This window comes from Xenopus tropicalis, chromosome 3 (assembly GCF_000004195.4).
Source record: "Xenopus tropicalis strain Nigerian chromosome 3, UCB_Xtro_10.0, whole genome shotgun sequence".
In the NCBI taxonomy this organism is placed as follows: Eukaryota; Metazoa; Chordata; class Amphibia; order Anura; family Pipidae; genus Xenopus; species Xenopus tropicalis.
The window spans coordinates 64,708,093-64,996,450 of NC_030679.2; the positions used below are offsets into that span (position 1 = coordinate 64,708,093).

General features: G+C 38.6%; 5 protein-coding genes across 18 annotated transcripts; 4 read left to right on the forward strand and 1 right to left on the reverse strand.

The window, feature by feature from the left end:
• Positions 1-14,925: 14,925 nt before the first annotated feature.
• Positions 14,926-69,913, forward strand: prickle1 (prickle planar cell polarity protein 1). Of its 3 annotated transcripts, none has more exon segments than NM_001016939.1 (8): positions 14,926-15,110; positions 61,659-61,830; positions 62,834-62,947; positions 63,619-63,756; positions 64,811-65,014; positions 65,356-65,542; positions 65,770-66,633; positions 67,425-69,913. In NM_001016939.1, coding segments are annotated over 7 exon segments (2,502 nt in total). In that variant the 5' UTR covers positions 14,926-15,110; positions 61,659-61,698; the 3' UTR covers positions 68,288-69,913.
• A 15,456-nt stretch (positions 69,914-85,369) lies between these two features.
• pphln1 (periphilin 1) lies at positions 85,370-140,846 on the reverse strand. 6 transcript variants are annotated; one of them, XM_031897775.1, is made up of 11 exons: positions 140,713-140,846; positions 135,613-135,718; positions 134,512-134,555; positions 131,473-131,567; positions 130,843-130,986; positions 130,388-130,446; positions 109,084-109,295; positions 105,062-105,141; positions 103,921-104,040; positions 103,169-103,309; positions 85,370-85,996 (listed from the first exon to the last, which is right to left on the reverse strand). In XM_031897775.1, coding segments are annotated over exons 3-11 (1,038 nt in total). In that variant the 5' UTR covers positions 134,513-134,555; positions 135,613-135,718; positions 140,713-140,846; the 3' UTR covers positions 85,370-85,810. The 6 variants fall into 6 exon arrangements, with proteins under 6 accessions (XP_031753635.1, XP_031753637.1, XP_031753636.1 ...); XM_031897777.1 differs by lacking the exon at positions 140,713-140,846 and adding an exon at positions 140,600-140,619 and having other exon boundaries at positions 85,373-85,996; XM_031897776.1 differs by lacking the exon at positions 140,713-140,846 and adding an exon at positions 140,524-140,544 and having other exon boundaries at positions 85,373-85,996.
• A 3-nt stretch (positions 140,847-140,849) lies between these two features.
• Positions 140,850-149,363, forward strand: zcrb1 (zinc finger CCHC-type and RNA binding motif containing 1). Of its 2 annotated transcripts, XM_012958532.3 has the most exons (8): positions 140,850-140,983; positions 143,956-144,042; positions 144,707-144,735; positions 145,168-145,279; positions 145,366-145,473; positions 147,047-147,153; positions 147,247-147,322; positions 148,478-149,363. In XM_012958532.3, exons 2-8 carry the CDS (start codon positions 143,959-143,961, stop codon positions 148,607-148,609), a joined length of 648 nt encoding a protein of 215 aa, XP_012813986.1. In that variant the 5' UTR covers positions 140,850-140,983; positions 143,956-143,958; the 3' UTR covers positions 148,610-149,363.
• A 6,180-nt stretch (positions 149,364-155,543) lies between these two features.
• yaf2 (YY1 associated factor 2) lies at positions 155,544-163,311 on the forward strand. The gene is made up of 4 exons (NM_203566.1): positions 155,544-155,664; positions 155,836-155,961; positions 160,324-160,476; positions 162,789-163,311. The coding sequence occupies exons 1-4, from the start codon at positions 155,639-155,641 to the stop codon at positions 163,024-163,026; spliced, it is 543 nt and encodes a 180-aa protein (NP_988897.1). The 5' UTR covers positions 155,544-155,638; the 3' UTR covers positions 163,027-163,311.
• A 9,362-nt stretch (positions 163,312-172,673) lies between these two features.
• Positions 172,674-204,910, forward strand: gxylt1 (glucoside xylosyltransferase 1). 6 transcript variants are annotated; one of them, XM_004912970.4, is made up of 10 exons: positions 172,889-173,018; positions 174,006-174,075; positions 175,755-176,211; positions 192,688-192,780; positions 197,282-197,456; positions 197,636-197,761; positions 198,804-199,055; positions 200,103-200,226; positions 200,422-200,591; positions 202,605-204,910. In XM_004912970.4, the coding sequence occupies exons 3-10, from the start codon at positions 175,838-175,840 to the stop codon at positions 202,764-202,766; spliced, it is 1,476 nt and encodes a 491-aa protein (XP_004913027.2). In that variant the 5' UTR covers positions 172,889-173,018; positions 174,006-174,075; positions 175,755-175,837; the 3' UTR covers positions 202,767-204,910. The 6 variants fall into 6 exon arrangements, with proteins under 6 accessions (XP_031754817.1, XP_004913027.2, XP_031754815.1 ...); XM_012959929.2 differs by having other exon boundaries at positions 172,892-173,018; positions 175,755-176,199; positions 202,605-203,089; XM_031898957.1 differs by lacking the exon at positions 200,422-200,591 and having other exon boundaries at positions 172,674-173,018.
• The last annotated feature ends 83,448 nt before the right edge of the window (positions 204,911-288,358 follow it).

Below are 288,358 nucleotides of genomic sequence, written 5' to 3' on the forward strand. Positions count from 1 at the left end.
AACTACAGACAATGTCACAAGTTCTTGTGACATCCTGCATTTTGCGGCTTATTAAGTGATCTGTTTGGTATGTTCAGTCTTTTTACTGGCATTCTATATAGCTCAACAAGTTTGTGGTTGCAAAAAAATCTAGTACAATAAAAATACCCAAGATTTACTTGCAATGTGTTTTTTTTGGAACAAACTGTAAATGTAGCTATTCAAATAAATCTATACCAGGTGGTGTACTATCATTCTTTTGTTCAGCAGCACAACTGCAGCTCTCTAGCAGTCTGCATAATTTAAACTATGGAGATAAGCCAGTTTGGTTTATCACTACATTAGTTAGGATGTCTCTATCAGATACATTTGTAACGTGATTTAAATAAAGAAATCTAATTTGGAAGGCCAATTTAGAGGTTGTTCATCACCAGACTACAATTTAACCTTTGTAAAACCTTAATATTCATTGTCTCTTTAAACAAAGTTACACCAATTGACTATTTATCATAATTTAGTGTCTAGGGCAGAAGCTTAGATTTTATAACCTTTTTTTTTAATTTTTACAATGATGTGTTTACAAAAAAGTCTGACTTGTACTCAGCCTTAATGTGAGTATCCTACTACATAATACAATGTATTTGTGTTCTCACCATAGGCTCTGGAAATTTAAAGGTTTAAATATGACACTATATTCTTGCTGTATATTTTTCTTATAGTTCTGTGTTTTTGATCTTTGGAACTTTGTTGCTAACACTGTCTGGGAATCCAGTGGTGACAAAATGCTTGTTGTTAATCACATCCATTTGTGGACATTTGAAACATATAACAGTTTGGCACTTCTATATGATTGTCTACAAAAGACAATGACACAGGTATGTGATGCTGTGACATATACCTAAAATGTACTTTTCACTATCTTTTTGGGTTTCATATGTACAGGCTGGATCCTAGTCTACATTCATTATTTTTCCAGGACTGGGAGCCAAAACTAATCACGGACAGATTAGTCGCCCTCCCCATGTGCCTCTGCCCTTAATTACATCTCCGGTCCCTTATGCTTATCAACCTATACACTAGAAACAATAAGGAAAACACCTGATAAAAATGAATTCTTATTCCAAATAGACAAATATGTACCCACACAATACATTTAAAATTATTCTGAATGAACAATCAACTTAAAATTCAAATGTATTATATAGGAGATAATTAGGTAATAAATACAGGCATGCGTAACAGCAATTTCATGTTCAGGATGCTCTCCGATTTGTATTTTAACAGCTTTATCCTACAATCTCAGTCTGAATGTTAGTTTCATACCATTGCATTTAAATAAAAGACCAATATCCGAACGTTCGTCAGAAGAAGACTGCGCGCAGTGCTGATAGATATTCCTATGGACTCCAATGGGAAAAGAACAGATCATTTTCTGAATCCTGTCCCAATAGGTCTGACAAAGTACCCCTTCATGTCGATAGTTGCAGCACTTCATGGTAATAGAAAGTTGCAGTATTCGCTGGTAATTCACATTCCTGAGACTTCTCCAGGAAGACTCCAGGAAACTTTTTCACAAAGCCCTTGATTGCTATGGTTAAAATCTCCCATCTCATCAGCACATGCAATGAGCACATTTATATTAATATATATTAATAAACCATTAAAAAAAATGTGCTATTTATATGTGCATTCCATATTTGTAGCTGATCAAAGCAGGTATCAGTAAATGACTCCTGCTGCAACAGCCTTCAGCAGACTGTGGATAGTTAGCACCAATATTCTCTGCAGAAATTTAGCTTACGCTACCTCAAGAATGTCAGCTATATACAGAAATATTTAGAAGTCATTCATATGAAATCATCTATAAGAGAACAGAAACTGGGAAGAAAAGTTTATAACATGGCCTATATACTGTTTCCCATTTTAAACCGCAATGTTTAGCTTTCAATGTTTTGCTCTAAGTAAAGTAGCCTTAATTTTCCCCATAAACTGTAAATGGGCCTTTATTTAAAATCAGTGAAAAACCTTTTCCTGATAATAGAATCCAGATTGGATGTGATTTGATTTAATTTTACTTGTTTTTTCTCTATAATGTGATGACACAGTTAAATGTTCCACGTACAATATACATCCTATTGGCTTTCTTATTTCAGGGCTTAATTCTAGTGCCTAAAAAAAGTTGTTGTTGGATTTCATCTCCAAAATTACTTGGAGGGTAGTCTGAAGTTTAATGCAGTAATACACTTGTATAACCTGTATATGCTGCCACCTTAGTCATAATCTGTCCTCCCTCGTTTACAGGGCAAAGTATATTTTCTGATATTTAGAACCTTTTTTGCTTTTAACAATTACAACGAGGAGACATATATGATTTTTAAAAGGGAACCTAGGGTAATAAGACATTTGAATTATAAACAAAAACTAGCTCCAGATTTGCCAACTAGCGGTGTTTCAAGTTAAAATAATGTCATACGATTGCCATTACATTGAGCTAACTTGAAAAGACCAGAAAACCCTACAGAGAAGGCTGATATGTACTTTCACAGCGGAGGGCACACTGGGGGTGCCAATGAGAGCTATAATTGACTATTTGATAGCCTCTATGTTGACTGGGAGACTACAGAAGTCTCTGTTTGGCAATTACACTGGGTGTTTATGGAACCAAAACTTGCCTCCTAACCAGAAATTAAAAAATAAGCACCTGCTTTGAGGCCACGGGGAGCAACATCCAAAGCGTTGGGGAGCAACATGTTGCTCACAAGCCCCTGGTTGGGGATCACTGGTTTACAGTAATTAAATGCTGCAAGTAAGATGGCCAATTGTCCCTTCTCTTAACTGGTCACACACATACCAATAACTATTTACAACATATCTTACCATCTTATATCTTATGTATTTGAGCATAATCACACCATAATTTATCAGTGAAAAAGACAAACAGCCACCTTTTTATCCATAGAGAATTTGCCTGCAATTAATTAGTTTTTCAGTATAATCAGTCAATGTTGCATTAATATCTTTGCCATTTGTCCAAACAAAATAATATTGTTTGAGTGCCCTGTTTATCAACCTCCTAGGGTATACAGATGTTGCGATGTTGCTAGACAACAACACCCAGCATGTATTAACCACTAATCATACATTGAAGGTTGCCAACATTTATAATCCAGCATTCTGATGTACTGTAAAACCTATGGCATCCTCAGTGTTTTAAACACTGTGGTCCTTCAAGTGAAAACAGAAGTTTAAACATCCTTCCCTGTCTCCAGCCACTTCTTTATCTTTAGCTGTCAAGTGGAATTGCCAAGCATTTTTAAAGTAAACATTTTCCACCTTACAGTCAAATGTGTCAGCTATAGGCAGTGCCTTTGTCATTCAAATGAAATGAAGCAGTGGCACAGGTGGAAATATGATTCTTCCTGAGAGGACTGTATTCGTGCCATTAGTTTTAGTTTTGTAATTTAACCAATACCTATAGTTTTCTTGAAAAAGTACTGTTTTCAGTTTTAAATGCTTATTTAATTAATGGTTGCTTTAGTCCGGGTTATTTCTTTGTTTGCTGTGCTGACAGCTGGATTGTCAGTACACCTGAACAGCTGCTGTATACACATACAAGCATGTTTTGAGTTCTTTGGTTGGAGACATTATGAAAGAGGATATTGTAAAACTGTAAAAATGTAAAGAACTTTATGCTATCTACGTGCCAGCATTACAATTTGGTATGGAAAGATAGGTGCAAATAGGACAAAATGTTATCTTGTTTTATATAGTTAATTTGTAGAAGAAATCATGGAGCCTTTACTTTAAACCTGCACTTTTTTATTATGTCCCTTGGATCATAAGCAATGATGTTCATTTTTTTCACCGACATCTCCACTCTGAAACGTTAAGCCAAGCAGCCTAATTAATGAGGTGGGATAGTCGAGACCTAACAGAAAATTGCATTTACAGGGGCAAAGTTTGCCCTGGTTTCTTACTTCTGTCCCACGTATATTGTATACTAAAGTCCTGCCCAAAGGTTCTATACAAACAACAGACATGATGTCTTCACCAATAGTATTTGCCATCACTTTAACTACCAATTTCCATATTTAACATAATCCCAACCCACCCAACAAACTTGTTCTCCAATGTGTGTGGAATAAGTTGTTGAAGGTAACATGAGCTTCTGATTTAGATGCAGAACTCATTTAAAAGCTGTGCAAGGCTGTTAATGTGCTATTTGTGGAGTCATTTGCACCTCCACTGTAATTTACCAATGGAAGTTTACCAACCTAAATCACAAAATTACTGTTCCAGAGTACTGTTTCTACTGACCTAATGTAATACAACAGTTCTCATTAATGCCTGATGAAACTACAACCTGAAGTGACCCACAAACAATGGGCAGGTGATTTAGCATTTTTTGGGCTACATATATTAGTTTATGGTGAGCTAAGAAAGTGTTCCAGTGTGTATTGTACGTGTCGTCATCCATTTTACTTTTCCCGAAGAATGCTGTTTGTCACTTTAGAAAATGATACAACTGCCTAATACGTTTTAGTGTAGGCAAACCATCAATATTCTTATTCAATACCTGGGGCTTTTCCATTATCTGAATTAGGAACTATTCTTTAACCCACTTAGGCCCAAAGAGTCATTCAACCTCTCCCTCACCTTGTAATGAATTGTAGTCCCTCTGCTTTGCAGAGAATTTGTATACCACTTACTATGGAAAGTAGTTTCAAGTCTCAGAATTCATCACTTTACAAACTTGTGTCTCACACCCCCTTCTCCTTTTAGATTGCAAACTTTATTAAACAGGGCTCTCTTACATCTTGTATCGGGTATCAATTGTATTTTTATATTTGAAATGTTTGTTCAATGTATACACCCATTTACTGTTTAGCATATGCAATGGCTTTTTAAATATGTGTTGTAATAATAATAATAAAGAAGTATCATTAAATAAGTATTATAGTACAAGGTGAGGAGAGGGTTGAGTGACTCTGTGAGCCTAAGAGAAACTGAAAAATGTTTCTATGAGTCAGAGGCAGGCTATCATGGTTTTCTTTAAATCTAAGGAATCATGTACGATATGTTTGTGTAAAAAGGGGAATATGTTTTCCCTTTAACTATTTACAACATGAGTTAATTTTTTTCTGTGTTTGTAGTGAAATATAAAGACCAGCTTACATAATGTTAGTACTCACATCATATTATTGCACAAAACAAAGGCATAAAAGAGCAGCAGGATCCACAACTGCTTTGATGTATTTTGCATGCCATTTTATCTATGAATGACTATAAATTAACTAAGCTGGGTTAAAAAATGAATTTTTCTGACTTGTGGGGCTCAAGTATCTTATGCAGTGCAACATTTTAAGGCTTAAGGTTGCCCCCATCCACCACCATCTCTGGCTTTTGGTGCGAGCTCTAGAGTCTGGGAACTAATGGGTTATATTTTGAGTAAAAAAAAATATTCAGACTGACTGCGAGTTCTAATCAGATTCAGCAGTATGACACAGCACAGGAATAAGAAGATTTGCATTCCACAGAACCACAAAACCTAAAGTGATGTTATGCTTTGATGCAATCTTCTCATTAACACAGATTTGTGCCTAGGGTGTATCAAAAGCAAAGCTGGTACAGACAGTGCACACCCATGTAACTGCATCTCTACACAAAGAAACCATTGCAATTCTAAAGTTTAAAAAGCATTGCTCTAATCCAGTTATCCTTTTAAAGGGGCACATTGTAGAATCCATGCATCAAACCCATAAACCCTTTCTCCTGGACTAAATGTTAAAACATGATAAGCATTTTTTTTAATATAACAAGTTTATTGTGCGGACAACTTTACTAGCTCTATTACATGATTGGTATGTACTTCCTTTGCCTAGATCAGTGCTGTCCAACTGGCGGCCCGCGGGCCGCATGCGGCCCACGACCACCCTCTGTGTGGCCCCCCACCTGTCTGGCTGCTTTGATGGTTTACTCTTGTGTAAACTATAAATGGTATCAGTACTGTGATTAACTGGCCCCCCTGCATGGTTCTCACCTCAGATTCAGGCTGTAATCCCTCTGTAATCCCCCCTGCATGGTTCTCACCTCAGATTCAGGCTGTAATCACCCCATTGTTCCCCTGTTCACACCTCAGGAGCAGTAGAAACCCACAACTAATCCCTGCACACTACAAAAAGAACATATACTGACATAGACATACTGAGGTGGTACTTCAATTAAAAAGTTTTTTCATATATAGTTATTGTGCAGACTGTAGGAGCAGTGCCAGCATTGTGTCACTGTAGGCTGCCTGTGTGCTATACACACAGGCATCATAGGGCAAGCAGAGTATGGCACACACAGGCAGGGTAGGGAAGGCAGAGTATGGCACACACAGGTAGAGTATGGCACACACAGGCAGAGTATGGCACACACAGGCCAAGTATGGCACAAACCAGCCAAGAATGGCAAACACAGTGAAAGTATGGCACACAGGCAGGGCAGGGAAGGCAGAGTATGGCACACACAGGCAGGGCAGGGAAGGCAGAGTATGGCACACACAGGCAGGGTAGGGAAGGCAGAGTATGGCACACACAGGCAGGGCAGGGAAGGCAGAGTATGGCACACACAGGCAGGGTAGGGCAGGCAGAGTATGGCAGTTTTTTGCTGTACTACAACCATTAATATGGGTATGGTCATGTGATAACATGGGTGTGGTTTCAAATGGGTGTGTTTTCAAAAAGGGGAGTGGTCAAAACTGGCTTCCATTATCGGCCCTCCACCACGTAGGTCGGAAAAATTGCGGCCCTCGGTACAGCAGAAGTTGGACAGCACTGGCCTAGATAATGCAAAACACTAGTTCAAAGCCTGTATGTAGAGTGATAGAAAAAGTAACTTGACTATCTGTATAAAACATTTAATTGACTGCCTGTCACCTTAAATACAGGGAAATTTAAGAGCAAAATGCACCTGTAAAAGTGGTAATAGGCACTCGTCATTCAAGTTAGTTACTGGGGGCACAGGTGGTTTCTGATATTTTTCTGCCAGCAGAAATATGCAGACAGAGAACCCAACTTGTGTGCCATTAGCCAAAAGGCACAATAATCATCACTTCCTATTGACAACAGTAAAAAACACTGTGAATAACTTGAGAAGTACATTTTGTGTCAATAATTATATGATATTAAACTAATTATGAGTTTTTATATAATAAGATTGCATTTTTACCATGTCTTATGGCACTCCCTTTGAACCTAGTATGACCTTTCCTATCAATTACTGTGGCTTAAACTTCTATTTCCCTTCTACATGCAAATACAAGAGTACTAATTAACTTGTTCTGCTTAAGAGATTATCATTTTGTTCTTGGCTTCAAACACCATTTGATCAAAGGAAATTGGAAAGGTAGTTTTCCCTAGTTCCATGTGCAATTCTGTTTGGAAATAACTGTAGAAATGAAAAATATGCAGTTTCTGAACTAACGCTCTGCATGAGTGAACTTCCCAATTCTTGACTGCATTCCACTTGTTCAGATTCATAATTGCAATCAGACTAAAGGATATGGAGCAAACTATTCTCTCTATTACCTAGACAGCAAACTACATTCAGCCAATAGGCGGCCAGCAGACATTGTTTGCTATCAACAGATACACAGAAGACATATTAGCAATGCAGCTGTAAAGGTTCACCACTATAAAATGAATATATATTTCCACTATTGCACTTGCATGCAATCATTGATTGATGATAGAAAACCTAATAGCTAAGAAGCAACATTAGCACAACTAACCTCCCCACTGATTGGAATAATGTGCTAAATATTATATTTAGCTTTGCTAAGATCTTATTTCGAATTACTTACAAACCTACTACTTAAAACACTTGGTTGAAAGCAATATAGCATGCCTCCAATCACAAGACAAAATAATTCTAAACAGAGTAGTAGATGCATGTATTTATAGATGCCAAAACTGTATTGGTCTTCAGTCTGAGTGTTTGGAAGTATGTGCACACAACATTATCTCAGATGACAGGGGTTCCTTGCCCAACTCACTGTTGTGTTCTCTTTTTGCAACATACAGAGCTACCTTTAGACCACACACACAATAAAGCTGCCCATACATTATAAGATCTGCTCGTTTCTTTCCCCTATATGCCTAAGGTGCGCGATATTGGGCTGATCCCTAGGGCCAAACAAAGGGATCACAACAACTAGGATACAGGCCATCAAGATCGGGCAGGTTTTATTTTCCTGTCGGATTGACGACTACTTCCGCTCGTTACATAGTTACATAGGGTTGAAAAAAGACCAGAGTCAATCAAGTTCAACCCTCCCAAGTAAACCAAGCACACACAAACCTATACTGACCAATCTATACACTCACATACATAAACCATATACCAACATCAATACTAACTGTAGATTTTAGTATCACAATAGTCTTGAATACTTGGAACTCATCCAGGCCCCTCTTAAAGGCATCAACAGAATCTGCCATCACAACATCACTAGGAAGGGCATTGATGTGGTCCTCAATCCAACTGCCAAATCAAACCTTCCTGATCGAAGTCTGAATGATTTGTGGCCAGATACTGGTTAGGAAGGCCCTTTGGAGGACCCCATAAGCTGCCATATTGGTCTGAAGGGTCTGAAACATCAGCCTGTGTATGGCCACCTTTAGTTATATATAGAGCTGTGACAATCAGTAACTAAACATACAATCAAGCAGCAGCTGAGATCACATTTAGCCATATCCTGCCCAGAGGGAACTGCTACATCTGGTACTACCCTATGCAGGGATGGTTGTTCCATCCCCAATCCTCAAAGAAGGGACATACTGAAACCGAAGGTTAGGCAACCTTTATCACTCTAGATGTTGAAAACCCAGCATCCCTTAATAGATAAGGTGGTAGAAGAATGCTGGGAAGTCTTGTACAGCAACATCTGGAGTACTTATATTTGCCTACCCCTGCTCTAGCCCTTTGATGGTTTGAGATGTTTAGTTATGGAAAAAAATGTTATGGACACATGTAGGCCCTGGAGATATATGTTAGATTATATAACATCTTGCTTAGGACTCTTCCATACTTTAAGGAACGTTTTTTTTCCTGGTATTGCTAAGCTGAGCAAACTAGCAGCAAGAGCAGAAAACATGCTGGGGTCAGGCATATGTATACTCTTGTGTGTGTGCGCTTGCTGTGATCAGTCTTGCTCAGCACAATGTACAAACAGCTCATGAAGAAATAACATAGCAGTCTGCTTCTCCAGGCAACACAGACAGAAATGAATTGGGGTCCCCTAAACTAATCTGTACCAGAACCTCCACATGCACAAGGCATTCGTAAATATGTTATCTCATAAGGAAAGCTATGCCTTTCATCTAGATGACTTCTAGAAACTTTCACTGCACGTTACTGATAAATGAATTGGTTAGAAATATGAGCTCATTTGTTTGAGAACTTATTTCAAGCTGCAATGTCTGTAATGCAAATTCCAGGACATATTCATTTTGATGAGAAAGATGTATCTCCAGATTCTACTATATCTCTCCATAGACTACAATGAAGAAAAGTGGGACTGAATCTGCAAACTTAATGAGATGCTGCATAGTCAGGTTATATTTCAAGTTATGTGTAATGGAAGTGTGCTGAAAAATTGCCTGCGTGTGTACATGTATATTTATGTGAGAAAGAATGATACAAGCTAAATGAAAATATTTGAGCATCTGTGTCCCTGCAAATCCTTATGTAACACTACCGAAGACTGACATTCCCTAAAGGGTTTACATTAATAGGCTGTAGCAGTATGATTAAGTTATACGAATGAAAATATATGAAGCTATGGAATGCATTTTCCATGCCAACAGTAAAGGAAAAATGTAAATGTCTCAGATGAGAGCCTTTGGCAAATCCTTTGGCTTTTGTATGAGCCTAAAAAGGGCCAAATAAATGCCACCTCTTGCACGTCTAAATTATATTAGTGGTGCAGTTGTTGCCTGGATTATAATTAAAGGAAAATATTAAAAATCATCTCTATAAGTATAATATCACAGGATGATATAAAAAAAAATGTGTTGCCTTGTGGCGTGCACCAGTCAAATGCTACATAGGTCACAAACAAGGGCTTATGCATTTTAATCATCACTAATGGCTAATAACAATGTAAAAACCAGGAATGTGTTTATGTGCAGCAATAAGTGACACAAAAAGCCAACAGAACTCCATTGTTGTCCACAAATGGTTACATGAGATTTTCATTGTCTAAAGCTGGCCATACATGCACCAATAATACGATATTCGGTGCGTGTATGGCATGTCGGCGAGTCGACCGATATCGCAGGAAGCTGCTGATATCGGTCGACTCGCCGATCGGACCGGTTAAAAGATTTTGATCGGGTGCCATAGAAGGCGCCTGACCAAAATCTGCTGTCAGGGCTGAATCGGCAGAAGGAGGTAGAAATCCTATTGTTTCTACCTCCTTATCTGCTGTTTCAGCCCTGAACGGTGTTTGGCGGATCTGATGATGTTTCGAAAGATCGTCAGATCCCCACGTGCGTGGCCACCTTAACCCATACTTTGTGTTTCATACCTCTTCCTATTTCAATTGTAGGTTCTGATAAATTGGGGCCTCTTAACCGCCTGTGTCATCCAGTATTTGTATGTAATCTGTATATTTTGCGAATACACCCCTTTATTATGCAACACTATGGAATATCTGTAATGCAGATGTTTCACACATTATAATCATATGCAGATTGGACCTATTCAGACCAAGTTGACAGCTTTATCTGCCCATATATGGGCTCTACCCGACAGCTTCTGATATAGATATTTGGCCAAAATTCAGCCAGATTCAGCCAGCTGAAGAAGCATGAGATCTCCTAAAGTGGCAAAGATTTTCAGGGCCAAACTGCAATGTAATTTAAAGTCTCTCATCCCCGTCATTTGATACTGAGATCCCCAATATCTGCTGGATATACTCTTTCTATTGTTATTACCCCACTACAAAAACAAATTCAACTGGATTTATTCAGTTTATCCGTTGAGATTACATGTAATAATTTCTAATGGACTGGTTTTGGTGGTGCTTGGTAGTGCTCTATGTTACTTATTTTATACAGACAGTATAAGGTGGGTGATGCTTCCTTAAGCCTAAATACCATTGCAAGAGAATCAACATTGGATAACATAGTTTAACTCCATTGCTGATTGCAGGGCTCTCCAATAACTCCCAAAGTTGCATATACAACCACTTAATTTTGGTAAAATAATTAATGCACCTATACAAACCATAAGGTGGAGAAAAAGTAAAAACAACATTAAATATAAACTATATATATATATATATATATATATATATATATATAGTTGCGAAGCAAGATAAACAGTTTGCTTTTGCTCATCCAATGCCATATAACAAAATGAAAATGACATTTCATTGAGGCTGGTTAGCAGTGTATGTGATGCTAGCCTGCTCAGCGAACATAGGCTATTGATCAACACACCATATATCCTAGTCAAGCACAGAGGTGACTACATTAGGCTTTTAACTATTTGAGAAAAGCTGTTAGTCAGCGTGGCGAATGGAGGCCATATGCAACATTCCTCGGCCATTAAAAAAAAGGATTGGCCTTTTCAGTGATGTTGTAAGGATTAACCCTGCCAACATAAATAAACAGGTGTCTGCATTTAAGTGTACTCAGCTGTACTGGACCAACATGAAACTCACTGAACGTTACACATACTGAAACAGAGAGATGAAATGTACACAGTCCCTGAAATACATTCATTACTACAGCCAACACTCATAACATGGAAGTCAGCGTGTGTGGCTGATATAATGAAGCTTACAGGCAAACACCGCCTTTATTTTGGGTTTTTTTTTTAATTAAGTTATCCCTAATTAAGCTTAAATGAATAATAATAAGGTGTTTGGTTGTTCAAGGAGAGTAAGAAATGCCACATGCTGTACATTGAGACTGCTTTAATTTTATTTCCATGCTTTTCTTTGAGTTTTTTAATATTGTGTTCACTAACATTCTGCTAAACTACACTCTTAAAGGTTCATGGCACAATGGGCATTTTGATTGCAGCATTTCTTAAAACCTAACTGAAAGAATGCAGCTGATCCCTTGAAATATTATGATAAGATTTTTGCTTGGAACTTGAGAAACTGTTTCCTTGTTTTACCTATAGAAAGATTACTCATGAAATCCTATAGATAGGACTATATATTTTAATATATATATATATATTTCATGGAGTACAGTTTTTTAGAAACCCACACTGCATCCTGTTTTGTTATATTTATAGTTCAGTGTTGTTTTGCTCAAGCAGATAGCCAGTTATACATTTGTTTCCAAGTGGCTTATTGCCATTTTTCCAGGATACTTTTTGAGATTCAATCAATCACAGAACATTCTGAAAGATCCAGATTCAAGCAAATCCCGAGGGCTATGAAAACACCTAGGACAAAGTAAAGGATGGAGTATGGGGCAGAGGCAAGGAATGATTGGGTCTGGTGCTTTATCTCATCTGCAGAAGCAGTGGCTATGAGTTATACATTCAAAATCTGTTTCTTCTTACCTTTGGCCACAAAGCATCAGTAACTTTATCAAATATTTACTTTTCTTCATATGACAACTATCATCTTTTTACGACAACCATCAATTTGAAATTGTACCTTTAAAAATAATAGCGCTTTAAATAGGTAAAATGTTTAATGAATCTTAATTTTCCATTTCTAAACCAAAGGGATGGTAAAACAGAAGAGGCCAGAAAGTCTTGCCCCAAAACGTCAGCCTTAAGCTGGTCAAACAAATTTGACTGGGTGGTTGGTTGATTTAGAACTTTATACTAGACTGTCTGGGTATATATTTATATAAGCTCAGGGTAGTTTCTGCAGACTATTCTGTGATCCTTGAGGCACGAATAAACAGAACAACAGCATTTGGCCATCCCTGTCAATGTAAAGGCTATCAATGATGCTATTCTTTTAGTTACAAGAAACCTGAGATCTATGTCTGAGAGGACAGGGAACTTGTTTGTGTAGGGTCCTCCAGTTAAAAAAAACCTGACATACTTCTGACAGGAAAGAAAGCACTAACATTTAGATGTTCATTGCTCACCTGTGGCGAGTATTTGACATCATGTGACTGCATGGAGACCCAGAGGTGTGCAAGATCTAGTGGCTGATTTACTTACCCACGAACGGGTCGAAATGAGTCCGATAGCGTTTTTTTCGTAATGATCGGTATTTTGCGATTTTTTCGGATTCTTTACGAATTTTTCATTACCAATACGATTTTTGCGTAAAAACGCGAGTTTTTCCTATCCATTACGAAAGTTGCGTAAAAAGTTGCGCATTTTTCGTAGCGTTAAAACTTACGCGAAAAGTTGCGCATTTTTCGTAGCGTTAAAACTTACGCGAAACTTTGCACCTTTTAAGTTTTAACGCTACGAAAAATGCGCAACTTTTCGCGTAAGTTTTAACGCTACGAAAAATGCGCAACTTTTTACGCAACTTTCGTAATGGATACGAAAAACTTGCGTTTTTACGCAAAAATCGTATTGGTAACGAAAAATTCGTAAAGAATCCGAAAAAATCGCAAAACATACGAAAAAGTCGCAAAATGTTCGTTTTCAAGTCGGAACTTTTCCAATTCGGGTCGGATTCGTGGGTTAGTAAATCAGCCCCCTAGTGATGCTTGCAATTAGAGTATAAATTTAATTATTAATTACAGTACGTTTGCAAACATTAGCCTGACATTTTTGCTGTGGGGGGGGGGTCACAATTATTTAAATCATAAACTCTGCACACTGAAAAATTGTCTTTAATGTACTTATTACTGTATGGTATTTTGTGACTTGTGATGTTAATACTACTGCTTGTAATTTGTATGGACTTACTATATGAGTAAAACATACTGCTTGTTTCATTTTTCCCACCTTGATTAGGTATTTTTTATCAGTGTGCAGAGATCATGGTTTACAGTGATTCTATAACTCAGTTGGGCGAAATCATTTTCTACTTTTGCACCCCAATATTCCTATTTTCTTAAATGTGGCAGGTAGTGTCCTGTGTTGAGTTTCCCCCATTTACTGTAACTATTTACAATGACATCTATGTGCCACTACCAGGTGAGTTAGTGGGAGAACTTTAATATGTCACTGCATATGATCTATATATGAAGTGTTGGATACATTTTCTATTCAGGCAGTCACTCTTGATTCACTCTGGCAGAAAACATAAGTATACAAAGCTTAAACCCATGGGACCTTATCTTTGCAACCAGTAGTGACATAGGATACAATCAGTTTCTGAAAAGATAAGTGACTGCCTTGATGCTGTGCAGGTTAATTTAAAATGTCAGCCATAAAGTATGACAGGGCCCTTGAAAGAAAGATGTAAGGAAGAGAGGGGTAACCTTAGCAGGAAATACACTCCTTATGTAAACCAAAATATAAAGGCAGACTTTTGAACTCATTAACGCTATCATTTTAGGTAAGTACAGAAACAAGCGCCATTGGACGTTGGTCAGATAAACTTCATTTGACCAGCTAGTTTGCCTGGCCCAAAGTAAATTAGAGATGCGCTTTGTACGTCACCCAGTACGTGAGTGGATGACAAGTTGCGCAATTTAGACCTAGTGCTCTGCCTGACTGGACGTATGAATAAGACTGCATTCCTGCTAGTCGGATAGAAAGATATAATCCAATTTGCCAAAGACAAAGCAAAGAATTCTGGCATCAGGTTGTGCAACCTATTCCTTTTGTGAGGAAAACACCCCCTGTAGGGAGCTCGGAGTTGGAAACCGAAAAGCCATGGAATACGCCGACTGCTGATATCCTGCGCTGACCTGATTGGCTAAGAGGGTAAAGTAGCGTCCAATCGTAGGCCGGGAAAGCTCATAGCTTTTCAGCTTGGCTTGTGCAGCTCGGAGCTCGCTCGCGTTGGATCAGTCAGGGTGAGTCTCACCTAGAGGCTGTATTATTCTATGTACTGAGTGAATATGCGCTGCCTGGCCAGCCCTGTCTAACCGGGAAGCCCATTCCTCGGCTTTGCCATCCATGTGACGCGCACTGGAAACTTACTCTTCTCTCCATACAAGGAATATTTCACTATTCTGAGATCCAGTCACTTCACGGTAAGTTCTTGCTTTTAGACGTGCCGTTATACTCGGGTCATTTCTTATGCATTGCATTTCTCCTTTAAAAAGGGATCTTTATGTTTTGTTTGACCCTACTCAATTATTTAGTTTCTTCCATGGTTTTGTGCATGCTTTATAGCGGGGATGTGCAAACTGATATGGGGCAGCATTTCTCGTACTGCATAGAAATCCCGACACACAGCATGAGCCGAGGGCTCTTTGGGAAACCTGGGAATTGTAGTTCAGCACAGCTAGAGAAGCTCTTGAGCGTGAGTGCGTTTTCGGGCTGCAAGTGAGTGCGCTCCTGTCTATCAGCGAGGGTCCGGGTGGGGGTTGCTTGTGCTGAGGAATTCAAGTCACCCAGACCATCCTGTCACTTAGAATGTCTTCTGAGACTTCATTAGTGTAACGGGAGCAGGGGGGCAAGGATAGGAGACAGCAGCCTGGCCTGGATTGGGCACCACTTGCTCATTTAACCCTTCACTCCCGGGAGTCCAGCAGCTCGTTGCTCTCCAGCGCCTCCTGCCGGTGGCTGGGAAATATGTGTCATTTAAATGGAATGCGCTTGATTAAAGGATTAGCTCCCACTCTTTGTGATTTCTTGCTAAATCTGCCCACAGAGTCTCCTATGAAAGGAGAGGGCAAGTGTTTTTGTACTATATCAGTCACCTAGGATGGACTACACCGCTGGTTGTCCTAGAATAGTAATGGCTGTTGTTCAGTAGCAGCAACATATTCAGGATTAAAGGAGCAGTAAAAGTATAGATGGCCATCCAGTCTCATAAGGTGCTATCAGGGTTAAGCATTACAGTGTTGTTGTTCTGATTTAAAAAAAAAAACGGAGTTTAGCATGAATTACAGGTCCTTGGGGAGCAGGGTTAAGTCTGATGGTTAAATCACATGTCTTTTCAGGTTAGAGTCTGCAGACTGTTAGCTATACAGAGCTAGTGTTTGGGCTGTTAGACTTATGTTAGAACATTAGGTAAAAGTGTTTCCAAGTCTTGTATTGCCTTTCAGAAGAAGTGTCAAGATGAATAAGATGGGGGGAAAATTAGTTGGAAATTCAAAGCCCAAAAGAGCAATTAGTCAAGTTGTAAGAGTTGCAGGAACAGTTCTGTTAGGAAAGAAAGGGGGACCTCTATCTTCATAATCTACAGAAAGAGCCAATCCAGCACAAATGTGTGAAAATGCAGAGAACCTAGGAAAAACAAGCATGGACTAAAGTCAATATGGGACTGCTTACCCTGGCAATGCGCTGTTATTTTGTGGGATTTAAACATTGCTCACATGCCTGGTCCTCAAACCAAAGGAGTTTGTCCTGCGGAGCAGCGTTGGCAGCACTGTAACAAGCAGTCTCCAAAGCCTAGCATTCTGGATGGAAATTGTTTATATTGAGTGGAAAAAAATGAAGCAAAACAAATATTGTGCTATGAAGGCTGGCATTCTAAGAAGCTTTCACATCTAACTATTGCATTATCGTTCTCATTTGTGATCACTGGTAAGAGCTTGGCTTGCCTCTAATGGACATAATGCTTTTTAGCGTATCTATTGATTCTCACTTAGTTGCTAGCAGAGAATTTAAACAGTATGATTGATTTTGTGGGAGGGGGCAGATTCCAATCACTGGGGGCCACTTTGAGTGAGCCTATTAAATGGTTATGTGTGTGCAATTTCCAAGTGCTGAACAAGGCCACTGTTTTTTTGTTTTTTTACAAACTTTGTATTTTTTTTTTTTTTTTTTGAATCATTGATCTCACTCTTTTCTGATATTTACAACAATTTTGCCTACTTCCAGCATAATTAATCCTCTTGATGTATAAGTCATAATTGTTTTGTGCTCTGAGAGGAAGCATTTAGCCCTGTTGATACGTGGGAGACAGAAGGTGTCTAGACTTTAATGCTGTTTTAACATTAGCTTCACATATGTTGTTGGACTTCAAGTCCCAGCATGCTTTACCTCTTGAGAATTTCTTTAAGATGCTTGGAGTTGTAGTCCACAAACATCTGTTTATTTAAGATATAGAAATACTGATTTATATTCCAGGGACCCCTTGTTTTCTTTTATATGTTATGATGTAATAATATGTGTCAATTGTGTTTTGTGATAATTTTGGTTGAAGTACACACCACATTTGTAAGTTAAAGGCAACCACTCTGCCTTCTTAAATGGAACACATTTACGAGCTTCCCGTTCCTATGTGCTTTTATACATGCGTATGCTTTTAATCTGCACACTTAGAAGAGAGCTTCCATCTGCCTCCTCTTCAGGGCAAGCTTAAAGGGTGTGAGTTTCAGTATTTGCCCAAGTGAGACTCCAGATGTGGCAGCTCAACTATTTGCCTGTCACTTGGGTGACAACTGGTCTTTTCCCAGTAAGCCTTTCCTTTCCCCAGCAAGGTGTCAATGTTTCATCCACTTGCTATTGTTAAGAATTTACTCTGTCCTCTAGGGAGAAGGGTTGTGTTGTTTGACAAATATATTTGACTTGAAATTTTCAAATAGCCAAGTACATATAAAACACGAACATGAAAACATGTAAAATTAGCCTTTTGGCTTGTATTTGTGTGTATGCTGACATTAGCTGGTCCCAGTTTGGCTGAGTAGGTTTGGCTGAGTAAAAATGTAGCCATATCTGAGGTGCCTGCGCTAGTCTGGATTTCATGTTATTTTGGATGCGGGTTTAGCAAATTTCAGATGGGCTTAACCCAAACACAGATTTAGCCTAGCAGCCAAATGATACATTTTGAGAGTTGCAGTTTAGCACCATCTACATTTCTGCCTGTTGTCCATCCCTATGGTGATTAGTTGTGACGCAGAGATCTGGAATTGTACCTCTGCTGGAGGGCAGAGAAAAGGAAAAGTGGATGTGACTGATAAGCAGCCTATTTCTTAATGCAATCTACAGGAAACAAAGTTGATATGGTGGGGGGTCCATACTCTGCAATCTGGAAGAAATGGTTAGTCTTGATCCATAGACACGGATAAGATAGAACAAAGACAGAACTTCATGTCTGTTTGAAACATGTATGGCTCTCCTGGAAAGTGTTTTGATAAAGTGACATCAGCCTGTAGTAACTACTTTTTCTGTTTGCCAAACAGAAAAATAGTCTGGGGTAGACTGGTAATACTATGGACATTTTCGTCTTCCTCTGGTTTGTAGTGTCTTTTACCCTGGGGGAAAGCAGTAGGTGATTAGAGAGGGCTCTGTTTAAGGAGAAAGCAATTAATATACCCAAGTGACATGTTCAATCAGTTTTCTATAAAAAGCTGGATAACAAAACCAGTTTATCATGGTTTATAATGTATTGTGTAGGGGAATGCTGTCTACATTCAGAATAGCAACTGCAAAGGGTTGGTTTGGAACATTTGCGAAAAGCCAACAATCAGCTGAAAGGGGGAAATCGTAGAGTTAATGGTTCAGCTATTAAGATTGGAGGCAGATGTGTATAAAACCAAACAAGGGACTCTGTTTTCATCAAGATCCTTAAGTAAAATATTTTAGCTTTGGTTTAACGCTAAATGTGATGTTGAAAGCCCCTACCATATTACGTGACATTTTTTTTAATTCATCCTTAATTTTGGGAACCAAACTAATCACTGGTTGTTGGGGATCAGTGACTCTAGCAACCAGAAAGCATTTAAAATGCAAGACTGGAGCATTGCAGAAAAAAGAAACATTTCAATAAATGTAAAACAAATGAAGACCATTTCCAAATTGCCTTTTAAATAACACTGACTGTATATCATGTAGCGCTCCTAATGCTCTGTAGTGTTGTACCCATTGGTGTTTTATACAAATCCAGTAATGCAAGGACAAACGGCTTCTAGGAACATTGCTTTATATTTCTGTACCACAGGGAGGGTGATTGTCTTAACCTAAAATATTCACATTTGTGTCCTAGATAAGGAATGTTTTCTTTCTCTAGTGTTTAGATTGTACTGTTTCTTGTTTAGACAAGAAGCAAAAGCCTTTGATTACTACTCTATATTTTATTAAAATGTAGGCAAATGTATCTAAGTGAACTAAAATAACCATTTATTTCAAACAGGTTTTCCCAACTGCAGGCTAAATAGGGTCAAAGGGAATTTTAAGGCTCCTTTCCTGCCAAGTAACCCTATACATGGTATAATTTTTTAAGTCAGTATGGTTACAGGTATGTGGCATATACATTAATACTCCCATCATTTTTACTTTTATTAGGTGGTAGTTAGGCTGAACTACAATAACCAAATATGATGTTGTAATAGCATTTTTTGCGTGGGTAATATTATTTGAAACACTCCTTTTATCCTTTTTTTTTCATTTATTTGAATATTTTGGGTTTAAAGTAAGGTAATTTAATTCTAAGCCACTTTCCAGTATACATTTGTTAAGATACAATTTCTCATGAGAGCTTTCATGCTTCTTTATAGCTCTGGTGTGCATTGGTCAAAACCACCAGGGCAGATAATAACGAGGGACAGACACACTGCTTCCAGTAGCAAATACAAATTACATTAATATAATTAAAGATGTTTCATAAATGTGAGTTGTAAAGTTGCTTAGACTTGCATCTTCTTTAATTAAGGCTAAAGTGTTATTTTTGGTTTACATGCCCTTTAAGTTGCTCCCTGTTCTGTTTACATTGCAAAATGGCCCAGCTGCCATGGCAGGTGTACAGTGGGGAAGTGTTACCCATGTGTTCAGTCACTGATATTGGGACATAGAAACGGCTTCTTTCTTTGCAGGAGGTGCCATGTTTGACTTCTCACTAAGGGTTTTTTTTTCATTCTAAACTGTTAAAATTGATTTTCTTAACAACACGGGAAGATAATGTTGGAATGCAATTGACTTTTTCTTGAGAGTAACTGCACCATTGTTTTTCTCTAAAGTTACAACTATTGAGTAACTGCCTTCCCTGGGAAGAGACAAATACTGGTATACTGCCTGAAACTTACAGGTGATTTTTCTTGAGGCTAAATTTGTGCCAAGTGCCACTCCATGCAGTTGCAAAGTTACAAGTGCCTCTGCAACTCCAGTATCTCTTGTATTGAATAAGTATTGGTATTTGTATTGGCAACTGTTCTCGGGGGAAAAAAAGACACAAACCTCAAACAGGCCCACTGATTTTTTTTAGGCTAGGGGGCACATTTACTAACCCACGAATTCGAATCCGAATTGGAAAAATTCCGATTGGAAAACGAACATTTTGCGACTTTTTCGTATTTTTGCGATTTTTTTCGTCGCCTTTACGACTTTTCGGAAATTGTCACGACTTTTTTGTAACCATTACGACTTGCGCAAAAAGACGCACATTTTTCATAGCTGTTACGATTCGCTCGTATCTTGTCGCGACTTTTTCGTATTGAGCGCTCGTAAGCGGCGGGCGAAACTTTCAGACTTAGCATGATTTTGGAAGCCTCCCATAGGACTCAATGGCACCCTGCAGCTCCAACCTGGCCCAAGAAAAGTCACCATACTGAAGCTTGAATGAATCCGAATCTTTCGTACTCGGCGCGAAAGCTGCGAAAAAGTCGCGACTTTTCGCGCAAGTCGTAACGGCTACGAAAAAGTCGCGTCATTTTGCGAAACATTCGGAATGGCTACGAAAAAGTCGCGACAATTTTCCGTCCTTTCTGCCTAATTTGTTGTCAAATGGAAGATTTTGGCTTAGGGCCCATAGGAGCAACTATTGCAGGAGTGTCCAGACTTCTATGGGGCACATTTACTAATCCACGAACGTCCGAATGCGTTTTTTCCGTAATGATCGGTATTTTGCGATTTTTTCGTCGCCGTCACGACTTTTTCGTGAATTGTCGCGACAAAAATTGGATTGGTTTTTCCGCCGTTTACAATTGCTCAATACGAAAAAATCGAGACGGCGACAAAAAGTCGTGCAAAATACGAAAAGAACGTGACAGCGATGAAAAAGTCACAAAATTTTTTGTTTCCAATCCAATTTTTTCCCATTCGGGATTCGGATTCGTGGATTAGTAAATGTGCCCCTATGTGTTCAAGCGTTTATGAGCCATAAGCTAAGATATAACCAGTGACAGAAACAATCGGGGTGGCGTCTTGTCGGATTTCCTTTATTTTCCAAGTTGGGAAATGTCTTTTCTATTTGTATGTGATACTTGTTCGGAAATATGTTTGTTACCATTTTTAGGTTATAATGAAACACGAAGTCCAGAAAACCCTTGGAGTAAAATGTTCATGCACACCAGAAAAATATGACAAATATACTATCGTCTAAATGCCTGTTTTTTTTTCTCTCCAATCCACTCTACTCTAAAATGTTTTGGGTCTATTTTCATCAAGAAGTTGTAGTAAAGCAATTTTACCAGTTCAGCCTTATCAGTCTGAGTTTGATGCTCTTTACACTAAGAAAATGGTGTTAATAGCTGAAAAACCTTACTCCAATTTCAAATTAGTGTAAGTTGTATTCTAGATTGATATGGAGAAATATGGTACTCCGGATAAATTAAATTCCAAAGGAATGAATGTATCTCCTTGAAAGGGGAACCAAAGTTTGTTGCTGAATTGTTTTTGGTCACGGGGAATAATTGTGGTATGTAACTGTCCAGGCTATGAGCAGGGGGTTGTGTGATAGACAAAATGTAGAGGGACAAATTGGGTTGATCCAGTTCTTTAGCCCCAAGGCCACTGATTAGCTTACATGGGTGGGGAAAGCTTGTATTTATTTAAGGACAAAGACCTATTCATGGGCTGCTGTGGCCCTTGACCAGTGATATTTTCTAGCAATACTGATCAATATGGGAAGAAGCCCCAATTAGATATCAATTGCTCCCATACAAATGCCACTGTTTTTCCACTCACGAGTCAAGAGTTTTAGGGATTGGCAGCTAACTGTCTGTCTGTGTATGATAAACTCGAGACTGGATTACTTGGTCTTGCAGTTACTTTGCATTATAGGGCAAGTTTAATTATTTTGTTAAACAGTTCGATATTATTTTTTTGTAAATTAATTATCATTAGAATTAGAGGTGTTCTTTAGAAGTAGTTTAAGGAGACAGTAGCTAAAATAAGATGAGACTAACTCTGCAGGCACACGTGTCCATGCTCCAACCAGCTGAAAGAGTTTTACTGTTTCATCTTCTAAATTTCTTCTCCATGTGGCACTAGCTGGTTAGTAAGTGGTTTTGGCATGGCTTTTTAAATTATGTGACCATTTCCATCCCATTCCTTGGAGCTGCTTAAGAGCACTACTGGGCACACACTCAGCAACACTAAATTCTACCATAGATATTTCATATTTAGAGAAAAAGAAAACTAGTTCTGAATATTATTTTTTCCTAGTAAAGTTGTTTTAATTTCAAGCTGTGGAAGTGCAATTATTACTAAATAATTGCATAGTTTTCAGTTCTTCAAAGTTCTTGCTATGGTGGGTCATTACATTTGACACACTTTAATCACAAAGCCAGTTACTCCATGATTTTAAACCATCAAAGTCTGTTGTTTAATGAATGTTTGGACACACCCAGAGTTAACTATTGTTATGTCTTAGAACATTGCAGGTTAAATATAGTGGTGCAACATTGCTTTACACCAGGGATGGGCATCTTCCAACTAGGAATGCTCCAAATCCAGGATTTTGTTTGGCATTTGGCCAAATCATACTTTTTGCAGGATTCAGGTTCAGGCATGAAGGTTGTAAGTTACATAATGCATATACAGAATAGGCCACTACATTATAACACTGTTCCTAAAGGCACTAATGCAGTTTCATGTGTTTGGGTATATCCAACCTGAATGAGCTAATAAATTGATTCCATTTTATTGATCTATGTTTGAGCATAGTTGCATTTCATTAAGTTTTTTTAAAAAGCATCATGCTGTATTTTTGTATCCTGCAGCTTTTGGACAGCAGTTTATAGAGTAAAACATTAATCAATACAGTGTGTCTGTAAATAGTGGTAAAGTTGTAATAGTCTTGGATATCTGCAGCAATGTAATCCGAATGCCTTCACTCGCCACAAATCGGCCCAGTTGTTACTAATTAGCTTAGATATGTGCTATTCGCTAGCGGAACAAAAAGTCATTAGAGTTTATTAAATTATTTTTGTTTGTAAAATTATTACAGAACAATGTGTCTTGGAATCTGTTTTGCACGGCATATTGTTTGTATATGGAAATTGCAGACAGCGGACTGACATTTCTTTAATAAAGGGAAGCAAAAGTAGTTAGATTTTGATCATAGTCAACATTTTGTCACCACATCTTTACCCAAGGTAATCACAGCCTAGGTATATATTCATATATATATTCAATTAATTCATATTCATTAAAAAATGGCTTCAGAATACAATTTTGCATTTCTGCTTTAATGGTATTCAGTGTAAAATTGCCATATTTATAAAGCTGTCTTATTGTACGCAAGTATGTATGTATCCACTGCTTCAGTGTTTTATGCCATCTGGATTTGATGGAGGGCATGTCAGTTTTAAATATATTTATGTTTGTTATTTACATAGGTTTACAGTATTAACAACGTTGTAGGAAAAGCTTGGTAGAGCTGCTGCATGGTTCTGTTGCTGTAATAAGTCTACAAGGGCTCATATTGTTAGCACAGAGCTCCATTACTGGTAAGAGATGGAGGTGTCTGTCATACCATTTTGTTTCTTATAGCCTCATTGGGACTCTAATAAACCCACTTGTTTTGTACAACTCTGTAATGGTATAGGATTGTAAAATCATGACATTTCACTTGCATCTGCTATCATATTACTTGTGCATGTGACCCATTTAAAGTTTGGCATAGGCAGTTTTTTCCCAACCTTTAGGATGTTTGTATAATCGGCATCACACAGTTATAGGCACATGGTCCTTATACACCAACATTACCTGCTGAATATAAAAGGCAACAGTGTTGAGCATTTTACTTCTAAAAGTGTTGTTCTCACATCTGCTAAAATGATGTTAAGCTGTGTGATCGGGCTGCTCTGTAAGCTGTAACTATCTGTTCCCCATCTCCAGCTGCAGAATCATTATTCACTTACAGACTGAATCTAATCAATACTGATTTCTTACCTCTCATTACAGACTACCAACCTTCAACAGCTCAAGCTCAACATTAGGGGCATGCCACAATCCCTGAATTACTGGAACTGGCTGAGCCTTAGTTTAGTTATTCTGTCAAATGCAGACTAGGGCTTATATGCAAGTTAGATAGGTCAAGGTTGAAACATACCTTCCTAGAACTCTGAGTTACCATCAAGGGGAAAGCAGGGATATGACCTGGGCCCTACTATTCTTATAAATACACTTAGGGGCCCATTTATCAATGTACGATTGAGTCCGTATACTAAAAATTCATAAAATTTAGAACTGTGTGTATTTTCTGCAATGTTTTCGTTAATTTACGCAACTTTTTCGTACTTTGTGACAGTTTGTGCAACAAAATCGTATTTGTCGCAACGAGTACAAAAGTTTCGGAAGTCATTCAAGCTTCGGTATCGTGACTTTCCTTCGGCCAGGTTGAAGTTGCAGAGTCCTATGGGTGGCTTCCAAAAACATGCACAGAAGGTTCAAAGTCAGAAAGTTTTTTGCGCCTTTTTACGGTCTTTCAGATACGAAAATTTCAGAACTTTCGGATCGTACCACGATATTTTCGTACAACCATGATCTGAAATTTTCGTACTTTTAGCGCACATCAGAAAATATTGGATTTAATCCGAATTTTTTGTATCATACTTTTAGAAGTCCGAAATTTGGACTTTGATAAATGGGCCCCTTTGTTCCCTACTTTTGCCAGTATTACTTGTTTTTACTCCAACTGACCTATGCTTCATATACCGGATTACCTTTGGACTAATAGGTTAGTACAAGAAGCAGTAAGTCACAAACGCACAATATGTATGTATATTTTAATTTATATAATTCTGCTTACGTATGCAGCGCTATACAGCAGAGTAAGCATCAGCCTATTTGCTTGTTTATGTAATTTGATTTTTGTCACTTGGGTTTTTGGGGTTTCAGTCGGTACTAGCTTGTTCCCCAGACGTTCGTTCTTTTTTCAGCTGCCTCTTATCTCATTCATATCCAAAGATCCCAATTACTTTCGTTTGACTTTGGCAAGAGTTCTCTTTGAAATGTTTCCAGATACACAAACTATTGAAAGTATAGGACAGCTGCAAGCCAAACATATTTCCAAGTCTTCAGTCAGACTGCTTGCTTTTAATTAAATCCCTATTATTCACTCAGATGTCTTTTCTGACACTTCGTAGTAAGAGATCTGTATGCACAGTAAAATTAAGGAAACACACTATTTTTACTGATCCCTGTTTGGACTTTTGGTATTAAAATGAATATATAAGGACATGTTGTATTGTTACTTACAGGACAACCTTTTCCAGATATTTCCTTGGAGAGTAATTTATATTTAAGACAGAATATTTGCTTTTGTTTTGTAATTATTTTGTGTATATTTTTCACTTTGCTTGTTTTTCAATAAAAAATTAGCAGTTAGAATGTTTTCTTACACCTTGAGTTAGATAAGGAGAAGGCTCTGTTGTGTGTGAGTATATATGTAAGACAAAAGTAGATATTTTGTTTGCAATAAGGGCAAAGACACACTGGGTGATTAGTCGCCGCCACTAATCACATAGTCTTTTCTGTCATAGGTAGCTGCGACTAAACACCCGTGAATTTTCGCTACGCAGATTAGTCGCCGTGACTTTTTTTAAAAAGTGTGTCTTCGGCCAAAGGACCAAGGTGCCATTTTTCCCCTGTAAATGGGCTCTGCTACACATGCATGCATGCAGCATGGTAACATGACCATACCAGCACACACTTTCTGAAGCACAGGACCCTAAAGCCACACTTGCCTGTTTGGACCTTGCGTGGGCTACCTGCACGTCCCTCAAATTTAATGTCAATTTCTATTTTCTATTTGAAAAAAAAAATACAATGTAAACTACACGTAGAGCCACATTTAGTGATTGTGTTTTGTAGAAAGAAAGTGCATAACGTAAATATTATTCTGTAAATTATCGTTATGAGGAACTTTTAACATGCAGAAAAATCATTTTTGATCCATTTGTTTAAAAATATACATTTAAAGTACTCCATATCATAATAGAATGTCTAAGATGTATAGGAATGTTGTACACACCCACACATTTTGGCCTGCCAGAGATTTACATGCTTCACCACTGCCTTAAGACAAGTCTAAGTTTAGCTGAACTGAAATCACTCATATTATAAAATTAGTGACACAAGCCAATTTGAATAGTTTTGTGCATCTCAACTTTTTTTCATTAGTAATTAATGTACAGGTATATTGAAAATTTGCTTTGGATTACAAAGGGTGGAGTTCTTTTAAGGAATAGCTAGTCATTGGTCTGAAGCTGAGTAAACAAAGGAGCAATGTGATTGGTTAACTACTAATTTAAGTACACATATTGGATTGGAAAAGTGTGGAGGCAGACAGAGCCACACTCTGTAATGATCTGATCAATGGAATTAATTAGTTTGGCCATTCATGTATCCAGCCCAAAGATCAACCTGTTTATAGCCTCCTTAATTTGCCATAAGTACACTTTTCACAATGGTACAATAAAAGACCCCTTTGTAATCACAAACTATGCCATACCATATTCTCTGCAAATCCACTCTTATCTGTCCAGGGGCTGATATCTTAATAGGTTAGGATAACATGTTACTTGATCCAAACACAATGATTTTGTCTGTAACTTGATGTTCATGGCAGTTATGTTGTTAGAGGCTAATAGACTCTCTGTACAAATAGCAGCAAATGGTGTCAGAAACCTCTAAGCACCACTCCCTGTGTCTCCCCCCAGGAGAGAGCAAATGGGCACTTACTGACTTTATTTACTTGAAGTCTCAATTGTGGATTAACCCATAGATTAGAGGCACTGTTCCCTTTTCAATCTTGCACAATATTTTGATTTGTAACCAGCCGCTTACTAAAACAGCTGCTCTGCATTGTTTGTATCCAAGAAAGTACAATGGTGAACAGAACAGCAGTGCAGGCTCAGTTTTCAGCTAATTGTTTCTAATCCTTGGATAAGTCCCATCCCAGTCTTTTATTTAGATGGAGTTAAGGAAACAATCTGCTAATAGCTCCCTGGTTATTACATTTATAGTTCAACTATCTGATCACATGTTGGTCACCCATGTGCCAGCAGCAATATAATAATCAAAATATATATATATATTTTTTAAAGAATTGAGAGCAAAATGTAAATGCAAAAATAGAAAGGTTTATTACTCTACGTTTCAGTCTCACACAGAAACCTTCATCTGGAGTGAAAAGCAAACATATGTATATAATGTTTGTAGGTGGTTTTTCTCATTGTGAAGATGTTGACATGTTGGTTGTAGAATTTGTCTTTGTCTACCTTAAATTGGCTGAGCTTTAGCTGTCACTGTTAGAATATACATTCTAGAGCTAGGAAACATAACAAGTCCTTGGAGGATGGTAACAAACATATAGCATTGTCTAATGGATGTGGTGGGAACTAATCCATAAAAGGGAATTCAAACAAGTATAAACTGTATGGGTTTAACAACACCTATAAGCATTTCATGGGCAGACTGGATAGACCAACTGGTTCTTTTATTCATCAGTTCATACTTGAGCTGGAGCAACCATCTTGCTCGATTTAGCAATGGCATTCCCAGACAGATTAGTAGATGAAGCTGAATTATTGAAGTTTGTTGATGATGCTTTAGTACAGCAACTTATTTATGTGCCTGCAATAAGCCATGCCCTCATGAGCTTTCTACAAAGAAACGCCTTTCCTAATTGTGAGGGGGTCTTTAATGTATGAGGCACATCCTGTAGACTAGCCAGATTGCTATTCCTGAGTCAAATTCCTGTGACCCCCACTTCTACTACATTTCATTAAAGTCTGCAGAGCTACCTTTGAATAAATGCTTGTGAAAATTACAAATACTTTTTTCAGATGACTGCATCACATAATAGTATTTGCCCCTAGACTCTTAGTAAGACTGTGCATATGGCAACGTTTATTTTATTAGTATTTGTGGTAGTGGTGGAATTCTGCTACAAAAAGGCAATTCTTACTGAAGTAATCACACTGGAGGTCATGTCCTTGAGTAGTGATTGACTTGTGGGGGCGGAACAACAGGACATCATTGCTAACATCCCAGACATACCCTGAAGCTAATGGTAATTGGGAGAAGAAGAGTCGGCAGTGCACTTATGCCAATTCAGTCAGTAGCATACCAAATTGCAAATTATGAAATGTAAGTCCTTGAGATTCACTACCCTCCTTACACAAATATCTACTTGTTTTCAAGTTAAGGGGGGTCCGTAGTAGCTGATTTAGATTAATGATACAATGAGAACATTAATATCCCATAGCCATATCCATTTTCAAGGGAAAATACCAGCTTACTTCCTTTTTAATTTCCTCTTGTTTGAGCAGAGGATACCACACCTTCATCCTCCAGCCATACCACACCTTCAGATTAACAAGAAAAGGAGCCTCTTGGATCTAGTGTTTATTAAAAGAAGAAAAAAGCTGCTGTGCTGTTGCTTTGCATTCATTATTTTTGTGGTGGTGGAAGTGCGGTGGCAAACTTGTAATCTAGTAATATGAATAGCCTTGGACGCAAAGCCCAAAGGGTTTGGGGTTTGCTGGTTTGGTAAGTGGAACCAGTTACAGGGTTGGCAAATGTTACTCACTCGTGGCCTATTTCTCTGTTCTGTCTTCAGGAAGTTCTACAAAGGATATTTTATGGCCGTTTTTCAGCATTTATCTGTAAAGCCACTGGGGTTTTCTCATTATATGGCCAGATATATTTTGGTTACTCTGTGATTCACTGCAACAGCTGCAGAGCCCTTAGCCATTTTATAATGGCCTTAAATTACAATCCCTCTGAAGGAATGTGGACTCAGGAGTTAGAGAGCTGAACATGTCTTACTGAAGATTGTTTGCTTTGACATTGTAAAGTGCTACTTCCATTTGCTTACCTGCCATTTGTTTGCTGCTTTATTATAGTAATCAATATTTTGGAAAGATGATTAACAACTGTTTGCTAAAGTAACCAAAGCTTCTTTGTAATAGCCCCTAGATTGAATTTCTTTGGCAACTTTTAGGTTTCTGATCCAAACATCATAAATAGATGGCAGCAGCCTCAGTGCATAATTGAAAATGAATTTACTGCAGGCTTTGCATATTTATATCAGATTTCAAAGGTTTTTATTACTATGAATGGTAGCCTTGTTAGCTTATATGTGCCTAAAGAAATGGAGGTGGATGTATTTGATCTTGGCATGTTGGGGGATGGGAGCCATTTTGCTCTGTGCACTATATCGTTTCTACAGTTTATTTGGAACTACTTTATGCGCCCAAAACTGTTACATGATGAAAGGCTTAGCACTGAGCCAAAGTAAATATCTTTATCAGATGTAGCCCGCTTAGAAAGGACAAGCAGATGTTACTCTTTTTTTAATTTTAATGTGTTTGCATGTGCATTAAATGAAGAGGCCGACAGATTGCTTATTTTTATATGAGGTTCAATGCTTTAACTTTCTCACACGTGTATGCTCTAAGTTTCACACTTTATTGATCTGGCCAGTCATCTGTTTCTGTAACCACCTGCTCTAAGCTTCTTTCCTGTTCAGCCAAATGCCCTTGGTTAGCTGTAGTTTCAAACCTGAGACCCCTGATAGTTGTGTTATAACCAGTGTTTTGTCTGATGTAGCCGATAATGGCAGTTTGTGTGCATGTCTGTGTGTAGGTGCCTGTCCTAGGGAAATGAAAGCCACTGGGGAATGAACTGATATAAATGATGAGGAATATGTTAGTGCTATATGAATAAAACATAATCAATCTATACAGAAGTGAGTGAATAGATCTACAGTCAAACCAAAATAGTTTTGATTATAAAATATTTTTTTAATAAATAAAATGTATATGTGGTGTTCAAAATAATTGGAAAAAATATGAAACCGGTCTTATATATAGAAGAGAGATTTTTTTTTCCAATGAGATATAAAATAGAATATGGGTTCTAGATGGATAATGGCTGTAGACAGTTAGTCCAAATAATAAAGACATGTTTGATGTCATAAGTTTTAACCTGATGCCCAGACATCTATATTAGGTCTGCTTTCAGTAAAATAATGCCATTAAATGGGTGGTATACCCCTTTTCAACATAACCTCAATGAATAGAGTATGTGCTGAACATACTTTGCCTTCATTTTACTCACAAATAATCTGTTTTTTATTATTTATTGAGCTAAACGGGAGAAAGAAGCTACTCCATGTTTGACACCGAGAGATACTTTGATTATCAGTAAGGTTACAACCTCTGGTGAGCTCTAAAGCCACAGAAAAGGGGTGGTGTGGTGACATTGGAGGCAGAATTGTGGAACTATGTTGTTGGTGTGGGGCTGGTGATGCACAGGAAGAGTTTTGATGATGTGGGCATGGATATAAGGTAGCTTATAATGCTTATTGGGGAGAATTCTGCCTGGTTTTCACAATGCTGAAACCTGAAAAGAGTTTTTGAACCAGATAGCCCCTTGAAAAACTGCATGTGCAACCTAATAACAGTTTGAGTATATTCTGACTGGAAATGTGGTGCAATATTGGGAAAGAGGTTATAAATTAGGAAAGACCCATAGTAGTAATTAAGTGACTTTCTTTTTTTTTTTTTTTTTTTTTTTTTTTTTCATTTTCTCCCCTTTTTCATAAACAGGCTGCAGAGAGATTACCACTGTGTGAATTTATAGGTCTTAAGGGCCTCTGTGGGTGCAATCACTCTAGCACACTATTGCTTTTAGTATTGTTATATATGTGGACATAATGCAGCCACATTAATGACTGTAGTTGGGGGCTGCCATATTACCATACACATCTGTGGGATTTGTTGTGGTTAATATTTATTTCTTGGAATCGGCAGTAGGCTTCTTCTGAATTATTTTGGAGAAGGGCAATGGACGTGATTGGACTTATTATTAACCCTCAACATTAACTATAAAAGAAAATCATGTATTTTTAACTAGGGTTTTTTTCCCCAAGGAAGGATACTGACTATTCTTTAATGAAGGTAAACTTACCTGTACATTGATAACTACAATTATGTATCCATGTACATTAACCTGTGTCCTGTCACAGTAATAAAACTTTATACTGTATACTTAACATTCATTTTATTCTTATATTCCTTGTTATTTTTATATAAATGTTTAATATACTGTTGTTGGCATGCATTACTGTGCCAAGAGAATCTTATTTATCAACTTGTTTTATAATACAAGTGGAAGTGGCCATGATTACTCGGCTCTGAAAAAAAATCATACAAAAGACATGGCCTATGAAGAAAATTCTAGAAAAACTTGTATTGTTTGCTAAATCCATAACTAGTTAGAATAATGTCCTGTTAAATAATGTGAGCTGTTTTATGGTACCCTCTAAGCACTGACGATAGATGCAATCTCCAAAGTGCTGTTTTAGTTATGTAGAAAATGGAACTTTACTTTGTAACATTCTTTTGTAAAATGATGTAGTATTCTCCACCACCTTTCAGCATTAGCATTTCTTCACTGTGGATTTCCAATACAGAAAAATCTATTCATGAGTAGAAACACAGGTTAATGTGGCCTTTTTTGTGTTTATGTATACATGTAGCCTTAGTTGAGGTCAAAGTAAAGTGGTCAGCATGAGGTAGCCTTTAGGGGGAGGACATTTAATTACATAGTTCAACTGAGGATAATAAATTACAGCTTTCTACATTAATTACACTAAGCATGTTAGTGCTTTTTGTGGCTTCTCCACACTACAATCCATTTCCCTTAACTGTCACGGCTGATCGCACAGGAGTGATGCATGACTGGAAAGAGGTCACTCATTCTTTTTACACTTTCAGGGAAATAGTAAACTTGCAAATGAATGGCAGGAATCACCGAAGGAATGTTCAGCAGGTGGCGCTTTGGCACTCTTTCTATTGTGTGATGCACAAATGTAAAATGTGCCACTGGCTCACAAAAAGCAACTCTGAAAAGTAAACCTGAACTAAGGTGTTCAAAGGAGTTTCTACATTTCATTCAAGTTGCAGCAAAAATAGGTAAAAAGTAGTAATAACTAATTATCTAAAAAAAATATTCTTAAATCATTTTTTATCTCTAATAAGATTGGAATCAGACAACTTCTAGAAATGTGGCCCCCCCAATTATTTTAATAGTAACACAAGCCGTACTATATAATTACAATACTATAATATATACAGTAAAAAATATGGAAGATAAACATTATTATTGTTGGGCAATTTTTCCCTTTATAATAAGGCTCATGTTTGGAATGTAGTCATGCTAAGAAGTGCTCTAAGCCATATTACTGCGCTGGAATGCTAAAGAATTAAACAAAGCTGCTAAGGACAAAACAGACATTTCACAAGGCTGGACAGTTAAAGGAATGTCTGTACATTTGTATGTGTGTCTTTGGGTGGATGTGTGGTAGTTTGTGTCTGGAGCGGAAGTTTTGGGTGTACATGATCCATGGGTGCGTCTGGATAGATAGATTGCTGGCTGTGTGTTAGTGTTAACTAACCCCATGCCGTTAGGGTGATAATGATCCAGTCTTGGATTTAAAAAAAAAAAAAAAGGATTCCTTTCACTCTAAAGGTGACCATGCACTGGGCAATACTCTCTGGCTTGGGCACTTGGGCCAAACAGATACCATATGCGTGACCATAAACACACATATAGCCACCTTCCTGTTGTTCTGTGTGTTTGAGCTGACAGCTGACATGTCTGGTTAACTGCAATCCTGTAAAAAAAAAAAAAAAAAAAACACCACCTCCATGTTCTTGTCCATAGGGTTTGGCAGCTTAAACAGTAACATGAAATAAGGTGTCTGAATACCTGAAGTGGATAATTATGGATGGGTATTTTGTAAGGATGCTCTTCTGTTTAGATTGAGATATGTATTTGAATGGATACATGTGTGTTAGTGGGTGTGCTTGCATGTCTGGACTGATGTAATGTAAACCAGAAAATTGCTATGCGTTTTTCTTTACGCAATGAAGCAGTTAAAGGCTCCCAGTAGAGGCGTCCTTGTGCTTTTACTTTTTAGGGAAAATGAATGGCTAAATAGATGAGCATGAAAAGGAAATGTTGGAAGGTGAATGTGAAAGGTTAAGACAGTTTGGGAAAGAAGTTACTTGAATAAAACAGGCAAGATTGGTTGCTATGATTTAGTGTCCCAAGGCATTTGTAGGACAAGACCTGCCAAGTAATGGGTGTAGGCAGTGCAATGCCAAAAAACCATTTCTATGTTGTCTTGTTTCTCAACATAGAACTTTCCCTTGTAGGCAACTGTAATGTTTTATTGATTTACACATTTCCAAAGTGTGCACTGTGCTGTCTGAGCATATATTAAGTACAAGTAAAGGTGATGATTAAATATATGTCACATCATTTTCAGCTGCTAGACAGTGGGACCACAATATTCAGAAATGCAACACCAAGGATGTCAAAATTCCACCCAGGACAGTACATTTAAATTCCCAGCATAGGCTTCAAATAATTGATACTAACTGGCCAAAACAAAATTGTATCTGCCAGCACACTGAGGAGACAGAGTTGTAAGATGGGCCTCTATCTGGACAGGGTTTTTGGCAGAGCTGCCAGTTAGGGGGGGTTTGTCTGCAGTTTTCTCTTTTGCGTGGGGTAAAGGTCCCCATACATGGGCAGTGTATGTCGCGAAGCGAGCGGATTTTCTCCTGATTCTCCCTATATCCCCCACCTACAGGGGGGCGATATCGGGACAATCCAGGGTAATTCGATCGTTTGGCCAAACGATCGAATTATAATGACGGGCATAGGCAAAGTCGGTCTGGGGACCGCATCAACAAGCCGATGCGGTCCCCGATCCGGCTTGATTTTCTAACCTGCCCGATCAAGATCTGGCCGATTTCAGGCCAGATATCGGTCGGTCAGGCCCGTCGGGAGTGCCCATACACAGGCCGATTAGCTGCTGAATCCGTCCAAGGGACCGATATCGGCAGCTACTATCGGCCCGTGTATGGGGACCTTAAGACTGTGTCTACATGCACTGCTCAGCTCTAATGGCCTGGAGGTATTGCATCATAGCACAGGGCCCTTTTGAAGAGGTGACCCCTATACCTTATGCAGCTAGATCTAGTGAGTAGGTAACTACTGCACAGTGTTAAGATGGTGGAGCCTAATCTATTTAATGTGTATTATGAATATTAGTACACAATTTTTCTTGCTGAATGCTGAGAGCCTTGCTATAGCCTTTAAAGGACCCTTGGTGCATTTGGAGACCTGAGAAAGTCTCAAATTTAAGCCTCAAATCCAGTGAGCTATAGTGCCAAGTAAAACTGTGCTCATTTTACTGACTGGAAATGATCTGTCTGTGGGTTTCCACCATTTCTAGTCTGTAACAGCCCAGTCTCCGGTAATTGATAAGCATTTGAAGCGTGCTGTTTTGATAAAGTACAACACTTAGCTCACTTCCCTTACATAATCTTTCCAGTGTCTTGAAACGTTTTGGCTGCTTATCATATTCTTATCTTGTCTGGCAGTATGACTTGCCTTGGGGATATCCATTAGAATTTAACATACTGGATGAAGCATGGTTACAGTGACTGTCTTTGTTATTCTATTAATTCATTTTCTCTACATTAAGATAGATATATCACATTCTAACTGTGTATGGGGACCAGGGTGATGCATAGGCCAGATCCCTCTATTAAAGGGGCATCCTGCCTTCAAGTTGTAGATTTTGAAACCTTAGAGTAAGTTGATCTACATGACAAATTCATTTAAGTCCAGTTGGCTGGTCTATCTGTCTATCTATCTATGGTGACCAAAACATGAGATTACTTTCATGATGAGAGATTTTTGGTGAAACTGAGCAAGCATTTTGCAGTTCCTTTTTTTTCTGTAAAAATTATGACTGATGGCTCATAATTTGTGGCAAAAGTGGCCTAGTAGCAGTGTCTTAATACACGTAAGAAATCAGCTTTTGGTTGTATGAGTTGCCCAACCTCCCATTTTCACAGCTGCATATGCTCTTTGGCTGGGCACCTTCTGCTATTAAATTTTCTCAAACCAATATCCTTTTAATCTACCTCCCTATGAGTGGATCCAGACTCCTGGGAAAGATGGAAACAGGCCAGTTTCCAGAAAGAAAACTTGGCAATCTTTGCTTATTCTTGCCTGACAAGCGGTTACATACCCATAACAAGATTAAAAAGAGGAATGTTAACAAAAGACTGCACACTGCTTTTTTTCTCTGCTTAGATACTTTGTAAGATCTTGCAAACTTGGCAATTCTTGAGGAGTTTGTAGGCACTTATTCGCATTTTGCAATAAAGGAGTCCTACGGTGGATGGACCTAAGGGCTCTGGCACACGGGGAGATTAGTCGCCCGCGACAAATCTCCCTGTTTGCAGGCGACTAATCTCCCCGAATTGGCACACGCTGCGCAGGCGTTTTCAGCAAATCGCCGAAGTTGCCTCACAAGGCATTTTTGGCGATTTGCCGAAATCGCGCCGCCGCGTGTGCCATCCCACTGGCGACTTACATTTTCGCCGGTGGGATGGCAACTGATGGCAACTCGGGGAGATTAGTCGCCCGCGAACAGGGAGATTTGTTGCGGGCGACTAATCTCCCCGTGTGCCAGAGCCCTTAGCTCCAACATGAAGGAGATTGGTATTTGTACAGTTAAACAAAGGAGATTTGCAGGGATCAATATTTTGATACCACTCTGACCTGCTGGATAAATGGGCTCTATTCAGAGTGCCAAATGCAAGTTCAACAGAAAAAGGTATGTCAGACTGGAAATATCTGTTAAAGCTCAGTGTAGATTTACAGTTGCTGGTAGTGAGCTTTGTTTCTCTCTATTGCCAGGCTGTGCTGAAAGTAGCAAATTACTCTTAAAACATCAAAACAATTCTGCAGCTTGGTGCAGTGGCCAGTGGACCTAATACCATGATGAAGAGATGGTTCAGAACTTCTATAAATGCTCTGTAGATCTGAGTGTGGGAAAAAAGGCTTAATTAATGTTATTTGGGAATCATTGCATTTGAGTAATTGTGCACATTGCTGTGATATGCTAATGGATTCTTATTCAGATGATAATCTCACTAGATATTTATGTACTTTTCTAATGACCAGAGATCTGTTGCTATCTAAAAGCACTCCTTTAGTTCAATACTTCTTGTTCAACAGTTTTATTTTTGGTTTAGGAACATTATTATTAACATGTATTTATAAAGTGCCAACATATTCCGCAGCGCTGTAACAGCCAACAATACAATTGCACCCTTTATCACGTGTAGGCCACTGGTTGCCCAGACACTGTATAGCCCAGAATGTATCTCTCTCTGTGGCTAGAGGATTACAACAGATAGAACAGTGTAGAGAAGTGATTTTTGCCATTTTTATTGATCCATTGCTGGGGGCATTATTAAGCTGTTAACAAAATAATATCCTGTTTGTACTGCCCTAGAGCATACTTAGAGACCTCATGCTGCAGGGAAATTACAGCTCTACTCAAGGGATTCATCATTGGAATGCTGTTTGTGTAAACTAGGTCCTACAGCTCTTAAAAAGAACAAATACCCATTTAATTCACCAAGCTGCCACTAAAAAAAGTGTTTTGAATATAGTAAAATCAGTGGAAGGGCAACATATTGTTTATGTTGCTTGTGTAAAAAGAAATAGTATTTATCTTCCGATCAATTCTCCCCAGTGGTCATAATATAACTAAACAATGTAGCAGATTAGTGTAGATGCGTTTCTCGAGCTCAAGAGAATATGCATACAAAACAGAATCTATAACTGGCCAGAATAGAGCCGTATAAAATGTCCCGACAAGTATGTTTTCCAGAAGTTTGCAAAGCAACATCAAAGCATTTATGTAAACCCTTGCTGTTCAACATTCAGCTGATACTGCAGAGGTGTAATAAATGTGCTGTTTGCTGACCATACACTTTTTAGGCAGTGGGATGGCAATTCCACAGTTTGGTTCTACTTAAAATGAAGGCACGGGTGACGGTGTTTCCCAAGAAAAAGTGACCCAGTGTGCAGTTTTCTTCAATAAAGGTGCATGCCTTTTCCCTAGCATTGTACATTGGTACTGAAACCATAATATGCAATTTAAATGGATAATCCCAGCTTGCATGATATTGCAGGCCAGTGAGCTCACAATTTCCATCAAAACTCCAGGATAGGCAGAAAGTATCAGCTGATGTCTGCAAATAGCTAAGAAATATTTCTCAAGCAAACGCTACAGCTGGAAGTTATGAGCATCTCTCTGCCCTTAAGGGAGTTAATATTTACATACGAAGCAGACTAGATTGGTTTGTGGACTTCCTCACAAAGAGCCAACAAAAGAGCCGAAATCAAACAAAAGCTGTCTGTTTATCTGTGACCCCTGACATCTGCTAACAGACCTGATTGCTGGTATCACCAGTCTCTTGCTCATATCAACAGTTCAAAGATGGTTATTTAATATTCTCACAACATTTTCTCTGGGGCTAGTGAGCCAGGTACAACTGGCAGGAACATAAGCAAAAAGACTAGATTTGTATTGGGTCATTTTCTGTACATGTATAAAGAAAGGTTTGGTTTTGTCCATGTTAATTTGTAAAAATTAACGTGTATGCTTTTTTGCTTGTTTTATACCCATGTAGTGACTGAGGCTCTTGCAGTATTGCAGTACCTTAATGCTTTGTATAGGGAAATTGCCTTGTCATTATGTTGCACACAGGCATCCTGGCTGAGCAAAGAAACACATGTACTATTACAATTGTTTCTTGAAATGCCATTATCAGTGTTGCACCGAATCCACTATTTTGAAATTTGGCTGAACCCTTGAATGCTTTGTGAAAGATTCCGCCGCATACCAAACCGAATCCAAATGCATATGGAAATAAGATGTACAACTTCCGTGTTTATGTGACAAAAAAATCACTTGATTTTAAGGATTCAGTTCGGCAAGGCACATGGATTTGGATGAATCTGAATCTTCCAGAAAAGGGCCAACTCTTGGCGGAATCCTGAACCAAATCCTGGATTTGGTGCATCCCTAGCAATTATTACAAAAGTTACATTTGGACTGTGCATTGGCATCTTCAGTCTCAGGAAAGTAAAGTGAGTGGATTAAGGCAAGCTGCCAACAGAGCCATTAGACTCCAGGACAGGTCCCTGTATAGTTATGGCAAATGGTTAATCATCTGGCCACCACTCGATTCCTCCACACCAATCGATTTAGTCTGTGAGCACAAACAGACATTGATATTGTTTCTTATCTTATTTGTCATAATGCATTGCTCCTTGAATTAAAGCTGTCAGCGTGAATACAAATGTGTCCTAAAAAGTGCAATAATGCTTCAATTAAAGGAACAGTAACACCAAAAAATGAAAGTGTTTTAAAGTAATGGAAATATAATGTACTGTGGCCATGCACTGGTAAAACTGGGGTATTTGCTTCAGGAACACTACTATAGTTTATATATACTGAATAAGCACATGTTACCCCCACCCAGCCACCGGCAACTGAAGAGTTTTTCTTGTTGGAGTATCTCACACCTCACTGAAAATAATAAGACACAATTATACTACCCAGCTTGGTCATTGAAATGCATTTAGGTAAGGAATGAAAAAATACAAATGCTTATTCTAAGACAATAGAATTCTACTAATACAGACCAAACTTCCATGTTATAGGGAAATAGTCAATAGCATAATTACTTCACTGTGTCTTTTATTATTTTTACATTCCTGTTTCTTTAAGGACAGGCTGGCTATACGGACTATGTACAATGAAATATATGGCACTGATAACGAATGACTAACTCAATCCTCATTAAGTTTGTTTTTTTGTCTGCCATAGTTCCTTATTTAAGATGGCTTTTATGCTGACTGTATCACATTTTCCCCACAAATAATTACAGTGTGGCTTTATCATTAAGCAGATGTTTTCTATTCCAAATGAAAGTAAATGATTGCAATTAACCAGATGCTGAACTCAGGGCCTGGCCATTCATCCTTAGCCCTGCGGGAGTGGTATGCGTGACTAGAACATGCACAAAAATATGCTAAATGCTGCTTTTTGCTCACTCTGCAAGGCTTGAATGGAAGAAGTTTGCAATGTAGTTTGTGCATATTATGAATAAAATGTATATGTGTATATGTATACACATACATGCATATACACACAATATGGTCATATATGTAGGAAATGGTGGATTAAATACTGTTATATTCAAAGCAGAGATCCACAAATCCAGTGCTTGAATTCTTAACATTTGTGTTTATACATTATATACAACATTTCATGTACATAACTTAACTGAAACTGCAAATCCAGGTTTATAGCAGCAGGGGGAAGAATTTTACTGTGCACTCCTTTTGCTCTGGATTGCCTCCTGTTGTGTAAACTGAAGTGCTCTTTGTGGGGGTCAAATCTAGCGTGTCTTGTTTGCTTCTTGATGTGTTTATTAAAGCAAATATACCCACTTTAAGTAGGGTCATTTTTCAAAAGTAAGAGTAGAATAAGATTATAATGAGACTTATGAGACAGATATATTAGGATTAACCCAAATTCCAGGCACTCTGATAAAATGTATGGATAAAGAGCATGGTTTATTTTACGCAGGGGATTGGTAGGCAGTTATTTGCCAGCTACAAATAAGTTGCATTGTTTCATGAGGGGGTATATTAGCCTACTTGCCCCATGTAAGGCAATTCCAGTGTGCTTTCAACCAACTACAAGTAACAGCTTCTAATTCCAGCCTTAGGGATTTCAGTATTTTATTTCAGTCCCCTGCTTCCTCTTTCAGAAAACTGTGTGTAATGGTTCTTGAACTGGACGCTGACATTTGCTGTCTGAATGGTGCATGTTGCCCTCAAGCAAAAACCTTTAACAGCTTTTTACTACATTTTTTTTTACCCCAGACAAAAGTATAGCTTTATCTAAGATAAATGACATTGGAGGGGTACAGTTGTTTAACTGTTGTATTAACCTCATTCTGTGTCCCTGTGTATGTGGTACTGTTTCACAAACACAGGTAGAAATGCAAACATCATTTCAAATGAAAAGCTAATGACAAAACCTACAGTTATTGTTAGGATAATCCAGAGGTTCTATTCATATTACTACTTATTCAGTCTAGTTTTTTACGGTCCCTCATCAGTTCTTAATAAATGGCAGTTACCTCATTCATTTTTAATTTGTCATTAACTCCCAGAGTGACAGTATGTCAGTAAGGCTTATGAATGCTGTAGCTCAGTGCTGTCCAAGGTAGTGGGTCGATTATTTCTCATATAGCATGTTTAAAGATTAAATTAAAATTATGATGTCAAACAGTAAAGTCTGTTGAGCTTTTTAATAGACTGGGGGCCATAAAAATCTTTTGTAGGGCCACATCTGGCCCCCAGGCCTCCAGTTAGACAGCCTTGCTGTCACCGAAACAGAGGGTTTTTTCTCTCTTTTAGGTCAAATCTTTGGTCATAACAAAGTTTTATATATTCGGCTATAGTTGCAAGAATCTTAGGCCAGCCAATAAACCTTCACCTCAAAGTTCATCCTGATGTAACCTTAAAGCAGAGCTTCTAGGAGTATCCCATGCTCTTTTAGAGGGATCAGCTCCACAGTTTGGGAACCACAGAGGTAAACTCTGCCGACCAAGTAGCACATGGTTTGATAAGATGACTGATTGTGAATCTAACTGGTATGTTTGTGTGGGGGTGGATTGTCCCATGCTGCCAAACTTTTTCTACACACCTCCAGATCTTGGTAAACCCAGATTTAGCGCACTCCTTTCCATAGGGAGAGACTATTATCAAGCAAAATGTAAGTATTTTGGAGTGTTGGATTAAAAAATGTTAGCTGGCTTTAGGACAGGGGTTATTATTTCTAATGTGGAAGGACAGAAGCAGTGATTCTGAGTTTAATTTCCTTGACTCTTGAATTGTGGAGACCTGTATTTAATTCCTAGTAACACATCCTATTTTGTGTCATCTCTCTGTGTCCTTTTGAGCTCATGGCAAACCAGCGTTTTAAAACAAGGTCCAATAAAATAAATGGTCCCTTCTAGCAGCCCCTTACTGTAGCTCAAAAGTCTGGAAGAATGCTTTGTCAAGGGAATGGGAACTGGCTGCCGGGTTGGACAGATTTTTCATAATTGTGGTTTTTCTTGAAAGGATAGTGATGATTAAAATTCTGGTGTGCCATGACACAGAAATGTTATGGCAGCTGTTCCCGGGGATAAAGTGTCTGGCATTGCCATGAGTCACACCCTGTTTTACGCAAACATTATATACAATACGTTTGATTGCTACCAAAAAAGTAGCTGCTTGGTAAAAACAAGTGAGGATTTTTTAATTTAATGGACATGGCCTCCAGAGGGCACAATTTATTGGTCTAGTAATGAGCTTTGAAGACCAAGTAAATTTAAATCCTGCTCATAGGTTATACTTTTCCCTTAAAAATATTGTCCCTTTCTTTTAAAGGAAACTTGCCACTGGAATTTTAGTAGCCATGACAAGTAGCTGTTACTAGTAGCTCTGTGTGTCTTTACGCTTAGGACAGTAAAACATGAGGATTAGATAAATTTTCACTACCACGAGCGACTAATCTCCCCAAAATGCCATCCCGCCAGCAAGAATGTAAATCGCCAGTGGGATGGCACACGCGTTGCTTTGGTTTTCCAAAGTCGCCCGAAGTTTCCTTGAGAGGCAACTTTTAAGGCTAATGTCACACAGAGAGATTAGTTGCCCGTGATCTCTGCTACCGCCAGTACATTAATACAGGTGTCAGGGAGCTGCTATCTTGCTATCTTCCCATTGTTCTGCTGATCGACTGCTGGAGGGGAAAATGGGTGAATTAATTTCAATTTGCAGCGCAGCAGTAAAATGTGACTGGCATTTATCAGAGCACAAGTCACATGGCTGTGGCACCCTGGGAAATGAAGAATATGGCTAGTCCCATGTGAAATTTCAAGATAAAATATCTGTTTGTGCTTGGATTTCAATGCAGGATTCTGCTAGGGAAGCTCTATCAACTGATGCATTTGAAATAAAACATGTTTTCCAATAAAAATATTCCTTTAAAGAGCTGTTTTATTGCAAACTATGTCATATACTGTATTTTGGCTGAAGAAGCAAATAAGATGCATTTATTTATTTTCTGCTATTAACATTGTAGGCTGTTTTTCAGTTTTTGAATTTGTATTCTGTTTCCTCTAGCAACATATTTTATACAGCATCTGTAACACAGAAAATGGCAGTTAAATATACTGGTTGTCAAGGAATTAAGCATACAAATACAGCTTACTTTGTTGTGAAATAATGGTTGATTATGCTTAGGAGACTTTAATTTTTATTTGCAGCTACCATACAGAAGGAAAACCCAATCTCCCAACAAGCATCTCATTGATCTGGTCATGTTGGTGTGATACAGCATACTGAGGCACCTTTTAGCAGGGGTCTCCAAGAACAATAGCCCCATAGAATCTGAACGAACCAGAGTAAGACTGAGATTTAATAAAAAGATTTATAGGTCTATTTCCATCTCTGAAAATACCACCTTTTGACCTGTGCCATAATCCTGAAACTTAGAAACATGGGTATTTCATTTATGCATTTTGCTATGCACTGTGCGTGCATTCCATGATATACAGTTTGTTTAATGAACTCTATTACATACAGAATTTGCTATGTATTATATTATATGTATTACATTTACTAAGGGAAATGTCTTTTTAAATGAAATTGTTTCTTTTCCCCTAATTTTAAAGCTGTAGTTTTCCTGGGGGATCAGCAGAGGGTGGTATACATCTGTTACCATCTGGGACACATATTGGTAAAAGTTTGGTACTGTACTGACAAGTGCTATGTGTGTTGGTGGTGTGCATGTTTAGGGTCATGTCGGGTAAAATTTAGAAGCTATTAGACAAGATGTCCTGCAAAAAAAAGGTACTCAACCTGTGACCTACTAATCAATGGATCATTGTCCATATTGTTCAGCTCTCTTCATTTGTGCAGACCCTTAGGCTTGTGCTACACAGGAATCCACTCGTGTGGTACTATCCTCAGTGCAAGTGATGTAAAGCTGGTTACACTGTTGCTTATCTAGAAAGTGATCCTGCCAAATCTATCTATTTATCTGCCCTGTGCAGAGGTAAAGTGATAGAGACAGCAAACCCATCAGCTGCAGGGGGGCCAAGGCGTTCAGAGAGCACAGTTTCAGTCCCCCCTGATAAGGGTCAAATCGCCTTTGTTTTTCATGTACAGTACTTTCTAGTTGTGTATCTGAATCTTAAATTAGAGTTAGAGCCTCTTCCTTTGGTGTGACTGTAATTCAGAACAATAGTCTTAGGGCTCTGGCACACGAGGAGATTTGTCGCCGTCGATTTTTAAAAGAGCGTTTTGGCGACAAGACGAGCAACAAGGCGCCAATGCTAAATCAAAACATACGAGACTACTTCAAATCGCCTGTTTCAAATCGCACACAGACCCTTTTCTGAGCGACTTGAGTAAACATAAGGGGGGGTTAACTGCTGAGTGTACCATGGGTAGCAGATCGCCTGGAGCTCAACTCGCATGAAATCTCTTCGTGGGTATTGATGTGGCGACTTGTCGCCAAAGCGCCAGGGGGAAAAAATGCAGGCGACAAATCTCCTTGTGTGCCAGAGCCCTTAGGCTAATGCCACACGAGGCGTAGGGCGGATATTTTCAGCAACTGCAAAAGCGCTTGCTGAAAATTCCACCCTACGCCTCCTACATGTACCTGCCCCCGAATGAATGGGATACGCTCGGGTGCAGGCACATGTAGCCGATATACGCATGAAAACGTGAGATAATGCAAAGTCTTGCGTTTTCATGAGTATATCGGCTACATGTGCCTGCACCCGAGCGTATCCCATTCATTCGGGTGCAGGCATAGGTAGGAGGCGTAGGGTGGAATTTTCAGCAAGTGCTTTTACGCTTGCCGAAAATATCCGCCCTACGCCTCGTGTGGCATTAGCCTAAGGCTAATGCTCCACGGAAATACTAGTTGCCTCCAATATATTTCTGCCACCATGGGCAACTAATCTCTCCACCAGCAACAACGTAAATCACCGGTGGAAAGGCATACACGCTGATTTATTTTCCAAAGTTACACAAAGTTGCCTGCAGGAGGAAACTTTGCCTGACTTGAGAAAAACTGAATCAACGTGTATGCCTTTCCACTGGCGAGGTTGCCAAACGCGTGGATCAAAAGACCACATCAGTCAACCAAAGTGGTCTCTGATGGGAAAATGAAGCTTGATCACCAACCGACCTTTGGGGGTCCCTATACATGGGCAGATAAGCTGCTGAATCAGTATTATGACCTGAAGCATGGTATTTTTTCATTTGCTTGTCACCTTGTAAATTTTTAAAATTTGAATTATTCAATTAAAATGGAGTCTATGATTAACTGGATACTGGTTAATGAAAAATTAACCAGTATTCTTACTGATCGGCAAGAACGGTTTAAAAAAATATGGGCCCCATGGCTACAATATTCTACCTCTCCTAGCTGAACCACGCCTTCACTTTCCACACAAGATAAAAGGAAATTTGTATGATGGGGGAAATCTACTGAAAAGTCCCAAGGGACACACGAGTGAAGAAAACCTATAGGTAGAACCCGGATCTCGGTGAGAAGAATACAGAAGCATCCCAACAGGATCAATCTGATATAATGATTTGTTATAACACCAGTTTTTTCCCCACTGTTCCAAGTTTTGTTTTCCACCTTCCACCCCTCAGCAAGCCGGGACCCTGAAAAAAAAGCAAGATCCTGACTTGCTCATCCCCCCACCCTTACCTTTTCCTTTCCTTCCCTTCCCTTCCCTTCCTACCCCCCCACGCCCCATTTCCCCATTTAAAGAATGAAACATAACATATGTATGGTTAACAAATGGACAATTTATTGATGTACTAAATGTAATACCACACAATGGTGATGATATTGTTATGCAATTACCATTCTCAATAAAAAAGTAAAAAAAATAAATAAAAAATAAAAAATGGAGTCTATGGGAGATAGCCTTTGCGTAATGCAGAGCTTTCTGGATAAATGGTTCTGAATAACTGATCCCATACCTGTAATAACTTTGGGTAAGTTAGATGAGGCTTTCTTTGAGAAGTAGACAAAGGTGAATAATGTTCCTTCTCTAGTTACTGAAGTACAAATATACTATTTGCTAGCTATATATTGTAGATAAACAATATTGTAATAGGACACAATCCTTTTTTACTTTCATAATATCACTGACAAGGCAGGACCACAGTTTTCATACCATAAGAAAAACCAGCATAATGGAAAAACTGCTATTTGTTTTATGCCTGAACCAAGCATCACTACTTGTGCTGACCCCATTCAGCTTTGCAGTATAATTTAAAGGGACATACTGAAGATTAGTTGGAATCAGCTGAGTGGTTTATTTTAATCTTTGTGCAATCAGCTGCTTCAGACTATATTGAATTACCTACTTAATGAGCACCCTGTTGCAATTTTGCCTTTAACGTTCTCTATAAAAACTATGAAATGTTCCAAAGGGGTAGCATTTTTATTGGCTAATTAAGGTAGCAGTAAATATTTCCTGTGGAACATTTAATTACAAATAAAAGTGGAGGTAAAGGACCCACCTTTTGAAGAGTCAAAACTGTTAACTTTTACTAGATGTTTAGTTGGGTGCAATTTTGGTAAATGTTTCCATCTGAATGTTAAAGCTTTGCTCTGTACAGCCCTGGTATAGGGATTCAGAAGCCCCTGTGTGCCTGTACTGACACTTGTCCTATGCTAAAGTCCTCCAAAGGTGACTGAACTACATGTTTCAGATGTCTTCTAGCAGCTTTAGGCTGCTGTGAAATGTGTAGTACCCTGCACATTATTCAGTATCATCCATACACCTGCTCATATGTTCATATTTAGAAATACCTACCCTTTTTGCACAAGTGCAGTGGTAAATGTGAGAGAACTAAAGCTCTACTATTGCTCTATGGTAGTTTTTTGTAACCATTTTCTCAGGAAAACTAAATTAATTGGTAGAATCAGCAGTGCGACCCATATATTGGTTGAGGCCCAGATATGTACCTTGCTTAATATCCATTTTCCAGTATGGGAGGCGGTTTTGCTGTATTCAAGTACACACAGGGCAATTAGTTGCCACAACTTTTTAAAAAGTTGCATAGAGTAATCGGCACACCACAAACCACTCATGGCAACTTGTATATTAATCTATGGCGGCTAAATTGCTGTGATTAGTCTCCACTACATCGTTTAAACGTCACAACGACTAATGTGCCGTTGCCCTAAATGAATTTTGAACTTTTGTGCAGATAAGTGGGAGCTAACATACTGCATGTCTTGGAAGAAGCCACTTTTTGTGCCCTGTGTTAACCACACCCGCCCCAGTCACAAAATGGTGTTTTTGTCAGCAGATGCAAGCAGTGTGACAGTTAATGAAACTTATATTAAAGGAATGCTCTGTGCCCAGCACTAAGGCTACATTGTCTAAAGTAAAATAAATGGAAGTGAAACCCTATGCAAAGTATACATTCTCTTTGCTAAATATTTAGTTAAAAGGCTCTGCTCTGTCCGTGTGTGCCTAATGGCTCAGCAATGAATCTCCCTACGAGATATAAACCAATGTAAAACAAGCTAAATGTTATGAGCCAGGGTTGCTACTTTTGGAACTGGCTTATACAGTCTTAGAATTTGTCTTTTGCTTACCAAACACAATTTCTCCTTTTTCCTGTGCATTCATCTTCCCATTTGTTTAAGAAAAAAGATCAAAATCTTTTCACCTATGTTTTTACTATTGCTACTGTAGATTTGTATTTTGGTTACTTTTTTCCTAATGCTGACAGAAAAATATCCCCCTTCGTCCTTTCATTCCTGGTTCCCCTGAGACCTAGTTAATTCAGCAGAAATGTAATTCGGAATAACATGCAGTGAATGACTTTTCTTAAAATAGGATTTTAATTGCAGAAGCAAAGAAGTATACCTTTGTAAAAACCCAAGCCTGCTTCAATTATATTTCTACTATGGCATCTTGCCACCTAGTTAATGTGGCCAGACAACAAATGGAACTTAGTCTAAAGCATTTTTGTCACAGCTCCCTATGTGCAACAGAAGAGTTTGTGTGGCCTGGGTCTATAGAAACCATTAGTCTTGTGAGCAACTTTAGAAAGCTCTTACATGGAGGAGCAAGTATCTCTGCCTCGGCTGTACTTTGTATGTACTAAAGGCAGGGAAGCCATCAGCAGACTACAGTCTAATGGGGCTCTAAAGGTTAATTTGGTACTGTTCAGCATGCTATAACTACCCCATATTTTCTATATGCACAGCGCCTCAGGGCTCTGTGGAATTCTGATGGTGGCTTAGTGTTGACATGGTGCTAATGGCATCATTTATAAGCTGTTGGTACACAGCGTGTGTGTGTGCGTGGGATTACAATACTGCAGAGATCGATTTACCCAAAAGCTTACAATCATCCCGTTGCAGCAATTCTCCTGGTAAGCTGCTATTATTGCTCTTCACAATATATAGTTTTAGGGTTAACTAATATGTAGCATGCTTTTATTGGCTTAGTAGTGCTCATGGTGGTTTAATGGAGGAGAGTACAAGTTGTGACATGACTGAGAGGTGTAAAGGAAGAAATGCAAATGTAGGAGCTTGTGCTGTGTGTGTATCTGCCTGTCTGCTGGCTCTGCCATTGTTATGCCGCGCCAAAGCTGACACCAGTGTTTGCAATTGTAAAAACGAGCTGATAAACACTGGCAAATCAGCGGCACATTCACCTGTTTTCAGTCCTAATCACCTTTTCCACAGATAGGATAGAAATTCCAGAGCAGAGCAACGCGACAGTTTATTGTATTGGATTCACAGATTTCTGCTTTTGTCACCCTTACTGCTGTGCCCATACAATGCATCTATCTTGATGGATCTTTTGTATGGAGGTGACACTTCCAAGGAAGGAAGGAAGGAAATGTGGAAGCTAGCTAAAATGCAAATGAAGATTCACCCACTGCAGTAGCACTTTGAAATCCTAAACATAACCCCAAATCTGCAGTTTGTGCATTGGGGGGGTCCATGGGGTTAATCCCATCCTCTTAAAACTCTAGGAATTGTAGGTTTGGGATTATCCACATTTAGCAGTTTGCCAAGCAGTTGGGTGAATGCTACTAAATACCCGTCAGTCACACTGGGAAGCCAAACTTTGCATGGAAGAACTGTGTATTTTACACTTATCTGGTCACCAAGTTTCTTGAACAGTTTTACCTCCTATTACCTCAGCCTGTAGGTGCTCATCAACCATCAGTGCCTCTGGATTTTTTTTTTTTTTTTAAAACAACACAATTGATCCCCTTATAGTCTGAGCCATATACAGTGGTGCATGCATTTCTTGTCATATAAAATGTAGATTCACCAGTCCACATGGGCCCTGTGTCTTACAATTACTAATTATAGTGGATGCTGGGTGGCTCAACCTTAGTAAGAATTATTATGTTGCCCTAATAAACCAGTTATCTAATGACTGTATCTGTTGCTTATTCTTGCTATACACATGGAGTGCCAAATAGTGTTTCAGCAGCCAACTCAATAAGGAGAGTCTGTTAAAACCTGAATTCCAGTCTGATGTAACAAATGTTTTCAGTTCAATAGTCAAAAAGTTAGCCAATCATCGGTTCATGTGACAAGCTTTAAGTGTATATCCCCTGGTGGGTGGGCAACACCTTCCTTAACTTCATACAGTGGGTAGTGCAAATAGTGTCAGCAAAGTATCAGATTAACAAACAATAATGTTCTAATACAGGTTACTGATTTGGATAGGAACATGTTAGAACAGCAACCGATATGCAAAAGCTGCCAAATGTTTAGCAAGGTGACAGATAGAAGGATATAAGGGACTGTCTCCATAATGACATTGTAGGGTGTGTGGGAGATGAAAGCAGCTGCACTGCATTCCAGACATGTATTTTTCCTGTAACACATTTGTATGGGTTGAAACCTAATTGAAACATGTATAAAACATTCTGTATAACCCAAGGCTACAAAGAAATTCCTGTTTAAAATATTGGCTAAAACTGTCATTAAAATCGTGCTCTGTACTTCCTACTGCAAAGACAAGCACATTCTTTAATCATGTTAATCTTGTCCCTAAAACATGTTTAAATTAACTTTGTTTATTTTCTGAAATGTGTATAGGTTGATGGCACACAGGGCATTTTATGGGGTTCTGTCTTGACAATTGTTGTTGTCTTTGCTTTCAGTTGAAATGGTTGCAAAGTTACAGTGGTTAAAGCCCCCATGTACAATAGGCCTTAAATACCTTTTATAGAAGCTAGGGATGGCATAGAACAAGAATATTCATATTCCTGATTTACATAAGAGGAAAGCAAAGGACAAAAGAAGTTGTTTAGTTTTACTAAGCTAGTGCAGTGACATTAGTTCTCCTTGTCTGGTGGTATCAGATGGCCGTGCTCCCCTTACTCAAAGTTTTTGTCATGTTAATGGTGGTTGTACAAGCTTCCGTAGAATGTGTTTTTGAATAAGACACAGGTATAAACAGTTTGTAAAAGTCCAAATCTAGTATGTACAGTATATCCCATGTGTAGCTGTCAGCATAATGATGAGGTGTGATATTTTCAAATGTAGAAAATAGCAAGTCTCCCAACCAGTTCTGTGATCAAACCACAACCTGCTGCTTGAATACAACTCCCAGAATCCTACCAACAGCTGAACCATGTCGGCTGACCATGGGATTTGTAGTTATACATCCAAAGATTCCCAGGGTGTCTGATCCTTTGGGTAAAGTTTCCATTTTTGGACTTTTGTTGTAATCTATTTTTTTTTCTCTGAAAGAAATTTGTTTTCTAGAATATTGTCCAAAGGCCATGTTTCATATCTTAAATATAGGGTCTTTTACTATCACTTAGAAATAGTCTTTTTTTTTTTTTTTAATAAAAGCAGCTTGGCACAGGACAAAGACGGTGCCTTCGAGAGTGCTTTAGAGTTCCCTTTGGTTACATGGTGTGTACAATGGAGTAAAACATTAGTTTGCCCTGACCCTGAACAAGGATTGTATTGTGAGTTTCAGAAGGATCAAAACAGCTTCCCCGCCCTTGCAGTAAATATCTTGTTTCTGGGGTCCCCTGCTGGGAGAGCCCATAGGGAACTGGCCTCGTGTGTTTTCCTCTGCGCATCCCTGTGATTGGATTTCACAGATTAGTATGTGCTTGAGCGCTTGTTGCCTCTTGGATTCCAGGTTTTTGTCCTTTAATTCTCTGCCTTTCTGCCACCTTTTTCAGGTGCTGCATGACTTTAGTATTTATTCTAATGACTCAACTATTGCCTGGACTGTGGTTAAATGTCAGTCTGTCCACATCAAGGCAGAACATACTTGTGCAGCATAATCAAGCTCTGTTCCAGCCAAATAACAGGGCCTTGGAACCACTGTGTGTGGCAGCAGCTACTCTTTCTTTGATGGTTTTTATTATTTTAGATGTTATATGGCATTCTTTCTTTTTTTATGTCTGACTTAAAATGAGTAAAAATTGGAAGGCAGCTGCCAGAATACTGTTACCCTAACATGCTGCATTGTGTTATAATAGGAGGGCTCAGCTAATATATTTTCTTTTCATTTCGACTCCCTGCTAAGTGTACAGCATTTCCAGCCCTTAGACATTCCACTTGTTCAGAGAGGAGCGGTGTCCTGCTGGGAGTTTCTTTGGAATGCAGGGGTGAGGGACTTCTTTAAAGCTGATTCAGGTTGGTTTCAGTTCCTGAATCCCATCAGTGTTCCTCATTACCCATCACACTGAGAGGAGAGGTAATACAAATGTCACCCTACTTATTCTCTGTCCTGAAATGGCATATGGCCTGTGTAAAACCACTTATAATAGCCCGGCTAGGATGACGTAAGTAATTAAAGGAGAAATAAAGGCTATAAAGTGTACTTTTAAGGTGGAATCCCAAGGACAGTTAGATCATTTGTTGTTAATGTTTGTCAGGTTTCAAAAACCATCTCCTTCCATTGGAAATCAATGTATGTAAATGTGTCACTTATATGTGTATTTTGTATACAAGTATGGCCATTTACTAATACAAGGACACGGTTCACAACTGTGCCCATTAAAACACTCCTCAGAAAGTACTTGTTTCTCTACACACTTGTCTATAAAACCTCTGGCAGCCCTGGAATGGAAACATGCCTTTTCTAAGGATTCAGTACTAAACTACTTCACTAATTGACTCGTACCTTTTGAGTTGTACGCTGAGGGCAATTTTGCTGGTACCCACATTGGCTCCAGCAACAGAAGGCCAATGTACATACGATTTACCAATGCAGATCCGTATACACAAGTTGTTGCTTGCACTGCTTAGCAGCCACCCTAATTTACGTTTGAATTCTGGGAAATGCTGCACTGTGGGTAAGCACCTTACAGAGATTATACATCATTCACGTCAATCCCTTTCCCAGTGGATCTTACAATCTAAGGTCTCTATTAGATGGTCCATGTCACGTGGATGAAGGAAATTCACAATACACTCATCTCTCTTCAAAGGGGATTCACCTTATTTATTATGCAAAGATTTGCAGGTCCAAATAACTGCAATGTATTGGGCATAGCATGGGCGTCCCCTCATCAGACATTATCCCCAAAACGTTGCTAATTTCATGTCCCATGAACACTGTGTAATAAGTGGGGTAAATCCACTTACTGGTGTTTTTTACATGCTGACCTACATTGGGCTTTTTGCTGGGGTCCCCTATTTATGCTTCTAATAAGCGCTATAAGTATGTGGAGCATGTCTAAGGGCTGTGACAGACGGACAGTCTCGGGTGACTAATCTCCCCGATATTCCATCCCACTGGCTAGAATATAAATGGCATACACGGCACAGCGATTTGCCGAAAGAGGAAAATTTGGCGATTTGGGGGCCGCGTATGCCATACCACCAGCGATTTACATTCTAGCCAGTGGGATGGCATTTCGGGGAGATTAGTAGCCTGCGACAAGGTAGATTTGTTGCGCGGCAACTAATCTCCCCGTCTGTCACAGCCCTAAATTGCTCTGTTTTGTCCAATTGACCTGCCTGCATTTGAAGGAAACTCAAACACAGGCAGTAAATACAAACTCATGTTTGATTTTAGTTCTCCTTTAACTTGTGCCGTACATGTTGTAAAAGAACTCCTGCATTGTTGTATCAAACTTCTGACCCATGCAGAATAAAGCATCCCCAGAAAGCCTATCATCACCTGTATCTGAATTAACTGTAGCATGGTTTCTGTACTAATAGGTGATACATTGTATTGTGTTTGGAAGAGGTCACTGACCAAATAAATTCCAGTTGTGTAGTGTTTATTATGCAGCTTTGGGAATGGTTTTTCCTGTGAATGCGAGGGCAGCCCAGGTAAAACTGCTTGTGTTAGCTGTGCGTATACCACCAGGTGTGACGCATTGTTAGGCGACCTTGTTTTACTTGTTTGGACAGAGGGCTTTGTGTACATTTACCACATATATGCTGTAGATGTAGAACCAGTCTCCTTCCAAAAGTATTACTCAAACCCTTTTCTGATAGATAGATAGATAGATAGATAGATAGATAGATAGATATAGGACATATATAACAATGCAATACATTTTAGAGGCCTTTGATGTATGGTACTATATAGTATACAGTATAACAACTGCTAGAGTCTGTTAGCAGGTCCTCTCCCATACTGCCAAATTCAAAGTTAAATTACCTGCCTCAATATGTGTTCAACTCTGCTCCTGTGCTCCCTGTTTTCTGACATGTTCAAGCAAATAAGTCCTTTTATCTCATATGCACAAAGGTGATGACGCACAGGCAGATTAAGGCCAACATGGCAGGACACATGGATGGCAGAATTGCACTGATTTGCTGTTTTAGCCAAGTAAGCCAAACAGATTTCAAAGCTGTTGAGGAGGAATGCTAGCTCCTGCTGCTTGCAGGTCACCCACCGACCTCCCACACATACCAATGGGGGGCACAGGTAGGCCAAATTTTCTCTCCAGATGGACTGGCTGCAATGGTTTGGGATCATATAATAAAAAGAGTTTTAGGCCAAATTGTCCAATAGTGCTGTGCTGTGTAGTTTAGATCTGATGCCACTAACATCTCTAAAGCTGTGGGTCAAAAAAGCACAGGTTATGTGGGGAGAGGAAAGGGAGTTTGTTGGGTGAGTGACCCCCATTTAAAAACAGCAAAGAGTTGAAATAAGAAAGCAAATAATTCAAAAACTATAACAATTAAATAAAGAAGACCAATTGAAAAGTTGCTTGGAATTGGCCATTCTATACCATACATACTGAAAGTATGTATCCTTTTAAGTGATGATCTTTCCTGGTTCCATGACTAGCTTATTCATCTGCATTTGATTTTATTTTGTAACCAACTCTTTCTGCTGTGTGCAGCTTTTCTTTAAATCTTGCAAATGCAGGGAAAAACATTACTCCTTCTGTCTATAAGTTCATGTCAGCGGGCCAGAGCCCATATAAAACCCATGTGCTAAAGTGGGAGTAGTAACAGTACATGTTTATAGTTTGCCTAATCCCAAAACTACAGGTTATACTCTAGATTTACCAAGGGACAACGTGTTTGAGTGCAGGAGTGCCCTTTAATTACCATCACTTAGTTATACACCCTCTAATTCTATTAATTGCAGGAGACGTGGGCTTAACTTATTCCTTCATATTTCTATGGACTGTAGTTCTGCTAAATATGTTAGCTCTATAACAATACTTTAATGCAGAAGGACTTTGTTTATTCGTGATAACCCCCCCCCTTTAAAGTTTTTGATTTAATCAATTTGAGCACACACTGGGCAAATTTCAGCCAGTGCAAAGGCATCAGATATTGCACCCTGCTGACTCTCATTGAGTTTAATGAGAGATATCTGAAAGTGTGCCAGCACGGGCATTACACGTGCAGAGCAGGTGCTTTCAGGCACAACTGCCATTGCAGTCAGTGGTAGGTGGCAGTGGGCAAGTTTGTGCTGTCTGAGAACTGTCAGCTGAAATCCACCTCTTATGGCTTTACAGTATGCAGCTGTATAAATGCATTCTACAAATAAATGGTGGTAAAGCAGGACCAGCAGATGCTTTCAGTGCTGAAAGAACAGCAGTCAGTCACTGCCCTTTGTAGGCAGAAAAATAAATATACAGGATATCATTTTAGCATACAAGTGTGTGTGTGTGTGTAGGAGAGAACACAAATCCCCCATTTCCATTGTGACTATCATGTACTGAAGTGTAGGAAACCACAGAGGCCCTAAAATGTGCTGATTCTCTTATTCTCTTAATCATGTGCTATTAAAAGTTGCACAACATCCATTCTCTGAATATTTGAATTTAACTACATACGGTAAGTGCAAATTGTGGTCTTCATGAGATGCCTACACACTTTTGCATTCAGAGCTGCACTCAACAAATAGCTTTAAGGGCCACATCAGTTTATTAAAACTGGATATTGTGTAATGTATAATATTGTATAAAATGACTTAATATCTGATTGTTAAATGCTGTAGTGCCCATTATACATTGATACAAATCTTTTATATAGTTATGAAAACTTCCCTCATGTGAAATTGACACCTCTCCAACTTGCGGTTAACCTGAGAAACTGACATTTTGTACAAGCTGGACTAATTCCAAATGAACTTGTTTTCAAGTAATCACTGCTGCTTTTGTTTTCCTTGCCCTTGGTTCCATTAAATTGCGACTCCTGGTTATTGCAGTGGAACAGCTTTAGGATGCCATTGGCTGCTGTAAACACATAAGGCAGTTGTTGAGAAGCCCAGTTTTGCCTCACACCTTTTCTGTCCAAGTGTTCCCCCTTGATAATAACAAAGCCTTTCAGACAAAGCTGAGATTGTACCAGTCACCCCCAAAAATTGCCTCTATTAATCAGACATTCTCATTGTAGGACAATTAGCCAGCTGGCTCCTCCTGCCTATTGGAACAATTGATTCTTAACAAAACACTCATATTGATCACATTTTCTGGCATGAATAAAGGAGTATTCTACACATGATGCTATTTATATTCTACAACGCAGGTCTGCTGCCCTCGGCTCTAAAAGCTGATTTTGGCAGAGTGGGACTGCGGGTCTTGTTGGCTATGAATGGTAAAGAGCTGCCTGTTATGTCCACCACAGGGCAGACATTTTCAGCTCTTTCTCAGCCCCCCCTCCCTTTGTCTTCTTAACACAGGTGCAGCAAGTCGTAACCCAGGTTGCTCCCTTCTTATTGATTCACCTGTGCCCCAGTGCAGATTGTCTGACTCTGGCTTCTGATGACAGGGTCTGAGACAATTTCCTATTAAAGAGAAGCCCAGAGGCTGCAGAGAAATTAGTTTGTCCGATGGGAGTAGAATACAGCTGCACAAGGCTGTTGCTAATAGCTGCTCTACAGGGGTCCACGTGTGGAGTATCAGACATGGCATTGTGCCAGCAGCCTACCAGGTGCACCTACTGGTGAAGCTCAGTGCAGGCTATATTGGTACAAAACCAGGTGGAGCTGGCTGCGCAAGCACTGTAATAATGTAATAAATGCAGATACAATGCTCTATGGACTCAGTAGTTTCCTTCTAGCACAACCACTTAGTGATCCATTTGCATTCCTTTTAGTGGCTCTGGGCATTTTGTTTTGCCTTCAGACCCATACATAGAGTTCCTCTTCTGATAAACGCTTAATTGTCCGCCTCATAGAAATATTCCCTTTGGGTCTCATCAATTGGTGTGACCCTCTGCTATAGAGTCATTGTTTTATTGGTATTATTGCATCAGTGGAAAAGTTTTTCTGATTCTGCCCATTAAAGTGGGGTTTTCACTTTTTATGCTAATAAGCTCTTTTGTACTGCTGGTAATTTAACATTTTCTAACAAAAGAATTCACTTCTACCTACTGACATCTTTGTTATGTGTGTGTATGTTGTGTGACGTACTGTCTGGTCAGACCAGTTGAGAACCATGCAGTGACACTTTGCTAAAGGATGTGCCATTGTCTGTGAGGTGCATTCTCAGCCCTTGTACTCGGTGTGACTGGTGGGACACAAGGACAGTGTTTCAAGTATTAGCACGGCTTAGATCAGCACCTTAAATCTGTAGCCTGGGGTAGGCTTAGTGCTGATCAAAGTACTGAAAGTGAGTTTGAGTAGGGCTTGTTTTTAGGGAAGGATTTTTTTTCTTTTAGAGATGTGTTTACATTGTATTAGGTTTTTAAGGTGTTTAGATATAACAATAATATTATCAATAATTAATTTTGTTTGCCACAAAGAAAGTGGCTCCTCCATTATTGTCTGTAATTAGTAAACAGTACATAGAATGCCTGGCTTGGTAAGCAGTGCTTTATCTCTCTCCCCCTCTGTTGGCTTGGAGTTTGTTTCTATATTGTCCATCTGGAATGCTTTGCTCCCATGCATGGCTGTTTATGTAGAGAGCCTCCTGGGGTGTTGTGAAGAGCAATTAATGGAGGGCTTCCCATTGCTTTTGACACGCACTGGCCTGGACAGAGTTCCTATGTATGGGCTTGAGGCTGAGGAAGTTGCCAGTGCTGGTGGACATCTGAGTTCACTGTTGCTGGAATCCTTTGTAAGCAAAGGCTGAATGGGGGGCGGGGCTTGTGACAATGACTAAGTAGAGGGGCTGGGCCTTTTTAAATACAGGTAGGGCTGTAGTTAGCAGAGTTCATTTAGAAAGCAGGATGGAAACAAACAAAGTGAGCTTCTGGTAGAGAGGAACATCCAGGAAAGTCTCCAGCTATTTAGTGAATGAATGCTGCCCAGGATATCCGCACCCTGGTACTGTGGTACATACAACTCTCCTTGGAAGTCTGTCTCCTCACCAAGGTAAGGGCTTTGCCTTTTGTATTGAATATTTGGAATCAGTTGCACTTTGGGAAATACTTTTTTGTATTTTTTTTTCTTAAGACAGTATTGCTGGTGTTTGCATTGCTGCTTTTTATTGCATATCAGAATCAAGGTACAGATATATGGAGTTGCTGTGGAGCCTTTTCTGTTAATTGCTGAAAGAAAAATAGTGATATTCTTAAACAAATTGTACTTTTTGTCCTGGCACTGCCCCCTTGTGAATCTTGTTTTCTGCCTGTGGCCTTCTGCAATCAATTCCCTGCAGGCACTTAATCTTGGGCTTTCTGTAAGTGAGGTTAATTGGATGTTGATGGCTGAGCCTCAGCTGTAAGCCAAGAGGGTGAGGGCTGCCTGAGCTGCTTACAGTGAGTGTCTGTTCTGTGTGACATACAAGATGGCCTCAAATCTGATCCTCTTTATTGAACAAACTTGGCTTTGGTACGTTGCATGTGCACTTTTGTTGTCAGCTGGCCGTAGTACAGAAGCTTTGTTTGATACGCAGGTGGTCTAAGTAACATTACCCCTCATTTTCCTTCTTTTCCTATGGGCCCTGGAGTCTGGGTTATTTGAGAATTTGTATTTGGGACAGGATTGAATACTGGTGCAATATTTAACAACAGGCCAAAACAAAGGAAACAAGTAGCCTTTCTCCATACAGTTCCTGATAAATATGCGGTACTGCATGGAATTTGGCATGGTTCCCTAAACTGGCTTTTCCCTGTGAAGGTAATTTTGTTGTATCTTTTGGCCTGCAATGGAATTTTGTTTTCCCATCTGCAATTGTGTGACTCTTTCTGTGTTTGTTTTTGCTGGAAGCTTGCTTCGCCTGGGTTCAGTAGGAATCACAAAGGGGCTGTTGTTCAAAATGGGGGCCACAGTGTAATGGAAATGTTGCAATAAAGTCATCTTCATCTAAAGCATAGACTTTTAAATATACCTTTCAGGAGGAGAAAACGCTGTTCTGTCCCAGATTTCTTATATTGTTAGAAATGTGTCAAACTAGGCACCGTACAACTGTGATATGATACTAGTGTCATTAGACTCTGTAGAGTCTGTACATTTGCACATAGCTGTTTATGTGTATTTGTTTTGCCCAAGGCTTCCCTATCATGCCCATTGGCTCAGAAACTTGCAATTTCTAGTTTTCACTTTATCTTATATCTGCCCCAAATACATAAAGGACTCTAATGTCCATTTTATCGTGGCTACATCATGTCACTTTTCCAGCTTACTAAAAGTTTTTTAGTGGATGGAGTTGGCATATATAAAACACCATAGTCCTCGTGACTCTAATAGGCAGAACTAGAACTTTAAAATGACATTTTCATTTTGACGCATAGATAAGAAGATAAAAAATGTTCCCATAATATTGTGCAGGCAGTATATTAACAAAATCCTAGTACTTCTGTTTCAAACCAACATTTTATTTAAAAGCCAGTCATCTGCAGCCTGCCCTGAAAATAGATTGTTTCAGCAGGGTACGTTTTCACAGCTGCTCCATTGGGCTGAACATGCTGACTGCTCCTGACATGAGCGCAACTTTGGCCACTTCCTTTGAAGAACTCCTACAACTGTAAAAGCATTCATTCCTATGACACATTCGGCGGTCTGGGAGGTTTGCTTTAACTCGGCTTTCCTTCGGCCATATGTCTAACTAAACCTTAGGAAAATGAAGGCAGACCTTCTGATTTTAATAAAACGCTGTTTTTAGAAAGGAAGTGACATTGAACAGCACTTTTGTTATCCACTTTTTGTTTTTTTCTTGTTTAAAAAAAAAAGTTTATATTATAATCAAGTAGTAAATTTGGCTTGTTTGTAAAGCTGCGTTTTTCTCTAATTTTACTCTTTTAAAGGTAGTTCTTCAGCTGTGACGTTTGCCAGGAAGTGGTATTAATGGCACACATTTCTAACCTGTTTATAGTTGCACTGAGAGGAACATTTACATGACTAAAATGTGTATTTGCAGACTGGTTTGCGCATGACAATGTTACAATCTCCACCTTCCAGCCATTGTTCTGGGTGTTTCAATCTACAACAACTCAGCTGCCCCAGACTTATCATCCCTGTCTTGCCTTTGCCCCTCCAGATTGTGCATCACTCAGGTGCTGAGCTCATGGAGAGCATCCCATAACCAGTTCCTTGTCACCACACCAACATTATAGAGTTGCAATGCACTATGTATGGAACCCTTTCTAACGTGATACTTTTTAGCTTTTTCTGCATGTACTCTGTGTGGGCATGTTTCTGTGGTAAGAGACGCAGGTTAACCTAACTTTCCTTTATCCCAGAACAGAAACATAACTAGATTCTCCGATTAATTCCTCATTAAACGTGGTGTCTGTTCACTTTGCATATGCTTATTAGGTCCAAAATGTGTAGGGTAAGCTAAAAAAAAGTCTGTTAAAACACAAGCCCTGACCTGCAAAGGAGCAGCTGTGGGCACAACTCTACTATTATATGTGCATCACAGTGTCCTTAGTGTATGTGGATGCTAATGTTTCAGCCTGGGTAAACCATCGGGTTTCACATGGATAAGACCTTCTTTGTGACTTCCCTGAAGTTTCACAGTGGAGCATTAACTCCCGCCAAGTGGCTGCCTCCAGTGAAAGATCTGCATGAAACTACATTTGGTACATTTCAGCATACTCTATATTTTTTGATGGAGAAAGTGCTTTTTTTTTTTTTTTTAATCCGTTTTAAATGTCTGTTTTGTGTACAATGACCACTCTCATTTGGCCAGCCCAACTGGATCTGTAGGACAGAGGTGGTCTGCAACTGAAAAAGTAAATTGCCTGTTTGTAGAGTATTCAGTATGCCCTTTTAAATTGATTTCAACAAAAGTATTTGGCTTCTACGTTTAATTGCGCTATGTAGCTATCATTACTTTCTATGGCAATTTTCCTGCTGCACAAAGAATAGGCTTAAATAGTGCGAAATGTAGTGTGATGCATTATCTAATTTGTTTGCCCTTGCACTGAATGTCAGGGGGCAAAAATGAAATGACGAAAAAATAGCTAAAATAGTGTATAGTTTTTAATAGAGGAGCTACATTTTCCCAATAAACATGGTTTCTTTTTAGTAGCCTAAAGCAGCACTATGGCACCTATCCCATGCCACCATGATTTACTTTGCTCCGCCCTTGGGTAGAATCAGACATATGGAAAGAGAAGCTAGCCCATACTATGTTCCAAGACTAGATGGCGCAATATTTAACCAGCAATTAGTTGGCCTTAAAGGAACAGTAACACCAAAAAATGAAAGTGTATAAAAGTAACTAAAATATAATGTGCTGCTGCCCTGCACTGGTAAAAGTTGTGTGTTTACTTCAGAAAGTCTACTATAATTTATATAAATAAGCTGCTATGTAGCCATGGAGGCAGCCATTCAAAGGAGAAAAGGCACAGGCACATAGCAGATAACAGATATAACACCATTGTATTCTACAGAACTTATCTGTTATCTGCTATGTAACCTGTGCCTTTTCTCTTTTTTTCCAGCTTGAATGGCTGCCCCCGTGGCTACAGAGCAGCTTATTATATAAATTATAGTAGTTTTACTGTAGCAAACACACCAGTTTTACCAGTGCAGGGCAACAGTGCATTATATATTTATTACTTTAAAGCTCTTTTATTTTTTGGTGTTACTGTTCCTTTAAGGTCTTATGGAACACAGTACTTTGTTTATTAGAATGAAACTCCTTGGATGTCACTTTCTATAAGACTTTGTTGTCTGCACGCTATTTCTTGTTGGACTGTTGGGAACAAAGTCCTTGTAGATAGATGGCTGAGGCGGGTAGTTGAGCACCTGCTAAAGAGAAGTTTGTTTAACACTGAGCAGTTGAAGAGCCAACAGATTGGCTATTATTATAGAAGGCCAAAAGGTCACATTCACCATGGAAAAACTGTATTTTGCTTTGCGTTTAATCCACTTGCACCCTAAAATGATTGCATTGGTGATCCTGAGAAAAGGAAATGTTCTTTAGCTCTCTAAATATGAACATGACTCTGGTCCACTAATATATATATATATATAAAGCCAAGAAGTTTGGAATTCCCAGGGGATTCAAATAAATTGTAAACATTATGCAGTCAAAACTTCAGTCAACTTCACATCAGCCCCTGCCCCAGTGGAGCTTAAAGTCTAGGGTTCCCATTACACACACAATAAGAACACATCTAATAATATAGAAGCTTAGCAGTGTATGTGCTGTTTGTATGCCTTTATGATGGGGTTCTGTTGATGATATAAAAGAACTACCTTGGGCTCTGCCATTTTTCATTTGAAAGCCAAGAACTTAGTTTTATTAAGTGTTGTCTAATCACAGGTATTTGCATGCTTACAAATGGACAGCAACTAGCAACCCCACACAAACTCGTAGAATAAACTCCAGCCTTCACCTAGAAATTGTGTGTAATAGCATGCAAATAGCTCCTTTATTCCCCAATACTATGATTTGTAAGTTGTTTTGTTCTGCATCTATTAACATTGAAAGAAGTGCAACTGCAATAGAATAGAAACCTGCAGAACAAGTTTGTATTTTGGTGTATTGCACTGGTCAACAAATGTGTGTTCTCTACTCCAGAATCCTCCGATGATCTGGATGTAGCATCCCATTTAATGCCATCATTTCTTTTTCCGCAGAGCGATTGATGAGCTGGAACGACCCATAACAACTGTATACATGCCTTTGGAAATGGATCAGAAAATTAGCAAGCATACTTTTGGGTGCCAGCGAAGTTCCACTTCAGATGATGACTCTGGTTGTGCCATGGAAGAATACACATGGGTTCCTCCAGGTCTTCGGCCTGAACAGGTATAATTAGCCAAAATAAAAATAAAGAAACACTGGAACCTATTTCTGTAGAGCCTCATAACAGAGAGGAAATTGGTAATGTAGACTGTTGTCATAAATTTCAGCTGTTATGTTTTCCATCCTGGGCAGAAGTGTTGAGACTTGCAGTTTAACAACTGTTAGAGTGCCAGAAATGATAAATCACACTCACGTAGCCCTCTTATTTTAGCTGTTAGGAGTGTTGGGGCTGTTTCATCTATTTGTATGATTTCTTTTGGGTATAAAACTGTTTCCAGTCCAAGAAGACTGCTCTCAGTCATTTTCCCTAGACTTATTTGGTAAGATGTTTGGCTTTAATCAGCAGGGCTACTTTGTGCAAATAAAGGTGTATGTGGCACAGCAGCTGGCATGGCTTTTGCCCCCCTCGGAAGTGAACAGTGCAGCTGGTAAAACATGCTGCAGTGTGACCTCTTCTAAGAAGTTGAGTCTGGGTTCTCTGCAAAAGGCTCAGATGGAGGCAATGAAAGTTGAAGCTTAGGGCGAAGCTACCAGCAGGAGTTTACAAAGCAGCTTTTGTCTCACCCAAGTGTAAAATGCACCAAGCAAATTCAACTTCTTTATAGGGCCATTCCCTGGCTAGTTTCACATGTTGGCAAAGGTAATTGTAGGTGGAATGTCCAATGGCTTGTTGACCAGTTCTGGGGGAGGTGGACATAATGGCAGCATTAAATGTGCATAATTTATGATACCCCAATAATAGCCACTGAAAGTTGCATTCCTTAGGAGCAATTCAGCAGCTGGGTGTAAACTCATGACCATTTCGCTCTGACTTGGCTCATGCGGTGTTTGTTAAATCAGCACAAAGCAGCTATAGACCAATGTTCCCTTTTGATTTTTCTTCTTAATGTAAACCTCTGCTGTTATGGGAAACTTCATGCCATAAAGCACATGATAGTATTTACAGTGAGCGCTTGTCCAGTACCAAGTTGTAATTAACAGGCTGTCGTTTTCCCCATATATTCAGGTTCAGCTATACTTCGCTTGCCTGCCTGAAGCGAAAGTCCCCTATGTAAATAGTGTTGGTGAGAAGTGTAGGATCAAGCAGCTCTTGTACCAGCTCCCTCCACATGACAATGAGGTAAGTTCATCTTGGGCTTTGCACAAGGTACTACAGCAAGTTTTATATGTCCTTTAAAAATATTTCATTCTTAACTCAGTATTATTATCTGTTTATAAAGCTCCCAACCTATTCTGCGGTGCTGAACGATAACCTTATAAGGTAGCCTTATACGATCTCTGCACTTACATTTAAAATGGCATCACCAGGGAATGGATTTTCTGCAATTCACGTGACCTTTGCAAAATGTTAAAAAGTCCAAATATTCTCTGTGCTTGCTATTGAGTCTTGTTGGGTATTTTTAGTCTGTTGTCATCTCTGTTTTTTTTGTGGTGAAGCCATTTAAAAAATTTCCATATAAAGCATTTTATTGTGTTTGCTGCTACCTGCTAGTTACTGGGATTGTTTAAATTCCTGCCTTTAATGTGTGGGAGTTGTGCAGAATTGCAAACATCTTTAAAGCAGTTGCTATCATTAAAATAACGGTTTGCTTTTGTTCCCTTAAATCCTGTGCAAGTGCTAAACTTTTCCTCCAGTTATCATAATACTATGCCATTTCTACTCTAATGAATATATAGTTGCTGGTTACAGTAAGTTGTTTGGGAGGGGTCGGTTGGCCCCATATAAACTAGCTTACATTTTACCTATGATAAGTTTTTTTGCGTTTTTCACCAAAACTCTTTTGCTTGTAGGTGCGATATTGTCAGTCATTGAGTGAAGAAGAAAAGAAGGAATTGCAGATGTTTAGTGCACAACGCAAAAAGGAGGCCCTTGGCAGAGGAAATATTAAGATGTTATCACGGGCTGTGATGCATGCTATGTGTGAAAAGGTAGGTGGTGCTTGATGTCAGATGTCAGGGTTTTTCCGGTTCTTACGATCGTTCGGATACAAAAATTTTGTGACTATCGCAAACGATCATTTCAATACGAAAATTTCAAACTAACAGAATTTTCATGACATTTGCGATCATCAGAAATGATCGGATTTCGTTATTCGGATTCGTACCTTAGTGAACCGGCCCCTATGTGTGATCTCTGCTGACTTCTTGTAGGGGGATTATAATACTACAGGATCGCTGTAGATGATAATATAGATGATTATAGTCATATGGTCTGAGAATAGTGGAGGGTAACCACCATATGGAACAAGTGGCCCTATGTGCCTAGGAGCAGTGACTAATCGTAATCAATAAGATGTTTGCTTTTAAACAGAGGCTGCTAGTGAATGCTACCTGTTGATTGGCTGCTGTAGGTGCTCAGACCTGTAGAAAATTCTGTTTTTATTACATTGCATAGTGCTTTACAGCAGGCTCAATAGTGCCAGAAATTGCCTTTTGCTGGAGGCCATTTCAGGTGCTTGACATCATAGGGCTGAAAAAAGCAGTATGTACATTAAAGTGTTTCCTATTCAAGTCAACTGAAGCTGCAGGGTGATTTGGGACATTTTCAGCCAGCAGAATGGCCCCTAGGCAATAGGGAAACTGCAACCAGGTTGGTTAATGTTGTCATAGATGTATGTTAAAGCAGCAAAACATAGTTATAAATGCAGCCCCTAGTGCTTCACATATAAAATCAAATGTAAGCTTAGAATGCCCTTCTTGCATACATTCCCCTCACGTGTAAATGCCTAAAGAATTTTATAGCTGGATTGAGGGGCTAATTCCATTACACTCAATGATAACAATGTCACATTTACTGGCACCCCTAAATATATTCATGTAGTGTTTGGTTTCTCCCCTTCAATTATTAAGGGAAGTATGACTTCCTCTGCGTGTTTTATACCAGCCTTTTCCTTTAATAAGAATGGTAACAAACATGGCAGCAATCATCCCATATATGGCAATGTAAGACTTGCTCAAGGTTTTGTTTCTTTTTACTTTCTAGTGCGGAGAGAAGATTAATGGAGGTGAAATTGCAATTTTTGTTTCAAGAGCTGGCCCGGGGGTGTGCTGGCACCCATCATGCTTTGTTTGTTCCACATGTAATGAGCTACTTGTTGATCTCATCTACTTCTACCAAGATGGAAAAATACACTGTGGAAGGCACCATGCTGAACTACTTAAGCCAAGATGCTCGGCTTGTGACGAGGTAAAATATATTCCAAACGTTCATGTTCTTTCCATCTGGATTTGCTGAGGGGCACTTTACAATATTAAGTGTAGTATTTTATGTACCAATTATTGTTTTGGTACCTTTGTGGTTTTTTTTTTTTGGTTTTTTTTACTGTCCCCATATATGGGCTGTTCATGGGATACAACTTTTATTTTCATTAACACTGTTTATTCTGATGTTACCCATTGATGTTCTGTGCTTTGGTGCCCACAAAAAAACCCTTTCAGAGTGTGGCAGAACTGTTAAACACATAGTTGGAATACAAGTTGGTCCATTACTTTCATGCTAATAAAGTTTGTTTTCCTCTCATATTGCAGATAATATTTGCAGATGAGTGCACTGAAGCTGAAGGTCGCCATTGGCACATGAACCATTTCTCTTGCTACGAGTGTGAAACAGTGCTTGGGGGACAGAGATACATCATGAAAGATGGTCGGCCATTTTGCTGTGGTTGCTTTGAGTCTCACTATGCAGAGTACTGTGAATCCTGTGGAGAACATATAGGTAAATTGTATTCTCTAATGTCATTTTAGGTGATAACGGTGCATTAGGATTTATAAGACCTCATGATTATTTCTGCAGTAGTTGGCGCAGCACTCATATCTTGAATAGGAGATTGACCTTTTCCATTTTCAATGTAACTATGCATATTTATGTTTAATAGGGCATTGCTGAGAATGAATATGTAATGAATACTATGACTTATTCTTAACTGTTTTTTTCTTTTGCAGGAGTGGATCACGCACAAATGACCTACGATGGGCAACACTGGCATGCTACAGAGACCTGTTTTTCTTGTGCCCAGTGTAAAGTTTCACTACTGGGTTGCCCTTTCTTACCCAAAAAGGGGCGGATTTATTGTTCCAAAGCTTGCAGTTTGGGAGAGGATGTGCATGCATCGGACTCATCTGACTCTGCCTTTCAGTCTGCAAGATCAAGAGAATCTAGAAGAAGTGTACGAATGGGCAAGAGTAGCAGGTCTGCTGATCAGTGCAGACAATCTCTGCTATTATCTCCTGCTTTAAATTATAAGTTTCCAGGAATGTCTGGCAATGCTGACGATACTCTGTCTAGGAAGATGGATGATCTCAGTATATCAAGGCAAGGCGCAGGATTTGATAATGACTTCTGGAAAGCAAGAGATGAGCAGGAGACTCCAGAGGACCACGAAGAATGGGCTGAACATGATGATTATATGACTCAGTTGCTCCTGAAATTTGGAGAAAAGGGTCTGTTTCAGCAGGCACCCGAAGATAATAGATCTAATGAGCACTGGATGTCCGACAATATCAAAGGCAAAAATGATTTACAGAGAAACAGCCGTAATCAAAGCTTAGCTAGTAAAAAATATCAAAGTGATATGTACTGGGCCCAGTCACAGGATGGACTTGGAGATTCTGCATATGGTAGCCATCCTGGTCCTGCTAGCAGCCGAAAGCTACAAGAACTGGATATGGATCATGGAGCTTCAGGTTACATGCATGAGAAGATGCCATGGTATAAACGTTCATTGGAATGTTTGTCGGATAATCTGAAACCCCAGAATGAGAACATCTGCGACTCTATGGATTCTTTAGCACTGTCTAATATAACAGGTAGGGTATTCCATTCTACTACTGCCCTTACATTTGCATTCTTGTTCTTTATAAAAACATAGGCACTATTTTATTCAGAATAAAATTGGCTGAGATTCACTGCATTTAGGAATGCCTGTGGTTTTTTTCTGAGCTGAAACCTATTGAGAACGAGAGAACGTGCAGACTATTGATATCAACTATTTCATACTTGGTAGATCATTGGAATGATCCAAGGATCAAATAGGCACAATGAACCAATGCAGTTTGGTTGCTTGAATTGGCAGGGAAAACATCTTTATGGTAAACTAAGATGTGCCCTTGTTCTTTCACAGTGTCCTGCCTCATTTTCATTAATAGTAGCTGTTGCCAGCCTGTGGTGAGCCTCAAACAAGCTGCTCATTGTTGTGGCTATTTTGTTTTTGTTTGTTTTGTCTCAAGGAAGTCTGTCTCCTTTAACTACCAAATGAATCTTCCAGAACAGTTCTACCTAATATTGTACATTACATTTATGCCCACGTAAGATTATTTTTTTTTTCGTGCCATTAAAATGGCACACAAGGCCCTGGCGGTGGCAAACAGTAAGCTGAGTTTACATTTATAAAGCAAGGTAGTTTAAATTAAAACCCATGTGCAGTGAAAATCTCATCTTTCTTAAACCCAAAAGGCAACATAGGGCACAAACCTCTAGTACAGAAGTAGTAAGACATAGCACTGCAGTAGAAACAACCACTGACTAAGCTGTAGCCATACTGTAGGCATTTGTTATTTCTCTTTTCATGTTGCTAATTTCAGCCACTTGTTTTTTTTAGGAGCATCCGTGGATAGAGAAAACAAGCCACGACCTTCACTATTTTCCTACCAGAATTTTCAAGACCTAAATACCAGGGATTGTGAGAAAATGAGCAATATGGGAACTCTTAATTCATCCATGCTGAACAGAAGCACAGAGTCTTTGAAAAGTTTAAATTCTGAGATTTGCCAGGAAAAGCCACCCCCAGAGGAGAAGCCGATGCACACGTCTGCACTCAGAAGGTCCAAATCCCAGACACGGCCTCAGGTCAAATTTTCAGATGACGTAATTGATAATGGAGACTGTGGTAGCATAGACATCCGTCAGCCACCCATGAGCGAAAGGAGTCGGAGAAGAGTTTACAACTTTGAAGAGCGAAGCCAAAGGCCTCATCATCACCGGCGGCGGAAAAGCAGGAAATCTCGTTCTGAAAATGCACTTCATCTTGCTACAGAAAGCAAGCCATCCGGGAGAGAAAGAAATCCTCGTTTTTACACTGCAGAGGATTATGAGAAACTTTTTCATAATAGATCTGCTCATGAGGTCCAGGCGTATATTCAAAATGCTGACCTCTTTGGACAATACCCAAATGCTGCTTCTAATTTTGGACTGCCCAGCCAAGTTGTGGATAAATTCCTTGGGTTATATGGTGAAGATGAAGATTCTTGGTGCTCAACCTGTTCCTCATCCTCTTCTGATTCTGAAGAGGAGGGCTATTTTCTTGGCCAGCCTATTCCCAAGCCCCTGCCACAGAGATATCAGTATTTTTCCGATGACTTGTGTAGTCCAACAAATGCACTATCCAGTTCTCAGTTTAGTCAAAGGACCACTAAATCCAAGAAGAAAAAGGGGCACAAAGGCAAAAACTGCATTATTTCCTAAGACTTTTTGTTTGTCGGATCATTCCCAATCATTTTAAAGTCCTGTGAAAATTGCATACTGACATCATCAGCCCAAAACAGAACAAAAGTGTTTCTTCCCTTTGTAATTTATCCCATTGTGAAATGCGTTGCCAATGTGCCAAACAATCCAAGTGGTGTTTACATTGAACAGTTACCATTGATGGTTTTCGCAGAATTAAGGAGTGGGTCCCAGGTTTACATTTGAAGGTTTGATGTTTTAGATCATAGGGCACCATGCTGTAGTTTAACATTAGGCTTGCTAGCATATGCTTTCAATTTTAACCGTCATGAAATGTGCAGAAGACTCCACTATTTTTGTCCACTGTTGACTCAAATGACTATTTGAACAGATTCCTTAATTGCCTTTCTTTTTTATATTGTTCTAGTGTTTATAATTCAAAGTCTGAATTTACACATCACTATGGTTTGTTTTCCCATGATTTGTATTCATTTGCTTGGTATATTGGACTGATTTCAGTATGCATTCTTTTTTCAGTTATCCATTTTTAAATATCTTAAACACCTACTGTATAATTGTCTAGCTCACAGCCTACTCACTCTCCCAGCATCCCTCAGCAGCCTTAATGGAATTGCCTGGTAAGTTGCAGTTTTCAGCCAAATTAGTCCGTTTTTGGCATTTGTGAGTGTGGCCTAAAACATTCATTCTGAGTCAAGAATTTATATTGGCAGAACAAGTATTAAATCACCCAGGTGCTGTGAAAGGTGCCTATTTGGGTGATCCCTCAGAAATTGGCCTTTATTTACACGCAGTCTGCTTTTGCAGCCCTTGGGCAAACCAGTTGAGTTTCTCCACTTTTAGCCCATGTATGTCCTGCTGTAGGATGCTGGGGAGATGAAGTTGCAGCTTCCAGTGGGAAGGGTGTGACTCTGGCATGCTTGGCCTATTGCTATGCACATGCTGATGGTAAACGTAGAGGACAATGGCACACAGGGAGCATTTTGCCCCCCTCCCCGCCCACTAATCATTGCGGGAACAGAACACTTGGAACCTGGCCTTGTGCCACTACCCTAATCATCTTTGCATTTCCTAGAAAACCTTTACACCAAGCTAAATGTAGTATATTTTGCTGCAAGTTATTTATAATGTAGCCTTTTAATAAATCCAGCTCTAATTTAATTGTGCAAATAATAATTGTATATATTGTATATGTTAAATGCAGAACCTGTTATTTTTATATCACGCATCTATAAGATATCACTGACAAAAGGCCTCTCCGCTGTGTAAGATTTCTCTTTCCTGTGTTTTTTTTTTTTTAATGTCCTATGTTTTTACAATACGCCGTCACATTTTTGCAGTATTTGATTATCAGGGATCTGCTCCCTTGTTATTGCTTGTTCTATGCTGGAGAGGCATTGGTGTAAATACTAAATCCCACAGGGAATATTTCCAGGTTAATTTATGGCTCAATATAACAATTTTAAGGTTGAACAGGAAAAATGAAAACCTTAATTTTATTGGATGAACCATAGTCCTAGGTATTCCTTTTAAACTCATGTTTAGGTGCCTCATTGTATTGTTCCAGTATTTCTTAAAGACTGAGTCAGTTCTCTGAATTAAAATAAAACCAATTTACCATGCTTTTAATCAGCTTGTCTCTTGCCTCTTCTATTCCCTTTGGGTCGCCTGTCTTTGTGGTAGAAAGTGATAATTATGACATATCTGGCCTATCGTTCACTCCTAGCATCCTAATGCTAAAAAAATCCTGCCACCTTCAACTTCCAAACATTTTCCTTATGTAACTTTCCTTACACGAGACAACTGAACTAGTTATACATGGCCATTCCTAGCTGCTCTGTGGATTCCCTGTCTAAACACTCCCCCCCCCCCCCCCCATATTCCATCATGAGCACTTCTGCCAAACTCATACACCTCTTCTTCTGCCCCACAATGACTGCTCAAAGGCAGTTTTGCACCCCCATATATAAAGTGCACCCCACATGAAACTTTCTTTCTGTGCAGAACATTTGTTAAACTTCTTTACACTCCCACGTCAAGGACTATTCACATGCTGCCCCCATCTTTTGAAATTCCCTTTCTCTATCCTATTAGATACAATAGCTCTTTAAACCCACTGCTTCATCAAAATTTACAATCTAAGCTCCCAATAACTTCCCCGTTTCATAATCTCCTTATTCTTCCCCACCCCCACACACATTCATTGCTATTTTACTGATTTTCACTACACATTTACTGCCAATATCTAGCCTGATAGGACCCCTACGATCACATGGGACATCCCCATCTTCCACCTTATTTCTCTATGCCTTTCCCTTGTAGATTGTCCCCCCTACTGTCCCATACACCAGTGTTTTTCAACCTTTTTTGGGCAAAGGCACACTTGTTTCATGAAAAAAATCACGAGGCACACCACCATTAGAAAATGTTAAAAAATTTAACTCTGTGCCCAGCAGCAGTGCCCCCCTAGTACATTGGTGCCCAGCAGCAGTGCCCCCCTAGTACATTGGTGCCAAGAGCAGTGCCCCCCTAGTACATTGGTGCCCAGCAGCAGTGCCCCCCTAGTACATTGGTGCCAAGAGCAGTGCCCCCCTAGTACATTGGTGCCCAGCAGCAGTGCCCCCCTAGTACATTGGTGCCAAGAGCAGTGCCCCCCTAGTACATTGGTGCCCTGCCTACGGCACACCAGGCAACATCTCGCGGCACACTAGTGTGCCGCGGAACAGTGGTTGAAAAACGCTGCCATACACTATGCAGTGTATGCACTATGCAGCTTCTGAGCTATTATTTTAACCCAGCAAGAAAAACCATACACAACTGCTTTTAATATTTAGTATTATCCAGTGTGATGTCCTTTTGATAAAACTTAGACCAGTGTGCTTTGTTAATGTAAGGGCTAAATACCCAGTCCACCCGGCTACATTTTTAGTAAAATTTGGCATACATTTGCATGTTTATATTAAAACACTTGGGGGGGAAAAAGGGCTAAATATCACTAATTTATAAGTACATGTAAAACTACACATGCTGATTTTTTTTTTAGCTGAAAGCCACTCATGCCTGTATGACCATGTTTTATAAATCAGTTCCTCTGTATTATTGAGATTATAGCATTTAGAAAGCCTGGATACATAGCTAGCGAGAATTTTAGTGGGTCCTTAGGGAGCAAAGAGCCTCATTCAAAAATAAAAGTGCCTAGTGCCAGATAAGCAGCACACAACTTTATGGTACTGACCACATTGCCTTAGAATCTCAGCAGAAAGAGTGCAATGTTCCATGTAAATACCTGCCATTGTGGAATTAGGGCAGTTTTATTTCAAAGTGATCTGTACAGCTAGTTTAATTTTTAACCAGATTTATAAAAGTTGCCTGTGGTGTGTGCTGTGGAGGGTCTGTGGTAAAGCTCTGACTTCTCTATGGAGAAATGATTCAGCAGTTAGTGGATTTTTACAAGAAGTAAAGGAGAGTAGAATGAGTTAAAGAATCCTTATGTGTATATATATTATCCACAAATGGGCATTTTCCCTATATAATGTTCTGCAATGAATAAACCTATATACGGTGTAATCTGATGTCAGATTGTCCCCTTTAGAACATGATTGCTTTTACATTCCCTGACAAACACCATATGCCTACAAAGTCCCACCTTTGCTGCCCCAGGAAATCAGTGTGTTATGCCACCCCACAACTACCCCTGCCTCAAATCTGTTTCTTGCTCAGCCAGTAGCCCAGCTGCCCGTCACAGTGCAGTAGTTGCTTAGCTGTTTGGAGGACTCAGAGAAGGAGGAGGTAAAGTCCTGCAGGACCACAGTGTGAATGTGACGGACAGAATTTGGGAAGTGTTTGTATATTAATCTTGCACCAGTAAAAGAATTTCCAATATCCGCCAAAAGCTGAACTTTTATGCAGGTAAACTATCCCACCCACCATGTACTATTTATGCCCCCACTGGCAGCAGAAGCACACTTCCCAGCATCCTGCAGGAGCCAGAGACTAATATGAGACAAGAGCAATACGACAATAATAATTTGGTAGGTTCCTCTTTCCCTAAAAAGTTGTGGAATATACAGGCCTGTGTCCCTGTATTTATACAGTCATGGAACTCTTGGAGATTTCTAATAGCTTTATAATTTACTGTAGGGGGGACATTACCCTCTATATGAGAGTGTTTTTCTTTAAGTAAAAAGTTATTCTGTTGAAATATGTCCCTGTGGTGCCAAGTGTTAATACAGACTGCCTGGAATATTTAGTACAGCTTTAAACAACCGAGCACTGTTTTATGCTACAGCCGTATGAGGTTGTCATAACAAATGTGTATGTGTTATCCTGAAAAGACCTCTCTTTAAAAGTAAATAAGGGATGAATTGCTGACACAGTGTCCTTTGGTTTGTTCTATACTAACGCACCTTTGCCTGTACAACCAGGCAATTCTATATTAAAGGAGAAACGTTAAATTATTAATGGAAATTTACATCTGAAGATGATTCAAACTTAGATAAAACTGAACGTTCTAAAGACTGACACCTTATTTAAGGGGTAGTTCACCTTCACAGATCTTGGAGACGGATTTACTAACAACTGATCCATAACTAGTTGATCCAGTGTTTTTATACATATGTTTTTAGATAGATCACCCCTAATTAATTTTTCTAGAAATTAATTTGTTCCTTTTCACTCACTGTTTCAATTTGATACATTAGTTGCTTGCATGTTATTAACCTTTATTTAGCTACTGCTGAACATGGTGGATTCTTGACCTGTGGACAATGTGGATCAAGAATCCGCCCTGCACTCCTGAAAGCTGCTTGATGTGCCTGTACCCGGAGCCATTGCATCGGCCTGGGTGCAGGCATACACAGTGGAATTCGCCGCAGAATGGCATACGCTAGCAAAGTCGGCTCCATGTGCTGCTATAACAAGTACTATAACAATCTGAGACTGCCAGGAGCAAGCTAAGTAGCAGTTGTTGTGAGCCACTAATGTATCAGTTTTAGTTAAGGAAAAGGGATGTGGGGATATTTTCTCTCCTTATGGGACAAAACACTGTGAAAGTTTAGTGACCGTTATGTATGGCTTCCAATGCAAGGCTGCAGGTTGATGGTACTTGCCTGGCACCAAACAGAACAAGGTACATTTAAAGTTTCCAGTTCACGTTGAATTGGGGAGAAGAAAGATTTGTGGCATGTTGTACCCCTTCCTAAAGTAATAAATCATTTGAAAGATGCAAATCTCCCCATGCATTTTGCCACCCATGTAATTTCTAGCTCGCTGCCAGGTGGCCCTTCCTTAGAATGTTATGGTTATCGTGCTCCCCCGGCCAACTCAATCACTGGTCAAGCTTAAAAGTGCCACATAGCACTGGCAGGGTTAGCACAATTTCCAAGATAGCCCGTGAAAGGGTATTTCCCATGAGCTACAAATTGGTGGCAAAACATATAATATGCCATTGACCTTAGGTTTGGCAACCAAGCCTTAAAAGGGTAAACCAGTATTTTAATTTGCGTTACTTGCCCTGCTTGCTAGGTGCTGATACCACAAGACTTTAGGGCAGAATAGGTGAGCCAGTGCTCTGAAAAAGGGGACATGGGTATTTATTTATTGTATATTGAACTGGGTAATCCAGCAGGACAAAGAGCAATTAACAATTGAGATAATTCTTCTCCACACTGGGATGAGTTGTCCCGGCCGTTTTCAGCTGCTAGGCTGGTCACTGTATATGGGCTCAGTGGGTTTTCATAAATGACTAATCCAGGGCTGCCACTCAAACGGGTAATACATGAATAGACCATTGAAGCCAACAGAGATTTACCAATGATTTTGTTCAAAGTCCCGTGATCTTTTTGTCTGGAATGGTTTCACTGTCAGGCATATTGAAAAAGGGTGAAACCAGAGCTATTCACTTGTATAGAATTTTTAGGACATATAAGGGTTGAAAGTGAGAGTTCACCCTTTGATAAATCCTGTATAAGTGAAGGAAACCTGTGAAATTACCCTCTGGTGCCCCACAGCCTTATAAACTTCCCTGGATCAAAACTGTAAATAATCTTCCCCAACATTTCTGCTCAAGGAGACACAGATTAATTGAAACCCACCAATCTTTCTATTTAATAAACGTTTTATTAGTGATAGAAAAAGGGCATGTTATAATACAGGCATAACATTTTGTGTTTGATGTTACATTATATTGTCAATAAAACATTTCCAGATTCAACACCATCTCATGGTTTTTTTTTTTGGTTGTTTTTTACACCCCCTGAGGACATTTCTCTCACTCGTTGAGTACAAATCACGATGAAGGCAGAATATAGTTCAGACATTTCCATTGCACTGAATAACATTTTAGTTAAATGACAGGTTAAAGGGCTGGTTAAATGGTAGAATCACCCTGAAACCCCCCTAATCTTGTATAAATAATATATGGTGCAGGTTTCAATCTGGGGCAAACAATAATCATTATGTTTAAAAATAGCCCCTTTATTGGAACTACCTATAGATCTGTTCCTGTCTGTGTTTAGATGAGGGGTGGGTGTGTTATAATGGTCCTTGTCAGAAGCACAGCAAGAGGGGGATAGCCAATCACTGCCCTTCAGTCACAAATACAGGCTTCAGTACCCTATCAGGTCAGCCTAGTTGCTGATTGGTTCCAAACCTACAGTGCAGTGTTGCTTCCCTGCACAGACTGGGAAAAGATTGAACATATGGGCTGGGCTAGTAGGGTTTTTAGAAAAAGTTTAAAAAAATCAACCCAAAACACAACTTTTCTTAGCACATTCTTTGTATATTTAGAGAAGTATAATGCGCTGGCACAATCAGGGCCACCATGAATCTATACAACTTGGCAGTCTTTATTTGCCTTTCCGTTTTACTTGCAAGTTAACAACTCTGAGATCTTTTAAACTGGTAATGTTAACTGATGGTAACAACACCTTTATGCCCATACTTCTATATATAGGAAAAAACAGCCCCCTGCAGTGAAATATGATAATATCCCCACTATATAAAGCCTGTGGCCTTATGTTTCTATATATTATCTCCTGTAATGCCCAAGATTTAGTAAGTTATAAACACAGTGATAGCTGGTTTAGTGACTCTTGTTGAGCCGATGGCCCTAATTTGTTACACCACAAAGATCTCTCCTTTTTTTGAAAATTAAGAACAGATAAAGTTACCACAATTAAAAATATATTTTTGTTTCCCTGCACAGTAGCCACTCAGCTGCACCATAGGCAAAAGCTTTGTGCTTAGTGTATTTACTGACACTGTGACTACAGTCTTGCGTGGGGACCTCTGCTTAAAGGGACGCTCATCTAGAAATTGAATTTGCTGTTGTTTTGTTAAAAAACTAATAAAACTTCTGAAAATGTAGTATAAATTATAAAAGGGTGTATTTTATTTTAGACAAAAAGTATAAAAGTTCGGTGTAAATGAAACTTGTATTTATAACACTGAGCTCATAATTTAGAGCAGGGTGTCCAATGAAGTGTATAGAATTTGCGTATTTATAAATATGTAGCGTGGAATCCTTTGCTATGGAAGTGAAATCAGACGTCTCTGTTCTTTCTCTCACTAACGGTACTGGCGCATGGGGAGAAAAGCTTTTCCACTGGCAATAAAGTGAATCGGTGAAAAAACATAATCGGTACTTTGTGTTTCTGAAGTCGCCCAAAGTTCTTTGAGAGGAAACTTCGCAAAGACAAAGCGCTACATATTTTTTCCCACTGGTTATTCACTTCATTGCCAGTGGGAAAGCATTTTGGGGAGATTAGTTGCCCGCGGTAGTGAAGATTTGTTGGGGGTGATTAATCTCCCCCTGTGCCAGAACCCTATTAGATTTGTTCTGTCAGGCGTTACAGCTAGAGTTATCTTCCTAATAAACATTCAGACCCCAGGGGACAGAGATCCTATCTGAAACCCAATGTTTACATCACTGTAAAATTCTGAGCCTTAACAGGATTAATTAGCAGGAAGCTAAGAGTGACTTCCGGAAACCTAAGCGACACGTATGCCATCCCACCGGCGATTTACATTCTTGCTGGTGGGGTGGCATTAGGGGAAAATTAGTCGCTCACGGTACCAAAGATTTATCACAGCAACTAATCCCCTCGTGTGCCACTGCCCTTAAGGCCAGTGGCAATGTAGGCATTTTCTATGATTGGGCAGAAACAGACCTGATCCACTGATTTCAGCACAGAAACATGAAATTATGTTTTTGCACAAATATCTGCCCAGGATGTGCTTAGAAAGGCTAATGCCATGCTTGTCAGAACATGGAGCATAAATCGTCAGATCAGCCTTTTCTACGCCTGCATTTCTACACTTGTGCGCCACTGGCCAACGAAGGAAAGGAAACAAGAAACCTCCTTCAACTTAATTTAATGTAATTTTCATCCAAAGTTTATATATTTAGAGATGGAAAACTACATAGCATTAAGAACAACTTCATAACAGCAACAAAGAGATTGCCCAACAAGCAGCATCAGAATGGGTGTCATGGGCCCCCCTCCCAATGTTCACCCACCCTCACTGTGCCTCATTCCATCTCACTGCATTGCATTATTTTACCTCCTGCTCGTCCCTCAACTGCAGGTTGTGATCGGACAAAAAGGGGCAGCAGGGGAGTGTCTTCAGTGCCATGGGGAGCAGGCCTGGGGCTGAAATATTTAATGTGATTCTGTCTGGCTTATAGGCACAGTTGGACTGGACCGGCAGGACGCCAGGAAAAAACCAGTGGGCCCAGTCCAATCCTGCCTACTAGCCAGACAGAATCAAATTAAATATTTTAGACTAAAATGCATTAAATGTGAACATAATATGAACATGAACAAATTAATTGATTAATTAAGCAGCAAGTTTATATCATCCTCATGGACCCCTGCTGAAACCCAGTATAACCACACTGGGAAAATCTACTTTATACCCCCATGCTGCTGGGAACTGTAAAAGGAAAGGCCTTTGTGTCCCAGAAGAGAGTCTCTGTAGATGGATCATTATAGCACACTAAGCATCTGAGCCTACCTGCAGCTTTATCCATTATCTGGTCATCAATCTCTTCCGTGTCCATATCTATTATTCTTATATATATAGGTGGTACATTATTCCCTATGCAATGAAGCAGACCCAAAATTAGTGATACAAGAGTTCAGATTAAAGCTGTGCATGGGATTGGGTTCAGCTGCTAAAAAATGTTACCTGTGAGGGAGAGCTTGAGTTCAGGTCTTATAATGGATACAGGCCCGGACTCTTTTATGTCTTGGAAACCAACTGGGGCACCCTTTCCTCTTGGGTACCTGCTGGGTACTGTGGATTATTCTCTGATTAAACAAGAAGTGTAGAATTTTTTGGAAAGACTTGATTAAAAGGCCCTGTGTGCAGCAAGGCTACAGTATGTGATTTTAATCGTAAGCATCCATATTGCTTAAGGTAATGATATGCACAGAAGAAACCAATGCACTCTTAAACTTTACAGATTCAGTTTCTGAGTGGCCCAGGGAATATTGTTTGGAACTCAATAATAAATATCTGCACAGTTTAAACTGATGGATTTCAGGACCTATATAGGAAAGGTATTTGGTAGCAACGGGTAACTAGGCCTTTTTGCTAAAAGACAGTGGCCATATAATAAAGGACCAGTAATAAAATGAAAGTGCCCCAAAACCAATTATGTTTTGGACAGATTTAATAAATCATTTTGAGTTGTTATATTTTTACCCTGGACAAAAGACAATTGTATTCCAGCCCCTCCTCAACCATTGTAAAGGGGTGGATTCTGGTACTTGAAGTCCCTGTATTTATAAAGGTTGGCACACAGATTCTCTGGAAAGCAAAGGGACAAGTCCAGGAACTCATCCCTGAGAACAAAGGCAGACTATCTCGGATCCTTTCAAGATCAGATTCAAGAGCAGTGTTTATATGCCTTTCTGCATAATCCCAATTGAACAGTACATTATAGTACAGTCCCCCTATACTGTTAGAACCCCTACAATACAGATTGGAAATAAGAAAAAACTATTTGCAAACATTATTATGTTCATATTGTTATCAGAGCTAACCAGGCACTACATATCACAGGTCTATGGGTAAGACATACAATCACATTTACATTAAATATTTCCTTACTTAGGATATGAAATTAGAAAAAAGGAATCTCTATGGACTAGATGAGAAGCTGATCAGTAGATGGATACAAGCGGAGGGCAGAGGTGCTGTGGCCCCTCCTGTTGAAAACCTTATCAGTTGCAGGGAAACATCTGTTCAACAGAAGAGTTGGTAGGAGTAGCTGGAGAGTGAGTGGAAATACCCCAGAGGCAAGTGAAGACAGGGTATATCAACTCCCTCCCTTGAAAAGGCTTATTTGTTTTATTACTGGTATTTGTACATAGATGGGGCAAGGATGAAACCATTACAGGACACTAGAGCCCTTTTACAGGCCAACTGTAGGGAGATTTGGCCAGTGATTTGCCATGTGGCTTTCATGCCTAGCTGCCAACATATATTGACAAAAGGAAATATTATTTGTATTACTATTAACCCATTTTTTTTTGCTCTAGTAAGTGAGCACTTTAAATGAGAACTAATCAGAACATTATGTGTTTAACAAAGCTAATTTATTATGTTACAGGGTTTGTCATGCACCCTTTAACCCCCCTCCAAACCTTTGACATAGCAGTTGTCCATCATAACTTAAGCACCATAGAAACCAGTTACCAACTTGAAAAATCAATAGGAGATGTTCTGAATGGGGAAAAAGCAATAAAAATGTACAATAAAATGAATGCCACACAGTCAATTAGTTTTTGGGTTGGTCAGTAATCTTGGCACACAGATATGGGCTGTAAAGGAATGCAAATAAATAAAATACTCTTATGGACTTATTAATCAATTTTTAATTGAGTAAAAAGAGTATGTGAATTCAAGAGTTTTCTTTCGTAATTTGAATAAACTCACATTTAAAAAAAAAAACCAAAACTTTGAATGCTCGCTTATTTATTAATATGGAAAACTTTTAAATTTTCGAGTTAACAAACTCAAAAAAAAAACCCTTGAAAAATCAAATTGAAAATATGTCTTGATTTTGCCTAGGACAAGTCCCATTGACTTCTATATAAACTCACAAGCTTTTAGATGCCAACGTTTTTGAACCATAATTCGAGTTTTAGCGCAAAAACACATGTATCACAAAGAAATGTTGATAAATCACCCCCTAAACGTTAGAAAATCCCTTAGTTGGGATGACTGTTACACCACTCAATATACAGTATAATTAAAATCCCCCATAATGAAAACCCCTCAAGACTTCTTGCCCAATCTGCAACAGGAGCTACATTTCTTCATTTCCACGATGGGGTTTGCAGCACTTTTATATAAGAAACATACTGGTTTCCTTACAGTCCATAGAAAGCTTTGCCTGTCTTATCACTGCTTTCAACTTTTTATTTAGTGAAACACTGAATACATAATTTGCGGATACAAAACCAAATCCAATCCCCAATTTCCATATTCAGATCTAAGCAAAATCCAAAATGAAAAAACTTGCATTGTACTAAACAGTAATGTTTTTCAGTTGTTTAAAAGGCACATCCTTAAGGGTTCAGATGCGGCCAGGCACAAAAGGAGCTGGGATTCAGCCAAACTGAAAACAAATCCTGGATTTAGTGCAACTCTAGTTTCAAATAATGCTTAATGTACAGTTTAAGCCCCCCCCCCTTTCCTATTAGCCATGTTTTATCAAAACATTATATAGCCTACAACATTTACTGCCTATCCAACCAAGTGGAACCCTACCCTCCTACAACTATGTTTAAAAATTTCCCTTTAACTTAGGCTCTGACTTTGGCTCTTCCCTTGTTATGGCAAACCCTTGTTATGGCCCCATTACAATATATAACTCCAATTCCCAAAGGAAACCCACCAAGATTACATTTGTGTGACCTACTTGAATGGCACAGACAAGCCCACCAATACTCATCTCAATACCATATAATCAACCACAAATAGAATATATAAACATGCATATCTTTATGCACCATAGGTGAACAAATCTATCTAGGGTGACAAACAAGAACCAGGTGAATCAAATGGCTTCTCCAGTTTAAGGGCATGTTGTGATTCTGCACAAATTATTCAACTTTCATGTGTACATGATAAATCTAAAGGTCCACTGCAAAAGATTCACTATTGTCCCTGTAAAGTAAGCGACACTGATGTAGACTCCTCATTAGTAAATAGCCAGTGTATATATAGGCCAATCTTGGCAAATACTCTGGAACAGCTTAGAAACTGTACAAACACTTCTTGTACCCTCCTGGGCATCAGGCTGTTTAACGTGCTGTTGGGTGACAATGAAAGGGCCATATATAGTTCATACTCCCAAGGAGCACTACCAATTGCCTGCTGCAGAACATGAGGGCTTGCTGAAACTCTACTTATAAATACACCATCCAGAATCAACACCTAAATTGGCAGGGAAGGCAGCATAGATACAATAGCCCAAACTCCTATTTGCCACTTTATAATAGTGCATAAGCTAGAACAGCGTTTTTCAACCGCTGTTCCGCGGCACACGAGATGTTGCCTGGTGTGCCGTAGGTGCAGACAAGACTCCCCCGGTCCCCTCTGGGACACCTTCCACTTCCTGGCTCCCTGATGCCCGGAAATCGTCACTGCCTGTGACGTCATCCGGCATCGGATCCAGGAGGGCGGAGCAACCAGAGAGGAGAGGCAGCACTATCCTGCCCTGGCACAACCCGACCGGGGGGAGCAACTGCCCAGGCCCTGCCCCGACAGACCAGATCCACTAGGGGCCAGGCCCATACACAGCCGCCCTACTCCCCACCGGAGGACAATCCCGGGACACCCCTGGATGCCGCACCCCAAGACAGCCTGACATGTAAGAAAACAATTAATAATAATATATATATAAAATTTTTGTGTGTATAAAAAAAAAAAAAAATCAGTGGGGGGGTGGGTTTGTGGAGAAAATGTCCCGGAAATCAGTGCTGTGGCAGCGTGTACAGTGTACCGTATATACTCGAGTATAAGCCGAGTTTTTCAACCCCCAAAATGTGCTGAAAAAGACAGCCTCGGCTTATACTCGAGTATATACGGCAGCACCAGCAAACCCAGCGCTGGTGAGTACATGCGGCAACAGCACCCTTCGTGACCGTACGGGTAGATATGGCAGCCCCCCTGGACGGAAGAGTACATACGGCAGCGGGTCCAGCCGGCGGACGCACTCGCGTGCATATACGGCAACGCTCCGGACGGGTCCCGCTGCACGGCGCACAGGGAACTTGTGGCAGTAATAGGAGCCGCTTTGAAGTGCCAGTGCCCGCGCGTTACTTACGCATCTCTCCCTTACGCAAGTGCTGACCCGCCTTCCCCAAGTGGCACCACCTATCTCCCTGTGACTGCACCGCGCTGAGGGGCAGCTCCGCCTGTGGAACCCACATGGACTCACGTAAGTCCCGATCTGCGGGGGTGCGAGGTTAGAGGTCACACTTGTCCCCCATTATGAGTCCCTTCTCCACAGGGGTGCCCCCACTGCGTCCCTTACCATAATCTTCCTAATGGCTGCCTTCCAGGATTCGCACATAATATTTCAGATTTACTGGCTGTTACAGATGCTGTGAGCCGGTAGCATTTCCGCTCTTACTAAAGTATTTCAGATAGCAAGAATAAATCAGACTGCAAATGTTTAGAACGATCCATGTGCTGCGTGTCCCTCTGTTCCCAAGTTCCCCCAGTATCTTCCCCAAGTGCTTCATTCCTTCTCCCCAAGTACCCCAGTATCTTCCCTAAGTGCTTCATTCCTTCTCCCCAAGTACCCCAGTATCTTCCCCAAGTTCCCCCAGTATCTTCCCCAAGTGCTTTATTCTGTCTCCCCCAATTGGGGAACATGAGGAGCACGGGGAACTTGTGGCACCCATATGTGAGTACATGGGGTCCACACTTCTGGCCACAAGTAGAAGTTTTGCTGTCAGTTGTGCTGGGAGACATGTTGCATTGCGATGGGAGCACACAGCAGGATGGGAGCGCACACAGCAGGATTGCAAGTACTTGATACTTAGTATGGCAGCTTCCTTAGCCTTCCCAAACTTGCAAAAAACACCCTAGGCTTATACGAGTCAATACGTTTTTCCAGTTTTCTTAGGTAAAATTAGGTACCTCGGCTTATATTCGGATCGGCTTATACTCGAGTATATACGGTACTTTTTTTTTTAACATTAAATGGTTGTTGACTGTATGACTGTGGTAGGTAGGTAGGACAACTTCCGATTTCCTTCCAGGCCTAGCACACTGTAGAGACAGAGCTATCACTATTTTGTTTACTTAATATTTCATAATAAAGTAATTATAAAATACTTTCTTTGTGTTTATTTGATTCCTATTCAAGAGAATTACTTTATATATAGTCAATATAGGCACAGAGTTAAAGTTTTTAACATTTTCTAATGGTGGTGTGCCTCGTGATTTTTTTCATGAAACAAGTGTGCCTTTGCCCAAAAAAAGTTGAAAAACACTGAGCTAGAACAACACAGAAAATAACTTCACCTTAAAATAAAACAAGGCGACAAATTTAAAGAAACAAATCTTTATTTTTCTTAATTTCTGTGTTGGGAACTCCCTTAAAGGACATGTGAGCTAAGCTGAACATAGTGGACACTTCTTTTTATTTTCCCTTACTAAGGGACCAAAAATTAGATTATACTTAGCTTTTATTGGTGAATACACGGTTACAGCAACAGCAACAGCAGAGCTCTCAGCCCCAGGGAATATAAGGTGACTGGGTATAAACAGGCTTGAAGGGTTCAATACGACATTCAATGAAACTTTACTTTGCCTGGAGTGGGGATGGTGGGGGTGGGGATGGTGTTTCCCACAGCTCTACATACAAAGTATAGAGGGAAAACTACCAGGGCTACCAAATTCACATTCCTTGCCTGGGAAGCAAGGATGAGCTATCCTCCTACCATTGAGATAACTGTAGAATATATAACAGGCTACAGTTTAGTGAGAGTTCACATAGCCGGATTTGTATGGTTATGTTAACCCCTTTTAAGGTTAAAACTGGTGTTGTATAACTACAAATTTATGCATAATTATCACAAGCCTAATATACATTTACCATTTTGATTGGTTCACTGCTAAACCCCACATTTCCTACTATGCTGGAAAGTTGGGCACATCTCCCCCACCCAAACCACATCATTTGTACTGCATATATCCCTTACATTCACATTTACCAAAAACAAATAACTTTCACCCGATGGCCATTTTCCCTCTCGCACATCTTCAGTGACATTTACAACTGCAAACAGCACATGAGCACTGTAAAGTTCATGCAATGCAGGCTTACACAGGCAGAACTTACTTTGCTAAAAAGTCCTGCTTAGATTGAGCACTGTAATGGTTAAACTGAGCTCAAGAAAGAAGGCTAGGAGAAAAAACATGTTTCTCCAGTGTGTACAGCCAGAGCAGAGCTTCTATGGAAACCAGCACTGTCTTCTCTTCAATGGCTGCTAGACTGAAGGATGTGTTTGGCAACTTGAGAAAAACCAAGCATGCTCAGTTAACCAAGAACCAGTCAATTTATAAGGTAGTGGGCCAAGTGAGAAGAAATCCCAAGATTCTGCAGCATTACTATTAATCTTTAAACAGGCGTGTCAGGTATTTAAATATTTTAAACAGATTGTCACAGATCATTTTGTGTGTGTGTGTGTGTGTGTGTGTGGGGTACATGTCCTTTAAAGCAGTAAATGCTATTCCAAAATGTTTGCCCATAGCAAAATTAATAACTCTGATTGGTCAACTGCAGTAGGACAAAAACAAGATACAGGCTGGATGCTTATGTCTTATAGCTTTAAATAGCTTTTATAATGTGTACAAAGCATTAAATGCAACATACTTTGTTGGAATCCTCCCCTCTTATCATTCATTTTTTTTTTTTTTTTTTTTTTTTAATACTGGTAGGAAGGGAAAATAATGATCTTTGAAAGAAGCATAAAATAGCAGAAAGTTAATTCCATTTGCAAGCCCTGCCTGCAAGGCTGTAACATGGTGGGACAATGGGCCACTTTTGACTGCCCAAAGACATTTCTCTACCAAATATTAGTACTGTATGTGATGGCTTTACTTTTAAATGCAGTCCTGTGGGATCCTTTAGGAATAGTTACATACTGCAACGATCAAATTGATCTATCCTAGCCTGACTCCTTCCTATACAGAGGGAAGGCTAGGATCGATCAATCGATCGCCGCATAGTGGATTCTTCCCTGCATCGCCGTATCGCCTTTTTTCAAATGACCGGAAGCCAGGTTTTAACAGGTATTTTCTAATAAAGCATTCAAAATACTAAATGGTGTCCAGGATAGGGCAATTATTGGGGCAGGGTAGAATAGATTTTTTACTTAAAAATTTTTAGTGTTACTTTTCCTTTGAAAATTAAAAGGTACATGTAACAATTACGATCTTTCCTGCGACCATTGGTCGTTCGTACCCTCCGTGGACGTTTAGGGCTGAGATGTCACAATCGCCTTAAAGTCTGACAAACATGCATTATAGATTTTAAAATACAATGAGCATGGCAAGGTGTTATTAAAGGAGAACTAAGCCCTAAAATGAATATGGCCAGAAATGCCATCTTATATATACTGTGTTTTTGATGTTACAGGGCGGATTATTTAATTCTGAATCAGAATGTGTTGGTTTCCGAGTTGCCATGCTATAAGAATCTGTATTAATTACTAATCAGCCTTTTATTGTGACATTTATTTTCCATATATACAGTATATTGAGTGTCAGTCCCTAAGCTCAGGTAAGTGACAGCAGCACAGAGTATGTGCAGTGAATCAGCAGAAAAGACGATGGGGAGCTACTGGGGCATCTTCAGGGGCACAGATCTTCCCTGCTAAGGGTTGTAGTTTCCTTGGGCTGGTACAGAAGCCCAAAACATAATCAGCATTTCTAACCTACTTCTTTGTTAGGGAATCAGAGGAGTTATGGGCCCTGAACTTGAATTATTTCCAAGTTGTGTTAATTTCTAAGACAACTAGGGAAATTCACACAAAAACAAATTGCTTCAAAAAATTGTTTGGAGTAAAAAAAAAAAACTGGGTTCTTGTTTAATAGTTTGAAAATAAAAACAGAAAGCAACAATTATTTAAGGTCCATATATAAGAAAAACAATGAAAGAAAAGAGGTTAGAGAAATTTACATTGTGGAGATTTACATATCAAATCACTTGGAAATAGTGAAGCAAAATTCACACCAATCTGTACATCATTCAAGTAAAGAACATACCAAAACACATTTTACTCTACAGTATTATGTTATTTATACATAACATTTGGATACAAAATGTCCTAGGTCCTATGTATTTTGTCTAAAAAGAACCCACAGTATAATTCTTATTTTACTTTATTTTTTTTTATATCCAAAATATTTTATAGAGGATAATTATTATGAAGACAGACATAGCAACTAAGAGAATCTTAATTTAAAATTTGAAAAATGTGCTTTGCGAGCATCCTATACCAATTCCTGGTGTGCAGCATCATACTCTGTGATATACATTTTTAGCTCTTCAATACACCTTTCCCCAATCTCACTTAAATTTTGCCTCAAGGCGAACTGAATTTGCTTCTCAAGTGTGGGGTCCTTGTCTATTAACATCTTCACAACCATGCCGAATGTCTCACAGTCCTGCCTGTAGACCTGAAAGCAAAAAGTATTGGTTACATCAAGATATCTGCTCAAAATTAAAAAAAATAAGAACATGTTCGTGTGAGGACACCCAAAAACACTGCAGCTGGAAGAAAAGTCCATGAAATTACATTTGACATTATGACATTTATATCTATGCATGGAACCTTCTATACTGCTAACCATTTTAACCACTTCTAAAACACCCTTTACTTGGTTCACTAAAATCTCACATTTCTGGAACCTGTTTATAAGTATTATCATACCTTTTTTTTTGTTATAGTAGTGACATGTATAATTAGTGCTTACATAAACTGTCAGTCACATAAGTCTCTGCCTCCAATGGAACTTCTAGTCTAAAGCTGGCATACATTGACACACCCACTTGTTTGGCAAAGTCACCAGGCAAGTGGATATTTCCCCAAAATCTGCGTACCTTAAGACAATCCAAACATTTGGCTCTTGGGCTGAATGATCGGATCACATTGAGAAGCCGCGAGGATAAGGACCGGATCGACGGACCAACATCCTCCTTGTCCATAATTTTTAAAGCTGCCCAATCAGCATCTAGCCTATTTTCGGCCAGATATCAGTCAGGCAGGCCTGTCTGAAGGCCCGACACATGGTCCGTTAAGCTGCAGACTCTGCCTGTCTGCAGATTTGATTGGCCCATGTATGGCCACCTTAAAGCAGGCTATACACTTAAAGATGCCTGAACTTCAGGCAGATATGGTCAGGCAGGCCTGTAGGACCCCATAAACGGACAGGTAAGCTGCCCATTTGGTCTGATGGGGCTTAGATCTGTGTATGGCCACCTTAAGGCCCCTATCTGAGTTACATTACTTCTATAAGAAGCAACTTAACATGGGGCAAACTTACATAAACTTTCCTTTTTTTCTCTGTTTCCACAAGCACCCTAGAAACTCAAAATGGTAAGATATGGAGCGGATACAAACTGAGATAGATGCAGGAAACAAAACTTAAATGCAACTCAGTCATGAAAAATCATGTGAAACAGGATATCCTTCAGGGATATTAATTAACAAAACAGTAACAAAGGGGCTAAAAGTATAGCATCAGTCAGCCTATATTTCACTTGCAATATCTATATTGTGAACTTAACAATGAACTGCACTGCTGACTTTGCAAGGAAGGGAGTACTGGGTTTCCCTTCCACATCATGAATGGGAAAAGCCTTTTTCCCATAAGGTGTTATAGTTACCGTGAGCCCATGACAAAAATTATCTCCACAAAGAGAAATGTTGATCAACTGAAATGGTTCTTGAGACAGTTCAGAGAGAAGCTGCAGTTGCAGTGTAGCTGTTAGTATTTAAGTACATTACTCTTTACCACCCATAAACATTCAGAGTGTTTCCGCTAAACAGTCTAATTAAAAACGTCATTGCCCATGAAGAGTTGTTGTTCCATTTCCATTAGTGGGAAATTACAGAGGCAAATGACAGAGCTGTGTAGATGAAAAGCTTTTCCTCTGTATAATTTCATGTATGAATGGTGTTGGTGTAAGAAGCCAGTGTTGCTACTAAACCTTTGAACTTGCCTTCAAAGCTCTGAATAGCAGCTCTGGGACAGGCTCAGGTTTTTATGAGATATAATCTGAAAAATCTCTTGTGATGAGAGCTGAGGAAGTGACACAGTGAAATTGGCTGATTGGCATGATATCATGCTGTGCTTACTGAACTGTGTGCGTGCACTGGATTTCTGCAGAATGCTTAGCTTGCCTTATAGACTTCGCATTTTCCATATTTTAAGGTGACTTGGCTATTCTCTCTGCTATTTCTCATTATATGGCTCTACTTTAGTGGAATGTTTGCTTCTATGCTGTAATTTCCCAAGCAAATGTAAAATAATTGGTACACACAAAATCCATCTTTACAAAATTGTCTCATTTGTCAAAAAAAAAAAAAAAAAAAAAGACAATAGAATACACCCATTTGCTGTGTTTAAAATCTTTTATAGAGTATGGCATTATATTCAAAGCTAGGGTCACAAACGGTTTGCGTTATGATTGCACCTTTGTGCCAAACTTGCAGCACTGCTATAGACTACATAGCTACAAAGCAAGTGATCAGTAAGTATTTCTTGCAGCAAGGCTTCTTGCATGATAGACTAAAGGACATAGGACATATTACCCTACCTTAGCTGAATTTCAAGGGCGTTGATGAACTCTATACCATGCATTCCACACTGAATTTGAATGCAAGATTAACTGCTTATTTAAAAAATAGTTGCTAATGTCTTACAAGTTCCTTTGCGACACCTATAAGAAAAGGTACAATCACTTTTGGGAAATGAAGCCTGCCCTGCATAAGAAGCACAGGAAACAAGCCTCCCAAGGCTACTGTATGTGACACTTCCATGCTATGTGTGGTGACTTTCCAGTGTACACAAAGCAGCCTTTAGGAAAAATTCAGCCAAAAGAAGCCTTGGGGGGGGGGGGGGGGGTGCAAAGTTTCACAGTTAGATTTCCAAACAATGAGAAAAAGCTGTTTGTGTCAAAGCAATTCTATATTCACTCTACAGGTTTTTCTTCAGGTTTGTACTAGTAGGAAGATAAAAAGTAAAAGTGGATATAAGTCCTATTACTAAAGTACAATCTTAGTACACTTAGTACACTGCTTAAAGGGCACCCAAAGGGCCACAGCACTGAGAGGGAGCTCCTGGTGTTGGGGCCATGTTATTTAACTTCCTGCTCACTCATTATGTGTTTGACGTATAGAAGTGATGTAGGGGCAGTGAATGCAACCCACCAAGTCAAATGCATGTGCATAATGAGCGAATTGTTGCACTCGTACCTTATGTGCATGCGAGTGCTACAACATGGCTGCCTGGAAGCTCGGGTGATAGGTGCCCTTTAAACAGTTTAATCTTAAAAATAAAAAAAAATGATTGCTATCTATCTAATGAATGTAGGCCATTTCTAGCTACTGATCAGTCCAGAATGTAGGTTAGACCAAGCACTGACATGGAAGCCTCTAGCAACTAGTCAACGCTACAAAGTGGCTGATGATGTGTTTTATCATTTCCACTGACACTTGGATCAGGGTGTAAAGCAAAACATGGATTTTAGCACAACTATGTCACTGTCAATCTATGACATCATCACTAAATGTAGAGAATAAACTACACCGTTGCAATCTAATAGCTTATGTAGCAGACCGGCCTTTGTGTACTGAAGTAATTTTATCCCCTACACCATATGAGAACTATAGAAAGCCTTGACAATAAAGTGAATAAATAGGGATGTGAATATACAGCCTAACTAAGAAGGTGCCTTGGGCAATAATTTAAAGGGCATAAAGTTAACCTAGCAAAATAAAGGAAAAGTTTAATGAATGAAAGAGAATTTACAGGATGATCAGAATCTTGGCTCGAGTTTGCACTCTATCTAACCTACTTCACTTCTCCTTTATAAAAAAAACAGCTCTAGGCACAGGAAATGAACCATTGAGAAAGTGACACTTTTATTCCAAAGGCAATTGCCACATATCGCTGCTTAGATCTAATGACTTGAGAACACTCCTTAAAGGCAATATTTCTGTAGCAGGTGAAACCACCTGATAATTAACATTTTTAACAGTTCATTACATTTTTGTGCCATTCCCTATGAACACAAAGCCTGTTCAACTTTTCATTGCAGAAAAACACTAAATGCCCTTGTCTGTGCAGAGAGGAAATTGTCTACAGCCACTCAATTTAATCTACAAGTCTCTGATCTTCAATAGGAACCTTCCAGGTCAGTCCTCAAATCCTGAATGAACAGCCATTGCTTATATGACGACAACAAGTTTGTTCTCCCCCTTGTAATCGTAATTTACCCTTCCCCCAATGTTCATGAGTTATGTAATGTACACTGCTGCTTGATTCAGGTTCTAACAATAATTAAGTCTGGTTTTAATATTAAAGGATTAGCAATTTCACCATATATGTTATTATATTACTGATATATATATTATATTGCTTAACTTTGGAAAAACATAAAAGATAAATAAAAGGACAAACCTTTGAAACAAAGTAATGTATAAACACAAAGGAATAATATTCTGAATACAGACCCCATTAGTTTATCTTCTACAGCTTCTGTAGATTTACTGAAAATACAAAAGCTACTAAATGTAAATATGGCTCACATTTTTCTTGATCATATTCCTAGCGTCTTGGGTTCTTCCTTGAATTTGCTGTACACATTCTCACTAGATATAACCTGAACTTGTGGACCTATTGTCACAAGATACTGAAAGATGATCATAAATGGACCAAACCAGTGCCAGTAAGAGTAAACGGGGCCTTAGCATTGCTTAATACAAGCTTATTTCTTAGGATGACAGAAAAAAATTACACTGTGAAACCGCACATGAAAAGCTCATAAACAGTCAACCAACCACAGCAAACATTGTAGTACATACAAATGGGAACAGATACAGAAAACCTGAATTTAAACGATAAATAAAAGCTCACAGGAGACCTCATTCCTAGAAAATGTTCAAATGAAACAGAAAATAGTGTAATCCAATATATATAATAATAGTTTTATCCAATATATATAATTCACAGGTTAATCTTTTAATGTTCACTATGTCTTTATTACTGCAGTTATGTAATTATGGCTGCAATTCATTAGGGTGAAGACACGCAGAGCTACTAGTAGCAGCTACAAAAAAACAGAATTCTGATAATTGTCTTTACGTGCGTTTAGCAGAGGCAATTCTCAGTATTATCTATGGCAGGGTATTTTCTGGTGTTTAGTAGCAGTGCTACTAAACGGGGAGACTAGTCGCCCGCGACAAATCTCCCTTGTCGCGGGTGACTAATCTCCCCAAAGTGCCAGATCCCTTAGCCCTTAAGTGCTGGGTTGGCCTTTTGTTGAGGATTAGAGACTCAAGCATAAGCCTTAACAGGAAAGATAAAAGGCTTCATTTGAATGTATAAACTTGTTTCATCTGCATGTTAAGCAATAATTTAATTTTATGAACACTTGCAAGTAAATATGTTGACTACAGTACATAACAATCAGAGGTTTTCACAGTGTCTAAGTAAACTACCTTCACATTTATGCCTTTATCTGACCAGCTCTAACCTTTATGAAACCACAAAAAATTGGGAATGCTGTTGAAATAAGATGCCTTAACAAGCAATTATGATACATTTGGAAGCTTACAGATTTATAAAGTGGGGGCTAAAATACTAATAAAATTGAAAAAAATCTGCTCCTCTTGTATTTTGTACTACACAAAGTTGAACACAAGGTTAAGATAAGGAAAATATTGAAAAATTGGGTGCAATCATGGGCAGGGCTTAGACATACTTAGGAGTGGCCAGTGAGTTAATAATTGGCAGCATGGATGCAAGGCTTCAGCTTCAGGCCAAAGCCTTAATGTACCAAAGGCAGGATCCAGATCACCAATGCCTCCACTCATGACCTTCCATCCTGCTCCTCCCCAGGCATAGTACAGCAGTACATTCTAAATCATATTATATGGTCAAGTGACCAAAGGTTGAAAAAAAAAATTCAGTTCAGTTCATGCTCAGTTACAGTGAGGTCTTTAAGGACTAGTATAATTAATTATACTAGTTTAATGATCGATTAGGGATTATATCCTTCCCAAATACCCTCTGCATATTTAAGTTATTAAAAGCTAAGTGGGAAAATAACATTAAGCATGACTTAGTTGTGGAGTCCACCCTCTGAGTGTACATTTCACAAGACCCCATACATTGAGGCACAATAAATGAAAGGGGGTTAACATACAGGAAGGAATTTAGAACCACACCCTGCTACAGTTACTTCTAACATAACTTTTCTGTAAAGCAATTTCATAAATAGTTTTAGTGCAAGGTTTACAGTTTTGTCCAAAAACAAGAAGAGCTCTGTATCCAGCAGCAAGTTACTTTTTTCTCTTCAGCTTCTTGGAAGAACTTAAAAGAAATCAGATCTTCCAAGTGGATTTTCATCCTTTGCTCAGGAAAAAGAATGATGAGGTCCCACAAAACACAAAGCATTGATAGAATACAGGGTGTGGTGCTCTGAGAAACAGGCAAATATCCAAACCAAATGTACTGGTGGAAAAGCGCAAGCAGCAATATATTCCAATAATCAGACAGATTTAGAGAGTGCAAATACAATTTGCAGAAGTCTCACAGTTTGTCATACTGAATTTTCTTTTAAACAGGTTATACACATATATACAGCACATTTTTAAAAAGGGGTAACCATATTTAAAGGAAAACAAATGATGTTCCTTGTTAATACAGGTATCGGAGCCATTATTCAGAATGCTTGGAACATGGGGTTTTCTGGATAAGGGGTCTTTCTGTAATTCGGATCTTTTACCTTAAGTCTGCTAATTAAATTATTTTAACAGTAATTAAACCCAATAGGATTGCTTTAGCTCCAATAAGGATTAATTATATCTTAGTTGGGATAAAGTATAAGGTACTGTTTTATTATTAAAGAGAAAAAGGAAATCATTTTTAAAAATGTGAATTATTTGATTAAAATGGAGTCTATGGGAGATGGCCTTTCCTATGGGTTTCCGGATAAGGGGTCCTATACCTGTATAAGGGCACACATAGCAGATAGTTCACTTTCCTCTGCCAGCCTTTTGTACACAGGCAGAGGTAAGGGGATCCGATTTTAAGCATTCACCCCTGTAGTTTAATTGACAGGAGGAGACTGTTGCGGTGATAAAGGCAATTGGCTCAAGGAAATCACCAGGTCCAGACTGCCGATAGCACAGTATAAGTTGATGCTAAAGTAAAGACTATGGAAAGGAAATTACTGATCTGCAGTATAAGGGTGAAGAAGAGCGTACAATGAAAAATAACATTTTCTGTCAAATCCAGGCATTTTGCTGCAGTCAGCAATGTCTATAGTGAAAATGTTTGCTAATGACTCAGGCTTTTAGATTAATTGGGATAAATCAGTTATTATGCCAACAGACCAAAGAAAGTTCAGAATTATGGAAAGGCCATCTCCCATAGACTTAATTTTAAGCAAATAATTCTAATTTATTTTTCCTCTCTCTAATAATAAAAACAGTACCTTGTACTTGATCCCAACTAAGATATAATTAATCCTTATTGAAGGCAAAACAAGCCTATTGGGTTTATTCAATATTTAAATAATTTTGTGCAGACAAATTATAGAGATCCAAATTATGGAAAGATCCTGTATCTGGAAAACCCTAGGTCCAGAGCATCCTGGATAACAGGTCCCATACCTGTACCTTTACCTCAATATTTGGTACATGTATGGTGGGTTGACGAGGTGACAGATATCGAGGGCGCCTTTGAACATTAGCAGCAGGATAATGCTGAATCGTCAGATAGGGGTTTACACTTGCATATATGATGATTCAATTCTTACCGTTAGTGGAGTGGACAAACGATCTCTCCAGCAACCAATGGTAACAGGAAAGGTTGTTACAGTAATGTGTATGGCCACCTTCAGGAATGGTTAATAGAAGGTGATAGCATATCAAGCAGGACATTAATTGGCAGCAGTTAAAGTAGGTGGCTTAACCCTCAGAGATATGGAAGGTTATTGTATTGCTTTGTGTTTGTCACACACACATACAGAGTTGGTTACATTTGGATGAAATAGATTAGGTAAGATATGTGCATTTGGATCATTTGATCTAGTTAGGGATAGCTCCTATAGGAATTTCCCATCTATGCCACATGTGTATTTGTCTGTTATAGAAATCGATACTGGCCAGAGATTGTGTGTGAATGCCATTGTGGAATAACTTCATTTTAAACAATTATATGAGTGGACAGAGTCACTATAATGGGAAAGGAGAGGAAAGGATGTTTTATGTTTTCGATATTAAGGTATGATTTTTACTGTACAAAATGGTTTAAGAAAAAGTTCCCACATAGTAATAGATGTACTGCAGTTTCTATAACTGAAGAATGTGTGCCAAAAAGGCAATGAATTAAAAGAATTTACCTTAAAGCTGGCCACACACGTGGCAATTCTTCAATTATTCAAATTAAAAGGTGGGTTTTCATTTTCTTGCAGTATAACCATTTTCTATTTTAGATTTGTTACTTAACTTTTGGGGAAATGTTCAAGTTGCTGATTGTTGCCATGACTATTCTTGGAAAAGTGTGTTAAAAAATACTAGGAATTGTTGCAGAGTGTTTCCCATTACATTAACCAAGACCTATATTGCACAATGTACATGAATGCAACTGCAAATACACCATTGTTTTCTGGCGACACAGTTGCATTCTCCTGATGATCACTGATTCTACGGTCCTGTGAATTCTGCAAAATGTTTAATGTAATCTGTACTGACGCTTTGTATATTAGTGTTCTTGCACAGGCAGCCATCTATCTTCAAAACATCCCAGCATATAACAGAATTTATTGTAAGAGTGATTCATCATATACCAATGAAGTCAAGTTTCGGTCATATAGCTTGACTCATTTTTAGGTTCAGTGGTCTTAGACTTCAATGAAATCAAGCTCTTTGAAGTTCCTGTTTTCTAATGAAATGTTATATTTTTGTTAAACAAAACAAAATTCCTTCACTTTGAAAACTGAAATTAGCAGCAGTGGAAATCGTTGGGGAAGGACAGACCTATGAGGTGTTTGCCATCACCAATGAGGCACAGAAACAACATTGCTTCAGATTAATACTCACATCCCATGACCTATGCAATGTTGTTGGAAGAACTCTCAGCCATCAGGTTCACATTTACAACTGAAACACCCCGAAATGTATTCATTACTTACATGCATTTAAATGCATTACAGTGCATTCAAAGTCAGTACATAGTGTAAATTAGCAGATCAATAGCTGAAGAAGAGCAAGTCCAATTAAAGCTGTAAAATCCCATGCCCCTATTGTAAAATGTAAAAGTTCTGGTCTGCACTTGAAAAGCCAGAGTATCGCTGAACAAACAGATCTAGCTCCCACATACTCCTCAGCTCAGTTTTATGGCCAGCCCCTACCTGATGGTGTTCTAACATTCCCAAAACATCTGCTCTCCAATCAACACAAATAAAACAGTGGAAGATACAGTCAAATATGCACTAGGGGCAGGTTTGCTGGGTTCAGGTTGGTATTTAGAGTCTTTTCACTGCTGGAGTTTGCAAACATACATAAACTATAAATAGCTTGAGTTTCAATTCTTATATTAACTTAAAGACACAGATTTATATTAGAAATCTTTGTAAATTACTTACACTAAGAACAAATTATATAGACAAAGAGACAGAATACTAAAAGGACAATTAATCTTAAGAATAACCTTTAGGGTATTATTGGCTTATTTATTCCATTATTCTTAAATAATTCTCTCCCCAGGTTAAAATGCAATCTGGTTTCCAAGGTTATTGACAACAGTCACCAAACAATGACTGCATGAAAATGACTATTTCTTATGAACACATACATAAAAATCACAAGCATACTCAACAGTGCTGTACAATAGAACTTTGTATTCATCAAACCTACAAATTACATACAAATACAGGAATGGGTTCCCTTATCCGGAAACTGGTTATCCAGAAAGTTCCGAATTACGGAAAGGCCATCTGCCATAGACTCCATTATAAGCAAATAATTAAAATGTTTAAAAATGATTTCCTTTTTCTCTATAATAATAAAACAGGACCTTGTACTGGATCCCAGCTAAAATATAATTAATCCTTATTGGGGGCAGAACAATCCTATTAGGTTTATTTAATATTTAAATGATTTTTAGCAGACTTAAGTTATGGAGATCCAAATTACGGAAAGATCCCTTAAGGTGGCCACACTCGTGGCGATTTGCGATCTTTCGTATGACCATCGGTCGCACGAAAAATCGTACAATCAGCCACAAACCGTTCAGGGCTGAAACGGCAGATAAGGAGGTAGAAACAATAGGATTTCTACCTCCCTCTGCCGATTCAGCATTTAAGGCAGATTTTGGTCAGGCGCCTTCTATGGCGCCTGATCAAAATCTTTTAACTGGCCCAATTGGCGAGCTTCCTGCGATATCGGTCGACTCGCCATACACGCACCGAATATCGTACGAAACGAGGTTTCGTACAATATTATCGGTGCGTGTATGGCCAGCTTTATTCAGAAAACCCCAGGTCCCGAGCATTCTGGATAACAGGTCCCATACCTGTACTAACCAATACAAAACGGTAAACTAGTATCTGCTCAATAAAGTTTACAATCTATAAGATTTTACCAAAATCCTTATATTTTAATTGCTTGCATTTCTTTGGAGGGCATTTCCAAATCATTATCACTAAGCTCTACGGGGCAGGGACCTCCTTCCTATTGTGTCTCATACCACATAGCACTTACTCCCTGTGTATTTATACTTATTTATTGTATTTATTATAACAATTGTACTCTCTGTGTGTAATTTTGTATATTATTAGATTGTACAGCGCTGCGTACCCCTTGTGGCGCTTTATAAATAAAGTTATACATACAAACATTAACCAGTCTGTCATTCAAACCATTGCCTGAATCATTGCACCCAGACATCAATTTCATTTGTTGCACAACCACAACCCCCTCCCCTTTTTTTTGGGTTGTGTAAGAACTACGGTCATCATAATACTAAAAGTTGATAATAAGGTAAACTACATCTTTAAAAGGGAATGATCAGGAAATAAAACACAATCTATTTTCTATAAATGCATTCGTAACATACTGCCATTGTGAATGTGAAGAACTAGGTCTTTAACTTTTCCCTTGCAGGAAAAGTCACTGTCTGCTTCCCATGCATGTCAATAATGACAAGGTGCTGAATAATGAATGGATTATATGATATAGATTATTATTCCAGGGAAATGCACTTTTCTTCAAGCAAATTATAGTGTTGCGTAGTGATAACTGATTTTTAGCAAAGTGACTGTAACCATCTCTGAAAACAACTGGACAATACAACATTTACACAGCAATACCAACCTATAACCACTCAAAATAACAAGTCAGCTGTCATTTCCTAAAAGATCATAAAAACTATGTGAAAGGCACATATGGTCCTACATTCATTAACTAACATCCAGCAAAAGAGGCAATACTTAAAAAGGCACATCATTTATTGTAATACATTACTAATACATTAGTGCCAGGATTCCTTTTTTATTAAAGTGATACTGGCTTTTTTTAATTGTATTTTTGGATGTTTGTATGCAGGAAAAAGTGCTCCCTGAAAAGCAACATTTGTAAAAAAAATTTCCTGCAGCTTTTAAGACCAGCTTTGATGGTTAAGTGTTATGTGGCAGGTTCTGCCTTACCTTAAAGCTCTGCTTAGTTAGTTAGATCACTGTAAGTATTTATTGTGTGTTCAAGGCAAGCTCTGTGAACTATTTTTAAACACCCAGTTTCATGCATCAACAGCTGCTTTGGAGGGAAGGGATGGCAGCATAGGGTCACTTACGTCACATACGAGATTAGCATTAATGTATGAGAAAATCTTTAAAAAAAAAAAAAAAAAAAAAAAAGATTCTTAGGGCATTACATACTGCAAGTTACATGCATCTGCTGTAGAGAAGGAATTTAGCACTGACCACTTATATGTGATATTTGTAAAGGTGGCTAAAAAAAAAAATGGGCCAGAACAGGCTGTGCCCATTTTCCATGGGGTATGGATGGGTCGAGGGAGATTTTAGATCTTTTTTTCCCCATAGGGTGATAAAGTGACATGTTAAAGGTAACAATAACCTGACACCAAGATCTGAACCAGTGCCCGTGCACAAAGCCAACAAACACCTTATGTCAGCACAATTAAAAAGAAAATGACTTGAAATAATAAAGCTGAATCAACAGCTTTGATTAGTTTAACATTTTACATTTAACAGGACTGCACAAAGAACTGAAGTTTTATTTGGCTGGCTAACTCCAGATTCAAGAAATGTGGATTTGGCAACAATTTCCTCTAAATCTTGTTTCAATTATGGTACTGGGAGAGGCAAAGGAAGCTCACTGTAACTGTAACTAAAGCATTTTTGATTTTCAGCGAGAATGTTTGTGCATGAAAGAGGACTGAAGAGTAGGTGTAGAATGATGGTGTGTGGGTAGAGGGAATTCGTAACTTGCTGATTTTATCTTTAGAAAGAACAAGCACAATTATGCATGGAACAAATGATCTTGGTAAAATTTCTAGCAAGTAATACTTATTTTCCAGGCATAAGGAACTCAGTGAAAATAAGATCTAATTAAAAAAAAATATTAAGGACCAAAAACCATATTTATATACTCTGACTTCCTCCAAGGGTGAAATTAATTCTTGATAAATCAAAAGGTCTAAACAGAGCTCGCCAAAGGTCACTAGGAAAAAAGTTTCTGCATTCACTTCTAATGACAAGCAGCTCACTCATGCTGTGAAACACCGACAAATTTCACCTGATCCAAGTGACTGATTTAAAGGAAATAATTCTAAAACCTCATGGAGAAAAATATTAAGCATCCAATACAGCAGGGATCCCCAACCTTTTTTTTTACCTGAGAGCCACACTCAAATGTATAAAGCGTTGGGGGAGCAACACAAGCATGAAAAATGTTCATGAGGGTACCAAACAAGGGCTGTGATTGGCTATTTGGTAGCTCCTTTGTGGACTGGGAGCCTAAAAATGAGGCTCTGTTTGACAGTACAACTGGTTTTTACGCAACCAAAACTTGCCTCCAGAAATTCAAAAATAATCACATGCTTTGAGGCATTGGGAGCAACATCCAAGGGGTTGGGGAGCAACATGTTGCTCAAGAACCACTGGTTGGGGATCACTGCACTACACAGTGATATCTGCGTATAACTGTTCCTTCATGGATTATGTATTTTATTTCAATAATGAAAAGATATCATAAGCAAGAGTAAAATACAAGAATGGGATCTCTTGTACAAACAAAAGTTGTGGTCCTGTTTCTGCTTTTCCAGGCACTTTCATTTTAGACCCTATATGATATTAATTCCCTAAAGGGGTTGTTCACCTTTGAGATAACTTTTAGAATAATTTAGGAGACTAATATTCTAACATACTAAAAGTTAACAGAAAGGTGAACCACCCTTTTTAATGCTGGTTACTAAAAAAAAAACCCTGCAGCAGAAGATATGGAGAATTATAGACAGAAGGCAGCAAAAAATGGTAGGAGATTTAAGGGTTTTATAAGCAACATGGCAGTAAAAAGAAAAACCTCTGCACCATGAGCCTTACTGTGAAGCAGACTGCAAGCACATCTTAAGGCTAATAGAACGTGGGGGCATTTTGGATGCCACTGCCCTCCAGGGACCAGAGATTATAAAAATGCCCTTGTCTATCTGTTACTGCTTCTCACACTAGTTTTGTGTTTCCACTGGATGGCAGCTGTTGATGAAATGATCCATGTGCCACAGCCCTTACAGATGGCAGGAAAACTAGGCTGATGCCAAACTGAACAGATCCACTTCCAATTTTTTCTGCTAGGAGTGAAGCAACTGGGACCACCTGACTTTAATGGCAGCAACCTGCCCCTGCACACAAGATGGTAGATTTGAACCCAAAAATACACATTTCTCTGTTTTGGGGTCAAAATACACTTTACATTCCCAGGTGGAGGTGGTTGTAATAAAAGTGAATGCCAAGCCCCAAGACAGTATTGGAAGGTCACATGTCATTTCTCTGTAGGTGGGACCCACCCAGGGTAACATTATCTTTAAAGTAAAACTATACACAAACAATGCAGGCATTTATAAAAAAAATATATTGCATAAGCAGCTGATATGTAAAGCCCTGCCTAATTGTTTACCTTATTAGTAGTATGTGCCATTTGGTAATCCTAATAGAAGACCTAATAGAAGACCCAAGCCATTTTAAGTACTAAAAGCCATGCCCTGAGATCATACGATTCATGGTGCACGCAAACAAACCAAGGGCACAAATACATGTTAGGTCACTCCCATTTTCCAGTTTGGTAAGATTCTTTAATAGGCCACTTAATATGATATCAACTATATGTTGGTACACATTCAGGGGGTATAGTGCTCCTTTAAAGTTTAAAAACTGTTTTAACAACTCTCGGAATGCCCACCTTTCTAATCCTGCCTGGCTCAGCTTCGATCCCCACCTCATGCATGCACCACAGCAGAATGCTTTTTACAGAACTACACAGTCCTGTCGGCTTCTTTAAAACTGTTCTATTGCTACTAAAGCAAATAAAGTGCTGTCTTGTATAAAAAAGGGCATTGACTCAAGGGATGAGAACATAATTTTGCCCCTTTATAGGTCCCTGGTAAGGCCTCACCTTGAGTATGCGGTGCAGTTTTGGGCTCCAGTCCTTAAGAGGGATATTAATGAGCTGGAGAAAGTGCAGAGACGTGCAACTAAACTGGTTAAGGGGATGGAAGATTTAAACTATGAGGTGAGACTGTCGAGGTTGAGGTTGTTTTCTCTGGAAAAGAGGCGCTTGCGAGGGGACATGATTACTCTGTACAAGTACATTAGAGGGGATTATAGGCAGATGGGGGATGTTCTTTTTTCCCATAAAAACAATCAACGCACCAGAGGTCACCCTTTTAGATTAGAGGAACGGAGCTTCCATTTGAAGCAGCGTAGGTGGTTTTTCACGGTGAGGGCAGTGAGGTTGTGGAATGCCCTTCCTAGTGATGTGGTAATGGCAGATTCTGTTAATGCCTTTAAGAGGGGCCTGGATGAGTTCTTGATCAATCAGAATATCCAAGGCTATTGTGATACTAATATCTACAGTTAGTACTAGTGGTTGTATTTATAGTTTATGTATGTGAGTGTATAGATTGGTAGGTGTGGGTTAGGTGTGCTGGGTTTACTTGGATGGGTTGAACTTGATGGACACTGGTCTTTTTTCAACCCTATGTAACTATGTAACTATTAGGGTGGGCTGTGCACATTTATTTATTTTTCCCTGATTTGTAACAATTTTTTGAAAAATATATTAAAAAGGCTAGCAAGTAACTTTCATAACATTTTTTTTTTTTATTGGTATAAAAAAGGAGAACTATATCAATCACTTGTGTGTTAGTAAAGAGTGCGTCATTAGTTATAGTTACTCACACTACGCAGTAGTTATTATTTGAAAAGATTAATTTTAATGCTGCTGATGCTTTGTGCATATATTTAATCATAGATACTTATGAAAAGACTTATGGTTTATATATACATTGTGTTTATACAATATTAGACTGACCAGAGTATACAATACCTACCTACATACAATGATATGTATTAAATATATATAAGATAACATAATTTTGCAACAGAAGTGACCCCTTGCCTGTCTGGCCAGCCACCATTTTCTAAAGGAAAGTTTCCCTTTAAGTGCAGATTCAGTTTACTTAAACAGTTCACAGCAAATGACATCCCCTACAAAAAGGCACTTAATAGACCAGTCATTGGTAAATTACAGCAGCAAGCAACAAAAACTAAAAACAGGTAATACAGTACACTGAAAGGTATCTCATGGTAGTAAAAACAGTAAAACACTGTACTCCCAATGTGGACCAAATAAACTTTGAGCTTTAGTGTCCATAAAGACAGTTCTACCACTAAGGGCTCCTGGTTCACTAGCTAGTAATCTGTGCCCAATGTTTTAAAAGAACGGTAAAGTGAATAAAGTGGTTTACTACAGAATTAATATAAGTATTTTTCTTGCACTAAAGTAATTTCCTTTGTCTGCATATGCTGGTGAAAGAAGCCAGATCCCACTGGTACAGTCATTATAGTGTTGGTTAAACAGTCTAAAATTAACCCCAGTATATTCCATATTGCTGGACACATGCCTCTCTGAACAAATAAGGAGATCTACTAGCCCTCAGTTCACTATTGTGGCAATATTTGTTAATGGTTGGTTAATGCACGGCTCAGGATGTGTGCAAAGCAACCTAGACAAATAAGTTACACTGTTTTTCTTCTCTAAATTTAATACAACACATTTACAGGCTTTGAATATGTAGTGTGATTCATGGAAAATGTTAGGTATGGAATCTTTCAGCAGACCTAAAGAATAATGTATTAAAATCAAATCCCTGACAAGCCAGCATACCCATAAATGCTGAATGTTTAATGCACAGGCTTTAAAATCATTGCTAACATTAATCTATAGACTAATACGATCATTCTAAACTGAACCTGTTAAACTGAAACTGTTATTGAGCCTTACACAAGCATCTATACACAAGTACAAATGCACAGGCACAGTGTCTTGCAACAGAGCAAACTTGGCTACTCATTTTATTCATTCATTTTCTATGGTGGCAGCACTGAAGAACTACTCAATAAATGGCATATTTAACAAAATGTGAGTTTAGAGCTTAATAACTAAAAACTCACCCATGTTCTATTCATTCCTATTGTTTTTTAGAAGGGTATTTATCAATGGGTGAAAGTTAGAACTCACCATTTGACAATTATGCTTCAAAAAATCCCAGCCTACCAGCTCGTAGGCTGGATGCATCGGGAGGGTACTCCCAGTGCAGGCAGCCATGGTACATAGTGCCGCTGTGCATAATGAGCAAGTCTAGCCGCCCCCCCTGCTATCAGTAAGCTGCAGACTTTGGAAGGGAGAGAGCTCATTTGCCTGCATGTTTTTCCCTACACAGCTTTCTGTATTGCTGGTTTGGATGGGTGAAGTTTGAACTTTCCCTCCAGCCCAAACAATCACCATGTAGCTTTACCAGGACTTAAAATTAATTGACAGTTGATAAGTACATGTGTAGGGGAAGGAAGATGCAGGCATCCGCCCTCCCTTGAAGGCTTGAGAGCTGCTAAAGAGCAGACGTGACATATACACACGAAGATAGGAGGAGTGTGGAGTTTAGTAATCCAGGGATTAATAGAGATCTGTATGAGGGAAATAAGGGTCAGAAATACAGCAAAGAAGTAAAAACTGAGAATTACAGTTACAAGGAGGAGAACATAGAAAGGCAAAGTGGTGGGCACATATTGAAGGAGGGAGGTGCTGTGTAAAGAAGGGGAGATAAGCAAATAAAATAGGCTATACTTGATAAGAGGAACAAAAAATGTGCTGAGACTATCTGACAAGAATGTCTAGAAGAAGGCTGGAGAGAGGAACATCTTATCGAGAATCTAGGAAGGAAAGTCTGGGGCGAGAGGGGGGCTAGTACCAGTTCTGCTGCTCCCGATCAATCAGTGAATTATGGGAGCTTGTTATCTTTTGTATCCAGGTCAACTTTTCTTACCTCTTCAATTTCTTTCGTCTTTGCTGCAATTGCTCTTGAACGGCTGATATGTGAATTTGCATCATGAAATTCAGAAATTCCAGAAACATTCGCCTCTAACTCAGCAATCTGGTCTCCATGCAGTGCAGAAGATGACCCAGCCTTGTAAAGGACATACAATTTGAAAGCATTATTTGTATTCATTTGAATACCAACACACTTAACATGGTACCACTGTGCTAAGCTATGCAGTCATTACAGAAGCAAATTACATTAAGTAGAGCCACATGTAGAAGAATGAAGTGTAGTTCTGAAAGACCATCGAGGTCCACCTAGTTCAGCCTAGGTGAAAACTTTCATATGTTGACCTAGTTAGAGCTAGGTAGTGGTTGCAGTCTCACAAGATTCCAATGAAAATTTAACTGACCAAAGTGTTACAAGCACTTTGACAAGAATTTTGAAAAAACTATGGCCTCTGAGAAAATCTGCTCATGTTTGAATGTCATAGCACTCACATCCTTGCTTTATGACTTGATAAGCTGTTTGTGACAAATTGAAGACTTCCCTCTGTGTGCAATGGTAACTTAGAAGTCAAGTAAAACAGTAGCCTAAAGAGAACCAAGAGGTCTTGGTGTAAGCCTTGAGCCTCCTTGTATGGGGAAAATGTAAAATATGTAGACAACACAAGGGTAAAATATACTTTATGATGCCCATAAATATGATCAAATGCAACAGTGAGCATAAACTAAAACAATCAAAATGTAAATTCTTACATGTTCTTCTGTACAATCTTTGTTTTCAGTGACCTTCTCCATTCTCTCAGCAACCCACTTACAAGCAGCCTCCATAAAAACAGGATCGGACAGTCTGCTACTTTTATCTAATTCTGCACCCTATAAAGAGTAAAAATAGGTCTTACAATGTGCATGTACAGTTTTGTTAAAACTGGTGAAAATAACGTGGCAAAACAACAAATGTTGGTAACAAACATGCTAAAAGATGTTTTAGATCAAGAACCTGTAATGCATAACTGTTCAAACTCTGATTTTCAGTGGAAGCCATAGACAGGTTGCTAATCTCTGAGGAATAACTGTGGAATGTATAGTTAATCTGTAGCACTAGCTATTGCCAAATTAAAATTTGTGACATGGGATTAAGGAGGTGCCACGTTAGCTTCTGCAGCAGAGGTATTAATTAAGGGCACAGAGTTGCTCTGCAGATCGATTCCGTATCATATCTTAAAATTATAACTGACCCCCGACCCCATTCAAGGCAAATTGACCTTACTGATTCTTATGGCAAAGCTCTCCTCCTGTTCAGGGGAAAACAGTAAGCACTGCACATAAACACCCAGGGAGGCCACATCATTTGCTGCACTAGAGACCATGGAAGGAAAGTTGCCAATGACAAAATACTGGCTACATGTATTCTAACAATGGACGAACACCAAGTATCTATTTTGATGAACTGAATGTCCTTTAGTATGGCTGCCCAATGCAGAAACCAGATAAAAACTAGCCAGAGGCATAACAACAAAGTAAGCAAAAGCTGAGGCTGTTAGGGCCTTGTAGTGAAGAGGAACCATTGGAGTCCTGATGACCTCTTTTCCAAACACAAACTGAAACTGGTCATCTTCCAGAAGGTTTTAGGGAGGCCCTAAAAATGTTACTGTGGATTCGCACAAAACTGAGAATATCTGCCGGCATGTAAGGGATTCTAAACATGCATCATATGATCAGTAATTTACACTATCCATGTTCGTGCCCAAACTGCACATTACCTAACCTGTTGCCACAAAAAAGGCAGACTGATTTATGGTTACTTTAATTTACGTGACCTTACTTAATTGATCAGATAAACCGTTGTTTTATACAAAGAAGTTCAAACTTTTTTGATTGTGAAACAAAACTGTACCTTTGGAGGAGGAACTGCAGCAGAACTTGTCGGGGATACCGCTGGAGACTTTAAAGGATGAGTACCTGACCGCTCGTTACCTAGATACAGAGCATAGTGTAATTTTAAAGAAAAATAATTATATGAAGTGCAATGAACAAAAACGTGTACAATGTAGAATCACATTAGTCATAATATTCCATGAGATATCTGTTCAATAGGCCTAAATGTCTACAAATCATGAAAGCACTAATTACTGAGTACATAATGGCAAAAATGAATCCAGGCAATAGCCTATTCCACTCTAGGTTTCCTTTGCTGAAAAAGTAATTTAGATCATTATTATCTTCTTATTTCAGCAATGAGTTCTGTGCAACAATAACCACATATTTTGAATTTCAAACTCTCATCTTGCAGGTATTTTAGTCACTACATAATTTGCATGGAAGCATCTGAAAAAACAAACAGCAATATATTAACAAAATTAAAAAAAAAAAAAAAAAAAGCATCAGAGGAGATAAAACAAACAAAGCACGCATATTAGGCACACACCAAAGGAAAGTGTACTTGTACATATTACAAAAATTATCAAGCAGCTTTTCAGTATAAATACAGTTCCATCTCATCTGCAAATGAGTTTTCAAGGGGGAAAAAAAAATAAAAAGAATCTGAGGGAGGTACTTTATCAGATAGCAACCGATTTCATATCTTAAAAAAATGATTTCTTTCTTTTTTGCAATGCTGAGTTGCAAAAGTTACACTGCATACTAATTAAAAAGTACAGTAGGGTTAAATGATTGAGTACTGTAAGAGCACTAATGATGTCCTGACTCATGAGCTTTTTCAATACAGAATTGTACTACAGGTATGGGATTCCCTTATCTGGAAACCTGTTATCCAGAAAGTTCCAAATTACAGAAAGGCCATCTCCCATAGACTCCATTATAAGCAATAATTCTAATTTTTAAAAATGATTTCCTATATCTCTGTAATAATAAAACAGTACATTGTACTTGATCCCAACTAAAGTATATTTAATCCTTATCGGAGGCAAAACAAGCCTATTGGGTTTATTCAATATTTAAATTATATGTAGCAGAGAGATCCAAATTACGGAAAGATCCCTTATCTGGAAAACCCCAGGTCCTGGGCATTCTGGATAACAGGTCCCATACGTGTATGCCTCTTCCCTGAAGGTTTGGGGCCCCAAAAGGATTTTGTATTAGGGTCCAGGAATTTTAGTAACTTCTAGTCATTTCACTCAGTACAGGCAGTGAACTCCCTTGTTGAGCATGAGTTCAGCTTGTACATTACATACTTTTTGTCTATTATTTTAACTACCAAAAAATCCATGTTTTTTATTATTTCTTGAGGTAAACTGGGCAAACAGGGAAACTGAAGCTGCTCCATGTTTGATCCCTGCAAAGTAGATAATTAGATAATCCACCTGCATCATAGACTCCCGCTAACAAACAGTTGCAACAAAGGGGAAGTAAAAGGTTGTATACTATCTAATTATTTACCTTGCAAGGTCCAAACATGGAGTAGCTTAATTTCCTTGACTGCCCTGTTTACAGACAGCAGAATAATTCAACAAATAAATTATAAAATTCAGAAAACCATGGCACGATTTGCTTTTCTAAATTCTGTGATACAAACCTTTTGAAAAGAGATCAGCAATAACTCTTGGTTTTAAAAAGCACTGCTGATAATTTCATTTTAAGTGGTAAAATGGTGCACTAATAATAGATAAAACAATAGCAATGAGGACAAACATATCCCATAATTAAGTGCTTCAAGAAGTAAAACTACAACAAATGGTTTGAGCTACGCATTTCGACTTTGGTCAAAAGCATGTTATACTAATACTAAGCCATAAATGAGAACAACAAGCCATCATTTCAAAGCCTGTTTAACCTGACATATAGACCTTCCAGTTCTTTATGAAGAATTTCACAAGAATATATAATTTGTATCTTTGTCTTACATAATGTGTACTATATCTTGAGACAGAACAGTGCTTGAAACATTTTAAGCTTAAATTGTGTGTTGTAGTCACAATTGCTTGAATTGGGAAGTGTAGCTGCCAAGTGTACAAAATGCTATTAAAAAAAACAAAAAAACAAACAGCTCCTTCTTACGCAATGCTTAATACACCACAGGATTGTTACAGCCCTTGCAGGACAGTTCCACAACCCAGGCAACATTGATTAACTCCCTAATTGAAGACAACCTGCTGGTACTGAATCAGAAAAGCAATATTTCCATCTTATATAGGCAGATATACAATACTCTGTATGTAGACACAGGCATTCGGGCAAGGGAGGCATGGGAGGAAGACCTGGGTACAATCACTGATGAGCAATGGGAACAGGCCCTAACCACTCAAAAAAGCGTGGCACACTCATATAAACACGGGCTGCTTCAGCTATACTTGCTACACAGAGCTAATTATACTGTTCAAAGATTGTATGTAATGAAAGTGCTTCCATCGCCACAATACCTTAGGTGTGGCAAAGAGGTAGCCACAATACTGCTGTTTTTTGTGCGATAACATGGATTACACTGGCAGGGCTAGACTGATTACAGTGTTGCCTATGAAAGGGCATTAGTTGGCTTTTGTTGCCCAAGAAGATTCAGGGTAACATAATACCCCATGTGCCACTGCCCTTAGGTATGATAAGATAGTAGTGTGGCCAACTGAGGAATAAAAAAATGACCCTTGTGGAAACATGGAAAATCAGGAACAGTATATAGTAACAGACTGAATGAATGCACCCGCAGTTTAGTTGTAATATAGTGCTGATGAAGTGAACTGGTATTTAAAAGGAAATAACTAAGGAGCAAGTATAAATTATTTATTTAGTAATACCACCATCATCCCAAAAAGCAATACAGAACATTTTTCCCAGAGACCTACAGATAGTCATGCCCCTTTAATGCGGTCTCATCACATTAAAGGTTCAGATTTCAATGCATGTATTTGTTTTACTTTGCCTCATCTAAACAACCTAAAGGGTAACAGCACACAGAGCAATATTCAGCCCAGTATATTTCAGTTGGCTGAAAATCGCCTCCCACATCTTCCATTCAGAAACTAAACAGTGCACACAGAACTATTTGCCCTTGAAATTGTACTGGTGTTTGAGTCTAAAGATGTTTAAACTTGTCCAGTGATTCCCATTCATGAGTATGAGAGATGGATGAGGAAATTTAGGGCGTTTTTCATCTGGCAGACATATACCGGGCTCAAAGCAACCTGTGTGCTGGGAGTGTTATTTCCAAGTTTTAACAACATGCTCCAATATGGCACATACTCTGCTTGAAAGTATACCTAGAATTCCTGCAATACAATAAGACATGCCTCAAATTTTTTTGAGTTAAAATAGAAAGTTCAATAAATAGATTTTTCGATGCAGAAACACAAAATGACAATAACTTGAATCAGTGCTAAATTATTATTCCTAATATTAGGTATTGTTTTTAGGCAAATGTGAACAATTTGCAGCCTATTAGTATGACAAAAAAAGGAGAAGGGAAAGAGCTTAAATGGGAAGTTCACCATTAGATGAACTTGATTTAGACAGTGATATTCTGAGACAATTTGGAATTGGTATTCATTTTTATGGTTTTCAGTTATTTAGCTTTTTGTTCAACAGTTCTCTAGTTTGGTATTTTAGCACCTAGGTTGCTAGGGTCTGACTTCCCATAGCAACCAGGCAGTGGTTTAAGTAAAAGACTGAAATTAGTATAGGAGATTCTTCTAGGGTCACTGACCCCCATTGGAAAGCTAGAAAGAGGTAGAAGAAGAAGGCAAATAATGTAAAAACTATGAAGAATAAATAATAAAACACCTATTGCGAAGTTGGTAGGAATATGACATTCTATAATATACTGAAAGTTAACGGTAAACCACCCCTTTAAAATGAAGACACACAAGACTGAAATTAAACACAAGGCAATAGACAGACGGAAATTAATAATGCTCCCTCATCTGTTCAACATTGAGTTACTATTAATAATATAAAACACAAAGTTCATACTTCTTCTGTGTTGATGGGATGGGTAGGATTTCCCTCTGTCTGGTGAATAGCTTCTGCTGCTAACACTGGAACCAGATCTACTATGTGGAGAATCCTTTCTAGTAACAGGAGAGTCCCGGAGAAATGGAGAATCTCTCTTGTGTGGTGAGCGTTCTCTGGGACAGACATTAGGGTGGTAGTATGCCTTTTTCTTGTAGCCATCTTTGCTTTCTCTAAAAGACAGAGCATTAAATCATACTGTCATCACAATACAATAATGTATTAAATTAAAAGGAGATTTATCATGTACTGATTATTATGATGGGCTTCAAAGAGTCCAAAAAACACTGGGAAAACCATTTATTGCTCTTCCAATCCCTCAATTTATTGCCGGTGAGAAGGCATTTTATGGAGAGATTACCCACAGTAACTACAGGCGACTAATCTACCCATGTGCCACTACCCTTAGGTGGCCATTCAAGAGCACATTTAAAGGAACAGTAACACCAAAAAATTAAAGTGTTTTAAAGTAATTAAAATATAATGTACAGTTGCCCTGCACTGGTAAAATTGGTAAGTTTGCAACAGAAACGCTACTATAGTTTATATAAATGAGCTGCTATGTCAACACGGGGCAGCCATTGAAGCTGGGAAAAAGGAGAAAAGGCACATAGATAACAGATAAGCTTTGTGAATATAATGGGGTTTTATCTGTTATCTGCTAAGTAACCTGTGCCTTTTCTCCTGTAAATGGCTGCCCCCGTGGCTACACAGAAGCTTTATTTATATAAACTATAGTAGTCTTTCTAAGGAAAACACACCAGTTGTACCAGTACAGGGCAGCATTACATTATATAGTAATTACTTTTATACACTTTCATTTTTTGGTGTTACTGTCCCTTTAAGCTGCTGAATTGACTCCTTAAGACTGATTCTGAAGCTTATCTGTCCATTTATGGGGACTCCCGGCGAGAAAGTCAACTAAAAAACAATCACTAAACAGTGTCGCAGTTTGCATTTACCAGGTGGGGGAAAGAAGAGTCTTAGGGCTCTGGCACATGGGGAGATTAGTCGCCCGCGACAAATCTCACTTTTCACGGGCGACTAATCTCCCCATGTGCCAGAGTCCTTAAGGCAGAGAAATAAACTACCCCATGGTATTAGGGTGATAACGACCTCCTGCTTATTTATAAACCATTTTACATTTTAAGGGAAGTTACATAGTTACACAGAGTTGAAAAAAGACCAGAATCCATCAAGTTCAAGTAAACCCAGCACACACAAACCTATACTATACCTATAAAATCTATATATATACAAACATTAATACTAACTGAAGATATTAGTTTCACAATAGCCTAGTATGCTACACTTGTTCAAGAACTCATCCAAGCCCCTCTTAAAGCGTTCAACAGAATCTGCCGTTCCTCCAATCTAAAGGGGTGGCCTCTGGTACATTGATCGTTTTACTACCATTTAGTAGATAGCTTGCGTTTATAGTATTTTTACCAAAGTGCATAACTTTGCACTTGTCCACATTGAACCTCATTTTCCAGTTTGCTGCCCAGTTTTCCAATTTTGTCAAATTGCTCTGCAAAGTGGCAGCATCCTGCACAGAATTTAGTGTTGTCAGCAAAAATATAAATAGTACTTTCTATGCCCACCTCCAGGTCATTAATAAACAAGTTAAAAAGCAAAGGACCAAGGACTGACCACTGCGGTACTCAACTAACAACACTGGTCCAATTAGAAAATGTTCCATTTACCACCACTGTTTGTAATCTATTCTTCAGCCAGTTCTCTATCCAATTACAAATATTATGTTCTAGGCCAGTGATCCCCAACCAGTGGTTTGTGAGCAACATGTTGTTTGCCAACCCCTTCGATGTTGCTCTCAGTGCCCCCAAAGCAGGTAGTTATTGTTGAATTCCTCGCTTAAACACAATCTTTATTTGCCTCAAAACCATGAATAGCACCAAACAAAGCATTCTGTATGGTATTAGTTCACATAAGGGCTATTAAGTAGCCAATCACATTTCATATTTTGCACATTACTCTATCAAACGCTTTAGCAAAGTCCAAGTAGATGACATCAACTGCCACTCCAGCATCGAGGTTCCTGCTCACCTCCTCATAAAAGGCGACTAAATTAGTCTGGCAAGACCTGTTAAGCATAAAAGCATGCTGGCACAAACTTATAGTATTGTGACCTGCAATGTATTCAAGTATCCTACCCCTTATTACCCCTTCCAAAAGCTTGCTTTTTATGATGAGGTAAGTAAGAAGCTGGACAGTGGGGATGCAGTAGATATAATCTATTTGGATTATGCCAAAGCATTTGATACCGTTCCCCACAAACGACTGCTTTCTAAGCTAAGGTCTATTGGTCTTAGTGAAGTCGTTTGCACATGGATAGAAAACTGGCTACAGGATCGGGTACAGAGGGTGGTTGTTAATGGTACATTCTCTACTTGGAGTAAGGTTCTCAGTAGGGTCCCTCAGGGTTCTGTACTGGGTCCACTTTTGTTTAATTTGTTCATAAATGACTTAGGGGAGGGTATTATGAGTAATGTATCAGTGTTTGCAGATGACACAAAACTCTGCAGGCCAGTCAATTCTATCCAGGATGTGACATCCCTGCAGCAGGATCTTGACCAACTGGCAATCTGGGCAGCTAAGTGGCAGATGAGATTTAATGTGGATAAATGTAAGGTCATGCACCTGGGATGTAAAAATATGCAAGCCCCGTATACCCTTAATGGGACTGCACTAGGCAAATCCCTAATGGAGAAGGACCTTGAAATCCTTGTAGATAATAAACTTGGCTGTAGCAAGCAATGCCAGGCAGCAGCTGCAAGGGCAAACAAGGTTTTGAGCTGTATTAAAAGGGGTATAGATTCACGGGAGGAGGGGGTTATTCTTCCCCTTTACAGAGCGCTGGTAAGGCCCCATCTAGAATATGCTGTTCAGTTTTGGTCTCCAGTGCTCAAACGGGACATTATTGAGTTAGAGAGGGTCCAGAGAAGGGCAACTAAGCTGGTAAAGGGTATGGAAAGTCTCAGTTATGAAGAAAGACTGGCCAAGTTGGGTCTGTTTACACTGGAGAAGAGGCGCTTAAGAGGTGACATGATAACTATGTATAAATATATAAGGGGATCATATAATAACCTTTCTAATGTTTTATTTACCAGTAGGTCCTTCCAACGGACACGAGGGCACCCACTTCGTTTAGAAGAAGGGAGGTTCCATTTAAATATTCGGAAAGGATTTTTTACAGTGAGAGCTGTGAAGTTCTGGAATTCCCTCCCCGAATCAGTCGTGCTGGCTGATACATTATATAACTTTAAGAAGGGGCTGGATGGATTCTTAGCAAGTGAGGGAATACAGGGTTATGGGAGATAGCTCTTAGTACTAGTTGATCCAGGAACTGGTCCGATTGCCATCTTGGAGTCAGGAAGGAATTTTTTCCCCTCTGCGGCAAATTAGAGAGGCTTCAGATGGGGTTTTTTGCCTTCCTCTGGATCAACTAGTAGTTAGGCAGGTTATATATAGGCATTATGGTTGAACTTGATGGACGTATGTCTTTTTTCAACCCAACTTACTATGTTACTATGTTACTGATGTCAGACTAATAGGCCTATAGCAGTGCTGTCCAACTGGCGGCCCGCGACCCCCCTCTGTGCGGCCCCCCACCTGTCTGGCTGCTTTGATGGCTTACTCTTGTGTAAGCTCTAAGTGGTATCAGTACTGTGATTAACTGCCCCCCTGCATGGTTCTCACCTCAGATTCAGGCTGTAATCCCCCTGTATTGTTTAAATATGTAATCCCCTGTGTTGTTCACACCTTTTAATCTCTGCATTGTTCACCCCCTGCAGTGTTCACACCTCAGGCTCAGGCTGTTATCACCTCCATTGTTCCCCTGTTCACACCTCAGGAGCAGTAGAAACCCACAAATAATCCCTGCACACTACAAAAAGAACATATACAATAATAATATATAGTTATTGTGCAGACTGTAGGAGCAGTGCCAGCATTGTGTCACTGTAGGCTGCCTGTGTGTGCCATACACACAGGCATCATAGGGCAAGCAGAGTATGGCACACACAGGCAGGGTAGGGCAGGCAGAGTATGGCACACACAGGCAGAGTATGGCACACACAGGCAGAGTGTATGGCACACACAGGCAGAGTGTATGGCACACACAGGCAGAGTGTATGGCACACACAGGCAGAGTGTATGGCACACACAGGCAGAGAGTATGGCACACACAGGCAGAGAGTATGGCACACACAGGCAGAGAGTATGGCACACACAGGCAGAGAGTATGGCACACACAGGCAGAGAGTATGGCACACACCAGTGAAAGTATGGCACAGGCAGGGTAGGGCAGGCAGAGTATGACACGCAGAGTATGGCACACACAGGCAGGGTAGGGCACAAACCAGCCAAGAATGGCACACACAGTGAAAGTATGGCACACACAGGCAGGGTAGGGAAGGCAGAGTATGGCACACACAGGCAGGGTAGGGCAGGCAGAGTATGGCACACACAGGCAGGGTAGGGCAGGCAGAGTATGGCACACACAGGCAGGGTAGGGCAGGCAGAGTATGGCAGGTTTTTGCTGTACTACAACCATTAATATGGGTATGGTCATATGATAACATGGGTGTGGTTTCAAGTGGGTGCGGTTTCAAAAAGGGGAGTGGTCAAAACTGGCTTCCATTATCGGCCCTCCACCACGTACGTCGGAAAAATTCCGGCCCTCGGTACAACAGAAGTTGGATAGCACTGGCCTATAGTTTTCAGGCTGAAAACGGGATCCACTTTTAAATAACAGCACAACATTAGCAATTTGCCAGTCTCTCTGCACCATGCCAGACCTCAATGAATCCTGAAAAGTGGAACAAGGTTTTTTTTTTTTTTTAAATGCATGGCTGGAATATTATCAATCAAATTACATGGCGTAGCGGATCACTGTTAAAGGCAATCATCAAAAGGGTGTACCTTCGCTGCTTGTCTGCAGCAGCCCCACCAAGCACCGATATGACTAGTAATATGCAAAGACAATAAAGGGTCCCTGAAAGAATTCATCCTCCCCCAATTTGCAGTCAAAGTTATGTCAACAGGTAAAAACACATAATCTGAATAATTTTTTTAGCTTTCTGTTTAGCTTTGCAGTTTATGGATGTTGGAGATTAAAATTTACTTCAAAATGTCGGTAACTAATATCCAGTTTTCACAAATGTATGCTTAAACAGGAAAATCAGAAAAAAAAAACACCTTTGCTTTTAAATATTAATGAATAATCTTCTCAGTGCACTAATGTCAAGTTATATCTATATCTATAACACTTGGGTCCTTTATCTATAGCATTACTGTATAATAGTATACAATCCTTAACTATAAGGGCTCTGGCACACGTGGAGATTAGTTGCCCGCGACAAATCTCCCTTGTCACGGGCGACTTATCTCCCCGAACTACCATCCCACTGGCGAAAATGTAAGTCGCCGGTGGGATGGAACACGTTGCACAGACGATTTCGGCAAATCGCCGAAGTTGCCTCGCAAGGCATTTTCAGCGATTTGCCGAAATCGCCTGCGCAGCGCGTGCCATCCCACCGGCGACTTTTTCGCCGGTGGGATGGTAGTTCAGGGAGATTAGTCTCCCGTGACAAGGGAGATTTGTCGCCGGCGATTTTTAAAAGAGCGATTTGGCGACAAGACGCCAATGCTAAATCAATGGAAATCGCCAGCGTCAAAACATACGAGGCTACTTCAAGTCGCCTGCTGTTTCAAATCGCACACAGACCCTTTTCTGAGCGACTTGAGTAAACATGAGGGGGGGGTTAACTGTTGAGTGTACCATGGGTAGCAGATCGCCTGGAGCTCAACTCGCATTAAATCTCTTCGTGGGTATTGTCGTGGCGACTTGTCGCCAAAGCGCCAGGGGGAAAAAACGCAGGCGACAAATCTCCTCATGTGCCAGAGCCCTAACACTATAAATGTATCTTCTATCTTCCCAAACAGAGCTGATTACATTTGAATGTAAAGAGGCCATTACTCCCCTTTCAAGTTGCCACTCATTTGAGTGCCTGTAACTGTAAACAAAACAACCTGTGTGAGATAACCTTGAAACAAAGGGATGTTGATTGGAGGGGATGTTTTTTTTAAACTAGCACAAGGGCCCTTCCACAACTGCTCCGCTTTTCACAAGACAAGCCAAGGCAAAACCATGCAGCAAAATGTATGTATGTATGTATGTATGTATGTATGTATGTATAACTTTATTTATAAAGCGCCACAAGGGTACGCAGCACTGTATAATCTTACAATATACAAAATTACACAGGGAGGGAAAGTGTTATAATAAATGAAAGTGCCATGTGGTATGAGACACAGTAGAGCTTACAGTGCCCCGTAGAGCACTTAGAAAAGTCTAAGTGGTTGGGTAACACACAGGCACAAATTGAAAAGTAAGAGTGCACTAGGTATGGGCATTTGTCCTTAAGCGCAGGACTGGGCAAAATAATGTTTTAGTGCTCCAGAAGGTTCAGTCTGAGTTTTATCTTAAAGAGAGTGGGTGAGTGTTCCCTATGGAGGGATTCGGGGATAGAGTTCCAGAGGTACTGCAGGCTCCTCCTCTTAATAACTACTGGAACATAAATAAGAGGTCACAGCAGAGTAGAAACAGACACAATGTTTGTGAATGAAGTATATCAAAAAACAATGTAACTGCCCTAACAAGTTTTAGCCATGTAACACAAATACATTTGCTAATAAAAAACAAGATTCAGTTACATAAGAAGGAGTATCTGGGTTTATATCCTAACTCTGCTTATGGGAATAATTCTTTCCAACTTTTTGGTGGGTCTTATTCCCAAGAAGAATGACGGTATTTCCATATTCAAGCCTTTCAGTGGTGGTATCACCTGGCCCTGCCAAGAAAGGGACCCATTGCAGTCCTACACAGTACTAGGTGGGATATAAATTACTAGTTTACTTTTGCTTACCGGATCTCTACTAACCTACTGTTGACGGTGTGTAATGAACAACGCACAATATAATAGTCTAAATGCAGAAATAAAATGCACCTGGCTCTAGTGACCCTTTAGTGAACTGCAAACAAAGGGCAGCCTTCATGTGTCAATTGGCCCTCACAAAGTTTTATTACAGGAGAAGGTTTATAGTATTTAAACTGGGGATGTTGTAGTCAGCCTGAATAGTTGACAGAACAGGCCTATTTAGTCTCATCTATTGTATGCCCTTTAAGTGAGCTAGCCCTGGGTAATGTGAACTGGTTTTAAGCAAACATATTTCAAAGTCTGAGCAATGGCTACAGTGCCATATAGGGGTGAAAAATCCAGCGTGATTTATTGTACTATACAGTTAAATATATGCCAGCTGTTTTTAGGGAAGAAGTCATATGGTGGGTAATGGAATTAATCATTACATTGTCACTTTACATTGGAAACATTTGGAGAATAGTAACTTCAAGGGTTTAGTGACAGCTAGTGGTCATGCACTGTAATTTGTTACCTACTCTTATATGAATCTCTGAGTTTTTCTGGAAGACTACCAGTTAAATCTCTTTACCATGTGTGTAAAGAATGCAAATATTAATGTCAAATATTCCCTCAGTGACTGCCAGACCACTCCCAGTTATGGGAAGAGGTGCAATCCAAAATGTGGTTAATGAAACCCAGTATGAGGCATAATCAATAAACCCCAACACTTTATCAACCTGCTGTTGTAACCATCTACCTATTATTTAAGTCTTTTACACATGGAAGCTAAAAAAGAACGCTAGGGGGATTTTATATTATATATATATATATATATATATATATATATATATATATATATATATATATATATATATATATATATATATATATATATATATATTTTGAACTATTTAATCAAATAGAGCTTCATTTTTATTTTATTGATTTTCTTCAATCTTGTCAAAGCATTAAAAATGATGAGGAAATAAGAATGAGGTATTCAAGTTTTTTTTTTCCTCAGTTTTATTCAGCAGCCTTTTTTTTTTTTTTTAAATGAGGTAACATTTGTTTTTGTTTTTTTAAATTTGAGGTTATTCAAAGTAGAAAAAAATATGAAACTAACACAAATATGAAAGTTGATAAATAACCCCCAGGCGTGCTCTTACCATTTATTTGTATAGTAGAATTTATGTATGAAGGTATGTTCCAATACCTAACTATAGTGCACATGGGGCGCTTACGGTCACGTTTTAAAAAAATTCTGGTTCAAGTGTAAATACGTTAATAAAACCGCATGTGGTTGATGATGTGTTTTTCAGCCAAATGTAGCAAGATAAGATTTCCCAGCATCCCTACATAACGTAACTGGGACAAGAAAGCTATGCAACTAATATGTACAGGACAAGCCTTTTGCCGCCATTTTGTAAATACACAGCGTATTTCAGGTTAGTGTATCGGCTACTATGCGGATATCGTGTTGATCTGTTGAATTAAGTTTTGTAGGTGTATTGGCAATTTGGCAGAAAAATGCATATGATGGTATAGCGTAGCAGATGTCAACTTGTAAGCACCCTGTGGGATTAAAATGCCACGTGTCCCATAATTGCCTATAGGGCATGCATATGCATATATAAGCTCAAATACATGCTTTTAAAAACGCAGCGTAAAAACTCCCAGTGTGCCCTTGCCCTTAAGCTCAGTCTTATCTACGCAATACCTTTTATCAGCTCTTAGTGTTTCATATATTTTAATGCTGCAGGGAATCAAATAGCTGGTGATAACTGCCCAAGTGATTTCCACTTTTTTTTTTATAGCCTGCCAAAAAAATCCCTGGATTTTGCCAGTAGTATTTATTTTGACCATAGGGAATGCCCATCTTGACATGTGTGCCAGGTCGGGTCCTTTTAAAAAGATCATACTATAATCCTATTTGTCAGATACCACTGAGAGGTCAGTACAGGGCCACCATAAAGTCAAATTACAAATCTAAATGACTATTTGGCTTTTCTCTGTAAATGTACAACACTTTTGAGATACAATGTAAGTAATCAGTAGCTACATGGCTGGGAGAAGAAAAGCCATGACCTAGTCAGATTGTTTGTGAGATAAGAAAGGTGATTGCTTCCTTTGTTTTTTTCCCTGCAGTTTCTTGCTGACTCAGTGTAAAAGGTTTATGTGTTTATGCTGTTGCCACAGTTCATCCATATTTTAAAAAGGCTTTTTCTTTCTTCTTTTTTTTTTAAAACTTTGACAGTTTCAATATGATTGGTTTTAATGCCTTGGCAGCCAGTATGTCCCCAATTTCCAGAAAGAACATACTTCTCCATGGTTAACTGATTAAGGATCTAGTCAGCAGTGCATTTGTCTAACCACAGAAGTGGGGGCTGTATCCTACACATCCTATGATAAGTTGCCATTCAACCACACAATTCTTATCTGGAATATCCTAACACTGGAAGTCATCACTCAAAGACTGTGACCTTTTGTAGTCAATATATCATATGCTGATAAGGTGGAATTAAAAGGAGAAATATTCAGCTTTATAAATGTATACGGCTGAGGCCAGTTTAAGAGAAACTGTTGCGCATGAGTGCTCAAAGCCTGCTGCCACAAAGCATTACCAAAGACACCCACACTGCCCCAAGGGCCTAGGATAGGATAAACATTCCTACAGGGACCCATTCCCAGAGGACAGTATCAGGTTCAGTACCAGATAGGAGTTGGGCAGACCCTCACAAGGGCCCCCATACAGGAGGATCTGACAAAAATACATCATCTTTAGCTCTCCAGGGTTTTAAATTCACATGACGAAAAGAGTTTGGATTTTGTCTGGTTTGACAGAGAGGACCCCGATTAATCGAAAGGTGGCCACACACGTGGCGATCTGACGATCTTTCGTGCGACCGATGGTCTGGCACACGGGGAGATTTGTCGCCCGCGACTAATCTCCCTGTTCGCGGGCGACTAATCTCCCCCCGAATTGCCATCCCACCAGCGAAAATGTAAGTCGCCGGTAGGATGGCACACGCTACGCAGGCGATTTTGGCAAATTGCCAAAAATGCCTCGCAAGGCAACTTCGGCAATTTGCCAAAATCTCCTGCGCAGCGTGTGCCATCTCACCGGCGACTTACATTTTCGCCGGTGGGATGGCAATTCGGGGAGATTAGTCGCCTGCAAACAGGGAGATTTGTCGCGGGCAACTAATCTCCCCGTGTGCCAGAGCCCTTATAATCACCAGCTTTACTTCCATGTAATAAAAAAAAATCAACTGCTGCTGGCATCAAATTCAAAATGAGCAATTTTATTTTTCAGTGACAAAAAAAAAAATCTCATTGATACGTAGCCTTTGTACTGTTTACAATGGTATATAGGGTTTGATTTGCAAATCAAATTCTCTTTGTATTTACAGCATTTCAGCTTCTTTACTTTGAAATTTATTTAAATTATTATATAGAAGGAATATTTGAGGAAAAAAACGGAAATGTGTCTTAAATTATGCAAGTCATACTCAATGCTACCTAAAATGATAGCTTAATGAAAAGGATGCTGTAGTCCAGCAAGCAGTTTTAAGGACAGGCTGAAGTAGTAGTATCAAATTGTTTAGATTAGGATGACCAGTGAAAATTCAGGGACATGTCTAAAAAATGCATGTTGCATTAAACTGCATTAAATGACATGTAAAGCCTACATTTGCCTACAATGTATATCAGTGGGGCACGTCTCCCCCACCCAAATGGCATCTTGTGTACTGCATATATCCCCTCCGTTTGCCAGCACCAACACATTTTCCTAAAGCAAACAGCAGCTTTCACCTGGTGGCCATTTTTACTCTGATACATAATTGGATACAGTTAAATCTGCAAACAGCCTACACATACAGACCCTTATTCAGCATACATTTCATCAAGAATACAGGCTCACACAGGCACAACTGTCTCTGATAAAAGTTCTGCTTTGTTTGAGCTGAGCTCAGGAGAGTTGGTTGGGAGAAAAAAACTGAAGCAGACAGCTAGAGCTGAGTTTCTATGGGAACCAACAGTGCCATCTTTTCACTGGCTGCTAGACTGGGGGGCGTGTTTAGTAATCTGAGCTTAGAACAACTGAGCATGCCCACAAGCCAAGAGCCAAAGCAAATTCCTGAGGGAGGGGGCCGAGTGGGTTACAGGAGAAGAAGCAAATCTAAGTGATTAAGGAGACGTTGCAGCCTTACTATTAATCTCTGGACAACCAGTGTGGCAGGTATTGAAAGATTTCAAAGAGGCTGTTCACTGATTACATTTTTGTGTGTGGGGTTTACAAGTTCTTTAAGTGCAGCCCTTCTAGCTGGATTTTCTAGACGTGTCCCTGAATTTTCAAGTGATCAGGTCTCCCTACTTTGGAAGGCTTTGCTTTACAAAATACCACAAGAGCACTGCCCATATGAATGCTCATATGAGCAATGCTCATATCCCAATGCTGGATTATTAAAAACTAACATTTTCATAAAAAGAGGCCTGTGGAGATCATAGCCATGCTTGTGAGGGGGTGACCAGATCAGGTACTACTAGAAGACATATTTAGGTAAGCTTCCCCTTCAGTTATTTAGCCCAGCAGCACAAACTAAAGAAAAAAAAAAAGCAAAAAGGGCTGGTCTTTGCCGGAGAACACTAAGGGGCACATTTACTTATCCACGAACGCGCCGATCGTATTTTCCGCAACTTTTCCGCTTGCGCGACTTTTCTGTATTTTTAGCGAGAAACAATTGGATCAGTTTTGCCGCTGTTTACAATCGTTCGGTATGAAAATTTTGTGACTTTCGGATCGCCAATACGATATTATCGTGACTAATACGATTTTTTTTATAAGCATTTTCGTGATATTTTCAGAAATTTTTGTTTCCAATCTAAATTTTTCCCATTCGGGATTTGGACTCCTGATTTGATAAATCTGCCCCTAAAGAGCAATAGCAAACAAACTTTAAAAAAAAAGACTTTCTTTTTAGGATAAAGTGACCAAAAAATACAAAGTTGTGTTTATAACCAAGCCAAGGACTATGGCACATTTCAACATTTGAGGTTTATGTTATAAAAAAAAATAAGATTAAAGAGGCTCTTGTGTCGCATCCCACAGGAAATGCTGCACACTCCAGCTGAACACAGAACGCTTGTAAAAAAAAAAAAGTTTTAATACCTTTCCATAAATCTACTGAGCCAAGATCCTGCTCTGAAAGACAAAGATCAGGTTACACTGCAAGTACAGCAAATTCCAAAACTGCACAAGACCTTGATTCAAGTGCTTACAGAATGTTTTTTCATTCCGCTGTACAAAAGGAGAATGTACCTAGTTTTCTATTAAAATATATTAATGTATTTTTTTTTTCTCGGATTAAGTATTTGTAATACATAAGGGGTATTCTGTGCAGGAATATAAATAGCGTCAGAAGTAATGACTTTGTCATGACTGGGCAAAGGAGCACTAGTGGGCAAACATGACAGAATGAAAGGTTAACTAGACAGGCATTATACACGGTAACCCAAATGACCCACAAAAGGCTCAAATCTTGTGTTTTTGTAGTCTCCTTATGAACAAGGAATTGACAAAGACCATTCTGCTCTTAAAAGCAATAAGATTTAGATTGGAGTCAATTTGCTTTGGGCCCACAATCAACTAGTGTAGCCAGCTTTAAGGCTTATACACACAGGGGTTTCGCCCAGTGTTTCCCTGCAGTGCGTTCTACTACAGGGGGAGTGCAGGATTAAACGCAACCCATTCTTTCTTGCAGGGCTGTACGGACACAGGTGCATGTTAGCACCAAAAGCATAACGCATTTCCTCCTGCAAAAAAAATCAGCACTATCCACGATCACCAAATCGCCTTAAATACCTTTGCACCTAGTGCAATAGAATATCCAACCCCTGCATAACTTCAACTTTGTGACTGATGCTTGAACATTATCCTGAAGAATTTGTTAATACTGGGTTGAATTCATCCAGCCCTCGACTTAAACAAGGGCCCCAGTCCCTGAACTAGCCACACAGCCCCACAGCATGATGGAACCTCCACCAAATTTGACAGTAGGTAGCAGGTATTTTTCTTGGAATGTGGTGTTCTTCTTCCGCCATGCAAAGCGCTTTTTGTTATGACCAAATAAATAAATTTTTGTCTCATCAGTCCAAAGCACAATTGTGGCTTGTCTAAATGAGCTTTTGCATACAACAAGTCACTTGGTTTGTGGCGTAAGTGCAGAAAGCTTCTTTCTCATCACCCTGCCATACAGGATGTTCTTTGTGCAAATTGCACTGAATTGTAGAACGATGAGATATACCATCTGCAGCAAGATGTTGTTGCAGGTCTTTGGAGGTGATCTTTGGGTTCTCACAATCCTCCGCATACCACTCCTGTATTTTTCTTGGCCTGCCAGACCTGGTTTTTATGGCAATTTTTCCTCTCATGACAACTACGCGAGAATTCGGGACATTGCATCGACGCTTATGCCATCCCACCGGCAATTTACATTCTAGTCGGTGGGATGGCATTGCGGGGAAATTAGTCGCCATGACAATGAATATTTGTCGCGGGGTGACTAATCTCCCTGCGTGCCACTGCCCTTACTCTTCAGAGGAGAGTCAAACAGAAGCACAACTTGCAATTGGCCACCTTAAATCTCATGATTGGACACACCTGCCTATGAAGTTCAAGGCTTAACAAGCTAATCCAACCAATTTGGTGTTGCCAGTAATCAGTATTGAGCAGTTAAATGCATTCAAATTAGCACAATTACAAGGGTACACAATTTTCTGCACAGCCAGTTTTTCACATTTGATTTAATTTCAACTAAATACTGCTTCACTAAAAATCTTTGTTCAGAAAACACCCCAGTACTCGGATGTTTCTGGGAAATGAAAGACATACCACTGTTATCTTTTTTGTTGAAAGTGGAGTAAATTATTACTTTTTCATATGACTGTATGCTTATGGCATGCCAACATTTAAATGGCACAACACTTAGGACAGTTAAACAGATATCTATAAAATTGAAATGAACCTATGCTGCTATTTTTTTTTTAAAGAAGAGACTTATCAGGCACTATTGCTAGCTCCCTAAACATTTATGGGTTCACAGTCTGCATTCCAGGTGCAAAAAAATACCTTTATCTGCAAAGAACTTATAAATAGCCCTTAACCCATTTATTGCAGAAGACTAAAATCTCCGATACTGTAAAACAAGTAAACAGCATATCAGGGTTCTACATTTTCGGTTTAATCCACATAATTTTGAAAGTTTAATGACTACACATGGGGTAACAAGATCAAAGTTAGCACAAGTATAGAGGAAGACCCTGCAATTGCTGGGGCCCAAGGAGTTATTCCCATTAAGTGATACAGCAATTAAAAGATTAATAGCTTTACCAGAAATTTAATTGAAAAGCTAAAATGTTCAATACCAAGGATATTATGTCCTGTGGTGGTAAATCAGTCAGTATTCCTATAATACATTTCTATTGGTTAGAATTTTTCCAAGACACATAAGTATAATTTTAAATAACCAGAGAATAATAGGCCAACTACTCTCAAATGCAAATTATTTAAATGACCACTAGAGGTCACTAATACGTAAGAAAATATTGTGGCCGTTGCAGATAAATAAAATGCAATAGTTTTATGTTTTTGTTGTAAATACAACCAAAAACAGTTGAAATTTAGAATTTCAAATAAAAACCCCTAAGCACTTAAAGCACTTATGAAGCACTTATAAACTTAGCTACAGCAAGCAATGTCACAACTAAAAAAAAAATTTGCAAATTTTATAGTTTATACAGCACACATTCAACATGATAAGACTTCTTACTGAAAAAGTTATTTTTGCTCCAAAAACGTAAGTCCCCTTTAAGCATGCCTTAATTGTGCCCTATGCGTTTAGGACTTTTACATTTCCCCCAAAGGGTACAGAAGCTAACCGATAAAAATATGCTGGTCAAACAGAGACTATAAACATTTCACAACAGCTACACAAAAGTACCACACAATAATATCTTTAATGTCTTAAAGGGGACCTGTCACCCTAAGAAATAATTCAAAATGGAATTCAAAGTGGAGCAAAACCCACTATAAAAATTATTTAAAATTTCACTTCCTCCAGTCTTGGAATTCACAATCCCAGAAAGCAGGCAGGTGCGATGCTTTGGAAACTTATTAAGGCAAGTTTTGTATCACCCCAGAATCTTGTTTATGTGCCAGAATGAGGGACCAATGCCCATGCACAGATTATACAATTATAGAGCATAAGGAAGAGGGAAAATATGAGGCACACATCCAGGAAAAGATGAATGGAAAGTTAATGTAATATGTCTGAGGCAGGGAATACATGATTGACAGCTCAGATTTAAAAAAAACATTTATAAGGGGCATGGATGTTTGAATAAAAAGAGGGATTTGAATTTAATGCTTAATTTGCTTATTTTTATTACACATCTTTTTATGTGTGGGTGACATGTCCCCTTTAATAACAAACCAATCTTTCCAGAAGACACTAGGAAATCCCTTGAGATTATAAGAAATGTTGTCTCATCTTAAGGTGCAAAACTTTTTTTTAAGATTTCTCATGTTAAAGAATTGGCTCCTTGAAGTCGCAGATAGTTTCACGATAACACTTGAAAGAAATCGAGAGAACATAAGTACAAAGTTGTTCCAGGGACTGTTCCAATTGCCCATTTCTAGTTTGAAGCTTGAGGTGTGTTTATTTCCTTTGGTAAGGTATGATTTGAGATAAAATTTTAACTCCATTACTACGTAACTATGTACATTATGAGTGATTTATAACCATTCCAAGCTAGCAAAAATAGCAAGCTCTGCCACTGCTTCAATTGTTTTTCTTTTTGCTATGTTTCACAATTTTCACGTGAGTCACATTCAAATACAAAAAAAAAAGCGGAGAGCAACAGAGGCATACAAAAAGTTCATGAGGGTGCCAAATTTGGCCTGTGATTGGCTATTGGTGGGTCTTATATGGACTGGCAACCTACAGAAGGCTTTGTTTTATGTATCTAAAACTTGCCTTCAAGCCAGGAATTAAAAAATAAGCACCTGCTTTTAGGGCACTGGGAGCAACATTCAAGGGGTTGGTAAGCATCATGTTGCTCATGAGCCATTGGTTGGGGATCACTGATTTAAAGATTGCTTTCTGGTAAACACACTTTGAAAAAGGACATTGCTGCAGAGGCTCTGGACAACAATGAAGCCAGTTTTCTCTGAATTCTTATCCTTCCCTTTTAGAGACGCAACAACAGTCATAATAAAAATGCTTCTACAAACTTTACAGGGTTATGGTACAGTTTGAAGTGAGTATTACCAAGTAGTGCCTGCCTTTCACACAGTATGTCCTAGCATATATTGCCACAGTGTAGTCTGCAGGGGTCTATGGCAGGAGAACATGTATATTAGAAACCTAGCTGCTGTTTTTACTGTGAGCTTGGCATATTGAGCATACCATACCAACCCTCTTTAGTCATGAAAGAATTTTCATATTTTTTATTGTATTTTTTTTTCTCAATTAAAGTTTTCTTTTATATGTGTAAAGATATAATACAAGAAAACAACTTACGGCACCAAAAAAAAACACGACAGAAAGGAAACAGAAATACTAACAACTTACTGTCTACTTCAGCAAAGAAGGTAACAGCCTGGGTTAAGTTGATCATGCAATTTATAATGTGGCCAAACAGGTGAATACTTGCCCAAGATGGACAACCTATATTATATAAAATTCACTTCCCCTACTCAACAAATCAATCACAACATACTTTCAGTACATAGACCATCTGTTTATGATATGGACAAAAGGTAAGGAATCTCTGCTAAAATTTCATCAGTCCCTTATCAAACTAGATGGTCCTATTAAACAGACATTGAATTATCATTGTGGCAACATTGACTTTTTAGATCTTAACATTTTCAAGGATCAGACACATGTGGGCACCAGGTTATTCCGCAAACCCACGGACCGCAACTCTATACTTCACGCATCTAGCCACCATCCACCTGCAACCATTAGGGGTATACCATACTCACAATTTCTGAAGGTCATCCGCAACTATAGCTGCCAAAATACAGCCATGATGCAACTTGATGAGATGTACATAAGATTCCTCGAACAAGCCTACAAAGAACCACTGTTACAACAGCAACTCCAGAGAGCCCTCCAACACAACCAAAAGGACCTACTACAGAGAAAAAGCAAGCAAAGTGACCAACCCACTCCTCTCATCTTCACCACTACCTTCTCCTCCAAGCCACATCTGTTAGTAAACAGCATTAATAAGAATTGGCCGCTGGTTAACCAAGATGAGTCACTCTCTCTCCATTTGGTCAATAAACCAACAATGGGCTACAGAAGGGGAAGCAGTCTGAGGGACTTACTGGTGCAGACAGACTTTAAAAATCGGGACAAATGTCAAAGTAACTGGCTTTCCACGCAAAGGAAACTGGGTTACCATAAATGCCCTGACTGTGTTACGTGCAGATGTCTCCTAACTGGTCTGAATTTTCCTCACCCCTATTCTGGCAGGAGATACAAGATAAACGACAGACTAGGATGTTTGTCCACATATGGTATATACATCATCTCGTGCCCCTGCTGACTAAACTATGTTGGTAAGACTGTGACTTTACTTAGGGAACGTTCAGCCATTAGCAAAGCCATGAAGGAAGGAAAGCTGATCAGCCGGTCGCCAGAAATTTCCTTAAGATGCGGCACCCCCTACCCACCTTCAAATGTATGGCTATAGACCATCGGCCGCCCCCTGCGAGAGGAGGTAACCGTGACACAGCACTTCTCCAGAAAGAGTCCAGATGGATACACAGACTTGACTATAAGGCCCCTTGGGGCCTCAAGGAAACATTACCTTTGGGATGTTTTATGTAGACTTTATATGTACAGTACAATCTTATTTTTACATGCCATGTCTCTGCTCCTCACTGGCTTACTAAACGATATTGTAAAGAACACTGCTTAGGGTATACATTGTACCTGACTCTGTTACTTGAGATATTGTGTTCATTCTGTAGCTGCTTGGCAACTTTGTTTCCTGCCTGCAATGCCTCATGTCTGATGTCGGGAAACCGACTTTAATTTATATGCGCTGTATCTTATTTTTAGCCTTTGGCTTATTTTGTTTCATTTCCATCTTCATTTCAAGTTCTGTGGCAACTCTGTTTCCTTTCCCTTGCCTATATCTTCACAAACTTCTGCTTCCTGACAGACTAGATTTGGTGCTAGTGCTCCATCCCTGTATAAACCCCCATTTATGTTTTGGTAGGCAGCAGGTGTGCCTCCAAGTCTTCTTTACCCAACAGCTAATTATTCAGCCCCCTGAGTCAATACTTTGTAGAACCACCTTTTGCTGCAATTCCAGCTGCCAGTCTTTTAGGGCAGGGGTCCCCAACCGCCGGGCCGCGGACCAGTTCCGGGCCGCGGACTGCATGGCAGTGGGCCGCAGCGCCCCCTCCCCCCCCAGCGCGTCGCATGTATTACTCGCCGAGCCCCGCCCCCTCGGTCCGTGTAAAAGATTTTTTGCCTACTACCGGGCCGCGGGGCTAAAAAGGTTGGGAACCCCTGTTTTAGGGTATGTCTCTACCAGCTTTGCACATCTAGAGACTGAAATCCTTGCCCATTCTTCTTTGCAAAACAACTCCAGCTCAGTCAGATTAGATGGACAGCGTTTGTGAACAGCAGTTTTTAGATCTTGCCACAGATTCTCAATTGTATTTAGATCTGGACTTTGACTGGGCCATTCTAACACATGGATAGGTTTTGTTTTAAACCATTCCATTGTTGCCCTGGCTTTATGTTTAGGGTCGTTGTCCTGCTGGAAGGTGAACCTCCGCCCCAGTCTCAAGTCTTCTGCAGACTCCAAGAGGTTTTCTTCAAAGATTGCCCTGTATTTGGCTCCATCCATCTTCCCATCAACTCTGACCAGCTTCCCTGTCCCTGCTGAAGAGAAGCACCCGCAGAGCATGATGCTGCCACCACCATATTTGACAGTGGGGATGGTGTGTTCAGAGTGATGTGCAGTGTTAGTTTTCCGCCACACATAGCGTTTTGCATTTTGGCCAAAAAGTTCCATTTTGGTCTCATCTGACCAGAGCACCTTCTTCCACATGTTTGCTGTGTCCCCCCCATGGCTTGTGGCAAACTGCAAACGGGACTTCTTATGGTTTTCTGTTAACAATGGCTTTCTTCTTGCCACTCTTCCATAAAGGCCAACTTCGTGCAGTGCACGACTAATAGTTGTCCTATGGACAGATTCCCCCACCTGAGCTGTAGATCTCTGCAGCTCGTCCAGAGTCACCATGGGCCTCTTGGCTGCATTTCTGATCAGCGCTCTCCTTGTTCGGCCTGTGAGTTTAGGTGGACGGCCTTGTCTTGGTAGGTTTACAGTTGTGCCATACTCCTTCCATTTCTGAATGATCGCTTGAACAGTGCTCCGTGGGATGTTCAAGGCTTTGGAAATCTTTTTGTAGCCTAAGCCTGCTTTAAATTTCTCAATAACTTTATCCCTGACCTGTCTGGTGTGTTCTTTGGACTTCATGGTGTTGTTGCTCCCAATATTCTCTTAGACAACCTCTGAGGCCGTCACAGAGCAGCTGTATTTGTACTGACATCAGATTACACACAGGTGCACTCTATTTAGTCATTAGCACTCATCAGGCAATGTCTATGGGCAACTGACTGCACTCAGACCAAAGGGGGCTGAATAATTACGCACACCCCACTTTGCAGTTATTTATTTGTAAAAAATGTTTGGAATCATGTATGATTTTCATTCCACTTCTCACGTGTACACCACTTTGTATTGGTCTTTCACGTGGAATCCCAATAAAATTGATTCGTGTTTGTGGCTGTAATGTGACAAAATGTGGAAAAGTTCAAGGGGGCCGAATACTTTTGCAAGCCACTGTATATTGGGAGATGATTGATGCTGGATGGGATGCATGTGGGTACTGCTGAAGGCCTTTCCCCTTTCAGACTGGTCCCTGTGGGCTAACTATATCGTGTGCTGGTCCACAAGATTATGCATCCGGCCAGGGTAACTTGGAACAGATGGTAACCGTTGGGACCGAGAAATATAGGCAGCACTGCTCGCAGGTCCCTTACGCCTGAACACGGATATGATTGGTATATCTGGTCAATTATGCATTTGGGAAAGCCGACACGGCTAAGCTGAAATATGCCTGCTCACCTCTACAGACCGTGAATCTCTTCTAAAGGTACTGGTTGATTGAGCTATATATGGGTGAACCAGCCTCTGTCTCGTATCAGGGCGAATACGATTAGGGGTTCGGAGCATGATGCCCTTAAAGGAGACATTTTATATAAAGTTTGTATCCAGTTATAATATTCATTCTCCCTCAAAATGTGAAATGATGCAGAAAGAAAGAGGTTTTGAAAGCATTTTTCCTAAAACTGCTATTATATGAGAGCTGCATACACAACCTCACTGATCAGAAGTCAGAGCCAAATGAGACATGGGAGTGTCCTTCAGTCTCCCACAGGAACTGGTCACAGCACTGACTGACAGGCTTTACTCAGCAGCAGCAGGGAAAACCCCTCCCTCCTTCTGTGTCTCTCTGCTTGTGTTGCTGCCGGGAGGGGGGGGGGGGGAGAGGAGCGAAAAGAGCAGGAACAGACTGTCTGTGACATCGCTAAGCCCCGCCCACTCTATGAATATTCACTTCACTTTAAGTAGGTGAGGGTGTCATAGAAGTCTATGAGGGCTGGCAGCTCTGAGCCATATACTGAAGAGTCTAAACCGGAAGCTGGCATAAGGTCTGGGTAGAGCACAGTTTTCAAGCAGTTATGGACATATTTGAACCCAAAGGTATTAAAATAAAAGCACTTCCTTCTAGTTTACATTATTTGACATGGTTTAGTGCATTGTAAAAATTTATGGTATATATCCCCTTTAATATGTCTCTCTCATATACGCACTCTAAACTATTGTTTATTCTTTTCCTTTTATCTCTGCTCGCTCATTCTGTATGATTGACTTTGTGTGTGTGTGTGTGGTTGCCAAGCAACAGTTTTTTTTTGCACCACTAAAGTTATAAGCATTTGTTTGTACATAGTGGTGGTATCCCTGATAAAAGTCCTAGTATAGGACTGAAATATTGAATTAAATAAACCAAAACCTTTTTTTCTATATTTAACCGTGTGTGCCGTCACTTTCCTAAAATATATGCCAGTCAAAGATGGGATCAATAGCTGCCATTAGTTTGAGAGTTTTCGACTGACAAGTGAAGCAGTTGTGTGTGGTTGACGTAAGGATCCATATGCAAGATTTACCTGTACTCAGGGTGCCGGCTCAGATGAGGCTCACCTCGCCATCTATATCCTGGGTCTTCCTGAAAATCAAAATTAACAGTTTGGTAAATTCAGACACTCTATAAAAAAAAAACAAAAAAAAAACACCAAGAGTACCAATTAATGTTTAGTCACAGAATAAATCTGCTTTCAGGTTGGCAGGTGTTACAAACCTGCAATGATCTTAAAGGAAAAATGCAATTTAATAAAATGTGGCAAAATGTTACTTTATTGTCATGGTAGAAATTGGATTTTTCCCTCCGAAACCCCCCTTGAAAAAAAAAAAACCAACACACTATAATGAGATCCTTGCAATGGTTTCCAATATTTATATTTCTCGGTTTCATTTTAGCTAACTGTGACATGTATATATCTAAAAATCTAAAAATTACATGGGACACATTTTTAAAACATGAAAGAGGCAAAAAACTACATACTCTGTATGGAAAACCACTTCTCCGCTCATGGACATAAAACTCCTCATAATTTTGGAATTCAGAATCACTGTAGTCTTCAAAGCGATGGTAACTTTCCTCATCTGGCCTTCTGTTGACTATGTTTACCATCCTGTGATACTCTCCCTTTAGATAAGGAAGAAGACAATTTACAAGACCTTAGTTAATAAATGTACTCAAAAGCAAAAGCCAAAATGTGAAAAGTTATCATTGCGTGCTAACATTTCCATAGAAGTTTGTTGCCATAATGAACACAGAGCCAGTCACTGCAACAGCTTGACTATTATTTATTATCAATCAGCCCAGTGCAAATTTCTACCATGTGTATTACGGAAGTGTGCTCTTTCTGGGGGATCTTACAGCGGGTCTGATAGTTAGATACCCAACCTATGTTTAAAGAGTGGTGGCTATAGCTCTAAATGTGTTACAATGAAACCGAAAGTAGACAAGTACTTTGTCTGTACGGAATGCAATATATATTATTTCATCTTAATGTCCTTTGCTTAAAATCTGAATGGAACTCTGTTTATGCAGTGGGATAATGCTATTGTCTAGACATGAGCATTAAACTGTATTCTTTTTTGGATTAAAAGAAAACAATATAGAACATACATCAGGAGGAATTTCACGTGGTGGAAGGCGATGTCTAGGAAGTCGTTCATACTCGTATTTACCATCAGTCCACATTTCTTCTTTTCTGAATTCCACTAAAATTGATGACAATGGTTTGCAGCAAAAATTGAGAAGAATAAAAATGAATTTTTAAAAATATGCACAGTACATGCACCTGACTTGGGGCAAGTTTTTGTTGAATAAAAACAAGATTTACTACCAAATAAAGCCTCCTGTAAGCTGATGTGTGCATAGAGGTTACCTAATAGCCAATCTTAGCCCTTATTTGGCACCTCCATTAACTTTTATGATGCTTGTGTTGGTCTCCAAGTCTTGTTACATTTGACCAGGGCTGTGGAGTCGGAGGCAATTTTGGGTACCTGGAGTCGGAGTCAGCAAAAAATGAACCGACTCCGACTCCTACTAAATTTAAATGGGAATAAAAAAAAAAAAATAAAGCAAGTTTAAATGTCCCAATTAAAAAACAGTCATAATTAATTACTTCTCTGCTATAAGAATAAAGCCCAATGCACGTAGTGCATAAACGAACACGTTGAGTGACCATGAAGCATGCTTTTCATTGACTTCACTAAATGGGACGAATGCACAGTTACGGTGCGGCAGCTCCACTGCGTCGTGTTCCTCTGTTACAGGGAACCCAATGCCCACTGGGAACCCAGCCTAACTCTCACTGATAACTAATTAAGTAAAAAAAATTTGCAGGACTAGAAATACTTGTATACGTGAAGGGAATGGATAGTCAATAGTTTAAAGGAACAGTAACACCAAAAAATGAAAGTGTATAAAAGTAACTAAAATATAATGTGCTGCTGCCCTGCACTGTGTGTTTACTTCAGAAAATCTACTATAATTTATATAAATAAGCTGCTGTGTAGTATGGAGGCAGCCATTCCTGCACTGGTACAGCTGGGGTGTTTGCTACAGAAACCCTACTATAGTTTATATAAATACCCGCTGTGTAGCCCCGGGGGCAGCCGTTCCTGCACTGGTACAACTGGGGTGTTTGCTACAGAAACCCTACTATAGTTTATATAAATACCCCGCTGTGTAGCCCCGGGGGCAGCCATTCCTGCACTGGGACAGCTGGGGTGTTTGCTACAGAAACCCTACTATAGTTTATATAAATACCCCGCTGTGTAGCCCCGGGGCAGCCATTCCTGCACCGGTACAGCTGGGGTGTTTGCTACAGAAACCCTACTATAGTTTATATAAATACCCCGTTGTGTAGCCCCGGGGCAGCCATTCCTGCACCGGTACAGCTGGGGTGTTTGCTACAGAAACCCTACTATAGTTTATATAAATACCCCGCTGTGTAGCCACTGGGGCAGCCATTCCTGCACCGGTACAGCTGGGGTGTTTGCTACAGAAACCATACTATAGTTTATATAAATACCCCGCTGTGTAGCCACTGGGGCAGCCATTCCTGCACCGGTACAGCTGGGGTGTTTGCTACAGAAACCCTACTATAGTTTATATAAATACCCCGCTGTGTAGCCCCGGGGGCAGCCATTCCTGCACTGGTACAGCTGGGGTCTTTGCTACAGAAACCCTACTATAGTTTATATAAATAAGCTGCTATGTAGCCATGGGGGCAGCCATTCAAAGGAGAAAAGGCACAGGCACATAGCAGATAACAGATAAAACACTATTGTATTATACAAAACTTATCTGTTATCTGCTATGTAACCTGTGCCTTTTCTCCTTTTTTCCAGCTTAAATGGCTGCCCCCGTGGCTACACAGCAGCTTATTATATAAATGATAGTAGTTTTACTGTAGCAAACACACCAGTTTTACCAGTGCAGGGCAACAGTGCATTATATTTTTATTACTTTAAAGCTCTTTTATTTTTTGGTGTTACTGTTCCTTTAAGACTGAACATTTGAAAAACTGCTGTAATTCAGCTGTAATGTTAGCTTAAACTTTAAACATGACTATGGGATTCTAGGGAAATCATTAGTAGTAGGAGTATAGATAAAATTGTCTTTCAGTTTATTATCAGTTCAGTTGTGTTTTAAGTTCCCCTTCCCCTTCCTAGATGTATAAAATACATTAGCATATTTAAAACAGAGGAGTCGGAGTCGTGGAGTCGGAAGTATCAGAAACTGAGGAGTCGGAGTCGGGGAATTTATCTACAGACTCCACAGCCCTGCATTTGACTGTGGCTCACAAGTAAGAAAGGTTGGGGATCCCAAGGACACACTGGGCAGATTATCAGCCTGTGGATAAACTTGGCTTTCGTTGGTGGATACCGGCTGCGTGTCCCTGCACATGGACAAATTCAATGCTTCCAGGTACAGATTTATTTTTAAAGGAGAAGGAAAGGTAAAACCATGTAAACTTTATCAGAAAGGTCTATGTAAATACAGCCATAAGCACAGAAATGCTGAGCTGAGTCCTCTATCAAAGGAAACACACGACTTTTTGTTTCCTTTTTTGTAAACATGTTCTTAGGATATCTGACTTCCTCTCTCAAAAAATTTCTTCATTCCTGGGGCAAGAGTCTGTGCAGTTCTCTCCTCTCTCTTGCTCCACCCTCCCTTAAGCATTCATTAAACTCTGAGCTATAACAGCTAGACTGCAAACAGGAAGCTATGGACATAAAGCTAAAATGGCAGCTGCAATCAGAGAAAGCTTCAAGGGTTCTGTACTAAGGTATGATCAAGCATCCTGCAGAATATATTGTTCTAGGTGGCACTAATGTGGCAAATCTATTGGCAGTAAAATGGCAAATTGACTTTCCTTCTTCTTAAAGCCAAGGGGAGAGAGAATTTTTAAAGAAAATTAAAATGTTTAGCCCAGAGTGAAACCAGCCCCATAAAGTACTCATAAGAATATTCATAAAGATTGGGGGATTTTCACTTATGCTATGTGTCTCGTTTAAAGGGGTAAGAGCAATTTTGGGAATGGAGGGAGGCTGTTACAATAACCTGAGAAAGACAGGTATTTTCGAGTGGGGTCATTTTGTTAAAAACAAATATGCATAAATTGTTATTAAGAAAAAAAACACTTATACTCACTAAGTATTATTCCTTTATTCACAGAAAAAGTCCTTAAAATAATTCTGCAAATAAGAACAGATAAATAATGAGTGTATATCATTAGAAATGCCCCCCCCAACAATGCTATCCCCTAAACACTACATATGCTTATGTTTAAATGAGCCAAAACAGTGACTGCATGCATAATGTGTTATGACAATGTTTTTGATTAAAAACACTTTTCCCTTATTTTTTTAGTTTAAGCAAAGATATTGACCTCTATATAAACAATCCATCCCTTCCATTAATTGTTGCCTGTGTCTTGTTTCCATATAAGCAGTTCATTATATAAGTGGTTTTACAGTGACTGATAATTTGACCACCTGCTTTAATTTAAAACACTAGCACAGGGCCCCAAACCCCCTTCTTGAACAGCATCACTGTCAAACCTTACTTGAACCCTAGTACCAAAGAAAAATGTAGAGCAACAAAGTGTTTATTGGCATCTGCCATCTTGAATTGCATCACTACCTGTGACTGTAACTACACACATGTGCATTACAGCACAGATCAACTTCAGTGTGCCAACTGCAGAGAATCAAGCAGGGCAAGAGGGGAGATGCCAACAATACTGCACCACTTCTGTGCCTCTTAAATGTGCACAATAAGGTTCTGGCATTTTGGGATAGGCCTCAGGCTTAGTGTAATGGTGGAAACAGACCATAAAAACTTTTGAAAGTGATTAGTAATTGCTTTTTGAACACCTGAGAATTTTGCTTAGAGTGCATTATTGCCATGACAAACTATTATATATACAAACCACATTAATAAAAAACCAGTGAAGGAGTAAATCAAAATACATTTCAACAGAAAATTAAATGGCCAGCCTACTACTGGTATGGGTCTACTGGTATGGGATCTTTCTGAAATTTGGATCTCCATAACTTAAGTCTGTGAAAAATCATTTAAATATTAAATAAACCAAATAAGATTATTTTGCTTCCAATAAGGATTAATTATATCTTAGTTCGGATCATGTACAAGGTTTTTTTATTAATATTATTAGTATTTTCAGTTGTTACTGTTATATATGAATAAAATAAGGACTTTCTAACTTACAAATCTATAAAAAGGTCTTACCCATTAACTTGAGTCTCCAAAAGCCTCTATTTTTTTGCTTGGTGGTGTTGGATTTTGGGATACCCCGAATGCAGGCAATATTCTACAAATATTGTCAAAATGTTTCCTAAAACATGAATTTATGACATATCAGAGAATTATTATTTTGCTTTTAATTCAAAGCCACCCTTAGTATGAGTGAAAGAAAACCATGTGAGCTATTACAGATGCATGCAGTGATTTTTTTTTCCCACTGCATAGTAGTGCTACAAAATAACAGCACTTTGGTGAAACTGCTTTGTGAAAAAGCCAAAAGTTATTATGCCTGCAAACATTGCTCATTCTGTTCTTCAGAGTGTCAGGGGACAATACCTTTACTGTGAACTGTAATACAGGTATGGGACCTGTTATCCAGAATGCTTGGGACCTGGGTTTTCCAGATAAGGGATCTTTCCGTAATTTGGATCTCCATAACTTAAGTCTGCTAAAAATCATTTAAATATTGAATACACCCAATAGGCTTGTTTTTCCTGCAATAAGGATTAATTATATCTTAGCTGGGATCAAGTACAAGGTATTGTTTTATTATTACAGAGATAAAGGATATCATTTTTAAAAATGAGAATTATTAGCTTATAATGGAGTCTATGGGAGATGGCTTTTCCATAATACGGAACTTTCTGGATAACAGGTTTCCGGATAAGGGATCCCATACCTGTACTCTGAATACTTGTCACAAGTCCCATCCTAGGAAATCAGAACACTCAGAAGAATAGTAAATGACGCCAGCATTCCAGTGTCCAGCACTGTACAGGTATGGGATCCCTTATCTGGAAACCAGTTAGACAGAAAGTTCCGAATTACGAAAAGGCCATCTCCCATAGACTCCATTATAAGCAAATAATTCCAATTTTTAAAAATGATTCCCTTTTTCTTTGTAATAATGAAACAGTACTTTGTACTGGATCCCACTAAGATATAATTCATCCTTACTGGAGGCAAAACAATCCTATTGGGTTTATTCAATATTTAAATGATTTTTAACAAACTTAAGTTATGGAGATCCAACTTACAAAAAGATCCCTTATCCGGAATACCCCAGGTCCTGAGCATTCTGGATAACAGGTCCCATACCTGTACAAGTATCACAATGAAATGAATTACTATTGGCATTCAATATTACAAACAGTATAAACAGAGCTGTCAAGAACGAAATTTGTATATAAAGTTTAGCTGCTAAACTAAGGGGCAGATTTACCAAAATGTGAGTTTAGAGCTTAATACATAAAAACCCACCCACATTCTATTGATTCCTATGAGATTTAAAGCAACAGATTTATCAATGGGTAAGTTCTAACTTTCACCTATTCATAAATACGCTTCTAAAAATCCCATAGGTATGAACAGAACATGGGTGAGTTTTTATGTATTAAGCTCTAAACTACATTTTTATAAATCGGACCCTAAGGGGCACATTCGGATTTGTAATTTAATGAATGTGCCCCTAAATGTTCGTATGTAAACACATTTTCTGTTCCATTCTTTTCTCCTGGATAAGTAACTCATTGGCATTGCAACCTTGTCTATAAGGTCATCTCTTAGAACACTCACAAACAAGCATTTTGAATGTATTTGACTTTCATTTGATACACCAAACACATGAACTAAATATGTTATTTTGCGTGGTTATACCTATGAATTGAGATAATAGTTTCAGTATGGAAGCATAATATCGCAATATATAAATGCAACATGACATTTGTAAGAATTAGACCTGTGTTACAAACAGAATAAGGAAAATTAAAAAAAAAAATACAGTATATGCAATGCATTCAACATACATTTTCCCCCAATCATGGTTTTGATTCATGTTTCAATATGCCAAAGTGCATGGGCTAATTGATTCCATATTATCATACTCGAATTTTCAGCTCTGCATTTTATTACACCAAGGGGCACATTCATTAAAGTACAAATCCGAATCACAAAATCCGATAATTTCTGATGATTGCAAAGGTAACAAAAATTCCGTTCATATGAATACAAAGATTTTGTATCTGAACAATTGTAAATGGTGCGAAAACCTTTCTGACTAACACTTCAATGCATGATTCTGAAAGCCTCAATAGGACTCATAGGACTCAATGGCACTCTGCAGTTCCAACCTGGCCCAAGGAAAGCCTCAATACCGAGGCTTGAATGAAACCAAAACTTTCGTACTCATTGCAACAAATACGATTTTGTCACACAAGGACTAACGAAAATATCGCAGAAAATAGGCAAAAGTTGTACATTTCAGAAAAAATACCAATTTTTTGTAATCTGACCTGTCGTACTTTAATGAATGTGCCCCCAAATATTTTTTTTGCATTTTTCTTGATACTGGTTAAAAATGTGTTACAACAGAAAATTGTAGGTTGAACTTGCTTGCTCTGACCCATTAGGCATGCTTTTCAAACACATACACATATAAATGCCCATACAATTGTAGAAATCCAAAAAGTAGGAAAAAACTTTTTTTGCAAGGATGCCCAGTCGAAGGCACTCCTATCGTTAAAGGACACGTCAACCCCAAAAATAATGTTTTGCCTAATAAAAGAAAACATAATTCTAAGCAACTTTCCAATATCAATGTATTAAAAATGATTATTGCTTTAAAAGTTATTTGTAAATGTAATTGCTATAGAAAGCAGCATTTGCTGAACTTCTGTAATTTCGGCGCGCGACTTCACACACGGGCATAAGAAACTTTGCAAGTACTATTGGCACATTAACCAATCCTGTATCATAGCAACCAGCACGCTTCTAATAGCAGCTATATATATATATATATATATATATATATATATAAAATCAAAAGAAAAATCGGCACTCACCGTTTCAAGAGCACTAGCCGGGTGCTAACCAAAAAGTAAACAATGGATGTGTAGAAAGCACTCACAGCATATAAAAGTAAAACAAAAATTTATTTGTTTATTAGCTCATCGCATCTACGCGTTTCGATCCTTATAGGATCGTCATCAGGATCACCATCCTGATGACGATCCTATAAGGATCGAAACGCGTAGATGCGATGAGCTAATAAACAAATAAATTTTTGTTTTACTTTTATATGCTGTGAGTGCTTTCTACACATCCATTATATATATATATATATTACACAAATAACTAAAAAAACCATTACGAATATGTAATGAATGTATATTGCAAAGTTGCTTAGCATTAAGTTTTCTTTCATTAGGCAAAAATTATTTTGGGGGTTAACATGTCCTTTAAGGATCAATTCTCGGAATTTAAAGAGAATGAACATTTGACCTGTTAAGTCAAATAACAGAGGCAAGAAAAATGGTGGTATTAGAAGGCCTGAATGCCGAAGTATTCAAACATTCACTTATAGACAACAAAATTATACTGGAAATAAGATATTAGCACATCCTCGTTAAGGGAGAATGAAAGGTAACACAGAAACGCTGCACTGACTTCTCTGTCAAAAGATATGTTGTGTCTGTAATTCCTGTGCCAGAGACATGCAGCTCTCTTCCCCTCTCCTACACCCCCCCTCAAGAGTGCTAAGAACTCACTCCCCCCCTTAGGAATGTGGATCTGAGCCAATCAGCAGGAAGCTGACTCATAGGGGCACATTTACTAATTCTCGAATCCGAATCCCGAATGGGGAAAAAATCGGATTGGAAACGGAAATTTTGCGACTTTTTCGTTGCTGTCGCGGTTTTTTTTTCGTATTTTGCGTGACTTTTTTGTCGCCGTCACAACTTTATCATATTTTGCGCTATATTTTAGTCGCAATTTTTTCATATTGAGCAATTGTAAACGGCTGAAAAACCAATCGGAATTTTTCGCAGAAAATATGCGATAAAATCGTAACGGCGACAAAAAAGTCGCACAAAATACGAAAAGCTCGAGAGCGACGAAAAAGTCGCAAAAATACCGATCATTACGAAAAAAACGCATTCGGGCGCTTTCGGACGCTCGTGGATTAGTAAATGTGCCCCCATAGTCTTACTAACTGAGCATGTTCACTTGGTCTGGGTGTCTGTGCAGGAGTGAGGCATTATGGGAACTTTCTTTACACAGCTCAGCGTTTTTTCTTCCTGTTTGGCTTCTGATCATCTGAACAGGTGAAATATGGGGAGAATTAAGGGCACTATTGAGACAACTGAAGGTATGCCTGCTGCTTGAGATTAAAGGGCATGTCAACCCAAAAATAATTTTTTGCATAATAAAAGAAAACATAATTCTAAGCAATTTTCCAATATGAAATAATTAATAATGTGTAGCGCATTAAAATTTATTTGTAAATGTAATTGCTACTGAAAGCAGCATTTGCTGAACTCCTAGTTGCTACTTTTTAAACAATGTTGCAACTGTCAGTCTCCTCCAGCAAGGCAGGTCTGTCAGTCTGCTGACAATGTCAACAGTCAGAGCCACCAAGGCAGAGAATAGAAAAGGACAGGCAAACACTGCTTTTAATAGAAATTATACATACAAATAACTCAAAAATTAGAAATTTGTAATAAATGTATATTGCAAAGCTGCTTAGAATTTTGGTTTTCTTTTATTAAGCAAAAAAATATATTTTGCGTTGCCTTTAACTCTTTATTAGCCTTTCCTTCTCTTTTAAATGCATATCCACCTCTAACCAGTAAAGCACTTGCAAATACGGCAATGCAGAAGCAGCACAGATTTTTCACAAGAACCTCTCTTATATTATGAGCAGTGCTGACCTACCACTTGCTTTTGGCAGGTAGATAATTACAAAGATGACATGTTTAAGCACCAGAATGAAATGGAGATGTCATATAAAGTGCTATGGAACCCACTGACAGAGGCAGGGGGCACTTGGGCTTATGTATTGTGGAACAATGCCTAACTAAACAGGCACCCCGGCTCCACCTGCGCACAGGGATATCTAACCTGTGGCTTCCGGTAACTGTACGAGTCTCAGCGCTGCTCTGTAAATTTGTTGGGGAAAGATATAATTCAACAGTACCAGAAAAGCACCTGAAATCCGAGGAATAACGCATCGAGGGAAAGTCAAATGAAACGAGCAGGAAGGACCTATGTATTTAAGAGGAAATAAACATGACGTGTAATGATGCATACCGCCCAAAAGTCCCGCTTTTTCCGGAACAGTCCCAATTTCCTTGACGCAGCCCCGGACCGCTGTTTAAAAGTCCCGCAGCACCGTCAGTATCTAGCTTCTGGGCTACTGCCGGACAGCAAAGCCGGACCTCACAGGTTTCATCTCGCGAGATAGTGACGTCACACTCCCGTATATAAGCGCGGTGACGCTGCACGTAATCTCTATGGGGGAGTGATGAGTTAGGATGTTGTGCTTAAGTGTGACAGAAATAGAAGTTGCTAGTAATATGCGGTAAGTCTGTGTTGCTGGGTCGGCTGGCGTGTGTTCACAATTGCATTTTTTATTTCTTCTTGCTTTTGTTAAGAAAAAAGTATTTCGGTTTTTGTTGACGTTGTCCGCAATACACGCTGCTTCCACCAGAGCCTCAGCTTCTAATGTTTTGACCAAGACTAAGTCATTCATTGTTTTCTTGGCTTGTTAAAACGTATGTCTGGGAGAAAGATGTCCATTTAGTTTTTTCTTGGAAGGCAAAGGTCCAATAGGTCCAATTACTCTGGAATAAAAGGCATTGTTTTATGTGAAAACTATAGCTAAAACTATATGGGTTTTTTACAATTTAGGGGCACAAAAAGACAAATTTAGGATGAGATACATTTGACCAAAAGTAATCTTAAGTTTTTTGGCCACTTTTTCACAGTGGCGTTGGAGGGTGTTAGTGTCTTTGGTCATGCAAGGTCTAATTTGTGACAATTTAGGGATGGAACAAGGGCTAACTTTAAGTGCCCATGCATTGTAAGATTCACTTGTTTGGCAAGGTTGCCAAATTAGCAAATCTTTGCTCCAATATGCCCACCTTGGGCACCTCGCTGTACAATGAAGGGGATAAAGTCAGAGCGTGGACTGCATCAGCTCTATCTGACATGAAAATCAAGCCTGCCTGATATTTGCACAGGTATTGGCCAGGGAGGCCTGTACTAGCCAAAAATTTCAGCATCCCTATAGTAGTAATGATATAGGTCTTTGCAGTTGTCAGAGGAGCTCCTCATTTTGGATTTTGTTAGAACTGTCTGGGACAGTGCGCATGTTCAGTGAGCTCTGAGCAGCTGTTGGGAATCTGAGCTTAGGGGTCGTTGCAAATTATCAAGCAGAAAATGAGGCCGGCCTGTCTTATAAACTGATGCTACAGGGCTGATTATTAAATTCTGATGCTAATTGTACTGGTTTCAGAGCTGCCATGTTATGTGAATCCGAATGAATTACTAATCAGCCGCATACTGTTAAATTTATATTCTGTATATACAGTTTATTGCCAGTTTTGGCCCCTAAGCTCAGTAAGTGACCGCAGCACAGAGCATGCAGTCAATCAGCAGAAAAGATGGGGAGCTACTGGGGGCATCTTCGGTGGCACAGATCTTCCCAGCAAAATGGCTGAAATGTAGAACATTTCTAGCCTATTTCTTTAGTTAAGCTTTAGTTCTCCTGTAAGCTGCCAAATTGGTCCGAAAGACCTGAATCCACAGCTTAAATATGCCCGTGTATGGCCCCTTTGAGGAGAAGACTGGGGGAAACTGAACAAAACTAAACTTTTACCCTTCGTTTACTCCTAACTCTGAAATGTTCAGGTTCTTTGTCTATTCCTCAGTAGAAAGTTTCAGGGCCAGAAGGGTGTTGATGAAGACCAGGGCTGGCAGGGGATCCCCATTTCACAGAGAAGTTAGATCACACCAGCTGTCACCCACAGTTACCCATAAACAGACAGAATTATCAGTCTTAAAGGAGAACTAAAGTTTAAAGGAGTAAAAAAGGTAAAAACTCTGTAAGCTTTATCAGAAAGGTCTATGTAAATACAGCCATAAGCACTCACAGAACTACTGCTCTGACTTCTCTGAAAAAAGATTTGTTGTGTCTGTAATTCCTGTGCCAGAGACACGCAGCTCTCTCCCCTCTCCTGCTCCCCCCTCCCTCAAGAATGCTAAGAACTCACTCCCCCCCCCCCCTTAGGAATGAGGATATGAGCCAATCAGCAGGAAGCTGACTCATAGGGGCACATTTACTAATCCACGAACGTCCGAATGCGTTTTTTTCGTAATGATCATTTTTTTTTCAACTTTTTCGTCGCTGTTGCGGGTTTTTTTTGTATTTTGCGCGACTTTTTCGTCGCTGTTACGACTTTATCGTATATTTTCCGCGACTTTTTAGTCACCAAAATTCGGATTGGTTTTTCCGCCATTTACAATTGCAACAGCAATGAAAAAGTCGCAACATTTTTGTTTCCAATCCGATTTTTTTCCCATTCAGATTCGAGGATTAGTAAATGTGCCCCATAGTCTTACTAACTGAGCATGTTCACTTTGTCTGCATGTCTGTGCAGGAGTGAGGCATTATGGGAACTTTCTTTACACAGCTCAGCGTTTTTTCTTCCTGTTTGGCTTCTGATCATCTGAACAGGTGAAATATGGGGAGACTTAAGGGCACTATTGAGACAACTGAAGGTATGCCTGCTGCTTGAGATTAACTCTTTACTAGCCTTTCCTTCTCCTTTAACTAAAGATGTAGGATAGAAATGTTGTAAATTATGTTTTGAGGTTTTGTACCAGCCCAAGCCAACCACAGCCATTTAGCATTGAAGATCTGTGCCCCAAAACATGCTTCCAGTAGCTTCCTATCTTCTTTTTTGCCGATTCACTGCACATGCTCTGTGCTGCTGTCAGTTACTGAGTTTAGCAACTGTCTCACAATATACTGTAAATATAGAATATAAATGTCACACTATAACGTTCAGTAGTAATTACCACAGAAGATTATTGCATGGCAGCTCTGAAGCCAGTGCTATTAGTACTAGCCCATTAGGATCAGCTTATATGACAAACATCATTTTCTTAGCTTGATAATTTCTGATGACACCCAAGCTTAGTTTCTCAACAGATGTTTAGAGCACCCTGAGCATGTGAGTGTCGCAGACACTCTGACAGACGTGTCCAGTATGGTCACCCCCTGTGGAAATTTTAAAGGACTGTATTATTACTATTATAGAAATGTTGAACCTTTAGGCTGGTTAATAAGTTTGTTATAAAAAATATGGCATGTCTGACCATGTTCATTTTTAGGGTTTAATTCTCCTTTAAACATGGAAGCAGCAAACTAACACCTGTTTAATAACAAAAATGTGTATTTGTGATCATGAGATTTTCTGTTAATTCTTGAGGTATGTTACATGAGACCTGAATCTTTTGTCTCTTTTTTTTTTTTTTTTTTAATTTAAGAACATGAGTGGAGGACTAGCGCCTAGTAAAAGCACAGTGTATGTGTCAAATCTTCCCTTTTCGCTAACCAATAATGACTTACACCGGGTAAGTGTTTGTTGTTCCTCTGCTCCTGAAGAATTCTTCATTCATTTTATATTGACTCATGGTTAAATGACCATAACTGATTAAAGGAACAGTAACACCAAAAAATTCAAGTGTATAAAAGAAATTCCAATATAATGTACTGCTGCCCTGCACTGGTACAACTGGGGTGTTTGCCTCAGAAACACTACTATGGTTTATATAATGAATGCAGCTGTGTAGCCATGGGGGCAGCCATTCAAAGGAGAAAAGGCACAGGCACTTAGTAGATAACAGATAAAACACTATTGTATTCTACAGAGCTTATCCATTATCTGCTATGTAACCTGTGCCTTTTCTCCTTTTTTCCAGCTTGAATGGCTGCCCCCATGGCTACATAGCAGCTTATTATATATAAACTATAGTAGAGTTACTGTAGCAAACACACAACTTTAACCAGTGCAGGGCAACAGTACATTATATTTCATTTACTTTAAAACTCTTTAATTTTTTGGTGTTACTGTTCCTTTAAATGTAGCCCAGGGATGCCAGTCTGAAACCATTTTCAGCAAACTAGTTAATGAGTAATATTCCACATTAGTGATCTTACTGTTTTGATTTTTAAGTGTATTGTACAATAAGCATTGTTTACCATGCTGGTCTAATTGTGGGTTTTATGCGTTTCTAGATTTTTTCAAAGTATGGAAAAGTAGTCAAGTAAGTGAAGTTTGACCCTTTTTACTATTATTACCACATACTTTGCACTCTATGTCTACTACTGATGCTGTAGTTGGTAAATTAGTTTTTAAAGAAATGAGAAAAATATAATTCTAGTTAAAAGCAGATTGATTCTTTTAAAATTTTAATTTGGAAATTAGGGTTAAGATTCATTTCAGTATGTTGATTGTTTGGTGTAGTTTGAGACTGGCACTACCGTTGAACCTTGCGTTAGAGTTCAGTAGTGCAAGATAATGCTTTGCAGTGCCCAGTAATAGTGTGACAGAACCAGGCCTCTTTGCGAACTTATTCCTCCTCAAAATACACTACTAGAGGAATACTGAGGAATGATTTATTTTATAATGTGGATAAAATGAACATAACTTGTGTACCTCTCACTCTGTAAATTTCTATCCTTGTTTTTATAATAAGGGTCACAATACTGAAGGACAAAGATTCTCGGAGGAGCAAAGGGGTAGCATTTGTTTTATTTCTAGATAAGGAATCTTCACAGAACTGTGTTAGAGGCTTAAACAATAAACAAGTACGTTACACAAACTCTGAATTTGTTTTATCTATTTTACTAATTGGCTACAATTAAAATGTGTAACTTGTACCTTTTTCATTTAGTTGTTTGGTAGAGCAATTAAAGCAAGCATTGCTATAGACAATGGCAGAGCAACAGAATTCATCCGGAGGCGAAATTACACTGATAAATCCAGATGTTATGAGTGTGGGGTGAGTTAAGAAAATACTCTGGATTTTAGGGACAAATTCTATGCCATTAACCATTTATCTGCCTGCTGTTTCACCAGATTAATGGTGCTTAGTGAAGTGTTACTGGGCAAAACTTTTTCTTGTAGTAAAACGTTTTAAACCTGGAACTGTATGTATGTGCTATTATTATTTATATAGCGCCATCAATTCACGCAGCGCTTTGCAGAATAAAGGGGTACAAAAGACAAAACGGTTAACATGTACATATAGACAATTCACAAAAAATAGCTTACAGTTACAGTTGGATAAGGATTGGAAACACTGGGGAGAGGGCCCTGCTCACAAGAGCTTACATTCTAAAAGGGAGTGTGGCTGAGACATAAAGTCAAGGTAACTAGCATGGCGTTAGAGTTCGTGTTGGTGTGTAAAGTGACAGTAAGTGCAGAGTGAAAACCAGTGGTTAGTGAGTGTATGACGGAAGATTAGGGGTGCTCAGTGGGTAATTGCATTTCTGAGGATTTAGGTTATAGGCTTGAATGAAAAGGTGCTATGTCATTGGTAGGCTGTTGCTTTGCTTGCTAGGCTGTACGTGCTATGTAGTCAGCAAGCAATGGGTCACATGGAAATTCTTGGAGCATCAGACAAATATTAACATAATTTTAGGCATCCTCAAGTGAATATAATTTAATTTTCAAAAAAATTCTCTGCTGCAGTGTTTGGCATTAGGGATGCTGAGAAAAGGTATACAAAGCACCAGTGCAACACTTTCCCTGGGCCAGTGGAGTTTTTTTTTTTTTTTTTTTTTTAAGGGCACTGGCCTAGCAGTTACATAGTGTTGAAAAAAGACCAGAGTCCATCAAGTTCAACCCTTCCAAGTAAACCCAGCACACACAACCTATACTTACCAATCTATACACTCACATATATATCAGGTCAGTGATTTATTTCAGCATACCATCTACGCGTTTCGATCACCACAGGATCGTCATCAGGATGATATATACAACCACTACCGTAATACTGACTGTAGATATTAGTATCACAATAGCCTTGGATATTCTGCTTGTTCAAGAACTTATCCAGGCCCCTCTTAAAGGAATTAACAGAATCTGCCATTACCAGATCAATAGGAAGGGCATTCCACAACCTCAATTCATTCAATGGAGGGTGCCTAACATTTTTTACGGCCCAGTGGAATAGGGTTTTCATGTGCTTTAAACAGTTTTAACATGACAGTGCTTAGTGACATGCTATAATGAATGTTGACCATGTTTAAAATATGATGGTGCTAGAGATTACAATTTAATCTTATTTATTGCACAGTTGTATAGTGTCCAATAATTAATAGATTTTAAGTGGAAGATTACCCTCTCCATGCATACTAAAAGCTAACCTGTACATGCTTTTATATACACACATTTAACTGAAACTTCCATCATGGAGAGAAAATAGGAAAATAGGAGTTGTTTCCTCTCTCAATGCTTTTGTTTTTGCTGATGACAAATATTTAAGTCTATTAATCATTTTTATTATGTATTATTAAGCAGTACAAAAATGTTAAATAATGTCATTTTTTACTTTACCTATTTTAAAGGATACTGGGCACCTAAGTTATGCATGTCCCAAAAATATGCTAGGTGAACGGGAACCACCTCAAAAAAAAGAGAAAAAGAAAAGAAAAAAGATTGTTGAAGCGGAAGTGTAAGTTTTTTTTGTGTTTTTTTTCTGGCATATTTTTATTGCACACAAAATTATCAGTACTACATTATCCCATATTTATTTCTTTTTCACCAGTTTTGAAGAGGATGAAAGTGAAGATGAAGGAGAAGACCCAGCTCTGGATAGCCTTAGCCAGGCCATAGCTTTTCAGGTACTGGCTTCTTTACAAACACAAAAAATATATAAAATGTTTGTGTGTACATATGCATGCTCATAACAAAATGTATACATTAGATGGGATATAACCCCCCCCCCCCAAAAGAAAAAACTTTTGCGCAATAAATACTATTCATTTTAAATTGTTTTGAAGGAATTTTTTTAAATGTAAATTAAAAAAATATATATTATCCGTCCACTTGTATACCCCGGTTCTGATACTTCAAACAGTAATGCAGGACCTGCATTTAAAAGTATTATCCAGGAATCATGGGAGATTAGTTGGGAAAATTCCTTACTAGAGTTGATAGTTTATACTTCTAAAGTAAAGTACTTGTTTGTTTTTTGTGCCTGAAATCTTATGTATGGTTTTATTGCATTCATGACTGGGGTGTCCAGTTCCCACAACAGGAACCCTATTTACTTATTCTAATGTGATCAAAATGTCTAAATGTTTATGATCTAAAAGAAATATATTGAAACATGGCATTATGGGTTTGGATTTGGTTTGGCAAAGGACTAAATGTGTGTTCAAATCTGTTTGATTTTATCTGAATCATCTGTATTTTGAGCATCATAATATGGACCATATTAGACCCTGTGAAATCTACAGTCTAGAAGACAAAGGTGTTATGTGCAAGCAGAATAGATTTTACAGTCTGTTGCTGTCCCTTTAAGAACTAAAAATGTAATGCCAGTAAGTGACCAGAACACCCTAGCAAAATGCCCATACAAATTTAAATAAACATTTGGCGTGTATTGCTATTTGACCAAAAAAAAAAAAAAAATCATATATACAATATAAATATAACCATTTTAGAGCACATCCTTTTTAGATATTGTTTCTAACAATTATTGATAAGTTAGTATTTCGTCTAATGCATGTGTTTGTAAAAAATGTGAGTTACTCAGATAAGCAATTGGACCTTATTTTAGTCTGGTTATACATATGTTTGTAGTGTACTGAACCAATTGATTTTTGGCCTATGATATACAACTTGATGAAGGATTTTTCTGAGAGAGGAAGTCTGATATCGACGAACATGTTTACAAAAAAGGAGACAAGAAATCATGTGTTTCTTTTTGATAGAGAACTCCTTCTCCTTTAATACTTGTTCATAATGCTTTTTTTTATGTTTTGCTGTCACAGCAAGCAAGAATTGAGGAAGAGAAAAACAAATACAGACATGATGCAGCTGAAGCTTCTACATCAGAAGATTCAAGACGTCCTAGAATAAAGAAAAGTACTTATTTTAGTGATGAGGAAGAGCTCAGCGACTGAACACTGACTTTATTGCACTAGATCGGTGAAAAGTACAAGTAGTCCTTTTGTTGAATGTTACAGACTGAATCTGTTTACTTTGATCTTTGACAGAATACAGTGAATGTCTGTCCGGCCAGTGGAATAGGCTAATGATCTTAGGAAGGTATAGAAATCACCAAACCTTTACCTATATTTACTAAGAAGCCTCTACACTTTTCAATATCCGTATAAAAATTCAGCTGTTCAATTCCACTAGATAAAAGGAACCCAAAGTAACAAAATGTCTTTAGCTAGGTTTGTACATATTAGAATTTGTTACTTGCAGGAACTGAATTTGTAAAAAAAAAAAAACATTTTTTTTTACTCAAAACATGAATGGGGGAGAAAAAAAGCTAAGTAGCATTTATAAAGTCATCACCTAAGGTAATAATCCCAGACAGAGGACCACTTACAGCTCTTCTCATTCCTGTTAGATGGAAGAAAGTTGCAGCAATCCCATGTGTTAATACTTCTTAAAACTGATGATAATGAAGCCTCGTTCCATCAATCCATTATATGCCCTTTCAGGGCTGCCACTTTTACAGTTTTAATTTGCAATATGTCTGATTTGTATTCAATCAGTGTTTTATGGTGTGCTGGCAGATAATTTGATATTCTATAGAACAAGCCAATATCGTTGTAGTGATTTGTGCATAACATTTTTTAAGGGGTACTATAACCTTTACATATTTGTTTTTCTTAAAATAGAAGTAAACTGAAGTATAAAACTTTGCACAGTGAAAGCAGTTTAATTGCAAGTAACTTATGCAATATACACTTAAAATGGCCAATGATTTGAAGTTATTTGAAAATATAATTACTACTGAAGGCAGCATCTATACTTTTCAATTCCCTGCAATGCTGGTCATAATATAAGTCCGCCAGCCAAGATTCCTATTCCCACAATGCCTTGCTTGTTCGGTGATTAAAGGAACAGTAACACCAAAAAATGAAAGAGCTTTAAAGTAAAACTGGTGTGTTTGCTTCAGTAACACTACTATAATTTATATAATAAGCTGCTGTGTAGCCACGGGGCCGCCATTCAAGCTGGAAAAAAGGAGAAAAGGCCCAGGTTACATAGCAGATAAAAGATAAGTTCTGTAGAATACAATTGTGTTTTATCGGTTATCTGCTATGTGCCTGTGCCTTTTCTCCTTTGAATGGCTACATCGCAGCTTATTTATATAAATTATAGTAGACTTTCTGAACGTTTACCAGTGCAGGGCAACAGCACATTATATTTTAGTTACTTCTATACACTTTCATTTTTTGGTGTTACTGTTCCTTTAACTCTTTTACTGCCAAGCACGTATGGCATACGTGCTGGCAGTAAAAGGGCTTAAACGCCAACGACGTGTCTCATACGTTGTTGGCGTTTAAGCGCTGCTCTCTGCAGCGGCGGCATGTGCCGCCGCTGCAGAGAGCTTCTAACAATGACAGCCCCCCTGGGCAATGTGCCAGGGGGGCTGTCATCAGGGTCCTGCGAGCCGATCGCTCGCAGGACCCTCCAGGAAGCAGCAGACGCGATCGCATCGCGTCTGCTGCTTCCTGCTTCCTCCCTCTCCCCCAGCGCCGGCCCAACTGAGGAAGGAGGCGATCGGGTCTTCAGGAACAGGTAAGGAGTTTTTTTTTTCTTGCATTTACACACTTTTACACACTTATACACACATTTACATACATTTATACACACTTACATACATTTACACACACTTACAGCACACATTTTAGCATTTTTTTATTTTTTTATTTTTTTTTTTTTTCATTTTTCACACTTTTATACACTTATTTACACTCATACACACTTACACACTATCACACAACTTTTACACATGTACACACATGTATACACAAACACTTTGGTTTTTTTTTGTTTTGCTTTTTTTTTTTTTTTTCATTTTACCACTTTGTTTTTATTTTCTTTTACCTAAAAACTGTTTATTTTGACAGCGTAACTATTGGATCAGATATTCTGGCCACTAATTACACTGTCATGTAACTTATTTTGTTTCACTGATTTGCACAATTTTTGTGGTTTTTTCACATTTTATCCCTATATAAGTGTTCCTGATCTGTTTTTAGCGTAGCTTTGCCAGGTGTAACTTTGGTGTACAAAAATAACTTTACCTATTTTGAATTCATCAGAATGTGTACTTTCCAAAAATATATGGTTTTCTGGGGGTCACTGTATAGTTAGGGGGGGTTACTGCACATAATACACTGACAGGGGGCTCTGTGTGCAAAAGCTGAGTTGGCAGGCGAGAAATCCTTATGCGCTATTTTCATTTTGGGTTCAGTACATACCGCAGACTTTGGTATATCTATGCATATTGGGCATCAAACTGTTCAGTAGGCCTCTGGTGTTCCTATTTGGGGTGACTTGCCTTTGTACGCAAGAAGTTGTGTGAGATAAATGCGGCAAATTGCAAAATTTTTAGGCGATTTTCTGAAATGTCATAAAAACCGATAACTTTAGGAAAGCTTTGCAGATTGGTACTTTGGTGTAGAAAGGACTCTTTACCCTTGTTGGATTTGTCAGAATGTGTACTTTCCAAAAATATATGGTTTTGTGGGGGTCTCTGTATAGTTAGGGGAAGTTTTGGCACATAATACACTGACAGGGGGCTCTGTGTGCAAAAGCTGAGCTGGCAGGCGAGAAATCCTTATGCGCTATTTTCATTTTGGGTTCAGTACATACCGCAGACTTTGGTATATCTATGCATATTGGGCATCAAACTGTTCAGTGGACCCCTGGCGTTCAAATTCAGGGTGTTTTATCTTGGTACCTAATGCTATGTGGGAGATAAGATGCTTCAAAATGGAAGCTTTGAGGGGATTTTTGGAAATGTCATCAAAATTGCTAACTTTAGAAAAGCTGTGTGGCTTGGTACTTTGGAGTAGAAAGACATGGGTACCCATTTTAGATTGTCGGGAATGTGTACTTTCCAAAAATATATGGCTTTCTGGGGTGAGCGTACTTTATATGTGAGATAAAGCTACAAAAATGATGTAAATGTGTTGATTTTGCAGGAGCTGAAATGACAGAAATGACAGTATATATGGGGGTATGTTCACATTCGGGCCCCTACATGCCACATACTTGGGTAAACCTATACATATTGGGCATCAAACTGTTCAGTGGACCCCAGGCATTCATATTTAGGGTGTTTTATTTGGTTACTTTATGACCTGTAGGAGATAAGATACTATAGACTGGAAGCTTTGAAGCGATTTTTAAAAAAAATCACAAATTTTGATAAAAACCAATAACTTTAGGAAAGCATTGCGACTTGATAGTTTGGAGTAGACAGACAGTTGTGCCTATTCTGTATTCCCCAGAATCTGTTCTTTCCAAAAATGTACAATTTTCTGGGATAAACCTTCTGTTAGTGGAATTTTGGCCTTGAAATCCAAAGTATGCAGTTTTTTTGGAGCAGTGCTTTGGGAATTTGGTAGTGTACTGCTGGGAGTTTTTGACCTATACAAGTGAGAAATCTCCATAAAACTATATATATTTGGTATTGGCACGTTCAGGAGACATGGGACTTTCCAAATCAGTTGTATATTCGTGCATAAAATAATTTTTGTTTCTAGTATGTGTGATTTATATTATGGAAAATTTGATTTTTTTTGCATTTTTAGACATTTAGAAGCCTATATCTTGTTACAGAATTGGAATTACACAAAAATTCTACCATATTTTGAAAGCTTAGGTTGTTCTGAAAAAAACAATATATTGTTTTCCTTGGTAAACTAAAAGTCCCCCCGAGCAAAGGCCCCTAAAGTGAAACAGTGCAAAATGTTCAAAAACTGTCTGGCAATACAAGTTCCGCTTTGACCAAAATGGCTGGCAGTAAAAGGGTTAACAGACCAGTAAGTGTTCAACGTGTTGTGAGAACTGGCTGGAAAGGAGCTTGTGGATATATTCTTTCAATGGCACATGTAGTCAGAACGAGTGCTGGAGGGAATAGTAAGGCACCAACCGATACTACTTAAGTAATAAGGGCATACGGGCTCAAAACATGTGTACATTTACCAGTTTGCAGGTATACTTGCCTTTTTGCTCCCCCATCTTTTATTTGTGGAGATATGAAGCTGTGGGGCCTGCAGGCTCAGGGAGCATTGGTGTCAGCACAAACTATCCGTTGCCATTTAAATTAAATGAAACGCTATGGCAGGAGACCCAGGAGGACCCCACTGCTGACACAGAGACATAAAAAAAAGCAAGACTACAGTTTGCCAAAATCAGGGGCGGGTCAAGCCGTCCGGGCGCCCACCTCGCTGCCCCGCCCCCTCCATTGGCACGCATGCGCAGTTCGGGGGGGGCGATGCCGTGGGTCATTGCCCCCGCCACTTGTCATTAGCGGCGGGGGCAATGGCAAAGTAGGGGAACTAGTGGTAGGCAGCAGAGTCTTCTGCCTGGCGCCCCCTAATCATTGCGCCCTAGGCAGCTGCCTCTTCTGCCTACCCCTAGTTCCGGCCCTGGCCAAAATGTACTTGAGTAAGCCACAATCCTTCTGGGAAAACGTCTTGTGAACAGATGAGACCAAGATAGAGCTTTTTGGCAAAGCACATCATTCTGCTCTTTACCGAAAACAGAGGCCTACAAAGAAAAGAACACAGTACCTTCAGTGAAATATGGTGGAAGTTCAATGATGTTTTGGGATTGTTTTGCTGCCTCTGGCACTAGGTGCCTTGAATGTGTGCAAGAATGAAGAAAACAGCAGCACTCCGGTTGTTTTGAAAAATGTGAATCTTTACTAAGTGCCAAAGGCAACGTTTCGGGCTTCACTCCAGCCCTTTATCAATGTGAATGTGAATATTGAATGTGTGCAAGGCATCATGAAATCTGATGATTACCAAAGGAATTTGGGTCGCACTGTAGAGCCCAGTGCCAGAAAGCTGGGTTTGCATCCGAGATGTTGGGTCTTCTAGCAGGACAATGACCCCAAATATATGTCAAAAAGCACCCAGAAATTGATGGCAACAAAGCGCTAGAGAGTTCAGAAGTGGCCAGCAATGAGTCCAGATCTAAATCCCATTGAACATCTGTGGAGAGATCTTCCAATAAGAGAGACCTGGAGCAGTTTGCAAAGCAAGAGTGGTCCAAAATTCCCGGTGAGAGGTGTAAGAAGCTTATTGATGGTTATAGGAAGCGACTGATTTCAGTTATTTTTTTCCAAAGGGTGTGCAACCAAATATTAAGTTAAGGGTGCCAATAATTTTGTTCAGCCCATTTTTGGAGTTTTGTGTGACATTATGTGCAACTTGCTTTATTGCCTCCCTTTTTTGTTTCGTTCCAATACACACTAAAGGGAATAAACATGTGTATAGCAAAACACGTGTAACTGCAATACTTTTCTGTGAGAAATACTTAATTTTCTTGAAAAATTTCTGGGGTGCCAACAATTTTGGCCATGACTGTATATGTTTAGATTTACATTCTCTGCACTATTGGTTTTGATTCCTGAAACAATTTAGCAGAAAGCAGCTGATTAACATCTACAGGAAATCTGATTTTTTTTATTTTTTGAAGAGTCAAAACCAAAGAAGAAAAAGTTCAACAAACAAATATTTCAATTGCAATAACATTTACAAATAACTTTAAAACCTATCATGCACAGAGATGATTGGTATATTGCAGAAGCGCCATTACAGTTATTAAAGTGATGGTATTTTACAAAATATATAATCTGACAAAATCACTTTTACTTTCCATTCTGTACTCCCAAATCAATGCCAATTCCAATGTCAATGCCCTCCTCACATTTTCCCTTTCAAATAACTGTCTATAATTGTGTCTGTGCATTGGCATCAGGTCCCCAATTCTGGCACATACACAAGATTTTAAAGGTGATACAAAGTTTCCCTTAATAAAAATGTCCACAAAATTGTGCCTGTGCTTGTGACTGTAAATTGTAAGAATGAATGAAAGAAAATGTAAAGTTTATTTTGCTCAAATAAGACAAAAGAATTTGGAATTATTTCTTAAGGTGACAGGTCCCCTATTAAGACCTTACCATTATTCCTTTTCTCATTATTATTCTGATGTCTCCCAAAACATTTTAAGTTCTTTTTAGCAATGTTGTATAATGTCCCTTGAAAGCATATATTTATTTTTCTGTTATTAGGCACATATCATAATTATGATTTTACCTTTAGTTCCTTCCCCCTGTAATAAGTTTATAGCTATTGAGCATTGTATAAACAACCCCCACCCATAATCAAATAGCTACAGTTTCTGTGAGGCTTTCTGATTGGGGGACTAGTGATTTAAAGCTGCATTTTTCTCTTTTACTGACTTATTCACCACCCTCACCAGATGCTTAGGAGAACCACAGGAAGTTGTAAAGTGAAACTGCTTTTAGTTTAGTTATTGCCCTATTGTGTAATACATGGCAACAATATCGCTTAATTAAAACAACTGGGAAAAGTATGTTGAGTACAAGCCCCGTTGAATGCGTCTGTGTTAAACATGCGGATACACAACTCCTCTAAGTTTGCTGTTTAGCTGAGAGGCCCGGCTGCCTTAGCCTTGCATTGCTTTGGCTCAGTATTCTTTAACTCCATTACTGAGGTAGAGACAGAAGAAGAGCCACGGTCCTTTCAGCTACAGTCGTTTGTGTTGATTATGAGACAACCAGCGGTGTTTGCCAGCGCTTCCTCCATCACACGCTACGTGCGCCTACATTTGCCCTGCGCATTTCCTTGTATCCCCGGGCAGATTTCCTTTATGCTCGGACTTTTTCATGTGCGCTTTCTTTTCCATAGTAATGCCGACCATAAGGCAGCCCCTTACGGCCTCTTCTCCGCACATACATCAAGCAAAGTCGCTTTAGTTTTCCAAGCGGCTCTGGTATTGCTTTGTCGGCCTGTTATTGGTCGCGCCAGGTCACGTGTTGCGGTGGACAGCTGGCTGCGGTTGATCGCGGTCGGTGTAGGCGCCCACTCCCGCCTCATAGCCCGGGCTCTCTCCCCGCTCGGCCTGCGCTCAGCTTCCTCTGAAGCAGCATGGGAGACAAGAAGAGTCCGACCAGGTAAGAGCACGGCTAAAGCAAAAAAGGAAGTAGAAGCTGGTGAGAGGCTGCGAGGATTGCCTAGGCAATCTCCTTTTCACTGTGTTAGAAGCGCCCGAGGCCGGGGCTAGGGGAACAGGCCGCCTTGTCAGCGTGTATGCCCTTGTCTCTAACAATTTCCTCTTCCCCCAGGCCGAAGAGGCAGCCGAAGCCTTCATCAGACGAAGGATACTGGGACTGTAGCGTGTGCACTTTTAAGAACAGCGCCGAGGCCTTCAAGTGCCTGATGTGCGATGTACGCAAGGGAACCTCTACCCGGTGAGCGAGCCCGCCACACAATAACAGCACAGCCTCCTCACTTACTGACATTGTCTTCTTAGCCAGTCCCCACAATACCGCACTTGCCTCACAATTCTCACAATACCGCACTTGCCTCACATGCCGCACTTCCTATCCTGTAGTAACATTGCTGCTGCTGCTACACAATAACAACACATCCGTTTGTCTGAAACAAACAAGCACACCTTCTGCACGGAACATAAACACACAGCTCGGATGTGAACACATTGCAAGCAAAACACCAGCGCACAAATGGTTAACGAATCCCTGCAAGTATAGTAATTGTGATATATTACAGAATCACTTTAGTTCTCCTGTAATTGTGACATATTACAGGAGAACTAAAGTCATTCAAATGGCTATGCTGTTACCCCTGCCCCTACCCCTGTCTTTGGAAAACGCACTGGACTGCAGAGTGTGTAGTCCCAATCCTCTGTGCCAATTATGTTGGGTGCATATACAGTACAGTAATCACCCCTTTCCAGGGAGCTGCAGCGGATGCTGGGAAACAGGCAAGAAAATGGAGGCAACTGTCAAGTAGTCTGGGACAGTGTGCTTTCTAATGAAGACAAACACCAGTGCAGGGCAGCAGGTTAGAGATTAAAATTATATTTTTACTTTAGTTCTCCAGCAAAGACAAAAATATTTAGTGAAACGGCAACAAGATGCTTTTCCTACATAACACCACATAATAAAAAACAGCATCACTTTCAGTTGTCCTGACACAAGGAAAACTATACCTTCAGAATAATATGATGAAAAGTATTTGTTGGGTATTTAAGTGGCCTATTTAAGAATATTTCCAATCTGGAGCATATATATCAGTAAATATTACCCCTTTTACCTTAAGCTGCCGTTTTGTGATGGTCTGTGTGCTCCCTCAGAGATCACCTGGCCAAAAATATTGCATCTCTAACTTTAACAGGAAGTAGTGTGGTAGTAAAAGACAGAACTTCTGTTAATTGGCTGGTATGATGTATGTGTGCCCCATGAATCATGAAAATCATATAATCTGGTGTGGTGGTAGCCCTTAGTACTTAAAATTCCAGTTTTCTATTTTGGAATGACACATACTACTAAAAAAGGTTATTTTTCTAAAAATGGTTTATTTAGATAAAGTAGAGTTTTATATGTTAGCTGTTTTTTTTAATAAATATATAAGAAGTCCTCACGACAGCACCTCACTCCAAAATGCAATTAGATAGCCACCCTTGTGCACAGAATACAAAATAAAACACAACCAGCACCAAGGGTCTTATAGTTCAAACAATCTCAAGTGTATTGCATGTATAACCAACGTTTCAGTCCCTTTTCGGACTTTTTTCGAAAGTGTCTGTTATACATGCAATACACTTGAGATTGTTTGAACTATAAGACCCTTGGTGCTGGTTGTGTTTAAGTTTATTTATATATCCAAAAAAGACCAGCAACACCGAGTTATATTCCAAAAACAATTGTGTATTAAAAACGCATAAACAGCCACAATTGATTGATTTTGGAATATAACTCGGTGCTGCTGGTCTTTTTTGGATATTTAAATCATTTACCTTGCACCGGAGCTAAGAGCTGAAGCAGAGTGCCACCCTGGGTTCACTATATATATATATATATATATATATATATATATATATATAATCTCTTAGGTTTTTTTTTTTTTAAAGAGACCTACATTGTTCTGGGGTATGCTTTTCCTTTAAAGGAACAGTAACACCAAAAAATGAATAAAAGTAGCCAAAATATAATGTGCTGCTGCCCTGCACTGGTAAAAGTTGTGTGTTTACTTCAGAAAGTCTACTATAATTTATATAAATAAGCTGCTATGTAGCCATGGGGGCAGCCATTCAAAGGAGAAAAGGCACCAGCACATAGCAGATAACAGATAAGTTCTGTAGAATACAATAGTGTTTTATCTGTTATCTGCTATGTAACCTGTGCCTTTTTTCCAGCTTGAATGGCTGCCCCCGTGGCTACACAGCAGCTTACTATATAAATTATAGTAGTGTTACTGTAGCAAACACACCAGTTTTACCAGTGCAGGGCAACAGTGCATTATATTTTTATTACTTTAAAGCTCTTGCATTTTTTGGTGTTACTGTTCCTTTAAGCCAGAGGTATCTCCCCTGTGGCTAGGGCTGTTATCTGATGGTAAAAATAGACTTTGTCAAAAGGCAAAATATCCCTTTTGGCAAAAGGGATATTAAGGAAAGGGCAGTTACATTTATTGGTTTCTCAGAAAAAGGTGTCCTTATTGTTGAAATGCATCTGATAGTTTTAAACTTTTAAATTAAGCTCCATTGTTTCAGTGTCAGTGCCTATACACTGGCTGACCTACCAACTGCCCCATTATTTAGTTTGGCTATCCGCTTGCTAAGAAGTGACAGCAGGAGTAGTTTTCAAAAATGATGAAAACAGCAGCACTCCAGTTGTTTTGAAAAATGTGAATCTTTACTCAAGTTCCAAAGGCAACGTTTCGGGCTTCAATCCAGCCCTTTATTAAGCCTATTAGTACAAATACAAACAAGTGTTTAAATACCCACAGGAAGAGGAGGATCAGTCCATATTCACCTCCATTTAACCCATAATATTCTGTGAATATATTTAGTGCACACAATGAAATGTAGTAGTTTTCAATCCAGATAGAGCAACTAAAATCCAGTAGGATCATTGGATTGTCTGTTGAAAGTGATTCCTGATTATCCTCCTGTGTAAGAACTAAAGTAATTGTATTCTAAACAGTTTGTAATTTTTCTGCTACTAAAGGCCCCCATACATGGGCCGATATCGGTCCCTTGGACCGACTCGGCAGCTTATCTGCCCCTGTAGGGGCAGAAACGAGCGGACTGGCTGAACGATATCTGGCCTGAAATTGGCCAGATATCGATCGGCCAGGTTAAAAGATTCAGTCGGATCGGGGGTCCCTGAACCAAACGATCGGATTATTTATTTTTTTTTAACTTCTAGCTCCCCGATATCGCCCACCCGTAGGTGGGGATACCGGGGGAAGATCCGCTCGCTTGGCGATCTCGCCAAACGAGCGGATCTTACCGTGTATGGGGACCATTAAATGTGGCCCTATAGCCCAATTTCAGCTTGAATGGCTGGTTTCATGACAGCTAATATATATAAGCAGTTGTACGGCTTCTAAAGCAAACACACACAGTAAGATACATTATATTTAAAGGGGACTTACATCCTTGTTTTTAAATTTACATTGCTTAAAAATTTTGTACTGTTCACAGAGACAGCTCTTGGCATTTTGTCACAATTTTTTCCAGTTGCGTAAGTCGAAATTCCCATAAATCAGTAATTATGTGAGCAATGTGTAAGAGAGAGAATTAGTTTACAAATTTACAAAGACCACTTATGAAAATAGCTAGAATCTTGGTCATAAAACATGGAAAACCTGCTGTTTTTGAGAAAAGAAAGGAGGTTCTATTAATACACCTTTGTATGCAAGGACAAAATTACTTTCTCAAACAATGCCCTCTTATGTATTTTTTCCTTGTAACCATAGAAGATATTTCCATTTAAAGAAAGATTCGTCCAAATACCAAACTGATGTGTTTGTGACAAAAAGTCACTTGAATTTTGGGATTGGTTTGGCCTGACGCATGAATTTGGCCAAATCAGAATCCTGCTGAGAAAGACTGAATCCTGGATACGGTGCATCCCTAGTTTTAAACAAACTAGTGATGCAAACTCCACCCACAAAGCTAAATTATTGACTGGGGAACGCAGTCCTTTTCTTGAAAATGGCATTTTGGTATGAAATTAGTTCTGTGAGCCCCAAAATCATTAATTTATAGTTCATTCCCTTATATCATAGTGTCTCTTTCCTGCAGTTTCTGGTTGTATGACTGGGGTACACAGATAATCTGTACTTGCCAAGGAAAATGTATGGATAAAACAGGCAGCAGAAAAAACAGCAATGAGAGAGGTTTTAAAATTCAATTATGTGGCCATCTGAAACTGCAGAATCTAGGGTGCAATGTGTGCTTCAAGGAAGACAGAACAGACTACAAAATGAGCTGCTAGAAAATTATTTCCCCCAAAGAAAACAATGTAATTCAGTGATCAGACCTTAAACATACTTTTTAAATTGGTACAAATGCAGCTGTACCAATACAGGCCTTTTTTGTTTTAATATGCATTCAGTTGGTTATATGAATATGATGATTCATTTCTGTTTACAAATTTCTTAAAACACTGCTTTTCCCTTCCCTCTTCAATTCCCACTTGATCCTTTTGAGAAAGCAATTTTTTACTTTTTAATATACAGGTTTCCACATTTTAAGCATTGCCGTAAAAGTACAATTGCAAATTTTCATTTTTTCCTTATAGAAAACCTCGACCTGTTTCCCAGTTGGTTGCACAACAAGTAACCCAGCAGTTTGTGCCTCCCATGCAAACAAAGAAAGAGAAAAAAGATAAAATTGAGAAGGAAAAGAGTGAAAAGGAAACCATGATCAAGAAGAATAGCCATAAGAAGACAAGGTATTTTTTTTATAAATTAGCTTGTACACAGCAGAATTCTAAGATTATTTGCAATTGGCCTTTCTATATTTTTTTTTGTGATTTTTAAAATAGATACAAAAAGCTCCACCTTTAAACTGCTAACTGGTTGCAGCAAGTCAGCATTCAGGAAGATCAGTAAGAGAGGGCCAAAAAAGAATGACAAATATGAATAAAACAATTTAACCCTTGGTTGGCGGGGGTCAGTGACTGTGACAAGAAGCTAGCCTTTTCATTTTGAAACCATTTTCACAACAGTTTAAAATAAATAATGAAAACCAATTGTAAAGTTGCTTTGAGTAGGTTGCTCTGTAACCATACTGATGTATTTGATCTGTAATTCTCTTGCGCTGTCACTGCCTTTTTTATTTTTGCAGTGGTTAACACTAGGTATAGTGGAATGTCTCTTACAGCACTTACTCAATTGACTTATTGCCAGCAGATACATATATCTGCAGCTTTCTCACATTTCTAGACTACAGACAAATATTTAGTCAAGTCATTCAGTTTTTATTCAAGTAATTCAATATTTTCATTGCAGTGATTATTTTCTGTGTACTGTTCTTGGGAAGTCACTACTGCAATGTCAGTTGTTCATCATATAGTCAGCTTTGACATGAAACCATGGATGAATCTCAACATTATTGCTGTAATAAAGTAGCTCTCTAGAGCTATAACCACAACTACAGTTTTGTTTAGCTAGTACTGATAACTCTATAAGTCCTTAGAAGTTTGATACAGTTGTATTGTTCACATCACTGTTTCAGAAAGAAGTGGACTGAGTTAGTTTTCTGTACCCTCTGTAGATTTGCCATTACCAGTGTAGAATTCTTTTTTGTCTCTTACCCTCAATGAAAACAAAAGTAATTCCAAAATTGTCTGTGCATATGTATGCATATCTTGACCTATGTTGAGTAACAAGGTGGGCATACACAAAATGACTTGCTGCCAAATGGTGAGCAAATCTTTGCCTTTGGTCCTCAGGCCTACAATCTTAGCATTACTTTCCATTCTGCTTAATCTCATTGTGCTTCTTTTAATTTCTTCTCTAAAAATTATTTAACATCAAGAGAAGCACCTACTAATGATGCTTTATAAACTATTATTACACAGATACAGTGAAACCTAACTATGAGGATAAGTATGAAGTGAAAAATAACATGGTTTTCTTCTGACATTTCTCAGTTATATTGCTGTAAATCTTTGGTATATGACCTGTAGTGAGTGTCATGTAGCATATACTGGCATCTGTATGTGTTTACAGATATTTCAGGCTTCAGATTAATATTAAAGTGGCCAAGTTTTTCAGGTCCTGTTTGTCAGGACTTCTTCCCTACCTGCTGCAGACAGCTTGGTTCTTGTCTTTGTATGGTGTTTGCCTACTGGGAGCATACATAAATTAGACACTTTTTTTTCTCACAGGAAATTACTGTGAAAAATTGAAAGCTCCCAGGTGCATTGTAAAATTTTTCTGTAGCAGTAAGGGCTCTGGTACACGGGGAGATTAGTCGCCCGCGGCAAAACTCCCTGCTCGCGGGCGACTAATCTCCCCGAGTTGCCTTCCCCCTGCCATCCCACCGGCGAACATGTAAGTCGCCGGCGGGATGGCAGACGCGGCGGCGCGATTTCGCGCAAATCGCCGAAAAAGACTCGCGAGGCTTTTTCGGCAATTTTCCGAAATCGCCCCGCCGCGTCTGCCATCCCGCCGGCGACTTACATGTTCGCCGGTGGGATGGCAGGGGGAAGGCAACTCGGGGAGATTAGTCGCCCGCGAGCAGGGAGTTTTGCCGCGGGCGACTAATCTCCCCGTGTACCAGAGCCCTAACTGGTGTGTTTGCCTCAGAAAGACTACTATAGTTTATATAAGTTAGCTGCTGTGTAGCCATGGGGGCAGCCATTCAAAGGAGAAAAAGCACAGGTTACTTAGCAGATAACAGATAAACCCCCATTATATGGGGCTTATCTACTAGTTATCTGCTATGTAACCTGTGCCTTTGTCCTTTTTTCCAGCTTGAATGGCTGCCCCCATGGCTACACAGCAGGTTATTTATATAGTAGCTTTTCTGTAGCAAAAACACCAGTTTTCTGCAGAGCAACAGCACATTATATTTAAATTACTTTAAAACACTTTTTTGATGTTACTGTTCCTTTAAAGTAGTTTTTAAAGCCTTTCCTGCTTTGTTTTAGTATATCCTAGTAAGAGCCGTGTCCTAATTTTGCTTATTTTATTATTTGAAATATTCATGAAATTTGTTTCTGGGATAACTAATTTCTGTTTTGTTCATTTTCTACAGGCCACGATTAAAAAATGTGGATAGAAGCAGTGCCCAACATTTGGAGGTTACAGTTGGTGATCTGACAGTCATTATTACAGACTTTAAGGAGAAAACTAAGTCACCTCCCACATCCAGTGCTACGTGCGCGGATCAGCACAGTCAAAGTGGCTCTGGCTCTGAAAACACAGAGAGAGGGATATCCAGGTCATCTTCACCTAGAGGAGAAGCTTCATCCATCAATGGAGAATCCCATTAATTTTTTTTTCTCCACCCGTTTTTCTGTTCACTCGAACATCTTCTGGCAGTAGTTAAAACGTTTTCATGAAAAGAATGACCTAATGAAAAACTGGTATTTTTTTAATAGTTAAGTATGCACTTATTTTCTTATTTGTGCATTTATAGGTGCACCATTAAATTTCACATACAGTTGGGAGTCTGGTCCAAAGTCAGCCTGTAAACATATTAAGACTGTCATATCTTTAGTTTTCACATATAATATGTGAAAAGTAAACAGAAAATAAACCTTACCTTTTTGTAAAAATGTTAGATTATGAAAATCCTATTTAAAATAGTTTGTTTTCACTAGTTAAGAAGGTAAATAAGGAAAAAAAATCTGAGCCACAAATGTAAGCAAGTAGCAAATGTTGTTATACATCAAGTGTAAAATATGGCCTCTAGTTGGATAGCCTTAAAGGAGAACTAACCCCTAAAAAAAAATATGGCTAAAAATGCCATATTTTTATATACTGTACCTACTGCGATAGCCTACAGTTTCAGAATCACCATAAAAGCAATGATCCAGGACTTAAAACTTGTCACAGGGGCTCCCCATCTTGGAAACTGTCTACTAGACTCAAATGCTCAATGTACTCTGAGCATCACAAATCGTCAATCAGAAAATGAGACTTGCCTATCATTTAAGCTGATGCTACAGGGCTGATTATTCAATTCTGATGCTAGTTGGTTTCTGAGCTGCCATGTATCTGTATTAATTACTAATCATCCTTAAATTGTGACATTTATATTCTATATACAGTATATTGTGAGTAGGTCCCTAAGCTCAGGTAAGTGACAGCAGCACAGAGCATGTGCAGTTAATCGGCAAAATAGAAGATGGGGAGCTACTGGGGCATCTTTGAGGTCTGTCGTTGCCCATAATCTTCAGTTCCTAATTTAAAGGAGAAATTAAACCTAACTAAAGAAGTAGGGCAGAATTGCTGTACATTATTTTGCCAAAACATAATGTGCAGCATTTCTGCCCTACTTCTTTAGTTAGTATTTCTTCAATTCCTAATTTAAAGTAGAAGTAAAGCCTGTGTCAAATAACACCCTTTTTCATAATTGATGTTTTGGGTTTTTTTTTTTTTTTTTTTTTTATAAAAGGGATAAGACCTCACTTGCACATCCTGGCACTCCAGTAGTGATCTTTTATGCTGGAGGGCACTTTCCCATTTAACTTGTGAACAAGAAGAGAGCGGTAGCACTCGGACCAATTAATAGCGGGGCAAGCCCTTGCGAATGTTATTGCGGACATGCAACATTTCGGGGAGAGATGACAAGCTTACGCAATAAAATTCACAAGGGCTTGTACTGCTATTACTTGCTCCAAGTACCAGCGCTCTTTTCTTGAGGAGTTGGTTTTTTTTTGTCCTTTTAGAGGTTCAGTTTTCTTTAAGGTATTATAAGGCTACTATAACACAGGGTGTATTTTTTCAGCTGGCTGAAAGAGGCCGTTATTGCACAACACAATACTATTTCAAGTGAATGGGAGCAACAAAAAAGGGTGCTGTTAGCCAGCCCTATCTGACATTTGTAAGGTTTATGGCACACGGTAGAGAAGTGTCCAAATGATATCTTGCCACCGCCATTTACATTAATAAAATCCATCTGTCACCATGGGTGAAAGGTATATTTTACCTCAAAATTGTATGCATAATCAGTTTGGGCAGTTCTTCATTGGCAGAATACAGAAACTATGGCTTGTGTGCCATAAGCCAAAGTCTGAAAAACATCTGCACTCAAAATACCCCCGTCTTTACTGCTAATGCTACTCAATAAAAAGCATGGCTTGTGAAGGAAATCAAGCAGTCACCAGCTTACTTCCAGTCAAAAATGCTTCTCATTGAGTGGAGGTCCATCTGTCACTGCACCATGTGCTTCACAAACGTATGTTTAGCAGTGGTGACAGGTGTCCTGACTGCCTTTGGCCTTTAGGTTCAGTGGTTTGCTTATTCTGCCTCAGCCAGACCCCTTATTTCTTTCAATGTTACAAAATTAGACATAGGTCTCTCCAGACCTTGAGAAGATATGTAGAATCTCTCTGTTGTTTACTGGCAGAAGGAAGCAGAGACAGTTGATTACTAGAAAATAAAAATAAATTAGATCACCATAACTGTAAACTTTTTCTCTAACACTATACTACGGTGTAGTATAACACAGTATTATACATTTAGACACGATTTTAATGCCTGTGTGTGTGTGTGTGTATATATATTTTATATATATATATATATATATATATATATATATATATATATATATATATATATATATATATATATATAATCAGTAATACACAGTTATTTTACAAAGTACAGCACTCAATATGTACAAAATGTATTTATTGGTATTGGTTGGGGGTTTTAATCAATAAATACACTTTGGCGGTGTAAAAAAAAAAAAAAATAAAGACCTGCACTGTGCTGTACTTTGTAATATACACATATATATTTACAAATACATGCATACAATTTTTGAGGCAACAGAATTTCTAAATGTAAACATATTTTATTTGAGGCACAGGTTCTGTTTTTTTTTTTTGCACTGAGTTTGCTATCAGCTCTGCTGTTTTCTGCCATATATTATCTGTCTTAAACACGTAGTCTGTCCTTGGTGGAACTTGATCATACAAATTCATGACCTACCAGAAAAAGTGCATGTATTGTCTTCTATAAATGTTATTCTTTCTAGAAATGCGGCACATTTTTAAAAATCCTGACTGAAGCTGCCCATACATGCCCAGATTTGGTTGGAGAGTTTGGATGATTTCTACCATACTGCCTGACCATCTAGCCATGTATACCAGGGTTGAAGGTTGATTTTTACAGACCATCCTGCAGTGCTGGATCACAGATGATCCATGCTGTTTTAAAGTTTCATTGCTGGTGCACCATGTAGGCAAGTGCATGGTTCAGGGTCAGATAAGGAAGTAAAGAGGAGATGTAGCTCTTGTTCACTTCCTGTATTTCAAATTGTTTGGGCCGTTTGTCTAAAAAAATGGAATAAATGTGGGTATTCACAGGTAAGGTCATTTGGCTTTACCGGTCCTATAACCCATTGCCTGCCAAGAAAATTCACAGCCTGCCAAGGCCGTAGCACATTTGTTTCTGTGTTTAAGGTTAATCTACAGGAAAAACTGTTGCCTAGCGTGCCTATGTGTTTTTCCCAAAGCATCCTTAACCTGCAAAAACTACCGGCAGGGAAAATTAAAGATGTAGGCTTTAAGTAATGTGGTGTAATAACATTTGCAGTATTTGAGAATTCATTACCTTTACTGCAAAATCAGACCTCTTAAATGTGTAGAATACAGTTCTAGTTTTATCCTTTGTACTGGTTTCAGAAAATTCATTGGAATTGAAAGAAAAGCTTTTGTAGTCTTAAATGTTACAAATTCATGTTCATGTGCCATGGAAGTGTAGTGGAATATTTGTCATGCAGTGTTATTAGTAAACCCATTCTTACTTTTAGGCTAGTCAATACTAACACATTTTGAGATATTTCCTATGGGCATGTTATAATAATTTTATATGGCAAGTCAAACTGCCTAAAGCTGTATTATTTTGGAAGTTGTGGTTCATGGTAACCTATACAAGTTAAAATTTCAGTTTTTATCAATTGCTGCAACAGGAATTTTAGTGGTTATCTTAATGCACCTGCTGGTACTTGGTGTGAATTAAATAGGATAAAAATATAAAATAAAGCCTTTGTATGAACTTATGCCAGTTTTTTGTATATATGTTTTTTTTTTTGTACATTTTACCTAGATTATGTTGCTCACTGTAAAAAGTTGGCAGCTCATTTGCAAAACACTATGTCTTTGTTTTTACACTGGATTTCGTTCTTTGAATTTCCATGTGTTACTTAAAAGGGTCCTTCATCCAAAATCTGTTACTTTGTATAAATAAAGAGTATGTCATTCTAAGTACCTTTTCAGTATACATTAATTAAATGTTTTTGTAATTGCAGTTAACAGTATTTGTTTATCTTTTTTTTTTTCTGGTCTGACTTTTGGAACAATGTAAACGTTTGGTTCATCAGAACCTTTGAGGAGTTGGGATGGTAGAGAATGTAAGGGCTCTGGTACACGGGGAGATTAGTCGCCCGCGGCAAAACTCCCTGCTCGCGGGCGACTAATCTCCCCGAGTTGCCTTCCCTCTGCCATCCCACCGGCGAACATGTAAGTCGCCGGCGGGATGGCAGACGCGGCGGCGCGATTTCGCGCAAATCGCCGAAAAAGACTCGCGAGGCTTTTTCGGCGATTTCCCGAAATCGCCTCGCCGCGTCTGCCATCCCGCCGGCGACTTACATGTTCGCCGGTGGGATGGCAGAGGGAAGGCAACTCGGGGAGATTAGTCGCCCGCGAGCAGGGAGTTTTGCCGCGGGCGACTAATCTCCCCGTGTACCAGAGCCCTTAGAAGACTTAAGCTTTTAATAACAATTTCATTTATAATTAACTTTAAAACCATTGTTTTTTTTATTAATCTATATTGGAAAGTTGGCTAGAACTGCATTTTTTACTATGCAAAAAACAAATTTTGGTTGTAGGACTACTTTAACAAAAAAAAACTCTTATTTGAAATCAGGTATTTACTATCATAAGGAAAAATGTATTTAGTATTGTCTTACATTTACGTTTTCCAAAATTGTAATTTTTTTCCTTAGTATTGTATACTGTTTGACTTGTCATTTTCATTGCTACAGTTATATGAAATGTTGCACAACATTGAGGAGGAAAAGACATATTTTGTTTTTATATTGATGTTTAATATTGCCATACCAGATATAGGGCATGAAGATATGTATTTAAAGAAATGTGTAGTAAAATAAGGTGCTCCTTTATTAAAAAGCACATTTTTCTAAAAACACAGATGCATCTTAAAGAGAAAATATACATTTTTGAGGAGGGCTTAGTGTCCATTTATTTTTTTACAAAATAAACATCTGCATACTCAGCCTATTATGTGTACAGCTGATAAATTCACTGCATGTTTGCATTTATACATATGAGTGGGAGTTTGCCTTGGGCAAGTAACTTTTAAATGCTCCTTGGAAAATAGTTGTGGCACCATCTATATACAATTTAAAGATGTGCTGATGTGTTACGTGCCGAGGCAAGAGCACTATTAATTACAGCTTCTATGTATAAGGGCAGATATTAAGAAAGACAATTTTTCTGTATGCATCTTACCTCTCCCCGCTTTAGATTATTAAAGGCTTGTGGTCAATACTAGCTATGGTTCTGCTCCTGTATACTAAAACTGCAGCTGCTCCACCACTACTCTTGCTAAGCAGACACAAACTGTCCCTCCAACTTTTGCTGAAATACACATTGTAATTTAGAGGAACAGAGCCAGCATCTGGATCTACTGTATAGTCAGATCTGATATCAATCTGCTGTCCAAGGTCAGTGGGCAATCTGCTCATTATCAACATTTTAGAAAGCATCCTTTCTTGGGGAAAAGAAATAACCTCCATTAAGAATATTAATCATGTAAGTCTTTGTTATTAAAAATGTGTGCTCTTTAATATAAAAAGTACTTTTATGTATGGTTGTCTTTATACATTTTTGTGGTTCACCAGCAGCACAGCTTGGATCCTCAAAACAAGGCTCAACTTTGCTTTCACTTTGTTTAAGGGTACCAAGATCTTTTAAAATGGTATGCCTTGTGATATCAAAATTTCAGTAATCTTTATTTCACAAAACTTTTGGTGCTGTAAAAGTGTGCTCACTTTTGATTTAAATCAACCTTGCTTTAATTATTTCTGATTTTAATCTCCCTGAATGTGTTTTTTCTTTTAACTCTAGTGCTGTCGTATATGATAGCTGAAATGAATGTACAGTAATCGCTTACAGTTATGGTTTAAGAACCATTTTATCATGTCAGAATGCAGCAACTAGGGCAACCTTTTAGTGTACATTGTTATAGTTTGATGAAGGGCAGCGTTGCCTTGTGCTGTGATCAGTTTTCAGTCCCTCTGTTGTACAGTAGGCAAAAGTAATATCGGCTATGTGTTTCCATTGTTCATTTAAGGATAGCCTGCTGATGAAAATAATTTCCTCACTTAGTATCTTGTACTTGTACCAATAATATATATAACTACACATTTTGCATTTTTTTGTTTACAACCGCCATTTTCACGTAGAATAAAAGTGTAATATTACCCCCTGCTAAAGGCCTTTGTATTTCCTGGAACCTGTAATAATTTGACTGTTGCTCAATTGCAGTCATGATCATCAGTCTTACTCGACACTCTATGCACGAAAGGACTGAATATTGTAATATTCTAGTTGTCGAATTAGTTGAGAAATGTGTTAAAATTATTTAAAAATGAATTTGGTATCTTTATTGATATGTTTCTTTTAAGTGATTTTGCCCAATGTTATTACCTTATAATAAATATGACTAAAATCTGTCAAAATGCCATTTCCACCCTAGCCTACCTAAGGGTATGTATCCCCTGGCATTTTAATTCTCAGTTGCCATGTAGTGCATTTCACAGGGCTCAACTGCACATCAGTCTGCACAAAGTAAAATTGATTTCAGAAAAAAAAAATACATTTTGATCTCTTTTTTTAAATCTAATGTATCCATGTGGATACAAAGAAATACAGTTGAATTAGATGGGTTAATTAATATGGTTTTGTACTTGCCTTAATATATTAAAAATTAAAGGGGCTGTTAACTTTTAGTATGATGGGGTATCATAGGTAGTTAGTGCTGCCATCAGTGAGTTCTACTTAGACCAATATATGTGCAGGGAGTATTTATATTTCCCCACTATGTCTGCATGCATTTTTAGGGGGGAAGATTACATTTTCTCCCACATTAAAATATGTGGGCAGGTAGCTTCTGATTCACCCTAGTGTGTATATACAGTAGATTGCAAACCACAACGTATGAATAACTTTCAGACAGTTAAAGATATTTACCTCTTTGCTATAAAACTGCTATTGCAGTTCCCACATCTAAAATAGTGCTGTCCAATTTACATAATAGCATAGTAAGTTAGGTAAAAAAAAAAAAAAAAAGGCACATGTCCATCAAGTTCAACCTTAATGTCTATATAAAACCTGCCTAACTGCTAGTTGATCCAGAGGAAGGAACCCCATCTGAAGTCTCTTTAATTTGCTGAAGAGGGGGAAAAAATTCCTTTCTGACTGCAACATGGCAATCCAACCCATTCTTCAAGCTAAGGCTAATGCCACATGGAGCGTATGGAGCATATTTTCGCCAAGCCGAAAAAACGCTCAAAAATGCCCCTACCTGTGCCTTGCATCAGAATGAATGGAATATGCTTGGGTGCAGGCACATGTAGCCAATATCTGAAAATGTGAAGACTTGCGTTTTTTTGGCAGATATCAGCTACATGTGCCTGCACCCGAGCATATTCCATTCATTTGGGTGCAGGCACAATGTAGGCCGAATTTACAGTAGCGGGGTGTATTCTCAGCAAGCATTTTTCAGCTTGCCCAGAATATGCCACGTGTGGCATTAGCCTTATTTTTTAGCTAGTACGACTGATTCAGGGAGAAAAGTCCGCAAATTCACAGCTCTCACAGTTAAAAATCCTTTCCAAACATTTAAATGGAACCTTCTTTTAATTGGAATGGGTGGCCTTGTGTCAGTAGAAGGACCTACTGGTTAATAAAGCATTATAGAGTTTATTATATGATCCCCTTTAGCCCCTCATCTCCAGTGTAAACAACCCTAACTTGGCCAGTCTTTCATAACTGAGACTTTCCATACCCTTTACCAGCTTAATTGCCCTTCTCTGTAACCTCTTTAACTCCATGTCTGTTTAAGCACTGGAGACCAAAACTGAATGGCATATTCTGAATGGGGCCTTACCAGCGCTCTGTAAAGTGTTAGAATAACACCCCCCCCCCCCCCCCCTGAATTTAGGCCCCTTTTAAAGGACAATGAAAGGTTAATATAAATTAAAATTAAGTCTAAAGGCATTCTTTTTAAGTACTTACTGCATATCTAAATTCCCAGATCCCTGCTTGCTTCTCTGAGATATGGTGCTGGCAGCCTTTAGCAGTGTGAAGACTCCAGTGACATCACTGAAATCTCTCTTCCCTTCCTGTAGGCTGCCAGCAGCAGCCTTCCTATTCTCTGAGCATGTGTGTAACTTGATCCTGTCTCCTGTTCTGAGCTACACATGCCCACCAGCCAATCAGAACTGGCAGAGGGGAGGGAATGAAACACATGCAGTATGAAGCAAGGAGGGAAAGGAAGGGAGAATACCTTTTTAGAGATGGCTGCCTGTTCTAGAAAATGTGAAGTAAGTGTGACTGAGTAAATATTTGATTAGGTGAGCCAAAAGTGTGGCATTTTAACTAAACAATAGGAGGACTATTGGGCAGTATGCTTTTTAAATTTTGACTTGCATTCTCCTTTAATACAGCTCAAACCCTTGTTTGTCCTTGCAACGGCTGCCTGCCATTGCTTGCTACAGCCAAGTTTATTATCTACAAGGTCCTTCTCCATTATGGATTTGCCAAGCACAGTCGCTTGTATATGTTTACATCACAGGTGTATGACATTACATTTACCCACATTAAATCTCATCTGCCACTTGACTGCCCGTTTGTCAAGATCCTGCTGCAAGGATGACACATCCTGGAAAGGACTGGGCTGCAGAGTTTTGTGTCATCTGCAAACTGATACATTACTTATAATACCCTCCCCTAAGTCATTTATGAACAAGTTAAACAAAAGTGGACCCAGTACAGAACCCTGAGGGACCCCGCTGAAAACCTTACTCCAAGTAGAGAATGTACCATTAACAACCACCCTCTGTACCCGATCCTGTAGCCAGTTTCCTATCCATGTGCAAACGACTTCAGTAAGAACAACAGATCTTAGTTTAGAAAGCAGTTGTTTGTGGGGCACGTTATAAAATTCTTTGGCAAAGTCCAAAAAGATCAAATCTATTGATAGCACAGCAACCCCCAGCACATAATTACACACCACAGAGACCTCTTAACAAGTATTTCCAAATGCTAACAACTCCCAGAATAAACTCCTACCAGGTTCACCTCCCACAGGCAGAGTATGGCGCACACACAGGCAGCATAGGGCAGGTATAGTACGGCACACACAGGCAGCATAGTGCAGACAGAATATGGCACACACAGGCAGGGTACGGCTGGCAGAGTATGGCACACACAGGCAGCATTGGACAGGCAGACTATGGCACACACTGGCAGGGTAGGGCAGGCAGAGTAAGGCCCTAAGCTGCCTGTGTGTGCCATACTCTGCCTGAACTATGCTGCCTGTGGGAGGTGACCCTGGCAGGGGTTTGTTCTGGGAGTTTGTTAGCATTTGGAAATAGTCATTATATGGTCCCTAAAGTGTGTAATTATATGCAGGGGGTTGCTTTGTTATCCACATGGGAGGAGGTGGCGGTGGCATATATAATTCACATATGAATGAAGGGTGATATCACTACAGTGAGCACCAACTGTGGGTGTGGTTTAAAAAAGGGAGTGGTCAAAACTGGCTTCTATAATTGGCCATCCACCATGTAGGCCAAAACAATTCCAGCCCTCAGTACCACAGAAGTTGGACAGTGCTGACCTAGAAGAACTAATCTCATGAAGGGAAAAGTTGAGGCCATAAAAACATTAAAGGAAAAACCTTGCAATTACCATTAAACCTTCAGATAAGTGGTTAGACATTGTTGTCATGGACCACCCAAGAATCCCCAATGCACTTCCAAATGTGCCCAAATAAGACCCTCTGGGAAAACTTATAGTCTCTAAGAGGGGGTCCCAGACTGAACCTAATTGCACTTTACCATTCGTTGTAAAACAGCATCTATTAAAGTAACAGTCAGTGCTTCAATCTGCAGATCTTCAATGCACGCATCAGTCGCGGACGCCATCTTTACTGAGCCTAAGTCACGAAGTGGGATGAGATTAAGGAACTGCGCGTACCTGCAGCACACAAGGAGAGAGAGAGGGTGAGCTTGACTGTGGTAATCTATGTGAGCGATCCAGCTCACAATGGGGGAAGCACGCACACAAGTAGGTTTATCTATGCATGAGCCTACTCAGAAGGCTGTTCAGTGTACCTGCGTTTGGTCTTGCTAATAGAGTGCTGCATTGCAGGATTTTTTTTTCTTTACTAAGTGGCTTTGTAAAAACTATGGATTGGATCTAATGAATGGCTTAGAAGTTGATAGAAACAGGGGCGCTGTTAGACTATATTAAGGTACACCTTTCCATATACCCTTTATAGTGTTTAGCCTTTCCTTGTGCTTTAAGTATTCATTCTTGGGGTATAGTTTTCCTTTATGTCAGGCGGGTTAGAGTTAAAATTTGGGCTACCATTGCAGATTTGGATTGGGAGTGGGTCAGATTAGGGAAGTACACCCTTCCTCTTCTGACGTTTTTCGGTATTGGAACATGAAGTGTGCACTGAAATATAAGTATACAGAGTCAAATAACGGGGATACTACAATAGCAACAAATTGTAGGTTAGGGTCGGGTGCGGGTTATGGTTTACAGGGTTAGGACTGGGTGTGGGTTGAGTTTTTTCTGACCCCGCACATCACTTTTAAAAGCTCAATTCAATCAAAATAAACACCAAGCAAGTTATCTATTTCACTTGTAGATGCCTAATATTTTGTCACCCCCTAGGTAAATAAGATTTTGTTGTCCAAAGGGGTTTGGTGAAGGCCAATATCAGCAAAGACCTCCTGCCCCACAATTGGCAACCTTTTTTTACTAAGTCCATTTATAAGACATTCTTATACTCCTCTTTTAACTAAATCAATTTTGCACTACACCAGAGTTCTGATAATTGTGTTTCCTGTTGATGCAAGGCTTAGCAGACACCCCTTTAAATTTAAACAAAAGGGTTTATTACTGGGGGGTGTCAATCTATTAGGCACCCCAGTGATTATAATCGCTTACCTCACACCTCTGTCTGGTGTTTCTCTTTACAGCTCATGTGCACAGCCCAGACTGACTGCAGTGAATATCGTTAGGACAGAAAGAAGATGGCAGTAAAGAGCAGTAAAAAAAAAAAAATGGCTTTTTATATTTAAATTCTGATTTTACTCAACTGCACATGGGCACAGCCCAGACTGAATAAAAGGGATCTCTAGTACAGAAGAAAAGATGTTGGCACATTGCTTACTAGAATAGTACTCTAGGGGGCTGATTTACTAAGACACGATTTCGAATCCGAATTGGAAAAATTCCGATTGGAAACGAACATTTTGCGACTTTTTCGTATTTTTTGCGATTTTTTCGGCGTCTTTACGATTTTTGCGAAAAAACGCAAGTTTTTCGTAGCCATTACGAAAGTTGCGCAAAGTCGCGATTTTTTCGTAGCGTTAACACTTGCGCGCAAAGTCGCACCTTTTTCGTAGCGTTAAAACTTAAAAGGCGCGACGTTTCGCGCAAGTTTTAACGCTACGAAAAAATTGCGACTTTGCGCAACTTTCGTAATGGCTACGAAAAACTTGCGTTTTTTCGCAAAAATCGTAAAGACTCCGAAAAAATCACAAAAAATACGAAAAAATCGCAAAATACCGATCATTATGAAAAAAACGCAATTGGACGCATTCGGCCCGTTCGTGGGTTAGTAAATTTTTTTTATCAGCATGTAGGGTGCTCTACAATAATGGAAACCTAAAGCAAAACTTGGAAAATTTCCCAGGAATTCACCTGTTTTGCTAAGGTGCAAAAGGCCAGATCCACTTCCTCTCACACACAGGAATAACCAGTTTCATTTTTTTAATCAAACAGAAAACAAAGGGAACTCTTTAGAACAACAGTGCATGCATCCCTCCATTATGCAGGACAATTTATGTCCACAGTTAGGGTTGCCACCTGACTAATGTTTTTAATAGGGAAGAAAGGTAAAAATAAAGGAAGGCTGATATTTTTTCCAGAAAGTTTGTAACCCTGGCTACAGTTGCAAATGATTTACATGAAAACAATATAGTAAACTGTAGATACATGTTGCTCCTATAACCTCTGATTACTTTGGGGGCATACATCCCACAGATTTGGAGTGCATGATGCATTACCCTGCTTACTCCTTGGCTCATTATTATGGTTATAGAAAATCATTTTCACATCAGAGTTGCTGTAAAATAATGTATTTTGTGCTTCACTATTCCATCTACAGGTATTTGACCCCTTATCCGGAAACCCATTATCCAGAAAGTTCTGAATTATGGAAAGGCTATTTCCCATAGACTCCATTTTAATCAAATAATTCACATTTTTAAAAATGGTTTCCTTTATCTCTGTAATAATAAAACAGTTATAGTCAATCCTTCTTGGAGCCAAAACAATCCTATTGAGTTTAATTACCATTTAAATATATATTTTTAGCAGACTTAAGGTAGGGGATCTGAATTACGGAAAGACCCCTTATCCGGCATACCCCAGGTCCCGAGCATTCTGGATAACAGGTCCCATCCCTGTACTATACCTGACAAAATATAGACTTTTCCACCAACAGCAGAAAATAAAACTTTCCAGTGCAGTTCTAAAGTGCCTGGGTAATTTTCAAGAAACAGAAATATACTAGGCAGATCAACATTAGGGACTGTCCTAGAGGCAAATACAAAGAACAAAAGCCACAGTTCGGTGAAAGGTGCTGCTGGGGGGATTGGAATAAAAGGCAATACAGATGGATGTTTTATAAGTGTGTTTGACAATCGGTTTCCTTTTTCCAGGGTCTTCTTTTTATGATGTGCGACGCTAGGTGTGACCTAGTCACTTATCTCACGTACTTTAATTACCCAAGGGTTTATCGTGGATGCACTTACAAGAGCCAGACAGCTGTGCCCACGCCTTCCACACAGGCACAGAGCACAAAACTTTGGCACGTTTAGCTACCCCACGCCTTGCTGTGCGCTGCTCCGCCTCTGCCCCGGAAGGAAGCGCTTGGGAGGCCGTGGGGCCCGGATGGCTGCCAGTCTCCGTTGCCCTGCGGTATCTTCTACGTGTAATGAGGTGGCGGCCGGCGGTGCGATTGGTGCTGCTGTGCCTGATCTGCGGCTTCTGTTCTCTGCTCTACGGCTTCAGCCAACGAGGTAGTGGAGGCAGCGAGTCGCCTGTACCAACGCAGCCGAGAGGCGTCGGGCGAACAGGCCTTGGGGACGAGCGGCTGCAGCAGAGGTATGCGCCCAGGTAGCGCTAAGCTTTTTCTTTACAGTAAAGCTACCAAAGAATTCTGGGAGGTATCTAGATGCATAGGTGCCAACGCTGAAAAAACTGTTGTGTATGAATACTTTCAAGATTAAGGGCTAAGTGTTAGGGGCACAAGATCCCTGCCCAGTAGAGCTTACCATCTAGTTGTATTTTAAACCCAGATCTGATCCAGCACGTTTGTTATTGTTGGTCTTTGCATAATCCAAGAGTTATGTGCCATGTGTAAAATCTTTAGCCATAACCATTTCAGTTTAGGTGTCATATTTGTATAGAGCAGAACTGCAAAATTGTAATGTTATGGTAAAAGTGTCAAAAGGTTACTCATTATGCCAGAAGTTTGCTTCAGGGGCAAAAAAAGCATGGGATGTATAGGGCTCCATAAACAGAACTGTCCAGAAAAAAATTTGTTATCCAAAGGGTGGTAGGCATCCTCTGTGATTGTCATTGCATTGTGTCACAGACTCTTCAACTATTGTTACATAGTTACATAGGGTTGAAAAAAGACCAGTGTCCATCAAGTTCAACCCATCCAAGTAAACCCAGCACACTTAACCCACACCTACCAATCTATACACTCACATACATACACTATATATACAACCACTAGTACTAACTGTAGATATTAGTATCACAATAGCCTTGGATATTCTGATTGATCAAGAACTCATCCAGGCCCCTCTTAAAGGCATTAACAGAATCTGCCATTACCACATCACTAGGAAGGGCATTCCATAACCTCACTGCCCTCACCGTGAAAAACCACCTACGCTGCTTCAAATGAAAGCTCCTTTCCTCTAATCTAAAGGGGTGACCTCTGGTGCGCTGATTGTTTTTATGGGAAAAAAGAACACCCCCCAACTGCCTATAATCCCCTCTAATGTACTTGTACAGAGTAATCATGTCCCCTCGCAAGCGCCTCTTTTCCAGAGAGAACAACCCCAACCTCGACAGTCTCACCTCATAGTTTAAATCTTCCATCCCCTTAACCAGTTTAGTTGCTCGTCTCTGCACTCTCTCCAGCTCATTAATATCCTTCTTAAGGACTGGAGCCCAAAACTGCACTGCATACTCAAGGTGAGGCCTTACCAGGGACCTATAAAGGGGCAAAATTATGTTCTCATCCCTTGAGTCAATGCCCTTTTTTATACAAGACAGCACTTTATTTGCTTTAGTAGCCACAGAATGACACTGCCTGGCATTAGACAACTTGTTATCAACAAAAACCCCTAGATCCTTCTCCATTAAGGAAACCCCCAACACACTCCCATTCAGTAGATAGTTTGCGTTTATATTATTTCTACCAAAGTGCATAACTTTGCACTTATCAACATTGAACCTCATTTTCCAGTTTGCTGCCCAGTTATCTAATTTTGTCAAATCGCTCTGCAAAGCGGCAGCATCCTGCATGGAACTTATAGTTTTGCACAATTTAGTGTCATCAGCAAAAATAGAAACAGTACTGCCCCCAGCTGTTGCAAGAAGTGGTCTGAAACAAATATTTTTTTTGTTTTAAACTTCATTTACTTAAAGGAACAGTAACACCATGTTTTTAAAATAGTTTATTCCCCCCCAAAACTATAATGATAGGTAAGGCTTATTAGCTGTTGTTGCCTTTTCACCTACAGTGGAGGAAATAATTATTTGACCCCTCACTGATTTTGTAAGTTTGTCCAATGACAAAGAAATGAAAAGTCTCAGAACAGTATCATTTCAATTGTAGGTTTATTTTAACAGTGGCAGATAGCACATCAAAAGGAAAATCGAAAAAATAACTTTAAATAAAAGATAGCAACTGATTTGCATTTCATTGAGTGAAATAAGTTTTTGAACCCTCTAACAAAAAAAGACTTAATACTTAGTGGAAAAACCCTTGTTTGCAAGCACAGAGGTCAAACGTTTCTTGTAATTGATGACCAAGTTTGCGCACATTTTAGGAGGAATGTTGGTCCCACTCCTCTTTGCAGATCATCTCTAAATCCCTAAGGTTTCGAGGCTGTCTCTGTGCAACTCTGAGCTTGAGCTCCCTCCATAGGTTTTCTATTGGATTAAGGTTCGGAGACTGACTAGGCCACTCCATGACCTTAATGTGCTTCTTCTTGAGCCACTCCTTTGTTGCCTTTGCTGTATGTTTTGGGTCATTGTCGTGCTGGAACACCCATCCACGACCCATTTTCAGTTTCCTGGCAGAGGGAAGGAGGTTGTCGTTCAGGATTTCACGATACATGGCTCCGTCCATTTTCCCCTTAATGCGAATAAGTTGTCCTGTGCCCTTAGCAGAAAAACACCCCCAAAGCAAAATGTTTCCACCCCCATGCTTGACGGTGGGGACGGTGTTTTGGGGGTCATAGGCAGCATTTTTCTTCCTCCAAACACAGCGAGTTGAGTTAATGCCAAAAAGCTCTATTTTGGTCTCATCAGACCACAGCACCTTCTCCCAGTCACTCACAGAATCATTCAGGTGTTCATTGGCAAACTTCAGACGGGCCTGCACATGTGCCTTCTTGAGCAGGGGGACCTTGCGAGCCCTGCAGGATTTTAATCCATTGCGGTGTAATGTGTTTCCAATGGTTTTCTTGGTGACTGTGGTCCCTGCTAATTTGAGGTCATTAACTAAATCCTCCCGTGTAGTTCTAGGATGCTTTTTCACCTTTCTCAGAATCATTGACACCCCACGAGGTGAGATCTTGCGTGGAGCCCCAGAGCGAGGTCGATTGATGGTCATTTTGTGCTCCTTCCATTTTCGAACAATCGCACCAACAGTTGTCACCTTCTCTCCCAGCTTCTTGCTAATGGTTTTGTAGCCCATTCCAGCCTTGTGCAGGTCTACAATTTTGTCTCTGACATCCTTGGACAGCTCTTTGGTCTTTCCCATGTTGGAGAGTTTGGAGTCTGCTTGATTGATTGATTCTGTGGACAGGTGTCTTTTATACAGGTGACTAGTTAAGACAGGTGTCCTTAATGAGGTTGACTAATTGAGTAGAAGTGTCTAACCATTCTGTGGGAGCCAGAACTCTTAATGGTTGGTAGGGGTTCAAAAACTTATTTCACTCAATGAAATGCAAATCAGTTGCTATCTTTTATTTAAAGTTATTTTTTCGATTTTCCTTTTGATGTGCTATCTGCCACTGTTAAAATAAACCTACCATTGAAATGATACTGTTCTGAGACTTTTCATTTCTTTGTCATTGGACAAACTTACAAAATCAGTGAGGGGTCAAATAATTATTTCCTCCACTGTATCTCCTGTAAGGCACTTTCAAGTCAAAGTGCAGATTTAAAAAACAAATCCAAGGGAATATTTAGGCCTTCCCTATCATTATAGCTGTTTTGGGGGTGATTAAGTATTAATTACTGTTCCTTTTAGGAAGCAGATCAGTGGTAACATGACATTACTCAGTGTACAATTCTGAAAAATAGCTTTACATTCTTCTGTTGTAGAACAGTGTTTTAGTTTTGTTATCTGTTTTACTGTTTTGGTCATCTCTTTGTTAAAAAGCAACCATACAGATTTTTAAAAATATCTTTACAACTAGAACTTTTTCAAGCTGCATAAAGCTGTACCTCAGTTATTGCAGGCAGTAAAATAACTGATATGAAAAGTGCAGAATTTAAAAAAAAATATTTTTTAAATGAAAACTTCTATAACAGAAATAGGTGAAGCCCAAAATACTAGCAAATAAAGAGTTGCAAAATGTATTTAACCCTTTAAGTGCCAGCCGAATTCGTCATTTCGGTTCCCCCCAGTGCCAGACGTTTTTTAAGCATTTTGTACTCATTCACTTTAACAATGTTTTTTGGTAGGAAAACCTCCACGAAACTAGGGAAATTATATATCGTTTTTTTCGTCACTAATTGGGCTTCGACATACATACCAAATTTTATAACTTTTCTGGAGATATGATGTGTATTTTGGGTGAAATATGTAAAAAAAAAATAAAATTATGAAAAATTTCTGTATATTTTGAGGTTTTTTTCCATAGAAAAGTTAATTTTACTCACTTTTTTTTATTGTTTGTAAAAGCCCTGATACTCCCAATTCCAACGATACCAAATATGTGGTGGTACCCCACAGTTCCTGTCCAGAAGTAACCCCCAAACTAAAGCAATACTTAGTACAATATCACACCAGAACAAAGCAGAAAAGCGCTTGTAACAGTTAATGCAGCATAACTTATATGTAAATCTAAAATATCCCCTCATGTTTGGTATCTTTAGAAACTACAGACCTTCAGGTTTCTAGGTGCAATGTAGTTTTCACTCAAAAGCCAAATACCTTTTGTCAGTGCATTGTGAAATTTGGAACTTTTTATGACATTTTTTTTTTTTTCTAAAACGTAAACTTGGACGCATGATCAAATGTGGATTTGACAAAAAAAAATCTCATAAAAATTTTCTAACAAAGGCATATTTGAAAGACAAACTTCTCCTGAATAAAATGATGCCCCATATGTATGGGTGCACATAAAGACATGGGCACCAAACACTCCAAAGCAGGGGCAATGCACAAGGGCAATTACAGCTAAAAATGTGGGGGCTGCGCTCTATGTGCACTTCCTGCAGTTTTTCAGTGTTAACCCCCCCTACCTGTGAAATAACCCCCACAAACTATATATTTATGAAAAGTGCACACCTTCAGCTATTCAGAGACACCACTCTTCTCTTTCTACATGGAAAATTGTGGCCGCAGTCCCTTGCAGAAGTAAGCGCTTTTGTCAGAAATCAAGGAAAAACCAGATAAAAAACCTAGATTTCTCCCCAAAATCTCCATGGCAACTACCAAAAACTTACTAAACATCGATCTGCAAGTTCCCCTGAATAAAACGATACCCCATATGTATGGGTGCACATAAAGACGTGGCCACCAAATGCCCCAAAACAGGGGCAATGCATAAGGGCAATTTCTGTTGAAATTTTGGGGGCTGCGCTCTATGTGCACTACCTGCAGTTTTTCATTGATAACCCCCCCTACCTGTGAGATAACCCCCACAATCTATATATTTCCGAAAAGTGCACACCTTCAGCTATTCAGAGACACCACTCTTCTCTTTCTACATGGAAAATTGTGGCCGCAGTCCCTTGCAGAAGTTAGCGCTTTGGTCAGAAATCAAGGAAAAACTAGATACAAACCTAGATTTCTCCCCAAAATCTCCATGGCAACTACCAAAAACTTACTAACCATCAATCTGCAAGTTCCCCTGAATAAAACGATACCCCATATGTATGGGTGCACATAAAGACGTGGCCACCAAATGCCCCAAAACAGGGGCAATGCATAAGGGCAATTTCAGTTGAAATTTTGGAGGCTGCGCTCTAGGTGCACTACCTGCAGTTTTTCAGTGATAACCCCCCCTACCTGTGAGATAACCCCCACAATCTATATATTTACGAAAAGTGCACACCTTCAGCTATTCAGAGACACTATTCTTCTCTTTCTACATGGAAAATTGTGGCCGCAGTCCCTTGCAGAAGTCAGCGCTTTGGTCAGAAATCAAGGAAAAACCAGATACAACCCTAGATTTTGGTCAGAAATCAAGGAAAAACCAGATAAAAACCTAGGATTTCTCCCCAAAATCTCCATGGCAACTACCAAAAACTTACTAAACCTCAATCTGCAAGTTCCCCTGAATAAAACGATACCCCATATGTATGGGTGCACATAAAGACGTGGCCACCAAATGCCCCAAAACAGGGGCAATGCATAAGGGCAATTTCAGTTGAAATTTTGGGGGCTGCGCTCTATGTGCACTACCTGCAGTTTTTCAGTGTTAACCCCCCCTACCTGTGAGATAACCCCCACAATCTATATATTTCCGAAAAGTGCACACCTTCAGCTATTCAGAGACACCACTCTTCTCTTTCTACATGGACAATTGTGGCCGCAGTCCCTTGCAGAAGTCAGCGCTTTGGTCAGAAATCAAGGAAAAACCAGATAAAAACCTAGATTTCTCCCCAAAATCTCCATGGCAACTACCAAAAACTTACTAAACATCAATCTGCAAGTTCCCCTGAATAAAACGATACCCCATATGTATGGGTGCACATAAAGACGTGGCCACCAAATGCCCCAAAACAGGGGCAATGCATAAGGGCAATTTCAGTTGAAATTTTGGGGGCTGCGCTCTATGTGCACTACCTGCAGTTTTTCAGTGTTAACCCCCCCTACCTGTGAGATAACCCCCACAATCTATATATTTCCGAAAAGTGCACACCTTCAGCTATTCAGAGACACCACTCTTCTCTTTCTACATGGAAAATTGTGGCCGCAGTCCCTTGCAGAAGTTAGCGCTTTGGTCAGAAATCAAGGAAAAACTAGATACAAACCTAGATTTCTCCCCAAAATCTCCATGGCAACTACCAAAAACTTACTAACCATCAATCTGCAAGTTCCCCTGAATAAAACGATACCCCATATGTATGGGTGCACATAAAGACGTGGCCACCAAATGCCCCCAAACAGGGGCAATGCATAAGGGGGGGCTGTGCTCTATCTGCAGTTATTTAGTCTAAACACCCCCATACCTGTGAAATAACCCCCACAAACTATATATTTCTGAAAAGTGCACACCTTCAGCTATTCAGAGACGCCACTCTCCTCTTTCTACATGGAAAATTGTGGCCGCAGTGCCTTGCAGAAGGCAGCGCTTTGGTCAGAAATCAAGGAAAAACCAGATACAACCCTAGATTTTGGTCAGAAATCAAGGAAAAACCAGATAAAAACCTAGATTTCTCCCCAAAATCTCCATGGCAACTACCAAAAACTTACTAAACCTCAATCTGCAAGTTCCCCTGAATAAAACGATACCCCATATGTATGGGTACACATAAAGACGTGGCCACCAAATGCCCCCAAACAGGGGCAATGCATAAGGGGGGGCTGTGCTCTATGTGCTCTACCTGCAGTTATTTAGTCTAAACACCCCCATACCTGTGAAATAACCCCCGCAAACTATATATTTCTGAAAAGTGCACACCTTCAGCTATTCAGAGACGCCACTCTCCTCTTTCTACATGGAAAATTGTGGCCGCAGTGCCTTGCAGAAGTCAGCGCTTTGGTCAGAAATCAAGGAAAAACCAGATACAAACCTAGATTTCTCCCCAAAATCTCCATGGCAACTACCAAAAACTTACTAAACCTCAATCTGCAAGTTCCCCTGAATAAAACGATACCCCATATGTATGGGTACACATAAAGACGTGGCCACCAAATGCCCCCAAACCGGGGCAATGCATAAGGGGGGGCTGTGCTCTATGTGCTCTACCTGCAGTTATTTAGTCTAAACACCCCCATACCTGTGAAATAACCCCCGCAAACTATATATTTCTGAAAAGTGCACACCTTCAGCTATTCAGAGACGCCACTCTCCTCTTTCTACATGAAAAATTGTGGCCGCAGTCCCTTGCAGAAGTCAGCGCTTTGGTCAGAAATCAAGGAAAAACCAGATAAAAAAACCTAGATTTCTCCCCAAAATCTCCATGGCAACTACCAAAAACTTACTAAACCTCAATTTGCAAGTTCCCCTGAATAAAACGATACCCCATATGTATGGGTGCACGTAAAGACGTGGCCACCAAATGCCCCAAAACAGGGGCAATGCATAAGGGCAATTTCAGTTGAAATTTTGGGGGCTGCGCTCTATGTGCACTACCTGCAGTTTTTCAGTGTTAACCACCCCTACCTGTGAGATAACCCCCACAATCTATATATTTCCGAAAAGTGCACACCTTCAGCTATTCAGAGACACCACTCTTCTCTTTCTACATGGAAAATTGTGGCCGCAGTCCCTTGCAGAAGTCAGCGCTTTGGTCAGAAATCAAGGAAAAAACAGATACAACCCTAGATTTTGGTCAGAAATCAAGGAAAAACCAGATAAAAACCTAGATTTCTCCCCAAAATCTCCATGGTAACTACCAAAAACTTACTAAACCTCAATCTGCAAGTTCCCCTGAATAAAACGATACCCCATATGTATGGGTACACATAAAGACGTGGCCACCAAATGCCCCCAAACAGGGGCAATGCATAAGGGGGGGCTGTGCTCTATGTGCTCTACCTGCAGTTATTTAGTCTAAACACCCCCATACCTGTGAAATAACCCCCGCAAACTATATATTTCTGAAAAGTGCACACCTTCAGCTATTCAGAGACGCCACTCTCCTCTTTCTACATGGAAAATTGTGGCCGCAGTCCCTTGCAGAAGTCAGCGCTTTGGTCAGAAATCAAGGAAAAACCAGATACAACCCTAGATTTTGGTCAGAAATCAAGGAAAAACCAGATACAAACCTAGATTTCTCCCCAAAATCTCCATGGCAACTACCAAAAACTTACTAAACCTCAATCTGCAAGTTCCCCTGAATAAAACGATACCCCATATGTATGGGTACACATAAAGACGTGGCCACCAAATGCCCCCAAACCGGGGCAATGCATAAGGGGGGGCTGTGCTCTATCTGCAGTTATTTAGTCTAAACACCCCCATACCTGTGAAATAACCCCCGCAAACTATATATTTCTGAAAAGTGCACACCTTCAGCTATTCAGAGACGCCACTCTCCTCTTTCTACATGAAAAATTGTGGCCCCAGTCCCTTGCAGAAGTCAGCGCTTTGGTCAGAAATCAAGGAAAAACCAGATAAAAAACCTAGATTTCTCCCCAAAATCTCCATGGCAACTACCAAAAACTTACTAACCATCAATCTGCAAGTTCCCCTGAATAAAACGATACCTATGTCTGGTTGCGCATAAGTACATGGCCACCAAACCTGAAAATGCATAATATTGGGGCTGCACTCTATGCACCCCTTTTTTTTTGCCTGCACCCGAATGAATGGAATACGCTCGGGTGCAGGCACATGTAGCCGATATACGCATGAAAACGCGTGAGAATGCAAAGTCTCGCGTTTTCATGCGTATATCGGCTACATGTGCCTGCACCCGAGCGTATCCCATTCATTCGGGTGCAGGCACAAGTAGCAAGCGTAGGGCTGAATTTTCGGCAAGCGTTTTTCCACTTGCTGAAAAAATCAGCCCTACGCCATGTGTGGCATCAGCCTAACCCTTGGCAATAGAAACTACCAGAACAATCTTAGCACCTCTGGACCTTTCTAGAACAACTGAAATCAAATGAAGTTAAAATGGAATAAAACCACTAAAAGCAATCAAAGAACAATAGTTGCAATGAAATCGGTGGTCAGAGCCCTGGATCCACCAATGTCACTGCAAAAGCAACCTTTTAGGGGCACTAAACACACAAAGAACAATGCAAAGATAAAACACCATAAAATCAGTAAAATCCAATAAAACCACCTAAACCAACAGAAGAACAATAATTGCAATGAAATCGGTGGTCAGAGCCCTGGATCCACCAACGTCACTGCAAATTCAGCACCCAATAGCAATAAAAAAGTTACAGTGCAATAGAATAATTCAAAAACAGAAATCAATTATGAAAATGCCAAAAAAACACTAAAATGCAACCAAATAAATCAGATAATTATAGAGCAAGATCAGAAATAAAGTTTTAGTAAAAAAAAAAGACTGCCAAAGAAAGCAAAGACAGAAAGAAAAGAAAAGAAAGAAAGAAAAAAAAAAAAAAAAAAAAAAAAGTGTAAGTGTGTGTGTAAGTGTCTGTGTGTGCTTGGGAAAGTTGTAAATAAGTGTGTATGTGTACAAAAGTGTAATAATAACAAAGATAGAAGAAAAAATTGAAAAAAAAAAAAAAAAAAAAATTTTTAGACAGTTGAGATAGAAATAAGCAAAATAAACAGTGGTAGAGAGTTGTAGTTCAGCTTACCCAAGGCAGGCAGGCGATCAGAGGCGATCAGGGGCGATAAATCCAGCAGGAAGGCAGCAGGGGAGCTCCATCCGGTCCAACGTGCGCAGCAGGAGTGAGGGAGCCGACAGTAGGCGGCGACTTTTAAAGGGACAGCAGTGGACACGTCATCAATGCGTGTCCACTGCTGTCATTGGCTGGAGCGACGATCGGTGCGGCTGGGCGACCGGATCGGTGAGTATGTCCTTGTTCGCTCGTTGCCTAGGGGGTTGTGACGGCTTTACAAGCGCTGCGCTGCTTTAAAAGCGAGCGCAGCGCTTGTAAACCCGACAGTGCCATTGGACGTAGATTCTACGTCCCATGGCACTTTGGTCCCTTGGTACCTGGGACGTAGAATCTACGTCCCTTGGCACTTAAAGGGTTAAATATCAATGTTTACATTAAAGTACAATATTTAAGGGGTGGTTCACTTTTAGGTGATTTTGGCACAGTCCTAGTGGTAGTAGTTGGTGCCCTTAATTTGAAATGCAAAGTAAATTTTTACATTCTTAAAGGAACAGTAACACCAAAAAATGAAAGTGTATAAAAGTAACTTTAATATAATGTGCTGCTGCCCTGCACTGGTAAAAGTTGTGTGTTTACTTCAGAAAGTCTACTATAATTTATATAAGTAAGCTGCTATGTAGCCATGGAGGCAGCCATTCAAAGGAGAAAAGGCACAGGCACATAGCAGATAACAGATAAAACACTATTGTATTCTACAGAACTTATCCGTTATCTGCTATGTAACCTGTGCCTTTTCTCCTATTTTCCAGCGTGAATGGCTGCTCCCGTGGCTACACAGCAGCTTATTATATAAATTATAGTAGTGTTACTGTAGCAAACACACCAGTTTTACCAGTGCAGGGCAACAGTGCATTATATTTTTATTACTTTAAAGCGCTTTCATTTTTTGGTGTTACTGTTCCTTTAAATGGCATATTTTTAAATATCCATTTTAATGAATAAGTTATATCAATAACTGTTAGCTTTCAGCTTCTTGTAAAATAAACTGTTTTGTTGTTAAATTTGGCAGGGTGTGCTATAGTTTATACTCCAAATAGCTACAGGTATGGGATCCCTTATCCGGAAACCCGTTATCCAGAAAGCTCCGAATTACGGAAAGCCTGTCTCCCATAGACTCCATTTTAATCAAATAATTCAGAATTTTAAAACTGATTTCCTTTTTCTCTGTAGTAATAAAACAGTACCTTGTAATTGATCCCAACTAAGATATAAATAATCCTTATTGGATGCAAAACAATCCTATTGGGTTTAATTAATGTTTTATTAAATTTTTGGTAGACTTATTGTATGGAGATCCAAATTATGGAAAGACCCCTTATCCGGAATACCCTTGGTCCCGAGCATTCTGGATAATGGGTCCTATACCTGTACCACATAAGGGGAGATTTATTAAGGCACGAACGCCATTTTTTTTGCGCAACTTTTGTGTACGCTTGCGCGAAAAATTTGGAAAGGTTCTGCCACTGTTTACAATTGTTCGGTACGAAAATTTTGTGACTTTTGGATCGCCAATACCATATTATCGTGACTAATACGATTTTTTCGTAAGCATTTTTGTTATATTTGCGATCTTCAGAAATTATCATATCCAATCCGAATTTTTTCCCATTCGGGATTCAAACTCGTGTTTTAATGAATCAGCCCCATAGTCTTCTTTTAGAAATGGCTGCAAGTTTTTATACTTTTAGGATGTATTTATAAAGCTCAAATATTTTATGCTTGAAAAATAGAGTAAAAGTTGGTAGAAAATATTTTGTTTATTTAAAAGCATTGCATTCATAAACATAATCCATCACAGAGAACTAATTTACATATTTATCAAGCACTTTATTTTACTGCTGTGCATTTCACAATTATTTGAAACTATGATACACATTTTTGAATATCTATTTGTAGAAATGTTGTTCATTATAAGCAGCACCAAAGTAATTGAAACAAAATATAAGAGCAAAATTTGGTTGTCTGCAAAATGTTTTCAAAGCAAAACATATTAATACAAAAGTTATATAGGTGTTGGTTTACTAAAGTGCGATAGACAGCAATAATGACTTGCGTCAGAAAAAACCCAAGAACAGGTTTACTAAACTGCGAGCACATTTGTCATTGTAATTTTTCTGGGGCACGTATATACAGTGGCTTGGAAAAGTATTCGGCCCCCTTGAACTTTTCCACATTTTGTCACATTACAGCCACAAACATGAATCAATTCTATTGGAATTCCACGTGAAAGACCAATACAAAGTGGTGTACACGTGAGAAGTGGAACGAAAATCATACGATTCCAAACATTTTTTACAAATAAATAACTGCAAAGTGGGGTATGCGTAATTATTCAGCCCCCTTTGGTCTGAGTGCAGTCAGTTGCCCATAGACATTGCCTGATGAGTGCTAATGACTAAATAGAGTGCATCTGTGTGTAATCTAATGTCAGTACAAATACAGCTGCTCTGTGACGGCCTCAGAGGTTGTCTAAGAGAATATTGGGAGCAACAACACCATGAAGTCCAAAGAACACACCAGACAGGTCAGGGATAAAGTTATTGAGAAATTTAAAGCAGGCTTAGGCTACAAAAAGATTTCCAAAGCCTTGAACATCCCACGGAGCACTGTTCAAGCGATCATTCAGAAAGGGAAGGAGTATGGCACAACTGTAAACCTACCAAGACAAGGCCGTCCACCTAAACTCACAGGCCGAACAAGGAGAGCGCTGATCAGAAATGCAGCCAAGAGGCCCATGGTGACTCTGGACAAGCTGCAGAGATCTACAGCTCAGGTGGGGGAATCTGTCCATAGGACAACTTAACAGAAAACCATAAGAAGTCCCGTTTGCAGTTTGCCACAAGTCATGTGGGGGACACAGCAAACATGTGGAAGAAGGTGCTCTGGTCAGATGAGACCAAAATGGAACTTTTTGGCCAAAATGCAAAACGCTATGTGTGGCGGAAAACTAACACTGCACATCACTCTGAACACACCATCCCCACTGTCAAATATGGTGGTGGCAGCATCATGCTCTGGGGGTGCTTCTCTTCAGCAGGGACAGGGAAGCTGGTCAGAGTTGATGGGAAGATGGATGGAGCTAAATACAGGGCAATCTTGGAAGAAAACCTCTTGGAGTCTGCAAAAGACTTGAGACTGGGGCGGAGGTTCACCTTCCAGCAGGACAACGACCCTAAACATAAAGCCAGGGCAACAATGGAATGGTTTAAAACAAAACATATCCATGTGTTAGAATGGCCCAGTCAAAGTCCAGATCTAAATCCAATCGAGAATCTGTGGCAAGATCTAAAAACTGCTGTTCACAAACGCTGTCCATCTAATCTGACTGAGCTGGAGCTGTTTTGCAAAGAAGAATGGGCAAGGATTTCAGTCTCTAGATGTGCAAAGCTGGTAGAGACATACCCTAAAAGACTGGCAGCTGTAATTGCAGCAAAAGGTGGTTCTACAAAGTATTGACTCAGGGGGCTGAATAATTACGCACACCCCACTTTGCAGTTATTTATTTGTAAAAAATGTTTGGAATCATGTATGATTTTCGTTCCACTTCTCACGTGTACTCCACTTTGTATTGGTCTTTCACGTGGAATTCCAATAAAATTGATTCATGTTTGTGGCTGTAATGTGACAAAATGTGGAAAATTTTTCTTTCTTTTTTTTTTTTTTTTTTTTGAATACTTTTGCAAGCCACTGTATTATCACCTATTATCGCATTCATGCTATGTAAATTATCTCGCAAGGTTTACTAAAGATTATCGGCAGAATTGTTGCAAAATATAGACACAACTTTTGCTCGTTTTTATCACCTCCTGGAGCATGGCATTATGTGAAACAAAGCCAGAGACTATATAGTGGGAGCAATATAAAGTCAGTTTTTAAACATAAGCAGCACAAATTAGTGATTGCACTGGGGAATAATGATACTTATGAATGTATTATTATTGAATTAATTAAGAATAATATAATCTGAAAATAAATTTTTCCTGAAATTACTTTATTGGCCATAAGTATATTTAATAATACATTTATAAATTGCTAATAAATTCTATTTTCCATAAACTATTTATTAATGTGGCCATTGGCAGTGGCAAAAAAAAAAAATCTGCAAGATTTCTTGCAGATAATGCAGTTAACCTAAATGACCTAAAACTACTACGCTTGCAATAATATTGGCACTTATCGCAAGACAAATATATCTCATCGCACGTTAGTGAACATGGAAGCAGCATTAATGTTGTTTATAGACAATTTTTAGAAACTTTAGCAAACAGATGCCTAAAGGCAGTTGCTTCAAATCCTGACATATGATGCATATCATTACCCCTGGAAGAAAGGTAACTAAGTACTAGACTCGCTGTAGGGTGGGAGGTTCACATTAATCTTTACCTGGTTCGACATGTTTCAGAGGTCCCAAATCATTTTGTGGTTTTCTATTGTTACATCTACTAAAGCTGTTAAATAAAGCATATCTCCTATACAGAACAATCTTGACAAGAATTGCATCACTGTTACTGTGGGGGCTAGGTTTTTAAACAGTCTCATTTTCCATGCATCTTTTACATTTTTGCACCAGTTTTATATTGGTACATCATCAAAATCATTACATTGCTTTATAATTACTTTGGATTTTATATGCCATAAATGTGGTGATATAAATTGTATTTTAATGCAATTTTTTTACAAACCTTTATTAATATGTCCTTTAGTGTGATTGAAGCTTATAAAGGATGGATATATTTTGCTTCTGATTCTTAAAAATTTAAGCAATTTCATCAAAGGTTTAATTAATTGTTCCAGGTTTTAAATTAAGTTTGCTATATTTCATGACCTGGACTTCCCAAATCATGATCAATGTATTAGTGCTACTTAACAACTGTAGGTAGCTATAGAAGTTGTGTGGCTTTTAGCTAGGCTTAAAACATGATCTGAATCTAATGAGGTTAGGGTGTAACGTCCCTGTTACATGTAAACACAGTAGGACCAATTATGTGTCAGTAGCCAATTAGCCTTCCTTTATGGTTTTGTAGAGTGGGAGGAAACTGGAGTACCAAAAGAACATACAGACTTCTTGCAGATAGTGCCTTGGCTGAAATCAAACTCATGCTTCCCCTAAAGCCACTATACTGTCCCTATAACATAGTGGAGTACAGTGAAATACTAACTCTAAGAATCCATTCTAAAATCCCTATTATGTTTTTTTTTTTTTTTTAAAGAAAAAAGCTTGTTTAATTTCATGGTCCATTATGCTACAAGTGAAATAATCCTGGTTGCCACAGGCCCATAATATGTTCTCCAAATATTTGTATTACATGTGTAACCATTTACTTGTACAGGTATGGAATCCTTTATCCGGAAACCCGTTATCCAGAAAGCTCCGAATTACAGAAAGCCCGTCTCCCATAGACTCCTTTTTAATCAAATAATTCAGAATTTTAAAACGGATTTCCTTTTTCTCTGTAATAATAAAACAGCATCTTGTAATTGATCCCAACTAAGATATAAATAATCCTTATTGGGGGCAAAACAATCCTATTGGGTTTAATGTTTTATTGATTTTTTTAGTAGATTTAAGGTATGGAGATCCAAATTACATAAAGACCCCTTATCCAGAATACCCTCGATCCCGAGCATTCTAGATAATTGGTCCTATACCTGTACTACTTTTATGATGTAGGGTGTAACGTGTGAAACACAGTAGGTTGGTCCCAGAGAGAGAACAATAGTTACTGTATATATTAAAATACTAACGCTACATTGAGTAATTAACATTGGCAGTAAGAATGTTCTATTTATTTCTAGGAAGGTTGCATGCATACTTTTATATATCGCATATATCTTTTAACTTTAAACAGACAAAAATTTGTGACTGCCTGTTTACCATAAATGTGAGATTAGCTGGATTGTTATTCATGCTTAACATGGAAAGAAATGTAAATTATTATTTAGTCTACCATTAGTATGGTAAGATGCAGCAACACTCGAGTCCTAAAAATGCTTTTTATATGGGATATTGGTTATACTTTTAATTACTGTTAGGGCTCTTATATATGGGTTTTTTTGTGCATTTGAGATGCAAGTCTGAGGGCACCTAAGCAATTCAGCATTTTTCCGGCATTCAGGGTTCATTGTGGTTTTTTGTGCTTGATGCACATTCAGAAGACATTAGAATAGAGGGCTGAGTTTGGAACTGAAAACAATGCCCCTAGATGCATTAAAAACACACCCACACAAAAATGTAATAAATGTGTTTTTATAAACTCAGCGTATGTTTCTAAACATACAAAAATCCAGTGTGTAAGAGCCCCAAGTGTACCATGATTGTTTAATTTTTATCCTTTTACCATGTGCATTTAATGAAATTTTTCTAAATTTGACCAAATATGGTTTCCGCAGAGGGTAAATAATACAGGGAATAATCCTTTTTATAGGGGCAATTATTTGTTTATACATGTAATAGGCAGAAGATTTGGAAATAATTTTTTCAGGTGAAGCAGCATACCTAAAAGGTTTTTTTATTTCTTTTTGAGATTTTATAAAATTCTATGGAGAACATTACTTACAGCAACAATACTACAGCTTACATTCAGTAACCAGCAGAAAATATTTGTGTCTTATCCTGTCAGGTGTCAGGATTTCTCTGTGTCTTTCTGGAATCCCTATTGGATGCTGCCTGCTGGTATATGTGGAAAGGACTGCTTTTGGGAAGCTTCTTTTAGGTAGGCCAACATATATCTACAGTGATGCCCAAAAAGATATCTGCTAGGTAATCCTTTGTAGCTTATCAAGGATAAATTGTACCCAGAAAAAGCTCAATTAATTTACATTTTGGGTCCACTCACCCCAGATTCATGGCAAATCATAGAAAGCAATTGTTTTACTGCTGTAGTTAATAATTTCATATGCATCGTTGTTTGAATATTAGAGTGGAAAAGGAAACATTTGGAATCCAAAGATAAGCAACTAAGATAATAATCTAGCCTCACACTCCATTTACTTTCTGATCTCAAGAATCGCTGATCCTAGCAACCAGTGGTCAAAGTTTCTGAAATTGAAATAGAGTCACAATAAAGAGAGAATTGAATAACTATAAAAAATGCTCACATAATTAAACACCATTTGCAAAGCTGTTGAAATGAGTTTGACAGTTTTAAGGTGAATTGTGATGTTGTTGTATATGCACTACTGCTATTCAGATTGCCATATTTCAAAAGTACCAATTTTTTCATGGAATCTCATTAGACTAATGCAAACCCAAAAGCTCCTCAAGCAAATAACAGTAATACTGAATCATACACCATCTGTATACAGACAGGTTGGGGTAACTTGGTTCATAGCTTGTGCTTTCCCTGTTCAAAAATAAACTAAGATTGAATACAGTGGGCTTCATACTTGCTGAGAAAATCATATCCTTTACACAACTGAAACAATATAATCAAAAATGTTTCATTTTGTTCACAAATAAAATAGCATAGAGCTTTAATCACTGCTTTGTAGTCTAAGATTGAAATAAACAACATTTGATCTAGCTTTACCTTAAAGTTTGGCTTAATGATTGTTTCTCTGACAAGTTTTTAAGGTATTATTTCAATATAATTTATTCTTTGTGTATTGCTTTTTTTAACAATATCGGTGCAATACTGTAAAAACATTTTCGCACTGTTCTTGTGCTATGCCAGCAGTTGGTGTAGTGTTTAAGGGCCCTGCAATTGTGCTGGGGCCCAGTTTTAACTGCTCGAAAGATTTCCTGTTTATTTGTTAAACAGGCCAACTTACTGGTTTTGGTGGGTAATAAAGCTTCTTGTTATGCCATTAACTGGTGCGAACATTTGTTTGAGAAAAGGCAATACAATCTGTGGGCAGCAACCCAGAATCAAGTGTGATTTAGTGAATACTGCTTAAAAATAATTCTTAAAAGAAAATAAACTTTCATCCTCTGAAAAAAGAATGCTAGTTGTGACACGCTAGCAAAATTTCAGACATGCATTCTGAAATAGTCATTTGGTCGCTATGGCCCCACTTGATACACTGTGGGCACCAGTGGCAGTGCAGTGACTCATAGACTGATGCAGTGGTCATCTTTTTATACTGACAGTATTTTGTGGGGCTGATTTGTCAATGTTTACCATGAGTGACATTTTTTGGATCTGGTATTGATAATTTTGAATTATGGTTTCCAGAACTTGAATGCTCAATAGTTATTAAAGGAATACTTTCATAGGAAAACATGTTTTATTTTTCCAAAACGTATCAGTTAATAGAGCTTCTCCAGCAGAATCCTGCATGAAAATCAATTTTTTGTATTTAATTTTGAAATTTGACATGGGGCTAATCATTTCCTAGTTTTCCCATGTGTCTACAGCCATGTGACTTGTGCTATGATAAACTTCAGTCATGCTTTACTGCTGCGCTGTAAGTTGAAGTGATGTCACCGCCTCTCTTTCCACCCCCAGCAGCTGATCATCAGAACGACAGGCAGGTAACAAGATAGCAGCTCCCTGTAGAATAAAAAAAGTCTCAGCAGCCACAAGTAAAGGAGGCCATACAGGGGCAGATTTTAGCTGCTGATATCAGCCCTTTAGACTGATTCGGCTGCTTATCTGCCCCGATCTTTATTGGGCAGGTTTGATTTTTCTGTCTGATCTGGGACCCCTAAATGAGCAGATCTTACGGTGCATGGCCACCTTAAGACAACTTAAAAGACAACTTTTCGGGGTCTACCAGCCCTTCAGCAAGCCTTATGAGACAATAAAAAGTTGTACACTAAAACTCCTTTTCAAATTTATCATGAAAGCCAAATTCCTTTTTTTTTTTTTTTTTTATTAAAAATCCATACCTATTAAACTTATTTAAATATCTTAGCTCTTAATCATATTTTGCCTTTCCCACCTCTATGCCTAAAGCTGGCCATACACGTGGCGATCTGACGATGTTTTCGCACGATGGAAACAATAGGATTTCTACCTCCTTCTGCCGATTCAGCCCTGACGGCAGATTTTGGTCAGGCGCCTTCTATGGCGCCCGATCAAGATTTTCTAACCTGGCCGATCGGCGAGTCGTCCGATATCAGCAGCTTCCTGCGATATCGGTCGACTCGCCGACATGCCATACACGCACCGAATATCGTACGAAACGAGGTTTCGTACAATAGTATCGGTGCGTGTATGGCCAGCTTTAGGCGCAGCAATCACTTTTACTTACAACTCTGTACTTCCTTCCTGTCACTGATCTTCTAACATGCCCCCTCCCTCTTTATTGTATTGACTTAGATAATAGATTACAATTGGGATGCTCTAATGTATGTGCCACAAAATGCTGTCGGCTTGTATGCTTTGTGTTTTATTTTTTGTGGAAACAAGATTTAAAAAATGTATATTGTGTAACTCTAGTTTATTTTCCTTTACACAATAAAACAGAGTTTGGAATTATTTCTTAGCATGGCAAGTCCCATTGAAATTCTGCTTATCTCACAATTCTGCTTATCTTAATTTATGGCAAATACCTACAAAGTAAAGGTGCCCATACACTATAAGATCCGCTCGCTTGGCGATGTCGCCAAGCGAGCAGATCTTTACCCGATATCCCCACCTACGGGTGGGCGATATCGGGTAACAAGCTGCTTTAAAAAAAAATAATCCAAACGTTTGGCCCTGGGGCCAAACGATGAGATTACATTTGCGGCCATGGGCAGTTGGTTCGGGGACCGCATCAACGAGCCGATGCGGTCCCCGATCCGACTGGATTTTCTAACCTGGCTGATCGATATCTGGCCAATTTCAGGCCAGATATTGGTCGGCCAGGCCGCTTGTTTCTGCCCATACATGGGCCGATTAGCTGCCGAATCGGTCCAAGGGACCGATATCGGCAGCTTCTATCGGCCTGTGTATGGGGGCCTTAACTTTCCTTTCACAGATAGTACAAAGGGAATTGGTAGGGTTTTACTGTGTTCTATAATGAATTGCTTAGGCTTGTTTTGTTAATCACGAGACTTACATTTACGTCTGCTGAAAACCAATGTTTTTGAAATTTTATGTACTCCCCGCTGAAGTATACTGTACACTTTACACCCACTAAAGACTTCAAAAATGGTGTAATATTTTGATAATATAGGATTTGATTGATCTAACTCTTTCCTATAAGTACAGTGTCAAAAGTAATCCCATTTTGTATCTCTCCTATAGGCTAATTGGCACTTACAGGTTTAGGGTTGCTGTTCTGCCAAAGTAGGCTATAATGTACTGGAGGTTAATCATACAGTGTACAGGCAGCACAGTGGCTCAGGGGTATCGCTTCTGCCTTGCAGCACTGGGGTTCTGAGTTTGATTCTGGCTTTGGCACTATCTGCCCTTGCCTACTTGGGTTTCCTCCAGCCACCAAGGTATCCTTCCATGGTCCAAAAGCACACAAGTTAATTGGCTGCTAATAAAATTGGCCCTGATGTGTGTGAATGTAATAAGGATCCTAGATTGTAAGCTCCACTGGGGCAGGGACAGAAGTGCATGATAAACAATATGTGTAAAGTGCTTTGAAAATGTATTGGCATGATATAAACAGCAGATAATAATAGTGTGAAAACATGTAGATTCCATTAAGCAGATACACAATGCTGTGCATCTGTTCAGAATTCCCACCAAAATAATGCTTTTGTTGTGTATATGGGAACCATGTTAAAACATGAATGCTTAGTTGAGGTTTTTCACCCTTGGCCACCAATCACCAAAATGGGTAATCTCCGTTCTTTAGGGCACAGTCACACATGGCGAATGATCTGCTTTTCTCAGCCTGCATTTTCTATGCTGACAAAAACGAATCATCCACCACATGAGTCGGTGCCGTTAGGGCTGTGGCACATGGGGGAGATTAGTCGCCTGTGACAAATCTCCCTTGTCACGGGTGACCTCCCTGAAATGCCATCCCACCAGCGAAAATGTAAATCGCCGGTGGGATGGCATACGCGGGTGCCGCAATTTCCCGAAATTGCGGAAGTTGCTTTGAGAGGAAACTCCATTAAGCAAAACAACTTTCCAGCCCCCATAGTTTTGTTTCCTCCCCAGGTCATGTAATCATATATAAACAGTGATGTAGTTGGTATGTATTAAAAGAAAAGGAACGGTCAGGTTCAGTTATATATTTATATTTTAATTTCTTTAGCCTGAATATAGCCTATAGAATATAGCCTGAATAGTAGTCTGTCTAACACTGTGGTATTTGAATTTACAGGTACAAAGTTCCTGTGAAACATGGCACAGAGACAATGCATTTGGCTGTTGTTGCCTGTGGGGATAGACTTGAAGAGACTATTACCATGCTAAAATCAGCACTGCTTTTTAGCACGAAATTTCTTCAGTTTCATATTTTTGCAGAAGATCAATTACATTATGAGTTTAAAGCTACAGTAAGTGTCATCTTGTTTTCTTTTTGGAAAAAGATACAACTTTAATCAGACGTTAACCTATGCATTAACTTTTAGAGATTATAGCTGGACCTATTTTAAGCAAGTTTGTTTTGTATGTTTTTTCAATATTAGCCTTCCTATGCAATTTCTAAGACAAATTTGTCTACTTTTCTTTTCAGCTTAATAGATGGGCATTTCCAGAGAAGTTTAAATATATATTGTATCCAATAACCTTTCCATCAGAAAATGCTGCAGAATGGAAGAAACTATTTAAACCCTGTGCATCGCAAAGACTATTCTTGCCGGTAACACACTTCTTTAACTTACTAAAGTAAACAAACAACACCTTTTGACAGAAAATTGTTTTCGCCTCCAAAGGTGCCAGAATTCCAGGTGGAGAAACAATACCATTTTGTGCAAAAATATACACTAAGGGGTATATTTATCATGCTGTGTAAAAAGTGGAGCAAAACATTACTGGTGATGTTGCTCATAGCAGCCAATTAGATTTCAACAGTTAGAAAACCACAGCAAAGCATCTAATTGCTGATTGGTTGCCCTGGGCAACACCACCAGTAATGCATCACTCCACTTTTTACACAGAATGATAAATATACCCACAAGTATGCAGGAGTTTTATGTATTTTCTTGTCATACCTATTTGGTTTTGTACTTCACAACCCGATTTTTCATGGGCTGTCCAGTTTAGCACTACTTGGCTAGGTTTCAGTGATGTTAAACATGGGCAAACATCCGTCCCCAGTTCCCATCCATGACATCACCATCTCTGTCCTAACTGTCATAATGTCATTCAGTCTTGTTTCTGCTACCATTAGCAGCTTAGGCAGCTGAAGTTCTGCATTCTCTTCCGTGTTGAAGCTGAATACCTTCACTTCTATGCTGTCTTACCTGATCAAGTTCCCTTTCTAAGTTTAACTGCCCTTTACCTGAACAGGCCAACTCCCATTATTTTAGGCTTGTCATCCACATTATTTAGTTCTCATTTGGACACATCTGTCTATTGACACATCTGTTATTATGTTTAAAGCTATATATGTTGCTAATTTATATCATAAAAGGAAATAGTGTAAATATATAATCAGCTCTGAATGGTAAGGCGCTGTCGCTTTTGCCGGACTAAAAAAAACCTCAAATTACATTCTTTGCTTTCAAGGGAAATCCTGTGTAATTTTGTCTTATGTGATATTGTGCAGATCTGGACATGTTGTATGTTCTGGGCCCCTCATTAAGGAAGAAGATTCTAGTACTGAAATAAATTTAGTCATAATAAGAAAATAATGCTGTATTACATTACAAAAATAATCATAATAATCTTTTTTCTTGCAGTTGATTCTTACGGAAGTTGACTCCTTGCTGTATGTTGACACAGATATTCTATTTTTACGCCCCTTGGATGACATCTGGTCTTTTTTAGGCGGCTTTAATTCAACACAGATTGCTGCTATGGCCCCAGAGCATGAAGAGCCACGAATAGGGTGGTATAATAGATTTGCTAGGCATCCTTATTACGGAAAGACAGGCATCAATTCTGGAGTCATGTTAATGAACATGACCCGTATAAGAAAAAAGCATTTTAAGGTTAGTTAACATTTCATAATCTGAAGATTTTCAGTGTTTTTGACAAAGAAGTTTGAATATTTATCCTTTGATAATTTTGTGTATTTGAGGTTGTCCGATATTACATAATGTAGAAAACCCATATTTCTGTTGACTTAACAAGGATGGAACATGGTCAAATATTTCAGTGTTGTTTAGCCATGCAGGGTTGTCCAAATAGTCTAGACCAATGTGTCAAATATGCTAATAGTACAATAATCAGTATTTTTGTAGCTAAAGCTATGCCTTTAAGGGAAGTTATCCAATATGTTGGATATGCTGATATCTATAATTCATCTGAAGTACAGTTCATGGTATTAAAAAAGTATATTTTGCCTTTATGACTGTGATTATCTATAGAATCAGAGCTTATGTGCAAAAAGTATTCCTTTGCTTTCCTGCACAACACTTTGCAAATAGGAATGCAGTAGGGCAGTGAACATGTTAATCACCAACCCCTTTGATGTTGCTCCCAGTGGCCCCAAAGCAGGTGTTTATTTCTCAATTCCTGGCTTGGAGGCAAATTTTGGTTGCAAAATTTAATAAGTGTAATGCCAAAACAGAGCCTTCTATAGGTTGCTAGTCCACACAGGGGTTACCAAATAGATCATAGCTCTAATTTGGCAACCTTAAAACATTTTTCATGCTTGTGTTGCACGCACTTTTTCCATTTGAATGTGGCTCACATGTATAAAAGGTTGGGGACCCCTGCAGTATGGTTTGTTTATGAAAATATAAAGAGAATAAACAGATCTCCATCTAAACACTTACCACTATATACTACTATCTTTTACAAGAAATGGGATAAAATAATAAAATCTTTACATTTTCTGTTACTGAGACATGCTATATGTTCAAGTATCCAGAAGGTGGAGCCGTGTGAACAGAATTTGGTTGAGATCTTGTGTCCTTTTTTTTTTTTTTCTTTTTTTAGCATTTTAAGTCCATGTGCACATGTAGGCCTCTTTTTAGAGCAAAGCATCTGAAGATGTACTGCTTTTCATTATAAAAACCTCTCTTGTTTTGTAGAATGACATGACAGCAGTTCGTTTACACTGGGGAGATCTACTGTTGCCGTTGCTAAAAAAATACAAGTTAAACATAACATGGGGTGACCAGGATTTACTGAATATCATGTTTTCCCACAATCCAGGTAGGGACCACACATGGCTGTGATTTGGATTTATTTTTTCTTTTCTGCTAATATCTGTTGAGAATTTTCTTAGGGGCCTTCAAAAAATAATGCTTATTCATTTTGTTTTGAGGCATTTTGATTAAACATACATTGCAGTGGAAACTGATAGACATTTGTAATGTGGTTTTTTTTTTTGTTTTTTTTTTTAAACAGAAAGCTTATTTGTGTTCCCTTGTCAATGGAATTACCGTCCTGATCACTGCATTTATGGAAGCAATTGCCATGAAGCAGAAGGTGGAATATTTATTCTTCATGGCAATAGAGGTGTTTATCATGACAGAAAACAGCCAGCATTTAGAGCTGTGTATGACGCATTCCGAAATGTAAGCTGTGTTTTTAGTTTACATCGTTATTTTATCCTTGGATTTTTTTTTGCAGCAGCCCTATTTTTGACCTTTTATTTGTGCATTCCAAGAACAGTAACTCCAAAAAATGAAAATATATCCAAGAAATGAATCTATAATGTACTGCTGCCCTGCACTGGTAAAAGTTGTGTGTTTGTTTCAGAAACAGTACTAGACTTTATATAAATACCCTGCTGTGTAGCCATGGGGGCAGCCATTCAAAAGGAAAAAAGGCAAAGGTTACATAGCAGCTAACAGATAAACTCTGTAGAATACAATGGTGTCTTATGTGTAACCTCTAATGTAATCTGTGCCTTTTCTCCTTTTTTCAGCATGAATGGCTGCCCCCATGACTACACAGACAGCAGTTAATTTATACAAACTGTAGTAGTGTTCCTGAAGCAAACACACTGTTTTACCAGTACCATATTTTAGTTTGGAAAGATTCTTTAATAGGTCACTTAGCATAGTTTATATTATCTGTTGGTTAAATTCATTCTGGGAGTATAGTTTTCCTTTAAGGATTAGGAAGAAATGTACCAAAGACGCTTTTAGTATTTTAATTATAGTTCCCCTATAACTAGTGAATAAAAAAACTGAGAGCCCCCCTCTTCTGAAGGACTTTGATTCCTTTGTAGACTAAAGAGGAATTGCTTTTGTCACTTTGGTTTAACATTCACTTAGGGAATATCCTTATGACAGGCTGGCCATTTGCCAGCATCTGTAGAGGTTATGGCTCAAAATATATGCACGATTTTCAGCCTAGCACATCTAATTTTTTGTTCTTGCTGCCTGCAAATAAGCCTTCTAATAAACAATTTATTGCTTGTAAACCCACAGAAGAGTTGTAAAATGTGTTGGTGCTTGTTGTGTTGTAAGAGGCTGTCTTGTATATAACCTTCAAAATCAATACTATATTTTAATGGTGCTATATAGCATGCTGTCATGTGGAAGTAAAAATGAATGAATGTTCTTTTGGGGATCTGAGTTTACTGTTCGCTGACAGAAAATGTACCTATAAAATGAGCTTTGCTCCTTTAAATGCTCAAAGAAAGTGATAATTCTCAGAAGGAAATATTCAGCCTCCCAGTGTGCTTTGGTTTTTAGCATGAAATAAAATGCACGTAGCACCTGATCCATCCTAACAGATTACTATATTATAAATCTGAACTTTTTTTTTTAAGCAGATTTTATTGATTTTAAACATTATTCAGCAATGCAGAAGAGTTAAGACAGGTCAGGGATTATATGATTGAATAATTTACTAAGTGAACAGGGCCAAGATGAGAGTTTCTCCTGCTGCTTTACTGATAAAGAATTGTATCAGTCTCTGCTTTCACTATCAAATGAAAGGCAATGCTGATCTGACTCCCACCAACAATCGATTTAAAACTTCTTTTCTACTGAAATAATAAATTCATTTTATCAGTATCATAATTTTAGCCTTCATTTTAACCACTTCTCATTAGAGGCAACGTTAGATGCAATCTTTTTAGGATAGGAAATAGCTTTATGTCATAATGTTCTAGCATGGTTTGGTGGGATTATATCCTTTAGAATCCTCAGGAGGCAACAGGATAGAGAAAGTTGATTCTCTCGCTAGGCCACCTATCCGTTGGTAGCTCAGATCACAGATTCTGATGGGAGGGGGAGTGAATTTATATTAATTCTTATGGGGAGGGGGGAGGGGAGAAGGGAGAGAGCTGCACAGACTCTGACCCCGGGAATGAAGGATTTTTCTGAGAGGAAGTCTCACACTGAAGTTTACAAAAAAGAAGAAAAGAAAATCTTTTTCTTTTGATAGAGGACTCAGTGCAGCTTTTCTGTGAGTGCTTATGGCTGTATTTATATAGACCTTTCTTATAAAGCTTAATTTTTACCTTTCCTTCTCCTTTTAATCATTGTTGATCTTGACCTATGTGGCAGAGTTTGCAATGAACTGCATTTGCTTCATGCTTTGCTATTTAAATATGCTTTTTTTTTTTTTTACAGTACAGATTTGGGGACGACCTTTTCCACTCATTACTATATCCTTTAGAACTGGAATTGCAGAAAACAGTACATACCTACTGTGGCAGGATTAATGAGCTATTCACTAAGCAGCTGACAAAAACCGTTGAAGATCTTTACAGAAGACAATCTAACATAAGGTGATAGGACAAAAGAGCTTTGTCTAACATGAGAACTAATATGACATTGCACAAAAGTCAGAGCTAAAATGATCCTGTGCTGTTATCAGAAACAACTAGACATGCTGTGCCATTTTTTTATGGGAAATGTTGGTGCCAGGTTATATGGCATAAACATTATGCCCATAAATTCCATGGTGCTTAAGCTATACTTGTTTTCTGAGTTGTCTGTCATCTATATGTTCAAGAGAGAATATGCCTAAGCAATAATTTTACTTTAAATTATAGAGACTATACGTTTAAAATAGAATGCCTTGACCATTTCCTCATCTTTTGTCTGAAATTGCTTGCCATTGCCATTTTTGAGGATCAAGACCCTCTGCTTTTTAGGCAGTAGCTCTTTGTAACCAGCATAATTCAGTAAATTGGAGTGATTGGAGACAATTGCTGTTTTTTTCTGTGGAAAAAAAAACTACATAAAAGACAAGAGCATTAACTTGGCACATGTGGAATTTTGTTGTCATAAGTAGGATGGCCCCTTCATAGCATCTGTAAGCAACAGAATATGTCGAAACTGTTGAGACAAGGGAAGAAATTCTGTAAAATGATATATTATTAGTGCTTGCAAACTTGACCATGGCTATGTACTGCCTGTAGGCCACTGGAAACAATTGTTCTGTGTTGCTGTTGGGGATCATGGTAGAATATTTTTTACTTTCTCAGAAACAGTCCTTTTAAATTCCAATTCACTTCATGAACACTACATTACAAACTGAACTGTGGGTGCAGAGTTTACCAGTGCAAGGGCCGCTTTAATGAAGGTATTTCCTAGGACCCTACCACCTTAAAGGGACAGTATACCTTCTTGTTCATCATGAGTTTAATGAATAGGGATTGTGCTGAACATGAAAAAAATTACATTGGTTTTTAGTTTAAGCTTAACAGGGTGAACAGGGAAATTGAAGCTATTCCTTGTCTGGACCTTTCCAGATAAATACATTACTAGTTCACAGAATATTCCCCCAAAAAAGAGTTTTTTTTAAATCAATACCCTTTTTGATGCTATTGTTATATGCTATTTACAGAAGTGAGGTAATGGAGCAGTTTGTGGTCAGTGCTGATCGTCTGGGATCTCCTGAGCGTTTTGGGACATTTATGCACTAAACTTTCTGGTTATGGTTGTATTTTACTGCACTTTGCATTTCATAATAGCATTTAGTTGTAATTCATGACAGCTTAGACATATTTGTTATTTAAATATAAAGTGTTGTTCACCTTTGAATTACCCTTTAGTATGATGTAGAGATTGCATATTGTCTCAGAATATCAATTAGTCTTCACTTTTTATTTTGTGTTTTTTTTTTTAATTGTTTAGCTTTTTGTTTGGCAGCTCTTTGCAATTTCAGCAGTCTGGTTGCTAGGGTTTAAACTACCCTAGCAACCAGGCTGTGGTTTGAATGGGAAACTGGAATATGAATAGGAGAGTACCCTACCACCTTAAAGAAGATAAGTAATAAAAAGTAACCGTTACAATAAAATTGTCTCACAGAGCAATAGTTTTTTGGCTGTGTGGGGCAGTAACCCCCTTTTGAGCTGGAGAGAGACAGAAGAAAAAGGCAAATTATTCAGAAATTATACGAAATAAAAAATGAAGACAAATTAAATAGTTTCTAAGAATCAACCATTCTATAACATATTAAAAAGTTAACTTAAAGGTGAACCACACAGCACTGCTTTTTTAAGGAAAAAGTGAACTTATTTTTTTCCATCTTTAAAATTACTTCTTCTTTAAGGGGGAATGATTCAGGGGAGGCAAGTTGTATGGCAGCTCATTGGGAGAGACTTAATTGTAAATATTTAAAAAAGAGAGTTTAAATGTAGGTATTTAAGTTATAAGCCCTATCTGAATTAGGGAACAGTACCCCTGAATTAAAATTGTTCATGCTAAAACTGGAGGCAAACATCATTTCTAATGAAACTGGAAATCTGTTTATGTTCTATTTTTACCACAACTCTGTTTCGACAATCGCTGTTTTACCTAAACTGCACCTAAAGATTTTAATAACTATAAATAGATTATTTTTAAGCTTTATGTTTGTATCTTTTTAAATCCTCTGGGTATTATTGAATGCAAATGTTTCATTTTTAAAATAAAGTTTTAATATTGTACTTTTAGTGTGCAAGTATTGTTTATTTTTTCCTCACATGAAAATTCATGTTAACCTATCATAATCTAAAATGTTCCCTTCTTACTCTTTATTCTATTTGTCATAGCTTATTAGCATTTTGTGGATTAAAATGAAAGACAGTTTACAGACACTTCTGTGAATTTGTCATTTATACGACATTTCTTCCCGACATTTTTAAAATGGAGTAAAGCTCAGTGTTAAGGTCTCCATACACGGTAAGATCCGCTCGCTTGGCGAGATCGCCAAGCGAGCGAATCTTCCCCCGATATCCCCACCTACGGGTGGGCGATATCGGGGAGCTTGAAGTTAAAAAAAAAATAAATAAGCCAAACGATTGGATTATGTAGGCGGCATTGGGGCAGTCGGTTCGGGGACCGCATCAACGAGCCGATGCGGTCCCCTATCCGACTGGATTTTCTAACCTGGCTGACCGATAGCTGGCCAATTTCAGGCCAGATATCGGTCGGCCAGCCCGCTCGTTTCTGCCCCAAGGGACCGATATCGGCAGCTACAATCTGCCCGTGTATGGGGACCTTAACTCTATCAGACCAATTCTAAGCTCTTCTATTTTGTTTTGTTTCACCCAGTCTCCATTTCACACCTAAGGTAGGAGCCCAATTGGGGGATCGTTAACATTTTACTGGGCATTAGCAGACTATTGTTAGGGGACAAGTTTCTGTCTAACCCTAGAACAATAGGTGCAAAAAGCCTTATTAACATTTTATAAACAAGTAAAACACTGATTAAAAAAAGTTTAATTTATATCTATCTTATATATAAAATTTTTACCTCACATTTGCATTGTTATGTTAGTTTTAGCTTAATGAATGAGGCAATACTACATTTTGTGTGAATATATTGTAAACATTTTTATTAAAAAGAAAAGTAAAGCCTCCCAGGCAAATTTTTAGTTTTAGCAGCAGTGCCCCCTCTATAATCACTTCACTGACATTTGTCCCAACTTATCTGTGCCCCCATGGCATGTCCAGAACTACAGAGCTGCTTAACAGCATTGGTCCCCCACCTGTTCCCAGCAGCCATCTTGGTGATCAACAAACAGCACATACACACTGGCACCCAAACTGGGATATTGGGGTACAGGGTTGGCAAACTAAAATTACCCCTCAGGAAATGCCCCCAAAGTGAAATGACAAGTGGCATATGAAATGCAAAATCCTGCTGGTAAAATCCTTATCCCAAGGCTCATGTAGCTGTGGGACTGGGTTTGATGGCACCGACAGATTTACCAAGAGCTGAAGGCAAATTCATAAAAAAAAAATGTTGGGAAAATGACAAAATCTGAAAACTGTTTAAAAAAACAAATCTATCTCCACTTTTGTGACTTTGTCGGATTTTCCACCCAATTCACAAACCTCTATCTCCTCTTTTATTTTGTCTCAATACTCAATTCCCCCCCTAGTGTTACCAATCTGTACAAAACTAATAACCCTCCATCAATAGCAGAGACAGATTTATCCACGTACTTCATTTACTCAAATCAAAGAACAAGGGTCATGACACACACTTTTTATTCAGAATCAATTTGCATAACTCACCCCTATTGTAAGGGTGTACTATGTTGATTATATTACATTTTATGGGAGAGTTTCTCCCTGCCAAAATTTACCTACATACAAGCATGACAAAAAGAATGCTACACAAGTTGAACAATGCATATACTGTATATAATCGAGTATAAGCCGATCCGAATATAAGCCGAGGTACCTAATTTTACCTAAGAAAACTGGAAAAACGTATTGACTCGAGTATAAGCCTAGAGTGGGAAATGCAGCAGCTACTGCTAAATTTCAATAATCAAAATAAATAGCAATAAAATTACATTAAATGAGGCATCAGTGGGGCATATGTTTCTACAGTGGCTTGCAAAAGTATTCGGCCCCCTTGAACTTTTCCACATTTTGTCACATTACAGCCACAAACATGAATCAATTTTATTGGAATTCCACGTGAAAGACCAATACAAAGTGGTGTACACATGAGAAGTGGAACGAAAATCATACATGATTCCAAACATTTTTTACAAATAAATAACTGCAAAGTGGGGTGTGCGTAATTATTCAGCCCCCTGAGTCAATACTTTGTAGAACCACCTTTTGCTGCAATTACTGCTGCCAGTCTTTTAGGGTATGTCTCTACCAGCTTTGCACATCTACAGACTGAAATCCTTGCCCATTCTTCTTTGCAAAACAGCTCCAGCTCAGTCAGATTAGATGGACAGCATTTGTGAACAGCAGTTTTCAGATCTTGCCACAGATTCTCGATTGGATTTAGATCTGGAATTTGACTGGGCCATTCTAACACATGGATAGGTTTTGTTTTAAACCATTCCATTGTTGCCCTGGCTTTATGTTTAGGGTCGTTGTCCTGCTGGAAGGTGAACCTCCGCCCCAGTCTCAAGTCTTTTGCAGACTCCAAGAGGTTTTCTTCCAAGATTGCCCTGTATTTGGCTCCATCCATCTTCCCATCAACTCTGACCAGCTTCCCTGTCCTTGCTGAAGACAAACACCCCCAGAGCATGATGCTGCCACCACCATATTTGATCACACCATCCCCACTGTCAGAGTGATGTGCAGTGTTAGTTTTCCGCCACACATAGCATTTTGGCCAAAAAGTTCCATTTTGGTCTCATCTGACCAGAGCACCTTCTTCCACATGTTTGCTGTGTCCCCCACATGGCTTGTGGCAAACTGCAAACGGGACTTCTTATGGTTTTCTGTTAAAAATGGCTTTCTTCTTGCCACTCTTCCATAAAGGCCAACTTTGTGCAGTGCACGACTAATAGTTGTCCTATGGACAGATTCCTCCACCTGAGCTGTAGATCTCTGCAGCTCGTCCAGAGTCACCATGGGCCTCTTGGCTGCATTTCTGATCAGCGCTCTCCTTGTTTGGCCTGTGAGTTTAGGTGGACGGCCTTGTCTTGGTAGGTTTACAGTTGTGCCATACTCCTTCCATTTCTAAATGATCGCTTGAACAGTGCTCCGTGGGATGTTCAAGGCTTTGGAAATCTTTTTGTAGCCTAAGCCTGTTTTAAATTTCTCAATAACTTTATCCCTGACCTGTCTGGTGTGTTCTTTGGACTTCATGGTGTTGTTGCTCCCAATATTCTCTTAGACAACCTCTGAGGCCGTCACAGAGCAGCTGTATTTGTACTGACATTAGATTACACACAGGTGCACTCTATTTAGCCATTAGCACTCATCAGGCAATGTCTATGGGCAACTGACTGCACTCAGACCAAAGGGGGCTGAATAATTACGCACACCCCACTTTGCAGTTATTTATTTGTAAAAAATGTTTGGAATCATGTATGATTGTTGTTCCACTTCTCACGTGTACACCACTTTGTATTGGTCTTTCACGTGGAATTCCAATAAAATTGATTCATGTTTGTGGCTGTAATGTGACAAAATGTGGAAAAGTTCAAGGGGGCCAAATACTTTTGCAAGCCACTGTAAATATTTTTTACAAAGAAAAACACTAAACTAGCTCTGTAAGTGGAGAAGAAGGTCAACAAAAACAATATGGTATCAACAATGATGCCTTAACCCTTTTACTGCCAGCCATTTTGGTCAAAGCGGAACTTGTATTGCCAGACAGTTTTTGAACATTTTGCACTGTTTCACTTTAGGGGCCTTTCCTCGGGGGGACTTTTAGTTTACCAAGGAAAACAATATATCGTTTTTTTCAGAACAACCTAAGCTTTCAAAATATGGTAGAATTTTTGTGTAATTCCAATTCTGTAACAAGATATAGGCTTCTAAATGTCTAAAAATGCAAAAAAAATCAAATTTTCCATAATATAATCACACATACTAGAAACAAAAATTATTTTATGCACGAATATACAACTGATTTGGAAAGTCCCATGTCTCCAGAACGTGCCAATACCAAATATATATAGTTTTATGGAGATTTCTCACTTGTATAGGTCAAAAACTCCCAGCAGTACACTACCAAATTCCCAAAGCACTGCTCCAAAAAAACTGCATACTTTGGATTTCAAGGCCAAAATTCCACTAACAGAAGGTTTATCCCAGAAAATTGTACATTTTTGGAAAGAACAGATTCTGGGGAATACAGAATAGGCACAACTGTCTGTCTACTCCAAACTATCAAGTCGCAATGCTTTCCTAAAGTTATTGGTTTTTATCAAAATTTGTGATTTTTTTTAAAAATCGCTTCAAAGCTTCCAGTCTATAGTATCTTATCTCCTACAGGTCATAAAGTAACCAAATAAAACACCCTAAATATGAATACCTGGGGTCCACTGAACAGTTTGATGCCCAATATGTATAGGTTTACCTAAGTATGTGGCATGTAGGGGCCCCAATGTGAACATACCTCATTTCAGCTTCTGCAAAATCAACACATTTACATCATTATATGTGGGATAAAGCTACAAAAAAGTACGCTCACCCCAGAAAGCCATATATTTTTGGAAAATACACATCCCCCCGAATCTATAATGGGTAAATATTTCTTATTGCTACAAAGTACCAAGCTGTAAAGCTTTCCTAAGTTTGCAGATTTATATGACATTTCGAAAATCGCATAAAAATGTTGCAATTTGCCGCATTTATCTCTCACAATTTCTTGATAAAGATCAGATAAAGACAAATCACCCCAAAAAGGAACACCAGAGGTCTACTGAACAGTTTGATGCCCAATATGCATAGATATACCAAAGTCTGCGGTATGTACTGAACCCTAAATGAAAATAGCGCATAAGGATTTCTCGCCTGCCAGCTCAGCTTTTGCACACAGAGCCCCCTGTCAGTGTATTATGTGCCAAAACTTCCCCTAACTATACAGAGACCCCCACAAAACCATATATTTTTGGAAAGTACACATTCTGACAAATCCAACAAGGGTAAAGAGTCCTTTCTACACCAAAGTACCAAGCCGCAAAGCTTTCCTAAAGTTATCGGTTTTTATGACATTTCAGAAAATCGCCTAAAAATGTTGCAATTTGCCGCATTTATCTCACACAATTTCTTGCGTACAAAGGCAAGTCACCCCAAATAGGAACACCAGAGGCCTACTGAACAGTTTGATGCCCAATATGCATAGATATACCAAAGTCTGCGGTATGTACTGAACCCAAAATGAAAATAGCGCATAAGGATTTCTCGCCTGCCAGCTCAGCTTTTGCACACAGAGCCCCCTGTCAGTGTATTATGTGCAGTAACCCCCCCTAACTATACAGTGACCCCCAGAAAACCATATATTTTTGGAAAGTACACATTCTGATGAATTCAAAATAGGTAAAGTTATTTTTGTACACCAAAGTTACACCTGGCAAAGCTACGCTAAAAACAGATCAGGAACACTTATACAGGGATAAAATGTGATAAAACCACAAAAATTGTGCAAATCAGTGAAACAACAAAATAAGTTACATGACAGTGTAATTAGTGGCCAGAATATCTGATCCAATAGTTACGCTGTCAAAATAAACAGTTTTTAGGTAAAAGAAAATAAAAACAAAGTGGTAAAATGAAAAAAAAAAAAAAAAAAAGCAAAACAAAAAAAACCCAAAGTGTTTGTGTATACATGTGTGTACATGTGTAAAAGTTGTGTGATAGTGTGTAAGTGTGTATATGAGTGTAAATAAGTGTATAAAAGTGTGAAAAATGAAAAAAAAATAAAATAAAAAAATAAAAAAATGCTAAAATGTGTGCTGTAAGTGTGTGTAAATGTATGTAAGTGTGTATAAATGTATGTAAAAGTGTGTGTAAGTGTATCAATGCAAAAAAAAAATAATACTCCTTACCTGTCCTGAAGACCGATCTCCTCCTTCCTCAGTTGGGCCGGCGCTGGGGGAGAGAGAGGAAGCAGGAAGCAGCAGACGCGATGCGATCGCGTCTGCTGCTTCCTGGAGGCGATCGCAGGACCCTGATGACAGCCCCCCTGGCACATTGCCCAGGGGGGCTGTCATTGTTAGAAGCCCTCTGCAGCGGCGGCACATGCCGCCGCTGCAGAGAGCAGCGCTTAAACGCCAACGACGTATGAGACACGTCGTTGGCGTTTAAGCCCTTTTACTGCCAGCACGTATGCCATACGTGCTTGGCAGTAAAAGAGTTAAAGGAGAAGGAAAAGCTAAGTCACTTGGGGGTGCCAAAATGTTAGGCACCCCCAAGTGACTTGAATCGCTTACCTTCTACCCCGGGCTGGTGCCCCTGTATGGAGAGAACAGCACCAGCCCGGGGTAGCAGCGATCGCTTCCTCCTTCCCTCTTCGCTGCGCGCGCATGCGCAGTAGAGTGAAAAGCCGAACTTTAACAGAGAAGTCGTCTTTTTCACTCTACTGCGCATGCGCCGGGCTCGGAGTCGCAGCGAAACCAATGCGGAAGCATCGCCCCAGGTGCCCCGGGCTGGTGCGGTTTTCTCCTAACAGGGGCACCAGCCCGGGGTGCGAGGTAAGCGATTCAATTCACTTGGGGGTGCTTAACATTCTAGCACCCCCAAGAATTAGCCTTTCCTTCCCCTTTAAGAGTACTACCCCCCTTAGCTCAATCAGCAACCAAGCTAAAACACAAAGACTTAAAATCCTTCAAAACTATGGTTTATATAGAATATAAAGTGCAATGTATAGTGCAGAATGGGACAGGTGAGGATGCTAGATGAAGATGAATTTGAGAGCGAGCCAGGGCCCTGGAGGGTCTGGTTGCAGGTGGCCTAATTTGCAAACAAAGGACAGAGGGTGCTAGTCTGGAGGGACCCATGGCACCCGACTCGAGTATAAGCCGAGGGTGACTTTTTCAGCACATTTTGGGTGCTGAAAAACTAGGGTTATACTCGAGTATATACAGTAACCCACTGAGCTTCAGGAGATACGGAGGAGAGGGCATAACCTACCACACAATGTGGTAATGCCCCAGAGTCAGATGATATTGGTCCAGAATTTATGAGATAATATATTCGGTCACAGGCCTTAATGTAAAACAATGGAACAAGTGTTGGGACTTCCAATTATGAATAGGAATAAGTATACCAAATTGATTCTTACTTCAATATTATTAGCAGCCAAACTTACTATAGCAAAATCTTGGAAGTCCCCAATCATATTAATACCACAATTTAAGAATACAATCAACTGGATCCTAGTAGATGAAAAGCTTACTAGTATCCAGTATGTTACCCTACTAGGTATGGACCAAACCCTACTCTCCATTTAAACATTATTATTATTTTTTTTAATAGTTGATTGACTAGCTTACAGATTGAAATAAACAAGGTTTGGGGGGACATCAGAAAGGTCAAATCATTTTTTAGTATCCTCTTTAAGACAGGAGGCATTTTTTTAAGAACTGTTTAATCTTACATAATCAGACTGGAACTTGTTAAATTTACAAATGGCGCCTCCCTGAACACCCCCAGGGCTGCATGACATTAGTTAAATAATGTTTTTCTTAACTGTTCTTTTTTATTTGTTACTTTAACTAAGCTAATAACTATTTGTACTCTATAATCATAGTACATTATACTGAATATAGAGGCCTGGGATCATACATTTAACATAGTAAGTTAGGTTGAAAAAAGCCGTACATCCATCATGTTCAACCATAATGCCTATATATAACCTGCCTAACTTCTAGTTCAGTGCTGTCCAACTGGCGGATGCGGCCCGCGACCCCCCTCTGTGTGGCCCCCCACCTGTCTGGCTGCTTTGATGGCTTAATTTTGTCATAACAGGATTCTGGGAAAAAATTCCTTAAGGCTCCTAGAAAAGTCCATTTACATGGGTTTTGTCCCATTTACATGGGTTTATCCCATAGGATAAAGCTCACCCACTGGGTTTAAAGCAGAAGCCAGGATAATAGCTGATCAGATTCCCAACTACAGACCAGTTTCGCCCTTTTTGGGGCTCATCAGTGTAGCGCAGGGTTTTCTGATCAGCTTAGGTAGAGCCAGGAGTGGGGATACACGAACAAGCTAAAGGGATTGAGGAGACCGCCTCATACGTATGCAAATGTCATAACAGGATTCTGGGAAAAAATTCCTTAAGGCTCCTAGAAAAGTCCATTTACATGGGCTTTGTCCCATTTACATGGGTTTATCCTATAGGCTAAAGCTAACCCACTGGGTTTAAAGCAGAAGCCAGGTGTAAGCTTTAAATGGTATCAGTACTGAGATTAACTGCCCCCCTGCATGGTTCTCACCTCAGATTCAGGCTGTAATCCCTCTGTATTGTTTAAATATGTAATCCCCTGTGTTTTTCACACCTTTTAATACCTGCATTGTTCACCCCCTGCAGGGTTCACACCTCAGGCTCAGACTGTAATCACTCCCATTGTTCACTTCTTCACACTTCAGACATAGGTACTGTAGGCAGAGTATGGCACATACAGCCAGCATTGGGCAGGTAGAGTATGGCACACACAGGCAGCATAGGTCAGGGAGGGTATGGCACACACAGGAAGGGTAGTGCAGGCAGAGTATGGCACACACAGGCAGGGTAGGGCAGGCAGAGTATGGCACACAGAGGCAGCACAGGGAAGGCAGAGTATGGCACGCACAGGCAGGGTAGGACAGGCAGAGTATGGCACACACAGACAGCATAGGACAGGCAGAGTGCTGCCTGTGTGTGCCATACTCTGCCTGCCTTATGCTGCCTGTGGGAGGTGAACCTAGCAGGGGTTTGTTGTGGGAGTTTGTTAGCAGTTGGAAATAGCCATTAAATGGTCCCTAAGGTGTGTAGTTATGTACTGGGGGTTGCTCTGCTATCCACAGGGGAGGAGGAGGCATATGGAATTTAAGGGTATATCTTAATATGACATAATTCTTTCACATATGAATGATGGTTGATATCACCACAGTAAGGACCAAGCATTTGGGATTTTGCTGTGCTACCACCATTGTGATAAAATGGGTGTGGTTTGAAGTGGGTGTGGTTTCAAAAAGGGGAGTGGTCAAAACTGGCTTCCATTAGCGGCCCTCCACCATGTATGCTAGAGAAATTTCGGCCCTCGGCACCGTAGAAGTTGGACAGCACTGTTCTAGTTGATGCAGAGAAAGGCAAAAAACCCCACCTGAAGCCTTACTAATTTGCCGCAGAGGGGAAAAATTCCTTCCTGACTCCAAGATGGCAATCGGACCAGTACCTGGATGAACTAAGAGCTATCTCCCATAACCCTGTATTCCCTCACTTGCTAAGAAGCCATCCAACCACTTCTTAAAAGCTATATAATGTATCAGCCAGTACGACTGATTCTGGAAGGGAATTCCACAACCTCACAGCTCTCACAGTAAAGAATCCTTTCCGAATATTTAAATGGAACCTCCCTTCTTCTAAACGGAGTGGGTCCTCCTGTCCATTGCAAGGACCTACTGGTAAATAAAGCATTAGAGAGGTTATTATATGATCTCCTGAGTCTTCCAACATGACAATGACCCCAAGCACACAGCCAGGATAACCAAGGAGTGGCTCCATAAGAGGCCTATCAAGGTTCTGGAGTGGCTTAGCCAGTCTCCAGACCTAAATCCAATGGAATATCTTTGGTGGGAGCTGAAACTCCATGTTGCTCATTGACAGCCCCGAAACCTGACAGATCTAGAGGAGATCTTATTTATACATAGGTATCGTGTCACCTCTTAAGCGCCTCTTCTCCAGTGTAAACAGACCCAACTTGGCCAGTCTTTCTTCATAACTGAGACTTTCCATACCCTTTACCAGCTTAGTTGCCCTTCTCTGGACCCTCTTTAATTCAATAATGTCCCATTTGAGCACTGGAGACCAAAACTGAACAGCATATTCTAGATGGGGCCTTACCAGCGCTCTGTAAATGGGAAGAATAACACCCTCCTCCCGTGAATCTATACCCTTTTAATACAGCTCAAAACCTTGTTTGCCCTTGCAGCTGCTGCCTGGCATTGCTTGCTACAGCCAAGTTTATTATCTACAAGGACTTCAAGGTCCTTCTCCATTATGGATTTGCCTAGTGCAATCCCATTAAGGGTATAAGTGGCTTGCATATTTTTACATCCCAGGTGCATGACCTTACATTTATCCACATTAAATATTATCTGCCACTTGACCAACTGGCAATCTGGGCGGCTAAGATCTTGTTGCAAGGATACCACATTCTGGAAAGAATTGACAAAACAGAGTTTTGTGTCATCTGCCAACTCTGATACATTGCTTATAATACCCTCCCCTAAGTCATTTATGAACAAGTTAAACAAAAGTGGACCCAGTACAGAACCCTGAGGGACCCCACTGAGAACCTTACTCCAAGTAGAGAATGTGCCATTAACAACCACCCTCTGTACCCGATCCTGTAGCCAGTTTCCTATCCATGTGCAAACGACTTCACTGAGACCAATAGACCTTAGTTTAAAAAGCAGTCGTTTGTGGGGAACGGTATCAAATATGAAATATATATATATAATAAATAAAAAAATTGCTGTTAAATAAATATAAATGTCTGTGTCCTCAAAAATATTACATTATCTCATACAAAGCTCCATTCATATATTTCTGTTTACTTGTTTCTTCAGCCAAAGGGTATGTTACATTTTACACTGTGCTTTATGCTTTTAAAATCATATCAAATTGTTGCTTCAGAAAACATAGTTAATGTATATAGCACAGTTACTTGGAACTTTCAAAGTTCCATTTTCCCAACCAATCAGGCATTTAAATAAATTAGATCTTTCTATTAAAACTTTTTTTTAGTGATTTCTATAAATATCCTACATAGAGAATAAAACTGGTTGCTGGGGTGAAGAAGGAGAGAGGCAATAAAAAGCACCTATTGCAAATTGTCTTACATCAGTTCACCTTATATTAATTTAATTCAGTGATATTGTAAGTTGCATTTCTTCTTCAATATATCCAAAATGTATATGCATTTAACCTGTTTAAGATAAAAAAAAGATTTGATTGTCTAAACCAGTGCTGTCCAACTGGCGGCCCGCGACCCCCCTCTGTGTGGCCCCCCACCTGTCTGGCTGCTTTGATGCCTTACCTTTGAGTAAGCATTAAATGGTATCAGTACTGAGATTAACTGGCCCCCTGCATGGTTCTCACCTCAGATTCAGGCAGTAATCCCTCTGTATTGTTTAAAAATGTAATCCCCTGTGTTTTTCACACCTTTTAATACCTGCATTGTTCACCCCCTGCAGTGTTCACACCTCAGGCTCAGCCTGTAATCACTCCCATTGTTCACTTCTTCACACCTCAGACATAGGTACTGTAGGCAGAGTATGGCATATACAGCCAGCATAGGTCAGGGAGGGTATGGCACACACAGTCAGGATAGGGCAGGCAGAGTATGGCACATACAGGCAGGGTAGGGCAGGCAGAGTATGGCACACAGAGGCAGCATAGGGAAGGCAGAGTATGGCACACACAGGCAGGGTAGGGAAGGCAGAGTATGACACACAGAGGCAGCATAGGGAAGGCAGAGTATGGCACACACAGGCAGGGTAGGACAGGCAGAGAATAGCACACACAGACAGCATAGGACAGGCAGAGTGCTGCCTGTGTGTGCCATACTCTGCTTGCCCTATGCTGCTTGTGGGAGGTGAACCTGGCAGGGGTTTGTTGTGGGAGTTTGTTAGCAGTTGGAAATAGCCATTAAATGGTCCCAAAGGTGTGTAATTATGTACTGGGGGTTGCTCTGCTATCCACAGGGGAGGAGGAGGCATATGGAATTTAAGGGTATATCTTAATATGACATAATTCTTTCACATATGAATGATGGTTGATATCCCCACAGTAAGGACCAAGCATTTGGGATTTTGCTGTGCTACCACCATTGTGATAAAATGGGTGTGGTTTGAAGTGGGTGTGGTTTCAAAAAGGGGAGTGGTCAAAACTGGCTTCCATTAGCGGCCCTCCACCATGTATGCTAGAGAAATTTCGGCCCTCGGCACTGTAGAAGTTGGACAGCACTGGTCTAAACAGTAGCCTAACTGTCTATATACACAGCAACCCAGTAACTTGAGAGGTGGGCACATAAGGGCAATTTTGGGTGTTTTGGTAGTGCAGGTTTAGCCTAAAACAAGATTGGCACCTGACTACCCAAAATTGCATTAGATTGCTCCCATAAAAAAAGACCATACATACATACTCAACAAGACTAGCAGTCAATGTCAGTTTGGTGGCTGCAAAGGAAAATGTTGCCACTTCATAAAATAATCTGTTGTAATATAGAGTAATATGATATCTGTTGATCAAATGTTATCATGAAAAGAATTTGAATGGCCTCATTCAACATTCTGGGCTTGAGCGCCTGAAATGAAATGATCTGTTATATAATAATCACAGGAATCTTTGAGTGAAGAGGGCTTTGTGCCCTCCAGAGTTTTTGTATTGGAAACTCTAATGCAGCTGACCATGGAAACACAAAATCATCCATTAAAAATGTTTCAATTCATTTGTCATACTGCTTGTTTTTTCCTCCAGTCTATTGTAGGGTGTTATCCTTTATTTATAAAGTGTAACAATAATAATTCTGAGAGAGTGCACCGCTAGAACTAGTCATGGCAGGAGTTCAATTTCATTAGTTTCAGTTTCTTATTTTGTGTTTTGTGTCTTTATATAAACCCCTTGCTCTTGCTTAGAAATCACTTTCTCTTCTGCACATGGTACTGGAGATATTATTCATCTCCTATTAATACTAAGAATGAGGACAAACATATTGAAATTTTGTTTGTATTCTCCGCTCTGCATTTTGGGGAAATTATGCTATATAATGAGACAATTCAGCTTCATGGTAACAGAATTGTGATTGTCCTTGGGCAAAAGAGTACTCTAGTATTCAGAATGGATCATTTGAAAATTGCAATCTCATCTTCAGTGCTATTGAGTTTAAACTGCTCCTGATCATAGTAATGTCCTGTGGGCACATTTTTGGAATGCATCTTATGAAATCAGCCTCCTGATGAGTTTAGAGTCTGTGGTTATGTACACAACTAAGCTTCTTGGCATAATCATTCCAGAGCAGCAAATGCAGCTGTTTTCTTCATAATTACACTGGAAACCTTCAACAGTGCCAAAGTTAAAGTATGCCAGATTTTTATTCCACTTTTTCTGTATACCATCTTCTTTTATGATTTTTAAATAACAATATATAAATGAATACATTATACGGGTTACTTAGCCTAAGCAGCATAGTTATTATTGACAAGGTTTCCCAGAGTGAAAGACCTTACTCCTAAGGAGGATTGCACACAGCATGATTTGTCACCTGGTGTTTTGTAGTTACATGGGTGGGGAATAAAATGCTCAAAATTGGCCTTCATTAAATTTGAATAGAAATTACCTAAAATGTCAGGTGCAGTCTGTGCAGGCAATTATTGCATGTAAACACGGGAGTTAATGGTTATCGAGTAATGAACGCCTGCATAAAATTGCAATGAGGCAATTTCCCTGCAAAGTGAATAAGGGGCAATTTTGAGTTTTTTGTCCCACAGAGTTACAAAATACTATAAATTGCCCCATGTTTTATTCCCTTAAAATTATTAGTTTTCAATCAAAACAAACACCTAATACACATTTTCATGAAATAATCTTTTGTTACATAATTTGTTGACCATATGCCATCATGAAAAGAATTTGAAGTTCCTTGTTTAACCATGCATAGTTCTGGGCAAGGTCATCTGAAAATGTGCTGTTAAGGGGGTACTCCACCCAAAAACAGTGCTTTGCATAGGGAAAAGTCTTTCTAAGCAACTTTCTAATACTCAAATACAAGGTTGCACTGGTTAAAAACCTAGCGGACCCTCTTACTGTTAGGCCCTGACCTTCCCCTATGCCGCATCTCACACACTACTTTGGAAATTTGCAAACACAAATAAAAATTGTTGTATGTTCCACTGTGGAACGCATATCTATCTTTATTTTTTTCACTTGAGGTGCGGCATGATTAACGATTGGCAGTAATTAGCGGGGAGGGGGAAGGTGGTGAGGAGGGTGACCATGCAGCTAGGGTGGGCCCTTGACTCAGGTACCCAGTGGATTCCGGATTCCACAATCCAACACAGTACGCATATACTAAATGTTTTGAAAGTTATTTGTAAGTTACAACTGAAAGCAATATACATTTGACACTCCTGGATTTGACTCATGAAGTTGCCAGCAGCTGATTAAAATAATTTGAGCATAATCTGATTTTAAGACCTGTCCCCAGAAATCTGTTGGTAAATAGGGCTTTCTGAACTCCAAAGTTCTTAGATTGAAGTGCAAATTGCCCTCTGCATCTGTGGACGTAAACGACCTAGTAGTCAAGTAGTCAATGCATTTCTACATACTGTTTTTCGAATACCTAGGTGAAGCAGTGTTCCAACACTCTCTGCTAAATCTAATAGGTGCAATTGTGCTGTCACTAAGTACTCTTAAAGTGGTCAGTAATTCTTAGAATATTTTGTTATGTAATTTGATAACAGTCATCATTTTCTTTTGATTTTACAGTAGTACACTCTTTAAAGGAACTGGCTTTGCAGTGTTGTGAAAGATGACATTTTAACAGACATACAGGGTGTTTCTGAATTCAGTATGCCAAAGCATGTGAATCCTTGCTATACTAACATTTACAATACTTAAACTAAACATAGTTTGAATACAACTTTAGTTGTATAAATTGTATATATGTCAGCCATTTTGGTGGCTGCAGTTTGGGAAGCATTAATTCAACAGTTTCCTTTCTTATAAAAAGCTAATGTATACCCAGCATCTTGCACTACTCCCATATGGTATGCAGCCTATCTTTCATCCTCCACCAACCTTAGCTGCTAACTTTAAGAAACTTAATCTACATTTTTTTGTTGCTGCCTACTGTGTTAATTAAATCTGATATATAAATCTATGTTGCTGTCTGTACCTCTGGGATTAATTCTTTTTTCAGCTTGCTTTGAAAATTTAGCTCTAGGATAGTTGTAGATTAGCTGCTTTTAATTAGACATCTATGCATGATCTCAACCAAAATGAAGCAGATAAAATATTCTTAGTATCATAATTATTATTATTGCGGTTTGTGCCTTTTCCAAGTTTTATTCTCAAGCATCACATTCTATAATTTTCTGGGTTCCCGACCACTAATACCAATAATACAAATTTATTTTTGTGTATATAACTTCAGTGGTATCTAACCTTCATTACAAGTGTAAATCATAAAAGTCAGGCAGTGTAAATTTATGTTGTTTTCAATTATAAATGAAGATTTTACCATTCTGTAAAAGAGAATATGTGGTGTTGTTTTGCCTTTATATAATTTCTGTATACTTTTTGCATAGCAATTCTGTAAAACAGATGAATGCTATATTTTATTATGTGAAAAACAGTACTCTTTAATGTATCAGCATGTGGGCTGAACCCAGAGCAGTGCCTCTAGCAGTGCAGATTTCCTTCAATATCTCACAGGTCTTTTACTGGTCAAAAAGATGAAGTTAATGCAAGACTGTAAATACATTTTTTTGACCCATGGATATGTAAGAGTTGCTTTAAAAAGCCTAGCTTAATGTGACTTTTGTCAGTATTATTATTTATGACGCAGTGCATTATTTTCTGTCCCATGGACCAAAACAACATTATTTTTGTGGTATAGACTGTTCCTTGCTTCTCTTCCTTGGAGCTGCCATTAGATTGTTCTAAATGATTAACTTTTTAAGGATCTTCTTTCATCTACATGACATGTTATGAAATGACTCCCTTAAGTAATATTTGTAGCTAACCCTTTGTATTTTTGAAGGGTAGCCTATCCCTTGTAAAGAGACCTGAACTGAAGGGCAGGGATCAGCAATTAAATTTGAGCAGTCACCTACAAGTTAGAACTCAAAAGCAAAGATCTGATTGGTTGATACAGTCAACATTACTGGTGAAATTTATCTCCACTCTTAGGGCTCTGGCACACGGGGAGATTAGTCGCCCGCGACAAATCTCCCTGTTCGCGGGCGACTAATCTCCCTGAGTTGCCATCAGTTGCCATCCCACCGGCGAAAATGTAAGTCGCCGGTGGGATGTCACACGCGGCGGCGCGATTTCGGCAAATCGCCAAAAATGCCTTGCGAGGCAACTCACTGCGCAGCGTGTACCATCCCGCTGGTGGCTTACATGTTCACCAGTGGGATGGTAGTTCGGGGAGATTAGTCGCCCGTGACAAGGGAGATTTGTCGCGGGCGACTAATCTCCCCGTGTGCCAGAGCCCTTAGAGGATTAAGAGACGTGTTTACTGTGTTCTACACATGTACAGCAGATAATTGCATTCCAGTGTGTTCTGGTGCTGCTTTAGAGTTTCAGCATATTCCAAGCTCTAATCCCAAGTATGCACAAGGTTTTCTCAGCAGTTAAGGAGATGGCACATTTTTTTCATGCTCTTGAATCAGACAGATGCATTTTTCCAATATATCAATAAAGAGAGCTACAAGCAAAGCCATATTTTTCAGTCAGCACTGATATATTGTATTGATGTTTTCTTAAATGCACTTTTTGTGGTTTATAGATGCAGAGCCCCTGGGAAAAAAATGGGACCTTTAATCTATGGACATTTTTTTTTGCCGTCTGACTTAGGATCCTTGTTTTACCAAGCTCTGCCTCTCTCTAGCTCATTTTTTTATTTAGCACATGCTGATGGTCTTGAGGTCCCAAAATGCATTACCGTTGCCTGGAAACTTTATGTTTTAAAGGAAGAAGCTCTCCAAGCTCCCTGGTGCATATGGAGTCTTGTTTGAAGTGCACTTTTGCCAGATATCAAAAGCTATGAAGTTATTTTCTGCATAACCTGCAGATACAAAAGTGTTCTCTATGAAAAGCCTTTAAAGAATTTTATTATTATGAAGTGGAGTTTTCCCATGTGTTCTGTGGTTCAGATAAAATGCAACTAAAATAATGCCCATTCTTTCACTTTTGCAAAATATTGCTGAAAGGGTTCATTCTTATAAACATATCCATAACTATTTAGATCACCTAGAGGAAGCAAGTCAAATTTCTCGCCCAAAGGCAGTAGGGGCCCGCAACTCCCATTTTAAGAGTTAACTAGATGGGAGATTTTGTTGTATGTTGTTGGATCGACAGAAGTTGTAGTTGCATGGGTTAAAAAATAATGGGACTGGGATAATGGGAGTTTTGTGTTGTTGTGTGACAAGATTTTGTGGGTCACATAAAGTCTGACTCTCAAAATCTGCTGTATAGCTTACCCCTTAATGATACAAGCTTGACTTCCCTGAATTAGGGAATACTTACTGTATATTTTATAGGTGTTTGTCTTGTACATAGGACTGCAGCTTATTGTGAAAAACTGAGAACAATACTTATACTGTAAATTAAAGCTCACCAGTCTCAACATGGGGTCTGGGTGCACATGCCCCAGACCTGCAGCTTGAGAAGGAAAACAACACCAACAAAGTTTTCCTGCAGCCACACACAGATTGCTATGAACAGAGTGAATAAATATCTTTGAATAAAGATGTTTTTAAACATCAGTAGGATACATGATAGCCTTACATGTTCTGTGACTAAGCACTTACTCATGTAGTGATGAGCGAATCTATCCCAAAACTGCTGAAAAATTCCCGAAATGGTGAAAGATTCGCTAAACGCATTGAAATCAATAGGCAACTTTGTCACATGCGACAGTTGAAGTCTATGGATGTTTTTACTGCAACTTTTTTGTCTCAACAAATTTTTTGTACCGCAAATTTTTGCCACAGTTTTGCTAAAAAATTTCCAGATGGCAAAATGCAGAATTTTGCAGCAAATCAATGCCTGGCGAAGAAATTCGCTCATCACTACTCATATGCTTTGAATAAAGATTGATGGTTATTTTACTCCATCTGTTTTTGGGTGTCTGCCAGAAAATTCTGTTGCTGCAGCTTATTTCCCTGAATTAAAAAGGCAACAAATAAGGGGTACTTAAAGGAACAGTAACACCAAAAAATTAAAGTGTATAAAATTAATTACGATATTATGTACTGTTGCCCTGCACTGGTACAGCTGGTGTGTTTGCCTTAGAAAGACTACTATAGTTTATATAAACAAAGCTGCTGTGTAGCCATGGGGGCAGCCATTCAAAGGAGAAAAGGCACAGGCACATAGCAGATAACAGATAAAACACTATTGTATTCTACAGAGCTTATCTGTTATCTGCTATGTAACCTGTGCCTTTTCTCCTTTTTTCCAGCTTGAATGGCTGCCCCCATGGCTTCACAGCAGCTCATTTATATAAACTATAGTACTGTTACTTTAGCAAATACACAACTTTACCTGTGCAGGGTAACAGTACATTATATTTAAAATACTTTAATACACTTTAATTTTTTGGCGTTACTGTTCCTTTAATTAGTGATGCACAGAATGTTCTCTTCTTATCCCTTCTTGGTCTGACCTGGATAGGAATAAATGCATGTTGATAGTGCCACAAAAAAATTGATTTGCCTGTCTGAACCATTCTGATCCGCAAGGTTTCAGGTCAATCTGCACATCTCTAATAATGATGCATATCTTAGATCATATCTTGATGCAAACTTTTTACTGTACTGCACCACCACAGTGTGGTCCTTAAAATTTAAGTAGAATAAAAATGCTATTGAGCCTAAAAAATCCACTAACATGTTCTTAGAAATCTCAGTTCGGCTTTAGCCAAGCCAAAATAGTTATCTTTCTAGGCTTCCTTTTGTCTGATACGGTACCAATGAATTAGAAAAAAGCCAAGGTGAGCAATATATTGTCCTGTATTAAAAAGGGAATAGACTTGCGCGAGAGGAGTGTAACGCTACCCCTTGATAATACTGTGATATTGCCCCAGCTAAAGTATGCAGTGCAATTATGGTCACCATTGTTTAGATTAGCCAGCAACCGGCACATTTTTTAGTTATATATACAGGGAAAACCACCTGAACTATAACCGAAGTTACAAATTGTAGACTTTAGTGGTAATATAGATTGTAAGCTCTACGGGGCAGGGACCTCCTTCCTCTTGTGCCCTCGACTCTTAACTTATTGCAGCTGTATTTATCTTGTCTCTATCTGTATTTATTGTTGTACTTTGTATTTATCTATTATTATCTTATTAACACCCTGTTTGTATTAATGTATTCTACTGTACAGCGCTGTGTACATAAGTAGCGCTTTATAAATAAAGATATACATACATATACATACATACATGTGTTAATGGCCAAACTATTAAAAATAGTAAAAACAAAAAAAAAACAGTAAAAACAATAAAAAAAAAAAATTATCAGCCTTTGCAATGGCAACAATTTGAACAAAAGTGTCATAATGCCTATAAGTCTTTATTTGCAGTAGCATCTATTAAAATGTTTGTGCCTTTCCCTATACATGTGCAAATAAAACTTTGTACTGCATTGGTTTTCATAAATTGCACATAAGAGCTGGATGCAGAAAAGTAATCTGACTGCTGACAGTATAAAGCAAGAAAATCTGGAACTCTACAGTAATTCTCTCCATAATGAAATGTATTGCTCACAACCTGGAAAGTTCTTACACCTGCAGCGCTACATCAAAATAAAATATTATCATTGTTCCTTAATATTTTCTGTGGGCTTTAGATGCAATGACAGCATCTCACAAGAGTTTATTGGTCGATAGAGAAATGTTGGGAAGTCACCTGTGAGAGCTGTTTTCAAAGTAAGTAATCAGCTTGTACCCTGGAGTTCTAAATCAATATTTCAAATCAATATTTCCTACTTGCAGTTGCATTTTTCTCTTTGCCCTACACACTATTCATAAAAAAAATCTATTTTTTAGATTTGTTAAAATCTCAGCATTGATAGACAACTATGTATAGACATTTATTTTGGATCTGTAAAGTCATTGTCAATGCCAGATGTGCTTGCGGTATTGCAGAAAAAAGCATAAATAGATTGATACACCTCTCATAATACAGATTGATGAGTCTCTTACTTCTTTACAATGAAAGAAATCAACAGCAAAACAAAGACTGTCACAACTTGTGTATTGAAACAGCGTTAGGTGTGACCCCTATATTAGTAGGACAGCACATGTAACATGTTAGAAACAGGTATTTTATAAAACTGCACAGGTAAGTATTAATTTAATTAATAACATATAAATATGTTTGCAACTCCTGTTGTGTAGAAGAAGAGAGAATGAGAATAACTACCCTCGCCGTTAAAATTTGCAAGCACTAGTATATTGACTATTCTGGGTGGCTTTGTGGCTTGCTTACAACATTTTTGTGCCGTGTGCATTGTCTGCAGTCATACAGCAAGAGCCTTAGAAAATCATTACTTGCAAAACCATAATAGTACATTTCCTTGCAAATGAATACTTTACTTGAGAGGAACAAATCAGGATAAGAACAAAAAACAAACAAAAAAGAGACTGGTCATTGCATATACAATAATCCCATGTTTTATTAGCAATTCATTCTTTTTCCCTATTTGCCACCTCTGGTTAAATCCCACTAGTACCTCACTTCTTAGGAAATATGTCTTCTGGCCAAAACATTGATCTTAAAGCCTGAGCTATACATTTATACAGGGATGAGATCTTTAATGATTACCATAAAGGGAGGAGATGCGGTTCCAATTATGTATTCCCCAGTCAGCAAATTGTACAGGATAATTTATTAAATGTACTGCTTATATCTTCAAGTCAGCATACGAAAAAGAAGAGGGTAGTACAATTGTAATACGAATATGAACATTGTAAGAAGGTTTTCCCAGATACAGCCCACTCGGGTATTTTTATTAATTTCGAGGTATTAAACTTTCTTAGGATATGTTATCCAGAAACCAATTATCCAGAAAGCTCTGAATTATGGCAAGGCTATCTCCCATAGACTTTTTTATGTAAATAATTCTAAATTTTAAAAATTATTTCCTTTCTTCTGTAGTAATAAGATATAATTAGTCCTTATTGGAGACAATTCAGACCTGGTTTTTAATGTTTAAATGATTTTAGTAGACTTGAATATGGTGTAAAGTACAGAAAGATGAGTTATCCAGCATGCTCAGAACCTGGGACTTTCTGGATAACAGGTCCCATACTGTACTATCTAAATGTTTTCTTCCCATTTGTCAAAAAAAGCTAGATAATTAAAAAGATAATTAACTGTCTTTACTACTCAGTTGTAACTGTTTAGACTGTAAACATTCTAATTTGTTAGGCCCTTCGTTGAAGTGGGCCCTTGTCAAATGTTGATTATTGGGAAATTCCATATGAGACTGGACTTTATGATAAATTACACTAAACTGTACCTGAATTAGGTATGATAAGTATTTTATATGGTTAATTTGAAGGCTAATGTAATCTTAGCCTACATAAACTGATTAAAGCAAAAAAACATAATGTTGCTAGAGAAAGGAATTTTGGGCACAAATAAAAAAGCAGTGATCAAAATAGATACTATTGGAATAAAAGAAAACACGTTTATGGTAAAATAAAAGTATTTCTTTTTGCCAGGGCAGACAAGTTATGGACTTCCCATCGGCAGAGGACGAAATTATTAGCGATTCACTGGGGAGACACAGTGCCCTGGGGTGTGCTTAACTTAAAATCTGAATATAGCAGGCATTATGTACAGGACCCCTGCTACCTTACTTATCTAATCTGGTCAGGATTCAGTGTGCAGTCCTTAACCCAGAATGGTAGATTGCTTTGTTAATAGGCCCTAAAGGGTGTAATATGGTATGCCTTAGCACTCAAGCACTTGTACCTCTACTATCAAAACAGAAATAATCTCTCATACAGATGCTTTTATTGGTTACGGTAATTCATGTTTTTTTTATGTTCATTATTTGTTTATATAATTAGTGCCATACACTTAACACTTGCTCATACTCCTGGTAGACTATAAGTGTGCAGTCTTATTTAATTCCATCTTTTTTATTATTGCACAACTACCTTTGTTGCTGAGGGACAGTGGAAGCCTGCTATCTTTGACCAAGTTTGGGCAAATTAAGGGGCTCCAATGGAAAGCACATGTGACAGTTTAAGAAGCACATACACTTGATACCAGACAGCAGACTTTAACTGTACCCAACCTGCAAAGGTGCAGCAATCTAGTACAGAGCAAGATTTAAAGGAACAGTAACACCAAAAAATGAAAGAGCTTTAAAGAAATACAAATATAATGCACTGTTGCCCTGCACTGGTAAAACTGGTGTGTTTGCTACAGTAACACTACTATAATTTATATAATAAGCTGCTGTGTAGCCATGGGGGCAGCCATTCAAGCTGGAAAAAAGGAGAAAAGGCACAGGTTACATAGCAGATAACAGATAAGTTCTGTAGAATACAATAGTGTTTTATCTGTTATCTGCTATGTGCCTGTGCCTTTTCTCCTTTGAATGGCTGCCCCCATGGCAACATAGCAGCTTATTTATATAAATTATAGTAGACTTTCTGAAGTAAACACACAACTTTTACCAGTGCAGGGCAGCAGCACATTATATTTTAGTTACTTTTATACACTTTCATTTTTTGGTGTTACTGTTCCTTTAAAAGCCCCAGGGAAAATTAAGGAAAAATAAATTGACTTGGTCAAGGGGACTCATATGCATAACAAATTACATTTTGGTTTTCCTTGTTGTTCAAAGCATTATTAGTATAATTAGGTAGTCAAACATTCGATCTGTCCTTCTAAGTTACATATCATAATGATTTCAATAAACAATAATTTGGCAAGTAGTCCATTCATAGTCTATTAATAAGTTTAAGAGCCATACGGTAACAGTAGATGGCACTGTTATTCCCCTTATCATCATGCACAGTGCTTAACATAGTGGGGAGGTTTTATATTCAGGCTACTACAGAGAAACAGATGTGTAAGAACTGAAAATATGGAATTGAAAACAAATAAACATTCTTATTTTAGTTCTACAGAAGAGTTCTAGATAAATTGTTTCCAACACTGATGATTTAATCTACTGACTTTAATGCACATGTGACTTTATTTTCTAAATTCTGGAGAGCACAAATAAAGAATGTTTAAAATAGATAGAAATAAAACAAATTGAGTCATATCACAGCTATTAAATAAAAAAATATAGCATTAAATAAAGTGCCAACATGGCAATGTGTTTTTAGAGGTTTTACCTGGCATTTGTACATAGTAAAGAGATCAGCATAAATACATAATAAAAATTAGCATAACTATATCCATTAATTCTCTTTATGTAATGTGATCCCATTGAGGACACAGTAGTGTAAGTTCACTACATCATTTAAAAGATTTGGTACCCTAATAAATACAAGTTGCTGGACTACACTATTAGAGAACGAATATTATTTAAGTGATTTGCAGTCAATGTTGTGCGTCTGGCTGCATTTTTAAGTATCACAGATTTTTCAAACTACCAGTTAAGGCTACATTTTTAACTTGTGCTGGTTTCACCATTGGGTGAGGAAAACCTCCTTCTCTTTACAAGTTAATTAGATCTCTATACAGAAATCCAAAAGGAAAGACAATTTCCAAATGATTGCCATATTGGGACCATGAAGTTAAGAAGTGCTCACCCTATCAAAATAGCTGGTTCATGTGCTAAGGTTTTTCTGATCGAATGTTGAAGACAATCTTAAATATTCACCAGAGAATCTTGATAAAAGCAACTAAATATTAGTGCATTGAAACTGCTGTGTGATCAGTGGAGGAACCAAAAAAATGTGCCAGGGGGATAAAGAAAAACACAAATAAGTGAAACAGATCAGATTTTGAAGGGAATCAGTAAAGCGTTTTGGTTATGTACTAGAGTAAAAGAGAAGGTTGGTAAGGGTCAAGAAAGAAAATGAGATAGGAGCTGTAAGAACAGAATGGATCAATTAAATGGGGAGCCGAAGATTGAAAGCGAAAATGGCGAGAGAAAAGGGGAACAAAAACTGGTCACACAGGGAATTTGTTTTTTTTTATTTTCCGGTGGGCTGTTACCATTAATGTCTGCTACTCTATATGAGCAGATAAAATACAGTAAATACTCTAAAGATGTTTTCTGAGACATAGTCAATAGTATAGGAAAATTCATTTTTCAATATATACTACTACTAATAATAATTATAATATGCCAATAAACAGGCTATGATAAATATTGCTTCCTTTGCTGCAATGCTTGGAATTTTTCAATACAGGTGTTTTTTTTGGTCTAGCCCATACCTTCAGTTATGTCAGGCAATGGCCCCTTATCCTTTAGAACATACTTCATGCTGACTTCTAAAGAGGAGATTATAACTCTGCAGGAGGTGGCTGAACAGACAGAAATCAATGGAGTTGTATGGAAAGCTGAAAGTGCAAGTGGCACTAGGAGCATCTGCATAAAAGCTAAGGAAACATAGAGCTACATACACATAACTGTTAACTTCTTCAGTGGGTATATTATTTAAAAACATGGCTTAAAAAAAAAGCATTTTGGAAAGATTTATTTTACTAAAGAACTATTGAATTGTATTCTTCCTAAATACACTGGACTATTCTCTCAGCACTAGACAGTGCAGAAAAGCACATTTTATGGTTTCCTAAGATTGAATTGTGTTAATGGAAATGCAGAGAAAACAATAACAAAAGATCAGTGACCTGGTTGCAAAGAGGTTGGAGTTATAGGCTTGCAAGGCATTATTAATAAGGAAAAACTCATTGTAACATTGATAAATATTAAAACCTGGAGAAGTATAAGATTAGATAAAGTATTTGTGAATAAAGCACCAAAACAAGATTATCTAAAGCCAGACTCTATTTTTAAACTTCAAAGATTCTTTGATGTCAGGCACAGAGCCAGAGGATTTGAAAAGTGTACTTGTGGTACTGACAGGGGCAGAAGCTCAGCCAGAGAAATAAAAACCTGTACACTTGAGACCTGTTATAGGGAAACTACAAGAAAAATAAAGGGAGATAAAATTCATGAATGACAGATTACATATAATTGAGGGCAAAAGTTCTCTAAATGATGTTCATGTAATAAGTGCAGTTTGACCTTTCATGTTATTTGTTATGCAAATATAATTCACAAGGTTATAATCCCTCTGTCAAAGCTATAGTTTATAGTTCTATTATAATCACCTTTCTCTGACATCAGAGTCCCATCTCTCTTTTATTCTGTAGCCATATTTTGTTACAGTTGTGACATAAAGAATGTTTTTATTGGTGAAGTTAGAAAGTTTAAAAGGCACCATTAACATGTGGTGGGCCCAAGCAATGACCCCAAAAATATTTGTGGCAATACCCTGCTTTTTACACATGTGATCTTCCTTTCAGAAGCAAAACCACTGGGAGCCACAGCTACACTGGAAGTTGAAAGCCGAAATATTCTTTCAGCACACGTTTAATACTATATTTCACTTTTAATCTGAAGAGGCAGTAATGTGAATAACACATTGTATTTACATTAAGGGACTTTTTCCTCTCTCAAATCTTCTTACTGTATAATATTAGAAAGCTGCTAATGTAATAGACATACTAAGAGATTAGGTGAGATCTATTTTACTAAAATGATTATTATTCATGTCAGTAATTTGTACAGACTGCATTAGTATATCTGAGGTCATTAATATATTAAATTATGGCAAGACACTCCTGTCAGTACTTCCAAGTGATACAAAACGGAGGCAAGCAGCCATTTTATTCTGAGTAAGGAACTAATTGGATTGTTGGCTAAACATTATCCAGTATGTTATGCGCCTGAACAAAGTCATGTTGGACACATATCCAGTCACCTGTGTAATATGGAAAGTGCTTGACAGCAGTATTTTATTTATGTGAAACTGTATCTATGTGTTTTTACTCCCATAATACACAAATTTAAACAAATCACTCCTGCTGTAAAGTCATTGTAAACTTTCACTGTGATGTTCCCAAACTAGGGGAAATAAGAACATGCTTGTATGTGGAATGCTTTTTTCTCCACATGCCTGTGCAAAATTTATACTTGAAATAAAGCATTTTTAACTAATACAGGATAAAAGTAAATGGTAAATCTATTCAAATAATTTCTTTTTTTAAAAACATTACTAGTTCTTTAATTTTTTTGCTAAAACTGTGACAACCATCAAAACACTGTGGTCCTGCTCCTAAGGGACACATATAGTAAAAGGAAAAGGTTAATGAAAGCATGTTAGATAAATGGTTTCCAGAGCTTTAGTTTGCAAGTTCTAAACCAAAGTTTTCAGATCTAATTTGGTTTAACAGCATCGCTATATGGACACTTCTCATTAGAGAATTTCATATCGTATTAATGAAAGAAAAAGCTTCTTAACTCTTGGCCAAGTTATCTCATTAATGGCTCACCGTGTCGGATTAGCAGTTTAATGCAGTTAAAGGATTACTGGTGACAGAGACCACAGTCAGGATTAGAGAATTAAAAGCAGTAGATTAGGTCTGTGTACTGGAAGGGAAGATTCTTATGAAAATACACAGGCACTCATTATGATTATGTGTAAGTGATGGGCATTTTAATTAAACTCCTTTTAAAAATGGATTAAATTTCAAAGCTGCAAGGGAGTCTTTGTAACAGAATCTTTAAACCAAACCGATACATACAATAAAATTTGATAAAAGTTGCTAAAAACACAGAACTGTATGACTGTATATTTTCACATAATATAAAAGGGAATGTAAGATAGTAATGTAAAGCAGCCTAATTTTAACAGGATGAGAATAGCATATGTGTTGATAAGAGGAAATATAAATCTCAACTGTCTTACACAGAACAAAAAGACAATGTTGTATTCTTTATAATCTTCCCATATATAGGCAAACGATCTATTTTGTTTCTTGACCTTATTCACAACCCATTGGCCCATGTATAGGACTAAAATGATGACACTTTTTTATTCAGACTTGTTTTATTGTGTGAGCCAAGTGGAACATCCTGTCAACTAAAGATTGCGTTGGACTGTGGATCTGTGTCTGTGCCTGATGGTTCTTCTTTACAGTTCCCCTATGTGATCTGATCACAGCCCCAAATGTTTTCTACGTGAGTGGTGAAATTGTGCAAAGGGATGGTTATCAAATTTAAAACCATTGGAAGCTATAATAAAATGTATACGAATAATACAGATATAGAAAGATACACAGTAACTATTGTTATTAGACAAGCAAAATATGGGAAACTAAGGTGACCCTAGTATTTATTATGTTACTTTGTGTATTGTAAAATATGTTTAAAAGGATATGGCCATTAAAAGGTTTTTATTTGTATCTGGGCTAGAAATGTTGAAAGTGTACATAGCTTCCAATGAACAGGGATTTTTTATTAAGTACATTGCAGTTGCCAGGGAATTAGGCCATCTGAAGGTATAACCAAGAGCACACCAATCCTTAGATACCAATCAATTGCTGGCAAATCCGAGATCATGCAATTAAGGTCACAGCATGACCCAAAAGAGTCTGTGGCAGGAGAGTTCAGATAAGACCTTGCAGCTGTATTTACAGAGAGCTACACAACATGCTTAACGCTTCGTAGGTGAAATATATATTTTTATTGCTGACATTTGTTGGTTGGATATGTATTTGTTACTTGGTAGAACCACCTTTGGCAATTAAAGCTGCAATTCTTGTGGGATAAGTACATACTAGCTTTTCACATTGTTCACTAGTGGCTTTTACTCTTCTAGAGTGCAGTCCTGTCCAACTGCTAGCTTTCAACTTGCAATAAAATGGGTACTCAGATCATGTAAATTGTTAGGCTTTGTATTTAAAAGGTCAATAGAGGATCATCTCTATAGGTTGTTGTGCTAAGAACCAGCTAGCAAAGACCAGTATCACTGAGTATAGATGGAGACTATTAAGAATAAGAGGCCTTACAATTCATGTCATGGATATTTAGCTATACAGTAAATGAATATAAATCAATGAAATAAACATTTTACTTTTACATCAACTGCATTTTAATGACTGGAAGATTTTCTAATTTTGTCAATAAAGAATGATAAATCAGGTTTGAGTTGGCAAAAAGTTCAGTTATATTTGTATGGAGTAACTTAATATTAGACAAAAGAAGAGACCTCAGAGTCCACAAATGCATTAAAGGTATCTCATCTTTCCAACTGCATTTTTTTTTTTTTAAAGCTTGGTGCCAAAATACAATAAATTGGCCAACACAGTAAAATCCTTGTTTTTGGAATTAGAGTAGTAGTGAATGTAAATCCATATTTGTATTTCTGTTATCTAATCCACAGTTTAATGTGGATAAATGTAAGGTCATGCACCTGGGATGTAAAAATATGCAAGCCCCGTATACCCTTAATGGGACTGCACTAGGCAAATCCATAATGGAGAAGGATCTTGGAGTCCTTGTAGATAATAAACTTGGCTGTAGCAAGCAATGCCAGGCAGCAGCTGCAAGGGCAAACAAGGTTTTGAGCTGTATTAAAAGGGGTAAAGATTCACGGGAGGAGGGGGTTATTCTTCCCCTTTACAGAGCGCTGGTAAGGCCCCATCTAGAATATGCTGTTCAGTTTTGGTCTTCAGTGCTCAAACGGGACATTACTGAGTTAGAGAGGGTCCAGAGAAGGGCAACTAAGCTGGTAAAAGGTATGGAAAGTCTCAGTTATGAAGAAAGACTGGCCAAGTTGGGTCTGTTTACACTGGAGAAGAGGCACTTAAGAGGTGACATGATAACTATGTATAAATATATAAGGGGATCATATAATAACCTTTCTAATGCTTTATTTACCAGTAGGTCCTTCCAACGGACACAAGGGCACCCACTCCGTTTAGAAGAAGGGAGGTTCCATTTAAATATTCAGAAAGGATTTTTTACTGTGAGAGCTGTGAAGTTCTGGAATTCCCTCCCCGAATCAGTCGTGCTGGCTGATACATTATATAACTTTAAGAAGGGGCTGGATGGATTCTTAGCAAGGGAGGGAATACAGGGTTATGGGAGATAGCTCTTAGTACTAGTTGATCCAGGAACTGGTCCGATTGCCATCTTGGAGTCAGGAAGGAATTTTTTCCTTGCGGCAAATTAGAGAGGCTTCAGATGGGGTTTTTTGCCTTCCTCTGGATCAACTAGTAGTTAGGCAGGTTATATATAGGCATTATGGTTGAACTTGATGGACATATGTCTTTTTTCAACCCAACTTACTATGTTACTATTGCTATTGCAAAAAGGAGTGTTCTTTTCAAGGCACACATTTGATGGACTTAAGACTACTGCATAGGGAAAAGGAGACCTTTAAGGAAATCTTTTTTTGAAAAAAATAATAACATAACTATGACACAAGCCCATAAACGGAATACTGGGTATGTTAGTAATTGGAAGAAAGGGAATAGGAATGAATGGGAATAAAACTAAAAATGACAACATATATTGCTTTGTGCTGCTGGAAAAAATGAAATAAAACCAATGTGAACAGCCCCATAACAGTGGGTATAATTTGTTGGAGCACTCCTTCTTGCCAAGGTCATTTTTGCGATACATTGTGTAATATTCCTACATGTCACAAGTCAGAAGGTTTCACAAATGAGATCTACAGAGAATGGAGAAATTGTATTAAATTTAAGAAAACTTAGGGGGACATCTGTGTTTCAGTATTATATCAGTAAATTTTACACGATAAATCATAGTTGTCTCTTAACTTGTTATTTTAATCAGCCTGTTTTGCAGAAACAAAAATTCTTTATCACTTCTGGGGTGCCACATGGGTCCACTCAAGAGCTTTACCAAAAAACAGGAGCTTTGTTTTTTTTTTTTAAATATAATCTTTATTTTCGTATTGCTCTATTACCCTCTGCTTCCATATGGCAATAGATGTTTGTCTATATAGTTGTTTAACATGTCCCTTTTGTGTTCTGTGTGAATGTTTAACATACCTAATTAAATGTATTATCACATTTCAGTTCAGGGCAGATGAGTAGAAAAAAAATAGCAATTTGCCATTATGTATTTCCCACAATGCATTTCTTTTCAAACATCAAAAAATGTGGCGTCTATACAAGTAATGATGGGCACAATTTATTGGTACAGATACGGGATCTGTTATCCGGAAACCTGTTATCCAGAAAGTTCCGAATCACGGAAAGGCCATTTCTCATAGACTCCATTTTAATCAACTAATTCAAATTTTTTAAACAATTTCCTTTTTCTCTGTAGTAATAAAACAGTGGCCTGTATTTGATCCCAACTAAGATATAAATAATCCTTGATGGAGGCAAAACAATTCTACTGGTTTTAATTCATGATGAAATTATTTTTTAGTAGATTTAAGGTATGGAGATCCCAATTACCTAAACACCTTCCATTTACTCAAAGTTCTGGTAGAGCAAATAGATATCTGTGAAGGAAAAAAGTACTTATAGGGCCCAGGTCCTGGTGCTCATGAGCAGGAGTGAAGGTTCCCATTAAAGGACAAGGAAAGGCTAAGTCACTTGGGGGTGCTGGTGCCCCTGTTAGGAGAAAACAGCACCAGCCCGGGGTACCTGTAGAGAGTGCTTCCTCCTTCCTATTCGCTCGCTAGCCAATTGTCCCAGGCAATCGCATGCGCAGTAGAGTGAAAAGCCGACTTCTCTGTTAAAGTTCGGCTTTTCACTCTACTGCACATGCGCGCGCGATCGATCAGGAAGGAGGAAGCACTGCAGGTACCCCGGGCTGGTGCTGTTCTCTCCTAACAGGGGCACCAGCCTGGGGTAAAAGGTAAGCGATTAAAGTCACTTGGGGGTGCCTAACATTTTGGCACCCCCAAGTGACTTTGCCTTTCCTTCTACTTTAAGGGTAATATTATAAGAGGTATTAGTCTAGTCACCTATTCCTACCAATCAGCAGGTAACATTTACTGGTCATCAGTTTATTTTATTTTCTGTTATTTATATAGTGCTGACAGATATCTACAGCACTTACAGAGAGTATACATTCCCTGTCCCGGAGGAGTTTATAATCTAAGGTCTGTATTACATTCGCTATGGTCAATTTAGCCAGAAGCCAATTAACCTGCCTGTATGTTTTGCAGGGTGGGAGAACACCCATGCAGATACAGGGAGAACATATAAACACCTTGTTGATAGTGTCCTGGCTGAGGTTGACCTCAGGCCCCCAGTACTGCAATGCAGAAGTGCTACCCAGTAAGCCACTGTGCTGCCCTTTCCTACAGTGTATTTACAAACCCACAGTTGCAACCATACTTACACCTTGCCTCTCTGTTCCTTCAACTGCTCATAAACTGCAGTTACAGTAATGCCTAGACCAGCAGCAGCTGGCTGAAAATGTATAGATTGTTTTTGTTATTCATTAGCTTGAATAACAAAGAATCTCAGATTGTCATTGGTTCTTTCTAAAGACATTATAAAATAAAATCTATATTTATACCTATATTTGAACTGATGTGCAATTCTCGCCATTAATCATTTCAATGACCTGGCATTTGAATATCCAAATAATACATTAAATTGTCAAATCTAATATGTTTGTATTTAGGAAACATCTAGTTTTTTTGCAGCATCCTATCACTTATGATATTCATCTTAAACATTTCATGAATATCAATGTATCTTTTTTTAGGGTTTTGAAGAAAATGCCCATTTTAATCTTCTTTCCTGGCTGCAGGAAAAGGTGACTGCTAAATCAGGATGAATTGAGAGATCAGTTTGAAAATGAATTTATCCTTTAAATTAACGTCAATGATTGTAATTTCAGTGTATGTTATAAAGTGTTCACTCGCAGTCATTTAATTCGATACCAGAGTCCCTGCAAATGTTTATTATATACAGAAACACATACCGAAAAATTATATTTTGCTGGGGATTTCATGACGTAGATGATTTTGGATTATATTATAAAGTTGAGAGTGTGGCAGTAAGCAAACAGGGAAGAATTTAGGCTAATACCACATGGGCCAGATTCTCTGCCTATGGATAAACGCATGCCAACAATCAGCCTTTACGCGGGGCATCAGCTACTCGGAGCCATTTTGGAGTCAAATCTGCTGTGTGAGTTGCTGCACCCAGGCTGACACGATGGCTCCAAGTGCAAGTGCAGGGAAAGGCTGATGCTAGCATAAAGGCTGATTCTTGGCATGTTTGTTTATCCACAGGCAGAGAACCAGCTCTATGAGGTATTAACCTTACTCTTTCACTCAGCACAGAATATTTTTCAGGTAAGTGCACTGTATTTTCAGAATGTGTAAGAATTACAAATATGTTATGTGTATAAATACATTTGATAACAGAAATTATGTGTTAATCTTGAATTAAATTTGTACATCTGAACCTACTAATGCGTCTGGTCATAAAATGATTTAAAGACAAGAAAAAGGCAATGCTAGCTATTTTCATTGGTGCATATATTGTCTGGGTAACTGAGATCCTTATTGCAGTAACCAGTATCTATGTGTCTCCCTGTGATATCACTAAGAACATAGGCAGCCGGGCGCCCTAGGCACCTTTCTGCTGCACCGCCCCTTCTCCTGTTGCAAACCCCCCGCCCCAGTCAGCACACAGTGAGGGAAGGGGGAATGCTATGCGTGCACTACGACAAACGAGACACCCACGTTGTTACTAGTAAGGAGCGAATTGTGGGGGACAAGGGCATAGAATAGGGTTGCAGAAGAGGTACGTGTATAGCGCCCCAACTGCATTGTGCCCTAGGCATGTGTCTCTTCTGCCTACCCCTAGTTCCAGCCCTGCTAAGAACATGAGTGGTAGAAGGTAAATCCAGCATGATTATGGATTGTGAAGGGCACCACAACTGTATGTATATGTATGCAGTATGGGACATATTGTATAATAATGTTTGAAAACCGCTATGTGAACCCAATAATTTAACCCATGTTTCTGTAATTATCTTTTGTTCACCAATACTAATACTGGTAACTGAAGCTTCTTACTGCATAGAAACATTTGTAAAATTTGATATATTTGATCAGTTCCAACTGCATAAATTTAAATTAAGAGACATATAGAACAAAGAAACTTACTTACTGGGATTTCATCCTTGGCTCTGAGCTGAAAGCTATTATACTTAGCAGCTGAGCCACTGGAGGTCCTTAGTGCTGTTCTCTTTGGTTTTCTTACCTGTATTCCTGCCATCTGTTTCCTTTCTCCATCCACCTCATTATCCCCATGTGCAGTTCATTAGTCTGTTAAGACCTTTTATAAGCCTGCCCCTGACCTTTGCTCAGTGCTTGGTCATAAATATTAGCTGAGATCTTGCCAACCTGCGTTCTAGTAATTCTTGTTCCTTGAGACCCTATCTGAGTCTCTGCTTGGTTCCTGAGTTCCAGTGCCCATCCTTGAGCTGTTCTTGTTGAGCTCCTGGTTTTGACCTTCAGCCTGTTCTCTGCTTGCCAGGTGTCTGTCCTGACTATCGACCCAATTACTGGACTCTGCTTGTCTCAGCCTGCCATTTGACATTCCTATATACTGTGTTATCCAAATAGTGAGGTGGGGCAAATGGAAGCTATGCCAAAAGGTAATGTTTAATTTACAATAATAGCACACTAGCTTTGTAAAAACCCTTACACATACAGTGTACTAATGCGTGACTGCATATACATATTTTTGCTCTCTTAATAGCACACTCCCATGGTGAATATCACTCATTTGACTAACTCATTGCATATTATAGGCCCCTGCATGACTGAACTCCTCGTGGATCCCCGCTGCTCACCACTGGGCTACTAATATTATACAATTTTCTTGTATGACTGCTCTTATTATAAAAATTGTCTTTCTGCATCCCTAGTGAACCTTGTCTGTGACTCATCATTTAACAGCACCTACCTCCACAGTAAAATAAGCCATTCATTTCCATACACAAGCCAATAATGACAACAGTCTGAGTACCCTATGTACAATACTCTGCATGACTAAAAAAGAAGGCTATGGCATTCTGCTCTTTTACTAAACTATTTTGTTAATTAAACCTCAATAAACTCAAAACATTTCAGAGCTCTTTGGAACAAAAGATACACATTTGCTGTTATAGGCTCTGTTTGACAGAAATACCAAAATAGTATTTTAGAATCATACTGTTAAGTATTGTTAGTTGCCTATAGAAAATAAACAGTAGGAAGAGTGTTATCATTTTGTAGTAGCATGCTGGGATTTAGAAATGATACAAACATTATTCTTGAAAGGGCCAGGGCCATCAGGGGACTGCTGCTGGTATGGAAGATTAATCAGTTTAAAAAGAAGTTGGTAGGATGTGAAGAATATTGGCCAAATAGAATTTTTTAAAACATTTACTATACAATACAGATCTCTTCCATCTACATGACTTTAGGTGGCCCTACATGCGCAGATTTAAACTACCAATTCAGCAGTTTATCAGCCCGTGTATGGGGCACCCCGACTAATATTTGGCGAAAATCGGGCAGGTGTCGATCGGACGGGTTTGATTTGCCTGTTGGATCGGTCACCGCATCTGCTAATTGAGGTGGTCCTCAGTCCAGTAGCTCCTATGCCTGTCCTTGTAATTCAATCATTTGGCCCTAGGGCCACATGATCAAATTAGCCCGATATCGCCCACCTTAGGTGGATAGATCACAGGTTATAAATTTAAAAATAATAAAAATATTTTCAATTGTTTTTACCTTTGATAAATCTTGAGCTTAACAAATATGAACTCAAATATATTGAACTTTGCATTTTTCCAATGGTTTACTTGAGAAGTGTAGAAAAAGCAAGCTTGAATTTTAATAAATTTACCCCACAGTGCTACCTTTTCCCCCACAAGAAGGACCAAACTATAAACAGAATCAAGTTGGCATGAATCCTACAAGTATTAATTACATTCCTCACTGCCTGTGGCCCATGGGTTAATTTACTATACAGGAAGCCCCCCGTTAAACTTTTTCTATTTACAATATATCCCCACATTTGCCAAGTGCCAACAAGAAGGAGCAGCTTCCCTCCAGCCCCAAAAAACTACTATTATTTGCTTTGCATTTTGCCATGTCTACAATCTGTCATTAATTGTTCATTAAATGAACCTATGCACCAGTAGTACCATGGAGCATGTGTTTCTTTGCAGGGCTGCTATAAAAAAGTATACTATTATAGGGGAGCTGTGTACACTTGTATCTCCTCTGTGTTGTTACTGTGCAAGGAGGAGGAGCCCCCACCCTCTGTGTGAGCTGACAGGAAGGAAGTGAGAAGGAGGTGCTGCTGGGAACAAGGAGAGACAAGCAAGGTGCTGGTAGCTCACACAGTGTTCTTTATAAGAAAGTAATTGGGAACCCCCCAGTGGCAGAAAGTGCGCTCTTTTAGGGTGTGGAAGGAAAGGGGGTCCTAGTCTGGACTCTGAAGAGCAAAGCGTGCTATTCTCAGGGCAGGGAAAGCCAAAGGGAGTTCTTCTCAAGACTCTGAAGTACTTGCCACATAAGTGGGGGATTCCACAGTCCAACTTGTCCTGACCCTGGGTGGAGGCACACCATTAATCAGTGTACCAGCTCTTCCAGATAGCGGAGGCACAGGACTCCTGTAGTGCCACACGCAAGTGAATGCGTGTTAGATCTCATGCAGTAGCAAAAGAGGGCTACAATATATAGTTACATAGTTCAGTTAGTTTGAAAAAAGACCAATGTCCATCAAGTTCAACCCCAGTACACATATATAGACTTATATGAACCTATCTATACACTCACATATTAAAACTATATGTCACAATATCTATACTAATTGTGGATTACAGTATAAGTATCCCAGGGGCTTTTGATATTATGCTTGTTCAAAAAATCAGGCAACAACCTCAACCTTGACAGTCTAACCTCAGTTTAAATCTTCCATCCCCTTTACCAGTTTAGTTGCACGTCTCTGCACTCTCTCCAGTGGATTAATATCCTTTTTAAGGAATGGAGCCCAAAACTACACTGAAAACTCAAGGTGAGGCCTTACCAGGGACATATAAAGAAGCAAAATTAATTTTCAGCTCTTAAGTCAATGCCCTTTTTCATGCAAGACAGAACTGTATTTGCTTTAGTAGCCATGGAATGACATTGCTTGGAATTAGAACAACTTGTTATCTACAAAAACCCCTAGATCCTTCTCCATTAAGGATACCCCCAACACACTACCATTTAGTGTATAACTTGCATTTATGTTATTTCTACCAAAGTGCATAACTTTGCACTTATCATTGAACCTCAATTACTAGTTCACTTCCCAGCTTTCTAGTTTTGTCAAATTGATCTGCAGAGTCGCAGCATCTTGCATGGAACTTATAGTTTTGCATAATTTATTATCATCAGCAGAAATAGAAACAGTACATTCAATGCCTACCTCCCGGATTAATAAACAAGTTAAAAAGCAAAACACCAAGGACTGACCCCCGTGGTACTCCATTAACATTGGCCCAATTCGAAAATGTTCCATTTACCACCACTCTTTGTAATCTATTCTTTAGCCAGTTTTCTATCCAAGTACAAATATTGTGTTCCAGACCAATATTCCTTAATTCCTTATTTCCTTAATTTAACCATTAACCTTTTGTGTGGTACAATATCAAATGCTTTAGCAAAGTCTAAGTAGATCTCATCCACTGCCATGCCAGAGTTGAGGTTCCTGCTCACCTTCTCATAAAAGGCAATTTTTAACAAAGGTGAAAAAACAGTAAAGCAACAAAAGCACGCAGATGAGCAAATTGAAAACTAAAATCCTCTTTAAAAAACCCTCAATTGAATCCAGCAAAAAAACATTTGACCAGTGTAGATCTTACAAGAAACAGCAGCTGCCCTTGGCTATTGGAAATACACTGGTCTCATACGCTAATAACGTGTGCACCTTCCAATACATATTTTTTTAAATAACATATATACATTATGCACAACCATGGCAAAATGTGGCAAACACAGAATTCAAATAAGAGAGAACTAGCGTTGCATAAAAATCCATTTTCAGTGAAACCTAAGACCCTGCAAACACCATCAATATAAATTAGCTGTGAAAAAGTATGTGAAAAAGCCTTTCAAAAAAGCTATTCATTTTCAGGCATCCTCATGAGGCTGGTAGCTACATTGTGAGAGCAACACTCCTAAAATTTCAACCATTAACTATGTTTCTCCCAAAACATATTTATCATTTCAGGATAATTGGCTTATATGCACACTGACATCTTGCAGTCGTTTCAAAATTGACCTATGATGCAGCATAGTAGAGTCAAATGTGATTTAAATGTATTTATTGTAGCTTGGCAATGAAATTATCTTGCAGAATAGGTTTGAGGCAAATGTGTTTTTTTGCAGCCTAAGCAATGTTGCAAAGTCTTTGTGGAGTAATTATCTCTAGAGAGAACAGAGTATATTAACATGTTATTTATTTGTTTTACATATTGATTTTTTTGAAGGTTAGTAAACCAGGAGGAAAACACCATAGATTTTGATTATATAGAAAGGACATGACCCTTATTCAGTATCTAAAATACCAGATTTGCTTTCCCTGGTGATAAGGAAGCAGCTAAGAGGGCATTTAGGGTTCTATGATTCCATTTCCATCTATGGGTTTACCTTTTATTTAGATACATATGTAACATAATATTCTTTCTCTATCTCATGGCTAGAAACGTGGACCTGCATTTGGGTGTTTCATTTTGTTCACTATTCTAGAATAACATTATGCACTTATTATTGAACACTTAACAGTGTATGATAAGAGCTGATTAGTCATTTATTATCAGATTTACATTACATAGCAACAGAGACCAGCACATTCTGCATTAGAACTAGTTATTAATAAGACCTGTAGCATCAGCTTCTATGACAGATATAACATGACTTTATGCAAATGGTTTGGAGATTTACAGCTACCCCAAGAAGCCCAGTGCACACTGAGCATGTGCAGTGTTACAGACACCATATATATAAAAGCTTTAAGTGGCCCATTTTAAGAGACTTAAAAAGAAGGAGGTCCCTGCCCCATAAATCCTCCAGTCTTTGTTGGTAAGTTACAGGCACACATAGGAGGGTAATTAGTTTCGCTATTCACAGAGTCTGGGACACTAGTCCAAAAACCATGCTAACATTTTTAAAAATAAGATTGAAGTTTTGAAGACGCTAAGGAAGAGATGTAAGGAGAAGGTACATCAGGGTGGTGTGAAAATACATTTTCTCTGAGAGGAATGGAGGAGACAAACGGGGCATATAAAGACACAAGTAAGGAGATGTAGGGAGGTGCACAGGACTGAAGTACTTTGAGGGATAACAAAAGGATTTTGTAAGATAACCTTTGCTTGACAGGGAGTCATGGTAAACATCTTTAGCAGTGGAGTAATAGATACTCTCACAAGCTAATGTCACACTAATCGGCCTATCTATTATACAGTGGCAAATACATTTCTTTTGTTTCTCATTATCACTCCCATAGTGGCAAACTCAATAGGATACTTAATAAACATTGGCATCTATTAAGAGATGCATATGTATCTTTCTGGGTATTTCAACACCCTCCCATGATGTCTTATCGGAGGGGAGGCACTATAGGTAGTAAACTAGTACGAGCTGAGATACCCTTTTCTCACCACCCTTTTTCGTTATAGAGGATGTGCTCAATGCAGATATGTTATGGTGGGTTCTGAATTTTGTAATCCCATTACAGTATTCCTATAATATCTATCCCAAGGTTCCCTTTTTGTCCTTTTGCCATTGATGCTGCTGGTATACATTTTGTCAAGATGTTATGTATGTGCACATCATGTTGCTAATATTGTTTTTATGTAAGTGGCACTGTTTAAGAGGCATGCATTTTTACAGAGCTTCATTAACGACCACTTAAGGCAAATATACAGATATTGGGTGTAGTTCTAGCAGATATTTTCTTTTACAGCCGCAACCTGCATTTTTTTTTATTGGTGTCCATTTCATCCCCCTCTCAGTCTCCTCGTAAAACAGACTGTAGGCACCACAATTAAGCTAGTTCTGCCCATTTAATCATATAGTTTCACAGTATAAAATTGATTCTTTGTTCTGGTGTCACAATAGCTGCAGATCAGGGAAACAATAAATCATTTTTTAAATCACGTCATGTGATTTATGTAGGATGTATGATTTGTCAGGAGAGGATTATACTGCTCTTTTTCTCTAGTCAATGTATTTCTTTATAAATAATCCAGAGAAATAATTAATGACATGAGGGAAAATGTATTGTAACCTAGAAGTGCATTTAAGCCACATTGCAGGGGGATATAAATCTGCTATGCTTCAGCCCAGGTGATTGGTACAGTTCTGTTGGCCTGCGAGCGATGTGTTATGTTGTCTACGTTCTTTGATTTCTGGGACATGTCAAATCTGCATGCTTGATGTGTAATTAATCAAAGTCTGATTACTAAAAATTAGCTGTAATTTTAAAAATAAATTAGCATTAAATGACATGTTTAAAGTTAATACTAACTTATTACTTTCTTTTTGACAAGAGTATTATGAGCTCACTCAACAGTATAATTTGCCTTGCCAATTAAATAAAATGATATTACCGTAAATGAATATTTTATATACAGATGTTAAAAATGTTTTTAATTTTTGAAGGGATCCTGAACCTAAAACTATTTTTGCATAATAAAAGAAATTATAATATAATTCTAAGCAACTTAACAACATACATTAGTTACACATTTCCAATGGTAATTTGTTAATGAAATTACACTTGAAATCTGTATTTGTTTATTGGTCTCCTAATCACCAGCCTGCTGCAATATTGTATCAGAAGTCAGAACCAGAAGCAGAGAGAATGTAAACAGTCATATACTGAAGTGCAGGTATGGGATCCGTTATCCAGAAACATTTTATTCAGAAAGCTCTGAATTACAGGAAGGTCATCTCCCATGGACTGCATTGTAAGCAAAAAATTAAAAATTTTAAAACATGTAATAAAATGTACCTTGTATTTGATTCCAACTAAGATATAATGAATTAATCCAATAGGATTGTTTTGCTTCCAGTTTAAATAAGGGGGCCATTTACCAATGCTCTGATTTTTTTTTCCGTTTCAGATTTTTAGTGCTAAAAGTTGCAGAAAAAAAGTTGTGAGTTTTCTGAGATTTACTATGCATCCAAACGGCTAAAAATCCGAATCTGAAAATTCAGGATCTTTGCGACTTTTCTGCTACTTTTCTCACACTGACTTTTTCAGTTCAGACATTTTAGTAAATATTAGACATTTGTGGATGAGTACATGATGAATATATATTCTTTCCTGATGTCTGTAAATGGGGTTTGTAGCACAGCTTGCAATATACTTCATTTCAAATACTTCCTGGTAAAAAGTCATGAGTTAGGGTATATCTGACATCTTATCAATAATATTTGAAATATTTGCTGACCATACAGCATGTGCATGAATACACACTTAGACATTTTCCTTGTGCTGTCATTCAACAATAAATGAATCCATCCTTTCACACATGCTATTAATTTACCCACCTTTGTCTTCCTGCAATGCTATTTCACCTATTCAGATGCTCAAAGCAAAAGCTTTGTGCTCTTTATTGAGCGAATGGCTCTTTAAAAAAGATTGGGTAATATGGAACTTGTCAGCTGCAGAGAATAACCAAACATTGAACTGATCATGTGGAGCGCCCCAGATTCCCATTCCCAAATCTTCAGTGGTAGCTATGAATCAATAAGCTGAGTTAATGAAAGTGAGAGTAAAGCTACCCTTACATGCCCAGATTAGGACTGGCAGTTTAGTTTATCATCCATACCACTTGGGCATGCTTGTAATCTTAAGAGAGCACATTCAACAGACCATCCTGAGACCCTTTTGGATCATTGGGGATTTTAATTTACTTTTAACAATTTGAGAGGCCCACAGAATGGCAGCTTTTGCCATGATTGGACACCCTTGTGCAATTTTTGCATTGCGGCCTGTAAACCACTTTATCTTTATCACCTATGAAAGTGTTACTTGCTCAGCTTACAGTCTTGCTGGAGCTTCTATTGTCTCTCATGCAGAACCTTCCCTCTTTATCCTACTGTATTATATTCCCCAAAAAAGATTATATAGAGTTGATGTTGTCCCATGCCATCTAACCCTACTTCTTGATAAACACAACATTGCTTTAACATGAAATATCCTTTACTGTACAGTTATGTAACATGCAGGGGGACTCACAATGGAACAGGCTACAACCTGCTTGGTATAATTATATAACTGGGAAACAGAATGGGACAAGAACAGGATTTGCTTCACAAATACTGTATTCTCATATAGGTATGAGTATCTCATACTTACAATCAACTGCAGGCATTTTTACAGTTCTAAAAATATATTGAAATGGATGTGTGCTAGTGTTGTATACAGGGAATAGGGATACCTTTAAAAGGTTTTCCCATCCCCTCTAGCAGCAATGCCTCTCTTAATCAAGGGTTACTTACATATTAGGTAAAGAACATAAGAACCTCATACTGAACAAGCACATGAAACAGATATCAGACTGAATGTAGCGCATATATCAATAGCACTGTAATGCAAACATAAGTGATATAGCTTAGAAGGATGTAATAGGGGAACCACAGGGTGACCTTCCTTACACTGCCATAAAGAGAACATCTTCTTAAAAAAGCATTCCCTTGTGGCCAGTGAAAGTGTCTGACTGTATTGTATGTCTCTTTAGTATGCATTTGTTAACATTTTTTCTTAAATGATTCAGTAGAATTATTTCTATTTTTCGTACAAATCTATTCCTTCTTAAAGACATTTGCAACATTATGAATGCCTAATAAAGATCATGCCATGGTAATGGTAATTGGTGGAAGCTTTGATAAAATAATTCAACAGCACTTGATTGCATTAACATTTATAGGCATTTTGATGCTTCTGAACCAGAGAAACATGATTACAGCAATGGTCTAATTTAAGTTTTAAGTAATATATGCTTCTCTTTATCAGCACTACCAGCAATGTTTGTCACAGTTGTAAAAAAATGCATAAAAAAGATGTTCTAATTACCAGCAAAATTCTTTATTTTTTTAGACAGTTTTATAGCACAAGTCTTGTTTTCTGAATATGTTAGCTGTACAATTCAGATTAAAAATCTTTAAAAGGCAATATATAAAAGTACTGTTACATACCAAATAGATTTTCACAAAATTATCTTTGGATTTAGAGCTGTCAGGGAAATGCTATATTTAAAGGACAAACAGATCTAAAATAGCAGCAGTGCAGCAGCAGCAAAATTCATCACATTTTATGGCTTGTAGTATGGGGTCATTCTGTTAAGGGCTCTGGCACACGGGGAGATTAGTCGCCCGCGACAAAACTCCTTGTTCGTGGGCGACTAATCTCCCCGAGTTGCCATGACCCAGCGACTAATCTCCCCGTGTGCCAGAGCCCTAAAGGAACAGTAACACCAAAAAATGAAAGAGCTTTAAAGTAATAAAAATATAATGCACTGTTGCCCTGCACTGGTAAAACTGGTGTGTTTGCTACAGTAACCCTACTATAATTTATATAATAAGCTGCTGTGTAGCCACGGGGGCAGTCATTCAAGCTGGAAAAAAGGAGAAAAGGCACAGGTTACATAGCAGATAACAGATATGTTCTGTAGAATACAATAGTGTTTTATCTGTTATCTGCTATGTGCCTGTGCCTTTTCTCCTTTGAATGGCTGCCCCCATATTACACAGCAGCTTATTTATATAAATTATAGTAGACTTTCTGAAGTAAACGCACAACTTTTATCAGTGCAGGGCAGTAGCACATTATATTTTAGTTACTTTTATACACCTTCATTTTTTGGTGTTACTGTTCCTTTAAAGGGTGCCAGAAATTTAGGATCATGTGTTTGGGATTTCATGAACCTAAAAATGTTGTGGGGCTTCCTGCTTGTGTTAAATTGATGGTGAACTGGATATCTCCCTGGATATCACCATAACACAAAGCTAAGCAAATATATTTAATTCTACTGTTACTTGTGTGCTTGTAAGTTATTGCTTACTAGCAGTATAACAGAAAGCTTAGTCATTGCCCCTGCATATTCTTTGGATATAAAGGTCCACAGTCCACATTCAGTTTTGCTCAGTTCTCTAAATTAATTAGCTCTTTCACTTTTGGGAAATAGAGATATGGAAAATGAGCAGACAAAGAAATGCATGAAACAGCCTTATCATCTGTGGTTCATTTAAAAAGGAAGCCCTAACAGCACCAGTAACAGCATTTTTCAGCCCCAAAACTATAGTTAGAGTTTGCTGGCATAAAATTTGCGATAAATGGGTGGAACAAAGGGCACTTTCAGTAAGGGGCAGATTTACTAAAACTCAGACATTTCCATGAATCTCTAACATTTACTAAAAAGTCTAAAAGGAATAATTACGTGCGGATAAAGCTTGTAGTAAGTTGCAGATTGTTGTGAAACTTTTTCAAATTGTCACACCAAAACCTCTACATTTTTGAACTGTCACACAAAAAGCCAGTGGCAAAAATGCAAAAACCTCTAAGGTTTCAAAGCAAAGAAGGATCCTCCACAGAAGGGAAGGGACATCTGCCATTGACTTCTCCATGATCTCGACAAGTTTTAGCTGGCGAATTGGCGGATTTGGATTTTTAGCTGTTTTGTCACATAGTAAATCTTGATAAAGTCAGAACTTTTTTTTCTGCAACTTTTAGGGCTAAAAAATCTGAATGGGGGGAAATAAATTAGGCCGTTAGTAAATGGCCCCCTTAGACTATCTTCCGGGCACGTTTACACTCATCTGACTGTTAGGTTCAATGGAAGATTGGTCTGATTACTATTATTCATTATTTAAATTTTTAGTCTATTTATGGCTCTTGGCTTTACATAGTTCCAACAAAGAAAGCTATGATATGTCAAGGGGGGCATTTATTAACGTTCCTATTTTTTTCACAGTTCTGAAAAAAGTCTCAACTTTTCCAAGATTTATTATGTGACAAACCTGCGACAATTCTGAATCCAAAAATACTCCATCTAAAACCTGTTGAGATCCTGCAGTAGTCAATGGTAGATGTCCCTTCCCTTTAAGACCTTTCTTTGATGAGTTTTTTGAAGTTTTGATGTTGGCTTTTGTGCAACAATACGAAAAAGTTACTCACGTTTATCATGCGAAGTCAAAAAAGTCTCAATTTTAACAACTTTTCTCCGCCTTTTTCCCCACACGTCCCATTTCAGGTCAGATTTTTTTTATATAAATATTTGACATTCATAAAAGTGAAAAATAAAAGTGAAAAAATTTGAGTTTTAGTAAATCTGCCTCAACATGAAGGATATGAGTGAGCCATAAAAATGTAGTCTTTTGCTTTCCTCTGAATAATCCTTCAATGTTAATTTTGACAGTAATATCCAAACTGTTTGAGTTGAGCAGGGCAAGGTGGTGTTTCCTATAAAAATAGAAGGGTCTTCACAAGTTACTTAGATTGTAAGCCCTATGGTGGGGGACAGGGACCTCATACCACATGGTACTCGCTTTCTATATATTTATACTGATTTATTTATTTATTACAATGTTTGTCATTCATGTGTACTTTTGTACATTGCACAACTGGGTATCCATGTAGCTCTTTATACATTTTTCTATACATACTACAAGTTATAGATTGGCTTATTGCAGTAACTTTACTAATATGAACAAAATCATTTGATCAAATGAAGTAGTTCAATTATTCATAATCCCATGTGTATATGGTGATGAAACAGGTTTATGCAGTAGAATTATTACCATAAGAAAGTACCTAGAATCAGATGAGACCACAAAAAATACTGTAATGTGTCGGTATATGTCATAAAAACAGTCTTCAGTTCCAACACATTATTTTCTTTGCGATTTTTCTCTCCTAAGGTTACAAACAATCAATAGTTATGTTCTTTTTATGAAGAGGTCTATCTTGCTTATCTGGTTTATAGATATCATTAATCAATGTTTGGTATTCTGTAACCTCTGCTCTTTGATCTTCTATGTCTCTCTGGTTATTGTTCTTTTTTTTATATCCTTTTTTTTTTTACTATCCTCAGTAATAGTAGCAACACTTAATTGTGTAAAAGAAATAGCAGGTCATGGCTGCCTTTCCTATGTCATGAAAACATTTATTAGACGGGGCATTTTTATTTTAATGCCCACCTAAAAAAGAGTAACAATATTTTGATGAGATCATTGCACCTCCCACTAAACTGAGAAATATGTGTAGAAAGGGCATGCAGAAAGCAATGAAATATAAATGCCATGAAAATTACATTAAAGAAATCATGTAGAGAAAGAAAATTGCTGATAAGCCCATATCAGCCAAAATATGAACCAGTGTTAAAGTGAGGTAAATGCTCTGTTAAAACATAACTTTTAGCTGAAGGTGACAAATCTGCTTGTGCCCCATCACCCTAATGGTGAGAGTAAATCTTTGCTTAAAATCACTCTAAAATAGCATTTCTATTGGGTAAAGGGCTAATACTCCACAAAGAGCCCAATTCCTATCAGAACTGAAGTAAATACCCCAATAGAGGAGATTTTCCTGCCTAGGTACAGATTTGTGCTCCAGGTCAGAGCCTAGCTTATTATTTGGTGAAGGTCATCCTCTCCATAATAGTCACCCTATTTTAATGGTTTATATTTTAGTAAAGGAAATACTTACAGAATGTTTTGCTTCTCCAAACATAATAGCCAATCATTTGGGGGTAGAAATTACTCCTGTCAAAAAGGACCTAGCAATAAACATTCCTCCCTTGAGACAGTAATTCCTTTTATGACCAGACAATATTATTATTAATATATGTAAAAAAATACCTAAAGGCCATGTTTATTCAGATATATTCAGTATATATAAATATATATACACACACATATGCCATTATCCAAACATTGGATGGAACCTGTCCATGTTGCTGCATTGTACAGTGCATAAGGGGTTGTTTTAACCTCCCCTGATATCTAATGCTAACAAGTCCATTACTATAAGCACCTTATTCCTCCTCTTCACTGAGGAGCACCAATAAGGGGGAAACTGTCCTGTAGTCAGGATCTGAGGAGCAGAACCCTGGCTATGGTTTAAAATACAGTCAAAAAATCTGAAGCAAACTACCAACTTTACACTTCCTTTCATCATTACATAGAAATGAGGAAAGGAACCCCTCACACCAAATGTGTTTTTCATGTATAGACAGAAAACAATATAATGAGATAGGTATGACATTTTGTAGTCTTGCAGATCTATCGCTTCTCTCAGTAACTGGTGAGTGTGATGGCTTGAAAAGGTTTATAAAGTCTAGCCTAATCATAAAAATTGGAATAACTAACAGAAGCTTAATAGATATTTTAACCCCAGTATAATAAAGCAAAAAATAAAACCTGGCATTAAAATCTGATAACAATAACAAATGTCATATAAACACAATGGGAAATATTTGAAATCTATTCTATCAGCCACCATTTCCCAGAATGTATTTTATTGTGTAATATGGACAAAAAACATATAAATATGATATAAACGGTTACATTTGCCAGAGCAAATAAACCCGTTATGTTGCCCTACTGACCTTCAGATTGGAAAAAATTCCATTTTTTTTAGGTTTCCTATTTATCGAACTGAAATCAATCCAAAGATCATACTGTTTGGTTTATAACTGCCATACTGATTTGGAAAATGGAGAGAGAATATCTGTACTATAGTACTGTCAATATGCCCATAATTCAAGAAGTTAAGCCTTAAAATTTGGCTGCAGATGAACACTATTTACGTGCAGCTGAGCTTTTGTATGAGCAGCTGAATGTTAATTGTCAGAATGTTCTGTACATATTGAGAATCCTGGCCATCTGGAAAAATATCAAAGAACAGCAAACAGAATTAAAGTAGTATGATTTTTTTAAAGAACCTAAAAAGTACAGCATTCACATTAACACACTTCTGGCATTTGTCAGCTAGGCAGATTTTTGCAGATTTTTATTTTTATTTATGTGATTTAAGGGAATAGTTTGTGAAATATATAAAAAAAAAATACAGACAACTCAGCATTCACAGAAGTGTAATGGGACAAAGCTCCCAGTTTTGCTCTTTCTTTGTTGCAGTTTTGGACTCCCAACTCCCCCACCCTTGAGGACACTTGGAGAATTCCAAGATCCCAAACCCAGTTTACCCTGCATAAATCCAGCCCTAAACAAACCCCATCCATGCACAGAGTAGGCCCTTTGGGGGCAAACATATTTACACAATAGCTTGTCCACTACCTTCTTCTTGATCAGCTTCCATCCAGCAGTGGGGCTTATTCTACTTAAAATACTAATAACAAAGCTGTACTGTAATGGAAAGATATTTATCTTAGAAACCCCAAAACCAACCATTGTTCTATCCACTTGTGGCTGTGGTTCTGTATTCAATGTTTTGAAGTACAGTGTGATTAGATAGTATGGAATAGGAGCTTTAAAGTAGAGTACAGTGGTGGCCCCTTTAGATTCTTTAACAGATATAGCTAGATCCTTTTTTTAGTTATTTTCTTTTAGGGTAAAGATTCAATTACTCCTTTCTAAAGGGGTGGCCTCATTTTCTTTGGTTCTTTCTGTGTGAAAAAAAAAGATCTTTGCTATGCTTCTACATTAGGGCTTATATATCAGCTGAAATTAGGGTGCAAAGTGCAAAAACAGGTGCAATCGTTCCACATAAACTGATTGTTCCAATTCTTTTACCAGTTAAGCTGCAAGCCACTGCACTATTTCCAGCTCCGTTTATCCTTCCTAAGGACTGGCACCAAAATTAATATTGCATATTGAAATTAAGTTTTACCATGGATCTATAAGACTATATTTTCTTATAGAAAAGTGGCAAGACTATACTTTCATCTTACAAGTCAGTGTTCTTTTTTATACAAGGGAGTTTCTTTAGCAGACAGAAACTGACACTGTTCACAATTGCAGATTCTGTTATCTGCAATAAATGGACATATTAGGAGCAATTCTGGGCTTTTTTTCACTGAATTTTCACTGTGCATATGGAAGGTATCTCCTCAACCAAAAAGCTTTTCTTGTACAGCTACAACAACCTCAAATCTTTCTCATTTAAAGAAGGTCTCTAACTTTATTTTAATTAATGTATAAGTAGTGTTTATATTATTTGTGGCCAAGTGCATAACCTTGCATTTATCAATGTTAAACCTTAATCGCTAATTTACTGCCCAGTCCTCTAACTGACTGAAATCACTATACAAACTCGAAATATATAGGGGAACTTATACCTTAGTACAATGTAATATCATTACAAAACACAGTTTTAAATAATGTGAGTCTCAACAAGATTTATGAATACCTTAAAAATCAATGGACCAGGAACAGACCCCTGTAGTACTTCACTAACAACATTGTTCCAACTCGAAAATGTTCTGTATGTCACTACTGTTTGTAATCTGTGTTTGAGCCAGTTCTGTATCAAGGTACATGCAGTATAGTATGTTTAATGCTAAAATAACTTATCAGTAACCTCCTATGTGGCAGGATACCAAATGGTTTAGCAAAATCCAAGTAGATCACATTCACTGCCACGCCAGTTGTCTAGGTTACTGCTCATCTCCTTATAGAAGGCAATTACATTTCATTAGCAAGATTTACTGGGCATCAAACCATGCTGCCACAAACTCATACCTTATACCTTAATAACCTCTCCAAAAGTTTTCTTACCACAAATGTCAAGTTAACAGGCATATGGTTATCAAGCTGATATGAATGACACCATCATTTTCTGGACCTTTGTTTTCCATGTTCAAGTCTTTTTTTAACTTCCTCCTGAGTATGCCAGTCAACTTACTGAATAATTAATTCTGTTTAAAAAAAAACAAAATCTTCATTAACTGTTTTTTTAACTGGCATAAATAAAAGGAAACAAGTATTTTAAAACCTCTGCTTTTTTAAACTATTTATTTAAAAAAAAAAAAAAAACAGAATTTGTTTCACGCAATGCCCTTTTTATTTTATAATTTTGCTTGCCTGAGTGTTTTTTCTCTTTTGAATTGGCCTTCTTAATAAACATTGCAAATAACACACTAGCGGAACAGAATAAATTCAGCCAAGTGTCAAGCAAAAACATATGCTATGAATTTGTCAGATGAGTCTTAAAGGAAGGTGACAGTGACATGGTCTTGGAAGACTAAGGAGCAGATTTATCAACATTCAAGTTTTCATGGCTTTAAAAATCTATCAACTCATCTACAAAAAAACACGACTGTCTAGTCATTTATTAAAAGACCTGAATTGATAAAGCTTGAATAAGGAAAGACTCTGAAAAACACAAAAACTGCAACCGCCAAAAACCTCTAAAACTATGAAGCAAAGAAAGATCTTCCAGTTGTAAAAAGGACACCTGTCATTGACTTTTAGATGGTGTATTTTTTGGGGGGATTTTTTGCAGTTTTGTTGCATAATAAATGGGGCAAGAATTGCATTTTTTTTGCACAACAAAATTGTATCAGCTACCATCTATCACACACATTTTTATTTTTTAATTATTTTCATCCAGGTTTAATGAAAACTCTTTTAAAGGAGCCACTGCTTTGTGGGTCTGGACACATGACATGTTGAAGACTGAAAGTCTAAAGACTATACACCTTTTACAAGTGGAATATTTACACTAGTAAGGGCACATGACATTTGAAAGGTTGTAGAAAGCTCTGACTAGGCCATTTCTACATAGATGTAGTTAAGCAGAAACACATATATATTACATTACACATTAACCACTGGGGAAAACAGTGCCAACTGCTTGGTTAACCATGTGTGTATAAGTGTGTATAATATTTCATAACATGATATCTTCTGAGTCTATCTGCAGTGTATATGTGTTCAATAGATGTTCCCTTGTTAAATATTGCACTTTTCTCAAATATCTCCAGCATAAACGATCTCTCTGGTTCCTTACTTGAAGCTCTCCTTTTGTTCATTAGTTTGACTGCTGTTCAATAATTACATGATTTCAGTGTATTGTTCCCACTTGGAAACGTTACAGTAGAAGTTAAATGGAAATGGAAATATCCACGATGCTGCTCTCAAATACAATATGAAGAATGGGATACATTTTTTTAACCTAAACTAAAATTATTGGTTTTTATTCTACAATATTAATAAAGTTAATTAAGTGTTTCCTCTAAGCTACATTATCAATACCTATAATATGCTCCAGTAGGACATGAAGTCTTTTATTGTATTTCAGTTTCCCAGAAAGAAGAGATGTATTGGTCTGTACTATCATAAAGTCAAGGATACCTCAGAAAAATGTTGTTTTGAATTGCAGGTACTTTCCTGCACAATGCTCTCTAAAAGGCAGTTATTGAAACAATTGCTTACAAATTATTTTACATGTATTAAACATAAAGCAGGCTGACTATAGACAACTATTACCACATACCAATAGTATTGTATACTTGGGAGGAAATTAAGCAACTGAGCAACAATCTCAGTTTCATGTTAATGAATGTATATGTGCCTAATGTTAAGCTGTGCAAAAAATGTATAATCGTGCTAAAAATGCTGAAATAAGGGGGAAAATGCTTTGAAGGATTAGGTATGTTGTACATCATTTCTTCAGCTGTTGTTGAACTGCAACTTCCAGCACCTCACTGATAGCCAAAGTTGTCCATATGGCTTGTGTTTGCAGTCTTTGATCAGCACACCTTGAGATTCCTTCATCCGGCTGAGCTTGTGCATACAGGTATAAGATCCCTTATCCGGAAACCCGTTATCCAGAACGTTCCAAATTATGGAAAGGCTATCTCTCATAGATAATTTCCTTTTTCTCTGTAATTATAAAACAGTACCTTGTACTTGATCTCAACTAAGATATAATTAATCCCTATTGGCGGCAAAACAATCCTACTGGGTTTGTTCAATATTTAAATGATTTTTAGTAGACTTAATTTATAAAGATCCAAATTATGGAAAGATCACTTATCCGGAAAACCCCAGGTCCAGAGCATTCTGGATAACGGGTCCCATACCTGTACCAGGTATGTATTATTATTGACATGTATGCATTGTCCAGACACTTGTACTTTGCATTGGTGAACAAAAACAAACACAGTCTGCCAGTACCAGATGCGGATTTCAGGGCCGCACTTTTGCATGTAAAAGCCATACAGCAGAATCTGCTTGTCTTCCACAGACAACTGTCATTTTATAATACGGTGACAGGTTTTTGGTAATGGTATTGAACAACCAGGTTTGTATTATCAGAGGTATATTCACCTTTGCATGCAATGGAGACCACCTGCTACCAACTGGGGTCCCTCTGGAAGATACACTGTAATTCAGACCACCTTTGGCAAACTCTCTACATAGCTTACTTTTTTCAAATGGGGAAAGCTAGTGCTAGTGGATCTTCCAGGATATTTACATTCAGGCAACAATATATTTACAATATATATTTAAAATGACTTTAAGGAGTCACTACATGAAAACCCATCAAAACAATTTGTGCCTATAATGGAAAAACAATTAAGCAATTCTTAATCATTTTAAAGTTATTTGTAAATGTACAGTATTTACAACTAAAAACCCTATTTGTCTTTCTCTTGCTATTGTCTGCACTGCTGGTCCTGACAATGTAGCAGACCCTGAGGAGAGCTGGCTTCTCACATGTTGTTTTTAAGAGCAGAAGAGGATAAACCAATGCTGTGTTCTCATGCAATTACATTAACAAATAATGTAAATAACAACAGAAATAGGTATAATTAATGTACATGGGCAAATTGATTAGAATTACATTTTCTTTCATCAGCAAATGCAACGTTTTTAAGTGGACATTCTAACTACTTACTACTACTACAACTTACTACAACTGCTACTACTGCTTCAACAACAACAACAACAACTACTACTACTACTACAATCACTTAGATTGTAAGCTCTACGGGGCAGGGACCTCCTTCCTACTGTGTCTCATACCACATGGCACTTATATATATACAGTACATATATATATTTATTGTATTTATTTATTATATCACTTGTCCTCCCTGTGTGTAATTTTGTATTCTGTAAGACTGTACAGCGCTGCGTACCCTTGTGGCGCTTTATAAATAAAGTTATACATACATACATACACACTATGATTATTATTAGTCATTGTTCTTGTTTTTGGCTAGTTCAAGACAACCAGATTTAATTTGATGAAGAACATCTAGGAAAACAATATTCTGTTCATGTTAATTTTTAAAACTCCTTTACCAGATAACAGATAAAATAAATGGGACCTCTGTGTACTGCCAGTTTCTCATAATGCAGTTTAATAGGATATTTAAAATCCAAAACAAGGATGTGTCTATACTGCCTAGTGATTTTTGATGTCCACAATGTAATATTATTTAATAAACTGAAGAATACAATATTGTGCTTCTTTTATGTAAAACAATATTTCATCTATTTACAATATTCTTTTTTCAGCTCATTCCGTGCCACATATTTCCTATGCATTGAATTTTAGTGTAATATTCTTCTTCCTCTTCATCATTCTAAGTAGATACACTCACATAACAAGGATAATAAGGAAGTGAGAGCATTATTCCATTAATAGCATTATCCTTTATAGAAAAGGTATATAAGAAATAACAGCAATTGAAATCATATAACACAGCATGTGAGAATACTGAAATAGGTTTGAATTAGACAAAGGTCTAATTTAGAAGCAAATACCCCAAAAAATACATATTTATTTAATTTATTGTTGATTATCAGTTTTCCAGTTTATATATTAACATTGTTTCCAATATGTTAATTGTGGTTATTATGATATTAACATACACAACCTTAAATCTAGCATTATTAATGATGCACTAAATCAAAACTACATTACATTTTTTTTTCCTGCAGGTTTAAAGAGAAATGGGTGATATACATTTGCAATATTAAAAAAAAAAACAACAACTCCACACTGATAAGGGCCACTGATGCATTTCTAGCTTGGTTTCGAAGTGTTTATGTTCCACAAGGGAAAGTCCAATCCAGTATGATTTATCCATTTTAATTTGCCTGCTTTTTAGTGTTTTCTGGCTTTTTCTTTGTTTTATCCCCATAAAACCCTTAGAATTATTATTTATGTATCCAGATGACTATTAAAAAAAAAATAAAATTCAGCTCCGATAAGATTTTGCATGAAAGAAACAGGTCAACACAGGTAATAAAGGCAAAGAAAACCAATTGGCTCATTGTGTTATGAAATGAAGAGTGTGCTGAATATGGCAGTATTGCCAGACTGTTCTACAAAAGGCCAAGATGAATAATTCTTCCTGTGCTATTCAGACTAACTTACAGAGGATTCCTCACACTGTATGAACAGCCAGTCTCATTCGCATATTTATGAGCAGTGTTCTTGCACTGGCTAAACCAGCAATTAGTGCCACTATTGATAAATCTGTCTCTTCATTTTTTCCCTACAAAATAAGGATATCACACAATTTATGCAAGAAATCTAAGCCTGCTGAGAGTGAAACGCCTTTTTTTCCTTGGTAACCTTTATTTTCCAGCTTTAAAGGAAACATTTGTTTCCCTTGTCTCTTATCACAACACAGCTAAAGAGAGCAGGCAACAATTTAATGAACCACTATGTGCGCTGTATTAAATTTGTTCAAATTGTCAGAATACTTGATTATTGTTGGGCCCTTTCTTTTGTGATATTTTCTGTTTTTCTTTTCCTTTATGAAACCTTTTGAGTAATCTGTACAAGCAACCAAAGAGTCAGGGCTTTTTTAGCAATACCACAGGGGGCATTTACGCTGACCAGGGGTAGAAATGCAAGAGCAGTAAGGGGTTCAAGAGCCACTAGGGCATATGGTAAGCACAGGGCCCGTGCCAACTACCTCTCCCCTAATTACAAATCTGAATGATGTGCTCATTTTTCTCACTGACACAGACGTCCTAATAGAAAATGATTCATAAATGAGTGCTGCAGATGCAATGTAATTTCTTATCTAGCAGGCAAAGCAGTTAAGGTGGCCATACATGTTGTGATCTGCTCATTTGGCAAGGTTTCCAAGGAGTGGCTCTTGTCCTAATATGCCCACCTAAGGTGGATGATGCCAGGCTAATTCAATCATATGGCCTTAGGGACAAAAGATCAAATGAAAATTGCAGAAATAAGCACCGTCGGACCAAGGACCTGATCAACGAGTCGATGCAGTCCCTAATCCAACAGAAAATCAAACCTGCCCGATTCAGATCTGGCCAATTTTAGGCCAGATGTCAGTCGGGTAGGCCTGTCGGAGATGCCCTTACATGGGCAGTTAAGCTGCTGAATCGGTCTAAAAGACTTGAATTGGTAGCTAAAAATTTGCCCGTGTATGGCCTCCTTTACAAAGGTTGTATACCTCCATAATTTATTACAGAAATACATTTCTTGGAAAGACTGTAATTTTAGGTTTCATGTGATAGGGTTAAGAGAACCTATTAGTGATGAATGAATCTGTCCTGGTTCGCTTAGCCGAAACATTTGTAAAGATTCCTGAAACGGTGGAAAAAAAAGACGCAGCAAAAAAAAGACGCACATGACAATTTTTTTTGCCAAATTTTGTTGCCCATTTTGAGCAACAATCCGTCAATGGCCAAATGCAGAAATTCGCCACAAATCCATGCCTGTCTAATTATTTTTCCCATCACTTGTCCCTATGCCTTTATGTCCACTGAAAGTGATCTATCCCTAGTTGCTAAGCTATGTATATTCATTTACACATCTATGTTATTGGCTCTTAGAGATAGTGACCACTCCTGTCACACTTTAATATAGTGTGGTTAAATAAACCTTTTTGTTTTGTTTGAAGAACCTCTCATGCCCTATATACAGCAGCATAGAGATGTAGTTGCATAACATCCTATCCCTTACCTGCTACACTTATCAAGGGCCCTTCTGGGTAAGAGAGTCCAGTGTGACCTATTTTCTACCTTCACTAGCTGGAAAGGCACTTTCAAGCAGAGCGTTACAGGTTTATAATGTAAAGTTAAAAAAATATTCCCATTTTAAACATGGTAAAGTGTGTTCACTCATAACACTGACCTTTAAATGGCCCATTACGAATTACTGACCATTCATGGACTGCCATTTATTTTGCCTTTCACCATGGCATAAGGCTTATGCCACATAATGCGTATGGCATATATTTTTGGCAAGTCAAAAAATGCTTGTAGAGAATACGCGCCATACTCTCCTACCTGTGCCTGCACCAGAATGAATGGAAAAGGCTCGGGTGCAGGCACATGTAGCCGAAATACGCATAAAAACGCCAGACTTTGCATTTTCTTGTGTTTTTATGCAGGCACAGGTAGGAGCGTAGGGCATGTATTCTAGGCAAATATACGCCAAGTATATAGTCCATTTTATGTTCCATTTTCAAAGGCAAGGGGTAGCCAGGCTGATTACTTTTCTCAAGAAAAAAAATGTCAAAGAGGGATACATAGCTACCAACCAATTTTACTGGGTCAGTTGAATGCAGAAGGTTAAAATAAATGTCAACTTTTAATTGAACCCATGAAATTGAGTTGTCAGTACATATATACTGGATGCAGATTAGAACAAACAGATTTCTGTCACAATTTGACTTACTTTTTCTTGCGATTTTCTCTCACCAGAATCATGAAGTCACATAACATTATGTTTAAGTTGGGTTAAAAAAGGCATAAAGTAAATTCATTTGCCAAAATAAGTTCAAAAAGGTTAATGTTATTTGCTTTGTCCCATAAAAACAATCAAGATTACATTAAAAGACTTGATAGTAAACGATTTATTGTTCAAATACTTTAATACATCATATGGCAACCCCTGAAACAAAAAAAGGATGATACAAATAATAATACCTGCTGGCTAATTAAACATTACATGCTGGCATTAAACTTCTATAGAAGAAACAGTGGTTGCAGATGTACTTCATGAGTCCTGTTTTCTGCCATTCCTTTCCTTTGTTCTCTTGTTTTGCTAGCCAAGCCTGTTTGACATATAGGAATCAAAGAAATATACAGTGGTTTATGGCTATAAGAACTAATCAGTCATGCAGTAATATCAACAATTCACTATATTTGCTCGTACCCTGTGCAGAGTGACAGCTTTGACAAAGCTGTGACTGAATAGGTCATCTACACGTACTAAACCAAATAAGCACAGAAAGCTAAGGGGAAGATTTTAAATTTTTGCTCCATGTTTTCGGGTTGGTACATACAGCACATATATGGCTATATCCTCTTGTTTCTGCAAGCTTTAATATTTGCTATAATATGGATGGCCAGTAAGGGGCACTCGGTTTGGATAAGACAGAATAGCAGTATTTCACCCTGTTTGGGCTCAATTTATTTCTAGATTAGCAAGAAATGTAACCAGCATGTTTCTCCCTTGAACAAAGAAAAAAAAAATTTTAAGCAACTAAAACATGTAAAAACAAGGTTAAATTAATCAAAATTCACCTTGATAATCCTGACTTTCAGTTATACTGGCACAGCCCCACACTCTTTCTTCGGTACAGGATATACTAACTGTAAAAACCCAACAGAACATGGTGCCAGTGAAATGTCTCATTAAATACCTGTGTGTGCATTAGGCCCAGGACTTACAGACTAATTACTGCAATAGAGGTAAATAGTGGCAGGTTAGTGGGCTCTATTTTACAAGGTATGAGAAAGCTGGCAGATGGAACTGCAGCCACTGGGCTTTAGCTGCTTTTAGATGCTACAAACATCTTCCCCAAAGATACAGGGTAATGCAGATAGTTTTTCCATTAGATTTAGTTCAGTATCACTCTTTTCTCCTTGTATAAAGAACCCCCTAGAAACATTTTTCATGTTTGTATTGCTCCCTAACTCGTTTTACATTTGAATGTTACTTATGGCTAAAAACAAATTGGAGACCCCCCGGTTTATTGATTTACTCCAGAAATAGAGCTACTTCATTAATCAAGCCAATGAGGCTGAAACAATGTCATTTAGTAAGGTGTATCAAGGTGTATAATTTATTAAGGTGTACTTTGATTTAGTCAACTTTAGGCAGAGAGGAAATTCTCTACTAAAAGGTGGCACAGAATTTTACACTGCATGAAAAGTGCAACATGTAGTTAAATTTGTGATGTGTGGTTATTCTAACACAGCTTCATAAAGGGAATGACAATGTTTGATATAAAGCATGTACTGAATGTTGTTTTTATCATATTATTTACCAAAAACTTTTCAAATGTCACTGTTTCAAGATAAGTTTATCAAGGAAAAGGGATATTGATTTAATGCATTAAGATTGAATGAATAATTCACTACCTACAGAACACTTTCAAATGCATTACAAGAACTAAATTAGTCCAAAATTGACCTCTATCATAGTTAGCCTGAAGATTTATTACTCCAGGAAGTTCTGGTGTTATTGAAGTGATGCACACAGAAAAAGACATACAGGCTAATATAAATACATTATTCTCATTACAGACATATTTTAGAATAAAGTTGTAACAAACAGCATTTTAACACAATAGGCAGTGGACTTTCATTTCAGCTTTAGTATATATGATAATTTATATTTTTATATAGTATGTTCATGTAAGGATGGGCGAGACTGGCAGGATGGAAACACACTAGAGGGATTTTTAGGCGCTGGAATTTATTCATATGAGTAGCTAAATTTGACAGAGGGGTATAATCATGTTTTGTTTGTAATACATGTGTGGTGGTTATTCCTTTTAATCTCCAGAATGTCCATAACGTTTTGCAGATATTGTGGCTTGTTCTTTTCACATATTCTGCATCAAACACACCTGAGTTCTTTTTACAAACCCAACAAGGAAATGTAAATTGTATAAAAAGAAATGCCCCTTGGTAGCAGTGCTCTGCATGAAACAGTTGCTAAGCAGTGTGTGCCGGGAAACATGAATAGTAATTTGCATAAAATGCTTAGTGGGTAGGGTTGCCATGTTTTCTGGAATAAATTTTGCCCCACCTATCTTTTGTCATATACATAACATTGCTATTTTTTTTGACTGGACAACCAACTGGCAACCCCTAGGTGCAATTTTGTGCCCCGTATCTGGTTCCAATCTCCTTTATGCAATAAAAGGCACTAAATTTGCCCAGTTGCAGTAACCCCATAGCATCCAAATAAGATGTTGTTTTTAAACAGGTTACTAGTAAAATCCACCTGCTGATTGGTAGCTATGGGTTACTTGCACATGGGCAAACATAGTGCCTTTTATTTCCTTTTTAGTCAGTTTAATCTTGCTGAAAAAAATAAATCTCACCATAATGACCTATGGAAACACAAGAGCACATGCTTGCATGGTATCTAACTCTTAATAGCAGATACTGACCTGCTGGCCGTTATTATGGCTGGCATTAATAGAGATTTGTACTTCTCACATTCTGCTGGACTGCACTCTGCATGGAGTGCTGGATATTGCCATGTAGGGATTCATGTATATATCATACTGTTAATGAAAAGAATTGGGGTTGCATTTGTTTTTAGTTAAACAATCTCCTACTTTACATAGAATTGCACTGTTCACTTATAACCAAAGCCAAACGTCAGTCAAAACAGCTGCCCTTTCCAGCTTACTGATACCCAACGATTACAGTTTGCTGTGCCTCTAAGTTTTAGCAATGTAAACAAACAGCTACAACATTCACAACCATGAGGAATCTTTATTGTAACCCCTTTTTATTATAAATGCTAGAGCCTCCAGATCTCTTAATAAATCTGATCTTGTTTACTGCCATAACGCATGCCCTCGTATGGGTCTATTTATTATGATGAAAAATCTATTCTGAAACAAAGGCCTCTTAACACAAGGCTGACTGAAATAACTTGCCTCAAAGAAAATCCCTCAAGCTGAAGCAAACACATGTCGTATTTTAAACTGTTTGTAAAATATGGACTATTGTGAAAAATTATACAAATGAATCATTTTTATTTTTTCTAAAACTACGTTTGTTCTTAAACATTCATCTCGATTTCTGCAAACATTTTGACTTTTAATGCCTGTTCATTTATGTCTGAATGTAACATTTATTGCGTGCCATTGTTGGAGGATAGCGAGGAAAAAAAAAGTCTGTAAATCTTTTGAAAGGAAAAGCAAGTGATAAATGTTTATGAGATGTTTAGAAATCCTGTTTATCAACGCCAGGCTGCTGGACTCTTTTGACTTTGCATGTTCATGTTGGTTGGTGCCTTTGTCCGACCTTAATTATGCTGAAAGCTACAACATGCAAGCAATAATTAATAGTTATTGTTTGCTTGTTTTATCATCCTTCACAAAACCAGCAGAAATAAAACCCCATTATTGCTGGGTTTAATAGATACAACTGAATATTTTTTCTATGAAGATCTCTCTTTTCTCATAAGAGTGGGAATAGGCTTTCTTCTGCTTAGAAAGATAAGCAGCTTGTTCTCTAGATCTTATTATAGCATGAACAAGGTAACTGCATGTCTGTAATATATTAGGGGGACATGATTGTTTGTTACAATAAACATTGCTCATCCTATCAGTTCCCTGTGAGAAACAAACCTGTTTCCAAAAAAATGGAGTCATAATGGTTCTTGGTTCAAGCATAGAAAAGTGACCTGCAAGTACTCCCCACTAACACAATGCAGGGCACAAGGTCAGAGTCTGGTGAGACGAAAAACCTCAAGCATAGTCCATAATGAATACTGCTGCCAGGCTCATACACCTGCCAGGCTCATACACCTCTCCAACCGCTGCTCCTCTGCCATGCTGCTCTGCCAATCCCTGCACTGGCTTCCCCTACCATCCAGGATAAAATTCAAACTAATGACTCTCACATTTAAAGCAGTTCATAACTCTGCCCCACCCTACATCTCTGAACTCATCTCTAGGTACCATCCAACCCGCTTGTTACGCTCCTCTACTGACCTGCTCCTCAACTCCTCTCTCATTCCCTCCTCACACACTCTCATTCAAGACTTTGCAAGGGCTGCCCCCCTTCTCTGGAATTCGCTCCCACAAACTATCAGACTTTCTCCCAATCTCTCTGCCTTCAAGAGATCTCTAAAAACGCATTTATTTAGAGAAGCTTACCCTAATCGAGTTTAGCAACACCCTGTGCCACACCTCTCACAACTCTGGTCATGCCCATTCCCACACCTTGTGTCTCAACCCTTTCTCCTTGTAGATTGTAAGCTCTTTTGGGCAGGGCCCTCTTCACCTCTTGTATCGGTTATTGATTGCTTTATATGTTACTCTGTATGTCCAATGTATGAAACCCACTTATTGTACAGTGCTGCGGAATATGTTGGCGCTTTATAAATAAATGTTAATAATAATAATAATAATAATAGTACCAGGGGATAGGAAGTTTTCAATAAGATGTGAGATTTGGGCAGGCATACATAATAGTCAGTACATGTAGCAGGAAAGTGGAAGTCAGGAACTGACCAATGCCAGAGGAGAATCAGGCACCAATGCCAGGTCCTCAGGCTCCTGAATGTGACAGGCCAGTAAGATTCCTTACAGCTTAAATGAATTTGGTTTTGGTTAGTTTAGTTTAGGCTAACACAGTACAACACCTTTACCTCTTTATACATCACTATTGCAAAAGAGGTGCAGGTATGCTATGGAATATAAACGATTGATTTATTGTGCTAATATGATGAACAATTACCTGAAAAGCACACAAGGTATGTAATGACTTTACCATAGTGTTCTTTATTGCAGGGATTTTACACTCTACATTAGAGATGTAGCGAACTGTTCGCCGGCGAACTAATTCGCGCGAACATCGGGTGTTCGCGAACGCGGAAATTCGCGAACTTTTGGCGATGTTCGCCATTTTGGGTTCACCGCGGTTTTTTTTGGCGTTAATTTTTGGCGTTTTTTTTTTTCCTTTCCTTATTTTTTGGCGTTTTTTTTTGGCGTTATTTTTTGGCGTTTTTTTTTTTGGCGTTTTTTTTTTGGCGGTTTTTTTACAAAGTATTTTTCAGAGAAATTTTTGCTTGATCCCCCTCCTGCATGCCCCTGTCCAGGTCGTGGCACCCTTTAAACAACTTTAAAATCAGTTTTCTGGCCAGAAATGGCTTTTCTAGGTTTTAAAGTTCGCCTTCCCATTGAAGTCTATGGGGTTCGCAAAGTTCGCGAATATTCGCGAGTTTTGCCGAAAGTCCGCGAACGGGTCCGCGAACATTTTTGGCGATGTTCGCTACATCCCTACTCTACATGTTTCGGCCCAACCAGCCTTCATGAAGTGAGAGAGTTTGCAACTGGCATGTGGTTTCTGCCTACTGAAAAGTCAACACTAAAACAGAAAATACAGCCTGTACCTCTTGGGTTTTACATGTGCTGCCATGTTTTTTCTACCCATTATTTCACAAAGTAAAAGTGAATATTAAGAAATTGTAAATATGTATACAACAGATGGTGCTAAGTGGCCTAAAATCCAGAGTTTAGAATTAGTTTAGGGGTACTTATGCGAGCGTTTGAAGCTTAAAGGAGCAGTAACACCAAAAAATTTATATATTTTAAAGAAATTAAACTATAATGTACTGTTGCCCTGCACTGGTAAAAATTGTGTGTTTGCTTCAGAAACATTACTAGAGTTTATGTAAACCCTGGTGTGTAGCCATGAGGGCAGCCATTCAAAAGAAGAAAAGGCACAGGTTATATAACAGCTAACAGATAAACCCTGTAGAATACAATGGTGTCTTATCTGTTATTTGCTATGTAACCTGTGCCTTTTATCCTTTTTTCCAGGTTGAATGGCTGCCCCCATGGCTACACAGCAGCGTATTTATATAAACTATAGTAGTGTTCCTGAAGCAAACACCCCAGTTTTACCATTGCAGGGCAACAGTATGTTATATTTCAATTACTTTAAAACGCTTTCATTTTTTGGTGTTACTGTTCCTTTAAAGTAACTGGCTTAATATAGTTCAGCATTACCTTAATAGCAGTTCAGGGGTTTATAAAAAGATTTTCATTGGAAATTAGTCCTACATCTGTTTTACATTATGATGTGTTATCTTTTAGAACTTGTGGTAATATTGGCCAAATTAGACAGCCCAATTATAATTTATGATGTTAAGAGGTTCTTGTTCCCTTGATTTTTAAAGTTGCATATTAAGACTGAATGTATCATTGAGATAGATACCCAGCACCAAACAACTCTCTATATATACACATTTTGTGCTTGATTTGTCATGCATGTAGGTTAAATTTAAGTTAGGTTAAGTGTACTGCTTTCCTTATCCTTTCCTCATGTGGGGTCCACTTTTCTCATTGCCTAAAGCATCAGAATCTCCTTGAAGTTATAACCCTGAAATTGTGGGGTCACTCTATGGGAGAAATAAAGACAATGAAAAGCAGGGTAATTGTTAAAACTCTTCTGCATTGACTTTCTGTATTCTAACCTCACTTCTTAACTGTAGCTGGTTCTAAATGCTACCTGTGTTCTCAATATGACTTTGAGAGAGTTTTTTCACCAGGCATGGATTCGCAGTAAATTTCCGCATTTCGCCATTGGCAAAAATCTGCAGCGGAAAAATTTCTTGCACGTCAAAAATAGGCATGGTTATCTAAAAATAAAAAAAAATCCTGCAACAAAGTGTTTCGCTGATTTTTAGCCAAAGCAAAATGGGACAGATTCGCTCATCACTAAACACGACGATTTTTACTGTGATGAACATATCTCTTTTTTCACACATAAGAATCCATTACTCGCTCATTGAACTTTGTAGACTTTAAGTTGTGTTGTGTACAGTTGTAACTTTTCTGCCAAGCCGAAAATGGGAATAAAAAAGGTATGCCATCCTATATCACAGGCCAATAAAATAGAGGGGACAAAGTTGAGGATGCTTATGCCTCCTGGGAGTCACATCGGCTGCTGATGGGCCAATTTTGTAATTACTAAATGGAATGAATGATGTCTCTGAATAAAGTGCTGCAAGATGTGCAAGAAAGGAGTATTGGGGAATGCAAGATGATCTGTTGCCCTACACATGACACCTGCTTAGGGAAGGGAGAACTCTACATTGCCCTTATGAATGCTGCACTGTATTTGTTCAGTGGAATGGGCTCTAAGGGCAACAATGTTGTATTTTTTAACACTTGAGCAGTTGTTATACTACCCATAGTAAAGGATTTAGTATTTCTAATGTTCTGTTTTGAAGTAGTCACTAGCTATCTTCTAATGGGTCAGAGCAGCCTGTCTGCATAGAGTTAAAGGTGAAAATTAACAATTAAAAGTATCAAATCAACTATTGTTTGCATATTATCCACTTTATTTTAGTTTTGGGGGTGCCCTGAGGCATTCTGTCCTTATTGTTACTTTACATTTGCGTTTTCCTATATGTCATGCAATACTGAAATATTCTAGCATCCTGCCCTGTTTGAGGATCCTGTTTTACTTATATATTAATATTACAGCTTTAAATAACAATAGAAAAAAGAGGACTTCTATTTCTTGAAGGAATAACATTTTGTGTGAAAATTAGCATAGAAGAAAACAGTGCACGTTTAATACACCTTTCCTATATATTGCGGGACAGTTTTTAATGTAAATGGTTACTATCATCTCAACATTTCTATAAAAATGTTTTATGGTTTGTGGACTTTAATTGCTTAGTCACACATTGGATATAATGTCAGGTAAGCATTTTTAAGTGAAAAAAACCATGCTAAAATAAAAGTTGGGAAATGATTGTCTTTGAAAAAGCGAAAACTATTTTTCAAACAAGACTTATTAATAAGCAAATTTACCTCTATACAACATGAAGTGCTCAGTCTATTTAATAAACTTTATTTGGACGCAACTAAATTTGACTATAATTTATTTTTTCTTGTCCGATCCATTTATTATTGTTGACAGCAAATCTATTAAATCTTAATTGTGAAGTATATATATATAATCTTTGCAACTGCTGTGGCAATTTTAATAAAATAGGATTATACTGTTGCTTTGTTTTTAATTATGTATAATTAAAATATTTCATTTCAATTTCTAATGAGCAATCAGGTAAAAAAAAAAAAAGACATGTTATAGATTAAAATACTGTGCAAATATTGGTATTCCTTAGGCTTCCCACTATATATAACTATATTATAACTTAATCGGATTGAAAACAAATCGTTTAATGGTAAGAGATTACTGACTTGGGAAGTTCTAATGGTTCTTTGTTCTCTGGATGAAATGTCTCCATCATATTTAATACGGACAAGTTCCCCAGTATTTTATATTTTAATTGATATACTGCATTTAATGGTACCCAGGTCACTGTCATAGGCATTGTATATACTATAGGTTCAACCACAGTGTAAGACCGCTGCATTAGAATATGTTCCCAAAAAGTGCCTTGGGAACTTTGGAGTGCCCTGTAATGTGCCCTGTAATATGCCCTGTAATGTGCCCTGATGTTGCAATTTTTTGTAAGTGTACAGCTAAGTAGAAATATTAAACAAGTATAAAAGATGCTAATGTGCATGGAAAAATGCACAGGGGAGAATTTTTGAAATTAAACATTTAGGAAATTGTAAGAATCAAGGTACTTAATGATTAGAATCCTTGAATGCAAGTTCAAGTTTACAGGCCAGCTATAAATCTGAAGGCAATTTGATTGAATATTAGTTAACAAAAGGAGCCATTGGTACACTCCGATTAAAAACAATTAAGACAGATCCAAGATCCTTGTAAATGTCAGAAATCTTTGATGAAAATCAGAATGAGGCCAAATTTTCCATTAATCTTTTCTAAAGAGGATTGGAAAATTAGCAGCCTGTATATGTGCCAAGTAGTTGCAATTTGCAATCAATCTGTTTGTTACTTGAAGCATGTTGGTGCTATAGCAGCCATTGGTGAGATTATTTAGAAGGAGAGAGTAACGTCCAGCTGCAACGTTTAAACCAGTTGAGTATAAGAGAAAACAGAGCTGAATTCTCTATTTCTTTCATTTTTCTTTCAGTTGTAAGAACTTAATAACCCATGTAAGTTTAAGCATACAATTGCATAATCTGACATACACCCCAGACTGAGATGTTCATATATGAATACAGTGCCACTGATACATAATTTAACTAAAATTCAGAATTTTTCCCAAAATTCCAACGTTACTGGGGACATCAGCTAAGTTGTGTCTACCACAATCTTGTGCGATGCAGCAATAGGGATGTATGTTAGCATTTGTTTTGGTAAAATGCACCTACGTTGTAGCACATGCCTACATTTATATTTGAATGGCACCACCTCCGACATGTGGCATCAATAACAGCATTTTAGATTTAATTGACTATTGCCACAAACCCAGAGAAACCTGGAATAACTGCCAGGTCCAAGCTGATGGTGATTCCAGAGTTTCTTTATATCACTGCGTGCACTTATTTCAGCAAATGTGCATAATTCATCAAACATTATTGCTCATCACATGTTGCAAAGAAGCATGTATGGAAGTAAGCACCTTTCTGAATAGCATGAATGAGCGCTCAAGTTTGAATCCATCCTAGCAATTTGCACTGGTGCTTGCTGTTACAAATTACATCTCCAGTCCTAAAGTAGGGGCTATGAGGAACTATTTTTGTCTGTAAAAGAATTGTCTAGATTCCTTTTTGTGATGGTTTTTGTGTTTGGAATTGATATAAATGATCTGTGTATTCCATATTTTCAAGACAGAGCAATATTTTATTCAGGTCATTCAACTTGCCATGTTAAACATGCTTTTCTTGCAGATTTGTAAATCCTAATATGATGTCCTAGATGAGCAGCCCTGATAAGACTGTTGTTTGCTTGTCTGTTTAAAATTGTCTGTCTTTATTAAGTAATTTCTGGTGTTATAAAAAGTAATCAGCCTTATCCATTTGGCTTTCTGCTACATTATCACTTTTTATTCCCTTATCGTGTCACATTATTTTGCTATCAGGAGAAAATCTGTTGAATCCCACTATACAGATATAAAAAGGGTATTTGCTAGAAAATGACATATATTAAGAATCATGGATTTGCTGCCGCATCACCAGTGACTACTCATTTCCTACAGGATATTATTTACCATTTCTTACTGAAGCCTAATAATATTGGGTATTTGAATTTTGAATTATGAGAAGTGACTTCTAAGTTAATTTTCATATTCAGCACATTCGCTGTGGGTATATTATTACATTCTATTTAATTTCACAGCCTAAGCATGCTTCTGCATTTTGCTAAGGAAGGAAAAAGAGACACTCTCTCAGGCGTCTTTCCATATATAATCTATATGCATGAGCTTAAAAATGCTTTAGAATATATTTTGTATGTGGTTGTAGCTGGGATTGTCCCCATATAAAGCAAATGAATTTTAATATTAATTACAGTAGGCTGTAGTAGCTTAAAGCTAAACATGAAGCCTATTAATAAGGGAAATGGGGCCTTAAAGGCATACTGTCATGATTTTTATGTTGTACTTTTTATTTCTAAATTACACTGTTTACAAAGCAAATAATTCACTCTACCATTTAAAATTTTATTCTTCAACCAACAAATGTATTTATTTCAGTTGTAATATTGGTGTGTAGGCAGCCATCTCAGTGCATTGTGCCTGAGTCTGAGCTTTTAGAAGGAGCCAATGCTACACATTAGAACTGCTTTCAGGTAACCTATTGTTTCTCCTACTCCCATGTAACTGGAGGAGTTAAGACTTATGTGAACTGGACATGGATTTTCAATATTGAGTGCTATGCTTATATCTACCACTGAGTGCAGCATGGGAGCATTTTTAGTAATGCAGAAGTCAGGTAGCTGTTTTCTTGTTACCTTTCCATTTTTGTGCTGATTGGCTGCTGGGGGGTGAGGGAGGGGGTTACCACTCCAACTTGCCGTGCAGCCGGGAAGAGAGACTGAAGTTTATCAGAACACAAGTCACATGGCTGAAGACACCTGAGAAAGTAATGAAATGGCTAGCCCCATGTTAAATTTCAAAATTAAATATAACAAAATCTAGATTTTAGTGCAGACTTCGACATTAAGTGGAATGCATATAGCAGTCGGAGGCAATACCCTGTGCTCTATATCTTGCACTAGTTTTACTTAAAGTGTCCCTAAGAGTGGCAGATGTGGTTGCGAATTCAATTATAGAGTGGTGTGATTGAAAGTGCCTTTTCCAGACCTTTTATTCCCTTATTTGAAAATGGATTCAAACTATTGCTTATCCTTTGCTTGCAGAAATGTATAGGAGCATTGATGCACAGAGAAAGGCCAAGCTAAGGTTAAAGGCCAACCTCTGCTTTTTCTAGAATCAATTCTACTGTTTGGAGTATTTTAAACGAGAGGTACACTAACACAACCCGCAGCATGCATAAAAGTGTGTTTCTACAGTTTTCTATATTTTACGATACAGCATTGTTGTCAAGCAAAAGAACCCCAGGAAAAATTGAGAATCAAACATTGATTTATGAATATTGGCGCTACATTTGAACCAGTGTAGCTGCCAATTGCAATGACTTTATTTTATTGCTTGTATTAGTTTGATCAAAGTAAATATCTGACTGGTTGCCAGTTGCCACTGTCAGTTCCTCTGTTTATCGGACCAAATATTATCAAAGGTTGGAAATATTCCTTTGTTTTTATATATTATACATTTAATATGTGTTATTATTCATTGCAACATGGAGCCTATGAAGTTTGCCAGACACATATTTGTAGGTGGGGGATGGAACTGAAAAAAGACTATTTTTTGAACCACAGCTAAGGAATATTATAGCTATATATTGTACAGATCTTGTAAGGTCAGTTTTATCTGGTTTGGAACTTGTATAGAGGGGAAGATCACACTTATTGGTTAAACAAAGTTTGGAAAGTTATAAGTTACCTCACAAATTTAGCCTTTAAAAACTCAACAGCAAACGAATGCATGAAGTGACTGTATAATAAAAAGCATTTTGGATTCATGTCAAGAAATGCACATATAAAACAGTTGCCCATATTTATAGAAATCAGATTTTGTCTGCAAAGGTTAGAATGAAATATGCATCCCGTTAATCATACCACAGCGCGCCTGCAGACTTAATGTAGTTGAATAACATATTTTAATTCATGTAACATAAGGTTAAATGGTGCTTAATGAATAATCATGGCTCTCATGCACCGGTTTTCAGGTTTGATGCAGTATAAATCTTTGTAATTATTCCAAATGTTCAACATCAGAAGTTTGTTTTATTTTAAATGAAAGATTATTTTCCAAAAAAAAATCAAGCCAGAAATGGATGTTTTTTTTTTACAACATGAAAATTAGATATAAAGTGCTCAATTGCCAAAGGGCATTTCTGCATTGGTTTACAGAGAGAGAGATATACAGCCTCTTCAAAACCTCCCAAAACCAATAAAAACAAATGGAGTTGAGGTATACAAGCTATGTGAAATACAGATATTTGGTGTGCAGAAGCTTCTCAGAAAAACATTATTCCCAACGTTTAGCTCTCCAGCTGTTACTAAACTACAACTCCCATCATCTCCCGAAGAACCTTGCTATAGTCACAGGTTAGCCATCTGTAATATGGAATAATTAAGATAGCTAGCAATTAATTCACAATGCATTTTTGTACTGTTAGATGCCCTTTTGATTTAGTTTTAATGCATATTGTAGTCAAGAATTGCCATGTCATGTGATGCACACCTTTGCCACTATTAAATAAAATTAAGGGAAAATAATAAAGGGTACATTTGTCACTGGAGCTTCTCAGTGTTTCATTAGTTTTTTAATACTGCTCAGATTTATGTTTGGCTGACATTGGCCCCGTCTGACTGTGGCTTTATAACAAGCTAAATGTGTCTGGAGAGCGTTAAGCCTTAAAACTGGTTCCAGAAAGAGCATCAAAGCCTTTATTAAAAAAGCAGATACATTACATTTCATCATATACCACCACTAAAAAAGCTATTGATTTGCCTAGGAGGAAGAACTGCACAGCAGAGTTTATTGAGAACAATATGAAACTGCTTCAATTTTATGAAAACATACATTTTTTTTAATACTATTTCTATATCCTCTGAAGTGTTCCCATTGATACATAGATGAACCGGTACTCCAGTGGTATGTGTTATAGTTAAATACATCTCATGAAGTATCTATAAAGATATAAAAGGAACAAAATATCATTTCATGTTAAGGAACTGGACTGTATCAAAATTAACCCTCCTGTCCCTTTCTCATTTTGACTGTGACACAGTTTATCAATAATAACCATAATTCTATTTGCAGACATGTTATTAGCTATCAACAGACTTTGAAACTGCAGGAAGGGGTCCATGGTCACCTGGTGGCTTCTGTACACAAGCTCCATCTACAGTACAGTATGATATGGAGGGGGACTTGGGTATTCAAGTTATGCCACTGGCTATTTATGACCTTTCCCCTTTCACATTCTTTCTTCTTCAGGTCATTTTTTATACTTGGCTTAGGGCTAAAATACATTTACAACAGCACAAGATTCTGATTCTCTGTGCTGTAATAAAACACCAAAGTGGGTAAATCTACCAGCATACTTTGGCTTTATATATGTATCTGGATAGGTGTGTGTAAGAATGAATTTGTTTAGAAAGTTTAGAACATAAAGCACTCACTAACAACTTTTTTTTAAGGTGACATCGTAGAATTCAATATTACATTGAAGGATGCTAAAAGTTATGCTCTCGATCAGTGCTGTCCAATGTCTGCGGTGCCGAGGGCCGGAATTTCTCTAGCATACATGGTGGAGGGCCGCTAATGGAAGCCAGTTTTGACCACTCTCCTTTTTTAAACCACACCCACTTCAAACCACACTTATTTAATCACAATGGTGGTAGTGCTGTAAAAACCCAAATGCTTGGTCCTCACTGCGGGGATATCAACCATCATTTATATTTGAAAGAATTAGATTATGTCATATTAAGACATACCAATAAATCCTTATGACGCCTCCCCCCCCTATGGATATCACAGCAACCCCCAGCACATAATTACACACCTTAGGGACCATTTAATGGCTATTTCCAACTGCTAACAAACTCCCAGAACAAACCCCTGCCAGGTTCACCTCCCATAGACAGCATAGGCCAGGCAGAGTATGGCACACAAAGGCAGCACTCTGCCTGCCCTATGCTGCATGTGTGTGCCATACTCTGCCTGCCCTATGCTGCCTGTGTGTGCCATACTCTACCAGCCCTACCCTGCCTGTGTGTGCCATACTCTGCCTGCCCTACCCTGCCTGTGTGTGCCATACTCTGCCTGCCCTATGCTGCCTGTGTGTGCCATACTATGCCTGCCCTACCCTACCTGTGTGTGCCATACTCTACCTGCCCTATGCTGCCTGTGTGTGCCATACTCTACCTTCCCTATGCTGCCTGTGTGTGCCATACTCTACTTGCCCTATGCTGCCTGTGTGTGCCATACTCTACCTGCCCTATGCTGCCTGTGTGTGCCATACTCTCCCTGCCTTATGCTGCCTTTGTGTGCCATACTCTACCTGCCCTTAGCTGCCTATGTGTTCCATGCTCTGCCTGCCCTACCCTGCCTGTGTGCGCCATACACACAGGCAGCATAGGCCAAGCAGTACATACTGAAGTGTGAAAAGGTGAACAATGGTGATTACATCCTGAGTCTGAGGTGTGAACACTGCAGGGGATGAACAATGCAGTGATTAAAGGGTGTGAACAACACAGGGGATTACATTTTTAAACAATACAGGGGGATTACAGCCTGAATCTGAGGTGAGAACCATGCAGGGGGCCAGTTAATCTAAGTACTGATACCATTTAAAAATTACACAAAGGTAAGCCATCAAAGCAGCCAGACAGGTGGGGGGCCACACAGAGGGGGGTCGTGGCCCGCGGGCCGCCAGTTGGACAGCACTGCTCGAGATCTAACTTTCTAAACTTAAAATACATTTATCTTTTTTTCATAAAAGAAAGTTTTATTTACTGAAACTCCCCAAGGAAGACGTCTGGCTGTGAACTCATGAGTTCTTGAACATTTTGCTTCAAGGCTTTTATCTTTCAGACTCGAGGGATATGCAAAGGGAAAGACAGCAGTATCTCTATAGTGGGCAATGATGCGCTGTTCTTCACGTCTATCAAGGTGCAATTTACAGTAACCTTCATTTGACCGAAATCTTTACAGCTTAGACTGTAGATCAAACAAACCTAAATAAGACACTTAGATCCTGATTCACTAAAGGGCGATAAAAATTATCGCAGGCTTTTTCGCGTTAAAAAACGCAAAATAACTTGCGCGCGATTCACCATAGTATTATCACATGCGAAAAATCGCCATTTTCGCATGGGGTATTTCTCGCACTAGTTTTACCGTTTTGCGTTAATTTCCGCGCTGAAAAGAATACGATCGCATGATTCACTATAACTTTTGCGCGCTAAATATCGCATTCGGCTATACGAAAATTAACACCTACTACAGGCAGGCGAAAAATTATACAAAAGTACAGTAAATGATTTTTTGCAATAAAATATGGACTTACAGTGTTATTTATTCAAGTCTGTGTTTCCCCCAGAGTGACGCAGCCGCCAGTTTGCAGCGAAATGGTCATTTTTAATACAGTAATTTTCCGCAAGTATTGGCGTGTATGGCTAACATGGCGTGCGTTCATTTGCGCAACTATTTCTATTTGGCTACAAGTGATGAAATGTTTCGCCAGGCATGGATTCGCAGCGAATTTTTGGACGTGCGTTGAATTTTTTCGCGGCGGATTTTTTCATGTGTTTCGCAAAACAATCCGCCAATGGCAAAACGCATGAAAAAATTCGCCACGCAAAAATTCACCGCACATCCACAAATTGATACAAGTGTCAAAAAATAATAGTCACGGGCAACAATTTTTTTGCCCGCACAACATTTTTGCCGTTTCGGGGATCTTTCGAAAGATTTGCTAATTTTTCACTTAAGAAACCAGAACACATTTGCTCATCACTAGTGGCTACTATTTATAAGCATCTACTATTTATATGTGGCTAATATTTATATACACCATTTATATGCTTCGACAATTTTTATACACTATTTCTATGCTACCATTCATATTCGGCGATTATTCGCGTAATTTAGCGCATGTACAGGCAAATACCGCATTGAAAAAGCGCGAGTATGCTTATAGTGAATCGTGCGAAAAATCGCCAAAATTAAGCGGCGGTAAAAATTTTAGCGCACAATAAGAATAGCGCACGTTTTATCGCCCTTTAGTGAATCAGGCCCTTAGGGTCTATAACCATTAAGGGGCAAAATAAATACTCTGACCCTACAGAACAATTTTCATCATGGCAAAGTTTATGAGTCAGAGAAATGAAAATTTCATTATATGTTCAACATAAAACGTCATAATTATATTGTCATTGTAATTAGTATTGCCAAGGCACACTGAAAGCTATTGAACAGTTATTGAAAACAAGGTAACTGATTTTTATAGAGCATTTAAAACAGTGTCAACTGTACTCTTGGTTGCAATCCAAAACTGTGAGATTTATTTTTCAAGCTAACTATATAAACTCTTATGATGGGATTATGATCACATCTTTCATTCACACGGCATCATTTACATATGCCACAGGCACAAACACAAATGAACTAAGGGGCAAAAAACCCTAATGTACAACTATATGCAAAACATGGGGCATTTCTGCATTCTGCAAGCTATAAAGTGCAGCACTGTTGTGGATAAGGCAGCTCTACAATTAACATCTGTTGTTGGCTGGCAGTAAATCCAGGGGCCTGCTGCACCTTGCACCCATTTGTCCTACCTAACTTGCACATTTAGATTATGCCTAGTTAGAGAGTGTGAGATAGGGACTACTACATGCCCCCCATGATGCTCTTCATGGATACAGCACAACTGAAAACATACAGCGCTATAGAGATGAAGAGGTCTGGAGTAACTTCAAATGTTTCTAAATTAAAGAAGCCCCCTACAGAAAACATTGAAACAATATAGGATACACAAGATATTATGGTGGCACTACTGCTGGGATCATGGCCATGTCCCAGGATGCTTTGGCATAATATATAAATTACCACATAGCTCAGCAATCAGCATAGTTTTTATTCTCACCATCAAATATAGTTCTGTTATACCTCTATACAGGTAAAGGATCCCTCATCTGGAAACTTGTTATCCAAAAAGTGCCAATTTACAGGACTCCATTTTAAGCAAATAATTCAATTTTTTAAATATGATTTCCTTTTGCTCTGTAATAATAAAACATATTGTACTTTATTCCACAAAGCAAAGCAAAATGAGACAGATTGGTGCATCACTAGTAACACCTATATGGAGTAATTCAGCTAATGCTAGCTGTCTATAATGAAACTGAAAGGTGGTGTTAGGCTGGGTTAAAACATTTAAAAGCATAACTAGTATAATATAGTATATTTTTGTTTACTGTTAATACATTTTTTAAAAAAGGTTATATTAATTAACAAACACATGGATTTGACATTGCTCATGTAGCTCAGTGTTCAGACACTCAGCAATACCTAATACTCTAGTCTTTCTTTTCCGGAATCCCATGTGGAGCAGTAGCTTCCCAAAGGCACTGCACAGAGCTGATAGCAGTAACATCGATCTGTTCAGCAAACGGCTGTGGAGATGATATAGTTGGCGAGAGGATTAGAGATGAGTGGAGATAACCTGAAACTAAGTTTACATAAAAGCAAAAGATACACACAAGATTCTTTTGAAATGAATCTGCAGTAGAAGCTAGGTCTGTTCAGTGAAAACACAATTAAATTCACACCGCAAGGAGAGTAAAATGCTTTTTCTGATGGCCTGCTATGTGACAATGACATTCTGAGGAGAGGGCAGATATCAATGCTAGTGTACTGGATATGAAAGAGTTTACTTCCCCCTACCCTGTAAAGGGTAACCTATGCCCTGGGCAAGGAACGCATTCCCAGTGGCCAAGTGGATTAATGGGTAATCCAAAATTTTAAAAATGGTAGGAATCCCATATTTCTTCCTCTTTGGACTACTCTCTACAGAATCTTGTAACTGATGCTTTAGAGCCTGAGGCAGGAGGTCTCTGAAAGGGCTTGAAGGGGGGGCTCTGAAAAGGGGAAGCCTGGACCCAAAGCTGTTGGCCCTCTGAATGAGGCATGAGCAGCTGCCATAGCACACTTTGAGTGGGAGATAAAGAGGGTAAGACCAAAATAAAAGCAGGAACGATATACCCCTATGTTTGGAGTGCTATACTAGTTTAATTAACATAGGGGCTGTTAATGTGGTTAGTAAATGAACTGCAAGTGTGGCTAGTGGTAGCTCTGAAACTTAACTGGAATTGAAATAATGACTGTTATAAAATGTAGAGTTCAGTTAAACATTTGGGACTGAGTATTAAGACTGCTCAAGGCAGTTATGCAGCGAGGACTCTATTGATTAGCTGGCCTTCATTTCTTTTTAACAAGCAAGGATTGCACAATTTAACCCTAGCTGGAAAAAGTTCAAGATAACATATTTATTCTTCTTGGGGTGCTTAGTAATATACTGTATTTGTAATATGCAAAATCCATACCTCCCAAGATTTGAAAAATGCAAAGAGGGACAAAAAGAAATGGCCCATTTTTGCGACCACAACCCCTAAATACCACTCCCATTTTTTACAAAATTTGGCAGGTTATATAAAGCTTGAACACATTTCTGTTGGTTTTGGGGTCTTGTTTTATATGTTATTACAGTTTTGCTAAAAAGGTGAAATTGCCCTTTAAGCCGCAAGTTTCAGTTCCCCCAAGAGACCAGTTTAGTTTATTAGTTACAACTGTATCTCAGTGCAGGTGTGGCTTGTAAAATATTCTGGCATCTGCCAAAAGCTACATATTTAATTAAGTTTGAGAAACTTTGTATCTTTTTTAGCATTCAGTGCAGGAGATCAAAGGGAAATGAGGGACTTCTCAGTAAGAATCCGGGACTGCGGGTTGAGCTGTTAAAAATGGAACTGTCCCACCAAAATCTGGACAGTTGGGTGGTATGAAAATGCTATAGCCTCATTATAAAACTGAACTGTGTACAATTATATAACGTTATGTGGGTTATTTATCAACTTTTTGCATGATTAACTTTTTTTGCACTTATAATCATGAATTTGAATTATGGTTTAAAAAGTACAAATGTTCAATATTTATGAAATAAAAAAGGGAACAATTTGAATGTAAAATAGCATCGATTGGGAGCTATTTAGTCAATTTAATTTGTTTTTTTTCAAGTTTTGCAATGCATGAAAAATGATGCAAAAATTATGAATTTGAGGTATTCGATTTATTTTACAGTTTTATTCGTTCAAGCTTTTCATCTGGATTTTTATATAATAAATAAGGAAACATTTGTGTTTTTTTGAGTTTGCAGTTATTCAAAGCAAAAAAAAAACAAAAAACAAAACTTATGCAACTATGAATTTTGATAAATAGGCCTCTAAGTCACAGATTTATAAGAATGTGAGTTTAGAGCTCAATATATAAAAACTCACCCACATTCTATTCATTCCTATGGGATTTTAAGTAGTGTATTTATCAATACACTACTCACCATTTGACAAATATGCTTCTAAAAATCCCATAAGAATGAATAGGACATTGGGTGAGTTTGTATGTATTAAGCTCTAAACTCACATTTTGATAAATCTGCCCCTAAATGTCAAAATGGCACACACAGAATATAAAACCTATATTAACCATCGAGTGTCAGTTATTATGATATATATACACCTACCTCTAAAGAAGGAAGATGTTCTTGGTGGACAAAAGGAAAGCTCTACAGTTTTAGCTATTACTGCTTTATGAAATGAAGCTGCTGTGCAAACCCTGCCCATATACTTTAATTGCTTCTCCCCAGATCATTCTCTGCCTCTGACGCCTGCTGCTCAAGCAAAACTTGCTATGGCTTGAAATCGGCAGCAGGATTCCCTTGCAGTAAATAAAGAACAACTTCAAGTGTCATTATATATTTTACTCCCGCAATAGGATTACTTGCTTCCATTGAGTCAGTGGACATCTCAGCTTTGTATTCTACATGTATGCATTTATTTCTATGTATACATGCTAGTTTACAATAGAAACATTAAAGATAATGCTATGACAGTATTTTGTTACACCAATTACTAATTCAAAAAAAAAAAATCAATTTAGCAATATATGGTGCTGAGCATTTTTCTTTTCTTAAGGACACTTTTCAATGTGCACTTGAGAAACAATGAAACATTCCCCCCTTGATGTATTAACATTAAAAAACATGAGCTGAAACATGCAAATAAATTCATACATGTACATTGCATTGATTGTGGAATCCACTGAATAAATGCCACGTGTGTTATTAATAGCAATACAGGAAGAGAATGTAGAAATCGTGTCATTTTTTAATTAGTCCAATCAAATGAGCCTGAAAACTGGCTGGATGAAAAGCATCGGATTTAAATTTCAGATGGATAATTTATTTATCTCTGAATGCTAAAATGTTTAATCAGACAAAAGCTCATTCACAGTATGACTTGACACATTCTAGTGATGAGTGAATTTTTTTGCCAGGCATGGATTTGCTTTGAAATCTTGAATTTCGGGAAACTACCAGAAAAATTTGGCGCAACGAAAATTCATCAAGTGATGAAAAAGTTGCAGCGGCATTAAAAAAGTCACACACCCAAAAAAGTTGTGTGGTAATAGTGGTGAGTGAATCTGGTGCGAAACGACAGAAAGTTTGCAAAACGACTGGAAATTTGTCAAACGTGGGTGTCATTTTTTTGCTCATGTTTTTTTTCGCAAATGCGCCCATTTTGCAGCAACTGCATTCATTTTGCCGTGATCGCACCTATTTTGACGAGACCGCATTTTTTTTTCATGCAATTAATTTTTCTGCAGCAAATTTTCACGGAAGTTTTGCAAAACAATTTGCCAATGGTGAAATACAAAAAATTAGTCTTACCTGAAATTTTTATTTTCTTTAGTCCAAAGGCAGCACACACATTGGGTAATAACTCTGATCCACCCCTGGTAGGACAGAAAAAAGTCACACCTATTAGAACAAAAAACACACTACAAATAGGCTGGGTCACCACCCCTCCCTCGTGTTCATTTTCAAGCTGACCAAGTAACCACACAACTTGCTGTAACAACACTTTATATAGGGAGGGAATATTTGTGCTGCCTTCGGACTAAAGAAAATGAAAATTTCAGGTAAGACAAAATTTTTCTATTTCTTTATGTCCTTCAGGCAGCACACACACATTGGGATTTAGCAAGCTAAACAATCATGTGGGAGGGGAACCAGCCCGAAGAGCTGCCTCGAGAATTCTGCTGCCAAAGACTGAGTCTTGGTTGGCTGCCACATCCAACTTGTAGAAATTTGAAAATGTGTGAAGAATTGACCAAGTTGCTGCTCTACAAATTTCTCTTACATCTACCAGAGACCTCTCCACCCAGAAGTTGAAATTGCTCTCATAAAATGTGCTCCAAAATTGAAAGGAAGTTCCTTCCTGGCATTAACATAAGCCAAAGAAATTGTGCTTTTTTCCGGAAAGAGGAAAGGCTTTAAAGCTTCAAAGGCTACTATTGCAGGCTGGGTGAAAAACACTAACAGATTCTCTGACTCTCTGTTGTCCTTAGATCTATCAATGTAGGTCTGTAGACATATATGAACATCCAAGAGATGTAACTTCTCTTCTAAAGCATCCTTAGGAGCATTACAGAAAGATGGAAGAATAATCTGAGCATTCAAATTCTCACTAGACGAAACCTTTGGAGAAAACATTGGCAAGGTCTTCATTAGTACTTTTTCCTGAAAAACAGGGTATATGGAGGAAAAGCTGACAACGCCTTGAGCTCGCCAATCCATCTTGCAGACATAATGGCAACTAAAAAGGCAGTTTTCATAGACAGATGTTTCCTAGACACTGAAAGCAAGGACTCAAAAGGATCTTCACAAAGTGCTGATAAAACTGTGTTCAGATCCCACGGAGGAACCAAAACCATGGTTCTAGGGCTCAGTTTACAAGTAGCCTTGATAAACCATTTAACCAATGGAAAGAAAGCAAGATTTTTATGCAACATAGCTGACAAGTCTGAGATATGCACTTTTAAGGTATTAGGACTTAAACCCTTATCAAAGCCCTCTTGCAGAAACTGTAGAATTAAAGCTGTAGAAAAATATTTCTAATGATGACCTTTTTCATCACACCAGCTCCGAAAGATCTTCCATACCCTACTGTATATCCTTGACTTAGAAGTTTTTCTTGAAAAGAGGAGGGTATTTACTACTTCTTCCCACAACCCCTGCTCTAGCAATAATTCTTTGTCAGGTTCCAAGCTGTGAGATTCCACCAGGATGGATCTTGATGTTTCCACTGTCCCTGGAGCAAAAGATCTTCCCTGAGAGGAAGCTTCCAAAACCGACCTCTGGACAGATCCATCAGATCAGAGAACCAGATTCTCCTTGGCCAAAAAGGAGCTTCCTCCAGCCTGATCTTCCGAAGGACTCTCTGGATCATCGGCAGCGGAGGAAAAATGTATGCCAGACTGAACGACCAAGGAATTGTCAAGGCATCCAGGAAAGTCGGGCTGTCCCCTTTCCTCAGAGAACAGAACTCCTTCACTTTCCGGTTCATTCGAGTAGCCATTAGGTCTATCTGAGGAAGACCCCATTTCTCCACAATTTGCTTGAATACTAGAGGATGGAGCTCCCATTCCCCTTGATCTACAGCATTCCTGCTCAGCGTGTCTGCCAGAACATTGTTTACTCCCTTGATGTGAACTGCTCTCAGAAGTAGAAGATTGTGTTCTGCCCATATCATAATCTTTTGACACTCCTTCATCAGTAATGGAGATCTGGTGCCTCCTTAGCGATTCACATAAGTCACCATGACCACATTGTCTGATTGAGTCATTACCTCCTTGTTCCTGATTAGGTGACTGAAGTTCAGCAAGGACAGACGAACTGCTCTGAGTTCCCTGAAGTTGGGAGACTGAATCTTCTCCCACTCTGACCATCTCCCTTGTGTCACATGGTCTGCAAGATGTGCACCCCATCCCCAGGCAGATGCATCTGTTGTTATGAGGACAAATTGAGGGGACTTGAAAGATTTCCCTTGATGAAGGACATGAGAACACAGCCACCTCCTGAGCATCCTCTTCACCTTGACTGAGACTTTGAATGTCTTGTCCAAGGAACTCAGATTCCTATCCCAATGCCGAAGCACCTCTTGCTGAAGAGGACGCATATGGGCTTTTGCTCAAGGAACTGCCCCTATCAACAAAGTCATCAGACCCAGAACTCTCATAGCTTCCCGATGAGATACTCTGCAATTCTGTCTGAGTTTTTTCACAGCTGCAACCAGGGCTAACACCTTCTCCTGAGGCAGAAACACTCTCATTCTTTCAGTATCCAATCTCAGACCTAAGAACTTTACAGAGGTGGAAGGATGCAAGTTGGATTTTTCTTTGTTTAAAATCCAACCATGATTCAACAGAACCGACACAGCTAAGTTCTGATGAAGATTCATCTGATGAGGAGAGGACGCCTTGAGAAGCCAGTCATCCAGATAGGGAACTACGAACACTCCCTGTTGTCTGAGAAAGGCAGCCAAGACCACAATAACTTTTGTGAACAATCTCAGAGCAGACATGATCCCGAAAGGAAGAGCCTTGAACTGAAGATGATGAAGAGTAGAATTGATAAAAACTGCTATGCTGAGGTATTTTCTGCTGGCTGGATTGGAACATGTAAATACGAATCCTTCAAATCTAGAGTAATCATTAAATCTCCTTCCAGAAGGATATTGATTGCTGATCTTAAAGTCTCCATTCTGAACCTCTCTTTCTTTATGAATTGATTGAGGTATTTCAGGTCTATGACAAGACGATAACGACCGTCTGACTTGGGAACCAAAAAAATCCTTGAGTAAATCCCTCTCTGATGTTCTGACTCTTGTTCCACCACCTTTTTGCTGAGAAAATCCAGGACTGCAAATTCCAATGCCTCCTGTTTTACGGAATTGTGGCTGACGTGATTGATACAAAACTTCATCACTGGAGGAGTCTTGAAAGTGATGAAATAACCCTCTCTTATAATACTTAGCAAGAAAAAAGGCCAGCCTTCCGCTTACTTATTCCTAACCTCTGGCGTCAAAAAGCAGTAGATTTGGAGATGGGAGGATCTTTCTTTTGACCTGCTTCCTTGGAGGAGACTCTGCCACTGAAAGACTTTCCTCTGTTTCTGTAATCTCTTCCCCCGTCACGATCTCTGAAGGGTCTTTTGTATGAACTGGAGCAAGGGGAAGACTTTCTTGAGCCACGAAAAAAAAAGGTCTTTTTTGACTCTTAGGCTTGTCTTGAGGAAGGGTCTTCCCCTTCCCTGTAGTGAGATTGTCCAGCAACTTAACTCAAAGGGCATAGATATCAAAGAGTTCTTAGATGCCAAATCCGCAGACCAGGCCTTCAACCACAGAGCTCTTCTACCTGCCGTAGACAAGGCCATAGTTCTAGCCCCCAGCTTTACTGTATCAACAGCTACATCACAGAGGAAATCCGTGGCTAACTTGATGGGATACAACATATCCAAAATGTCATCTTTGGATATTCCCGCATCAATCTCCTCTTCCAGAGAATTCAACCAAAATTTTAAGGATCTAGAAACTGAAACCGCCGCCAGAGAAGGCTTACAGATACTAGCCCCAGTAATGTAGGATCTTCTCAAGGCACATTCAGCTCTGGGATCCATCTTATCCTTAATAGCTGACTCTTCTACCGGAATGGTAGTACGCTTAGATAACCTCGCCACAGGTACATCTACAGTACCTTTGGAGGATCTTCCCACTGCTGAAGTTCCTTCAACTCCAAAGGGAACATCAACTTAAATCTCTTAGAAGCATCAGGTTTCTTCCCAGGATTCTGTCATTCCACTTCCATCAAATGTTTTATGGATGGATGCACAGGAAAATCTGCTGACTTCTTTTCCGAAAAATAAAGAAGATCCTGCTTCTTTTCTCCAGAAGGGGTAGAACTATTAACTCCTATCACCCTCCTGACTTCCTTAACCAACTTCGATACTTTATCCACCGGAAAAAGGAAAAAACTCATCCTTAGTTTTCATCTATGACGATGAAGAAGAAGAAGATGATCCATGAGAAGAGGAGGCTCCCGAGTCTGAATCACTCTCAACCGCTGTCATTCTCCTCACTGAAGCACTAGGGGAGGGAACAGATGTTTCAGACTTCACTTCATCAAAGGCTTTTGATAACATGCTCTTGAACCAAGATATAAATTTATCTGGATTATCAGGAGTCGAGTCAGCCATTTCCTGGGAACAATTCCTGCATAAAGATCCATTATTGTCTTCAGGCAGAGGTTGATCACAGTCTGTACAAACAGCATGCTTAGCCTTTCTTTTCCTTTTCCCGAAACTAGACATCTGGGATAACAAGAAAAAAATACACAACCCACCATAAATAACATACCTGTATATGTGTGTGTGCACTGACATAGAAAAAACACCATGGGAGCAAGGCTAACATATGTACCTTTAAGCAGCCCACAAAACTTCCAGCAGTTTGGCAGCACAGCACCCAGGAACAGAGCAGCACGGGCAAAGAACCAGACCCTCCCCCCCGCGCCCTTAAATAACCTTAGTAGTGGTTCCACACCCTCCTCCTGCAGCCAACAAAAGCCGCATCTTACTGTACCCCAGGAGAAACGGAGTGTGTTCCGCGATGTGCGCCGCCATGTTGTGACGTCACTCGGATGCGCCAGACCGACGCTCCGAGGACTCGTCAACAGAGGAAAGTGTTACCAATCGCTAGCTCCCAGGAAACTCCTGCAGCCGCAGAATAACAGGTACCTCTACCAAAGCCTAAGGGGACTTGTTGCCAGCTTCACCCCCGGAGTGATCCACGCTAACGTGGTCACTCCTGCGCCCATCAGACTCCCTGAAGTCTGGATCTTCCGACATGCGTCCACTCATATAACCTACATGGGAGGACAGAAAAAAGAACACGAGGGGGGGGGGGTGACCCAGCCTATTTGTAGTGTGTTTTTTGTTCTAATAGGTGTGACTTTTTTCTGTCCTACCAGGGGTGTATCAGAGTTATTACCCAATGTGTGTGTGCTGCCTGAAGGATGTAAAGAAATGCAGAAATTTGCTGTGAATCCATGCCTGGCAAAAAAGAAATGCTCATCTCTATGCGGTAATACTGTATCTTAGTGATAAAGGGACTTCAACTGTTGCTGAACAAAATACCTACTTGTGACCGCAAGCTGCTGCCTGAATTCCTTATAGAATTGATTGTATATGACGTTAGAATTACATATGCAATTTATTATAGGGCTTGGCAGCTAACCATAGACCTGTGCGGGCATTTATCATATCAAGCATTTATTACTGACCTGCCACATGTTTCAGTGTGTGAATGATTGTACTTGTATTTAGCGTAGGTTGATGTAGTGTCAAATGAGTACTCTCATTTTTCACTTTTGTGTAATATTTATTTTGTAATAGTGCTATACCCTGTGAATTATACTGTTGTGTTTTAGGAATTGTCGTATGGCAAATTTTTACCATTCAAAATGCTTTATTAATGAAACAAAGGCAAGAAAGAATAGCTTGGTTCAGATTCGTCCCCTTGTATTTAATGGTGCATTGACTAGTTATAGCCTTTTACACATAAAATCTTAAAAAAAAGCCTTTAGTTATGATGTTTATAATATGCTGAAAGGAGGATATGTTTTGCTTTATGCACTATGCTTCCTGTTAATAAGCAGGATTTCTCTGGGTGATTTTATAAATAAATATAAGTAATCTTAATTTATGCTTTTGGTCACTGAATAATGAAGCAAGATAACTGGTATTTATTCACCTTCTTTTTTTCTCTTATGGAACAATATTTGCTGAGTTTACGGACTGCATTCCTCTTCCCAACCTCTCCCTAATTTACATTTTTTAATCCTTAGGTTACAACCTGCCAGATTTGTAGTAAATTTATGGTCTAATATTTCAGAGCTGTAGCGCAACTCAGCGGGGGAACAGAGCTTCCATGTTCCCATTTTCTCAGCAGAACTGCCGCACCTTTTCACTCTTCCCTCTATTTTTCAGGAATCTAAGTACTGAATGATGTTTTTGGACTGAAATATTTGGCCATTGCTTTTGATAAACTGAGCAGCGACACTAGAATAATGATATGCAGTTATAGTGAAAAACACATAAAAAAAGACCTCTAGTGACCAGATAAATCTGCTCTCAGGGTCTTATGTTCTATTTTTTTACCAGTGAATGATTCATACTGTTTTCATTAAAAAACAATCTTTTATCTGTAATTATCTGTTCATTGCAATCTAAATTAAATTGCTTTATAAAATATAACTTTAATATCTGGGTGTATATAAAACTACGGAATATCTTAATCCTCAAAAAGCTTAAATCCCAAAGAAACACAAACTATGAAACCATTTGAACTCAGAACATACTGGCTGTGTATGTGTCATTAAAGAGCAATTATTTTAGTTCCTTAAAAGGTGTCAGGAATTACAGTTTGTCTTCCTCTCAAAGCAATATGCGATCAATACCATGCAGTATATTAAAGGCGCTCCTAATTAAGAGAGAGTTCAAAGTAGCAAGTCAGAGAGGAGACCATGTAGAAAGGTTTATTAGGAGTCACAAATGCAAGCACGTAAAGGGAAAACATAACAATTAGAGTAAGTGGCTCTTAAGGTTTCCTCTTATGCAGAAAA

Coding starts and splice junctions, on each gene's coding strand:
- prickle1 (XM_012959068.3), top strand. CDS start 56,923: ATGCTGCCCAGGATATCCGCACCCTGGTACTGTGGTACATACAACTCT. Junction 63,757..64,810: donor TGCATGCTATGTGTGAAAAG/GTAGGTGGTGCT, acceptor TTTACTTTCTAG/TGCGGAGAGAAGATTAATGG. Junction 66,634..67,424: donor AGCACTGTCTAATATAACAG/GTAGGGTATTCC, acceptor TGTTTTTTTTAG/GAGCATCCGTGGATAGAGAA.
- pphln1 (XM_031897775.1), bottom strand. Junction 130,987..131,472: donor CACGTGAAATTCCTCCTGAT/GTATGTTCTATA, acceptor CCTTATCTAAAG/GGAGAGTATCACAGGATGGT. Junction 109,296..130,387: donor AGCCGGCACCCTGAGTACAG/GTAAATCTTGCA, acceptor TCTGTCTTTTAG/AGAAAGCAAAGATGGCTACA.
- zcrb1 (XM_012958532.3), top strand. CDS start 143,959: ATGAGTGGAGGACTAGCGCCTAGTAAAAGCACAGTGTATGTGTCAAAT. Junction 144,043..144,706: donor CCAATAATGACTTACACCGG/GTAAGTGTTTGT, acceptor ATGCGTTTCTAG/ATTTTTTCAAAGTATGGAAA. Junction 147,323..148,477: donor GCCAGGCCATAGCTTTTCAG/GTACTGGCTTCT, acceptor TTGCTGTCACAG/CAAGCAAGAATTGAGGAAGA.
- yaf2 (NM_203566.1), top strand. CDS start 155,639: ATGGGAGACAAGAAGAGTCCGACCAG. Junction 155,665..155,835: donor GACAAGAAGAGTCCGACCAG/GTAAGAGCACGG, acceptor CTCTTCCCCCAG/GCCGAAGAGGCAGCCGAAGC. Junction 155,962..160,323: donor CGCAAGGGAACCTCTACCCG/GTGAGCGAGCCC, acceptor TTTTCCTTATAG/AAAACCTCGACCTGTTTCCC.
- gxylt1 (XM_004912970.4), top strand. CDS start 175,838: ATGCACTTACAAGAGCCAGACAGCTGTGCCCACGCCTTCCACACAGGC. Junction 176,212..192,687: donor CAGCAGAGGTATGCGCCCAG/GTAGCGCTAAGC, acceptor TTATCCTGTCAG/GTGTCAGGATTTCTCTGTGT. Junction 200,592..202,604: donor TGTATGACGCATTCCGAAAT/GTAAGCTGTGTT, acceptor TTTTTTTTACAG/TACAGATTTGGGGACGACCT.